Source organism: Ornithodoros turicata, chromosome 4 (genome assembly GCF_037126465.1).
Source record: "Ornithodoros turicata isolate Travis chromosome 4, ASM3712646v1, whole genome shotgun sequence".
NCBI classification, from domain to species: Eukaryota; Metazoa; Arthropoda; class Arachnida; order Ixodida; family Argasidae; genus Ornithodoros; species Ornithodoros turicata.
This window is the reverse complement of record NC_088204.1, coordinates 68,207,027-68,495,384: the sequence shown is the minus strand read 5'-3', so window position 1 is coordinate 68,495,384 and position 288,358 is coordinate 68,207,027. Positions and strand designations below refer to the sequence as shown.

The 288,358-nt window shown below is 45.8% G+C and overlaps 5 protein-coding genes and 1 non-coding gene across 21 annotated transcripts in view; 4 read left to right on the top strand and 2 right to left on the bottom strand.

Moving 5' to 3' along the window:
• LOC135391779 (neuron navigator 3-like) overlaps positions 1–122,063 on the top strand; it is a 340,328-nt gene extending 218,265 nt beyond the window's left edge. For 3 of the 13 annotated variants that reach the window (XM_064622212.1, XM_064622222.1, XM_064622224.1), the window contains 28 exons: positions 39,842–39,974; positions 41,073–41,293; positions 43,238–43,519; positions 44,229–45,330; positions 49,860–49,907; positions 63,222–64,482; positions 65,112–65,381; positions 67,920–68,043; positions 68,683–68,735; positions 70,860–70,958; positions 104,566–104,649; positions 104,740–104,941; positions 106,754–106,893; positions 107,480–107,679; positions 110,386–110,539; positions 110,623–110,782; positions 110,877–110,983; positions 112,055–112,144; positions 113,390–113,483; positions 113,615–113,689; positions 113,812–113,983; positions 114,070–114,201; positions 114,876–114,980; positions 115,097–115,168; positions 115,463–115,659; positions 115,748–115,866; positions 116,978–117,157; positions 120,743–122,063. In XM_064622212.1, the coding sequence (XP_064478282.1) occupies positions 39,842–39,974; positions 41,073–41,293; positions 43,238–43,519; positions 44,229–45,330; positions 49,860–49,907; positions 63,222–64,482; positions 65,112–65,381; positions 67,920–68,043; positions 68,683–68,735; positions 70,860–70,958; positions 104,566–104,649; positions 104,740–104,941; positions 106,754–106,893; positions 107,480–107,679; positions 110,386–110,539; positions 110,623–110,782; positions 110,877–110,983; positions 112,055–112,144; positions 113,390–113,483; positions 113,615–113,689; positions 113,812–113,983; positions 114,070–114,201; positions 114,876–114,980; positions 115,097–115,168; positions 115,463–115,659; positions 115,748–115,866; positions 116,978–117,157; positions 120,743–120,859 (5,993 nt within the window). In that variant the 3' untranslated portion in view covers positions 120,860–122,063. Of the gene's footprint in view, positions 1–18,694; positions 20,022–39,841; positions 39,975–41,072; positions 41,294–43,237; positions 43,520–44,228; positions 45,331–49,859; positions 49,908–63,221; positions 64,483–65,111; positions 65,382–67,919; positions 68,044–68,682; positions 68,736–70,859; positions 70,959–104,565; positions 104,650–104,739; positions 104,942–106,753; positions 106,894–107,479; positions 107,680–110,385; positions 110,540–110,622; positions 110,783–110,876; positions 110,984–112,054; positions 112,145–113,389; positions 113,484–113,614; positions 113,690–113,811; positions 113,984–114,069; positions 114,202–114,875; positions 114,981–115,096; positions 115,169–115,462; positions 115,660–115,747; positions 115,867–116,977; positions 117,158–120,742 lie in introns of those variants that run through there. The other 10 variants (XM_064622223.1, XM_064622216.1, XM_064622219.1 and 7 more) reach the window with 10 other exon arrangements.
• On the top strand, positions 104,014–104,119 carry LOC135393615 (U6 spliceosomal RNA). Its single transcript, XR_010422711.1, has one exon. It is a non-coding gene; the product is annotated as a U6 spliceosomal RNA (small nuclear RNA).
• Positions 122,064–143,040: 20,977 nt separating the features above from the next.
• LOC135391777 (protein singed wings 2-like) lies at positions 143,041–155,870 on the top strand. Its single transcript, XM_064622211.1, has 7 exons — positions 143,041–143,189; positions 144,169–144,593; positions 145,767–146,054; positions 146,807–146,942; positions 147,804–148,128; positions 148,804–149,062; positions 149,896–155,870. The coding sequence occupies exons 2-7, from the start codon at positions 144,207–144,209 to the stop codon at positions 150,133–150,135; spliced, it is 1,635 nt and encodes a 544-aa protein (XP_064478281.1). The 5' UTR covers positions 143,041–143,189; positions 144,169–144,206; the 3' UTR covers positions 150,136–155,870.
• A 272-nt stretch (positions 155,871–156,142) lies between these two features.
• LOC135391776 (rho GTPase-activating protein 44-like) lies at positions 156,143–220,278 on the bottom strand. Of its 2 annotated transcripts, none has more exons than XM_064622209.1 (18): positions 220,061–220,278; positions 181,682–181,832; positions 181,118–181,194; positions 180,915–181,026; positions 180,749–180,825; positions 179,976–180,099; positions 179,625–179,775; positions 178,585–178,712; positions 178,420–178,467; positions 178,278–178,341; positions 177,714–177,795; positions 175,355–175,435; positions 175,126–175,257; positions 174,954–175,033; positions 170,648–170,765; positions 162,924–163,173; positions 159,946–160,187; positions 156,143–159,344 (listed from the first exon to the last, which is right to left on the bottom strand). In XM_064622209.1, exons 1-18 carry the CDS (start codon positions 220,111–220,113, stop codon positions 158,762–158,764), a joined length of 2,553 nt encoding a protein of 850 aa, XP_064478279.1. In that variant the 5' UTR covers positions 220,114–220,278; the 3' UTR covers positions 156,143–158,761. The 2 variants fall into 2 exon arrangements, with proteins under 2 accessions (XP_064478279.1, XP_064478280.1); XM_064622210.1 differs by having other exon boundaries at positions 162,936–163,173.
• Positions 220,279–220,493: 215 nt separating this feature from the next.
• LOC135391775 (ribosome biogenesis regulatory protein homolog) lies at positions 220,494–225,086 on the top strand. The gene is made up of 11 exons (XM_064622208.1): positions 220,494–220,668; positions 220,771–220,846; positions 220,906–220,944; positions 221,044–221,082; positions 221,195–221,296; positions 221,656–221,737; positions 221,795–221,902; positions 222,593–222,747; positions 222,873–222,971; positions 223,046–223,080; positions 224,967–225,086. Exons 1-11 carry the CDS (start codon positions 220,517–220,519, stop codon positions 225,052–225,054), a joined length of 975 nt encoding a protein of 324 aa, XP_064478278.1. The 5' UTR covers positions 220,494–220,516; the 3' UTR covers positions 225,055–225,086.
• On the bottom strand, positions 224,831–257,338 carry LOC135391774 (uncharacterized). Of its 3 annotated transcripts, none has more exons than XM_064622204.1 (25): positions 257,146–257,338; positions 256,447–256,611; positions 254,229–254,291; positions 253,419–253,540; positions 252,903–252,932; positions 249,302–249,316; positions 247,153–247,188; positions 246,878–247,009; positions 243,029–243,106; positions 239,842–239,990; positions 238,179–238,325; positions 237,218–237,319; positions 236,431–236,549; positions 234,860–235,073; positions 229,596–229,655; positions 229,467–229,511; positions 229,317–229,393; positions 229,174–229,238; positions 229,065–229,110; positions 228,921–228,982; positions 227,803–227,888; positions 225,706–225,771; positions 225,542–225,622; positions 225,254–225,312; positions 224,831–225,191 (listed from the first exon to the last, which is right to left on the bottom strand). In XM_064622204.1, exons 1-25 carry the CDS (start codon positions 257,244–257,246, stop codon positions 225,095–225,097), a joined length of 2,217 nt encoding a protein of 738 aa, XP_064478274.1. In that variant the 5' UTR covers positions 257,247–257,338; the 3' UTR covers positions 224,831–225,094. The 3 variants fall into 3 exon arrangements, with proteins under 3 accessions (XP_064478274.1, XP_064478275.1, XP_064478276.1); XM_064622205.1 differs by having other exon boundaries at positions 225,542–225,607; XM_064622206.1 differs by lacking the exon at positions 247,153–247,188.
• Between the last annotated feature and the right edge of the window lie 31,020 nt (positions 257,339–288,358).

Genomic DNA, 288,358 nt, shown 5'->3' with positions numbered 1-288,358 from the left:
CTGAACGGCGCTTTTCTCCGCTGAGCACCGCCTTCTCACTCCTCCGCTTAGGGAGTGACGTCACGCCGCATGAGCCTACACTCTAAATTGTTTTACACCTTAAAGGGTGTAAATCAAAATGTTCATGGCGCACACCTTTTAAGGTGTATTTTAACACCCTCATGGCAATTGGGGTGTAAAGGGTGTAATGCTGAATAAAACTGTTGGGTTTCTGGCAATATGCTGGTAACTGTGTTTTCACAATTACCAGCATATTGCGTATAATCACATTGAGGTCCATATATGTATGCACATCAAGGTGATTAAATATGTGTGTAAACATGCACAGCCGACATACAGACAATCATGTATGGCGTGGCAGCTGTGCATGGCAGTGAAGCATGGCAGCTGTATATAGCTTTTCGTGAAACCGTAGACCTTCTCATGAGCAGGCACCTCCCCCATATGCGTGTTCATTACTTAGAAGGCTGCATTTATTCGCTTCTTCAAGGCTTTACAGTGTTGTACCCACAAATATCTAACCCTTGTAAAATGCATTACGTTGTTCATTATTCGCGACTCATCGGGATGTTTGGTCCTTTCCTATCTGTATGGTTGTACGCGTTTCGAAGGGAAACACCAGCATTTTAAAGATGTTGATAGAAAAAATTGACATTTTAAGAACATAACACTTTCATTAGCAAGAAGGCATCAATTTTATCAAATGCATGTGTGGTCGCAGCCCTTCATGAGAAATGCCACATCTACTGATGGTTCCAAGGAGATACTACTTCAACATGCCCCAGAAGCAATTCAGAGTTACATTCATGACCGTGATATTCACGCAGAATCTATAGTCTATGTGAAAAGTGCAGTTGATAATGATAACACATTTGCTGTTGGCTTGCCAAAGAATCTTCCGAGGAGGACTTACCCGTGTTCATTGAGATTGCAGGCATACATGTTATTAACTCTGATACCATTTTTCTCATACAAACATTAACTACAGTTGAGTATGATGAGCACTATCATGTATTTGTTCTGTCTTGCAATGAGGAGCAACGTGTTTTAATAAATTTAAGCACTCTCTCAACAGATCTTCTAAATCTGCATGCATTACCAGATTGTAGACGTGTTGTAAATCCAGGGCATGCACTTTTGTAATGTAACTTCCTGTTCCCTGTATATATTTACTTTTGTTCATGTGAACGAAAACAAACATACTCCCTTTCTACACCCTGGCGACACACTATCACCATATTTCACCTGAGGGTGTAGTACACCATTGTTACACCCTCAGGAACTTCCAAAACAAAGTTATAGGGTGTGAAAGGGGTGTGATCTTTGTTAATACACCTATTTTACACCTTTAAAGGTGTGAAACGATTTAGAGTGTATGCGTCCCCGGAAGCAGCGCTGATCGTTCAAATTCTTTTTTTTAATATAATATATATCTAAGCACGTCCCGGACGAAATAATTAACCAAGTGGATTGTGGGCCGATGCCGAATATAGCGGTATAGGTTTCATAGACGTGTTTGCGAATGCGACCGTTCCTTTATGATACAATATTAAATTCTCTTACAACTAACTCGTTACTTTCAAGATAATTTGTCTTCACAGTTTAAATTCACTATCAAAGGAATACGAAGGGTGTAAAGTTCAAAATGGCAGTACCAAAATGCTTTATTAGCTCGCAGGGACAACTATTATTAGAGAGTTATCTCGAGTGAGAAGGTTACCCATTAAAACACGAGAAAAGAAACTTGGTTTATTTTGGCACTGTAGTGGTAAGGCACCTGAACGACTCAGCTCGTATTTCCAGCGCATTGTCCTATATTGGGTCCAATACCATCAACTTAATGATACATTGTTAGGTCGATGTTTTTTGACTATCCATTTTAGGCGATCTGCTTTTACATGTACAATCCATATATCTATACGTTCTTTTCTTTTTTTGCCGACATCACAACCATTGAAGCAATGCGGCTTTGAAACGGGTTTGTTATCACTTACCGTCCCAGATATGGCCATTCGAGTAATCAGGCATCCTATAGGCAAAAATGCCGTCCAGTGTTGTAATGCGCCAAGTTCGATATTCTTTTCTTTATGGTGAAACTGTCTGCCTTTCAGGTTGAATATCTCGCAAAAACGTGTTGCCGCCCTTAACAGGTGTTCCAGATATGCACTGGTGGTGTCGTTCATAGAAGGACGCAAACACCGCCCACCTCTTACAAGGGCATCAACGGGTTGGGGTGGCCGCCTCGCGAAGCCATCTCACCTGCACGATAAAGCCCAAGAATGTCGAAAACGGGGGGAAGAATTCTGTGGGTGGTCCCGAATCACGTGGACGGTTTAAGTGTAAGAAAAATGTTTGAATGAAGTGGGTAGGTGGCAAGTGGGAGGGCAGAGTAAGCGAAAGGTTCTCTAAAGTTACTAGAGGTGTAGAGATTCCGGTGAAAGTGTGAATTCCTTGCCTCAGAAAGAAACTCGCGGTTTCACCCATAAGCGGAATGTTTTGTTTCCTAGACCACAAGCTTATGATCGGCAGATAGAAGGGCACTAACTGTAGGTAAAGACAAAACATGAAAGCAGTGATGCAGATGCCCCCACTCCTTCCTGCTGTCCTCTCTCCATCTGTCCACGTCTGTACGCCGCTCATAGCCACAGGTGCTCGCGGCGCTAACACTGAGAGGACGCAAATGCGTCAAATTTTAACTTTCGTAGATGTACTTTATCTATCACGTGAACGGAAAGGTGTATTCTGTAACGGCAAAAATTGGAGAACGGCTACGTGCATGTAAATCTACTAACCAATGCGAACGCGTAGTTCTTAAGAGGCGATACCAGTCGGGGAGCAACTCCGATTCACGATTTTCCCGATTCTAAGATAGCGCCACGCTCGTCGTCCTTATCACGCCGTTGGCCTCCGACTCCGAAATAATCCCCATTGTGCACGGTTGAGGTCGCGAGTTTAATACAGAACGCACCCCTTTGTCGAGAAGTAAAGTAACGGACTTTGATACAAAAGGTCCGCAGTTCGATTCGAGACATTCACGTCTTTTTGCTTGTCTCCTATTGCTATATGAGTACTTTGTTATTTTTGACAATTATGTATATTGACAATTATGTATCAGCCGAAAAAGCATGTACCTGTTTCGCGCACGACCTACAAGTTTTGTCCATGCCGCCGGCATCAGCCCCATCTCATCATCATCTCTTTATGTGTGCGTGTGTGTGTGCCCATGCCGCGTTGTCATCTCTCTCTCTCTCCAGCTCTTCAAATGACCTCTCTCTCTCCACGTTACACGCTTACATGTGTAATGTCACCCCTGCATAAGTCGTAGCCCTTCCCCAGCTAAAATAAACTACACAAAGGGTAATTTGCCCGCCTACAGATGTGCATCCGTTTGCTGATGATTCCGTCATACCGAGCCGAGTCACCCTTCTGCGACGGAAGCATCCGCCCATCAAAGGGTTGACTCTGTCATCCCGCTGAAAAGAAGAACTGAAGCCGACAAGACACGCAAATAAAGAAGAAAGAGACGACCATGAACTCGTAGGTGGCGCTCCCTGCAGTCCGCGGCTTGCAGTCAAGTGGGTTCTGCACAAGGGTCGTTAAACATGGTGCGGCGCGTGCTGAAATGTGAAGGCGTTATTTCCGCATATCGTCATCATCAGCGCAAGACACCGCCTGTTGCTCTTCTTCTTCTTCATGTCCTGTGTCAAACATTCGTGAATTCGTCACCACGACATCACAATTTCACATCATGCACATTACCGTGTACTCTAAACGAGGGACATTTTTCGCAATACTCCAGCGGAAGATTCGAGAAGCGTCACAGCTTTCTGCTGCGACCTATGCGCGAGCGCTCAACGTCACGTATTTTCGTACACTCCTCTCTGTTGCGGCTCAACCACAAGATATTCCGTAGCAGACGACAGGAAATGACGTGGACGGTGTGTCATCTGCGAAGTATCTCGGTGACGTTGGGAGTACGACACTTCCGATATTCCGGCAGCGTGCGACTGCGACAGCGTGCGACGAGTTTAACATGCGGCGAAACTTGTGCATACTTGAGTGGAACTGCAGCAAGGGACACGGACACGGAATTTTAACAGGTAGGTTAAAACATAAACGACAGGAGACCTGCAGACTCGCAACTAGCAGAAATTTAGTGGAAGGAAACAATTATATCAGTGCATAGAGCAACCAATCAATTGCAGCACAGTAATAATACATGGAGCAATAACAAAAGGCATTCCCACTGTAATCTGAACACACACATCCCTCGTGTAATCAGGAAGGCAATCTCTTTCAAGCTGAGTTAAGGAAACTAATGTTTCCTGCTTCCTTCCATTAAACTTCTGCTAGTTGCGAGTCTGCAGGTCTCCTGTCTTTTATGTCTTAACCCAGCTGTCCGCTTCCCTTGATGCGGTTCCATTCAGGTATGTACTTCAACCAACTACCCCGCTTCAATCCACTTGGAAATCTGTGCCCCGCGAGCAGTTTTTACTTTTTCTTTCACTAGAATATTCCGCGGGTGGGTAGGGGTGGGAGTGTCGCTCGTGTGAACACACGATTAGTGTTATGTCCGAAGTCTGACACCCTCTACACCAGCTGTGCTCTCTTGTTCTCCTTTCCGCTGTCTGCGGGGTCTCGCCGCCGTAACCTACAGCTCAACCTCAAGATTTTCTCGCTTACTTTTTTGTGTGCGTGTGTGGTAAGAAGAGAGAAAACACCGAAACCTCTTCACTGTTACAGGGCATATTACTTCCTAACTTAATGCTATGTAGAGCGCAATCGTTCTGCAATGAACATGGTAAGGGATCGACTCTCTTTTCTTTCGGGATCCTGATCAGTATGACGCTTTGACTAGTCGGATCTCATGACTCGCCTGTCACGTGACCTGTTGAATGTCCTGACTCGATGGATCTCTTGATCGGGTTGGAACTCTTGACTGTTTGGGTCTTTTGACTCGCCTGTCACGTGACCGGATGGATCTCCTGACTCGATGGATCTCTTGACTCGTTGGATCTCCTGACCGGAAGCGCTACTTTCTGCTGCTGTATTGTCTGGGTGTTCTTCCTGGGTTTTCCCCAACCGCTCCAAGGCAAGTGCCGCAGCAATCCCCTATATGAAGTCTGCCCCGGACGCATGTTCCCCTCTTCGAGGAAGATGACGTCATACCGCCTGACAGATCACTCTGCAAGAAAACGCCACAAACCAGCTGAGGTTTCTTTAACGTGCAGCGAAGTATTAGCATTCGTACCTAAACCATTCGTTCCATGCCATCAAGTTCCTCTTGTCCTCGGCCTGGTTCGAATCGGTAGCCATAGGATCAGCAAGCATCCGAAAAAGTAAGCAGAAGTACGAATGACATTGTACTCATTACGACATTACCACGTAAACAGGGTATAAGCAAAGCCGAAGAAGCCGCGCTTGCGAAAGTTCGCGGCTTGGCTACCGTAGCTAACTTATAAATTGCGTACGCCGTCCGTTAGCGCGTCCTTGGCATGACTGAAAAGCCGTTTGGCCTTGATTTCGCTTTACTTGGGGGCGGTGAAGGGTTGAAGATGATTCGTCGGAATCGGCATCTGCATTGGTGGCAGGGGGAGTTGCGCAAAGGAAATGTGTGTTTGAAAATATATAGTTTCTCAAAACGGATGCCGTCTGCTCAAAGGATTCCGTTGGCAGAACTTGTACTTGTTGTCGCGTACGGAAGCGGTTGAATTATGACAAACGGATGTTGTTTCACCTTACTGAGAAGCGTTCCCTATTGAAGAATTCGAATGTTTTCATTGAGTACCGCTGCTGAAAGAGCAGCATGACGATGAAAGCTTTGGAGCTTGGGCACGACAGCACTCAACAACCGAGATGTAACACACTTGAGCTCAAACCTGCAAAGACGATGTATGCACACAGACATTGTAATATATACACAGTGGCGTAGCTACGGGGGGGGGGGGGGGGGCTGGGGGGGGCTCGAGCCCCCCCTACCTGCCACGGACCGACCCACACAAATCGTGCAAATCCGAGAACATAATATATGTGCGTGCGTGGGGGGGACCAGTGTGACGATCCCGAAAGTTCTTGCAGTTCATGGCGTCTATCTAAGAAGCACTCTTGAATGGTTTTCGAAGTATGAGCTTTTCCAATACTTCCAATCTCGTGACACCACCTCATTGATTATGACAGCCTATACATGTAATCGTACTGTGAACGTCTAAATAAACTATTTTCGTTCCTTTTCTTAATCCTCAGCTTGCAGTGTGCACAAGTTTGTGTGTGTTGTGGACACAGGATCAGCAGTGGGGGGGGGGGGGGGAGTTTTCGTAGCGAGCCCCCCCCCCCCCCCACCTTGGAGGTCTGGCTACGCCACTGTATATACATAACTGCCCCCAGAGACGAGTAACTAGGTAACGGTACATAGAAAAGGAGTTCAGGCTTTCATCGTCATGGAACTAGTCCACCAGCTTGCCCGCGCATATGCTACTTTATCTGGAAGAAAAGGCTTGTCTGGAAAATCTTGAATTAATTAACGAAGATTAGTTTAGAATAGGTTGCAATGAAAAAGCGATGACTAATGCTCAGCTTGCGTGTTCGAAACCGGTCAAGGACCCGAGCAAACGGTGAAGCGACGATAGAAGAACGAGTTTATCCCGAGGAGTGATATCGTCAGGTAATAATTCTTCTTCAGTATCCCACGCCATTCTGTTTTATCACGCCGCCCCAGCTTTCTGTGACATTCGCTGCTTCTCACCTTAACCGAAAAACTTGCAGTTCACGGAAGCATTAATTATTAATGGCTGTCGTTCCCACATAGAGTCAGCTAGCACCTCCACATCTTGGCTTTTGATGGCTAAAGCGAACCAGTGTTATGAATTAAAAGACGCCTATTCTATGCATTGCATATTGTACACCGGGATGAATAAAATTTCACTATTTCTTGGTTGTTTCCACCATGCTAATTGTTGTATACGTCGAGATCACTGGATAAACCAGAATGCATACGTAAGTTTTCAAATACGTCCAGAAAAAGTCGACTCTCTTCTTTAGTAACTCTCTTAATTGCAGAGAAAACCAGTGAGCATCGCAATCACAGTAATGACCTACTGAGACCACCACCTTTCCTTTCATTTTCTTCCTCTTCTTTTCTTTTTCATATACACATATACAGGGTGTCTCAGTTAAATCCCTTGGCTAAATAATTCGCGAACGGGTGCACCAACCCAAGAACTTTCTTTTTTACAAGTATCTGTCTGATATCATCTACGAGCTGCGCACCGTGTGAATGAGTGGGAGGCTCTCATTCAGATTATAAAAAAGAAAGTTCCTCGATTGGTGCAACCGTTCGCGAAATATTTAGCTCGATTTAAATGAGACGCCCGGCATATTTCTTGCACTTGTCGCTGATGTTTTTTTTTTTTTTTTTGTTCTTCTTTTTTTGCTTTGCTGTTTCTTTCGCTAGATTCTTGATCGAATTTATTATCGAAGCAAAGTTTCCCCTCTTTCGATAGGAGCACCTTTTCGCTTTCTGTTACGATTCCTAAGTTGAAGATCGACGTCTATAGCATTGTTCAATCTATATTGTTGTTTATACAGTGATTCCAAGAGGCTCCAGTGTAGAACTCCAGTGTAGAACAACAAAACTAGGATATTACAAAGTAAAACGCAATCGCGCTGACGCATATACCTATATAGCCTTCCTGTTCCTTCGCGCTCGGTTGCTCAAACATGACCGTTCTTTACTTTTTTTTTTTAAATCCATTCTCTTCCGTTGAGGCTTCTCACCCTTCAGACTCACCGATGTTTAACCTAAGGGCGTGTCCGCGCGTACATTTTGCGCACATTGTTCAAGAACCGCTGCTCTTGAGCGTCAAAGACAACCAAGGTTGAATGCAACGTTGGCAGGGCGGTGTTAAAGATACGGGAGTCCGTGCCATTCCATCCGACGCCCTTTGTGTTCGGCGTCAGTCTCCATTATATGTTTTCTTCTATGTCTATGCTATTTTATATGAGAGAAGTCAGGCATCCGGTAATGGAGATGATGTGGTGGACGAATGGAGGACAGGTGTATAGCAAATCAGGAAGTGATGGGGATTTTGTTCGTTTCTTCTGGTTCCGGAGACTCCCCTCGATTGTTTGAAGATGTCTTGACCTGCTGGAACGGTTCTGTAAAGGGTTGCTCTGGAATAGGTTATATTCGTGTCAAGTGTTGTTTGCTTTCTCGAGTTCCGTTTTACAAGGTTGAAGAATTTAGTATTAGTAGGTAAGCTATAACGGATGTAAACTTCAACAGGGTAGCTTATCCTTGAACCTGAGGAACCGGAACCCTGGTTGTTTTGTGGGGCGTCGCTCATCATGGTACATCCTCTTTTGTTGTTTAAAGATAATATGTTACTTAGGTTTCTTTTCTTTCTTTCTTTCTTTTTAGTCCACTTCGTCCCCCTAATATTCTGGTGGTGGGTGTTAATGGCTTGCAAATACCAAGTTGTGGAATCTTATAAATCTGATTCGTATCCCATTGGTCATTTGAAGCTGGAGCCCATCCGTTTAAGCGAGCCTCGTTTTTGAGCGAACCTCGTATTAGAGGATTCTTCTTTGAGAGCCACGTTTTCGAGCGTAACGTTTTAGGGAAATAACGACGCGTTGCGTTTGAGCGAAAGTATGTTCAGATAATGACGTTTTTAGGGAGTGACCTAAACATGGCGTTAGCTTTGGTTTCGTTTTTCTTTCTTTCTCTTTTTAGACACGCGAGAACGTATACATGTTTATGGGGTTCTTAAAAGTCGTATGCTGATCATACGAGGAAGCAGATGCTGTATAGTAGCTGGTACCGTCTTCTTAAAGAGAGGGGTGTTAAAGTGAAAAAGTCGGTTTCGCTGTGACGTTAATATCCCCAACAACACCGATATATATATATATATATATATATATCCTATGGATGTACGAATAACGTCCTAACGGATTTGCACGTCCGATGGATATCTTAGTAATATCCATCGGACGTACAAACCCGCTAGGACATTGTTCGCACATCCAGAGGATGTTCGGTGTTGTTGGGGTAGCTTGCACAAGGTACTTGCGTTTCCGAAGTAGAGGGATGTGCCATACGATTTTCCCCAACTTTTCCCAGTTTTCCACGTTCGCTGTACGATTCGGCTTGACACGTGATACGTGCCACCAGCCCATTTTTCTTCGTTTATTTTCGCGGAGAAAGGGGGTGGTGGCTGTTTCAAAACCATGTATGCTGGGTATTGTCTGGAAGGCGCTGCAGTATTTGTTCAGCGAGGGAAATGGTATACACAAACAGTATATACATAGAGGGTGAGTCCTTTTCAATATAGACGCGCTAATTTATTTCCCGCGCGTCTAGCGTATTTGTATTCCCATCTGAGGGGCCTTCAAATATGAAATCAAAATTAAGCTTCCGGACGGAAGCCTTACTAAGAAAAACGCGCCGCACAAGAGGAACTTCGTAAATTCGTTATTTTTTATTATTTTTTTTCTGGCTCTGCCTGAGAGGTTTGATATCACCGCCAAGTTTGTTATCGCAATACGTGTACGTCTTCATTAATTAATGAAGCTGATTAGTGAAAACTAATGAAAGCTTCCCTTCGGAAGCTTAATTTTGGACTCATATTTTAGGACCCTCAGCTGTGAATACAAATACAAAAGTCGCGTCCAGTATAAGTAACGCGTCTATTTTTTAAAAACTATGTATCGACTAAAAGTGCTGAATTACAACACAAAGTAAACAAAGGCATCATATGGATATCCATACTGAGATTGAGGGAACAGAAAAAAAAAATCATATGGGCTTGGGTGGCTGGCCAGCCGCGAGGGACAGGTCACGTGGAGGCATGGCAACACAGTTTTAATAGTATGATCGGAGTGGCGCAGCCTGGCTCATGTGAAATAAATGCTTTTGAACGAAGCTTGTCGGAAAATATTCGCGTACTAACGTAAAGAAAGCACACATTCTCTACGAAATATCGGTACCCTTCTGCGAGCTGATAATGCGATTAAATCTATGACAAATACAAAAACAAACCCGCAATCACACAATCTTTATGCTATAGCCGAACGCTGACTGCTTTTTCTATCACTATATGTTGAAATGGAAACCTAAACTTCATTCGCGAAGACGGTGTTGTCTAAAATATATAGTTCGATAAAACCAGCCTTTCTTTCGCTGAAACGTAATTCGCTAAAGTGTAACCTTTTCTCTGAGACCTTATTCTCTAAAACCGGGCTCGTTAAACAGTAGGGGAACCATTCGCAGCGTGTGGCAAGCATGCTCCCTGATATAGGGTAGTAAATTCCTCGAACCTGATAGTGTAGGAGCAGAATTTATGGTCTTTTCCTGAGTAAGAGTCGCAGCGGAACCTCATAGCGGAGGGGTTAGTCAGGGTTCATTGAGGAGACACAGGCAAAGGGTCAATTTAAGAAAACTGATCCATGTAAACTATAACACGGTGTATAATTCATACACCAGTCTTTGTGTCCGCAACAACTGTGTCTGTACATTTGTGAGTCCGCGTGGGCATATCACACCCCCTCCCACCCTCCACCATTTCAGTTACGACAAAGGAAAATTTGTAACATGGCCGTCCCTTGGCTTGAGAGAACTCAGCGAAACATAATATCGTTACACACGACGGCTCACTTGTTGCGCTCTATAGCGTATTTCTCTTGTGAAACATAGTCTCAAAGCACCTGAGCAAACCGCAGCACCCACAACAACCGCAACTGCCACTCAAGCTAATCGCGGTCGTAACCGGAGGAACAGACCTGCCGCGCCACCTGGAACAACTTCGTTCCCTTCTGCCTCCCCTCTTAGAAACGCCCTCTCCGCCCCCCCCCCCCCCACCTGCTGGGTGCATACATGCTTACACGTCATCTCTCTTACTTACACCACAAACCACCTGTGTTTACGTTCCTCTCAACTCCATGTATACTCTGGCTCACCCCAAAGTCAAACAGCGGAAATCGAGACAGAAAAATGCGCAGAGTCTCCACTTTGAACCCGTCTCATGAGAACGGCACGTCCGCTTTCCGTCCGTGTAGGATTTGCAGCAGTATACGAAGCAGGTGCTTCGAAAACAAGAGCAGCGGTTATTTGCGCGGGGAAGCGTGTAAAATATTGGAAGCTCCCACGTTAGGCTTAGTTGCGAAGTTTTTGACGCAGACGTAGAAAAGCCGCATTCATTCGTGCGACAATGCGAACTGCTTGTGTATGTGTGGAAGCGGCCACGTTAGGCTTAGTTTTGGAGATTGTTTTTCTTGCGCTATACGGATGTGGCGAACCATTTGCCGTCCCCGGGCGCATGGGAAACGTCGAGCTTCCAAAAGAGGGTTGGCTCTTTCTGTCTTCAACAATAGACACGTCTGCAAATGTGATGAATCACGCAAAACCTCTGATAGACGTGGAAAAAACGGCGGATTGTCTTCGTCTTGCCGTGCAACAAGCTTTTTGAGGACAATAATGAGGATGCTAATTCAGGACGGCTTTAGATGTTTGCACAGACGAATACCTGTTTCTGTCCTCCTTGTCGACAATGTATCGCAATACGGTGTTTGCCTGCTCGCGTGGCTCAGTGGTTAGCCTGCTGGCCATGTCACGTCGAGACTGGGAGGTATCCGTGTTCGAATCCCGGTGTCAGCTGTGCTGTCTGGGGTTTTTCCTGGGGTTTCCTTATAGACGCCTTCAGGCATATGTCGGCGCAGTTCCTTTCGAAGTCGGCCCAGGACGCACATTCTCCAGGGCGTCAGTCGTGACGTTGGCCACGTCTGTGAGGCCGACAACGGCGACCCCTTTTACCACCACCCTCATTTTTCTTCTTCATCTGCAGCTTCTTCTTCTTCTTCATTATGTGTTTATAGAGATGTTAGCCAAGCTAGGGCTGGCTTGCTTCTACGTTAGGCTTACTGGGTAGGGTAGAGAGAAACCATGCAGAAACAGGAATGTTTTGGTTTCTCCAGTGCGGAAAATACATAATACACTTATGTTGACGTGTGCGTGAACCCTGCACGGCATTTTGTAAATGAATGCGGCTGTGGTCTGTGTGTACGTGTATGGAAACGCCGGCTTGCCACTTCGTGTCCGCACATTGTTTATGGCGCGGAAGCGCATGTTGTGCTGCGGTAGGCGTGAAACGGGCTGGAATATGTTGACGAATTTCCGTGACTTTCGGGTTGTTTGCGTAAGCGGGTTGAACGTACTCCTTCTATACTAAGAGCGGGTCTTAGCTGCACAGTGCTGTTTTAAGTGTCAAAGTGGGTGGAAGGGTAAATGGATAACGGAAGAAAAATATAAGTATGTACACGTTCGTTTCTGCGGCGTGGGGCATGCTGGTCCTTTGTAAACATATGGAAACACGCGCACATATTTATTTGCAAGTTTGCTCAAGTAATTGTTGTTTCTTTAGGGAGAACTTATTACGCGGCTACTACAGAGAACCTGCCCACTCTAGATGCTTGACGTACGCTGGACGCACAAGTGCAAGTAATTATTAGTAACTAATTCTGCGACAGCCTAAATTTTCCTAATTTGCAATTATAATCACGTATCCAATTCTATTTCACTCGCAGCAGTTTCATTTCAATTACATACAGTTACACAAATGACCTGCGTGGGTGATATTTCGTAAAGTTGCGGAGCAACCATGCATAAGTACATAAAACTGGATATGGTTTCGCATATATGTCTTCATCCGAATATTTGTTCAGATTCATATTCAAGTTCGTCTTGAACGTTCATCTGTGTCACCGAGTTCATTTTCACGTACTATGTGTTTTTGTGTTCAAACCATTTGGTTCCCTTACGTCAGGACTGTGCTCTTCCATTTCCATCGGCGACCCAACCTTTTGCACTATACATGGTTACACGTTGTTTTCAATTGATAAAAAGATATCGGCGCAATTGCCGTTCATGCCGCAAGTCTGAACACACAAGCCGGTGACCAGGCGCATTTCACCTGTTTCATTGCGTGCAATCAGTATTTACCACTGACATTTGCCGCACATGCATCCGACCTTGACTTCTCTTTGCTCCCTCTACAGGTGCATATCCACGACCCTAACACTGTTTTCCTCTTCTCCCTTTGATGAGGCTCGATAATCGTGACTCTCCCTCACGACTTTCACCAGACTCGTTGCGCCTCTAATTTTCGTTAATTTCTCTCTCAGCTCCGCGCGGGCATCGCTTAGCATATTTTATCCATACTTCCTTCATATTTGTTTTCTTTCCTGCGAAGGAAAAGTATAATCCGACCTTCACTTCCTGTATTACGCTCCTTTGTGATTTTTTTATGTTTATTTTTGTGTTTCTTGTATATGGGTTGTTACGTGGCGTGTTCGAAACTTATACCGCGATGATTAGCATGCAAGAACGACCTCGCGAGGATTAACGCAAAGAACCTGCGAAGCACATGCTAACGATTCCTGGCTTGTACATCGAGGTGCCGGAAATTGGCTGATAGTATATAACTGCCACTAGGAAACCTGTAGTGAATACGTATTGCGTAAACTAGGCTGTGCCGGTTCTCGTCCCTGTACCAGTTTGAAACGTGCCGCTCAGAGTGAAATCGATCAGTCGATATAGGAAGTGATAGCGCGCGGCTGCATATTTTTTGTGAGGTCGAAAACTTATGAACTTGTGTGAACGTTTCGAATGTGTGGCTTAACGGTTCGAAACAACGCGTGGTACTCCACGTTGAGTATGACGCGAACTGCAATCCTACCACCGACTGTGATGTCTTCTGATTTCTGTGGGTCTTTGTTGAACTTTCTAAGACACCTTGAGACTCACCCTGTAACTCTCCTATTTCGCCAAGCCACCTACTGTATGTTTTCTGTCAGTGCACCATCCGCAACAATTTCACCTGACACAACGACTTGTACATTCCACTCTCTAAGAAAAAGGAAACAGGAGTGGTTACAGCTTCTGGTCCCTTAGCTTGCCATTATACCCCGTTTTATCCCCACGTGACCCTCTAATTTAATTCCTAGCTTCGCAAATGGTCCCCTCAGTGCAATAGTCTACGTAAATATGCGCTCGGCAGGAATTTAATGGAAGTGGTCGGTATAGCTAAGCGATTTTCTACCAAAAGTGTAATAAATTGTCGTTCTTTCTTGACAAATTATGTCGTATACGTGTTGAAAGATTTTATAATTTTAATATATCGGCTTAATTCGAAGTCAAAGTATTCTCAGTTGTGCACATTGATGATTCAATTCAATTTTTATTTTATTTTCATTGAGTAAATATATCGGAGGGGACACAACTCGAAACGCACACTCTTCACCACGTAGCACTCTAAAGGCCAACCATTGCACGGAATATACTGTTAAAACAGAAATTCACGACATAGTATACGTTCCTAGCCAACCATCGTACCGAACGATATCATTCTGTGTCCTGATTGGTTGAAAATGGGAGGACGCGCCAATCTGGCAGGAGGAGGCGCCAATCTGGAGACAGGCGCCGCCTGATATTTGGGACACTGAATGATATCATTCGGAATGCTTTCATCAACTGAACTGCATAATCCACCATCATCTTTATTTCTCTAGAATTGGCACTGGGGCAGCGCAAAGCCTGCTGGCCGGCATCAGCCCCATTTCATCATCATTTCTTTATGTGCGCGTGTGTGTGTGTCGGAACGGTGTTGGGATAGGAGCGTGCTATGTGATGAAGATCTGTTTTAGCACTGTTGTGAGTGTTATACCCTACACTCTTAAAAATGAACTTCATCGCATAGCACGCGGAGGAGTGTGATATGCGGCGAAGTTCATTTTTAATAGTGTAGTCAGATGGCAAACCTAAGGTCGTTAGCAGAACGGCCGTTACTTCACCTATAGTCCAACCATAATTTCGAACGACATAATTCTCTGCCCTGATTTGTTGAAAATGGGAGGCGTACACCTTGTCTGTTACAATTATGCAGTTCATAATTGCCACAAAAGAGGCGACCGTTCCGCTAACGGACTTAGGTTTGGTTAACGTCTGACTAGGGTATTAGCAGGCTATTGACAACGTGGTTTCTGAAGTACGGTGTCTACCGAACCCAGTCAACTGATAAGATTCTAAGTCACGCAGGCTGTCATTGGTTCCGGCAGATATACTGTAGCGTCACGGTGGCGTTCGCGACGGTCTATTAACACGTTCTATTTATTACCATTGTCACTCCCGATTTGTGAAAAGCGCGGGGCGTACGCCACTTTTGTGACAATTATCATAACTACACAAGTGTCACAAAATGGCGTACGCCTCAAGTTTCTAACCAATGAGACGCGCAGACTCGACACCCCTCGAGGCACGCTCGGACAACGCTTAAACTCTTAGAAATGAACTTCACCGCATAGCACGCTCCTAGCCAACCATCATCTCGAATGATATCGTTATCTGCCCTGATTTGTTGAAAACTGGAGGCGTACACCTTTTTTGTGACAATTATGAACAGCATAAGTGTCACAAAACAGGCGTACGCCTCCCGTTTTCAACAAATCAGGGCAGATAACGATATCATTCGAGATGATGGTTGGCTAGGAGCGTGCTATGCGGTGAAGTTCATTTTTAAGAGTGTACTCGAGCTGCGGTGCACAGACTAGCTCCAGTATGACATCCCACTCAGCGGTCTGTTACCAAAGCAATTTTGACGTTCCTTAGTTGCACAGGTCTCATGAACAGCCTGTGAACATAAGTCTTGTCATCTCATTCGTCAGTTCAGTGCCCCCCCCCCCCATCACCTCTCACAGATTTCTCTACTCTTTTTTTTATATCTTATTTGTCTTTAATCTATCTCATCCTTCTTTCATCTTTTGTTAGTTTATCCTTTAGTTCCTAATTCTTTTCTTTTCTCTTTATTGATTTATTTTCTTCGGAATAGCAAGCCGACGTCCCGTTTGGCTGACCTTTCTTCCTCTTTTTGTTCTCTGTTCTAATAAATATATCCCTCCACCCCAGTCAGGGGGCATAACGATATCTTTCGGGATGGTGGTTGCCTAAGAACGTGCTATGCGGTGAAGTTCTATTGTTAACGTGCAGTCTCCACCGGGTGACATCCACGTATAGTCCTATATGGATTTAGTCCTGAGAGAGCTAACGGTTTTGGCAATGCATCTATAGTCTTCAAAAGTATTAAAATCACCTTACCTGTAAGTCTGCTTACGATTATTACTAGTATTAAAATCACTTTTTTCTTTTCGTCTTCTTACACTCACACATAAAAAAAAAGAGAGAGTAATCTTAGCCATTTGGGGGACCATTACCACAACCATCTTTTTAGTTCCATTGGTTCTTTTCGGAAGTTCACGCGAAGTTTAGGGATTATTTGCAGTGATATGGAGAGCAAATTTTATGGTCTGGGGACTACAATGGGGAGTAATTGCAATATAGGGTAGTAGAAGCTGTAATTGCGCCCCAAGTCTGTTTATGTTTGCATATTGCATTCGTACTGAAACACTGCACGCTGCTAGAGTGCTTCGAAAATTGCAGTTCAGCGTAGTTGCCCACCAGAATCCTATACGTTCATTTATTGTTTCTCGAACGTGAACGACCATGCACTCATTCCGCGGACTCGCAAGGACTTCAAACGTGTTTGGATGGGCCACGTATTCTATTTCCTTCAACCTGCTCAAGGTAAAGACCCCATCAGTATAGGCAACCAATTCGCTGAGAGCTTCACGCATGCAATTAACCGAGGAAACAAACGCGATGGTTGAATGATTATGGAGATTCACTTCAAACTGAACCCGAAGACGCATTGTCTTCGTATCGGCGAAAAGCCGAAAGCCTCCTCATTTTCCTTTGTCTCAGAGCGACTTTGACGCGTTCGCAGATTGTATGGTGACAATATTTGCTAACAGCTTCAAAGCCTTTTTACTTCCGTTCAGCACAGCGAAGCGATTACGTCTGTGAGTGATGCAGAAAGGACGGTAGAAGAGAGAGTTTTGGTATGCGGCGTGGGCAGACTTCAGGGGCAACCGTGGCAACATCCACCTGAAACGTCTGCCTGAGAATCTGAGGAGGCAAAATCTGAGGCTGCATACTAGGCGGTGCCATTTGATCACACCTCCTCGACTATGCCGCTGGTTTTCGTTTTGTGCGCCCAATGACTCTGATCTGGACGGAGAGTTCACAAGAGAATTTGTACAGCGATTCGTGCAAAAGACGTGCTTAAAAGTCATGTCCGTTAAACAAGCGCAATTTGTGTTGCCTTTTCCTGAGTGTTTTTTTATCTGTTTGCTGTTGACGTTATGACGATCTTCGTATAAAAGCAAGCACCATCGGCGGACTATACCAGTCTTACAGGACACGAGCGCGGTGCCTTCTGTATATAAAACAAAAAACTATTGCCAAGTAAATTGTGGGCTACAAGCTTAAATGTCTCTCCGCACCAATCCGATCTTTCAGCCTACACTCTTAAAAATGAGGGAGGGAGGGTGGGGGTTCGAAGTAGCTTGACGTTGTTGGCCGCACTCAAGTGAGCATCGTCACGACTAGAAAAAAATAAAATAAAAAAAAGGATGAACGATACTGAAGGAACGGAGGTGCACTGTAGGTGAGAGGTGCACTATAGAGTAGTCTTTGCGTTGGCACGTTTCTTGAAGAAAACACACGAGGTTGCGAGTATTTGTAAGTCGTTCTGCCTAAGAACCTTCGGGGGAAGAGGACGTAAAATGAACTTCACCGCATAGCACGCACCTAGCCAACCGCCATTTTGAATGACATCGTTCTTTCCCCTGATTTGTTGGAAACGGGGGGCGTACGTCTTTTTTGTGACACTTATGCGGTTCATAATTGTCACAAAAAAGGCGTACGCCTCCCGTTTTCAGCAAATCAGGGAAGATAACGATATCATTCGAGATTATAGTTGGCTAGGAGCGTGCTATGCGGTGAAGTTCATTTCTAAGAGTGTAGGAGCGTGATATGCGGTGAAGCCCTTTCACCATCGCCATCACCATTTTTAAGAGTGTATTCATGTGATTTTGCGATCATTCAGCCCATTCATGTCTTTTGCTCATTGGATTTTGATACACCTTCATCGCTTCCAACGCCTCAAAAATGCAACTCACGGGGAAAATGGACCTTTCAAGTGCGGCTATGCGACTGGAGACGGTTGTGCCTTGAGCTGCAGACGGTTGTTTCGACGTCAGTGTCTGTTTCGTCTAACGTATCGTCTGCTGTTGCTTGTGGCCCATGCAACAACGGCCTCTCTGCCTCCGGTCACGTTAGACGGGGCTAAGACATACACAAGAAAAAAGCAGAGTGAGAGAACGTTTTTCGTGCTTGCCGTGGCGAAACGTGAAATTTCATCCACCATCTGCATCACATTTTACTCAATTTCTTTTTCCAGCCTTTGTAACGCTATCAATGCGTGTAAAACGCACGCCCTTGCACAACGTCCATATAAGAAAAATAACCAGCAACCTTGGCCTTGTAGAGTCCACCCGTAACATCTTCTCCACATTACAAAGTCGGAGAAGCGGTGATGTAGACACACAGCACAGAAGCCTGCTGGTAGTATATTCTTTCCTCCAATCCGAGGAGCAAGGCCAAGTTGCCGCTATATGAGAGAGCGCGAGGGAGGGGACAGTACCCTTTCCTTTACTCGTTTTTATTCTCTCCACTTACTCCTCTACTGGTAGTACGTTCAACAACGGTCGGATGCTGCGAGTTTCCTGGACATATTCCAGACGCATGGGAGTATTAGAACACGTGCATCGGTGCTGCGCGCGCGTCTTTTTTTCCAGCAGGTTGTTGAATGCAGTGTCCGCCTCGTTGACCGATGAGTGACACCGTTGGATGTGCGACGAGTCGCCACTGCCCCAGGTCTAGTGTTCGTGATGGGCACAGCGTGAAATTCGGTCTGCCGATCCTATCTTGTGAGATCAGGATTATCGTTCCGGATAATCTCGTTCCGGATAGGTCTCCTTTGGGCTACCTTGTCTTCACCATATTCTACAAGCGTCTGCGAGCTTGCCCGTGAGACCTTTTCTCAAATATCGTTTCTTGTCTTTTCATTGCCACGCTGCGTTCAGCAAGAACTCCTTCTTGGAGTCGTACTTAACTCAGGAACGTATTCTGAAATAATGATTTCAATTTAAAGACGATTCCGCCTTTTGAAAAACCCCACGGCGTTCTCGATCGCAGGTCTATCCCGATGGAAGGTAGACACTAGAGCCGAAAGTAGCTTCATTCTTAGGCACTTTGCATTTTTTGCCCGTGTCTTTTCCTTGACTCATCGTGACAGTTAAGTACACGGTGTAAAACATACGTGTTTCTCCTTGAACTGCTTATAGTTCTTTCAAGACGGCTGCCTTATTCTGCACGGCATAGTCGTCGCAGACGTCTCAAGGACACCTACAACCGTTTCATCCGAAGCGCGCGTTCAAAACCATGAATTAAGCCCGTATTTTCGCCTCCCCTGTAGCTATTACGCTGACAGATCGCAAGGCGGCTGGTGGTGATTGGTTTACGAACGTGACGTCATCCTATATGGTCCACCGCCGTTCTCCGGATGAGGACATTCAACAAGTGGTTGTCCGGCGACATGTTCGAGCTCTGCGCAGCGAAGTTGGAGTGCTTTCGGTTAACGGTTCGTGAAGTTTGGTGAAGTGTTGTGAGGGGCAGCACATGTGGGATTACGTGGGATAACGAAAAAGGTCATTCAACGGTCTTCTGTTTGTAGCTGATTTCAATCTTTCTTTCCTTCGGAAACGAGTCGAAATTGTGCTTTCTCTTCGACGAATTCTCGACATCGAAAAAGGAAGCGTTTGTGAAAACGTATTTCCCATCGGATTTCCGTTTTAAAAGAGACATCGGTCATAGGAAACTGGTTTGAACGTCACCTGTCAACGGAGGTCTGTCTTCTGTTTGTGCAACTGCAGTGCGAGCTCCGTGCAGACTGTCGCGTTGCATGTGATGTGAGCAGATGCTTTGGAGTTTTCTTCTTCGGTTGTGATTATCATCGGCGTCATGATTTCGACAGTGAGCGCCGTCCATGCACGACCGCTTCGCCTCCGAAGACCAGGTGAGATATGCAGTGTGGAAACCCGCATATATGATAATTTCTTCTATCTTTTTTCATGTTTATACACCACGTACATATTGGTATTGAAAAAAAAAAGACATTCGGCTTTGTTGTACGGAAAAAGTTTTGGATTAACTTGGCTTGTGGTTTCACACACTTTGGCTGTTTTTAAGAGTATTTGTTTAGACACGCTCTAAAAACTGAACTTCACCGCATAGCACGCTCTGCTCCAACCATTGCCATGAATGACAGGGTTATCGCTTCTGATTCGAGGAGAGCGTCCGCCTTTCTGTGTCAATTATCGTGTATCCAAATTGACAAAAAAGGCGTACGCCCCCCCTGTTTCTTCGAATCAGAAGCGATAACCCTATCATTCGTGGCAATGGTTGGTGCAAAGCGGGCTACGCAGTAAAGTTCAGTATTTAGAGTGCAGTATGCATAATCCTGGAACATCGTTTTTTACACAGTCGAAAACGTTATTCCAGATAAAAGTGACAATGCTGCATATAGTTAGAGCGAGTACTGCGTTCAAAGCAATGACAAGCTGATGTTACCAACTGTAGCTAACTGACTGTATAGTATAATCAGTATTGTTCTAGACGGTTCCAAATATGCGCCCTTATATAGTCTTGGACATCGTAGAACGGACTTTGTGACGATTTTTTAGTTTCGTTGGCCATACCGAGGGCTTCTTTTCTGTCACTATTTATATCGGTTATAGTATTCCCCCCCCTCCCTTCGTTACTACACTGAGACACTTAACCAGCGCCATGGCCGAGTGGTTAGTGGTACATACCTCAGGCCACCGGTGGTGCTGTAGAGGTTTTCTCTGTTCTTTGGAAGACTTTCCATTCTTATAATCGACAGAGTTGCCCTCGAAGTCGGCCCAGGACGCATACTAACCCTCCTGTCCCCCACACCTCCCTGCTGTCCTATCTCCATATGTCCACATCTGGATGGCGCACATAGCTACAGTTGCTTCGTGGCGGTAACACGGAATAGAAGATAATAATAAATTGAGAGCGGCACACCGTCTATGCAATTAACCACTACCTTGCACTATACGAGCCGTGCAGTGACAGCTAGCTACGCGCAAAATACCACTGCTATAGTCTCTATAGTCTGAAATTAATATAGCCACCGTTTTAAGGTATCGTCTTTAAACGTCTACCATCTCCCGCAGTTTTTTCCTCTTCCGCGTCATATCACGTGGACGGGCACAAGGTTGTCGACATCTCAATACTTCGTATTATTGCTCTGCTCCATATGCAGCTAGCGGGCCGGTCACAATGGGGGAGAAGGCCTTACGTAATGGCCATGTCGTGCTCCTGTGATGGTGCCTTTTCTCGTTCAAGGACCGTCCGAAATGACAGAGCATCAACACTGCACGAACATCAAAAGAAGGGAGAGCTCACAAATGGGATCAAGGTATATAGCGACGTGTATAGCCACGGACGAACGGTGGAAAGAACGATGGGGTTTGTTACAATGGAAACTCGAAAGGACGATGCTCGAGTTTTAGGTTCAGGAAGTGAATATCGCCTCGGAGACAATGCGGACAAGACGTGACTTTGCTTCGTTTCTCTACATCTTCCTATTCCCGCTCATCACGTCCCGAGACTGTGGTGATTTTCGGGCAAAATGAGGAAGGAGGTGCCCTGGAATATTAACAGGAAGCACTTTATGCGTGACAGAAACGCTTAGAGAAGAGCCATTATTTGAGGTAATATCGCCGTTTACGAGATATTCCGTCAACCTTATTGAACTCGTGTCGCGTCTTGTCTCAAGGGACAACTCGATAAAGGATTACGCATGGCAGATGTCGCGCGAGTCAAGTATACAAGACAGGCAGTATCTCGAGCTGCGTAGAATACAGTTAATCTACTCTGATCAGTTTAATTTAGTATTGTTAGGCGATATTAATGTAAATATTCGAAGAATTGCCGCATTGATTATGTTACAGCTTAGTAAAAATAGATCTTAAGCATGCTACATGAAATGTTATTATGAATCACATGCACATCACAGAGGCGATCTAGTTGTTGTACTGCGTCCCTCCTGCACAGACTTTGTCTCAGTGTATAGCCTTCACTCCACAATTCAAGTACCGAACCAGATACTGTGACAACAGTCCTGTGCTCCAAATGTGGCGTCGTGGTGAACATTGAACATGTCCTGATAGAATCTGAGCTCTATATACGAAACTTAGAGGCGGCTTATACTCTGTGCTCAGTTGACTATACTGCTAGCAGGCAGACGTACAACCTGGCCCATCAATAGGCCCATATCAGAACCTTGTGCAACACTGTCGAGGTCTTGTAATCTCCATGCAGTTCCTGGTGTCTACCGGTTTGCTCCACACGCTCTTGTATCATGCTCTGTATCCCAATGACCATCGGTGCATCTTTCTTCCCCTTCCTTTCCATCTTTATCAGCGAGGAGAAAACAGCTCAATTGTTTCATGAACGACTTGTACATAGCTCCTTTAACTTCATTCTCATATCTCACATCCGATGTAGCGCATGGGGTAAGGTACCGCTCTCCAGGTGTGAATCACGTTATTAGTCACGATTTATGTATTTATCTGTTATTGTTGTTGTTATTAGAGGAGCCCTAGCCAGGCATATTTCCTAGCAGCGTATACTAGTCCATATACTAGCGTTCTAGCCTGGTCACAGAGGTATATCTACTACGCCAACGGAGAATGCAGTCCGCATGTTGAGAGTGAGGCGAGAAGATGGCGGACGCCAGACATACAGAAAAGCCGCAATTAATTCACATGTTTGATTAACGCAAATATTTTACGCGCTCTTCTTTAAAAAGCATACAAATGTGCTTCTAAGTATACGTCATCTCCGACGAATGTTTTCGCAACATGTTTAGCGTGCAAGCAACACCTTGAAGCACGCGGGCGCACTGCGTTAATTGTTACTGGTTGTGGTGACGGGACTGCTTGCCGCAGTGGGCCACGCTCAGGCCATTACTAACGCAGGATGGTTCGTGCGTACTAGGCAGACTTCACAAGGAACTGTGCCGACATTTATCTTAAGGCGTGAGGAAAACCCAGGGAAAACACACAGCCAGCGCTCGGATTCGAACCCGGGTCAGAAGCGTTGTCACTCAGAAGCGTCATGCGGCCGCCTGAACCAATCACGGACGTCTTTAGATTGGTGGACGTATAGTTGGCGTGTAGGAATTAACTTGTCCAGAAGTATAGTCTACAGGGTGTCCCAGAAAACGTGTCATTGAATTATAATAAAAACTACGCCACCTAGAATCATGCGGTCAACAGCATTTGTTCTTATTAGGTTTTTGCCACCTCCTAATGCGAATGTTATGTACTCCAAGCTTAATTATGTAAATATTTGCGAACTGAACTCAGAAAGTTGCCAAGGGAAGGTCACTTTTTTACCCCACCAATATGAAGAGCGTGCCGAATTCACTCAAATTCATGATAATTGGCAGTGATATTCACGAGCTATCCCATCGGAAAAAATAGCCGAATATCATGCTTTTTGGGGCACCGGACCATAACGCGCGATGACTTTTTGAGCGCAATCGCTCTCACTGCGACGAAAGGAGGTTCCGAAGCCAGCCGAAGACAGATTGATAGTAGAAAAAGTAACAGTTCCTAAAATTGGGAGAGGGAAAGCGTTATCCCAGCGAAAGTCGGACGTGATAAGCCGTGCCTGTTTTATCTCCTTCTGCGATGTCGGGAGGGCTGGGTTGCCAACCTCCTTTCGTTGGACTGACAAAGATTGCGCTGAAAAATTCATCGTGCGCTATTCTGTGCGACCTCCGTAGAGCATGATGTTCGGCTATTTTTTCCGATGGGATAGCTCCTGAATATCCCTGTCAATTATCACTAATTTGACTAAATTAGACACCCTCTTCACATTGGTGAGGTAAAAAAGTGACCTTTACTAGGCAAGCTCGCAAAAATTTACATAATTAAACTTACGTTACACGACATTCACATGAGGAGTTGGCAAAAACCCAGTAAAAACAAATGCCATTGACCGCATGACTCTAGGTGGTGTAGTTTTTTTACTACAATTCAATGACACGTTTAGGACACCCTGTATACTAGCCTGCTAATCCGGTAGAGTCCGTCCTCCAATCCACGTGATCAAGTAAATCGCACCACGAATGAGATTTCTTCAGTCATCGGACACCACAGAGAACATTATATAGCGAATATTAACATATCGGAAGGTGCATGTTCACGATTACAGTTCCGAAAAACATGATAAGCCAATCGCCCTGTTTCTTTCAAGCGGATGACATCACAGTGATAATCTTGCTTTGATAGCTTCCTTTATCGTACGTTTTCTTTTCTTTTTTTTTTTCGTGTTCTTAGGATGTACAAACACTCCCTATACGAACTGCGCTGAAACAAACGCATGCACACATGATCAACGTATACATATACCTCGTCTACACACAGCACGTGGTGCTTACGATGCCTGTTACCGTGATGGCCTAAAGTGGAATGCCATTCAAACGGTGGGAGGTCATCGAGCGAGCCGACCCAGGAAGACAGCGATCATCTTCTTACCTAGCTGCATGCATTGCCTCAGGGGAGGGTCTTCATATTTGCACCCGGAGAAGTTGCTGCTTTATTATGCCAACGTGCAGCGGGAACCACTCGCGTACTTGGTACCGGTTGGAGACGGTAATAGCATCCTACAAACGCAATTTGTTTGTACACAGAAGACGGGGCTGCAGGAGATGTTATCGACGATATATCGATGGCTGTCGGGATGGCTTTGGTGTGGCGATTCTTCAGTGTCCAGATGCGGAACGTCAGAAAGGCTGGGGTGGTAATGGTCGTTTAGGCGGTACGTGCTATATACTGTTGTCGAAGGCGTTTCTTCAGACTTAACAATGTAGTAGAGTAAATGTTATGTAGTTGGGTTAATGTTGTTATTATTGCGAGTATGAATTGAAAAAGCAAGGCCCGCACGCAACTGAACTCTTAAAAATGATGGTGGTGGTGGTGGTGTTGAAAGGGCTTGCCGTTGTCGGCCTCTTAAAAATGAACTTCGCCACATAGCACGCTCCTAGCCAACCACCATCCCGAATGACAACGTTATCGCCCCTGATTTGTTGAAAACGGGAGGAGGAGCCTATTTTGTGCCGTGCATAATGCGCACAAAATAGGCTCCTCCTCCCGTTTTCAACAAATCTAGGGCGAGAACGTTGTCATTCGGGGTGATGGTTGGCTAGGTACGTGCTATGTGGTGAAGTTCATTTTTAAGAGTGTGAACGTAAATATCACGTTATAATAGTCGTAATTAAGTTACCTTGAAGAGCAACTACGCTACGGTTACATGCTTGGGAAGACTTAACTGTGTTATATAGTTACATTTTTCAGAAAATGTAACTATACCGCTAGCTATAATTATAACCATGTAACCATAACCATTCACCTTTCAAGAAAGGAAATTCGAGTAAATGTGGAACTCTGAAAAACCGTTATTTCAACATAAACCATCGAATCGCAATTACATCATGTGCTTGTTGCACCTATGCATTAGTTCTTTTCGAAGTTATAGTCAGTAGGCTCTCAGCGGTGCAATCCAGATGCATATCCTCCCACACTAAAAAGTAGTTCGAGTATTGGAGCTTTCGCACTGTAACTTTTTAAAGAAGGTACGAAACGACGTTCAGAAAAGTTTGCACTGATGCGTCGGAAAATATGGAACCACTTTTAAACCTAATTAGTTACGTCGTAAGGCTAACTAAAGCAGCAAAGTTGGTAGTTGCAGTTACAAGTTACATTCTCAGGAATGTACCTAGTTGCTGTAAATATAGTCACTGAAAAAAGAAACTTATTTGCTACGGAAGCGTTTGACCACCGAAGCGCATGGACATTTCCTTGTGGACACAGGCCTGGCCTCTCCTTTAACCGCAAAGTACTCCGAAGTTGTATTTACAAAAAAATACCATGTAGCAGGCCTCATTAGTACTTTAAACACAGCACACAGTATTAGGCAAGGTACTTTAAAGTACGCATCAAGTGCATTGTCAATTTAGTTTGTATAAAAATGCACGAAAACCTTCATTTTTGTGCGGCTTTGTTACATGCAGAAATGTAACCCATGTGACCAGTTAAAAATGGTAAAATGCATAGTAATCAAAAGTATGTCTGTCTTCCAGTTTCTTACTTCACTTAATCGTGTAATGCTTAAAACCCAATTACGCATCGTGAGATAGAAATATTGCTAGCTGCCAACGGAGGAAACAATGTAAAAATGCACTAGAATTATGTATCATACAAACCCCTCTTATAGTCTCCCGTACTGCTGTGCTCTCCTCAATTGCCCTCGTCCACTGTCCGCTCATGTCTATAATTGCATCGCAGTGCTAACACGGCATAATGAAACAAGGGGAAAAATGAATCCTTGTAGTCCACTCCGAACGGAGAACATTTCATTCGACTATAAATCTGTAAACATCCTCTTCTTACTGACATACGTGGCCATTGTACGTAAGTGTAGGGGATTGCAGTTCCTGTCGCCTTTGATGACTCCCGCCGTTTCCAGAACAGCATTGAAAAGGAAGTGGAATAGACAGGCGTTGTCCTTCTGTCATACTTCGAGAATATCGTCTTCTTTCTCTGTCAAATCATCCACAAAAACGCAACGCCGTCACTTTTCAACATTTTTGTTTATTTCTTCCAATCATGGTCCTTCGAAACTGACTTCCTGACAAGCCATTGTAGCTGTACAGAAATATTCAACACTCGACCGCATTTTTTCACATCCCTTTTCTTTTTTTTTTTTTTTTCTTCCTTGAAACGTGGAACTTTCAATTCGCAAGACTGTCCGAATACAAAGACTCCGCAGCGTGATTTTCCCAGATGCCAGAATAGTGTGAAACGTACTTACGCGGGGCAATGACAGTATGAACTAGGACAGTATTTGAAATGGCGAAAAGGCTTTCTCTTTTTAAGTGAGGCACGTATATTTCAAATGGTGTTGTACACACCCTTAATGCGAGTAGCAGAAAGAGAAAGAATAAAGACCAGACGTTCTGCGACATTGTTGTATGTGCCCAAGGTATTACTACTTGCATTAGGGTTACACAACCTTGCTTTCGTGTGTCGATAACAGGTAATGTTTCGCATGGGTCTCTGATCCGAACAATGCAGTACCTGATTCGTTCTTTGTGTTGAGAAAGGGAGATATCGTTTAAACAGAGCGTGAAATCGATATTAAAGGACCGCGTAATGCTAGACATAATAGCAACACCCCGATACACGGCATAATACCGATAGGAGTGTTTAAACATCAAATAGGTCTTGCACCAGAAGTCACACTTCACTAATACTGGTAGACTGTCACGTGATACAAGACGCACTTTCATTCTATTATAACGAGGTGATCAGCTTAGTTCAGTATAGCCTGCGGGTATCGCCCAGCCGGTAAACTGGATCAAAACGCACGCGAGCCGAGACCGTGACACGGATCTTTGTCATGCAGCTCGGTAAAACAATCAACTAGGCTCATTAGCCAACCGCAGAACAATCGGCATTGTAAATACTTTATCGAACGATATACCTTCCAGGCACTTAGCAATTAAACCGAGGCGATCGTAAACCGTAGGCTTACGTCGTCCCGAACTTCCGCACATTGTGTGTACAACAGCTCGTGGAAATGTCTTGCATTGCGTTTACTCCTCCAACTGTACGAACAAAATGACGTTTCGGGGTCGTACATTTCCAGCTGGAATTTGACGGAGAAGTTTGACCCCGTGTGTCGTGCAGCGGCGTGCTCCATAATTTTCTCCGGTCCTTCTGCCGTTCATGTGGCGACCTCTATAATTGTCGTGTAACATGTAGCGACCTCTGTCTGCTTGTGTCGACGTTTTCTTCTGTTACGAAGGTTGTCAGCCGAGTAGATTGTGTTGGACACTGCATTAGGCCAGCGTACAGCTTCTTTGGTTCTCTTTATCTTTGTTGCTCGACGGTAATGAAGTAGAAGAGGTTAGGATAAAGAATGGGACAGCGGCCGTACCGCCGTGTTTTCGTAGATAGTGCAGATGATGAAGTAAATGTTTTGTATTAATACATCGTAAATCATAAGAATGGGGATGTGGGAACCGTTAAGGCTTCCTGTGACAAAGCTAAATGTAGGACCTGCGCACGGTCTTCGCGAAGACAAAAACATAATTATGTTCTGGTCACATCGTATTTTCTTGGTGTCCGCCATGGCGCGCTCAGACTTTCTAGTTCATTGGATGGTTGGTTGGTGGCGTTTTGTTGCCTAGAGTCACCGGCCGACAGAAGACTGCGAGTAGATGAGACGTGCGCAGTTACAAATGCTTGCGCTGAGCGATAATTGAATCCGTATATCAATTACAAAAAAGCACCGAACTGTTCCTTAACCGTGTTCAACCTAAGAACGGCAGGTTCAAGTCGCGCCCTGCGATAGTTCTTATTGGCTGCAATAACTAGACGCATCACTGTATACGACTCAACAAGTAGTGTGCTGACGTCGAAACTATGGGGCCCTATAGGCAGCACCTGCACTCCTAAAAATGGAGGAGCCTATTTTGTGCCATGCATAATGGCACAAAATAGGCTCCTCCTCCCGTTTCCAACAAATCAGGGGCGAGAACGTTGTCACTCGGGATGATGGTTGGCTAGGAGCGTGCTATGTGGTGAAGTTCATTTCTAAGAGTGTGGTGGCGCTGCACCCTAATTTCTCTCACGGAGTTACTCTTGGTGACAGATTTCATTTCATGCAGTTCTTAGGTTCAACACCGGCACAGATTGGCACTTTTGAAACCTTTGCCGTGTCTCGCGGATTCTGCCACCATGAGGCGCTACTTGACATTTAAAAAAAATGTAAGGCAGCGTACGTGCACGACTACAAGGGCAAAGTACATTTAATTGCGCTTCGCGTACGCACATCACATATGATATCACGTCACACATAGGGTATCTTCATATCCGAAGCGGCACTCAGCTCGGCGAACCCATTCTGTCCATCACCGTTCTTGGTATTTTTTCTCGCATTCCTCATCCTAATCCATCATCATTATTCTCGGCGTCAAAGGAGTTGTCTGCCATCAAAAGATGGCGCCGCCGCTCCGTGTTGACGAACCCGTTGACAGGACTCTGTGTGACTTTCTCATCTGGAGACGATATGACTCGTTCCGGAAACCGGCCTCATAAGCCGCTCCCTACTGACTGACGTGAGTCGTCTTCGGGTCACGTGGATAACGTCATGCAGCATTACGTCATCACTTGTCAGTCAGAACGGAGTGGTTGCCAGAACCCTGGAGTGACACATTGAGCGAGAAATGTGGTTGTCGCGCAACGGCGCCTTTTTTTTTTCTTTTTTTGGCGCACATATTATATTGGTGTCTGTCTGAGGCTAAGTGATCTGTGACGCTTATATGATAAGCTTCTCACCTGTTATAGGAAGTTTTCTCCTACGTCACATTGTGACGTGGCAGTGACGTTGCATGCTCGTAAGCTCCTCCCACTGGTGGTCACCTTTTAGTGCTACTGGCATTGAACGATGACAAACTGCGCTATTTTTCGATGCAACAACGATAGTTTTCATAAAAGAAAATGTGAGAACGACAATGACGAAGTGTCTTCGGGATAAGAGATCGCACGCGACCGAATTTCAAAACATCATTCAAGGCTTCGTTTTCGAGCAAATGCTATAGATATAATCTCGACACCCGCGCCGAAAAAGTGGCCACCACCATGGCGGCCAAACGCGTTCGTTTGACGTCATGTGAAAACACCCTATAGCAGTGCAGTCATAATCGAAGCATTTATCATAAAGTGATTAGGACAGAAGAATTAGCGTAAATACATAGCGTAGGACATTCTCAGAAGACTAGCATTTCCATACCTGCATATATATCGGAAGTTACCTACAGCATTTTACCGAGTTATTTTCCTGCCTGATGGGACAGCATGTTGCTCGAAGGGGACCGTACGTCCAGGACCGACTTCATAGGGAACTGTGCCGAGAACGTCTGACAGGAAAGTACCAATAGAGCACAGCAGACTCCGGAATTCGAGCTCGGCTTCCCAGTTTCGGATCGCGAGACCGTTACCGTAACCGCATGAGACCTTACATAAAACCCCAACACACTGCCTATGAGCGTCTTTGCATAAACAGCTACGCCGGGTTTTAGTTGAAACGCAGGAGATCCACGCCGAAATTGTAATGCAACCATTGTACGCTTTGAATGGCACAAAATATAAGTTTTGTTAATATAAATATAATATATTACCACGTCGTTTACACGTGTATACTCTAAAAAAAAGAGTTTTTGTACTCCTTTTGGGGACTAAATGCATTGCTACAAAAAATAGTCCCTTTCGGGAGTAAATGCACTGGAATAAACGAATGTCACAGAGTGGAGACTACATTTCACGTCCAGTTCTAACAATCCCATGTACATAATTCATGTGCATGCATGGAAATACTTAAAGTGGAATAAAGCCGTCAACCGTGATATATCAAGTGATATAAAATCTAGCGACATACATAGGGCACAATTTGCGAAGAAAGACGCGCTAACTGTTTTTTACTCTGTGTGGGTGGAAAACTAAGTTGACTGAGATAGCCTTATGCCATCAAATTGACCAAGAGCACATATTTACGTAGACTGTTGCATTCGGAAGACCATTCGCGAAGTTCAGTGAGTCAGTTTACAGTCGGGCGGAGTAAATGTCGGAGTTAGGGGACTAAAACAGGGAGTAATTGCAGTCTAAGGGACTAGAAGTTACTTGTGTACTTAGATAATTATGTTAATAAAATATTCTGAACAGAAGCTGCGATTACTCCCTATTTTACTCCTTTTTTTTTCTTAGAGTGTAGACATCGCTCTATTAGACCACGTCCACGACTATATGAGAATGCCTCCAGCTGGGCTTTCACCTTGCGTGGAATTTCAACCGCTATGAAAACGTCAAAACATTATCCTCATTGCGGCTGAATCAGAACCCACCAGCATTCTTTGGCGCACAAACCCGTTTAGCCTTTCTAGCTCCATCTCAACACGTCGCGTATAAATGACACGACTTTCACCTTCACATGTCAGCCACCCGCCGTCATCCATGCATGAAATTTCAGGCGCACAAATCACTTTGACTGGATGATACACCTGAAGAGAATGAGTCATGTTAGGAGGAGGGAAAGCCATCTGGACAAGGCATGCAGTGCGTGAAAACATACACCGTGTACCTGAGAGGTGAATGTCCAAATATTTAAGATTGCACGGTTGGCCGTATATAGATGGGCTCTGACGCTTCCAAACCGAGCGAGGAATTTCGCTGTTTGTTGGGCTGTTTATTCCATAATTTTACGCGTAATGTGTGCGCACGTGCCTTCGGCTACTCGTACCAGGGGCGAACCCATATTGGGACACGGTGGCGATTTGGGCTTGTCGGGGATGTGTCTTGTGTGTGTCTTGTCCAGTTTCTTCGTTCTTTTTATGTAATCTAAGCACTGGATTTTTATAGATATTAGAACGAACACGTGATCATGTGATTTTTTGTGTTAGCTCCGCGAAGCAACTGTGGCTATGAACGGCGTAGAGATGTGGACAGATGGAGAGAGGACAGTAGGAAGGAGTGGGGGACAGGGAGGTTAGTGTGCGTCCTGGGCCGACTTCAGGGGTACTGTGCCGACGTTCGTCCGGAAAGTCTTCGGAAAACCCAGAGAAAACCTTAGACAGCTCAGCCGGTGGTAGGATTCGAACCCACGACCTCCCCGTCTACAGCTCGACCTTCCACCTACGAGCGGGACGCCTGGCGATGAAACTCTCCATTCTTCACCTCACAATAACGCTGTTGTTGCTGTTGTTGTTGTTGTCATGATCTTCAGTCCAGTTCGCAAGAACGCCGGCGATTGAGCAACCGAAGCGGACATTTGTACGTTTGAAAATCGTTTACGAGACTTGCAGTACATGAAAACTCTGTACAATTTATTCGTTGTTTACCGTTTTACGACCAGAAGAGAGGATTAATAAGCAGGTATTTAAGGACTAATGTGGCAGTGCTGTGTAATCGGTTAGCACAGTAAGGACAAAGTGTTAATTTATGTAAACGGCGATTTTACTTTCATTAGCTTATTGCAGTTATTGTTCTTACAAGTCATTTAAGTGAAACTTTGTTCCGATAGATATTCGTTACAATATAAATTAAGTTTGTTCATTGGGCTGCTTTTTAGGCGTCGGCTGTGAGGAGTTTGAAAGCAGAAAGCAAACTTTCATGTGACTTTCATTCTTCTTTTGTGCATGTCCTTTGGAATACATACAAATGAACTAGGATAAAAAAATAAAAAAAACTCAATTTCGCGCACGTTTGCGAGTTTGCTTTCGTTACCACGTCATGTAAGGAGTATGTATTCTCTAGAAACTCTTCATCATCATCTAGAAACTTACACCTATTATACCTAACTATGGCGACAAATTTTCAGTTGTGGAAAACTTAATTTTACTTAGCAAAAAACAATCAAACAACTCCCATGAACACTCGGACATGAATTAATTTTCGCGCTATTCCCAGTGGAGACTGGAGAAATGGCTCCCCTATCTTTTGTCCAGCAGAGCCGTGTACTAAAAGATGCATAGCTGTCAATCAGACTTCAGCGTTTTGTGTCCCGGAAATGGTGGCGTAGCTTCGAACGGCGAACCGGGGATTTGGTGGGGAAAAATCGATATGCTACTTTAATTTTAATCCGTGGATACCTATACTCTTGTAACTCTCCGCAGAAATTTATTGTGTAGGCCGCTAGGCGTATCTGTTCCAACCCAATCCAATCCGCTTTCCCCCAACGTGGTAAGACCCAGTATATAAGGACGAAACACAACTTTGAATAGGCCTGGAATAATGCCAAACTGTATTTCGGATACCTCAAAAAATGGGTGGAGCTTCATATAGGTAAGTCCCATTAACGGCTGGAAGTTCCTTTTAATACACGGCTCTGTTGTCCGCCTTATGGAGTTCTTTTAATTTTTCTTCTTTTTTTGGTTATATTCTACCATCACAACTACACTAACAAGAATCATAATTAAGCTGGCCAGATTACAGAGGAAGAAAGAATTCTTCTACGCGTCGTACTTAGCGAGATGCAATCCCTCGAACGCACTCCCCAGCAAAGCACAGACGTCACAGAGCTCAGAGTTGCGTCCATTCCCATCGGCAGCCGTACGCACGTGACTTCTTGTGCGCCGGCCCACTTGTGGCGGTGAGGTCTGTGACGTCAGAGCCGCATGAGTTTCAGTACCCGCGGTGCCCATTTTCTCCGTTTCTATTGCCCTCCTCTCTGTGAAACATTCAATGGAGGTTCACATCGATGCAAAGCACCGTCTTTTACATTTATCTAGGATAACTTGGGATGACCTGTCGCAACCCTATTAATCTATTAACAATGTAATGTAAACAGTATGCATGTACGAAATCGGTTGATGTAAGACGTGGTCTGTAGATGTTTTGTCAGTGCATTCGTGAGGCGTGTGACTCTCAATTGCTTTCAATTAGGTTGTTCTTCGTCTTCGTTTCACGCAATTCACACAATCAACGCTCTGTAATTCATCCGTACGACGGCGTACGCATTAAGGGCGCTCTTAATTGCTGTCTTGGACGACGATGACATGGCAGCCGTTGAGCCAGCGTTGACAACACGGAATTAAGAGGCCGTGAAGAGGGTCGCTTCCGTCCTCAGGAACGGGTCCCTATTAAAGGCTCAGTGGAGGCTTGAGACGAGTAAGTTTTGCTGTCGAGACAGCTAAGGCACATCCCACTGTTTGCAAAGAGATGACGTAAACTGGTGCAACAGCGACACCGATTCGGTATAGACTGTAACTCCTCAACTATTAGACTGAAATTCTAAGTGCTGGATGGTCATTTCCTACACTACGTATATGACGGTATAAGTGACTGGGGCTTCCGGACGGGGACATCGTCGCGCGCGTTGTTTTGGTTTCGTCATGGTGGCGTTTTTCGGGAACAAGTCTACTATCTATAACTGTATCTGCATGACTTTGCTGCCTTATTTTTATTTTTATTATTTTATTGTATTGGCATTGGTTGATTACATGGCAATGGTGTGGCCAGTCCAATGTATGCGAGCTCGAGTCCGATCTCAGGACGACAGTAGGTTGTGGTGGTGTGGTACAGCATGGGCGCGGTACAGCATGGTGTGGTACCGCTTGGGCGCGCTGCACACCACGAGTGACGCAGCATATGGGGTGCCGTGTGCTAAAGGATCCTCAGGTGGGCAAAATCAATCTACCGAATAACGACTGTAGGGTTGCTCGCGGTCATAGTTTTTTCGCGACGTCTAACGTAAAGTTATTCATTAACGTAATTGATGTGTCGTTTCAATTCTTGTATCAGCTTGCTGTGTCGTGCCTATATATAGTGTTTTTTGTTTGTTTGTTTTTTGTTTTGTTTTTTTGCTTGTTCTTTTTTTGTGTGATCTGTGGGCGCCTTATTCGCACCTTTCAGCGTGTGAAAGAGCTGAGGCTGAAACATCAAGCGCCTTTAAAGAGCTGGCATACAGGCCTTCTTTTCTTCAAGCTTTCTTTCTTCCACTTTGCTCTTTTCGTCTTGGTTTTATTTTCACGGCCGACTGTTGCGTTTCTCCTTTGATGCCCGAAACGGAAGAGGGCAGGACAGCTCGAAGGGACACTTCAAAGACTTGTTGCTGCTTTATAATATGTCCCGTAACATGTCATTAATGTGTCCGGGATACTATATCTCCGCCATTTTCTTTATACTTCACAAAACCTGATACGACGCTTCCACTATCGTTACACAGCCCTTCTCCTTCACTAGACATTATACATGTCGTACTAAAAAACGCCGACCTCGTACATGCACTTTTGTCGTAATGTGTCTGTTGCGTGTTTAGCATGGTGATCGTTACTTTATCTTATTTTTTAAAACTATTCCTTCTTTTTCCGACGGTTGCAATATGACTGAAGAGGGTCTTTCTGCTTGAGGGCCCCTAATAGAAAGAGTCACCCTGCCCTTGAAGTCATTTGAATTCGATTGCATGGGACGTGTTTGCTTTCTCGTTAGATAATAACGGTTGAGGGTTATGGGATGATTGCTGGGAAATATTTCGGTTGGCGCAAAAGGCGGCGGAACTCGGCTGAGCAAACAAAGGACACTAATACCCCTGACTCACGGGCCGTCTTCAATGATCTCGTTGAACCCAACGGTCATTGAACGGGTGCCTAGCGCCACCTAGCGTGTAACGCGTCAACCTGTCCGGTAGCATTGGAACCAATGCTCTTTGTGAAGTTGACACGTCATACGCTTGATGGCGCTACGCGAATGTTGAATGGCCGTTCGGTTTAATCATCGTTGAAGACTCCGTGTGGCAGGGATATACGAACACTCAAGACAAACACAACTGTGGTGTGGGTGTGTGTCCCGCCACCGCCGTCTTTCGGACGGGTCTCGAATCGAGTCTTCCTGGTCAGTGGTCCAATTGGTTAATCGAGGTACGCAGCTTTGGAGCTGCGCAACGAATAGCGGTGTTCAGATTTGACATTAGTGCCAAGAAGGGCGTGTTCGAGACCCACCATATTGACAAAATTGGAATTTGATTGAGAGAGACAACAATCGAAAACAAAGATAGGGAAAGCTATTTACTATTTTTATTTCTTTTTTTCTTCTTTTTTAAGGCTGCCGTATTTTTTCGGACTTGTTCTTGTTGTTGCGGTTGTCCATTCTTTTACGTCCTACCCATGGCAGGCTCAGCTTCCGACAGGGTTGTAGACTTCGACGGTGGCACATAAAGCTCCGAGGAGTGAATGGAGTAAGGGTATAAAACAGGCGAGTTTAAGTAAAGCGGAACAATAAAACAGTGAAAACAGAGGGCCAACAAGTGTCCACAGGGGCGATACACTTGGAGGTGACAAGAAGCTATCTGTGCCGTCATCTAATCATTATTGTCCTCTGTGCGCGCGGTATGCAATTTTTCATTTACACAATATCTAATATCGTACGACCATTGTTTAAACTACAGTTTGGTAGTTGTTTTCTGAACGCGCAGGGTTAGGTACTTTTTTGCCCTGTTGTTCCTGATATTCTAACCCATCTTTATTTGTTCACTCGAGCCACTGGTGCTTTCAATAGGATTGTACGAATACTACAAGAATAAGAACGTCAGGCAAGAGTAGTACTTGTCGATGTGGCCTTTTCGCGTGTCCAGAATTCGCTTTCTCCTGCGAAAGGGACCTTCCTGTAGCACATCGAGGACAGGTCAAGTATAAACAGAATGGGATATTCCTCCCACGACTCCCACTTCGAAAATGATTCCCTGCACTTTTTTTTTTCATTCTCATTTCTTTTAGATTTTGCTTTGTTTTACTGCGTATATTATTTTTCTTCGGGACGTTGACTTGGCTTGACTACTCTCCGCCTGGCAACACCAAAAAAATCCTCACCATGCCGCTAGGTGGAAGCAACGTTACAAGTTGCTTCGCAATGCGACACGCTTTCTCGAGAGGTCATCCCATTAATCCTTACTTTCACTCACGACACATTCGCTTTCATAATGCGATGCACATGAATAATGCGCTAAGACAGCTGCAATGGCAGGTACAGCCATCTAGTGTCAGGCTTACTAACTATGACACTCGGTAACTGGGCGGCAATTTTTCTCTGGCCCATACGCTAACGCCGGTGCCATAAATCACCCTTGCATATCACTCTTCGCTGGAGCGCATTAGAGACAGCAAGCAAAGAAACATGCGATTGAATGTCGCGGTTGCCAGACTCTTGAAAGAAATACACAAAATGCGCTAAAGCGCGCGCGCGGCTGAGGTGGATAAACCCATCACTGTCCACTAGATGGCGCTGGCTTACTTTAGTATTATTTTGCAGATTTTTCTGAGCGTGCTTTCTTTTTGCCGGTGCTTTTCTTCATGCATAATGGAAAGACTGGAACGCAATTTCTCGGAAAATTGGCCCGCTTTCATGCGATACATTAGTGGAGGGAGGTAGACGCGGGGCTAGGATTTCAAAACGCGTGCTTCTCCGCCCGCCCCTTTGAAATGGCTGGAAGCTTAATTTGCTTAAGGAAATAAAAATATAATGCAAATAAGCACGACGAAAAAAAAAGGAGGAAGCAAGAAATATGGAGGTTGGAAGCGTTCTTTGCTCTGCAGCCTAGATGAAGCTGTGCTAGACGATTTATTATGTTCGCTCTGTCTCAACGTGCGATGGAGACCGTTGGCCCGGTGTTGAATTGACGTTTGGGATGGAATTCCATATTTTACGTGCGCGTGGGTGGGCAGGGTATGCTGAACGCCCTTCGCAGATTCTATGCCGTGGCGCGCGCGGTTTGCGTGATAATTCCAAATGGCATTTTGAAATTCGTTTTTCTTCTTTCTGTACATTTCAAACGTGGCGGATGTAACGTGGGTATAGAAATTTGTACGAGCGTCGCATCACCAATGAGCCGCGTCTTTTTTACTGCGCCGATTCCATATCGTATGGCCTGTATAGGTCATTTTCGTACACTACTCGCTAAGAAGATTTAAACAAAAACCTAGAATATCTTGAATATGAGAGGCGTTTGACCAGTTCCCAGGCGTTTCCGTAGTTCAGTGGATTCTCCAGTTCAGGATCGCGAGCACGGGGTGGAGGGTGGAAAAAGTGGGGGATACGTCGTTACTAAAGGTACATTAAAGTTCTAAAAGGTTTTGTACTTATTTACTTATTTATTTCGTTACTCCTCAAGGGCCCTTATGAAATGGTGTCACTCATGATATCACGATATGTGTCTAAAGCTGAAATAACAAGGCCATTCCCGTAGGTGGTACGCAGAAAAGAAAGAAAGGGGGTGTCGCTCAACGTTGGGTGGGGGGGGGGGGTGCCGCCAAATAACGTAATCCATGGCACTAGCTCTGCTTCCGTATTGGCTGTTAAGACTGGCCGCATGACACTACGCGAGCCTGGGAGGTACCCGCGTTCGAACCCCGGTGCCGGCTGTGCTGGCTGGGGTTTTTCCTGGGTTTTCCTCAGACGCTTTCAGGCATATGTCGGCGCAGTTCTCTTAGAAGTCGGCCCAGGACGCACATTCCCCCAGGGCGTAAGTTGTGACGTTGCCCACTTCTGTGAGGCTTACAACGGCGAGCCATTTCATCATCAATACCATCACCACCACGCGAGCCTTTTCCCACAGTGGAGCTGGAGTATGAGTATCTCTCCTGGCGTGCTAGTTTGTCTCACTATCTCCAATGGCGTATGTAGATGGCGGACTAGATTTCTTTTCTTTCTTAAGTTGAACACGACTATGCGGTTTTCATCTCCTGTGTTTGTGGTGGGGGGAGGGGCAGTGTCCACTAGGGGTTTGACGGCCATATCTGCTGTTTTTCAGTTTTCCTCCCTTTTTGACCTTTCTTACAGGTATTTTGGGGAGGCGTTGCAATATTTTTAGGGGCATTAGGCTCATGAGGGTGGTGCTCGGAAAATGAGTGTCCCTGTTACAGGGGCTATTGATTGAACATCTATGGTCATTGGACATTCGCATTCGCGAATAACGTATATATGGAGGATGCTCTCCCACCTACCACATTTCTTGAAATGTTTACAGCCAAATACGACATATATAAAAAATAATTATTTTTTCCTCTGCGCTCGATTGTTTTTACTCAATGTAATTTTCTTCCTTTGTAACGGTCATACGCGTTGTTCGTTCACTTCTTTGCGTTTTATATATATATATATATATGTACATTGGTAACTTTTATATCAAAGGAATTGCAGGCTTGCCTACCGTAGACATCACTGGAGCTGTGTCGCAGAACGCCCATAGTTTTAGTCATAGTTATGCACAAATCTTCTACTAATTATTCTTGTTCCTCATTTTGACAGCATCACCGCCATCGGCATTTTCACATCACTTCCCTTGTCGTTATCATCATCTCTCGTTGTCATTCCACACGCCAACGCGTTGCGTTGTGTTCGTCCCTTAAAGATTATCCGCGAAAGAATTCTGCAATAGGTAAATACGAGGATAATCGAGAACTTGAGCAGATTATTTCTTCCTCCAGTACCATTGAGCACTACACACACACACACATGGCACAACATACTGAGTCTGGATAGATGGTATACATCATCAATGCAGAGCGTCGTTCCTCTGCTCCGGGTGGATACAGACATAGCCTTGAAGTAATCATTCAACCCCGTGCCTTCATACTTCACTGTGCTGCAATGAAGCATTCGTTATTATTGTGAATCCTCGATGGAATGTTCCCGTAAGCTGTTTACATTGCTCTCCGAGCGGCAGATATCTTTCTTGGTAATGTGTCGGACATCTCTTCTAAGTCCCGCAGCGCCCTTCTTCATCTCGTGTACGCGACCTCATATCGGGTAAGCTGCCCTCATGACGATTTATTGACTAAGGCTTAGCGGATATAGTATTGTGTCCAAAAGGACTCGGGTATGTTGCTTGTTCGGGTTAGATTTGCTCCGGGGAAAACGGCGTTATTGGACGTTGCGTCGTGCCGGGAGAGCTGCAGAAACACGTTGTGTTACGGGTTGTGTATCCGCGAATTTTTCTAACTTGTAACAGAGCACCTATTAATTAATTTATCGACTTATTGGCGGACTGATCATCGCGATAATCTTGCTCATATGTGTGTGCCACCAGCGGTTACCTGTATTTACACAATGAATTGTTGAGCTCTAACAATAACGTGATTTTTGTACTTCACGTACCAATTAAAAATGCAACAAGCTGCACAGTAAACGGTGGGTCTCACTAGGTCATCACTAGTCTTCCTCACAGTTGTCATTTTTTTTTCCTTCGCAGGTGTCTCTGGCATCGCACCGCCGAAGACAGCAACCAACACATCCAGGGCTGGATCTCCCCACACAGGATCCTTCATCCCACAGCCCAAGTCGTCGGTTGTCACGCGGGACAGGAATACGTCAGATCGATCTAGGTGAGGTACCCCGTACCCCGTACCCCGCAGATACAGCTCTCGTTCAATGATGTGAATAGAGTAGCGAATGCAACCCAAACGAGGTGATATCGTTCATGAAGGGTGTTGTAAAACTGTGTTCGGCCAAAAAACGGGTCTGCAGCTGGACGGCTGCGACACGGAGTGACAAGTGGCTGTCATGACGCACCCAGGAGAAGGGGGGCACGGAACTCCAGTTTCCCTGGAAGTAAAGGGGAAACTGTCTCCCTTTTTTTCCTGTGTCTTAACTGCGTTTCTTGTTTTTTACTTGTTCGAACTTGGAGGTCTCTGGACCCCAGGAAAAGGCATTAGTTTTTAGTAGCAAAATAAACCTCGCTGAGCAAAGACGTCTTTGTGCTACGTGTCTTCTTATCGGTCCCCTTTTACCGGGCCAACGACAGCTTCACGGTGTCATCCATATATTGTGTAACGAGTGGGATATCGCAAGATATTATTCCACTACAAAGGGTAAACGTGACCCACAAGAGGAGTGAAGTGTTGAAACTTGCGTACAGTCCAGCCCGCGTCCAGTACCGGGATACCATGTGTACTATTGTTACCAGAAGGGGGGGGGAGCGGGTACGGGTCTGGTTGCTTGAAGATCATGCTAAAGGCTGTCAGGTGTTGGGAGTCTCAAGTCTTGCATGAGGTTTCCCCCATACCACGGAGAGAGCCGTTGGTGCAGTTTCTTTGCAAGCCAGCCGCCAGGACGTATGATGACGTCAATGTCTCCAGATCCCTCTCCACGTGTCTGCGCGTCATTAATGGCCGTAGTCACTCCGCGTCAGTAGCACGGACGTTTAAAGTAAAATACGTGCTGTTATGACAATAATGAATGTCCCAGTGAAAGACCTGAAGCCGGAAGACAGACCATTGTGGAGAAAGAATGTCCACGTGACCACAGGCAGCTCGCACGTAATCAGTCACACAGTCAATCATGGCATTTCATTAGGTGGGAGCACTTCTCTTTTGCGAAAACGTCCTGTTCCGTAGTCGGTAGGGAACAAACACATCGGGATTCACGCACTCGCTTGCAATGTAGGGCTGGATTTCTGCTGACAGTGGCAATGTTTTCTGTAGGCCTTCGTCAACAGCATCGTCGTCATCCGTGTCTCACCTTCCGGCGAAAGGATCCATCGTTGGTACAACGCAGTCGAGCTCGCGACAGAACGGACACGCAGGGAAAGCACCACTGACAAACGGAGGAGGAAGCGCGTGCATCAACAACAATAACTCTATGCTTGACAAGTTCAAGCTCTTCAACTCCAAGGACAAAAACGCAACAAACGACAAAAACCGAGGTAAGGACAATGTTGTTACGCTGTCCCTCTCGGGAAATAGGAGTCTTAGCAGAACATGTAGCGTAATGTTAAACAAGTACCTGAGGCGGCATACAGAGAGTATGTTCGTGAAAAAAAAAGGACGATTAATGTAATTTATGCGCTGGAAATGCGTTAGCATTCAGAAGACCCATCCACTACGTGCCCTATTCACCCCTATCCACCTCCATCCACCCCTAACTATCACTAACTGTTACTAACTACACAGCCACAACAGCGGCTTAAGCCTACTTCAACGCCGGCGGCGTATTTTGAAACGCTGCTTTCGCTCTTCCTCCGTCTCGTTCGCCCGCTTTCGGCGACGACCAGCAGCATCCGCTGCCTGACGTTGCTTGCGTTGTTCCAGGGTTTCGTCAGCTCATCGCCTTCGCTTAGAATCCGTCTTCTTTTGGCGCCCACTTGGCAAGGCACTCTTACTCGGTTGACTCCATTGTGTACTTCAATTCAGCCCATACGCGCCTTGCACACCCGCAAGTTCAGACTCGCCCGTGTATCTGCGCGCCGCCAAGACCGCTTCCGCAGACTTGCTCCTCTCCGTGACGTCACCTGCCGCGGCGCGCGTACGTTGGCTTGATGAGGTAAACACGACGCAAAAGGCAAAGTACATCGACTTCCGCTCCGTGACCTACTTTTCCTTACTCTCAACTCTACACTGTCCTCCTCCTCTTTCACGCGGCGTACTTCCCTCTCCACGTTTCGACAACGGATCGACACCGACACTTTTCCTTGAAGCGCCGCTTCTAATGCTAACGCATTAATAAAGGAATTTGCTCCTTTACAGACGCATTAGACACAGAAGCCTCCTTTACAGAAGGAATTGTGCGTATTACAGACGACATGCACAGCCGGCGTCAGTCTTAACAGCGACGTGCACCTGCGTAGCCTGCTGAAATGCCAGCGTCGCGAAGTGTTGGCCGCTGGGTTTGTGACAACGTCCCAACGAGCGTGCAGCACAGACTGCGGTGTGCGTGAGTGCGAAGCAGAGACTGACCGAACCCTAACGCCCAACCGAGCGTACCAATCCGGCGTCGTGCGGCGTTGCACGCATCAACCCCGTTACTAAACATTGTCTCGGACGCAGTCTGAAACTCAAAGGCTAACGCACTGCGGCGCTTCCGTCCACGCAGGCCACGAGATCCCGCGTTGTGACAGTTAGTTCTTACGGCGGTTGTACGTATCGGTTTGTTCGTGCGAAGTTTATACGTCTTACCGTGTATATAACTTCGTGATACATACACGTTTTATCAGACAAAAATGCTAAATGGTGTTTCAAAGCGACATTCTTTCGCTTGTGCTGCTAGAGTTGACCAGAATTCGAACCTGGAGCATCCGGTGTCTCACTGATTAGAAGCGTTCGAGTAATCTGCGCAGTGTCAGAGGTTGTGAAACAGGCACAGTCTGTTTGTATAAGCGTAGCAGGTGGATATTTTGTACACAAATATTAGATGCCGTGTTTCCTACCGAAACGTCCCACATCAGTCGTTTTCAAACTCGGGATACAAGCCAACCCTCAAAAATACGAATCCCTGCCCAAGACATTCCTCATTCCGATACTCGATTTATGAGTCCCTCGGTTTATGAACGATTTTTCTGGGGAACGTTCACCGTTCATAAATCGACGGTTGACTATATTCCGAAAAGTGCCATGATTTTACTTCTCGTGTCGATTTGTACTGCACAAATCCTTGAGTTCGCCTCTCGAATTTCTCCTTAGGCAGAAAGATAGTCAGCTTCAATGCCCTTGCTTTAGAACAGTCGCTTGCAGTCAGTGAAACGACGCATACATATTTACACTACGACCTTGCATCGGAGAGCGTCACACAAGGCTTCCATTCAGTGTCTAGTTAACCTCGCGTAGCGCATCTGGCATGATCCGATATAACTTGCTCATTTCATCTCTTCCAGCGTCTACTGTCTCGAAGCGACCCAGCAGCAGCAGCGGGTTCAGTTCTGCACGAAGCGAAAGGAGCGACTCTTCGGTCAGCCTATGCGGCGACACCATCTCGACAAGCACGCCGACAGAGGCGGGACATGGCACCTCCAAGGCCTCAGCAGGACACTGCAACGGAACGGCCAATGGGTCCGCCACTTCTTCATCGTCCAGCCCTAAGGTGGCCGTGAAGAACTTCGCCAAGAAGACCTTCGGCAGAGCGACCGGCAAACATCCCACTTCGAAGGCGTCCTCCGGTATGTAATATATGTCATATTGTACAGTATCAGCTCCAAAGACAAAAGGAAGATTGCTCAATGCTGCTACTCTATTCTTGTAACAGTGCCGTAGTTGAGTCAATGGAAGTAGATGGAACAAGCGCAATCCTTAAGACCTAACAACGCGCAGCTGCATGCTTCGTTTAAAGAATGCCAGTTGATGAAATGATAGAACCCTGTCATGATGGCAACTGCTAGCATCCCTGCGTGGAAATCGGAAGTGGGTTTAAAACTCACTTCAGGCGCGTTTCTATCAATACGTTCGGGATCGATTGCCTGTCGGACCGTTTCCTGAGGCGTACTATATTGACTGCCTATCCGGCAGCTCTGGTCATGTCAAACTTGAGAACCGAATGTTCTGGCAATGCATTTAAGTGCATTCGGCACATTCCCTGCAGATTGAGTTATTATTTTTACATAATTTACTGTCGCCAAGTGCATGTGTCTTCCGTCGCAGCTTATCAGAGCTTGAGCCTTCCATAATCTAACTATTCCTCCTCCAACGTTTTGTGCTTTTGCACTGTACGAAACGCGCATAGAGTTATGTACGCAAAGGCAAACGCTCTTTGCCGCTCATAGGCTTCCCGCATACGTTGTCATTGCTTTACTTTCCACATGGACTTCGTGCAGTAAGATAAGTGGAACAGGAAGGTGCACACATAAATGCATCCTCTTGTTATTGTTTCAGCCTCAAGGGAACACCTAGATGCTCCAGACCACAACAAGTCCGGACTACCACGGTCATCCCCGTCCGCAGACACATTGAGTGGCCTTGCAAAGCGATCGCCACCGCAATCCGGAATCCAGAGGCCATCTAGCACAGGACACGAACTAAACGGACATATTCCTAGCGGTCAAGTCGTACAGAAAGCACAGTCACCCGCAAATATCTCTCCGCCTAGCAAAGACGACGACAACGTGGACATGAACAGTTCAATGCAAGGCCCCGGTAGTGGGATACCAAAACCAACGGCAGCTGTGAAAGGAACGTCTAAACCGTCCAAGGAAGAACGGAACTCGGCTTCGAGCCCTCCGCCGCATCTAGAAAAGGAAAACCTAGACATAAATCAGTCGACAGATGCTGTCCTAGCAAAATCGTCGTCTGCTAAAGAATTGGGCTTAGAAGGAGGCACAAAGACTTCGACGTTGCCCAAGAACGAACGCACCAAAAAGGTGCAACAAAACAATCCCAGCATCGCCATGGTATCGCCAATCATGAGTAGCCAGCATGGCAAAGAGCTCACCAATGAAGAACTGGTGGAAGCGTCTGTATCCACCAATCAAAGTAAGGAGGCAGCAACCTTAGTTGGTGCCGTCGATACTACCGTGAAGTCCGTGCCAGCAGAAGCCAAGACAATCACCAAGTCGAACATTCCGGAAGGCGACGAAGCTGAAGATTCAGTGTCTAGTGTGCCTCCGATGCAGCCTCTAAACCGAGTGTCTCCTTATTACTCCCGTGTTGCGAGCCGGATCCACGCGGGCCAGTTACCAGTGGGCCGGATGCCGGCGTGTCTGCGGCTCCAGACGGATGTGCAGCGCGTGGCCAAGCACTTGATGGCGGCTTCGCAGGACATGGCCCGCCTGTACGGCGTCCAGAGAGTAGGCAGGCCGGACTATGTCGAAGCAGGATACGTGAGTGACGGTGACATCCTGCGGGCCGGATTTCCGTCCCGCGAGGATCCGAGCAGTGGATACGTGAGTGAAGGTGGCGCGTCGCTCTACGCGCGGAGGGCAGCCGCTGCAGCTAGGTGCAGGGATCCCAAGCTGATCAACGTGCTCCAGGATGACAGGTGAGAATCCACTTCACACTTGGCTCGTCTTACAGTCCTGTCTATCGAATCCAGTTATTGCGGTAGGTTTCCTAGATAAGAAACATGAAGGACAAGATCTTCTTTGGTGTGGTGGAATAATCTTGAAAAGGCTAGTGAAAAAGAAAAGGTCCGAGAACATGGAAGGTGTACAGCTCTCATCAACCTTAATAATAACACTGGAAAAAATATGATCTCGTTCCCGAGCGCGATTACAGCAACCCTGGGAGCCATGAGGAAATCTTAATCAAACAAAATTATTCTGTTAGCTTTTGTTTTTGGATTTTGGATTTGTTTTTGGAATTTGGAACAAACAAGGATTTTGTTCACTTAACATTCCCCCGGTGCCCCCAAGGTTGCTGTTATCACGCTCGGAAATGAGACCGAATTTTTTTCAGTGTTGTTATTATTAAGGTTGACGAGAGCTGTACCATGACCTAAATTCCTGTCTTGTCCTCTGTTGTAAGTTTGGGTGTCTGTCGCTTTGTCCTGAAACCCAAACTCGGGAACATGCAGCCTGCCACATTTATGCCCCGCTTTAACATCGGAATTTCAGAATAAAGAGCACTGGGCTTTATCGTTTATGGGCTAATTTCATGCCTGGCTCTGAAACACAAGGCAGGCACTCGAGCAAACCGATCAGCTCTTTAACCCTCCAAACTGTCCAATTATCCCCAACTCCCGAACTGTTTACACTTCAGGCTAAGGCCAACCATCTTTCACATGAGCCCCACTTTCTTATCTCGACGACCACACAGATAAACAGATGGCGCAGTAATTACAATCGGCGGACGCTTCCTCGTTACCGTTCTTTGACTTCCGCTTATATTACACGCAGCGACACCGAAAGATTGATGACATTGCCAATCGGCCTCTCTTTTTCTCGCCCTCGCCCTCTACTGCGCCCCATCCGAGGAGATGCCCTTATAGCCGAGTCAGGGGACGCTGAGCATCATCAATCAGTAGCTACATCGTTGATCAGTTGTGGTCGCTTCGCTGCACCGCCCATAGAGGGAGCAATCTTCTGGACCCGTGCCAAAGTGGCGCGACAGTGGCGACACTTCACGGAGGGGTAGAGAACGAGTTAAAGCTGCCAATGCCCCGTCGCGCCTCACTTGACACTGCATGTGCATCGTCTGCTTCTTTGCTTCCTCCTCATTTGTGCTTTCGTGGTGGTGTTAGAACTGCTATGTACAGGATGATTTCTCGCGTTATTTATGGAGCACTTATGGCTGCACATCGTGGGAGCTTGGTTCCATTTTATTCATTCATACGTCTTTAAAAAGCACATTTAGAGTTTCAACGGCCACCCCTTTTTATGCTACCATCGAGAGCTCTTCAGGATGCACCGGTATGCGGTACCCGCACTATATCCTATGTTGTGCACGTGCAACGAACAGGATGATAATGTACAATGTTGAGGACGAAGAGCGACAACATCGTGACTGAAAAAGGAATCAGTTAATCAGTTGAAACTGGACTTTGCACATTTTTTAACACCCGGGAAATCTGTCTTCTTTGTCTTCATTGTGTCAATTCAACAACTTTCATTTCTGGCAACTCACGAGCCGTGAAGAACGATCGTGAGCACCATTTTTTATGCCATGAGTGAGATAGTGGGCGTTGTCTACATTGTCTTTTCTGTATCCCTTGATTGAACTGTGTAGGAGGCTGCACAAAATCCCAACGTGCGCGAAGTAAACCGTTTACGTGTCCCTTCACATTAGTCAACCGTAATTCGAAATTTCTCCCTTATGTGATTCTCAAGGAGCGCGATAATGCGGAGCGGCCTCCCATTAGTTTCCTCAGACAGCGTTCCGCGTTGATTGGGCGAATCACCAACGTCGTCATCACCAGTGCCACATAAAGTGTGCAAGTTTCTCAACAAATATTAGCAAGATTATTGTCGCGCAAAATTCAATCATCCTTGAAATAGTTGCGCACAAAAAAAGGCCGAAATGACGAACCAGGAATGAAGAGTGAAAGTAATACAATGATGAAAACGTTTGATGCATCATTGCATTTTTATGGATTTTGCCAAATTGTCGACATTGTCCAGATTGAATGCCAGTGGGGCTTTTCATTTAAAAAAAAAACAGAAAGAAACGAGTACCTCCCAATAAATGCATTGTACTGGCAAGAATTCATTTAAGGGAAGGAGCTTCGACACATACTTTCTTCTCATACCAGAGAATGAAATCGAAGAATGGCTGGAATATTTTTAAATTGTATCGTAAAAAAAGGTTCATTCGCCCCATGAAAGTTACACGTGCCATCAACTTTATCTTTGCGTTACAAAGCAAGCTCCAAAGGGAGTAGAAAATTCGGTTTACTTCGCTCCTTATCGCAATGAAGTTAGCCAGAAGGCATTCTTCGAGGGAAAAAGGCCACCCGTTCTCCGGCATCGTAAATATTGGCTCCTATCCAGATTCTTGCGCCGGCAGACTTTGTTTCTGACGCGTCACAAAGAGCGTGAAAGTTCAACATTAAAGCGGGTTAAATCTAATGGAGTGTCTTGCTCATGGCACTTGCGTTGTCTCCTGCAGCCAGCTGTGGTACTCTTGTTAATTCCTCGTTTGGAAGATACTACGACTACAGTGTCTCGTCGAGTAAAATTTCCTTTGCTGTGTGGTCTAAGCTAGTGTATGTAGTTGCAGAAAGAGCTTCGTATCGTTCTTGGTGCTGGTGGAGGGACGGGGGAAAAAAAGTTGGTCTTTGAAAGACACGCATATTGATACCATCGAAGTCCTGCATGCACCCGTGGGTAAACCAGGTGAGATTTTTCAAAGGGAGAGCATCGTGTAGGTCCGTCCGTAGCTTTGATCACGTGACACAGCGACAGCGTGCCAAGAATTTACTGCAAACGATTGACCCCATTTTCACTCGTTTGGCACAACGAACAAAGGTGCAGCCAATTTTTTATTGTTAGTTTATTTATTTCTTTTCTTTTCTTTAGTCCCGTCTCTGCACCGCGAAGCAACAGCGGCAATATTAGCAGTGCACTTACGTGGACAGATAGAGAAATGACAGCAAGAAATAAGTGAGCAAGAGTGGAGTCTGTGTACGTCCTCCGCGGACTTTATGAGGAACTGTGCACTCATATGTCCAGCAGGGGTGCGTAGTGAAGGGCAAAGTATCCAAAATTGTACTTAGAGTACCTGCATACTGTACTGTTACCTGCATTACTTACTAATTACTACAGTACCTACATACTGCATGCTGCTGTACTGTAGAGTAGTGCAAGTACAACATTGTAAATATACTTAAAGTAAAGTACAAAGTACTGGGAATTGTAGTTTAAAGTACTCGCCAAGTACATTGCAATTGAGTTAAGGCAGTAATCTATGCAAGCTGGCATATCTTGAAGTGAAAAAAAATGCAATGTATGTGCATGCAAAAAAAAACGGGACTAAGGTTGGTGATAGTGCTGAAAGAGCACGCCGTTGTCGGCCTCACAGAGATGGGCAACGTCACGACTAACGCTCTGGGGGAATGTCCGTCCTGGGCCGACTTCTAAGGGAAGTGTGCCGACATATGTCTGACAGCGTCTGAGGAAAACCCAAGAAAAATTACAGGCAGCACAGCCAACAGCGGGATTCAAACATAGGTACCTCCCAGTCTCGACGTGGCGTGGCCAGCTAGCTAACCACTGAGCCACGCGAGCTGGTGGGACTAAGGAAGAGTGTCTGTTTCGATTGCGTTGCTTTCATTGAGTAAATGCCAATGTAAGCAGTTTTTTGTTCCCTTTATTTCTTTTTTTTTTTTTTTTTTTTGTTGCAAATGTTAGTTCTGAGGCCCAGCTAGTTGTGCTTGCCCATAAGTAAGAGCTGCAACAGATGACACAATTGCCGTTTTAGCTGCTCAGCCAACCAGCTGTGCTAGTGGAAAATATATTTTTTTCCTGATTTATTCCTCCTTGCATGTCTGGGTATGCTATGAAAAAGGAGGACAGCGCTCCGGTTTCGTGTTTAAAAATGCCGCATATTGCCAATTTACTTCTTTTTTTTTCTTTGTCTTTGCTTTTCCATTTGGGTACTTGAGTGAAAGTACTAGACAAAAATACTTAAAGCAAGAAACAACGTACACAATTGGAAATGTACTTAAAGTAAGGTACAAGTACACAGAAATGTGCTTAAGGTAGTTTTAGAGTGCTTGGTACTTAAAGTACTACCCATCACTGGGTACCAGGAACCCTAAGGAAAACTCCTGACAGCACAGCCGGTGCGTGAACTCAGTCCCGTGGTCACCCAGTTGAATGACGTAGCTCGCTAATCTAACGCCAACGGTTGACTGTCGTATATGCACTGGTTCCTTCACTTATACGTTCACCTGTGTTCTGATGTCACGCGTATGCAAACGTTTTTGTCGTCATATGCCGTTGTATGCATGCGTTCTGAGTTTGTGTTGGTTTCTTTTCGCTTCTTATTTATGGTTCTGTTTTGTTTCTTCCTTGCCACGTCTCTCCTCCCTCCCTCTTTGTGTGCCCATCGTTTGCCATTGATGAATCACAGTGATCCTTCATCTGGAACGTCCACATTAGTTCCCAGCCACCGCATCGGGTGAGTGCATGGCCTTTTACTTGAGTTTGTATTGCCCTTCCAGTTTTGTTCGCCATCTGAGTTGCCATGTTTTGTTCTCTGCGGCGAATACTATAACGTTGAGCATAGGGGATCAACGCTTACTTCGACTTAAATAACCTATGGTGTAGCCTTCTTAGAACGCGCCCCTCGACAAACTCAAGGCAAGACATAGCCATCAATTATGTCTGATAAAATTGACGATGATGAACGTTACTCGACCGAAGGGGAACGCCCCCTTTGTAGGGGCGGTAGGTCTGCAAGGATTGTACGATCTACCATTTCTTACTTGTAGTGGCTTTCTGTCGACGAGTGATGGTCAGTGACGTACGGTACGGGAAACGTCCGCGAAAGGTCACAACGAATCAGAATCGGGAGTTCACCGGCCTGAGACACACAATGAGTGTAGAGCTCGGAGCCCGGCCGAGTATGCTTAGATATGTTGTAAACAGCGTGTAGCTAGCCATCACTAAAGAGGCCTCGGGTTGCTAAGTCCTTTAATGACCCTTGTACGTATGTGTCTGTATGATAGTACACCTGTGTATTTCGCACAATCCGGTGGGAATCCACCAATTTCCACTCTGTTCCGTTTCCCACTGTAACACTGGCCCTCATCGTCCCGAATGGAAGCCTAAAACAAAACCCAATTCTCTTCCCTATTCCGACTGAGGAAGCAGAAAAAAAAGAAAAATCCCATTGGGACCACGCGGAAACCACAGCACGTAGCAATCACACGACATCTTACCAACAACAACGTTCCCACAGGACATCCAACGAATTCCCCCCACTCTGCCAGCATACACATATACAAAGGCGACGCACCCATATAAACAGGGTGTGTGATTTCCGACTTGCATACAAAGAACCTACACGGTCCCTCTATAAATTTCCCCCCTCATCTCCCCCTTCCCTTGAACGAATAGGATCAGTCCGGCCCACTTCCGTCGCTCGCGAAAAATCGATGCGCGGCGCCAGTCGCTATGGCGCTCTCAGGCGCGGTGTGTGCTCTAGTCATCCCATACCGAGTCCGACTCGGATGATACTTCTCAACTTGCGAGACCCACAAAAGTTTCCCTTGTTCTGTGGACAGCATCGTAGAATTTTGTGCAATCGCTGCCTTTCACACTAGATGCCTAGCATGTCTGTGAGTGGTGGAAGCGTACGCTGGTGCACGTTGCGCACGGGAAGCTTCGGCGTGGTTCTCATTGTTTTCGAACGGGTCGCGTGGTTTGGATAGATGTGGGTATGCTCGTCACATGAAAGCTTCAGCGCGTGAGTTTGGTGAGTGATTCGGAACTTGAGTTGGATAGGTGTATTCATCACGCAATGTTCCTGTCGGTAATGTGAGTTGCTTAGCCCTGCGGAGGTGCACGCCACACAGCTCACGCGCGTTCCGACAGCTTGTTGCTATAACATTGTAAGTGGTTGTACTGAAAAGTCGGTTTTGAGTCAGCTCTGTTGTCAGCAAGGCGAACATGCAAGGGTTTGTAGGTCTTGTTTCCGACTTTCTCTCCAGTTGAAGCGCGTGTTTCCGCTTCCAGGCCCAGCTGCATGACTCACCTTCAAACTCAAGTATATCTACTATCTTAGAACTCCGTTCTACTTTATTGGCCTCTCTACAAACTGTCGCTCCCTGTGTCGATTCCGACACCCAAACGTTATGTATGCTTTCAGCAGGCTCAGAAGAGAACCGCACCCTCTCGTTTCGAAAATTACGCGAAAGGATGCAACTCATGCCGTCCAAAAAAATGCAATTTCGCTCATGAGTAAGGAGTGCTCTTGCTTGTTCGTTGCAGTCAGCAAGCAAGGCCTTAGAAATACGGCCGTCTGAGATTCCGTATTAGAAGCAGCCCCTGTATGGTTTCGCTCGAAGCATTGTGTGCGTACCTTGCTTCGTTGTACTCATGTTACGGAGCTGTTGTCGGACGAGAGGGTTGTCTTCTGTGACCAGGGTAGGTGGTATTGTGTTTCTTCACGAAGTCGATCTTTGCAAGGCCTGTGGTTTTCAGTCCACTCGGGATATCTGTCAGGTTAGTTGCTTACGTTTGAACTGTGCATTCGACGAAATTTGAAAAGATGCGATCTTCTGTCTCGAAATATGTCCGAAGGGTAAAGCAGCTGCTACAGTGTATTTTTTCCCACACGTTGACGTGGCTAACATAACATTAGTTATCTGGTCATTGTGAAGAGAGGTACCAGATGTTACTTTGGACCTCCAGTGCTGCTGCTCAAGGACTTCAGTAACTCGCTTAGGATATTGAACGGGAAATTGGTGAGAGGTTCCCATTGCTCGGGCTGCGGTCGTACGTGGACAATGGTATCGTTTCTTTTGTCCACTCAGCTTCTGCTGCTGTGGTGAGCGTGCTCGTTTTGTACTGTGTGTGAGAGACTTGTACTGTTTGCGGTGGAATCGGCGATGCCTTGACTGAAGAGAGGCGAGGAGGAAAATGCACCGTGCAACCCGTCGTTATGACTGGTACAACAGCAGGTGAGGCGATGTTTCCAAAGTAAAGTTACTTCGTGGACGTACGTGCGCAACGGCGCAAAAAGCTTTCTTCTGCCATTTGAATTGCTCTCCGCATTTGTGCAAGATAACATCGAATTTGAGCAGTGCCCAAATAATAATGCGGTAATAATAACAATAATAAATATTTAGTAAACCACAAGAAGTAATTAGGACCAGAGACAAAAGTCACGTTGCGTAACTTGACGTGGGCATGTAAGCGACGATGTCCCCATAAAGAGTAACTCGTAAAACAAGTGACCTACCGATAAGCAGACAATAACTAGTTAATTAATTAGTGTACGATGGAATGCCTTCTCCTTGACAAGGATAGTGATCGACATAGTTCCTATTTTCAAAACTGGCTCTGGTAGCATGGCATATATGTAGGCCAGCTGGTGGTGAAAGGCTTTTCACATTAGTGAGCTCTGGTGTACGTTTCATTTGCATTATTCCTTCTCCTCTTTCATAAAAAGAATTGTTTCTAGCGGATTACATAAATGTACCTCTGTCTCCGAAATTTCACACACCTCAAATATGATACAATCTGAAAACATGCGTAAAGCAGGAAAGGGGGATCCCGTAATTCTCGTCACTTCTTGCTTTTTAAGTGCCTTGCAGTGCAGCACTTGATACAATCCAGCACGAAGTACTTAGAACGTTGGGAACAAAATTCTACGTAGTACTATTGCATACTGACCGAAAATCTCTGTGACCCCCATTCACTGCCGTCTCCAACGAACGAGGCGGTTGGATGGATGCCTTCACCAAGAGTACCAAGTAGGGTCGTAGCTTAGCTACGACCTCTTCCTATCGTCCTCTGAACGCAACATAAAGTTATCGAAGATACTTCCCTTGTGAGGCCCTGTTTAAGGACCGTATCACAGTTATCCCAAGAGCAGTGTATGACAACGATACGTTCTAGAACCTACTAACATCAAAAGGGTACAAACTTTCCGAGGGCACAGAACTGAGCCGATCGTATCCACATGAACACAGGGAGATCCTTTTCCGGGATAAGGGTTTTATCGCTGCCCCATATATGGGCGCGCAAAACAGTAAAAAGGGACAGAGCGTGCCTGTACCAGACGATTCCAGCTGTACAAAGAGGTTATGAGGACGAAGATATAAAAGGAAGTTACGACTGGAGATTGGAACGGTGTTCCTAATGCTCGGGGTCTAAGTGACGCGGGGAAATCCGCCTTTCACGACAGGCAATCCTCCTCTGGGTGTGTCTTTAGCCTCTGAACACATCGATTACTGTGTATCTCCCTTTGCGCAGGGACGAGGCGGTAATGGTGCGGAGCTTTACCTGTCCTCGTGTACAACTTCTTGGGGACTTAGGGGGTTGTGGAGACGCGGGAACGATGTTACAAATGCGGGAGGATTGTTCGAAGTGCAGGACTCGGTATATTGGAAGTGGGACCTAAGTTGTTCGTCGCTTGCAAAGAGAAACTGTGTTCAGTAGTGGAAGCATGCAAGCATGCTTCAGAATAGGAGGAGTAAAGGGATGACGTGCGAAGCGTTTTTCTGGTCAATGTTTACGGTGTTCCACACTCCCAACGATTTTAACAGAACATGTGAACTATAGTCGAGTTCAACTTAAGAAGAGAAAGAAATGTAGTCCTTCATCTACATACGCCGTTGGAGATAAGGAGGCACGATAGCGCGCTAGGAAAAATACTGCAGCGCCACCATGGGGGAGGGATCGCATAATGTCATGCGGCCAGTCTTCACAGCCAATCAACAGCGGAAGCAGAGCAAGTGCGATGGATTACACTATCTGGCGGAGGATGGAAAGTGACTTCTCTGTGCCCAGCCATCTGTAGCTATCCGATATCTACGGCGCAGTAATATTTTAAATGCTGACGGACTAGATTTCTTGTCCTTTTTAAGTTGAACACGACTCTATAGTTTCAGTACACTGCTGGGACATCATCATCAGTCGTATGGATTTCGATGTAATCTGAAGGACGAACAACGTGAAAACGCTCATATCAAGCCCATACGCCCATCGTAAAGTAGAAAATTCGGACACACAGTGAATGCAAATTGAAGTAAACGGTTCTTTTATGGGGTCCAGTAAGGTGTTTGCAAATGTGCTGTTGTGCCTGTAGGTATGCAGACCTGCAGTGTGCTGGGTCTGTACTGCTACTGTCCAGTAGAATGGAAATCCAGTAGGGTTTGAAAGAAGATGATGCAGTGATATGAGTCCCGTAAATTTTGCGAACCACACAAGCACGAACGACAAGGCAACCGATTGGGCCGCGCCTCCAAAGTAGCGCCGCTCGCCAGATCGACGATTTTTCGACATGTTTTTGAAAGTTAATTATTCAGCGACAAAAATAAAAATAGAAAAGGTCAACTAAAATATTTAGCACGATCACTCAAATGACGCTCACACGCTCCTCCAAAACCTCATATGAAGTATACAGCGTAATGGGAATCAGAAATGAGAAACTGTTACACATCCTGTCCTGTTCGGAGCGCGATTCATTCCCGCAAATTTGTAAATGCTTTATGGTTGATGGCTTTATGTACAGTGGAAAGAGTAAATGCATATACCTCCTCTCTCTTTTTATCTCGCACAGCCACAACCTGACACCCGCGCACCAAGAAAGAGAAAAATTAGAACCACCACGAAATGAAACGGGACTCCCTCAAAACTTCCCAATTAGCGGGGGAAAGCAGGCACCAAGCTCCCAGGAAACGCCATCCTCCACTATTTAAATCTCATAACCCCGAGGACAGATTAAACTCGGAAACTCGATCCGGGGACTTTTACACAAAAGACCGCGCGAGCACACGGCCTGGCGTCCGGAGATATACGGACAGAAATACACATACGGCATTTCGGGAGCAAAAAGGAAGCAAGGGAAAGAAAGAGGTCCTGATTAAAACGCCCTCTCGTGGCCGTCCCTCGAGAGGAACGTGCCGTCCGCTAATAGAGGGCGCTCGCTAACCCGCGATGGTTCATTGTAATGGAAAACGGGTCCCTGGCGACGCTGTTCTTTGTCGCTTCCTGCGCCCTGTTGTCTTGTTTTTCCTAAATTTTGGCCCTGGGTCAAATTTCAGAGGTTCAATAGCGAGTAGGTTGCGAGCTTTCCCGCAATTAAAATGCGTTGCGGTTGGAAAGCTCTTTCTCTTTTTTGCTCTGTCGGCTTGCGGGTCGTTATGCAAACGGACACGTGGTCTAGATGGGACATCCCAAGCATTGGTATTATTATTATTATTATTCTGTGGATGCTTTATTTCATTTTGGTCTGTCTTCGCGTACTTCTTTCAAGGGGAAATAAACTTCTAACATGGGTGAAGTGAAGGAAAATTTGGAAGGAAAAAAAAAAAACATTTTTGCAGGATAGGAATGTTCTTAATGTTCAAGCGTCTAAAAGTCTACATATCATTTCACACACCTCACGTGCTTGAGTTCCTTCCTACTACTGCTTCGGCTTCATTCGTACAATTTCAAACGAGATTGTGACACTCGCCGCCTCTTATGCCAGTTTGACGTAAAATACTTTGTTTCCTATTTTCTATATTTCGTTCATTTTCTTTCTTTTTTTCTTTTTTTTTCATCGGTTTGAACCTGCATCGCATGTTTTGCAACAAACGAGGCTATAGCCGCTCAGGCGATCGGCACCGCTAATACCGAAACTGAACCAACTCTGACGTCACTGCAGGTGTCTCCACCAATGAGACAGCGCGGGAAGTCACGTGCGACTACTAGTGGGAACGACAGCAGCTCTCGCTCATATAACGTCTGAGTGTCACCGATACGCGTCTTCAGGGGTTTATGTCTACCCAAGTACGACACGCAGAAACATAATAATTTCCTACTCCTCCAGTACAGTGTATAGATGTTGTAACAAAGCACACATATCAGATTTTCCCGTATGCTTATTATGATGTGATTGATATCTATCTATCTCTCACCAGTAATCGGGGGGTATGCAGCTTCGTGACCCACTGCTGGCTCCCCTGGCTCCTTCCTCAAGTGCCATAGTGTCAATCAGCACCTGTTGGGGGTGATCTTTTGTAACCGAAACAGAATGTCATTTAAACAGGGGCGTGTCATTGCTTCATGAATCATGCGAATACTGCGTCTCCTCTGCGGCTTCCTCGTTATATATTTCTTCAGCTCGGCGGATATTGTCAGGACGGGTAGTTGCCCAGGTCTTTAGTTACTTATCTAAAATTCGTTAATTAACTTCTTATTCAAAGTTTTTCGGGGTAATACGAGATAGCAGCATTGGTGCCAGTCAGAATTAAGAGCCACCCTTTTTTTCTAAAAAGTGTCACCAAACGAACACGTACTTTGATGTATCCAGCGCCAAATCTTGCTTTGCGAATAACGTATATTCACGACCTGCAGGTGCACACACCTCTGAGACTATGAGAACATAACCTGCACACAACAAAAAACAACACAGAAGCTGCGATGTCATAACAAAAAAGTAGTTTTTCCGCAGTAATAAGGATGAGCCAGTGACATGTCCGACACCAAGTGAGCTGGCGTGGAAACGCCCGAGTCTGACATGTTGTCACTCTGTCCGCCATGTGGGTTGGCTTTTGCAGCGCTTCGGTCGATTTTTCTCAGTTTACTCTCTCTCTCTCTCTCTCTCTCTCTCTCTCTCTCTCTCTCTCTCTCTCTTTCTCTTGCTTTTTATTACAACGCTTACTTTATTTATACTACAATTTCCCGGACGTTAATATAAGCTTCCTTTTGCTTCTTTTTGAGTTGAAAGCGATTACCTGTGCAACCTATCAGAAAGTTGACACGCGCTTGCTAAACTAATATGTGGGATACCATGGGCAAGCTCGTGTAATAAGTTTCAGCGTTAATTAAGTTGAACCTTAATTGGCTTAAGGTGCGACGGTTTTTCTTGTTTTTTAACGTCTTCTTTAGTGCATAATATGGTGCAGCTTTTTCATGATACCAGGTTTTAATAAATGCCACGTCACTTCGTTGTGTGTGTGTGTGTGTGTTGCTATCGCGATTTTGCTTTAAAATGTTCATTTACTTTGCGGCTGCTAACACCCACAAAGGAGCTAAAATTGCGTTCAGCTCACGGACCTCCAAATCCTAGGCTCAAACAGAAAACGCAGTAAAAATATTTGCGGCTGTGTTTCTATAATACCGTGCCTTGTGGTATTTGAGATATTCCAATAACGAAGGTCCTGTTCTCACGAACCTGTACAGAGTGGTCTCGCCCACACGCTTGTGGACTCGGTCTCTGAATAAAATCTAAGTTGTACTACTTTTTAAAAAAAAATATCTGAACGTATCCCCGAGGAAGCTCATGTCGGCACTCAGTGCATAGCGTGGATTCAGCATTGTCGACTGAGCATTGTTGAGGTGTTCCTACAACTAAGCATGTTGTGACGGCTCATTGCGTCAGCGTGCCTCGTACTGTCGTTAGAAAGAAGAGCGCTTGACGTCTGAACATGAAACAGTCACAAAGAGTCACAACCTTGTTTGTGATTGGCTGATCGTTTTTTTTTTTTCTAAGATTGAATCAATACCTATTTTGTTTCGTGTCCCTAATCAGGATTCATGTCTTTTGGAGAGACTCACTACAGGTATACAGTGAAACGATAAGCACGCCGCTACATGTTTGGTGCCATTTTTTTGATAAAAATTGTGAGCGGATAAAAACTGGTCAGAGCGGCGCCTGGGGTGAAACAACCCTCGTTTTAGCGGGCAACGTTGGCGCTCATGTATCCAGCATTTTTATGCTTTTCTTTTTTCTTTTTGCTTGTACGCGGCGCGCCGTGTACGTCGCTGCGTTAGACCCAATGTTATGGGCATGTAATGTAGTTTTGCCGCCGTACTTATCGGGCAATGCGTGATCCGTGCCTACTTTCGATACAGTGGTGCCCTCAGCTACAAGTATGCCAACTACAACTACAACTATAAGCCTAATTAAGCGTATGACGAAAATTGTTACGTTATAGTCCTAACTCATTTTATGAAATTGTGCTTCGGGTGCTTAACGATACCTTAAAACATGTCGATGACGCCCACCTGGCAGCCATGTGCGGCAATCAGCTGCCGCCCTTCGTTGTGTTCTCTCTCTTTTTCTACCTTTGAAGACGCTGAGTATGGCGGAGTTCCGCTGTATGTTTCAACGCAGCGCCGTGTAGTGTGCCGCTGTGTGTTCAGTGTATAGAAACGAACGGAGCGACCAATGAAACGCGACGCACATTGCACTGAAGCGGCCGCTGCAACACCCACACTCAAGCCAATGTAAGCTTTTCTGCACCACAACGACCAGTGGAATTAGCCAATAATAGTCACTCACGAACGTCACTGTTCTATTCCTGCGTTCTGCAGAAAATTCGCCGCCGCGTCCGTAGTCGAACGAACCACTCCTACATCGGAAGAGCTTTACGATAACGATAGGAAGTCATCAAATGTAAGCTTAGCAATAGAGAGTTTTAGTACATCGTACGCTATCGCCTTTGCGTACGTAAGAGGAGATAGTGTTGGTGGTTCTGCGCACGCCCATAAGAGAAAGAGAGCTTCGCGCAGTGCGCAGAACCACCAACGCTAGCCCTTACGTACGCAAAAGCGATAGCGCACGGTACACTAAAACTCTCTAATGTGATATCACCTGCTTTAGCCGGCGTTCACACGTGGCAACTTTTCCCAGCAACTCGAAGCAACTCAAACCAAAGTCTTCCGAGCAATTTCGAGTCCGCGTTCACACGCAGCAACTCGGTAGCTCCACCCACAAGCAACCTTATGGCGACCGGACAATGTGGGTTCGAATCGAACTGGTGGAATCTTTTCTTTAGCTGCTGTTTATCAAATTTCAGTCAGTTTTATTGCCCCAATAGATCACTATTGCCTTCCAGAAGTGGCAACTGATATGTTTCCGTGAAGTTCGTAAAAAAAGAAAAAGTTATCTCTCAGCTGCACCTGCAGGATTTGAACCCATGAACCCACAACGAAATACACAACGCCATCGGGAGTCACGTGGCAATGCTCCCCTTTCTGATTGGCCAGTGCACGAGCAACTTCTCAAGTTTTCGGTCTGGGAGCGATTCGCAGCAACTCTGAGCAACTCGAGTTGCTGGAGGTTGCCGGCTGACAGCAACTCCAAAGTTCCTCATAGTTGCTGGAAAAAGTTGCCCCGTGTGAACGCTGCCTTAAAGAAACAGGATCGCTGGCTTATCATGTTTTCGGAATCGTTATCGCGAATTAACACATTCCGATTTACTATTAGTGGGCTTTAATGCACCGTACGCTATCGCCTGTGCGTACGTAAGGGATAGCGTGCTGGCTCTGTGCACTGCGCGCAGTTCTCTTTGTTTTGCGCATGCCCAGATCAACCAACGCTGACCCTTCCGCACTCAAATGCGTACGATGCACTAAAGCCCTCTAATAGCAAGTTTTAGTATACAATTGGTAACGTCGCCGTCAAGTTACCGTACCTACCGGAACCAGAAGCGCATGTTAGTATAGACCACTACCGGTAGCACCGTAGGCCACCGCGTCTCCCACACCCTGTCAGCAGCTAAGATTCTTTGTCACGCTCTCTGTCATTGGTTCCAGTAGGCACGGTAAGTTAACGGCGACGTTAACTGGGTACGGTAGACGCGGTAGTGTTACACTAAATTACGGAGTTTTAGTATATCGCTCATGGGAGGCCGGTTAGATCTCCGCGTCTATCGCACCCAATCAACAGATAAGATCCTGAGTCACGCACGCTCTCATTGGTCTTGTTAGGTACGGTAACTGGACGGTATACTAAAACTGGCTACCCTCTCTCGGCAGTACGGGGTACGATATTGTTCTCGCGTGCCATTCGCGTGCCTCTAGTACCTTCGCGTGTAGTACCTCCAGAAGACTGTAATACGGTAAAGATGTTGCCAAGGGAAATCCTGTGCAGGTTTGAATCATGCTGTTTTATTACCACATAAAACGAACCCATAACCCCGGAAGAAAGCCGTATTTCAGTCGGAAGTGACGAGCCCCTTGCTGCTCCATGAAGAGAGATTGCGGTAGTTGAGGGGCCTTCCGCTATTCCGTTCTTTATAGGTCGTACTACTAAGAACATTAATAAAAACTTCAATTTTTGGAACAGTGGCAAATAACGGGTAGGGATACAAGGATCAACTGGTATGTACACAGGGTGTCCCAGAAAACATGTCATTGAATTATAATAATAAGAACTACACCACCTAGAATTATACGGTCAACGGCATTTGTTCTTACTAGGTTTTTTGCCACCTCCTAATGTGAATATCATGTAACGTAAGTTCAATTATGTAAATTTTGGCGAACTGAACTCGGAAATTTGCCAATTAACGGTCACTTTCTTACCCCACCAATGTGAAGAGCGTGCCGAATTTACTCAAATTAATGATAATTCACTGGGATATTGAAGAGCTATCCAACTTCAGCAAAAAAAATAGCCGAACATCATGCTCTACGGAGCCCGCGACGAATTTTTCAGCGCAATCGTTGTCAGTCCGACGAAAGGAGGTTGGGAACCCAGCCCACACCAGCATCGTAGAAACAGATAACACAGGCATGGCTTATCGCGTCCGACTTCCGCTGGGATCATGCATTCCCTATCGGATTGATTGATTGATTGATTTTAAAAGAAAAAAATGGAGATGGTAGTCTCGAGCCACTCGGGACTGGCTACTCCAGCATTCCCTATCGGAATTTTAGGAACTGTCACTTTTTCTACTATCACTCTGTGGGCTGGGTTTGGAGCCTCCTTTCATCGGACTGACGGCTATTGCGCTCAAAAAGTCTTCGCGCGTTATTCTCGGGTGCTCCGAAAAGCATGTCGGCTATTTTTTCCAATGGGATAGCTCCTGAATATCGCTGTCGATTATCATGAATTTGAGTAAATTCAACACGCTCTTCATTTTGGTGCGGTAAAAAAGTGACCTTTACTAGGCAAATACCCGAGTTCAGTGCGCAAATATTAAATAATTAAACTCACGTTGCATGACATTCACATCAGGATGTGGCCAAAACATAGTAAGAACAAATGCCTTTGACCGCATGATCCTAGGTGGCGTATATTTTTTAATTATTATTATTATTATTATAGTTATAATTCAATGACACGTTTTCTGGGACACCCTGTACGCGTGATGTTATTTCCTATGCAGTACAGGTTCTTAATAAAAAGGCTGTGAGAACTGCACAGATGGCGGTTTTGGAGGTCGATTATTCGGTAGGCTTGGTTTCGGTCTATTTTGCATCGCAAACCTCGACGTCGGATACTTCAGCGTATTCGCTCGTCCCCATTATTACCGCTTTTTTATGTTTTGATGGACGACTTCGAATAATGACTGCTCCAAGCTCCGGATCTACTGTCTCGCATTTTCTCGAAACGCTCTAATTAAAAGAAGCTGATTAACGAATTTTAGGTAATCAGTCTTTTTATAGTGTAGTTACATACTCGCTCGAACAGACTGTCCGTACGTATGGTCGTATAATCGACCTTCAAAACCGGCACCTGTCCTCCTCTCATAGTTTTTTTTTTTTGCTACAAATCTTCAACGAGTTAACAAAACAAAAAGAAAAAGACACAGAGACGTCCTGTTCATTGTTGCGAGCACGGTAGCACCTCTGCGTTTGACGAGCCTGGAGACAAGGACACAAGGACGGAGATGAGGAGGAGCAGGACATATTTCCCTTGTTCCGGAATTCCTGAAACTCAAGGAGATGGTGCACTAGCTACCCTGCGTGCTGCTACTGCGTTCCACGATATATCGTTGCTTATTGAACATGTAGCTTGTTAACGCCGTGTGCATTCTTCTGTCATGCACCCCTTTCTTCCCCTTTCGCATGTCTTCATGATGTCTAAGACGGGTGTCTTCCACCTAAAATACCCTGTAGAATGATCACATTACCTTGCGTGCACTTGGCACTTCCCATTTTCGGCCTCCTGAATGTCCTTGTCCCAGGAACAGCCAAGCATACAGTAATTATCCGCAGCGTTGCAGTGCGTGCTATACCTTCGTGCATGCGAGCGGGCCATAGCCGGCCCAGGATAGCCTGTTGCTCTCTCAGCCCCCCTTTTGCAGTCGATGTTCGTGACAGGGTTGAAAAATCGATTGCGTCGCAGCACGGGAACGCTAGCTTGACTCTCTCTCTTTTTATTTTCGTCGTTCAGAAAAGCTGGCCCCGCCCGGTAGTTTGACGACAGAGCAGGTCGAACGCTATCTTCTGAGCTGTTGCACGGTTCCGAAACTGTTGCTGCGCTACCGCTGGTATGGTTATTGTAGTTGGGTTCCCGTAGGCTTAATTAAAGGGAAGCTTTTCTCGATGGCTTAGCTCCTGGTGCAGCTTCATTGCGTCGCTTTGGAAGACGGGATGAGTCCTAAAGGTGGTTACGGTACTTTGATAGATGTGATTTATTTGTGCCGTTACGATGAACACAGTAGAAGCCCCATGAGACGCGGATGATGGAACACATGGCTTAAGGCACGACTCAGAAATTCTATTTGAGTATTGCCATTCGTGAACAGAAGTTGATCAGAAAAAAAAAAAAAACACGTTTTCATCCAAATCTGCATCGATCAGTTTCTGAGTACCTGCTAGGGTACTCCTCTGCAGATACTGGCGAGGGCGTGTCATGGAGTAATATTGCCTGCTACGTGTGCCAACTGTTATTTTCCCCAAATGACGGTGCACAAACAGGACAGGGGAGGTCTTTGCCAAACCGTTACTGGGGCTAGTCCTTCTGTACCTTACTCTCTATGCCGCTCAACAAGCCTTGAAGAGTAGAGCTTTAAAACGATCCTCATTTCTATTTTTGCAGCTTCGACGACAGCAGCTCAATCAGTAGTGGTATCAGCGACACCTTCGCCGAACTGAGCACCAACGACAACCTCACCGATTCTTCCCTTAGTTCTGATCCCTACGGCTGCCTAAAGCGCCATCACCCGGGAGCCCCTCTGTCCCACACGTCCAACAAGCCCGCCACCGCACGTAAGCCGGACCAAGCATCTACTTCAGGTCTTACTTCTTCCCCGCTACCCACCTCGAGCCGGTCCCGGAACGCAAACGTGAAGAAAACTGATTCTTCCATGCAAACGGAGTCCAGTGCTCTCCAGCAGGGCGTCTCTGCAAGTTGGAAAAAATACTTTCAAGAACAGCAGCAACTAAAGACTAACTCCTCCGAATCCTTGAAATCTAAGGACTCGAAACGTCCTTTTTCCAAAAAGAGCGCCCCTCCTCAAGACAGCAACAAGCACGACGGCCACAAGAAGTCGTCCTCAAAATCGGGATCGTCCTTGAAATCAAGCGACGACTCTAAGTTGAGGGGCTACGTCGAGTGCGACGGTGGAAGTGGAAGGTCTAGTCCTGGCAAAGACGGCTCAGGCATGTCCCGCAAGTCCAGTAGTCGCCCGGCTAACCCTGCATGCGTCGTTGCGAAGCGACCCTCCAGTTCAGCGTCCAATTCCAGTGGGAAGACCTCAAAATCAAAGCGGGACGCAAGCGAGTATGAACACCACGGCACGCCGACTTCTAGTCTGACGCGATCTGGCGAATTGCCACGTACGTCCAAGTCGTCGTTGGAACGGAAGTCAAAGGTGTCTGGAAGTACGCAAACGGGGACCCACGAGGCTTTCCTGTCAGTTCATTCCGACTCCGAATACAGTTCCTTAGGCAGGGCGGCAGGCAAGCATGCAAAACAGTACCTCACAGCAGGTGCGATGGGCGCGGCGGGACTCGGAAGTGTCCGGGAGCGTATTTATGGCACACGGTCACTTCTGAACGGGTCACCGCCGTCGTATGTTAGCAACGCGGACTACGTTATGTTGTCCGGGTTTCACCACGGTTCTGCAAGGGACAGGCCGAGATTGTCGGTGCCTTCATCGAAAGGTGGATCTGAGAGCGACAATTACGTTATGATAGATCATGGTGAAGTGTCCAGTCCGTACGCATGGCTGAGGCATAGTCCAACGCCGGGATCCATGACTTCGGCGCCTCTTGGGAGGGCGTTCGGTGGAATGGGAATTGCAGAAGCCGATAGTATGGAGTCCCTGTCTTCGACGGCTTCCAGCGCGCATGGACAGGTAAGCAAAAAAGGTTTCTGATTTCCATAATATCGGGCGAAGTCTTGACGAAGTAGGGAAAACAAGGAGCAGTATGTGCCTGGTACACACGAAAACTTCATACCGGTCTTCTTTCCCTTGTTTTTTTTTTTATGCTTGTTTTTTTTTTTTTTTTTTTGCTTCGAGAAAAATCGCGCCATGTAACGCTAGACGAGCGATAGCTGCATGTCCAGTACAGAACGCCGTGAAAGTGATAGTTCCATTGAAACTGCGCTCTAGGAAATGGGCAAAATAAAGGTTAAAAAAAATATAAAGGCAGCGCAATTGCGAAGGTATTCCCGAAAAATCGTGTTAGGTTTTCCACAGGCTCACCGACTGCGGCCTTCTCAATGAGTGTGTCAAGTTTAGTTTTAGCTTTGCTAAACGTTAAGTAAAAGGGCATCAATCGCCGACAGTATTAATAACACAAAGAATAAATTAGTACAGCCCTGGCGCATGCCTTCTTAGTCATAGAAGGGGCTACCACGCAGAAGTTCCATCACTGTTGTATTCAGCTTTGGCATGGTACAGTCATTATGTTACGCCACCTACGCTACCTTCCCTGCCCCACCACACCACGACATCACTGTACCCCGCACTGACCTTACCAGCACCACCCCCACATGGTGCCATCCTTCCTCCCAAAGACCCTGGCGTCCACTCTGACACCGTCGAGGCTGTTCCTCTACCAACGAGAGATTTCCGGTACGGCCACCTGTCCTGGCCGTATATCCCGCTCCAGCTCCATGAGGTCCACCCAGTCAGAGGGCCTCGAAGCCCGCTCCCTGATGCAGCGATCACACCACGAGACGTCCTCCTCGACTCCTGCGGATCACCACCATCCTTCTTGCCCTCCGTCACCCACACGGTCCATGGGACAGGTACAACAACACTACGCCCATCGCCTTCCTCCTCTTTTCCTTTTCTCTCTCCCTTTCACTCCTTCCTTTTCCTTTCGGTGAAGTGAGGCGGACAAGTTAAACAAAAGAACCAGGCCGCTGCAAATGTGTAGTAAGCGCCGCAATCAATAGAGAGCGCTGAGCGTCCGTTGTCTGCGTCTCCGTGCTCTCCAAGCGAATGGCCTGTCTCATCTGCTTGAAAGGGTCTTCCTGAGTTCTTGTTTCTTTGCCTGACGTTTCATTTTTCAACGCTAACTCTCACTGTACTATCTTTCATGCTGTCAAGCTCAGTGCTAGTGAATGAAATGTTCGACAGCATCAAGCGCTCTTTATACGACTGTAGAGGACCACGGGCATGGGCGCCGTCACGGGAGGCAAGGCTTCAGAAACGTAGGATTTCTGAGCCCAGACCATGTATAGTTGCGGGTGCAAAAATTCTGCCAGAATGCAAAACATTCTGCCTTGCCCCTCCCCACCCCCACCCCCACGGAAAAACTCCTGGCGGCGCCCATGATCACGGGATCCTGATTTTTTCCTGATTTTTTATGATTGCAGTGTTTTATGACTTAAATTACCGATAGTATATATCTTACAATGTTGAGGAGTAGAGAAACGGCATTTTTAACATGCGATATGCAAAGTGACGTTGTTGAGGGACTTTGGCATAATTAGACACGTCTACTCTACATAACGTTCATTATCGTTAAAACTAATTACGTTCTTCAACAGTTGAGCAAGTGCGTATTATCATGAATTACGAGAGGTAGCTTGCCAAGCAGCATCATGTTCTAATTGCTGTGGGTAGCGAACGCTGTGTGCTGGGGATCCTTGCGCACGTATACGATATAGCGAACTCCTGCCGTGTTAAACTACCTGAAGTGGCGCCTCCTATGTCAATATTTTTACACATCGCACTTTCGGGCGCACAGATACGAATGTATGCATATATACGGTCTCACTTAGCAAGTGCACAGAATTTGCAATTCTTACCTAAATATAGGACTTCTGCGCTGTTTCACACCGGATTATACGAAAGACGACTGGCCTCTGGCACCAAGCATTCGTAAACTTTTATGGGCATAGATGGCGGCTCACACAGGAGATGGGGTTGAATTACCACGTGTGATGGAAAGGAACCGGAAAAATAGTCAAACCTTCCATAAGCGCTTATCTAGTGGCATTTGTGTACTGGGACCAAAGTGGAGGTGCCGACATTTGGGCTGGCTCCCGCAGACGCGGCAGTGGTGTGGGCACACCAGGTTATAGGGCATCCCGGATCCTGGGTATTGTCACCAGACAGATAAGGAACATCCCACATACAAGAGAACCGCGTTTTGTACTGTCTTATTACGCGAACAATACTGGAACTCCTGAAGAGTCGCCGCCGCCAATGCAGATTAGTTCCGGCGCCGGACACTGATGTTCTGGGTACCTTGTCGCCACGCAAGTGGAAAGTCGGCGTCAGTCCCTAGCTACCCCTCGCTCCTTCTCCATGTGAGATTCGTCTGTCTACTGTCATCAAGTTAGGGTGTAACTTTCATGGAAATCGAGCGTATTACTAGGTGCATGCACAGAATGATACGTCGTTTAGCCCACTCAACACCTTAATACATGACACGTGACAATCGATTATGATAGCCTATCACATATCTTCACTGTCCCATTTTTTATTGATCTTCTTCAAGAGCTCTCGCTCACCAAGTTCGAGCAGTGACGTTTCTAGGTAGCTTATAACGCTTTTCCTTAAAGAAAAATATTGGGAGTTTATTGGCGCATTGACAACAATTAAAGGAAAATATAACAACATAACTTTATTTGAAGTTGATGAATGGCGAATTTAATCGCCAGGGGCGACACTCTATCCCAGTGCTGGTGGCGACGTGAGTGATGAAATAATGAGCCCCTTCACAACAAGGATCGAAGTCCTACGGTATCCCAAAAAGTCAAAAGAGTTTTGAGGGCAGAGCGTTGGCTCTGCCATGGGCCAAGTAACATACCGCCTTCAGGAACGGTCACACAAAATATTTCCTGTGGGAAGCACCCATTTCATGAGAGAATTTGTTTGCAAAGAGTGTGGCGGCGATCTCTCCCGGCTCCTTCTGGCATGTTGTGACGTCAGATCAGCCGAGCACTTTTATTGGCTGGCGAGAATCGTCTGCTACGGCGCGAGAACAAAGACGACCGGTCGTCTGCTCTGCTTCGGAACCGGACCGGCATACATGCAGCGCAAGTACGGATATGAACATGTGTACAGCACGTATACGTGATACAGGTCATATGGATCAGAATATGCAGTGGCGCTCACTTCGATTCATGCGCCCTCTTGTGCCGTTTCCGATCTTACGTGTATGTGATATATTCGCTCCGTGCTGTGCCACTAATCTTTCCAGTAGTCTATACAATAAATCTCTGCGATGCATCAATCGCCGTGTACTATGCGTTGAGAGCTTGCGCTTCGTTACTCTTAATTGCTGCTTTTATCTCACAGCATATTTTGCTCGTTTTCTTTCCTTCTTTCAGGGTACATCACGGTACCTTTACACGTCGTCCCCGTTACACAGTTCTCACGGACCGAGAAATTCCATGCCCATGTCCCACTACATGGGAGGACTGCTTTCCAAGATGAACACCAAAGACGACGAAGGTATCATGATTTCTCATTTTTATCTCTTCTTTATTTCCCTCAATGGTAATAATGACCGACTAATTCATGTGGATTTGTGTTGCACTTCCCCGCGCTCTTGTCGATTCGAAAGTAATTTTATACGGAGGTCGTGGTCCCGGAAATACCCAACGATGCGTCCAAGAAGGAAATTCTTGCTTTACAGCGAAATGCAAATTGCTGTAGTATTAGAACAATCGCTTTATGTCAACGTTGACGGCATGTTTAATATTGCGAAACAACTGCCATGGGTGAGGCGAAAATGGGAGCCTGGTTCAGTATTTCTTTGCGCATGGGGACGCACGTACGAGAGAAATGAATATTATTCTTACGCGTATTTATAAGGTACTATTTCATTTTCACGTAAGCCATAATTAAAACCATCATTCACCTGGATCCTCGATGTTCGGGGTTAGTAAGATTTACATAGAACTCGTCGGAACTGTTGCATTGACTAAATTACTTCGCTGAAAGTAATTACCCAGACTCCGCACATATTGGCTGTTTATTGTATAGATGGCGCAGAACTGGACAGGATGGGCTGCATGACATGAGTGACATTGTAATTTATTTATACCTATTACTTATCTTATCATGCATTTATCTGTGTTTCTGTTCCAGCACACGGGTCATCAGCATCTTTAGTCTCGACCACGTCATCGCTATACTCAACGGTAGGTTGCTGACATATGCTTGTTCTTGAGACATATACTCGTGCGTTAATAAGTTACAAATTTGATGCGAACAACAGAAGCAGAGGGTGTTCGTTAGGCGTTAAGTGTTGAAAATTGTTTACAACGACGTCAATAGTGCAGCGGAAGCTCCGCCTTCTTCAGGAGGAAAAAAAGTTTGGCTTGAAACCGCTACGTCCCGGATATAGCGATAATTGTATAATCCGGTAAACATATATCCCGGATATAGCGATCTTTATCCCACACAGACATTAGTGAGTTTTAGTCAATCGTACGCTATAGACGACCTGCGCCCCTATGTCATTGAGTACGTAACGCCGCCGCACAGACCATGTTGGTGGACACTGCCAGGATTATCAGCATAGCAGGCGACGCGTGTTTCCCTTTTCTTGCCCACCACAGCAAAATATAACCTCGAACCAGTCTTCGCGTGACGTCACACGTTTGTAAACAGAGGGTCGTCTATAGCCTTTGCGTACGTCAGGGATAGCGTTGGTTGTTCTGTACACGCGCAAAGCATAAAGAGAGCTTCGCGCATTGCACAGCAACACCAACGCTATCCCTTACGTACGCAAAGGCGATAGCGCACGATGCACTAAAACTATTTTTTCACAATCGCTCACCGTGCGTCCCAGTGCCTTTTTTGGCAACAGCGTAAGAAAGCATATCCAGCATGGCAGCAGCTCCATATCTAATCGCTTTTGTAGATGACGCGGGTGAACGTTTGACGCACGGCAGACGGCATCCTGATATTTAAAAATCACGCAATTGTTAGCCGTCCTCCGTGTCACAGCTTTTTATGGTTACTGATGGCTTTTGATGGAAACAATGGTAGTCCTTTTAATGCCCAGCGGGTTAGGGGTAAGTGACACGGCTGCGTCATTCACCTTTTTATCTAGACAGGTTGCGGAGTTGGACGGGCACCATTGTTTCTCGGGTCATATTTTTCAATGCGAGTTCGTTGTACGTTTCCGTAAGTGACGTACATGGCACGTTATCACATTATACTTACAATCGACAATAATTCACTCCCGTGTTCATTCGGTTTGAGGTGATTGATCGTGCAGAAAAAAAAAACTGGGTATAACAGAATACCCTTTCAGAGTTGTTCTTATCTGGAGTACCGAACTCTGCGTACGGTGTCCGAAATACTTTTTGTTTGTATCTTTGTTGATTACTCGATACTAGTACCTTTTACTTCAAAATTAAGTGATACAATGCTCGGTACCGAAGATACTACGCGATACTACGCTACTGCCTCTTCTTTTACGACTTCTAATTGGAAGGATATTTTTTTTGCTTCTCAATCAATCAATAAATCAACCAATGGCGCATTTGCCTGATATCGTTCTGAAACCTTCAGTCGTGTTGTGGCGTGCCCCACAAAAATGCGGTCAAACTTTCCGCAAAAATTGGTTTCCCGTAACCCGTAATAATCGATCTAGCACTTGGAGCGATCAGATAGAAATGCCCTAGCTACGTCCTGAAAACGTCCTAGCTACCATAGCCATCGTACACCACGATATCGGTAGATCGACGAGTGAATAGTCGTGCACCACGCACAAGATGCCGTGCAGGTGCCAGAAAGGAAGCTGTTCCTTATCCTTTGCGGTGCTGCCCCCCCCCCCCTTTTTTTTCCTAAAAGCCCCGAAGCAGTTACGAAGAGTCCCCGTCCTTCAGTAGAAAAAAAAAACAGTGTGATGCTTATCAATAATGTGAAAATCGACGATGATGTAAATACGTCTGAAAATAAATAATAAAAAAAGGCGGATGGTCGACGCTTGTCTTTTTTACTTTCGGTTTGACATACGAAGCAGGGGACATGTTGCGCCGAGTTCAACGCTCGCGCTGCTTATTAGTATGTCCACAACCGCGCTTAGATCGGAGACGCGCTCTTGAAATGATGAGTAATGCAGATAAGAATTAGGTCATTTCAAACGCTTCCGCTCCGGAGTCTGTGCTTGATGGCACTATACTTGAGTATTCAGGTACTAACGCTCCAGATAATGATACTGCATACTAAACTTTGGACTACTTGATGAAGAATGCTATTGGTCAGCGTCTCCTCACACGGTGTTTCTTCCCTTTACTCTTTTACTACCATAGACGGAAGAGAAGCAAGCCCACGAGATCCGAAAGCTCCGTAAAGAACTGGAACAAGCCCACGAAAAAGTTGCTACCTTGACGTCACAGCTCACCACCAATGTGAGTCTTCCTTTTCCTTCCGATGTCACCTAGAGTAGAGAAGGCCTGCTGGCTAATGGACGTAGCCCCGCCAGTCACAACCACGCTTCTGGCGACCGCAACCATGGAAACCATCCGCGCGCAGAAGCGCTCGTAGACGCAGGCTTTTTTGTATGCGAGATCGTGTGCGGCGATTCCCTCATGAAGACGACATGAGACTTTGTTTCACTTTGTGAACCGTGCATATCTTGTTTACTCAAGATAGTGCTGCATCCCTTTTGCCATCCAAGCGCCCTTTGTAACAAGCTATTGTTAAGAAAAAATCCACGGCGTCCTTCGAAGGGAGCTTATTCAAATCGAGAACGTTGCGTTTGTGCGACTAGCGATGGAGATGAAACCAAATGACTGCCAGAAATGCAGGCGTTTCCCTCAAAACAGCTCAGGCTTTCTGGTATGAAAGCATGAAAAATGCAAAAGGCTGCTTATGAAATTGAAGCAGTAACGCGTTGCCATACAGAAGTATACTAAACAGGAATCAAATAATAGAGAACGGGGAAAAAAAATATGAAGCAGCATGTACGTGTTTTGGCCCCTACGGTCTCCTCCTAACGTCGTTGAAAGAAATCGATTTGTTATTCGCAGAGCCCCTTATCTTGCTGTTTCGATGCCAAGCCGGTCTCATTCCGTACACATGGCGGCACCTCTGTACGATGGCAGCGTTCGGTAGTGGGAGCAGACGACAGAGGAAACGGTGATGATGATGGCGATCGCGATGGGGCTATTCGTGGGAGGGAATGTTTCAATTTGCTCGCGGAGTGAGATGTGGGATTGGCCTCCGGTGATATAAGCTTCCGATGGTGATGGGAAAGACCGGGGGGGATTTGAAATTGAGGTGTGGTCGTGCGCACTTTTCGGAAAAGCTTTCAGGGTACAATGAACGGCAGTGAATGCGTTGGTGCCCTTCCGTGTTCCTCATCCATTACGCGAGGGAGTGCCGTTGTGGTTACGGTGATTGGTTCCTTCACCATAACTCGTTTGTGGTAGTTCACACCAAACGTGTTTGATTATTATCCGCGTACGCACACGAATAACATCCCGACAGAATATCCTAGCGGGAGGAAAAGTAAAGAACTGCTCACATGGGGGGAAGCTCCACCGCTTCTTATGTTGAGCATTCGCGCGGAGTCGGAATGTCGGCAGTGGCGTACTGTATACATGCAGCAGACGACACCATCGGCCCTGTCGTCTGCTACGAAATATCTGTGGCTAAGCAGCAGGATATTCTACCATAGAAAACAACAAAGGAGTTCACGAAAGGCTATGACGTTTTGTTCATCTTCAGCTAGAGTTTTTTGGAAATGTCACTCCAGTGAATACGCGATATCGCTGTATTCCGAAGAAGAAAACAAAAACTACTAATTAAATTGAACCTTCCAAGGGCTGCGTATTACTACGCTAGGCGGCGTTAGTGTTTTCACGAGCTGTCATGGTCATCAATTTTTTTTTTGTTCTACCAACGAGACGAGATGGGAGTGAATCTATAGACCAATAGCACATATGTGGCCTTAGACATGAAAGCATCGTGATCTAGGCACTCGAAGTACATAACTACATGACAGTGGAACGCCGCATGAGCGAGACATAACAGAGGCGTCTTGTTCATGTCTCCTCCTGTGCTGAACTCATCACTGTTATGAAGGAAAAAGTCGACATCGTCTTCAGGGGGAAGTAGAAGATGTGTGGCACCCACTGGGGCGCTTGCATTCTATTATTGTTGGGGTGCCTGAATACTAGCTCCCTCTTTGTATGCAGAGGGAGCTAGTATGTACCCTAATTATTGTCTATTACCTCCGTATCAACGTAGAGAACTCACTCGGAACGGCCTTACCATCCACACTTTTCACACTTTGATTCGCACGAGCTTCACGCTTGAAACCCGATACCGACTAACATAAGGAAATGCACTCCATTGTGAAAGAACGCCCATGAAAATTCATGAGTGCTCGATCCACTGCAGCCGGCACTCGTTTCATTCGACTGAGCGGAAGCTAATTTCTCGCTTATGGCAATATAACAATTACGAAATCTTCAAGTGATTACGCACGGTAATAGGGAAGAAGTCTTAAGCGAGCAAGCGAACGACCTTGGGCGTTGTGCCGTGTAACCATCTTCCCATCTGACCTAAAGTCGTAGCGGACGCATGCCTGGAATGTTATTATGACAGCCGAGACCTCCGTCGGGTCCATCTGACGATGTCGAAAGTTTGCGTGGGCCAACAAATTGCTCCCGGAACGGCGTGCTTAGACAACACGTCTAACGGGTCACATGCTGGTGGTTTAATGGGCAATGTGGTCCTTTTTTCTTTCTTTTTCTCATCTTCGAGGAAGGTAATCTGATGCTGAGGGTGTTGGCTGTATGAGTCGCGAATTCGGGCTGATTCTGAGCGGGCTGTCGGTGAAGGTTTAGCATTCGGGTGTGTAAGGGTGAGCAAACCGTTGCTAAAATTTACGTAGGGTGAGATGGAAGGCGTAGCGTAACAAGCTAAATTTGGATATCGGTACTTAGTTGTCCGATATTAGTGAGCTTTCGTATACAGTTGGTAAACTTATCGTGCCTGTTGGAACCATTCGCAGTCGTATGTGACTCAGAATCTTACACACTGATTGGTTCCGGTTGATACGGTACTAAAACTCTCTAATGAACTTCACTTGACAAACCGTAATATAAGACTTGCCTCCAATCAAAAGTGGCTGATTGTGAGTTGACGTTTTATAGGGCTGTGTTGCAGTGAAGTTTGCACAGCGCCATTTCGGGCCCAAACGGCCGCGAATCCCAGCAGTATGGAGTTCCATCAGCGGGTTTTGCATGGTGTGTCAAACGGTATGGTGCCAAGGAAGCTACAGAACCTGTAGGAAATCAACAGAAAAAGCGGTACTTCTTGAAAAGCGCGAACAACTCGAAACCGTGTACTTGAAAGTGCCGCGTCGTCTGCTAAACTGGGGAGTGTTGCATGATTTGGGGCGCTGATGTTGCTGCTCACTCGCGCCACCTGGACCAGAGCAACAGGCCTATAGCGCATGAGTGCACATAAAAAAAAAGGAAAGATACCATAAGTTATCCCGAAAACCGGATAATAGCATCCGTTATTCCTTGCATTCCAACGCTACCAACCACTCAATCCATTAAATTAGTTCCAGAAGTTCCTGGGTGAGGCATAACATAGAAGGAGCAGAGTTACATCCGTTACTTGGGCTGAATAACTATAGGTGAGACACGTTGCCAGCATTGACTAAGAGAAAGTTCAATTGGACAACGTTTTACCGCTACTTCACATTAACTGAAGGCCAATAAGTCATCATTTCTAAAACTATGCTCGTCACCTTTTTCTTTTTTTTTCTATTTTGTCCCAACAGTACACATATAGCAGTGATGGCGCATTTTCTCCAAGCACTGATAAACAGATAAGGAACGTACCGCGCATCGGCATTCCACATCTCCGTGCATTTTGACGCTATGTGATAACCTTCTCCGAGAAGACTGTTAGCACATGGCCTTGTCATTTTGGTAGAAGTACATGCCCTTGTTACAAGCATTCCTTGTCTCGTTTTTCCTGTAGGACATACCCTCATATACTCCGCTATCCCCAACACCAGCTGTATGCTATGCATGTCTTCCCCACATAGCTCCCCAACATAGGGTGTGTGCACCAACTATGTGCTTTGTCGTCGTGCTCATTCATAACTAATGTGCTTCCCTACCGCTTTCCATACTCGTGGTATGAACGGAGTCACATGCAAACACCGCACGCGATGCTGGCTCCACGAGGCGGCTGAATAATGCACCTTTTTTCGGGCTAGTGCCCATCAACGCAGGAAATGGGAGGGGACGTTTCGGATCTCATCGGGGGCTTCTCCGTGCACCGAAATGTCGGCTTCCATGAACCGTGTGACTCACCTGAAGGAAGGTGTGGTGATGTTTTTCTTCTTTCTTTCTCTCTTTTTTCTGTCTTTTTTTTTTTTTTTTTCGGAAGGAGCCCTCGTATTGATTGACTGGCTTGGCAGGATTCGCCAGTGGCAATGTTCGGCGTAGGCTGCCCTCCTTTATAGAACAAGTTTGGTAATGGTTACGACAGTTTGAACAGGCTGCCGACTAAACGTTCTCGATCATCATTCTGTCAGTTGCTAGTAATGGTCAGCGGCGTACTCATTTCCGTGTTCTGTTTAGTCTGTTATCACTGGATGTTTTATTATCGTCCTTCCTTGGTCATAAAGAGGAAGCGATTATGAAGTTCTAATGAACTTTTGATGTAACATGTGTACGGCGATATTCCGTCTAACGAAAGATGATCGATTTCGGTTCCAAGGAGGGTTCCTGGTTGACGTGGATGCCTCCGGAGGCTTGCAGTACTGGCGTACCCACACACTTCGCTACAGACAAAAGAAATATAACACTTAATATTCCATTTATTACGTGAGACCGGAGGGCTCAACCCAGGACTAGCTCCGTAACCTCACGCTCTTACCAGAATAAACTTACCTTGTGTGTTTCGAGTCCATAACAGAAAGTAACGGGACACGCACTACTGCTCCTGCTCCCCAAAGTAATTGCAATTACGCACACTTTCTGTTAATATGTTGATTGGCTGAATTGGATTGACTTTGATTGATTGATTTATTTGACTCTAATGACTCCGTTCACTTCCCCGAAAAGGGTGCTGACTTGCATAGATTTTCACCCCTAAATCTCGAATTCTTTTCTGCAGATTAAATACATAAGCGTCCAGTTAAAGGATTTAAAAAATAGCGTTGTTCTATCAGTGCATGCAAGCAGCGCGCGGTCTACGAGGACCAACATTTTCGCAAACACCTCAGCGTGGCTGCTAAGCACGCCCAGCTGCATGCACTTTACCCTTCCCAAGTACTGGGCTCCCCATCCCATTCATAATATATAGCATCCAGTTGAAATGAAAAAAAAAAAAAAAACAAAGTTACCGTAAACCTGATATAAAAGCTTAGTAAACTACAGCATGGTAATACTTTGATTTTAATGTCAATGCGATATTTTAAAGAAAGAACTAAATAGGAGGCCCACACTGAAGAGGACCAATGTCGAACTAGTGTTGTTGAAAGATATTTTCCATAGCGATCCAAAGTTCAGTTGCGTCAGGGTCGGGTGACTTTGTGTGGCTGGGAGAACAATAGTGCCAGGGTTAATTTCAGGGTCAATGAAATGCATCTTATGTTATGGCACCGCGTTGTATGTCTCGGTAACGTGTCGCCTAACTGGACTGAAGGTCGCACGTCCCAACCCAACGAGAAGGCGCGAGATTTCAGACGTAGGTTAAAAAAAAAATGACCTGTTGGGGAACGTTCATCCACGGAGAGATCACTGGGTCCGTCACTCATGGTTATAATTGTCTTGCGACGCAATACTACGTCTCTAACGTCATACTACGTCGTACTACGAATAGCACACTACGAAGCTTCAGGACAACCACGTCGCTTCACGCGCTACGACTTCGTATAAAATGACGGAGGCGCAATCTAATAGTAGAAAACAAATGGTATTTCGGATTTGCAGATTCCGTTATTGAGGACCATTCGGCACGTTTCCGAAACTATTTTGGCACAGCACTTCGCGCAGACGGTTTAACATGTCGCCGAACGTGTATCTCTTGCGGTTTATGACTCTCATTCTCGGAACCTGTGGTCTTGCACCATTAAGCTCCGAATCATCATCATCATCATCATCGTCGTCGTCGTCGTTGTTCACAACCAACGTTACACTCCAAGGAGGAGTCGGGGGAAAAGGAACCCGTTTCAGCTACCGCGCATCGTATGTCCGCAGAACTTATCTCTTCACGACTCAAAACGCCGCGCTCTCATTGGCTGGTCGTGATATGGAGTCGGAGGCGGAGATATGGTTCCTTAAGCGTGGTTCTCATTAGCAAGTTAAGGAGACGCACACTGTTAACAGAACACCGCCACATAGCACGCTCCTGGCCAACCACCATCACGAACGATATCATTCTGTGTCATGATTCGTTCAAAGGAGGGGAGGAGACTATCTGGGACATTCACAATGTTTTTTTTTGTTGTTGTTGTTGTTTTTATTGTGTGTTAGTACAATAAAGAAACTGTGGCTATGAGCGACACGTTCATAATGTGTCCCAGGTTGGCGCCTCCTCCCATTTTCGGCCAATAAGGACACAGAATGATATCATTCAGAATGGTGGTTGGCTAGGAGCGTGCTATGTGGGGAAGTTCTGTTTTACCAGGCAACGAAAGGGCGGACCAGCTAGCATCCTCAGCACACCACAGCTGCAGCCCATCCTTACCAGTTCCGGCCGACACTGACAGGCACATGGTCGTCAAACAGCTAGTTGAGGTGCGTCATCCTGGCATACAGGACATCATGCAGAATCACCGACCCTCTCTTCCCACGAAAGCTCTTCCCCGTATTATGCAGACAATGCTCAATCGATTACGCGCACGGGATCTGCGTTCACGAACTCGCAACTGTTCAAGATCGGCTCCAGGGAGGACTCCAGTTGCGGTCACTGTAATCATCCGAAGGCTATCGCGCATATCCTCACAGAGTGCCGTGCATACCATACTATGCGGGAAACTCATCTTCCCCACGCCATGCCTGGCATACTGACGGACGTCGTCTTCCCCGAAGGTTCTTATGCGGAACGACTTTCAAAAACTCGCGGCCTCGTGGCGCTGTCTTCAAGAAACGGGCCTCGCGGAGAGACTACTATAGTGCACCTTTCATCTACAGTGTGCCTCCGTCCCATCAGTATCAGTCATCCTGCCTATGCATCACTTTGACATCCTCAACTCCCCTCTCCCCATTTCCTTTTTTTTTTTTTTTTTTTGGGGGGGGGGGGGCTATAGTTGTGACGATGCCCGCTTGAGTGCGGCCAACAACGGCAAGCTACCTCGACCCCCCCCCCCTCTGTTTTAACAGTGCAATAACGCGCCTGGAGAAATACTGCAGCGCCACCATTCGCCAACAGTAGGGGAGCGCACATTTCTGCAGCCGTGTATTCATGCGGCCAGTCCTACCAGCCAATACGGAAGCAGAGTGAGCACGATGGATTATATTGTCGCGCGCAGGAGGGAGCGTAACCTCTCTGTGTCCAGCCATCCTATCTGCGGCGCAGTAATATTTTGAGAGCTGGCGGACTAGATCTCTCTTCCTTCTTAAGTTGAACGCGACTATAGATGACCAACGACGTTCTTGCCCAAAGCGCCTAGTAGTTTTCGTTTACTTCTCCACTATAGACAGCACTAACCTCTGATTTTCAGTACCCTACAGTTTCCTTCTCTCTCTCTCTCTTTTTTTTTTTTCAACCATTTCGTTTTTGCTCTCTTCGAAGCAATCTCTCCTTGACACCCAATAGCGCTGTGAAAGATTTCACCACGACCCCGAAATCCGTGCGTAGGCACTCATTATATTCCTCCTCTTGCTACTTCAATGGTTTCGTTGCTCTTCTTTTTCTCGCGTTCTTCCTTTCCAGTTCGTATAGCCCACAAAGGAACGGCTTTTCCTGTACACTTCGAGAAATCGAAAAGCGACCGCGACGGAAACGCCCCCTGTACTTTTGGGCCCACCACACGACTACATGCTCTTACTCCGCGGCCCATCTATTAAGCCGACTTTCTGCTGGAGGGATTCGTTGCGGCAGTGGTGTGGTGTAGGTTTTCTCCATCGCTGTCGGCTTCCAGCAGCCATTGTGATCGGGCAGTAGGCCGTATCTCCCGCCAGATTCATCGCGTATACGGCTCACTATGTACGCTCCCATACGCGCACAATGGCGGCGCAGGTTCTATATCTCGCGTACTTTTCTGCGTTCATTTGTTGTGATATCGTACAAGGCGAGCCACTGTACTCGCTTGCGGTGATGGTATCGGTTTCTAAAAATAAAAATCCACAAAGAAAAACGAAACAACGATTAGGCGAAAAAAAAAAAGAAAAACGAAAGGCACATCCCACGAATCCCTGATGATGTGCAGTTCACCTTGACCTCCAAAGTTGCCGTTTCTTTTCTTTGTTTCAGTTATTTCTGCCTTGTTTCATTTTACTGTGACTTTATGTGTCATCAAGAAATCACGCTACATCGAAAGAAATGTTCGTGCTATTTAGGAGTGGGTCGTTTTGTAACGACACTCAGAAAATAATACTTATTAATAAACAGAAACACTTATATATTTAAAATAAGACTTCGTCCTAATGTCACTAATCATAATGTCACTTTGTCCTAATGTTCGTGTTTTATTTCCGCTTTTGTGCGTTTGTGTATCAGGAACGAGCAGACGTCAAATTTTGGAATTCTTTGTGGCCAACCTTGATGTATCTATCTTTAAACGTGTCGGGTTAGTTTCCTTCGCGTTGTCATCGTTTGACTTCCCAGCTTTCGAAACACCACCGATTCTGGGCAAGTAGAGGCCAGGAAAAAACGCTTCGTGTTATAATACAGCTTGAAATACCCTTAGGGTTGCCACTGAGAATAACGTCGTAAAAGAGAACGACAGCGTTCCTGCATCGCAGCTGTCATCTCCTTTCTTCGAAGTGCGAACTTTTTTTTTTATTTTTTCCCTTCTTCTAACCGCAACATTTTTAGCGCACAATCGCCGTTATGTATAGTCTGGTGGATAATGGTTGTAAAAGGACTTATAACGTTTCTGTATTTGTGCTTCATGATGTTATATACGGATTGTGCTGCACGCTTCAGTGTTGCGTATCGAATAATTTACATATTTATTCTCCCTGGCATCGTTTTTCTATGACATGCCATGATGTCACAACTGCATCGAGTTCGGCATAACAGTGACTCTGCTCGAATAATTTTCATACCTGTGGAAACCTAGTCTCTTCTGGTCTTCACCATCATTAATAAAACGACACGACCTACAAGTATACCTCTAGCAATGAAAAACAAAACATGCCGCGAATTTTCTCCTCACTCACAGGTAGAAGTTGTCAAATTCGCGAAGGCAGATTCTTTGCAAATTGTTGACCGCGACCGAACATCTATTGCAATGATTGTGGGTTAGCAGTGCGACCCGAATATCACTCGGCAGACCGCCGTGCATAAGCGGTAACCATAAAAAAACAAGCCATGAAACGCCTGCATGCAACATTGAAACGTAGCCCATTTTTCGAAACGTGCCATTCGCCATGCCCATCTTTGGCAAATCAGCGACAGACCAACCCCTCGTGGCCTGTCCCTCCTTCATATCTAAAGGGCCGCTTCCGTCAAGCTGTCTATCATGAAAGCTAGCCCTAAATAGAATCTCCAAGACCAAACGTCCCGCGGCTGAAGTACTTCATAAAGAAAAGGAGAGGCGCACAACCTAAAAACGAAAACGAAACCAAGAACATAAAAGAAAGTAGACGATGCAGAGGAGCATGAAGCATGGAGCAGAGCATGGAGATGCTTAGTGCCTCTCCCACCCGAAGGAGGGCCTCACTGTTGGAACGCCACGCACGCGCACATCGCTCCGCCGATTTTCAGAGCGGCCAATGCTTTAGCAGACGACGCTGTTCTGCTGGTGGAGCGGCAGCACGCGGCATGGTGGTGTATTATTGTTGTGGACGTCTCCACGCTGTCGATATTTTGACAGAGTGTTTGTGAATACTTTTTCGTGTTCTCCGATAGTGAGGTCAGTGTGTTGCCAAGGTAATCCGACAGTGTTGACGCCAGTGTCATCCGTAATTGTTGTGAGAAAAGTGTCGTCTGCGACGGTTGTTTCGAAGGTGTCGTCTGCAATCGTTGCATCAGTGTTTGCTATCGAATCTTCAATGTCGCTGGGCTTAGCTGTGTCGCATGCGTGACTTTGAAACTTTTTGCTTCTCAAGTTCATCGAGGAAGCAAAGGGTGAATCGTTTGCGTTTCAAATCCAGTGCCTCACGTCTGCTCCGAGTTGATAACAATAACACCCGTCGCAGGTGGACCAGGGAACGAGAGAGGGGACTAGAATCCTCCCTCTTTGTGTTGACCCCACCATTCGTGGACCGCCTGGCTCGTCTGCTTTAGCTCCGAAGAAGGGGGGTGCTCGTACAAAGAGGTGACCTTGAAGACGAAACATGGGCCTTCTCTCTGAGTGGCGCTATTTCGGGAAGAACACCCAAAGCGAGCTTGGTTCCTTCTAAAAAAAAAAGAAAATAAAAGAAAACGTGTGCCCAGAAGGAAAATCGTGATGTCTTTGCACGTGCAGCACAGTTTTACTCTGCCGCACCGTAAGAAACCGAAACCAAACACGTTCTACAGCGATGACAGTCCGCCTCAGGGTTTCTTATCGAAATCTGAACTTTCGCTGTACCCCGCTAACAATGCCGGCGGCGAATATTACGGCGCCGACCGCATCGAAGATGTCAAAGTCTCGCGCGGCGGATTTCCCGATTTCTACGGCGGATATCCGCTGGACGAAGTCGAAGACTCTGCGGCACCGGCCACCTCGGATTACGGAAGCGAACAAGAGATTATTCCATCCACCAACAGCACGGCCTCTATCTACGCGACTTTACGTAAGACGAAAAAGTCGTTGGGAAGAGCATTGAGTCGATCTCTCGATAAGGGCTTCGGATCGGAAAGGATGACGCGGAGCGAGCCTTCAACACCGACGTCGCCGTCCTTTCCTCAAGCACCATCGATGCCGCCGTCCGAAGAAGGTGGATTCCATTGTTGTTGCAGGAACAGCTGTCACAGCGGTGGAGGATATAGGATGCGAGTGCATTGCTGTAGCACCATGGAACCTCTCTGGGAGGCTGAACCAGTGCCTCTCAGGAGCAAAGGAATGAACTGGTACGATAGGAAAGCCAAGCACAAGTCTTGCCCCACTTTACAGGTGAGATGTGATAGATAAGGGGGATTACATGTAAATTGCGATGTCGCAGTTGTGCGCGCGGATGTCCTTGTATGGCGGCAGGTATGTGTAGTGCTCTTCGTAATTTTAGGGTGTTGGTTGGAGTACTGAGTGCTAAAATGTATCGCGTTTCGTTTTCTGAACATAAACAGTAAACATATGCATTTCACGCTTTCAACCACTTCCGGCCTTCCAATACCTAATCTACCGAGCTCGTCGATAAAACAGAATTTGAAGAACCATGCCTGTTCTGAACATGGGTTTCGATGTCCAGGGGGATACGACAGGTGCAGGAACACCCCTTTAACGTTTTTCGTTCCTAATCGTAAACTGTACCGAAATATCTTACTTGGTGGCGACTGAAGTGTTTCGTATTCAAATGCAGAAGAGGAAGAAAAAAACTATATCTTAGGTAAAATAAAAGTAGCTTATTAATGTAAATTACTTATATTTACCTACATTAATATTGCTTACATTAATATTACTTCTTTACCTACGAATTAACACCTCCTTCGTGCAAGCTGTGTAGTACTGTAGCAGAAGCAGGTTTGGCAAACAGATTATGTTTCCGGGGACTACCAAAGTCAACAATCGTAGCCCGGTATATACTTGTCCCAAACACACACAGACACACATTTCAAGAAACGCAAAGCGCAACTGTAACGCTTTTTCTAGAACCACGATATATTTAGCACGAAAACTGGCACGCATAATGCGTACTCCTCCACACATCATAAAATTACTTTATTATAGCCTTTGAAAGTTGGGGCGAATACCTAAAAAGAAGCCAATTAATTCAGGGATGAAAGATGAAATTTGAAAAAGAAATTTGAGGCTTTGTTTGTATCTGTCCCTTCTATGTTGTTCCAGCCTCAGAACATCAGTTTATCTCTAATTCAGGGAATTCGCCGTAAATATCGGCGTTAATGTAACGTTAAGCGGAGGTGCTAAAGGCAGCGGCGTGCCTCGTAAATTCGTTTCCTGCACATATATGGCATTCCCGCTTTGAGCCCTGCCGGCACGCCGGAAACGATGGTATGCCTTTTTTTAGGGTGTACCTTTTCACCACCACGCCGCAGCTGTCTCCGCATGTCCACAAAGCTCGCATATGGCAGCTCCTCCCCCGCATTTTTAATATGGCTCGGATTTCATTTCTTTTCATAAAAAGTCTGTCTCTCGCAGAGATCACTAACCTTTGTACCGTTGCATGCTGAAACATTTCTTTCTTTCTTTCTAATTTGCATTTCCGCGTTCATTTTCACAGTAACAAGGGTGTACATGTGCATATATATCAGTGTGGAATGAATGCCACCGTGCTATCCGTGGATAGAGGCGGCTAGCGATGGGATAATTTTGCACAGAAGTATATCTACGTATTTTTTCTTTCCTTACAAGTTACAGCTGTGGCAGTATAAGGTTGGTACTGATAATGCGAGAATTGTAATTGTATTGTAAGTGAAACTGTAAAATTGTGATAATTTTCTCTGCGGAGTTTGCCAAGTCATGCTTTAGTGACTTTTCTGTCAAGCACCACCTTTTCACTGTGCTCAGTGTCTCGCGAATTAGTCTAACTTAATTAGTTAGTTTTAGCCAATTGCGAGAACACCACGTTTACATTTTTCTTATGATATAATGAAATTAAAGAGATAAAAAATCGCGTAGCATTTTGTTAGAGACTTTTCGATATCCTAATTGAGATTGATCTTGAACGAACGACAACCGGTTTTTCTCGGGAAAAAAAAGCAACAGATTTAGAAAAAGCCTAACGAACCTTAAAATTCAATTACGACCAATTCCGGTCCTGCCGCGCGCGGCGCAAAAATTAAGGAATCCCCGCCGTGCATATTGATTGAAGCCAGTTTACACTGGCCGTACAAGGAACTCATTCCCCCCCCCCCCCCCATTTCCATGTTGATCTTATAAGCATGGCCTTGCCGTGCGGCACCAGGGGCTTCACTTCGAATCTATGCTACCGTTGTTAATGATCGCCGCCCTAATTCATTCCGAGCAGCCTTGAGCCGGTCCTGTACGACGTTTTTTTTCTCGTCCACTTTCCTGCCATATTGCACTCGTCAAACTAGTCAAGGTCCCTTTCCTTAAGTGGCTCGTATGAAGCCCTGTATGGCTACAAGGCCTTACTCTGTATTTTCGATTACGAGGTACTCTTTCGTACCCTTTGTACGCGGCTACATTTCGGAGGAATGGAGAAGTGCCGGTGTCGGTGAGTCGGTCGGTGACGCGTCCGCTTTCTGATGAAATGTTTGCGAGTTCGAACCCGACTGATTTCGCCGGCAACTTACACTCACGTTCAGCATAAGAATGGCAAGGAATGTAGTCCGTAATCCCTAATTAAGTTACTCCGCCGGTGAAATTATATTGCAAAACCACCAGGGCACGTTTGCACTAGCGTCGAGGAGATTCTTCAGTGGCGTCCTCAGTAGCATTTTCAGTAACCCAGGCACCACTCCCAAGCTACCGAGAACACCACGTAGGAATCTTCGTTCCTGCAAGCTGCATGGTGCTGCGTTTTGGGCTCCTTCGGCGCACTACTTGTCGCTACGTGGTGTGACGCGGCCAGCTATTGCATCCGATAGGACCAACCGTAGGGCGAGGCTTAAACGTGTCGCTCCACCCTACGCTGTTTCCTATTGGATGCAATAGTTGGACGTATCACTCTACTTTGCGACAAGTAGCGCGCCGCAACCGCAACAAAATGAGTCCACGGTGGAAAGTAAGCCGTTCCGAGGGTGGAACATACAAACATACAAACACAACACAAGCCTCAGTGCGTGAGAACATGAACAGTAGACGTATGTCGGTCGTCGAAAAAGCTATACAGCGTCGGGATTTGAATCACGCACCTCTTGATTACCGGTCAAGTCACTGCAACATCTTGTGGCCCAGCAGTATACCTTCTCTGATGGAGTAATACAGTTAGGGTTAACGGGGACTACATTTCCTGTCATTCTTATGTCGAACACGGGTTTAGTACGTGCACATGTTGTGCAAACAGGTCGTCCTTTTGGAGGAATATGAAGTACGTACAAGGTGCTGTTTGCTGAACTCAAACCGCTCGTTAAATAACCATCAGAAGCACAAACTAATTTACAAATAGTGACGTGTTTGAACTATAGCAATGCGTGCAACAGAAAGCATGCGCAAACAGGACAAGACGACCACTTCCTCGGAGAACAAAACTGCACTCTAAGAAGAAAAGATTGCCCCTAGATTGTTATTGCGTTCCATTTTACTCCTTTGAACCTTCTTCCCAGCACCGCATATGCATAGTTACTAAACTTCGCTTAAACTTCCGTTCTCTTAGGGCCAATAGTTGTGCACCTATAGTCTCAAAAATTACTGATAGTACTTCTCTTGACTGTGTTCCGATACAGAAGCGTTCAATCCAAGATCTGGTAAACACGAGGCAACGACGAATAACCCGATAAATATTTAAAAAAAAAAACAGTCCAAAAACAGGGATCTTCGGTTTTCTGATTTCTGTTGCACTCATTGCCAGTTCAAATATGCTTCGCCAATTCACCAAAATTTCTACTGTTAGCCACAGCGGCATTCTTCGTGATCACAGTCGTCTCGCGTAAAGTCACGAATTAATATTACGTTCACAATAACTTGCCAGTATGTATACCCAGTACATAAATATCACTAAGAACTTAACGAAAAAAAAATGGTCCCCCTCACATCGGAGTTCAGTTTCCTTCTCTAAATGTCCCATACATTGCTCCTTGCCCATAAGCCTTTTGACGTCCAGCTTTACAAGGCCCAGCCTTGTGACGCTGCTTGCAACAGCGCAGTGACCTTGCTGGGATAATCGGACACTGCTAGAGCAGCACCCCGGTGATTACGGACGCTCACATCTCCTCGGGGGCACCGCCACCGCGGGGAGTGGTGGCAGAGGGGGGGGGGGCAAAAAAGGGGAAGGCAAAGGGGGCATCTGTTATTACGTGAGCGAGTGGAGAGGGAGAATACTTTATTGCCGCTCAGCCGAGAGTTTGCTCTGTGTAAACACAGCGGGCTTTCTAGTCCCAGGTGAAGAGATACGAGCCTCGGTTGATGCACTCGAAATATGAGAGCGACCCTTGTTTCTTGAGCCTGCCCGCGAAAGGGAAAACAGAAGTTATGTGCTATTGCACATTCCTGATTGCTTTGTTCGATAACCTTTCTAATGTATATGTTCTTCGAGGGGTTGTGATGAAGGCATGGCCACGATGTCTTTTAAAGTGAGGGTCGTTCGCTCTCAAGCGCTACCTCGAAATGGAACTTTTGAGTTCCGGCACAGCTTGCGACTGCGCACCGTAATGGTAGCAGTGGCTGTCGAAGGATTCTTGCTAACAGTGCAAAAATATCGGAATTTCGCATATCGATAGGTATCGAGACCTCAGATGCTCTGTGACGCTCTTTGTTTTTTGTGCATTGAGATATCACACGTGGACTCTCCTACACTGTTGCCTGTGGTGCCAAGTTTTGTGGTAATGTTTCCATCTATTCCGTTTCAAAGTGTATAGATTTGTGTAGTTTCCCTTTCTCCGTTTCTGAGTAACGCGTCCTGGAGTAGTCAGTCCCGAGTGGCTCGGGACTAACATCTCCTTTTCTTTTCTTTTTTTTTGCGAATCAAATCCACCAATACACCGACGAAAAGTGTCGATATTTAATAGAATATTGACATTTTACCAATATTGGATCAATTAACGTTATTCTGAAAGCGTTGACAACATGGCTGAGGAAATATATCGATGGTATCGACACAGATATCGAGGTTTGATTAGTGACGGTACGTTAAGGGCCCGAATGGATTACATAGTCGACAACGTTCCGTCCCTTGCGTCCCTCTTGCATCGTCATTCGTCCCTTGCATCCCCAACCTTGTTTGGAATGCAAAGGAAAAATAGGACGCTGGAAATTCGCATTGAACGTTGGAAGCAAAGCTAACGATATTTCACGACGTTTTTATTTATTTATTTAATGAGTACATAAAATTACAATTAGGATGCAAGGTGAGATTACCAAGGTTTACACTATGAAAACAGTAGGGAAAATAAACACTTGCAATGCCAAGGTGGAGGTCCCATGGTAGAAATGCTAGTGTGGGGACCTCACAAAGTTATAACCAGGGTTGTCTGAGACGACTCAGTTATTAACACATATTAACTACAACAGTCACAACATACAACAACTACGTATATTGGCAATGAAAACGAGGAAGTGGCAGAGGGAGAAATTGCAAAATATTGCATGAATCAAGTGGAAAGGCTTCGTACAATGAATATCCAATAAGGGCTGATTTAATTCAAGCCAAGACAGAAATTGTTCTTATATTCAGGGGGAGTGAATTGATGAAGATTCGTTGAAAAGGAAGTAAATTGGAAGGAACCATAGTTTGTTCTACATCTTGGAGTTGAAAGAAAATGTAAATGAGAAGACGCAGTACCAGTCGGGTTGGCTCTGCATGTAAGGTTGACGTGTGGTATGTGTGGTAAGCTAGAGAACTACATATGGGACAATGTGAAATGTTTGTTTACACAAGGAAGGCGCTATCGATCGCAAAATGATGATATCAACAAACGACCTCGGGACAGCCTACAACGATCACGAGAAAACGTAACCTCGCGTAACACAATGTGTCGTACTACATTCACGTTCTGTGCTGGCTGTAGCTGGAGTCACGTCTTGGCGCCCTGTGACATCTATTCTGCCATTAATGGCCTCCCATAGAAGGGGCGCAGCAACCTTCAGTTGACAGTACTCTTCCTCATGCTGTGACTCTAGGACATCCGTACGACCGACTATTCCCTTGCCGATCACGCGCTGGAAGAACTCAGTTTTTGTCGCCAAAACACTGCTTGCCAACTTTATCAGATCTTCACAGGTCTAGAAATGACGTTGCTTGCATGAAGCGACGATTGAGTAAGAGAAGGGTATCTCTGGTGTATCCGTATTGCTTTTCTTCTTCTTGGAGGCCGTGTCATCTTTCCGAGGAAGGGCAGTGAAGACGACCTTGGCGTGCGCGCGAAGGGCATTTTGCCACGACGGAAAAGACAGAATTGGCCTCGATTGTACGAAATGGCAGACCTTTTTCCTGCTGTCTGTCTGTCGCGTGACACGACGATGACATCCAGCGGAGCAGCAGCAATTACACTGACATGCTCTGTAACGCTGTACGAAGCGACGTTATGCGGTTGGTTCTCCAGGAGTCACTTGACCGTTCACTTAAACCACACTTTCTCGGTACCAGAAGTGCACATATGGCTAATTGGTTCATATAGGACAATGGACAGACACGACACAAGAGACATAGCGCGCTTTCTAACACTTGCCAACTCGTTAGAACGTGGAAGTCTCGCGACCGTCCGTCGTTTGTGCTTTTCCTCGCGCCAATTACATCTGCACACAATTTTTTTTGTGCCGGGCTTTTTGTTGTTGTTGTTCCTGAGAGTTCGTGACTTCACGTCGCGAGACATAGTCTCCGTACGCACGGCCTGCAAGAGAAATTACGGGCCCAGGGGATGGGTCATGCCTGGGGCCCCTCCTCAGGTCTCGATAACGCAGTCCAAGTATTTCTTCTTTCTATTGTTACGACAGGCCTTAGGTTCCCGTGCCCCTGAAGACGCCCGGGGCCTGGGGGTGCAATCCTCGGCTGCCTCACCCTCTCGCCGGCCCTGTCCGTACGTAAGCACAGTATCAGCGGTATAGCCGAGAGGGATAAAGCAGTTTAAAGAAGCGGGTTGAACCCATCCGCTCGGTGGCAAGGTCGTGTTGAAGGTCGTGTTGCAGACTGGGAGGTGGTGGGTTCGAATCCTACCACCGCCTGTGCTGTCTGAGATTTGCTTTGTGTTTCCGGCAGACTTTCCACACCAATGTCGGCACCGTTCCCCATGAAGTCGGCCCAGGACGCACGCTAACTCCCCCGTCCCCCATTCCTTCCTACTGTCATCTCTCCGTCTGTCCACGTCTGTACTCCGCTCATAGCCACAGTTGCTTCGCGGCGTAACACGGAATTTAAAAAAAAAAGAAGTAAGCCCGGTACTTTCAAACGACACTGATGTGATTCAACCGGCTTTTCATGGAAGCTCCCCACACCCCGTTGCACCTCAGTCTACCAAATAAAGGCAAAAGTGTGTTCAAAGTGTGACTAACCCGCAGTGTAAGCGCCGCAAGCATCTCCCCGATTCCTGTGGCCCGTTCACGGTCTTCCGCTCTCTTCGTGACTAAGCCGACCCTATACCTTTTACCTACTCTTTCCCACACGGCCCGCAGGCAGCTGTTTCCAAGATATCCACCCCTTCTTCTTTTTTTGCTTCAATCGAAAGGGCGTCCTTCGGGCACGAGATATTTTAGGGCATGCGGGTGTGTTATATTAGAGCTCGCTTGTATCGCACGCTCTTTCTGGCATCTCCGTTATGATACACATGCGTAATATCTGTCGTGCTTTGTCGAAACTTGCGTTTTTCGTGAGGAAGGAGGGTGGGAAATAATTGAGACCTCTGCTGTGCTTCACACCTGGTTCCGTGTAATTACTGGCGTGAGAATACCCTCTCTGTCTCTGTTTTTCTTTTCTTTTTTATCCCCATACCAAAGATTCCTTGGAGGAGGAGCAAATGTCCGTTTTGCGGTCTTTTATGACGTCAACGCTGTGTAGTCAGCAAGAGGTACGACGGTTGTGTTTAGGGGATGGAGGTGTGTGGCCCTGCACCATCCGGAGATGGAAGCGGATATCTGCGGATATCCGCAAGATACTTGCGGATTCGGATGAAAATTTAGCACTTTCTGCGGTGTGCGGATCGGATGCGGATGCGACGGCGGCGGCGGATCGGTAGCGGATCGGATATACCGCGTGCTCTAATTTCTTCACCAGCAATTTATTTGCATTGCGCGGCGACAGCGAGCTCATGCTCGGGTTCACCTTTGACCATGCACGGCCAAGAACCAAGACGGGAGATGAGAGGCATTCTGGCGTGTCGGACCACGCGAACACCGGCAAGGTAGCGTTCCACGCGTACCAGAAGACCATTCATATCGAGTTTGTTGAAAGGTTTACCTTTGCTTGTCGTCGTGAGTCCTTCCGTGACAGCATGGAGGCATCCGAAATTATACCAACATGCTTCCGGCGGTCTTTACGCGTCCTTCGAAACGTGCGGATCGGATGCGGATGGTGCGTTTTGCTCAGCGGATCGGATGCGGATGTAAACTGTTGTGTATGCTGCGGATGCGGGTCGGATGGGGATAACGTGTGCGCGGATGCTGGTCGGATGCGGATGCTAAAAATGTCATCTGCGCAGGACTCTAGACGGAGGTGCTCTCCGTTTCCTGTTAGTCGTTCTATGAACTGCACACGTTGGTCTCTCGAGTGATACCGCGCTGACCCTTACTAGTAGTTGTAACATGCGGCTGACCCATTGGGGTTACAACAAAGCCTTCTAATGCTGAATTCAAATTTAAAACAGCAAACCCGGGTACTTCCTATAGGAAGAGTAATTTTTCTCCTTTATTCGCTTAGCACTAGCGGCGCTGAGTAACACATTGACCGGAGTTATATTGATAAGAAGTAGCGACACTTTAACTCCCCGAGCCTGAGAGCAGCACGCGAGCCGATACAAATCGGGTACACTGAACCGCCCAGCGCTTATAACTACGATATATCGTGTTACGCTTCACAGCATCGCTGCATCGACCCATTCTAACAAGCATTCATTCGTTGGAGCCTTGCGTTTTGTTCCTTTTCTTCTAGTTTACCTTTCGCTCAATCGAGCAGCTGTTCTGCATGTCCTCCGCACCGCGCCCTTTAACACGAGTCCATCTCCATTTTTCTTCAGACTTCATTTCTCTACCTTTTCTTCTTGTTTTTTTGCTTCTATGACGTATATCTCAATGCTGTACGAGCGCCGTACGGACTGTACTGAACATGGCCAATAGATCGATGGTTCGCTCCTAATTTTAGCTTGTCCTAACTGTACACCGCTCACATAGGGATCCGTCGTTTTTGCAGGGCATCGAACGGCTCGGCAGGGTATAGGTAGTATATAGATCTCTACTCCTCCTGTGTCGAGTACGTGCGGAAGGGGCTTAGTCGAGGATAGGCACACGCGATTGGTTCGATGGAGCTAAATCAGGAAAGTGTTGATCGGTTTCGATCGATTCTGCTGGGGTGTCACTCAAAGTTTCATGGTGTGGCCCAGGTCTGTCGTCTCCAGATTATGTTGGAGCTTTATGGAAGCATTTTATTCAGGAAACAAATGTCTAAAGTGTACGAAGGTCCAGCGACAAAGAAGGACCATTGGTGGATTTGCGTTCGCGTGGAATGCTTTTCCCGCGTGGACCTTTTCCTTCTCCTTCCCAGTTTCTTACTCATTTGGACCTTGTTTGTGATTTGGACCTTTCGCTTTTGGATTTTTTCCCCTGCTTCGTTGGATCTTCCTTCCCTTTGGTGAACTGTCCTCGGGAGATATCTTCCTTTTTTTTTTTTTCACATTAGATCCTTCTTCGACACAAGCACTCGGTTCATCCTTGATGTATCGGGACATATTGCAGAGGGTGGCTAAGATACAGCTAAAATGTATGGGAACATCAGGAGATAGATAAGTCTTGCGGACTGTGGCAGCTTGTATTAGCCCTAATTACTACAGTTAAGAATTATTATGGTTGTCTATTCTATTCTTACGTAAATACCTAACTTCCGGAGGGCGTAATATATTCAAAGACATCGCCACGCCAGCGTTGTAATATATGCAGCACACCTGCTGCCATATTATGTGAGCACATAACAGACGCTGCGCTGTACGCTTGCCGTTATCATCAACTGTTTCGTATTGTCTCCAATTCTTCGGTAGCTGAATCGCAAAAACAAAAACTAATCGGCCCTTCTGACCCTAAAATGGCCCCTCACACCCGCAAGGTTGTTATAACACTGGCCAGTCATCGATTATACATAGGGTAACACTTCGAACCACGTCGGGCCTCGAACATTGACAGAGCGCACAGGTTGCGTCATTTTCACAATTTCACCTCGAGATTAATTTATCGAGAAAAGACCATGACGTGCAGCCCGTGAGCGTCCGCTTGACAAGTGGGTAGGCGTGCATTGATAGCGACATATCACTCTCTGTGTGTGCTCGTTCGCAAATGAGAATGGGTTTCCTTTGAAAAGGTCGGCTGTAGTTTCCGGAAGAGGGGACTCTACGGGTGGTCCTCTTCTAGCAGGTCCTTTCGTATTTAATGGCCCGTTGAGGGGGCGATGTTTTCTCGTTTATTCAGAACAGGGTTCAGGCGAGCGATTATTAAGCTGAAGGTAATGAATTTTATTGCGCAATCTAAGAGGGTAAACACAACAAGGGAAGGTTAATAGGATGATGAGATGTGTGTGTCGTCACCGTGTGGGCGTTGCTTCACCCTATGGACTGTAACTATACGCAGGTCAATAGGGTATGCATAGGCTCTACTCTTGTCCCAGTCGTAGGCGAGATACATCTAAGGCATCTTTTTTTTTTACGTAGAATTTACATTTTGCCCATCGTTGATGTAGGTGACACCTAAGAAATTTCACGTAACGTTTTAGCGTTACGGTTGTTTGGGCTGCTGAGCACGCGGTGTTCTTTCGTGGTGTTTGCCCATGGCTTGTCTACAATTTGTATAGCGTTACGACTCACCTTGGGGTTAAACCAATGTAATTAATTTCCGTTAATTTCATTAATCCGCTAGTTTCAGATAATTATGAATAATATTGAATAATTCGATTAAATATTGCTTATTGGGTTTACAGTTATCAAGCCAGTTAGTCAATTTAACAAATAAAGTGAAGCTCATTAATTCAAGCAAAGTCTGTAGAAGTCACTAGAGTAAATTCTACACCCAAAATCTCGCTTACCCCTCCAACGGGGAGAGCCCTGTGTAAATTTTGGTGGACTACTAAACAAATTTTGTGCAGCGTGAAAATACGTGCGAATAAAATTATGTGTTCGCGCGACACGTAGTTTAGGCAATCGAGCATTTATTTTCGCTTACAGTTCAGCTGCTCAACCGTTGCTCCAAAGTCAGGACGTTTTCATTGAATGGGTTATGACATTTTGATAGATTTCCTGTCACCGGCTGTGCTGTCTGAGGTTTTCCCTGGGTTTTCCGAAGACTTTCCAGGCGAATGTCGGCACAGTTCCCCCTGAAGTCGGCCCAGGACGCATACTAACCCCTCTGCCGCCCACTCCTTCCTGCTGTCCTCTCTCCATCTGTCCACGTCTGTACGCCGCTCATAGCCACAGTTGCGTCGCGGCGCTAACACGGAATTAAAAAAAAAGAAATAAAAATTTGATAGATTAGCTGATCGCATCATACACGCGTATCGTACTGCACATCGGAGCACTGACGACTACACCACGAACCCATATCCGCGTCGCGCTCTGACCTCAGAGGTGTGAGGGCTACGGCCATTCCGATTGGTTCTCCGAAGCACGTGACCTCTACCGCGCTACCTCACTGGCGCGGACACATCAGCAGTGATGGCAGAGACGGGTGAGTTTCGGTATCAGCAGCGCCGGTTTTTCTCCGAAAAGTATTTCACTCTTCGTTGTAAGATTTCGAATGCAGGTTCTCCTCGATGTAAATGACCATGGTTTGCATCTATCCGGCATGCCATAGGGCAAGGTGTCACAACCTCATTAATATACAACGTGGTTTCTTGTTATACCTAGAGGGCGCGAACGACATGTTTCGCCACATTTCACATTCAGCTGCTTCTTTAATCGTATGTCTTTTTGGAGCCATGACGTCATCGTAGATACTGACGACCGTAAACGACACTGAAACGGGGGCCCCTTAAAGTCTCTACCTCGTCTCTATCTAAGAACCTTGCGTTCGTCGAATGAATACGTTACCGCAATCGTGCGATTCGAACTTCCCTTCCCGGCGATTCTACTGACGTGCAAGAATCGCAAATCCTCTTCCGTCTTTCTAAGGCCTTGACTTATGGGACAGAAACTTCGTCGGGCGTTGCCATTTGATCTTTCAGCCAGCCAGGAAAGTCCATGATATACCGCCGCAGTGCATAGCTACACGCCCGCAACTATCTCGACGTGTAGTCGTAAAGATGACCGTTTCAGATAGCCTTTTGCCACGGCGGAGTCTGGCTACGCTGCGCTGTGTCAGGGTTGCCCAGCGTAAAATGAGTCGGAAGTGGTGCGACGACGCGTTTTTTGCCAGTTTGGTCACGTACTTTTGATTCGTTAGCGCGCTACAGTGACGACGTCGTGGCAGAAATGACGACCTCGTTTTCCGCCAGTCTCACGGAGTTGTTGCCTCGGCTAATCTGATAACGGCCCGAAATGACATTGAAAAGATGGCGATGCAACCGAAATGTCACGTATACGGGAAGGTTTCGTATCATTTTGGTTTCCGACTTTTGTGTGCGTGTGGTGGTAAAAGAAGGGAAAAGGCCACGCTGAACCTAAAAAGCACACAATCAAACATGAAAGAGTAACTGGGTGCAACGCCACTTGTCGAACCCGTCCAGAGAGGACTCTTCCCCGCGTTTTTGCCGAGCTCCGTGTCAGTGAGGGCTGCCTCAGGCGTATCGCGAAGCAGCCGCCAATTTGTGCAGCAAGACTTGTACGTAACGCGTTACAAGTAATTGCGTTACCTGTAATCAATTGTTTTTTTAGTAAGTTTTTGAGTAATCAGTTACATTTTTGGACCAGTAATTTTTAAAGTAATTCGATTACAATTTTTAGTAATCAATTACTTTTGAAGTAGAATCTGACTCAAAATAACAATGTTCTGTGACAAATTCCCTGTGTCGTTGCTGGGCTATTCTACTGTAGTAAGCGGGAAAAATATTATTGCTACTTCTCACGCGCGAGTCTTTTGCGCTATTTCAGCTGTCCCAATCACTTCGGAGTTGGGTTTTTTTTTTTCGAAGTACACAGGTGCGGAAATTTTTGCATGAATTGAAAGTCACGGCCCGAGTAACGCGTTACTTTTATACTCGTTACTCAATTACATTTTGAGTCGACTAATCTGTAACGGTAATCAATTACTTTCCCTAGAAGAGTAATGGTAGCGGTAATCAATTACTTTCTTGGAGTAACGGGCACAAGTCTGTTTGTTTCTCAGAGCTGGCCGGCGGATGTTTTCAGTGCGCGTAACAAATATAAGTTTGTAAGATGAGTGAATAAAATGATTTGAGACGACGTTGATTCGTGTGGCGTACTTTTCACTGTTCTTATTGAATATTTCAATGTCTATAAATGGCGTGAAACGTTATGGCCCTTCTGGCTACTGTGGCTGCCATTCAGATTGGTCTTGTATTGGATTTGTAGCAGACTACAAACCGATTCGAGCCGTCTTCAGAGCACAATGTATCCGGACAAGTTGTATTTCAATCCAGCTTTTAGTGCCGGTAGTTATTTATTTATTTATTTTATTTTATTATTATTTTTTTGCTGACATTGGGGTCGCCGGCGTTCGACGCGCCGAATAGGAAGAAGGATATGGCAAAATGTGGCTACCTTGTGGCCTTTGTGGCTCTTGATTGGCTACTTTCCTACTTTATGGTTTCTACTTGGAAAGTTTGGCCAGAAAGTGAATCATGAAATCAAGCACGTAAAACATTCGACAAAACACGTGAATCAGCTTACCCCGTCTACGTGGCGTCCCCCCCCCCCCCCTCCCGCCGCCCCGCCTCATCTTTTCGTATGCCCCACTTTCAATGGGCGGTCTGCATTCTCAGCTGGCGGAATAACACTCTGCGACTGTAGCTCTTATGTTTTCTCGGAGTACAGTCACTATGGTAGACTGGTATGTACTGTACGATAGTGATGGTATTCCAGAGGTTCACTTGCCTCTTGATGATGATGGCACGCGTACCATTCTGGGAGCTACGCCTCTCTCAAGGGCCTTTCCCCTAGAGAGGGCCGCGTTCCTCAAAGGGCAACGGGAATTAAACATGGCCATACCATGCAGCGCTTGTATTAAAGTGGGTGGAGTCGTGTCAACGAAGATAAATTAGTCGAATACAAAACGGGGCAGACCACTTAAAAAGTGATTATGGATCTCGTGAAGTCACTACTTACCCCATGCGCGCACGCTTTTTGAAAATAAAACTGTTTATGAGTCTAAACACGTAAAATCAGCATCAATACAAAAAATATAGAGGAAAATTCCGCATAATTAGGCTGAAGCTTAGAGCCACAATGGAAACTAGCGAGAACTCCGTATGGCATATGGGTGGTGGATGCATCATAACTGGAACTCTTCGCCGGATCTGGTGTCACAGAAGAATTTGCCTTATATATGGAGATACCTCGAAAGAGAGTATTGTTACCAACTGTGTAGCACCAGGTTTATTTGGCTTTTCAGACATCTCGGAAAACTCAAACAACTCTGGAAGCTCCACTGCTTAGGAGACAGCTCGAAAGGCACGTGTTTGTGAAGTCCCATCACCAGCAGCAATGGGGTACACTCCTGAAACAGAACTTCACCGCATAGCACGCTCCTAGCCAATCATAATCTCAAACGACATCGTTGCGTCCCCTGATTTCTGCAAACGGGAGACGTGCGCCATTCTTGTGACAATTATGAACTGCATAAGTGTCACAAAAAAAAAAAAAAAAAAGAAGAAGATGTACGCCAAAGTATTTCTACAGCAGAAGACTTCTACGGCTGCTCTTCCGTAAACTTGGCCGACTGAACATGGCACCACCAGTTTCTAGAAACGACTTGGTATCAATTAACCTTGCTTCTCATTCGTTTCTCCTGTTTGAGCACACACAATAGTACATGGCGTGCCTAAGTATATGTGTGCCACATCCACCTCGATTCTTGTCCTATTCTTTCCTGACGGCGTGTCCCCGTGGTGGCCTCGTTGACCACTTGCCCGTGCGCTAATTCTTTAGAAAAGAAACTTTTGATTCCCGATTAGCGTGCTATAGAAGTGAAAAGAAATACCTCAAGTTGAAAGTGACCAACAAAAGGACACGGAAATGTTGTCTGTTGTGAGCTCGTCTCCAAGCCCATACTTTGCATGTTCAACCATCCGACGCATGGCACGAGCAGGGACCCCGAGCGTCCGAGGGACCTCAGTCATTCAACCCGAGCGTGATACCTTTATAAGATATAGTTATTGCGTGGCGATGACTAAACTAGACAGCGTTACCTCTATATAATTACCTCTATATCGCCTAATGGGAATAGGAAAGAGGAAAAGCAACTCCAGCTCCGCTAAATTTATGTAATCCACGTCTTCGTCAAGCTGTGTAGCTCATCCGGGTTCTTCTCCGTTTTGCTTCAGTACAAAGCACGGTCTAGATTAAGGATCCCGTGAGCATGATCCGTTAAGGACGCCACGAACCATCGGCCCGCGGTATCTCCTCTACGGATCCTCTTGGAACTCCTTCAACCCCAAAACGAACTCTCCGCACAGCAAGCGTCTGCCAACCGGAAAGCAAAATCCACTTTTTTCCCTATACCTTCAACCACATCACAGGCGCAACAGCGAATGTGTAACGTATGACGTCACACTCTGCATGCCGCGAGCGTATCGCCGCGAGTGATAAACGAACCGCCACGCATCGACGGCAAATTGGCAGAGCGTGAGGCGCTCCTTTTTCCTCGTCCCTTGACTGCGGACGCGAACCGCTGCGAATATAATATATACACGCACACGAGAGAATACTGTATACCCGAGACGTCTTTTCCTCATTCAAAGCTCTGACAGAATCCATGCAACTCCCCCGTGGCGAAGACCGTACGCGCGGCAGCAGCTGCCCGTGACGGCAGATACACTATCCGAGTGTGGGCCGCGAGCGTTAATAAGAAAATGGCACGCAGAGAAGAAAAAATAAAGAAGGTCTGTGTGTGTATGAATCCGAAATCAGGAACCGTGTGTCTTGTGACCTGTGAAAAAGAGCAGGAAATGAGTCTTTTCGTTTTTATTTCCTTTTGTGCATAGAGGTTACAGGTTTGTTGTGGCTCATGGTTTGTAAACAGTACGTTTGTTTGCCGTGCGAAGAATAAGCAAAGACCTGCTGGGCACAGCAGCAAAAAAAAAAAGTATTCTCATTAGCTGGGGTACAATGGATGTCGGAAGGCGAGCGATGAGACACTGCAGTTCTATCTCGCCTTCGGACTTCTTGCTGTCTCATCAGCTAAAGTAACGGCTTTCAATGTGTTGTATATTTGTTATGCGAGCCTGTACAAGCCAATTACATTTTAGAAGCCTGTGGTAAAGCGCCGCTGAAATTTTTGTTGATGGAACGAAAGCGTGAGACCAAACTGGCCTTCGAGGGTACCTTAGTTGCTTTGATTCATAAGCACACTTCAATGCAGAAGTGTCTTACTTGTTTTGCCCCTAGCACTTTTGTCTCGGCACTGAAATGTGATAATGCCTAGGTACCCGGTTGTAATGCAATGCGGGAGAAAGCGGTTCACACTCATAACTTGCTTACGTACTATTTTGTGCTCGAAGGCACAGAATGCTATTTCGGAGTGTCATGTGGCCATAAGAGCAAATTAAGGGTCATTATACGGCCATAAGGATGCTCTGTATATACGAGTTGTTCTGAGAATCGAGGGCAACATCATCAGCTGTATTCCTTTGGGACTGCATAATGCAGTACGAGAGATAATTGTTGATGAAAACTGAGGACAATATCTTTACCTGATACCAAGAGGTCGTGTCACACCGTTTCTTCGACCGAATGAGTTCGAAAAAAAGCCAATGTCATCTACAATATCTCTGCTGCAATGATCCGCCCACGAAGCTTAGTCGCATGAGGAAATAACCATCGAGAACGAAACAGAAAGGCAACAGCCCTCTACCGAAGAAACGTCACCGTGACGTAATCATGACGTTTGTAGACGTAGTGAAACCGAAACAGCGCTGGCGGAGATCACTGCTGTTTCACAAAGCCAATATTCCTTCAAGAAGGTCACGGGTGGCTTTTTTGTATTAGTGGTGCACACAATTGACGTCACGATTCTTAGTCGTTTTCGTGTCTTCATTCGCGTTCCCAGTCCACCGCGGAAAGAAAAGGCTTTATGCCAAGAGCTGCATCGTCTGAAAGACAATCGTAATACTGTACGGAATGTGGTTTGTTACTATGACTTAGTTCGCACTTGCTTTGTATAGAGACACCACGTGCACTCCGAGAGCAACTCGTGCCCTTCAGGCTACTGAAGATGGAAGAGCCCGGTAGCCATCTTTAGAAAGGGCTACGGGTAGAATGGAGCAGAACAAGGCCATACAACGAATAATATGTAAAGAATTACAAAAAAAATTTACAATACGAGAAGCCACATTTAAACGTGACTTTCTTGTGACTCGTTGATTTTTTGCTATAGTAGTTCCAGTCTACCAAGTTGGCGGCGCTGTTGTACCATCTGACGTCATTGGTTTGTAAACAGCGATAGGTCTATTGTATCCGTCGTTTTTACGAAAATTTGACTAAGTCTTCCAGTGGAAGCGTTCTTCGAAAAATAATTCGCAATGCGCTAGAGTGCACAGATCTGTATCGCAGTTTCTTGTGGCACGTGTAGTGGAACGCTGAACAGAATATTCAGATATACAGATACCACGGAACGAGAGTGTCAACTAATTTAAATAACACGCCTTCCAGAAAGCCACTGTACTTAAGTCCAGAAGTTCGCGAAATATCCACCAGTTCTCATGGAAACACCCTCGAAGCATGCGGGTTCTACGAACCCTCTACGCTTTTCCAGTATACTTCACATTGCATAAGGGCAACGTCCTACCAGCGTCAACAACATTATCGGCTTATATTTCCATAAAAGTCGCATCTTTCGCAAGATCCTGTGAACATGCCGTTTTAAGCTTCCGAGTTTCTGTTCCCCAGAAGTGGTGCGATGACAACGCCCTCTAGTGGCCATGCCAACGTTCCGCATGGCCGACCGAATGAGACAGTGGAGATGAAGAGGGCAAATGCGTGCACAACTTACGAATCCATTGGCAGGTCCAGGTCATTAGGTGTACGTACTTGTCAAAGGTCGGGGCGACTTGGATGGAAGGCTTCCAGGCCACATTGTTTATACGCCGGGTTGATGAGGAAGATCGAGTCGGGAATGCCGAACAATAGGGAAACGCTTCGTTAGTTTCGGTTTTGGTTTTGCTGTCTCGTTGTTGGACGCGATTGTTTGTCTGGTTTATGATCTGTGTGGTTCTGTAAGGCCATGAAGGTGGAACGTTTGTATGACAAATGAAGCCTTTTATGAGGGCGTCGTCGCTGATACATCGCAGTAGCTTGGGTGTGTATCAACCAAAGGTGTGGGGTACGTGATAAATACAGTTGAATGAAATATGCTGCAGGTGTCATCGATAGGTTTGAAGCAGTTAGGAGCCCTGCGTCAACATATGGGGATTGATTTCTCATGAGCGCTGCTGGTTTTATAAATTGCTTGTACGCTGTAAATGGTTGCTAAGCAACGCGTACCATAGCAACTGAGCCCTTTCGTGCGCGCTGATTTTTGTGCTTTCCTGCGTTACAAATCACACTGATTTTGCGTTTGGAATGCTTATTCTATGATGATCATAAACTGTTTGCACGTCCAACGCCGATAAACACAGCCGTGAACACAAGCAGCTTGTTTTTCCTTCTGCGTTTTCCGTTCCCACCTTGGACGTTCGCGCTTCTTTCATTTTGAGCTTAATCTTATCTTTTCACTTTACAAGTATTTTCCCGTCTTTTGCAGGAAAATGATCCACACTCACACGAAAGCGAAACCGCAGCTTCGGGTGTTAAATGCACACAAAGTCCACTTTACATAACGCCTATACAAACACGTAAGCTGTTACGAAAGTTGTTTACTGGCTTTTAACGCCCACCTGACGTCTCGCCCTCACTCCAACTATCGGACCAAGGTCTCCCACATATCAGCCCAATATGGCGAACGAAGTCCGTAGGGGTTATACACGCTGAGGCAGCAGCTACTAATATTGCCGTCGTTTCTCTTCGTTTTAAACTACTTTTATGTTCCCGCGCCACTAAGTTGATGCTCCCTGTATCAACAGCGCGAAGATTTGAACTTCACACCTTGCTCGTCTTGTGCGCCCGGAAAGGCTGAACAAACAAGGACGTTATTTTCGGTTGGACCGAAGTTTGTACAGCGTGCTTGTTCTCTTCCTGCCCCAAAGCGCGCCTGTTTTCTTTGACTCTGAAGGTTGGAGGTTGAGAGTCTGGATCTGCAAGCTTGGGGCGTTGCACTTAGATGCGTTTGGAGGCGGTGGAAACAATGTATTACTGAAGAGGGCTCGATGTCGCAGCATCCCTGCAAGAGACGGAAAACGCAACCGAGAATTATGACTCTCTCTCTCTCTCTCGAGAAAGCTGCCTCTGAATTCATGTCCCTAAGCATCTAGATGCACACTGTCAGCGGTTGAATGGAGAATACTGGATTATAGGGCATAGCTCTATATATGGTCATCGCTTGCGGTATAGTGTCACGGACTGACCTACTTGGTGACTGACTCGAAAAGCTCGTTTTTAAGAAGACCAACCCTCAAATTTGAAAGACTCGGTTATCACGAAGTACCGTTCCACGCAATATTGACTTTTGCCAAAGTTTCGATATCAAAGTTAGTGTCTCAAGTTTCTAACCAACCAGTATCAGTCCCAAGGTGCAGTTAAAGATCTTTGAAACACTCATCGACGAAGTACCATGACTGCGGGCTCTGTGACACATTTAAGTAATTTTCTCACGAACAATTTAAGTGAGAACCCTCGTGTCAGAACTGTGTCCCAGCTCTATACTCGGTACCGAGTCTTGATACGGACCATCCTCTGTCCTCAGCGTAGCCTCAGTCGACAGACGCCAGTGTTGTCTGTCGAACCGGAAGACGCGTGCAACTTGTCCCCTGTGAGTCATGCCCAGATTGAAGTACTCCAGACCCCGGTCACGCCTGACGTAAACATAAAACCCCGTAGAGTCTCCTTTGCATCTTCCACCCAGCGAGGTCTCTCATCGGATGACCTTTTTCCCTTTCGAACTTTCGTCGGTGGATAAACTCGTCCCGTGTGGGAATGTTTATGTCCATCCTTCCACATATCATTATTCGGGCTGTTCCGTAAATGGCATCTTTCACATCTTGATCTTCTTTTATACGTTCCCTTCTCTCTTTCCAACCGACAGTTTCCGTTCGCGATACGTCTAATCTTCCGACCGAAGTATGTTAGAAAGGGCCAGTTGGACAAAACAGACTTTACGCTTAAAATTCTGGAATTTCTAGTATAAAATCCTCGGGTTGGACGGAGTGCCTTTCCAATGCTGGTTCGGGTTCTATGTGAACCTCCAAAGGGCGACGGTGGCGCGGAGTTTATTGTTTAGTAATATCTAAGATGTCCGCAATAAGGTGTCCCTATGGACACAGTTGTGCCCAATAGAGAAATGCCTACTTTTGTATCACAACAAATGATGATGCATTGCGGGTCAAGTGCACCACCTTGTGGCAGTGTTAGCAACCTCCTGGGGCGTTCTCATTGATTTTGATTACGGTTTCGTTTTGGTGAGCTGATGTCGTTGCGATTTACAGAAAAAGTATGGAACCAGTAGACGTGAGGATACTGCTTCCGGAAAAGAAAAAAAGAAGGAGAGAGAGAGAGAGAGAGAAAATTGTCGATTTGAAGGTTATCGTTGTGGCTGCGCCGAAGCACACACACTGTCCTTTGCACCTGAATGAGGGAGAGAGAGAAAACAGCCGGTTGTTCTATTTATTTTATTTTTATTTTTTTGAGCATTTAAGGGTAAGGAGAAAGCGCGCTGTGACGGAGCGACAAAAATTTTTCGTGCATTTCCTGCATATAAAATACCGCGAAGGGGCCGAAGAACAGAAAAGTACAGGTCTTGTATCACACACAAGCGAAACGCCGTGAAACGCATCCCGAACTACGTGCCGGCCCGAGTACCAGGCAGATCGAAAATTGTCTGCTGTGCCATTTGCCGCATCCCCCTATACGTAACAGTTTTATGTCACCCACGAAGTGGATATCGTTTAGTCGGCTATAAAAGTCGGTAGTGCACAGCTATGAATTCAACTTGCAGCTTTATCGATCGCGGGCCCGACCCAGAGGGGCATCCCGTAGAACGACCGCAGAGCGCGAACCCACAGGCAAGGTGCCCGCTTACTAAATGTGAAAAAACAAAATAAAAAGAATACTAATAACAATATTGATGATGATGATGATTAGGATTATCAAGGTTTGATAAATAGACATGTGTGCAGCATGAAGCTGGGACTGAAGAGAGCAAACTGTATGTTCTACCTCATGTCCTTTTGTGAAAAATATGCAAAGCCTTTTTAGGATACCCTCCAGACACCCCCCTTAGGACGCCATCCGCAGCTGCGCCTCGTAGAAATAACGGCTTCACGGGGTAACTTCGCCAATAATCCTGGCGGTTACCGCGGTACAGGGAGCATCCCAATGAACACTACTGAGGGATGCTCGCATGTTTTCTGCGGTGAATAGTCCTCTTGGACTACCCAAATCCCAGAGCAAGTGGGGCTAACCCCCCCCCCCCTCTCCTGTGCCACCATCATCTCTCGCCTCCATCTTTCTCTTCTTCTCCCTCTCCTGGGCGCACCGAACCGCCACTCCAGAGCAGGCTGACCGTCCCTTCCCCATACATCACCTCACCACCAGAATAGCGACTGGTGGTTAGTGCTGCGAAGTGCACACTCATCCCTCTCCTACGTCACCTCTCCCCTAACTCTTCTCCCTCCCTGGGCGCACTGGGCCAATGCCAGCTAGATACAGAAGGCCCGTTCATTGCCTCCTCTCCCTCCTTCCCTACGTGGACACAAAGTCAAGCAAATGACTGCAGCTAACTTGGAACCTGTAAACCTGAATCTGTGGACAAAAAGTTCAACACGCTTTTCAGAAATTCCGTCTTGAGAAGGTTATGGGACCTTTTCGCACTTTATTCTAAAGATTCCCCATTTAGTACACGGGGACGTTCAATCACTGCTCGCAGACGACGGTGATTCGTCTCCATGGCCATGGCCGCTGAAAGCACGTTCGTGATTGGCTACCACCGTGGAAAACACGATGCCGATTGGCTGACTCTTAATTGTCACGTCACGTCAACGAGTAAGCAGGCTTGCTCTATCTAAGCGGTGTTGACCGAGCCACCACCTTCGAGCGGGCTGACCGCTTCCCCTACGTCGTTCCCTCCCCCTCCCCTACTCGCGTCCTTTTGTACTTCCAAAGTACATAATATTTTAAAACTGTAACGATGCCGAGAAGATTAGCATGTCGCCTGCGACGGAATGACACGCAAAGTTGTGAAGCGTTCCACATCTTCCTTTCTTTCTTTTTCTTTCTTTGCTCCGGTGAATGCTCCGGTGGAATTGTAAGTTATGAGCCATGATAGGCAAACAGAGCATGAAGGGCGCGTATGGTTTCAACGACATCCGCTCTCGTACAATCTCGTACACTCGAGGTACTCGAAGCCAGGAAAGGCCCTGCAACTATGGATGTTTGAAAGTTAATGACGTTATTTTCCTCTATTTTCATTTTGCAATCCAATTACAGTGTTTTTCGCACACAGAACGACAAAATCGACAAATAGGAAATTCATCACTACTGCATCTACAATGGAGGCTTCAGTTGTATTCCGTGCCAATTTAATTTATATAATTGCAATCCAATTTATTATGAGTGCAAAGCTACAGTGTTCCACGGGGAATGTTTCACCTATTTTTTGCGAGCATTTAACGAGACACTAATAACCCTGTCCTGTTGTTTCAGGCACACATGGTCGCAGCATTTGAGCAGTCCCTATCAAACATGACATCAAGGCTCCAGCATTTGACTGCAACTGCTGAACAGAAGGTATACTAATTGTATCTTCATTCCCTTTATTGCCTATACTTTGTTTTTCATTCTCATTCAAGAGCGTCTAACGCATGTGTATTCCTTCAGGACTCCGAGCTGTCTGAGCTGCGTGGAACCGTAGAAGCCCTGAAGAAACAGAGCGCCGAGGCGGGTCTCACCAAGATGGCGCTGCAATCGATGGCTGCCGTCCAGCGAAGTATGGGAAACAACAGCACTTGTCCCACCACCACCCCCACTGCTGCTAACCTTGTGCGGCGCCATACCTTTAACACTCCCAAAGATGCCGCTGGTGAGCACTCACCCACCCCTCCCTCCACTAAGACCTAACCTCCGTTCACAAAGCATTGGATGCTCCTTTCCTAAGCTCCTTTCAGTGAGCCATGAGAAATTGGCTGTATGATATCCAAAATATTACAGTTAGATTTACAGTTACAGTAAATCTACAGTTAGATTTACAGTTACAGTAAATCTACAGTTAGAATTACAGTTAGAAGTTAAATGATGGCTAGTTGCCAATAAGTCGAGGACAATTAAGGCCTTTGAGGCATCTAAATCTAATACCCTAGTCAGACAGCAAACCTAAGGCCGTTAGCGGAACGGTGGTTACTTCACCTGTTGTCCAACCACCATTCGAAATGATGGTTGGGTATAAGTCTGACTAGGGTATAAGTCTATCACGTTGGCAGTCCTATTCTCTATATGACATCTATGGAATCATAATGCTAATGATGCGGTCTCACCATATGCTGCAGTGGCGTATATCTGCATGGATATCCAGTGCTTTGAATAGTAACGCATCTTGGACTTTCCCTGTGCATGCAGTGTAACAGGGCATCTTTCCGGGTATGCTTCGGTGGTGACCTTACACCCTCTACCTTGACATGAATGTAACGCTTTGTGGTTATGGTTGTTGTCTTGGGTTTTCCTCGCTTGGTTTGCGGCAACCCTTTCGATGTGGACATGGATATGGTGATTGATGTGACACGTTGAGACGCATGTGTGCTTAGACATATCTGCTAATATGGAACTTTGTACAAACCATACGAAATGCGTTAATTTGTGCTTTGACAAAAAAAAAAGAAAAAAAGAGAGCTGCAGTGGTCCACTTGTGCTTCTTGCATAGAAGACACTGTTACATACTTTGACGCCGTGTTATCCCCAGTGACATTCTTCATTTTCCCCGTACTCGCAGTACAATCTCCCACGGACAAGATATCATGCTTTTTTTATCGGTCGTATTAACAAAAATTAGTGGCTTAGTGAGTCCTGATTAAGGCCTGAAGAGACGAAGAAATCTGGGCCTGATGTTGTACAGCTCCAGTCAACCTTGATAGTAACACGGAAAAAAAATATCGTCTCGTGTCCGAGCACGATTACAGCAACACTTGTGGCCATACAAGGAAACCTTAATTGAACAAAATTATTCTGTTACTTTAATGCGAGGATTTTGTTCACTTAACATTCGCCCAGTACCACCAGGTGGACTGTTATCGCGCTCGGAAATGAGACAGAGTTTTTTCCAGTGTTATTACTAAGGTTGACGTGTGCTGTACGAATGGTTTGTAGCGCTTGTGATCATTGCTTACTGAATCATCGTACAATTAAACTAATTCTGATTCGCCAAGCATAGAGACACGCTCGAAAACCTCCGACAGTGGGCTAGAAGTCTGGTTCAGTAAAGTGCAAAAATTTCTCTTCGTGAAGATTACCGTTATCTTGATATTAATACAAAAGGAACGAGATTTATCCGTTGTGTCGTTTGTGATTCGCGTGCGAAAGAAGCCACAAGGTGCACTTTCCCTTTCCTTCTTACGTATCCCGACAAGAGGATACCTCGGATTGGTCTCATCAAACGGTCGATTTGCGGAGGCCAATGAGCGTGCGCTCCCTATTGTCTCCCTTTAATGAGCAGGAGAGCGAGAGATGGGGGGAATCGTGTTCACGGCAAGGGAACACGAATCTTTCATTCTGCGAGGAGAATTTTTTTTACACTTCGGTGCCCCTTTAAGCCATTTGTAGAAATTATGACAATGCGAAATGCTGCTCGTTGAGCTTTCATAATTGTTCGTTTATTCAGAGTAATGTTGTTCTCTCGTTCAAGCAGCGTTGCAGGATCACAGGATGTCGCGACAGTTGTCGGCGGATTCTATGTCCAGCGTTAATTCGGCATCTAGTGCTTGCAGCAACAGCTCGCTCAAGAATGGCAGCTGCACTAAAAAGGAGAAGAAGAAGAAAGGATGGGTAAGGCCAGTATTTGGGCTAGTGTACAGCATGAGATCTCAATCGCGGCCCGGCTATTATTATTGTATCTAGATTGTCATTTCGAAGGTTGTTCAATTAGAGTGCTTGTAAGAAGAATTATTGTACCTTAAAACCGTAGTCTGTATTTCGTGTACTGCACGCCAGCAGCGAATCTAACCTCTTTGTTAAAGCAATTGTACAGCAGGAGGCTTGTCTCACTGTCTAAATTTAACCGACGCAAAACAGTCTTCAGCATACTTCGAAATTCGACCAACCCAAGTTTTTAGGCCGAAGGCAGTACTATTTCTGAAGCGTGACGTGGTCAAGCATTGCGCTTGTCCCATCCTACAGTTTGCAATCCAACGACCACATTCTGTAAAGTGCACATTTGGAATTTGTAATAAAAATTTATAGTAGAGCGTTATCCGCGTAACGCTCGATGACAAATGTTTTTTTTAACAAGATAAAGCTCCGGATCAGTTCTTTCACAACGTATCCACGAGGTCTACTACTTTCGCTTGAAAGATTAACGCAAAAAGAAGACAACCACCGGCGGCTGAATGTCTCATTTTATTCCGTTTTGAAGCTACGGAGCTCCTTCAGCAAAGCCTTCTCGCGAAGCAAGAAGAACCGCAACGGCTCAGTTTCGGACGTCGAAGACCTTCGGGCGTTCCAGTCAGACTCATCGGTGCCCAACTCGCCCTTACTGGGCATTGGAGGAAATCACGTTCATTTGAATGGGATCACGTGTAACGGTGGGATGAAGACGTCGCATTCCTCTTCAGCGTAAGTTGAAAGTGATCAACGTTAATAAATTCCATGTTTATGCCTAGCCGAGGAATAACAGAACTGACAGTCGCCGTCCAGGGAAAGTTAATTTTACGTAAATTTTACGCAGACGAGCACTTAGAAGTCAACTAAGGTTTGAAAGCAGGGTAGTTAATATATTATTCATAAGGCGGAGAAGGTCAAAAGGCAGGAACAGACAACACAACCGTGTGCTCTTAACGAACTGCTAACTAGTTTATTTTATGCATGCACTTATAAACACACGAAAAAAAAAGAGAGTGCTGACGTCATTCAACCAAATTTTTGGTGACACTTAACCCATTGTCTTGAGTGCCCATTCTGCAGGAATTGTATCTCTTCTTATTATGACTTAGAAGTCAGTTGTGGTGAACCCTGCTTGTCTGACTACCCGAGAAAGTATGTACAGCCAACCCTCGATTTATGAACACCCTCGGTTCCCCGAAAAACCGGTCATAAATCGAGGGATTCATAAATCGAAAATTCAGTTAACGGAGTACTATCGAGCAAATGCAACAGTATTTCCGAGTTGGGATTGTGTTTATAATGCCATATATTGTGTAATTTTGCTTTTGACCATGCCTTCTGCTGTATCAGTCTCACAAAGAACAGACGTTAGCGCATTCACACTCTGTTTATTATGCAATACTAAATTGTTTAATTTTGCTTTGGACCATGCCTTCCGCTGTGTCAATCTTGGAAATAAGAGATGTCACCACATTCGCACTGGACTGGTCTCGGATTTCCTCCGGGATTTTTATTCATTTATTCGTTTATTAATCTCCGGGTGACAGCGACCACCTTATTCATCAACTGAGGTCAGGAACACTTAGTCGCACCTTGTGCGACCCCGGAAAACCCGTTTGTTGTTCGGGTTTCGAGGGGTTAAGAACCGAGGGTGCAATACCTGGAAAACGTTTTGTAATGTTCAGGCGTCATTCATAAGACCACGGAATTATCCCTTTGAAGGTTTCTGTTGACCTCGGAACGATCCGTTCATAAATTGAGGGCAAAAACGCTGGGCAACTCCTAGTTGGTTCCCGGAAATTCCGTTCATTATTCGAATATCGAGGTTCATAAAACGAGGGAAAAATGAAGGGAAAAGTTTGGTTCCCCGTGCTCGTGTTCATAAAACGAGGGAATTCATAAATCGAAGGTTCATAAATCGAGGGTTGACTGTATAGGCTATATGTGATGCAGTTTGAGTCACAGAGTAAAGAACAATGTCGCAATTCGCAAGGGTTCACCATTGACCGGGCAGTCCCTGCAAAGCACGGACAAAATTATCGCTTCCTTATCGTATTCAGCATATGTGTTGTAATGACAGTTCGTGCTCTTTTCACATAACCGGTGCCCCTGCATTGGAGGCAGCATAAGCAGTAAACTCTCGTTTCATTCCTGTTTTTCTAGATTTCTTCTTCTTCTTTTTTTCCGGTAAACGAGACCAGGAAAAAGTTTGATATATGCGGCAATTCAATAAAACAGAAGTTCCAAAAACACAGTGCGAGTAGCCTCGAAAACAGTGCGGGTGCATTAAAACAGCACTGAAGCAAGCAAACAAACTTGGTGTGAGCACCTTGACAGCCTATTAGTTTACATACACGGACGAAACTGGAGAAACAGGAAGAAAATCACGTCAGTTTGCCATGCGGACTTTCCGCCGGCTCGCCCTCCGCACAAAGCAAAGTCAAATGCGGATAACTGTCTTCGAAAGCATGCGTTTTGGTTGGGACAGCGCGAGGCTCCGAATAAAGCGTTAATTTGAAAAAAAAAAAAAGAAGAAAGTAGATTTCATTGTAACGAGAGTTTACTGTATTGGTACCTTTCTCACATTCGCGTCGTATCCTAGCGGCTGTCGAGCGAACCACTCTCGGCGCGCGCCCAAACAAGCCCGCATGAGTAGCTTATAGGACCAAAACCGGTCTCGGATTGAGGCCGAGGAGTTCGCGTGGTGTCCCCACACCTGTCGTCCCCATGGAGTGCCATCTATTGAACACGGAGATAACCTTCTCTGGTGCGCCCAATGTCATCGGCACCGCAGCGCATGCGCACAAGCAGTTGTGAAAAAATGTCAATTGTTTTGTTTTTTCGCTATGTGGGTTTGTTAACGTTAGGTAGGTAGACTAGGTGACATGGGTGCGTACGGTGAGACAGATGCAGCCATCTTGACGCTACTACGTAACTAAAGTGCAAAAAACTTTTTCCTCGAGTAATTTAATGATATCGTTACCTTAATACTAACACAAAACGAACGGGATTCATCGATTCCGTCGTTCCTAATTTGTGAGCGAAAGGACAGGCAATTAAGCTTTCCGTCTCCCTCTTAAGAAGCGATGATTGGACGAATCGCTTGAGGTGACCAATAAGAGCCCGCTCCTCATTGTCGGTCATCTTGAGAAGGAGAGGAAGAAGGAAAGCGTAAATTGTGGTTACCTTCGCTCATAAATCACAAAGGACGCAATGGAACCCCCATTCCTTTGGTGACGTTATCAAGGTAACGGGAATCTTCCATTCCACGAGGAGAAGACTTTAATGCCCCCTTAACAGCATGTTACAGAATCTGAAAAATCGTATCATGTGTCTCGTTCTTTTTTTGTTATTGATTTTTTAGCCTAAGTGAAACTGAAGAGGATAATCCGGGAAATTCGAATCATGTGTCTCGTTCTTTTTTATTTTATTATTTAGTCTAAATGAAACTGAAGAGGATAATCCGGAAGCAGTACGTGATCTCAGGAAGCAACTACGAGAAAAGGACATGGTGTTGACAGACATCCGTCTCGAAGCCCTTTCTTCTGCTCACCAGCTGGACAGCCTCAAAGAAACGCTCGGTAAAATGAGGGTAAGCTCTCTTTATGCATTGACCTTATTTATTTATCATAATGGCCACAGTCTCAATTTATATTCTATTTGTGTTCCCTCAAGAACGAAATGATGAACCTGAAGCAAGATAACGACCGCTTGCAAAGGTTAGTGCACAGCAAGTCGCTGGGATCTTCTCAGAGTTCGCTCCCGAGGAAAAGCAGCGTGGAAAGCATCAACAGGAGACTCAGTGCATCTGAAAGCACGACGTCTACAAACCTCGGTACGAACGCTTTTGCGCTCTCGCATTGATGCAATGAAAATTAACCGCGTGAAAACCACGTTCGAAAACAATGCCCGGTTCCCTTTGTACGCAGACATCATAGCAATGGACGGCAACACCGATGCAGACGGGAAACGAGTGTCGGTGATGGCGTACCTAGGAGGCCATGGAGATATTACCAAGTTCATCTCCAAAGCTGAGGTTAGTCTCAAGATTTAGTGAAACTTCGATATAACGAAATTCGCGGGGACCGCGATTTCTTTCGTTGTATCGAATATTTCGTTGTTCCGTGATTGACGGGACTTGAAAAAGGTTTATACCGCGAATTTTGAAGAGGCAACCAACATAAAAGCGTATATGTAGTAGAAGATATACAGGGTGTCCCAGCTGGCTGTGAACATATTTTTAAAAAATATATATAACACCTTTTCCAAGATGAAATCAATTGCAATATAGCATATACTGAAGGGCACTCCTTAGGAGGGCATTAGCAAAGTCCAAAGGCAATGTCTTAATTAACTTTCATTAATAAACTTTTTAATTATAAAAACTACAAAGTTGTCCCAGTGAGAACATCTGTTCCTTTCGGTCACCTGATATCGTAGCCGTTTTCAGAACAAAAATCCGTTCGATAGATCGCCCGCGAAAAATTTGTGAAGGAACGCCATTTTTTTCTTTATTTCGTTCATTGCGCATCTTTACACACGCGTATTTCCTTCATCCCCAACGTGAGAGGGGAAAGGAGTACAGTGCCTCCCTCCCCCTCTCTCTCTCTCTCTCTTTTCAAGAGTTTCATTGTTGTTGAAAACTACGATGCCGTGTTTGGGCGAGTTACTTTCGTTTTGCGTCCCTGTTCTGCAAGTACGCTTCACCTACAGCACATGTGTGCTAGGAGGAGCATGCTTTACAGCAGACACCAAGCGTCGGTCGCCGTTGGGTTGGCATAGTATTCGATTAGTTTTTAAGCGTACGTTACTAGACTTCAAACTATCTGCAGTCAATGTTTCTCTTTACTATGACTGACTATGACTATAAAGTATAGCCTGACTATGACTATAACCGCATCGGATGCGGAGTGGAAGCACGTCGAATCTTTTCATGAAAATTTACCCTGTGTCTCGAGGTTTACGTATCCTGCAGTGTATTTGACTATATCTGCGCGGTGACTTCTTTGCTGGACTACCCTGTTAAGGTGTATTCGCAGTGGATTTTTTGTGCTGATGTCGAACTGAATGAATACGGTTCGAAAACTTAGTACAATTTGTTTCGCAGGCACCGGGCGAAGTATACCTTGGTTCTATATTGGTCAGTGGGAAAACAAAATGGGACAACTTGGACCATCTTGTTCGAAAGTGTTTTAAGGTGAGTAAATGATGTTCGCTTGCTCCACACTATCCGACTGTGTCCAGAGCTGCAGAACATACGCGCCTCAACAATCATACAGTGGTCCCTCATTCCATAAAAGGGAGACTCCGCACCAAAAACGTGTTGAGGAAACAGTGCGACATCAATCCATACCGTACGATGTTTAAGTGGACACAATTTCTCATCGCCAGATGGCGCAGATAATCGGAAAACGAATATTTTCCTTTGAGTCATTCGGCGCTCCTCCACGGAAGAGCGGTCCAGCAACACTGGGCTTTACGTCACCGGTATTCTTCGCGTGCGGCTCTCTGTAGGCTATGTTCTACCAGTGGCGAGTACTTTACATCGAAATCGAGGAAGCAGATGACTGGTCACTCATGTTGGACGAAGAAGTTTCCACCCGCGTGCACGAAACTAAATAAACAGACACGGCCCGCATGAGACTACCTGTGATGTCCCGCAGGGTACAGGAGGTCGGAGAGGATGCCTTAAAGAATTTCGGTTACGATATAAGCTTCACAGTGTTTTTTGGCAACTAACGAGCTCCCAACCGCCAAACCGACTTTGTTTCCCGTTTTTGAGGAATGCATCGAATGTATTTACGCAGTCACTATAAGACTTTCAAATTGTCCAGCAGTCGGCGTTTCAGGCAATAGCATGGACCAAACATAAAATTAAGACAAATGCTTTCTTATGATGCTCAGAGTTCCTTTACAAAATATTTCAATTAAATTCACAGCCAGTTACTTACAGTTGAGTTTTCAAACGAGATTCTCAGCCACTGTGACATCACTGCCGGTAGCTTGCAGTATTAGCTCTGCTATGCAGTTAAGCCACCAATACGCTGTACAATTAAGTAGGTGAGCTGTCTGCACAGCTCCCCAATTTTCCTCTTTCTCCTATTGCTTGTTGAGCGACCTTATTGGTCCCTCTACCAAATAAAGTGGGCAACATTCTAAGATGTACAGGATATGTACATGCCATTCATTTTTCTTATTCATCTTGTAAACTACCGCCATCTGATTTATAAACTTCGAGCTCGATTTGCGTCGTTTCAGTGGACACAATTTATGGAGATTTCTCCAGCCGTCGTTTCAAACGAAACGAGCTCGAACAAATATAGTCATAATCAAGTTTTGCATGAATTTCTGAAATGATCAATTTGTAGGTGACATACAACAGTTGTATGATTGAACTATATTACTGAAGAAGTAGAATGATAAGTCACCGCTTATCTTGCAGGAGTATGTGTCACGGGTGGACCCTTCCTCGAACTTGGGTCTCAACTCTGAGAGTGTGCTCTGCTACCACATTGGCGAGGTTGTACGTTCCAAAGGTGCGTTTTCAATGTAAATGTTGTTACACATACCCAGCCTGTGCTGTACCCATATCGACGAACAGTTTTGTTTCGCTTGTGTCTCATTAAAAAAAATAAGAGGTTACAATAGTTTCTGGCTTCCATTGCAGAAATTGAACTTCCTGAGCTCCTACCTTGTGGCTATCTTGTTGGTGAGACACTGAAGATACAAGTTGTACTTAAAGGTATACTTTTCTCCTCTCGTAATCTAGCCTAGTTTACTGTCTGTCTCTCGGCAGCCTGTATTTAAATTTTTATCCGTTCGATTTTTAATCATCATCATCACCACCAATGTTTTCTTCATTAGGGACCAAACAAAATGCAGTAGATGGAATGGCACTGGAGACGCTCATCCCAAAATCCATTGTACAGAGGTATATTTCTCTGCTCTCGGAACATCGTAGGATAATCCTGTGTGGACCTAGCGGTACGGGGAAAACATTCCTTGGTCAGAAGCTCGCAGAATACCTTGTGCTCAAGTAAGCATTAAATAATCATCTTGGTTATGTGGCTCTTGTAAACGAAGATGTGCCAGGTGAGCAAACATATCTCAATAATATAGAAGCTCTCCCATGGTTTTATCCAGGTCTGGGAAAGATGTTGCAGCAGGATCTATTGCGACATTCAGTGTTGACCACAAGTCTGCCAAAGAATTGCGTCAGTACCTGTCCAACATTGCGGAGCAGTGTGAAAGCAGGTAGGCAGTGAATGCACTTAACGCCAGGGAGTTATAACGGTAGTGGTAGCCGAAGAAGGGGGTTTATCGTTGTGAAACCGGTAACGGTTGAAGGTCTGACTTGTCTTTGTCTACGTCCTTCGTTTTGTTCGTTGCCTCATGTTCGGCAATTATAACGGAAACGGACAGAGTACGTTATACAGAAATTGAAGCTGATAGCAGCAGCAGAAATGCATACCACATTCCTCCATCACCAGAAACAGAAACGGAAAAGAAAATTACTGATGGGTATTGAATCCGGGTAATGAATGCTATCATTAAGTGCTGTCATGTGTTATTTTTTTCTCTTTTTGAGGACTATTCTCAGTAATACATGCCCTGAATGCCACATGACAGCATGAGACTTTGAGGATGCACCTGAACACATGCAAAGAGAGTTCTACACAACTGACTACACGACATACCACGACGATTCGCACTTGAGTTTTTTGTTTTTTTTTTTGTTTTTTTCGTTTCACGATGGGCATTTTCTTAAAGAGATGTTCGAAGGCACGAACCTGTTTAAGAAAAATAGTGTTTTTGTATGTTTTTTTGATAGATTAAATAAAACACCCTGTGCGTAACATGTAACAATGTATCATTGTTGTGTTATATTCACAACATAGAATTCTTCAAAGACTTCTTGTTTTCTGCAGCAATGCTGGCGACCTTCCAACTGTGATAATTCTTGACAACCTGCACCACGTTGGATCATTGGGGGAGGTGTTCAATGGATTCCTTAGTGCCAAGTATCAAAAGTGGTGAGTCGATGTTATTAAGAACCATATTAAACCACATTAGATATATGAAATGCTCTGTTGCATTACAGTTATTGTTATGCTATGCTTTATCATACATTCAAAACTTGTTTTTTCAGCCCATATATTATTGGCACTATGAACCAAGCAACTTGCTCCACAACAAACTTGCAGCTTCATCACAACTTCAGGTGTGTACATATTTTAAGGGGGGGGAAGCAAAAGACATGATTGAGTCTAAAAAAATAAAATGATTCAGATGGCTATTTTTATAGGCATTATGAAACTAAGTAAGTATGGAGTAATGGCAATATGCAATAATAACAAAAGACGTAAATTAAATCACCGCATCCTTAATTATATTTGTGTTCAGACATGATTGCGAGGGGACTAAAGTTGCTTGCAAAAATTATTTTTGTCAATGATGCTGCATGGTAGTAATGACAATTTAATGGAATCTTGTTCTAACAACCATTGCATTTCAGGTGGGTCTTGTGTGCCAACCACATGGAACCAGTGAAAGGGTTCTTGGGACGCTACCTTCAAAGGCGGCTTATCGAGGAAGAAGTCAGATTATCAGCGCAGCAGCCCAGCTTGGCGAAGGTTATTAACTGGATGCCTAAAGTCTGGCTTCATCTCAACAAGTTCCTCGAGACACACAGCTCTTCAGATGTCACAATAGGTGAGACATGCAGAACAATATATTAAAGCAATTTTATTGACATCGTCCTGCCTAAACCTTTCGTCTCACAAGCCATAACTCGTTTTAGGCCCAAGACTTTTCCTATCATGCCCTATGGACGTTCCAGGATCGCAGGTCTGGTTCACTGATCTCTGGAACTACAGCATAGTTCCTTACCTACTTGAAGCTGTACGTGAGGGCCTCCAGGTATGAAGGACTTCTCCTGAATATACCACAATGCCACGTACATTGGTCACTATTATAGAATTAATGGGTAGCAGAATGGGTAGAGAATGGGCAGAATAAACCTCTACCCGAGAAACGTCATCATGATGTTGGTAGACAGATTGAAACCGAAACAAATCGGAAGGGGAAGGCTGGGTTGAACGAATGGACACTTGTTCTCTGCCTCCTATTGAAAGAAGAGTAGGACTGAAGGTCGCGTCCCTTTCAGGGACTATCATAATCCCCTCAAGACCGTGGTTTTCGAGCGTGACCTTGTTCGCCTCTACCAAATAGACGATTTCAGAAATTGCATGGATGGCCCACCAGAGAGCGCCGCGTTGCGAAAGCCCCGCTGCACCTTAGGATTTAGTTTTTATGAGTCAGAGAGAAGAAGAAGAGCGCAAACGGTTTCGGTTTTCTTTCTCCTTCACCTCCCGCACTTTCAAGCAACAGGCAGACGAGCACGAATGCAAACCATTTCCCACAACGCATTGCGCGATGCGCGTGACTTGCGCGAGGGAGGGCCCCCATGCGGAGCACAAGGGCAATATCTGAAATCGCCTATTGGTAGCGCTGTCGAATACTATGACGTCATTTCATTTGTTTACAGACAGGAAGAGGTCCATTAATGGGTAGAGGTAATTGTAGAATTAATGGGGTGAGCTGGCCGAATCAAGCCCACCAACGCCCTGCACTCAAAGCTCTTTTGAACTTTCGGGACACAATCGGACTTCGAGCCTTATTTTGAAGGGGCTCATTATTTCATTCCCCACATCACCACCAGCAATGGCTGATAGACTCCCCATTCATCATCTTAAAATAAAGTTGTTGTTGTTGTTGAAAAGGAACACAACAAGCCTAAGGTAAATTAATTGTTGACAAAAGAGTAACGGACAGCTAGAGAGCAGTACCAAGAGACACACCCTGAACGCTTATGTAACGTGGGAGTATCCAAAGATGCAGCATAGTGCATTGCAGTAATGTTTGAAGAAATTACAAATAATTGTCTAGTCTCCTTAGTCACGCAATTCAGCTGTGTTGTGAACAAGAAATGTGTGGCACTTTCTGATACGTCCTGTCTATCCTCTTCTAGTTATACGGCCGTAGGGCACCCTGGGAAGACCCTGCCGAGTGGGTGCTGCAAACATACCCGTGGTCTTCGTCGGGCGATGGACCTCAACTGTTGCGACTGCGACCAGAGGACGTTGGCTATGATGCCAGTGCAGGTGCCAAGGCCCCTGCAGAGCAGTCAGAGGCTGAGGCTGACCCATTGGTAGGTAGACATTTTACAGCATTTAGTAAGCGCCTGGGCTTTACCCCAAAGCAACAAGTGCACTGTATGGGTGCTCACACTAGAGCACTGCACGGGCTTGAATTTATCTGCCCGACCCCGCCCGTACCCGAACCATTGAGTCGTACCCAACCCTAGCCATACCAAGCTGCTGAAGACTCAGGCCGGCTAAGGCCTGGCGCGCAGCTTCATAGGCAGATTTCTAATGTGATCCGTCGAACACGTGTGGCGGCCCGTGTGTGATGACGAAGACGTGCCTCTGCTGCCACGCGCTACGGCTATGGCACGGCAGTTCTACCGGCACCGTCCTAGCGTGAGGCCACGACCATCTGCCCGCTGGGACATTCCACCATCGCCGGTCAGGACTCATGTAGAGGAACACCACCTCCTCTACATTTGGTGACCCGAACTATGAACACCATGTTCGGCGTAATTCGGCCCAATACCATCCGCATTTCCTGCAAGCCCACCTCTGAAGTCATCTCCGAAGGTGCGGTGCATCGTTCAACCGAGGAACCGCTAGGCGACGACGCCAATCCACCGCGGCTCTACTCATCGCAACGCCCGGCCGCGAAACACCGTGGTTGTACCCATCTACCCAGCTCACGTCGCAATGGTCCCACACTCCACGTCACGTCGCCACACGCTTCGTGATGGCACTACTCGGGCTTCCACCAGCGGCACCTTCCCGAGCATCACGCTCCTGTACCGGTCGCGGTACGCCGCTGTCGACCGCCCCACACGCATCTGCTACGCTTGCGGTCCAAGAACCCTGCCCGCCTCGCCTTCAAACCAGGCTTCCATACAAGTCACTGGCAGCTCGTCCAGATGCGGTCAAGAGGCTCCGGGACCAACGTTCCACCGGGGACACGCACGGAGGCCACAGTGAGTTTTACTCCCGGTCTCCCCGTGCTTCACGATGGTCCTCCCCGCAGTCTCCTTGGCGACAACACTACGAGCCCAGCGCTCACGAACCGGTCGCGGTTCTGTCGCCCCTCTCTGAATTACTTCGGCATACCTGCCCTCACACCGCCCCTGGAACCCGCCCGGTCAGCGCTTGCCCGCACCAACCATTCTGCTGCTACTGCGATTTCTGAACAAGTCGTCCCTGTTCCACGTGTCGCCCGTCTTCCTCCTCTTCATGTATCGACGCGGACCCCAACCGCCAGCTCTACACCGCTCCGCGTCTGAGGGGGGGAGTGATGTGGCGGCCGTGTGTGATGACGAAGACGTGCCTCTGCTGCCACGCGCTACGGCTCTGGCACGGCAGTTCTACCGGCACCGTCCTAGCGTGAGGCCACGTCCATCTGCCCATGAGTCCTGACCGGCGATGATGGAATGTCCCAGCGGGCAGATGGTCGTGGCCTCACGCTAGGACGGTGCCGGTAGAACTGCCGTGCCAGAGCCGTAGCGCGTGGCAGCAGAGGCACGTCTTCGTCATCACACACGGGCCGCCACATCACTCCCCCCCTCAGACGCGGAGCGGTGTAGAGCTAGCGGTTGGGGTCCGCGTCGATACATGAAGAGGAGGAAGACTGGCGACACGTGGAACAGGGACGGCTGGTCTTGCGTCTTGTGCTGAGTGGGCAGAAGTGGCGGGATGAACGGTGCGGACAAGAGCTGGCCGGGAGGGTTCCAGGGGCGGGCTGAAGCGTAGAGCAGAGTAGGCAGGTAGGCAGAACGTAATGCAGGATGGGGCGCCAGAACCGCGACCGGTTCGTGAGCGGTGAGCTCGAAGTGTCGCCAAGAAGAGTGCCGGGGAGGACCATCGCGAAGCACGGGGAGACCGGGAGTAGCACTCGGTGGCCTCCGTGCGGGTCCCCGGTGGAACGTTGGTCCCGGTGCCTCTTGAGCGCCACTGGATGGGCTGCCAGCAGTCTGTATCGAAGCCTGGTGGGAAGGCAAGGCGGGCAGGGTTCTTGGGACTGGCATGACGATGAGGATGGGGCCATGCAGCCGCAGCGGCGTACCGCGACCGGTATGGGAGCGTGATGCTCGTGAAGGTGCCGCTGGTGAAAGCCCGAGGAGTGCCATCGCGAAGCATGTGGCGACGTGACGCAGAGTGAGAAACCATGGCGATGCGAGCTGAGTAGATGAGCGAGCTGGGTAGAACCATGGTGTTGCGCGGCCGTGCGTTGCGATGAGTGGAGCCGCGGTGAATTGACGTCGTCGCCTAGCGGGTCCTCGGTAGAACGTTGCACCGTACCTTCGGAGGTGGGCTTGCAGTAATTTGGGATGGTGCTTGGCCGAATTATGCCGAACATGGTGTTCTTCAACCGGCATGGAACATGGCACCAAACAGGCATTTGGTGACCCGGACGTCACCAGGCCGTCTTCCTCCTCTTCATGTATCGACGCGGACCCCAACCGCTAGCTCTACACCGCTCCGCGTCTGAGGGGGGGGAGTGATGTGGCGGCCCGTGTGTGATGACGAAGACGTGCCTCTGCTGCCACGCGCTACGGCTATGGCACGGCAGTTCTACCGGCACCGTCCTAGCGTGAGGCCACGACCATCTGCCCGCTGGGACATTCCACCATCGCCGGTCAGGACTCATGTAGAGGAACACCACCTCCTCTACACACGTTCAAACCATAGGGCACAGACTCATAATACAGTGGGATCGACTCAGGCCCAACAACTCTAGGACTGGACCCGAGCCCGCTATCAAAACGACCTTGGGGCCCGATTTCGGCCCCGCCATTTGCAGTGCTCACGTTTTATCGAAATATCCAGACACATGCTTAATAGCATCAAGCAGACTTCTGTTAAAGGGACACTAAAGCGCAAAAGTGTCTCTGCGGAATGAAAGATGCCATTACCTTGAAAGCCAAGGAGCAGGATTCATCCGTTGCATCGTTTGTGATTTATGCGCGAAGGAAGCCGCAATTTGCGCTTTCCTTCTTCTCACCTTCTCGAGAGGGGCGACTCGGCAGAGCGGAAATGGTGCCCAATCATCCCAGGACATCACTTGTGGAGACCAATGGGAGACCGCCCGCCAGCAGCCCCAACAACATCGAATATCCTCTGGATGTACGAATAATGTCCTAACGAATTCGTACGTCCGACGGATATCTGAGGGATATCCATTGGACGTACGAATTCGTTAGGAGATTATTCGTACATCCAGAGGATATTCAGTGTTGTTGGGGAAGGGAAGAGGGAGAGTGCAAACTGGGATCTCCTTTGCTCTTAAATTACAAACAATGCAATGGATGAATTCTGTTCCTTTTTGTATTTCCGGAGAGTTAAGGACATCTTTCAACCCACAAGGTAGAATTTTTGCATTTTAGTGCCCCTTTAATGTCCTCTTGTTTGTGACATGGGAACACGTTCGTTTATGCTGCAAGGTGGCCTTCTCATATTGTGTTTCTGAAAAAAAAAATTGTAAAGGAATTTGTGTACATGGTGTCTTGGAATTCCTTTCAACCCTGGCAGTGCTGTACAAAGGCGTCGGTATTGGGTTCTATACGGCACAAAGAAACAAACACCGTCTTTCGTGAAACCCGCGTGTGCCCCTGGCGCTACCTTTTTTAATAGCGCATTGTTGTTGTCTTTCTTTTATTTAGCTCAACATGTTAATGCGACTACAAGAGGCTGCCAGCTACTCTAGTCCCCAGGGAAACGATGGAGAATCTGCTGGCTCGGACGACCACATCAGTGCGAGTTTCGAGGGAGCAATGTAGAGGATCTGTAACGTGGCTAGTTTTCTCTGCATGACCAAATCCCAGTCCAAAAACCATGAAGGTATAGATTAGGGAGTGTTTCAATGACGAAATGATCAACTGTCGGTATCGTCATCCTGGAATACCGTACATCAGGAGCCTTGAATTTGACGCTAGGACATAGATATCTCATCACTCATGCTTGCCACATCAAATGCAGTGCATATTTTTGAGAAAAGCCTGTTGTTGCTGGGTATCAGACGTGTCGTCATCGACAGCAGCAGCATCCGAAAGAGAAAGACTTTTCACAGTTGTATATTTGTACATGCTTTATACCAGTCAGTACGTCCTGCGAGTACTAACCTGTAAAGTCATGTGACAGTTGCTTTGCAACAATGCTAGTCTAGTGATTGCTTGTAAATAGCACTTTTCCTGTTGTACAGTTTGCACAGATAATGCATCGGGTACTTCTTTCTGTACAGAGAACAGAGACTGTCATATTTGCTGTCATGTCCATAATCAGCAGGTATTTTTGTCACATAACATTCTTATAGCAACCATGTGTGATTGTGCATTGTGTGTGGTACTTGATTGTAAACGTAAGGTTCGAGATGGCAGATTCATTCAGATTCATTTATTCATGTTTTATTGGAGTATCTCGCTGCTTTCTGCGAGCATGTTAATAAGGACTAGAAATTAAGGTAATTCATTGTTTTGAGGTACAGCAGCTAATGATGCCATGCTCTACACAATTGTTACAGTACATATTGAGCTGTAATGGAACGAAAGATTTAGGTACATTTCGTAGGTATATTACAGTTTTTTACTACCATCTTCAGATCTGTGCATCTACCATTGCAGCATTTAATGCTACTAGGGTTGCATCTAGTAGCAGAAAGTTCTGTTTGACAAAGTTATAGTATTATGTTGCTATCATGTTACGTTAAGTAGATTACAATCGCTCATGGTTTGCTTTGGCCGGATACTTCGGTCAAGTATCCTAACGGCAACAAAGCCTAGAAACCAAATTAGCTACTTGCCGCAAGGTATTATGAACACATGTGTGGTTGATCGCAGAGAAGTGCTGTATTTGCTGCCAAAGTGTTAAGATAATTATGTGAAGCTATGTTGTATATTTATTTCTAATCATGCTTGTATTACATCACGATAAAGAAAATCGTTAAGAAAAGTGGTGTAACAATAAAACCCCTGTTTGTACAACTGGCCATTGTTTCATTATTTATTGACTTCATAGAGATGTCAAGGTAGACATTGAGGTGAATCAGCTGATGCCTTTTCTCGAGGCCTTTCGGCCCTAATCCAAGACGAATGCAGACCGCGCGTTAATAAATGTGCTTTCGCCTTTCACCATATAAGACGCAGGCTCCCTTTTTAGCCCCACCACCGCGTACGCGGATTTCAACAGATACCAGAACCAGCATGCACTGAAATACAAAATGTTGGTGTACGTTCATCAAGTGTAGCATGGCGTATGATGTTTGCAACGGTGACAACGCCTTTGCAATTAGCTTGTGGGTCTGCAAACGACGTCAGCGTATACCTGTGAACTTTCCTGACACGCTATCCTGACAAATATCGTGTTTTTAACTCAAGCTACCGTGTATAATGTGATTACTTGGCAAATAAGGTAGTAAGCCCAAAATATTTCTCTCTTGCTTACGTCATGCCACTAGGGGTCACGTGGTAGATGTCTCCGAGAAATAACGCGCGCTTGCTTCTTTCTTTTTACATCTATGAGATGTCCCAGGGATATCGAAAGTAAGATATTTTTTAAAGTCACATTCTGGACGTACGTAACGTACGTAGCATAGACGTGGCGGACATATGCGACGTGTGCGACCTTTGAGGGACGTACCTGGGATATCTCTGGTTTACTGGGGCAAGTTTCCGGCGACTGCTGAGAAGAGCTGCCCGTTCTGTATCGAAAAGAGTCACCAGCACACTATGGTCCTGCAGAGCGGATGCTATATGACGATGCCTTATACCCCTGTCACACTGGCATTTTCGATCCTGCTCGACCGAACCTGCTTGAACCCAATGCAGATCGGATGGTGCTACACGGCCGCTTCCAAGCAGGATCGAACTTTGATCCTGCTTGACTCAAGACAGTTCCCATAACAGGATTGAGAATTTCAAGACGGCTCAACGGCCGCCATTTGCATCCTCGACCATTCAACCAGTCAACCATTCAATGCGCATTGAAAGTGGCAGTGTAGCAGCGTCAAAACTCGAGCGTGCTCGGGAAGTTCGATGCAGATCGGATTCGAGAAGGATCGAAATGCACGTGTGACAGGGGTATTAGTCGACGGGCTACTTTTTTCTTTAAAAGTTAGATCGAGATGAAATGTCAGAAGTATGCGGTACGCAATGTCTGAACTTGAAATGGGAACTTACTCCACGATTTTGCGACGATGTTTTGATGGAGGAACAAGACTAGCAAAACGTTACAAAGTTCAAATATCCACCGAGACGTTTCTCCAGCGTTTTACCAAGCGGCTTGCCGCGGCGTTTCTGGAGCAGCAGGCAGAGCGACGGAGAACAATAGAATCGCGGCGGCAGCCCCCGAAGGTGTTAGGCGAGCCAGCAGATATTAGCGAATCTGGGCGACGGAAGCAGCGCGCGCAAGCCAATCAGGGATCAGCCTCAGGCCAGGTCTAGCCGATTGCGCCAGTAACAGTAGTAGCAGTTACGTCCTACCCCTTTTGTGCCAGTTTTCGGGAACCCCCATAGATGGCGGCACGCGGATTTGTTCAGATTGCTCGCGTGGATAGCGTTCGGCAGAGGATCAGAAGATCGTAGCGGATGAAAAAACGTAATTCTTGTGTGAGCGTCCAACATACAAAACACAAATGTTGAATTCCAATGGCAGATTCGGAGCGCCTCCGGAGCAAGTTTTGTTGCTCCGCCGAGAGCAAGTCTGTTCGATTGGCGGAATGGGAACAGTTCTGGAGTCTTCCAATGGGAGCTCCGGAGCGGCATTCGAGCCAAGGTCGCTCCAGGGAGCAGCCCAGACTGCTCTGCCAAAATAGGCAGATTCAACCGGAACTCTATGTGACATGTCACTTGTCGCTTGTGCTTCCTATTTCCTGTCTCTGCTTCGCCAACATGGCCGCCTCGCAACGCGTCTTCGCCGTGACTAGTCTTTCGCATCGTACGTTGGCGATTTTGTTTCATGAAGGAAGCGGTAAGTCAGGCATTACAATGGCAATGTTAGGAGATTAGAAGGGCCTTGATGTTGCAAAACATGGCGTTATAACGGAACATGAACACCTTCTTCTTCTTCCTCCGTCTCTGGCCGCCATCCAGGGCTAAACTCCAAGTTGGGCGCAAGTGTTCCATTCGCAGATTCGGATCACTTGCTCTAGGCCAGATCAAGCCGCTCCATTGCAGAGTCCGCCACTTGCTCCAGCTCTGCCACTGGAATTCAACATAAGAGAAATGCGTAGCAGATTGATGAAGATGTCAACTGGAATGCTGCGTTCACTTCGTGTATTTGGGTGCCTGGTGAATGCGCTACGACAGTAAAGTCATTCCGCATACAAGAAAGAAAGGTTGGAGAAAGCACTTGAGAAAGCGTCTGTCCGCTCAGAAGGCAACAATAAGGGGCATTCTCAGATGGGCCACAACACTATATGGCAAAAACGATGAAGCAACGTCGTGGGGGTGGTGCTTCTGAAAGAACTCGCCATTGTCGGCCTCACAGAGGCGGTCAACGTCCGGGGTAATGTGCGTTCCGGGCCGACTTCCGAGAGAACAGTGCCGACATATGTCTTACAGCGTCTGAGAAAAACCCAGGAAAAACCACAGGCAGCACAGCTGGCACTGGGTTTCAAACCCGGGTACCTCCTAGTCGTGACATGACATGGCCAGCACGCTAATAATGTGTAGTTGTTGGGGTACCTTATTTAAGAGCGATCCAGTGAGACCGTGCTACGTGTACGAGGGGGAAGGGAAAAGCTGAGGGTCTGCGCAGAACGCTGACCTCACGCAGCATAGCGTATAGCGGGACTGGTATTCACAACAAATGGCTCTGTGAGTGCACATTCTGCAGTATCTTATTCGTTAGTTATCACTCAACAGCAACTGTTTTTGAGACCTTTTCACTTGCACTAAAAATGTTTATCGCTGTTATGTGGAGCTTCTTTCCTTGAGGGAGCACGGAAACGTTCGCATGGGATGCCATGCGCCGTTTTAGAAACGCTACATGCGGTTAGCTTTGGGCGTTTTTCGACAGCGTTGCTTGCTTGCTGCCGAGAAAAGCTCAGCGTTCTGCCGTTCGAAAAACGCCTCGTGCGGTTCGATCACTACCGTATGGCTGGGGTGGGGAAGAACTGGAACGAGGGAATTTACTGCAGCAAGAAAGCACAATCCACGATCCACCAAGAGGGTACGGAACTGCTCCAGGAGCATGGTTTAGTTGACCTTTAGTTGTCCTTACAGAAAAGTCAGCATCTTCGACACTGCAACATCAGGAAGAATGTAAAACGTCTAGCAGAAGTCTACAAAGACTTGGATTAACGTTTTCATGATGGGGTTGTATCAGTCACTTTGCAAAGGCATTTTTCAGGATTGGAATGTTTTGGTCTCCGTGCTGTGAGCAGTCACAGTGCCTACTCTAGTTCCTGCGGCGGTCGCCATCATCCGTTGGCACCTTCTAACGTCCTCCTTCCGAAAAAGCCCACCACTGTCCGGCTTTTTCAGTGACCGTCACTTTTTAACACAACCATGCACAGTATTGCTCTCCTCTAGATTGGGTTGGGTTGGGTTTTGGTTTGGTCTGGATTGGGCTTGGTTTAGGTTTGTGTTTGGTTCGGTTCGTGTTTGCGTTTGGGTTGGGTTGGCTTTGGTTTGGCTTTGATATGATTTGGTTTGGCTTGGTTTGGGAGATACATCGAGTACATAAAGGCCGTCTTATCCTCAGAGAATCTTTGGAATTGCGGGAAAGCGAATTGCTGCCGCGGCGTTTGGAGAGCGGCAGGCAGAGCGACGGAGAACAATAGAATCGCGGCGCAGCCCCCGAAGGTCTTAGGCGAGCCAGCAGATATTACCGAATCTGGGTGACGGAAGCAGCGCGTGCAGTGGTCAGTCAGGGATTAGCCTCAGGCCAGGTGCAGCTAGAGTCACTGTACCCGGGGAAGAGTATCGCATTCGCTTTCCCCGTGCCGCCGCCTTGCTCATTCGCCGAGGCGCGTCACGTGGTGCGTTTTCCTCCTCTTTGCTTCCAACCTCTCGCCGGGTCTACGGGGAACGCTATAGCTGGGACGCATGTGCGCGTACGTTCATGTGCCGCTCTTGGTTTTTTGTACGTGAAATGGATCTCAGAGAGCTGAGGAACTACGAACAACCATGTCTGGATGTTGTGCTGCAACGGGACAGAGTCAGGGAAAGCATTTTTCTGCATACCGACGGGCAAAAGTGACGAGACGCGTAGATCGGCACAGAACCTGCCGGAAGAACTTCGCGCCTACGAATAACACACGCTTGAGCGAGGTAAATTTCGTGGCGTGTTTATTTTTCATTGCAGATCTTTGCACACAGTATTGAATAACAGTTCAACTGTGCGAAGAACAGCGGGGCGTATCAAAGTAGTGCTTGTTGGATTTTCCCATTGCGTTCCCTGTCCTGCGGTGCTAGCAAAACGCCACTATCAGGACCACTTCACACGCGACGACTTCGAGGACAAGGAGATTCGAAAGAAGTTGAAGTGGACGGCAGTCCCAAGCAGTTTTGCATACCGGACACCTACGAGGCTGAGGAAGGCTCCTATCCCCCGTTCTTCGCACGCAGAGTTCTCCGGGGAGTCACCAAATGACTTGCACACTGAAGTTGATGACAACCTAGTGTAAGATCAAGGGCAGTGGAGGATGGTAATGCGTCGAAATATATGTAGATATGCACTATGAGAACTATTGAAACTTGTGAAAACTATTCCGAAATATTGAAAGTTACGAAAACTATTCCTAAATATTGAGCTGTAATTGTGAGTGAATCAACTTTGCAGGGGAAGACAACACCGTCACAAATTTCTGTGACCAGAGCATCGAGGAATATGCACAGGAAAAACCTGCAGACAAGTCATGTGATGGTCCCCTCGACGAGGTCGCAGCCTTGAAAGAAACGAGCAAAGGCTGAGACGGAATGTAGTGACTTGAAGCTCACGGTCTACTCCTCATGGAAGATCAACTGCTTGCGTTGGAGCGGGGGATTGGAAGAACAATCCACAGCACCTTACATGCGCGTGAAAAAACGTTGGCATGCACATAGCCATTGAACGTCTGAAATAGAAATTTAATTGCGAAGAGATGAGAATAAAACTGGTGGAGGTTATTTATGCCAACCTGAAGCTGCACACACGAGCACTATACTTTTATGTCCACAAAACAAGTGAACTAAAAGAAGGAAAAAAAACTGATCTATAGATGCCTTTTAGAGGCGAACACGCGCCAACATAATTCGTCTGTTAGCTACAGAATACAACAAATTATACTGTAGTGACGCTTGTGCACTGTTTCGTTAAGTATTAGCCGAGTCCCACCACAGGAAGTCACTAAATGTTTCGTGAACAGCCGCGAAATCAACGCGATGTAACACTGACTACAGCTATCCTAACACGCGATCCGCGGCGGCTTGGAAGAAATATGGCTGCCGGAGCAGACGACGCGGAGTGGTTGCGGTACTCTTCCCCCGGTACAGTGACTCTAGGTGCAGCCAGTGGAAGTATTAAAGATAACAACATATCGGCATCTTATCCTGGAAGAACCAGAATTTCCTTTACCATTCCCCGTAGTGAGGACCCGCCATTGGATGCCGGAAATCTACGTACGTTGCTGAGTAAACAATCACTCGAGACTGGGAGGTACCCGGGTTCGAATCCCAGTGCCGGCTGTGCTGTCTCCGGTTTTTCCTGGGTTTTCCTCAGACGCTTTCGGACATATGTCAGCACAGTTCCCTTAGAAGTCTGGGCAGAACGCACATTCCCCCTGGGCGTCAGTCGTGACGTCGCCCACCTCTGTCAGGCTGACAACAACGAGCCATTTCTACCATTACCACCGAGTATCACGAATCACGAGTGGAAAGGCAAGCTCAAGTGAAGCAACACTGGCAGGTGGTAGTACGACGATATCTCTTTGATGGCTAAAACGAAATTGGCATTAGAGCAGCAGAAACTGAAATACTTGTTGATGGTTTCACTTAGTGTGGTAAGACAAATTTATAAAAGTATAAGCGAGCGGTGGCGTGTTTCTTTATTTTTTATTTTTGTTCTCGTCAAAAGTACAACTGTTTCATTGCAACTGGTCGTTATTGCTGCACTATACAGGTTCTGTCGACTGTTCTAGCCACGGCTCAGGCAAAAGCAGCAAGATATGCCTAATGAGACATCAAACGTACCAACGAACTCCTCTACACGATTAGAGCTTCCAAATGCTCCCCTGAGTAGATCAAAAACAAGGCTTTTCTTGTACAGCTAAGCAAGGCTACTGAATGGCATGTCACTGCTCTTCGCGTAGGAGTTATGCATATACAGTATCACGTAGGATAATTGTGGATAGTACCTATTTGGGGGCGAATTTCAACTTCTTTTTACTTGTCTTCTACTTTTTTAACCAGTGTTCATTTTCACTCTGCGGTGATAAAGCTGAAAGGGAATCTGTCAGATGAGACCTACGGATGAAAGATTGGGTGGCGGGACCCTCAGAGCGAAAGCTGAGGGGCGGCAGAGCCCCCTGTGAAAACAAAGGGGGGCTGCTGCCATTCCTGCCCCCACCTTCCGACGCCTCAGCCATTGACCATTCATGAAGCTGGAGTCGAATTTTTATTTTTTGCTGGGGGGCTGTGCGGGCCGTACTGCAACCCCAGTCGGGCCACCACCTTGGCACCCCTGCTGTAGATTAATCCACCTGAGCTCCAAGGGCTCTACGTAGGACTTTATTTCTTGTCTTTTCGTTGCTTCTTCCAAATGGTATCCCCCTACGATCACACAAGGAAATCCAACCGCGCTCTTGTACCCTTGTGCATGCCATAAAATACACAGGGGAGATATCGCGGAATGGTGGTGGACTTCTGGAAACTCGAAGACGTCAATCCCTTTCCTTGGAGTTAACTAGAAGGGACACCATATGAAAGGCGTACACTGGCAAAATACTCGTAAATCGAAGCATTGCCATTGCTGACACATGCAGGGCGAGATGGCGTGGGAGATGTAGCTCCATGGACATCGTACAATGTCCTACTAGAAGGGGCTTGCGCTTGCACTTTGTCGACACTGGGAATACTGAACTTCCGCATGTCCGTAAAAGCGTCAGAATACATGAACATGCTTTACAATTGGAGAAGAGCGTTGTGTGGCAGATGCAAATGATGTTAGACAGTGCCCACGGTAAAATAAGTGTCCACAGCGAAATTGTGACAAAGAGTACGCAGTTTTGTTTTGGCATTCGGAGCACTATCATTGTATCGTTAAACGCTTTCTGTGGGTGCCACCATTAGCAGCGGAATGATGAGAGCGTCCCCATCGATGTAGTCATCATTGGGAGAACCCGGTTCGTAATGGCCGTCACGTGCCCACTCGGGAGTGCCGCAACTGTAAGGACTAAGTGGGAGGTACCGAGAGTCGATCCACATGTCCCAGGACTGGAGCGGAATCTCGATGCTCAGGGGCTCCCAATACGGTCGAGTATGTTCCTGGATGGGAAGAACCACACGTGGTGGAGGCACGTCGATGTACTGGAATGGAGCCAAGGGTGGGGTATAGTAGATGTCAAATACTGAGCGGGAAACACCTCCCACTCCCCCCGTGGATGAAGTGGAGCCCTGTAGCTTCAGCTCTTTTGGCAACGTTGCAGATGCCGAAGGAGCGTCGGTGTTTGCATCAGCTGAGTAAGCCCACGCGCTGTCTTGACGGAGTGTGTTCCTTGGTGAATCAGGCAAGACCACGACTTCTGGTATATCTTCCTGGAGCTGAGTGTCACTAGGAACATCTTGTGAAGGTATGTGTGCTGAACGACGACTGCGTGGTCCACTTTTCGCTCCTGGTACGAATATGAAAGCGGAGAAGGTGCCTACCAAGGGGCCTAGTACGCCAACGATTATGAACCTGATGTCCTTGCTGTAAGCCAAGATGCAGGATGCAATAATCAGTGGTAGCTTAAAAAATATCCAGATAGCTGACAGCCACATCATCTGCTTCTTAGAAAACAGTTTGGGCATTTTCATTCACCCTTATGGATGGTACACCTCTCGCGTGCTTTAATACCTGAAGAACAGGTCCCACAGCTCCTGTCCGCGTAACCCCATTGCTGGTGGTTACTCCGCTCACACGTCGTCTTCTTTGGTTGTGTGGTATATTGTGCGCGGTCGCACAACAGTTGTGCAGATACAAGAATATCCAGGAAGTGGTAGGGAGGGTTTGAAGAGAAAACCATGTCCATCTTGGCGTGTCCTGCTTGGGGGTGATACAATGACTTGTATGCCAGGATGTTACCGGAGGTTTCACAGCCCGTGGCCTAACTCAACAGTACGCGTAGATGGCGCGTGCAGAGTGGCGCGTCCTCGTCGTCGTCCGCGCTGTTGTCCACGCACGACCACAGGCATATTCTTCAGCGTAACACTCCCCTTGCACTTTCAGAACTTCTCCCTTAGTGACACAACGAAGAACGGTAACACAGTGTTGGGTGATTTCTATACTACGATGGAATTACGTTCGTCACAGACTGGTGTGAGTAGAATAACATTGGGATCACCTATGGAGATAAGGATCACAAAGATGCGAAGTCATGCTGCTTCTATGCAATAACTTACTCAGACCCCCTAGTAAACCTTCGTCCTTGGTACTTCTTCCTCCTTTTTCGTTGCTCACCGATCACTAGTTGATACTTGCTGATGACGTCCGTAGACAACTGCTTCCATTCTCGATAACAGGTTTATTTACAAACAACATTTTATGGACCTCTCCCTGTTTGTAAACATATGACGTCATAGTGGTCGACAGCGCCACAAGTTTGGTGAGTCCAACTATGCTCTTAGCTAAGGGCGAACAAGGTCGCGCCCGAAAATCACGGTCTTGAGGCGAGTACGATAATCCCTGAAAGGGACACGACCTTCGTTCCTACTTTTCTTTCAATAGGAGGCAGCGAACAAGTGTCCATTCAAGGAAACCAGCCCTCCCCTTACGATCTGTTTCGGTTTCAGTGTGTCTACCAACGTAATGATGACGTTTCTCGGGTAGAGGTTTATTGAAACAGACATAGATGACAGGGTCGAGTCGACCGACCTCAGAGTAGAGCGTCCGCAACGGAGACCGGTAGTCAGGAAGAAGCCCCCTCATTGTTCTCGCGTTCCCTTTTATTGGCATCATCACCCACCCGTTCTCCCCGTTTAGACAGAGGATACTATGCACACTGTCTGGCCTTGTCTGGGTCTTCCCTAAATCCGCCAAGGCCAGTCTGCCGTTGTCCAGCGCCAGTCCTCAATAAGCACGCGGCCATACACGCTTACCTTGAGAATTAGTCTGTCCCACTGACGCAGACACTTAGCACGAAGAGCTTACACGATGGGGATAAAATGGCAATGGGCTGACTATTTGCTAGCCTTGGTACGAGGGTGTTTCTTTTAGATACATAATGAAACCAAGGAATGTGCGTACAACCAGGAAATAAAAGCTCGAAATGGAAGTTTGAAAGGAGAAACGTCCATCGCGTGGCAAGTTTCACGTTTACGCCCCTACACCACGAAAGCCCAAGAATATTTGGCGACATCCCCTCCCTTTTTCCCCGTGCATCAACCAGCGCGGGGAGGAGGGGGGTTCTTATTTCAGCACTACACACATGTCGGTAAGTGACCATGTTCCCCCTTCCCGTAGGAGGGACATCCACAGGGGGCATCCGTCCACCAAATCAAACTCTGCTTCGCCCGTACCTGTTCTGTTAGTTTACTTCTTCATTTTTACATTCATATTTATATTTGTACTTTTTATTTCCTTTTTTCGTTTTTCTTTTTACATACAACCAAGCGCGCGCATCACATGCTTTGACTCGGATGTATTCCCTTCAGTGTGTTCTCATACTTGCAGACACGAGGGAAGAAGTCTCACCCCCAATCTGCTGAATAAATTCAAATTCAGATATTGTGAGCTAGTTGGTATATGCCTTTGAGGACAAACTGTACTTCCGCTTGGCCAAGCCCGACCACAGTTTATGGCAGCCAGAAAGAAGGCAGCGAAGCATCCGGAAAGGGAGGGAGAGATGGGTGTCCTCCGTGCGTGTGTCCGCCAGAGCTACTGGTCGTGGTTTTTTTCATCGACTTGGCGGAGCCAATGATTGGCAAAGTATCCAAAATAGTACTTAAAGTAAAGTACCTGGCATCAATGGTACTTGAAGGACAGCACCAGCTTTTAAATGTACTTAAAGTAAAATACGAAATGCTGGGAAATGTACTTTAAAGTACTTGTGAAGTTTATTGCAACTGACTTATAGGGCAGTAATCTAGGCAAGTTGGTACATTTGAAGAGGGAAAACGAGCAACGTATGTGCAGGTGCAAAAAACGGTACTAAGGAAGACTGTTGCGTCCTTCCTTAGTCCACCTTTATTCCTTTGTGTGTGTGTGTTTTCTTCTTCTACGTTGCAATGTTAGTTTGCATAGCGCCCCGTGTCACCGTGTTTGGTGATGACAGAATTGGTAAACCGCCCACCCAGGGTAAGCGTTTTTTTTTCTTCTTTTTTTGCAAATACTAGTTGTGAAGTCGAGCTAGTTAGTGCTTTCGCATGAATGTGAACTGTGTCAGATGCCAATTTCCATTCACTGCGCAGGTAACCAGCCGTGCTAGTCTATTTTGTGCTAGTGTATTCCTTGCTAGTGTAGCCGTATTCTTTCCTATTCATCATTGATAGTATGAAAAAGGAGGACAGCATATGCTATACGTGCAGCCAAAGAGCTTCGGCTAATTTTTTCCCTTACATACTTCAGCCACGTGACGACCGCAGCGTGACGATCGCAAAAGTTCTTGCAGCTACGAGAGTCTATCTGAGGAACATACTTGGATACTTTTAGTACTATGATATTTTTGGTTTTCAGTTGACAAATATAATGGGTGGGTTTCGAGTTGAGAAGTAGCACTACGCATGCTGGGTCTTCGAACTTCCGGTCCGAAATTCCGCTTAATTGGAGCAAAGCAAAACTTTATGAACTCTAGCTTAAACGACAACCAAGATGAGTTTGCAAGGGAACAGCTGCCCTCCCAAAGAAGAATGGCAATTTAACAAATACTTCGCACGTGCTTTCCCTATGACAAAGTTCAGATTTCGTGACACATCATTCATATTTCGGTTTCGCTTGGCGTGCGCTTTGAAATCGCGGTCTTTTGCTGTGCGAAATATTCTGTTACAACGCGGTCAACCAAATGTACAGGCAATGTTTTACGCAGCAATCTTCCGCACTCTGAGGATAGTAAGCATGTTAGTTGTTTCCTTTTAGTTTGGGACGAAGCTGGTGACCTTATGAGTTGATAATGTTATCACAGCCACGCACAGTAGACGATTTTACAAAGATGCGCACGCCACCAAGCGCGCGGCGCAAAGAAGCATGGCAACTTTGAGCGACACTGCTCCGTCGTCTGCTTCGGTTATGGTTTACCCCGGCTGACGCTGCTGCAGAGCACGCCGGGAATGTTGTTGTTCTTCTTCTACCTCCGCCTCTGTTCGTCTCGTAATGCTCAGAGGCGCGATAAGTTCCATGAGCCTTTGCGTGCTGCAGGGGGCATGCTTTTGTAAAAAGCTCTATTCAACATGATGAGTACACATTTGGTGACAAGTGCCTACACCCCTTAGTTTAATTTTCGTTTAGGCTGATGACATTTTTCCAAAAGCGCAGGATCGTTCGAAACTTGATGTTGGACGGGTGTCTTGAAGTCGTCATGGTATAACCGAAGTCAGTCCAAACTTGACGCTGTCACGCACGTTCAAATTTTAAAGCGTCTGGAGTAGCCTGAAGACAGAAGTTGATTCCTGAAGGCCAACTTGAATTAGTTGACGGGTGCCTTGAAGTCGTCATGGTATAACAGAAGTCAGTCCAAGCTTCATGATGTTACGCACCACGTTCAAATTTTAAAGCGCCTGGAGTAGCCTGAAGCCAGATGTTGAAACTTGAAGCCCAGTTGAGTAAAAACTTGGAACCGCCTTTACTTCAAACCAAGTGGAGTTAGCTGACGGGTGTACAAACATGAAGCAACCTTTACTTAGCCTGAAGCCAGATGTTGAAACTTGAAACAAACTTGAGTACAAACTTGGTGACACTGCATCCAGCTCAAGGCTTACTTGAATCGGTGATCGTGATAAACTCCATCTACCATAGGCATCTTCCGCGGGTTGTGGGCCCTCCAAACCACCCGCCTGGCTGTGATGGTCTAAAGCAGGCCCCACCCAGTTTTAAAGGGCCACTACAGACTAAATCTCATGTCTTCAGAATCCTACCAAACTTATGTTAATGAAATCTTCTTGTCTCATTTTACATTGCTGCGAAATATTTTGGCTCTACGTGGCGCGAAAGCGAGAGAAAATTAATTTTTTATTTTTGAGAACTCTGACGTCATGTTAGGATCCGACGGAGCGCCCGGCTCTCATCTGGAAACGTTGTTGCCCTTCGCGTCTTCTGGGGGGCTCACTTTTTGCACTCCGTTAGCGGCGCCCCACGTGACATATCATCCGACCGCTCCGACCTTGGAGAAAACACAAAGGAGGGAGAAGACATCACTCCCATTTCCATCAGTCTCACATGATTTCTCCACCACATGACCCTCCCCGGACGCCGGCGTCGCTGCTAGGAGACGAGTGCCCTCTCCAGAACATGACATCATTGCAATTTGTGTGCTTGTGATTACGTCATTCGCTCGTCCCGTCATCGAAACTTGTGAAGGCTCAGCAGAACTTCAAAAATTGACAAAGTGCGCTGCGTTCGTAAGCAGGATTGAAATTTCGCGTATAGAATCCTTCAGGCACCTTCTTTTCATGGAATAAATGCTGTTTTCTGAGTCAGGAGTGGCACTTTAACCCTCGGTTAGCTGGAACCTATGGACTCGGAATATTCCAGTTCCAAGATATGCGGAACATCTGCTTCCTAACGATGAAAGGTGGAAGTCAGATGGAAGATGGAAGATCTGCTTCCTGCTTGCGCCCCTCACCATAGATGAATGGCGTACAAGATGAGGGCCAGGAAGCAGAGGGATATTCCCCATATGTTCCCAGCCATTATCAACTGGAATACCATTCCAGTTACTAGTGCGATTACTAGAGCGCCGATTACTAGTTACTAGAGCGCCGCTAGGAGGAGCAAAACGACCAACTTAAGGACGTCCATGACGAGATGTGTCATGTTCAAGTGGTCAAAAAGGCACGTCCATGTCATTGTTTTTTGTGAATCGTTAGTTCAGCATCTGACAACTAGTTGGCAAACTACTGCCTTTAATAATAATAATAATATTTATTTTATTATTGTAATCCCCATCTTTTAGATTTCCCTTGTGTCTTACATCCGTGCGTAGTGTCAAAGCAAGATTATGTCACCTTACATGGTTATGGTTAGTTGGTTTAATAAAAAACAAAACAAAAAAACAGCGATTTTAGGAAAATATCTTCCGCGGAACAGCACCGCAATCGATACTGCCCCGACGACCGTTTAAAGGGCAACCTCCATGGAGCGAATTTTTGCAACGAAGTTCGCGCGGCAGACTGCCACGCGCGTTCCGCCGCCAGTTGTTCGCCGGCACCAGCTCCATGGAGCGAAAAACCAGCGGACGGCGTCGAGAAGTCATGCTGTGATGTCACTGTTGCCAGGGTATAAGGTGAAAGCTTAGTGAAATCAATTGCTCGAAAAAGTGCATTTAATGTCACAAATTTTGCAACTAAATCCAACATCTGTCTGAAAAGATGCGCCCAGTAACGTACCGAAAAGCATATTCACTACTGCGAAAAGAAAACATGTTTCTTGGCAGAGAATGCTTCACGTTCTAACGATACAGTTGGCGAAACAGCGAGCAGACGACAGCATCCAGTTGGAAGAAGAGGACGACGACGATGATTCACGAGAGCAGACGACCACGTGCAGGCGATCTGCCGTAGATTCGTAGCGGAAGAGCACTTTGATTGGTTCATCTGCAGTTGACGCTTCCGGAATCGCGGACGCTGGGCGAAAATACCTGGCATGTGCAGATCGGCGGCGGACGCTCACATTTTTGACGCCTCGCGCAGGGCGTCCGACGCTGAGCGAAGTTCGCAACTTTTTCGCCGTACATTCGCTCCATGGAGGTTGCCCTTAATAGGATATTGGAGATTTTAGGAAGAAATCTACCAGGAAACAGCAGCTGCCCCGACGACCGTTTGGTAGGCCGCCCACTCCAGCAGGCTCATTGCAGCTCAGACGCCCGAGTTCGGTGGCTCGACCATCAGGGATTTCGACTATGGTTCTTCTTTTTTCTTCTTCTTCTTCTTTTTTTTTTGTGTGTGTGTTTCACTTCACGTGCACGAAACAAATGCAAAATATTTCGGACCCAAAGCAAACCACTTCTCCGCTAGGTGGTGCTTCTTCTGCGCCATTGCGCGCCATGTTACGAACGAGAACTCGTGTCGTAAAATATACAGAGGTCTCAGATAAAACATGCGGTATATGTGGACAAGAAGAGGAGACGGCGGAGCATGTCGTATTGTCATGCAAACGTATTCAGCCGACGCAGGGTGATGTGACCTTGCGAGGAGCACTAGGTTTCCGAAACGAGAGTGGGCGATGTTAACTTCGAAACAGTACCAAATACAGAGGGCCGAGTAAATGATTGGTGGTGTGATGCGGCAGGCTGTGAGTCAATCTACGTGACAGTGGTTCAGTTCACGGTGCCTACACTGGACGTGGACGCCAGAGCCCTCAAGGTAGCCCGGATAGAAGCTAGCATGAGACAGAGTCAAACAAAGGTTGTAAGCAGGAACTTTACTGTGAGCATAGGTCGTGACCCTGGGCCTGTCGCTTGTACTGGGAGAATCACGCCGCACGCAGACCCAGCAGAAGTAACTCTCGGGGCGGGCAGCGCAACACCCGCAAACCATGCAATACTCCGAGCCAGAGGCAAGAACCTGTGGGGCAGACCAGCAGCCGGAACCAGGAACCCAGGACCAGATAGAAGTTGGAACCAAGAGCCAGGCGGTAGAATTCCAAGACGATGCTGACAGTCAGACAGAAGTCCTTGTTCTCTTCCAGAACCCAATCGCCTGTGCCCTTCTGTCCGCGCACCTTACGTCGCACACTCTGCACGTTTTTCCCACCGAGCTTCTTCTTTGCCCAGGTGTGACCACGATCATGACAGGTCGCATAGGAATAACGTAGTTGTCTCCAATGCACACACCGGCAGTGTGAATAGTTGTGATCATCTGAAGTAATTTCACTCTCAGTAATGTGCCAATTCTATACTAGGTGGCACAAGCTACCGCAACTCCAAAGGGAAAAGCCGCATTGTCCATCCATCCGAGCGCGAAACCTCGCTCCCTTTGCGCGTCTCTTGCGTGCTGTTTGTGAGCGGCTTTCTGGCGCTTTTGAGCCTAAATGTGCAGAATAGAACGACTGCCGAAGTTGCGCGAAACCTGCAATATCGATGATTTTTTTATGCTGCGTTACGTATCACATATCGAAATGATTTTCTTTGTGCAATCCCCATAATGGCGACACTACCTCCAAAAATATGCAAGCCCCTAGATACAGCCATTTTTTTTTTTTTGAAAAATATCCCAAGGTTCAGTTCTTTTCCTTTCCTTTTTTTTTTTTTCGCAAAAATGCCTAAGCATGTAGAGACGACGAAACAGCAAACTGTCTAGCGGCCTAGAACCTCGATCGCGTATCAAAGTGTAGACCAATGCCTCTATTATGCAGGAATAAAATATCTCGGGGGCGTTTTTCCTTGTTAGAAGTACAAGTCTTTGAAGTAGAGCGGTGTATAGTAATCACGCCGCACGTGAGGCTTCCGGGCGCTCCTTGACCCCCCCCCCCCCCCAAACCTTGGCTGCGACACCCTTTTGATGATGACGACAGCGAAGGGACAGATGTCACCCTTGAACGTGCCGAACCAGCCGGCTTTATGTCATCGTGCAGCTGCCATGACGTCAAGATCGGTCCTACGGACACCCAAATCTGAGGTGCTGGATGCTGCTCGCTGAATCGGTCAGTAGCCGCCGCGAAGGTCAGCGAGAAGAGAACGCTGATAATGCGCAGACATGCTCATTTGGACCACAGATGTGTAGGCCCTTCTACAACCGCAGCAGTATTCAGCTCTTATTGGGGAAGGGTCGTAATATCGCCTCGATCTCGGCACTGCGCGGCAACCATCAACGACATATGTGGGTACCACTACTTCCTCTGCTCTAGTAAGTAGAGTGAACCATCGTTAATATAACACCCGATAATCTGACATGCTCGCTTTATGACTGTGTTTTTCGTATACAAGGAACCGTTCTGCCGCCATGTAAATCCACCTCGTTAGTATGACAATCCGCTTATCCGACTATGACCAGCATTTTTGTCACAAAAGGTAGGGTCAAACACAGGTATTATCTTCTCGTTGTAATGACCGCGTCATCCTAGAGTCACTAAATAAGCTACGCTTCAGAGTATCGACACAGAGGTCCAAGGGAGAGCAGGAGCGCCATCTTGTTTCCACACCACACCGGTACCATGGTCAGTTGAGGATTAACGACAGCTCACATAATGCTCTCTGTGGGATAGAGAAGCGCGTATGATTGTTGTGCGATAATCCATGTACTGTTCACCGGAGCGTCCCGAGGATCGTGAGAGAACTGATGTTCTGAGGCTGGAACAACAAGTGTCGTCACGTCCTTGTCCGTGATGGGATGAACGGAGGAGGTCCACAGACTGTCATCATAGGAGCTTCCAGTGATTGCCATTTGCGTACATCCTGCGGTCGTCAACCGAAGGACAAGCATAGGAGAAGAAAATTATTTTAATACCGCGTTGTGAATTTTAATACCTGCTAACAATAATCAAGTTCCGTGATATTTCTCATTCCCAAATGCAACCAAAGAAGGAGTGCTCATGCATAAATTGCAAAACAATTACGTACAAGCAAAAAATATAAAACGAAAACAGATAAGGGGTGCAAATACAGATTGTCGCATTTTAAACGAGTTCGTCCATGTACTGGGTTTGACCAGTGCCGGATTTACGGGGGGGGGGGGGCACACGGGGCACTTGCCCCGGGGCCCCCACCAGAAAAGGTATTGTCCAAGGGAAATGTGTTTTGCATGCCTGAAACGCATCCCTGAAACGGAAACTTGGTAGAAATCTCTCCTCCGTCAACGCATATCGACCCCGAATAACACATTGGATAGACATGGAATACACGAGGGAGCCCCCACAGCACAGTGCCCCGGGGCCCCCCCACTGTAAATCTGGCACTGGGTTTGACGTGCAGTAAACTATCGTTTGCTAGACTGTTCACTACGTTTTAGTTGCATGAGCGTCCGCGAAGGATACCTCGCGGAACGTTGCACGGGGCATGTTACGTATTTCCGAAGAGACAAAAAATGATAGTGTTTCACTGTCCAAGCTTCAGTTACGATGCATGCCCCAAACCAAAGCAGTAAGAAACGCGGACATTGCCTTGATAGCGATTTAATACTCCAAGGAATTTCTCACTTCGTTGTTGGTTATGTGAGAAATCAAGTTAAACTTAGTTACCTCACCCTTCATTTTGACTGTGATGCGAAGAGCACTCCCGAGTTTGTGGAAGTTTGGAAGACGAGGAATAAGTTGTACCTGTTTTGTCTTGGAAAGGAAATGTCGCTGCAGCATGTGTCACTCATTGTTCGTGATGAGACATACGCTGAACGAATAGAGATAAGAAACCACGAATGAGAAGCTGGTGATCGAGGTTACATATAAAAAACACACACGCTGACTGGGTGCTGCAAATGTGCCCTCACTTCTCAAAGTAAATAATTCACCAAGGTATTCGGTTGTGCTCCTGAAACCATACTAGCAGTGTCCTTGGGGGATTTGCTGGGGAAGTTCTGAGGATGATACGTGGAGTCTCATTCTAACACTTTTCTGACAAATTGAGGACCATTGGGGGACGTCCTAGCGATACCATTCCTATCCCTGAATGACATCCCTGGGATAGCCTGAGGAGGTCAGTGTGTTCTTGGGGGAAGGAAAAATACATACAAAGCCTCAAATCGTCCCGAGGATGTCAGGGTGAGCTCAAGGCCGTCAACCTTGATGAGCTGCTTGCAAAAGAAAGGAACAATTCACCCGCGCACGATACATACTTAGATGGCATCGTCCACCAAAGTGTGCGTGCGCGTGGCTGTCGTGGAAACAAGATGGCGCATGCTCGCTCTTGGATCTCAGTGTCGATACTCTGAAGCGAAGCTTATTTAGTGACTCTGAGTAGAGTCACCTCTGGAGAGAGACTCTAAGTGATGTATGTGGTAGTCCCTCCCCCCCCCCCCCCCCCCCCTGGGGAGGAGGGTACCACATATATCAGGCAGAGGGTGACACGTGTTAAATTGGGGCGCGAATCTTTTGGGATGACTCCTGGGGTTGCTGATCTCTGAATTACTCATGGCACTTTTCGGACCGCCAAAGCACTAGCCGTAGTGCATGAAAAGGCAGTGCATGAAAAGGCAGTGCCCAGCCCAGTAAACCAGATATGTATCGGAAATGTCCGCACGATATCCCACTTTGAGTTTTGGGATATCTCAAGGACTAGGCTGAATAGGTCGTTGGCGTCTACCCGTTGACCCGTATTTCTTCCGCATTTGTTGAGCAAGGGAAGGTTCCAGGAGTGTCTCTCAGGGATATTTTGGCATATATCCCTCAACCTACGTCACCGATCATTATAATTCCCGTGGAAAAGGTAAAATGTGTTTCTTTTCTCTATTTGTTTATTGATTATCGTGCGATACGCGATGAGTCGTTACAAATATGATTAAAAAAGGTATGGCTATGAGGGCATAAAATAAATATTATTATTAACGGAGGAATGCGTGAGAGAAATACCGAATTGAACAGGCCTCATTCCACATGTGAACGGCATATTACAATGTAGAAATAAAATACAGTGCGAACAAATTGGGTGCGCAGTATGTTGACTAAAGACGCAACGACTTTTCCATTCATGATTAAGGTTGACAATATGTTCAAGGTGCAATGTAGAATCCACGCAAATATTTGCTGCCTAAATCTTCAGTTGAGTGGTTCGTGGAAAATCAACGTTGTTCTTTATGTTCACAATCCACCATTGACCAGGTACAGTTGAAGCAGCGTTGATTCAGCGCTACCTTTCTACATGCAAGATTGTTCAACATTAGACAACGTTGATTCTACGTTACACCAACAGTCAGTTTTGACTGCCAGCTTATTCTGTGAGAGCTTTTTTGATTTGTTCTGTTGGACATGTCTGAAGTGAGAAATTATTTACTTAAAGATAGTTTCTAACATTTTGATACAAAAAAATGAAATTGACACGCATTCTGAGAATGTTGGAAATGGCTGCTATTACCACAAGATATCTTTATCGTAATGAATATTCACTTACCCGTAATATTCACTGGGGGATATTTGTGACATCTCATGGTGGATATACAGCGGACGTTGTGAGGATACACGTGACATCTGGGGAGATCTGTGGTATATTGATGGTTTGCTGGGAGCTTACATTGTGCTGCCGCTGTCGTGCACGTAAGGATAGCCGCAACGAAACTATCTCTGCGGTCAGCGGAGGGTGCGTTTCTCGTTAGTATATGATAATTCGCTTTATGACCAAAATCGGTGGGAACGGTAGGTTCGCAGAACGGTGGGGTCAACAATTTGCAATAGCGTTCAGAATAAGCTACGCGCATCCCTTTGCAAATCACAAAAAGAAAGTTCGGGGCACAAAGAGCATTTCCGTCAGCTTGGCCCAAACGTGGACGTCGACTGGTCTTGCACCTGGGGACAAGCTCTGCCCGACTTGTTACAAGTCATGCATGAATGCCGAAGCAGCTCTCCAATACAAGAGCCGCAAAAACTTCGCGAACCACCGCAGCATGAAGAAGACTTCGGTGTCGCTGTCGCTTGGAACTTCTTCACCACCTCCCACGGGAGAGGACCATGCGATGGGATAGGTGGAACGGTAAAGAGACCCGATGTGGCCAGCTTGCAAAGACCGCGTGAAAGTCAGATCATATGTGTTTACGGACATCTCCATGACATACATGCATTCAATATGGGAGCCAAACGAAAAGGTTTGCGGAGAAGAAGAGGTACTCGAAGAAAGGTTTCGGGAAGCTCCTTCGGTTCGCGGTACATACAACTACCATGTTTTCACCCGTTGTCGCGGACACATCTGCAGGCATCGTTAACATCAACGTCAAAAAAGGGCGATGTTCTCCGCGTTTTACGGTACGTAGTGTGTTAGCTACGTTGTTGTTCACTGTGAAGTGCAAGCCTGTAGTGAAACTTTCCACGGAAACGCAAGATACAAGCAGCTATTTACCAACAAGCAACCCAGGGGCAGATTCAGGATTTTTCTGAGGAGAGGTTACAGCCATGAACAGCATGCTAGACACGCGATATGGGGTCAATTAATCACTATTTGAAGATGGAAATTGAGGAGGGGGTCAGGACATCCGGACCCCCCCCCCCCCCCACTCTAGATCCGCCCCTGGACAGATTCATTGTCTTTCACCTCTCGTCATCATCATCCTCACCGTCAATGTTAGCAAAAGCCAGCTCCCGTGGCATAGTGGTTAAGGATGACCGCCTTCCATGCCGAGACTCGGAGGTGCCACGGGTTCGAATCCTGTCACCGGCTGTGCTGTCTGAGGTTTTCCACTTTCCAGCACAGTTCGGCACAATTCCCCCTGAAGTCGGCCCAGGACGCAGGCCCCCCTTCCTGCTCTCCATCTGTCCACGTCTGTACACCGCTCATAGCCTCAGCTGCTTCGCGGCGCTAACACAGAATTTTTTTAAAAAATAGTAAAAGCTTCGTTCACCATAGTCATAGCAACTTTTGAAAAGTAACTTTAACAACCCTGGTCATAGCTTCGTTCTCACCGTCTCTCGTTCACGGCCTCTCGCAACCCTCACACCACGCATGCCCAATTTTTGGTTTCGCTTTCTTTGCTAGAGAGCAAAGAACGCTATCGTCACCGCCAACACTAAAAACATGGCGCCCTGCCATGGCTCTTTCTGGGTTCGCGGTTTTGGCCTTTACGCAAGCTGCAAACTGCTCCTGGCTCTCTTCTGAAAAGTCAAAGGATTCTCATTTAAATATGTATGAAGTGGTTCGCATGCTTCGCCGTGGTGAGCACGTATGCATAGTTTCACATTAAACAACACAAGGCGATAACAGAAACGCGATATGTGCGCGCAAATCGAGGTCGTGGGATCATTGGAGAGAAATTAATGAACATGCAGAGACAGAAAGCTTTTACCCTGTAGTAGAATAATATTGAGCGTTACTCTGTGGCACTCTGAGAAATGCGCTGACGAAGAATGATTTGTGTCCTCGCGATATGACCTATACACCTGCAGCTGTCAATAGCGCCACTTGAGATAACCAGCTGAGATCGGGATATTTCGATACAAGTAAGCAGCATTCAGCTGTGGTAAATATTTCGGCTAAAAAGTAGCTCGACAGCTTCTGCTGTGAGAACAACATACAACTTATTCTGCGTGTGCGATTTTAATTTCATTTCGCCAGAACTCCATGAGCAATAATTTGGAGCATACTATGCGCGAGCGTAGGGTGTATGTTTTTGTGAAATGCTATCGAATTTTTCTTTGTTTTTCTCCGTGACGAGGAGGTCACGATATTTTTAGCACCAGCAGAGCGTACAGAGGACGCGAAAAGTAGCGATAATATGTTGGAGGCATTGATGTTATTTTAAAAACTTTGCCGGTGGCATGCTGTCAATACATCATGTCCATATCTGCTTCTGGTGTGACTATAACCCGGCGCGAACAACATTCCTTCCCGCATTTATGCCAACCCGTCTCCTGCGAAAATGTTCGATGTCTCTGAAACCCACTTGCCAAATTACAGTAAATTGTGGTTTCAGTGATGTGTGGCATATTAAGATGCTGTGTGACATGTACTAAAAAGTTGTGCAATGGAGGAGAGGATTGTAGATTATCCCAGTCCAGTCAGCAGCAAGGCTCATGAACTTCTGGCAGTTCGACAAATTTTTATGAATGATATTAACAAAATCACAATCTCAAGCGGCATCTTTGAAAAGATCGTACATACTTGAATGCTGAGACTGCACACCTGTTATTCCAGTTTCTACGTCAATCACCCGCTAGCAAGCTCACGAAATCATGACGACGAGAAAGTACTTCTTGGCCATTCTCCTGGTCGGGTTAGGCGTCTCGACAAACTTTTCCGCTTGCAACACCGTGAGACAAGACAACCAATGTGACTGTAACCTCCTCTCCCAACAAACTGTGGAAGTGGACTGCTCCGGACAGGAGGGGCATCTGTTGAATTGTTTCCGCTCCATCAGGGACCAATCCGTGGACAACTGGGACCGGCTCGTGATTAGGAGAGCGCAATTTAGAACGCTCGAGCTTAGTGGCTTTGACTTTCTGGCCAAGATCAAGACCCTGGAGGTGACAGTGTGCCGTTTTGAGGAACTTTTGTTGCGGGGACTACCCGCACTGACGTCCGTCCATCTTTCATCGAATGGATTGCAGTATGTGAAAAAGGTATTCACATTTGTCTGTACTTTTTTGTGTGTATGCATTGAGCAGAAATTTAATTGGAAGAATCGTTTAAGGAATCCAAAGAATGAAGTGCATTTAGGGGAATTACAGCCTTAATGGGCTTGAAGTTATGGGACTTAAACGATCCTCGACTTGTCCCTGGTTCGTTTTGCACTCCATGGATCACCCTCGACTCAAAGTGTTGCAATTAATGTCATAATAAGGAGGTGTTGCCAGGCACCGTGGCAGAACAGAAGGGTGCAGCGCACAATGTAAAATTTAGGGGAGGGGGTGGGTGACCACCCCTCCAGAGCATCCGGTTTAACATTATGTAGCCCCCTTTCCCTCCCGTTGCTATGTGTTTCGAGAAGGAACACTCCTGAGATCTTGCGTGTGTATGAGAAATGCAAAGCTGAGCTTCATTTCTAACACTGGCAGAATTTCCTTTCCAAACCAGTTACAAAAATTGGCCTAGTTCAAGTCATGCAAGGTACTCAGTGAAGCCATTGACCAATTTCGAAATTAGGATTGTATTCCACTTCGAGCTAGGTGGAAATAGTACATTGTGCAAAATCTCATCCAACAGAGTGTCACAGTTTTGAAGAACAACAAGAAAATTGTACTGGATGTTCAGGTCCAGGTTCGGTGTAACCGTGACAGGAGCATGTTCTAGTGTGTCTTGTCGGATGTTGTAAGCACATGCAACCTAGAAAAGGATGACAGAGGACAGAGGCTAACTATTTTTTGATATTATGAAACATAATCAGCAAGTTTTGTTTAGAAAGTGAGGCTTGATTGCTTCGCAGAACAAAAACTAGAAGTACTGACAGTGACATTACTGCAGCGAAAGCACTGCCTATAGAATTGAATGATTCACATTAGGCTACAGATTTTATGTACACATTTTGCACGTTGTGTGAGCATCATGAAAATTCACATGACAACATTAAGGTGCGCTTTAATATGAGAGAGAGCATAATAACACAAATCCTCTTCAAATCTCTGTGATGTTTACACAGACATCACACGACGGAAACTGAGAGATGTGTGGCTTTTTTGACGACGGCCATGTTTCAGTTGATCGCACGATGGGTGTCAAGTACACCCGGAGTTACAGCAACGACCGTGGACGGCCCTATCCTGTATTCACGCGTATTCTTTTTCTCCGATCCTTAGGAGTGGTTTGCCCCCTTGCCATCACTCCAGCAGCTCCACCTAGTCGACAACAACCTAACGTCAATGCCCAACAACTTCACCCAAGATCTGGCTTCCCTGCAACACCTGAATCTCTCCGGCAACCAGTTCGCGACGCTGGAACCTGCCTGGTTCGGATTCTCGCCAAACCTAACCACCTTGGACGTGTCCCACAATCAGCTCACGCAACTCGAGGATTCTAACAGGGGCCTTACGTTGTGGGAACGCAATGTGCCCGGTCTCAGGGTCCTCGCGTTTTCTTGGAACCAGGTACGCGGAGCTTCTTTCCTTTTTCCCTTCTTTTGTGGAAATTTCGAGTATAAATGAGGGTCATTATTCGCATTGATAAAGCAAAATAGCTTCCCAAGCGGCACAAGATTTTGGCCCGATATTAGACTGATATTGGCAACACTGGCCCAATATCGCTCCAATATAAAGGCCGGCATTGCCAATATTGGTCCAGTATTGGACCAAGGGGTTGTGCTGCTTGTGTTGGGAACTTTGGGAACTGTTCTTGAAGGAGTAAGGAAGTGACGTTTATGATTGCTCGGAACCCTGTGTCATTCATTAAGTAGTCTGTCAGGAGCCATCATGCGTAGGGACTCGTGTGTTAGCGTAAAACCCGAAAAATCCGGAAAACTTGGCAGAGTGCCAATTCAGCCACAGATACGGAGCGGAGCACCAGCACTGCACATTCATCACGGCTGTTCTGCATCTTGTGTTCGTCTGAAATGCGACAAGCGCTCTCTTTTTATTTTTCATCTGATATTGGCCGATTTTTTAATATTTTTTTTGCAACCCCCCCCCCCCCCCCAATTTTTACGAAACATAAAACCCAAAAACATACGGCCCTAATCATGCACAGTATTCTCGCTGTATGGCGTATCGCAATGTAAAATGTAATGCAATGTAATTTTCTTGCTCCTTTTAACTCTGAATTTGCGTATTTAACCACTCGCATCACTTTGAAAAAGAAGTTACGTTTGTGATGAGAGCTGAGCTGACGTGTTACGTCTGTCCAGGTGGCCAATCTATTTGACAGAGCATTTGAGTCGCAACCCAACTTGACCGAACTTCACATGGACCACAACGAACTTCAGGGCCTGCCAAGCGGGATGCATGAGACCAATCCACACCTGGATAAACTGCATTTGGGAAGTACGTTACCTCGCGAGCCATTTTATCCGTCACAATTTCTTTTACAACCCTTCATAGTCTTCAGAGACTTAAAAAATGGCATGCGTTGTTTGTATTAGTGTTTCAGTACGAGAGCCAAGACAGTGCTAGAATATATGAGGGGAATGTTTGAGTTAAAAACAAAAACGAATTTGTACTAACTGCACATTACATGTGGGTGAAATTACATGCACGTAATTTTCAGCATAATAATCTCCACTCTTACTGCACATGTACCAAGGTGCATTAAAGTGAGGATACCATATGAAAAAAGAAGTTTTTCAGACATGTGTGCAACCAGTGGTATATTTCAGTATTTATTTTGAGCGCCCATGAACAGCAGAGACTTTGTAATGGTGCAACACATTCTTGACTTCACTGTCATCTTGAAACTTTGTGCCACCGAAGTGCTCTTTGAGAGCTCTAAAAATACGAACATCCGAACGTGCTGGGTCGGAGGAATATGCACTATGTGGAAGACCTTCAATTCGTAGACTGTGGATGGCTCCTACCATGCAGAGTGAGGAAAGCCTCAGGAGGAATTTCAAAGACCTAGATTACCTTGCATGTCAGTTGACTGATATGAAGAAATTTGGATGTGTGTAAGCCAGCCTTCAGTGATGTTACATGATAACGAGTTGGTATTCCTGGATAAGTGTGGCATGCGGAGATGATTGTACAGGTGGCTTCGGCAATGTTTTTTTTTTTTTTCACAACAGGGATAACACTGGTACATGTTGCACACTCGTTCAATACTATTACAAAATCAACTCTTAATCATAATTGTGACTTGATTACATCGGATAGCGATTGATACTGATGAGGACAACCATGTTGTTGTAGACAACCCATGGCAGTGCACCCAACAGCAGCTGGAACCGCTAGCCCACTGGGTTTCCCCACAAAAGCAAAGCGCAACAGTAGCTGTGCCGGACGTGGAAAGCGCCACATGCTCTAGCCCTCCTGAGACAGTGGGACAGATTATCTTCCTCTACAACATGGAACTGTGCCACAAATGTTTGTGCATCGTCAACACTGGCAATCTCAAGTTAGATGTCAACTGCTCCTCCATGAACATGCACCAGCTGCCGCCGAAGCTGCCGCCGGGCACCAGGATGATGATCCTGTCGCACAACCACATCGATTCACTGTCACTCCCATCGGACAAGTAAGAGAAACTCTTAGGGTGTTATTTTCATCACGAGTACTTCCAGAGATGATAGATAACAGATATAGAACAAGAATAACAAAAGCGAATAAAGTAAGGCTTTTTATGTCCGTTTAGAAGATGTGAGGTGGATACATGCACTTGAGAATCGTGATGTTAGTACTAAATGTAGCTGTAAGTAATGATTAGCATTCCTAATTTTGAATTAGTGTTGGCAGAAAGCATGCTTTGAGAGCAATTTTAAATTCTTGGAAAATTTTGAGTTTTGTTTCTTTAAAACCTCCAAAAACACAAAATTTTCCACAAATTGAAAACTCCAGTGAGCACCCTTCAAGTTTTGCCAAATGAAAACGCAGAAGAGTTGGAACCCTAGAGATGATGTAGTGATCTGCTAGAAACACTCAAGGCCGAGAAATGGCAGACAATGGGAGGTATCACAAAAATGTTTTTACCTCATTAAGCAACTAACTAAACGAGAAACTAAAAAAAAATTCACGTGAGCAAATTCTGGTATGCTATATTAACACACATAGTTACATTATGGTTTTCTACCATTCCCACCGGTAAGCAAGGTAGGTTTGAGCTTCCATTATTATTATTATGCCGATCCAGTGCAGTTTGACGTTACCAATCCTCTTATCAATCCTCGTTATCCTCCCTTTCTTAAACCTCTAGCGAAGGCTGGAAGGACATTCTGGGCTTGGACCTCGACTACAATGACATTTCAGATCCAGACCAGGTGGAGCTGGTCAAGGTATCCCCAAACTTCCAGGGCCTGCTGAAACTGAAACTGAGATTCAATCAGCTGACTCAGTTGCCCAGCCACCTGCTTGAACAGATTTCTGAGAAGCCCTGTGACATCTACCTGGAAGGTAACCCGTGGCACTGCGATTGCAAGACCAGCTTCTTCGCCGATTCGCTCACCAAGAGCAAGGTTAGGCCCTGTACTCTTTTGCTTATTTAATTGTAACTAGAGCCTGAAGTTTTCGGAAAATTTTTTTTTTTAATTCGGGGGGTAAAAATCGGGTAAACAAACATGTGCACTAAATTCACGCAAATTTCGGGTGAAAAATCTCCAGGTATGCTAAATTCGGGGAGAAATCGGGCTCAGTTGCTCAAACTAACTGTAATGGTTTGGTACAAACGGTGATGTAACTGCATTTGCTGCCAAACAAGTAAGTAATGCATTCCTACAGACATCCCACGTTTTGTGTTTGATGCGCAAGGTACATAAAAAAAGTTGTTTTCCCATTTTCGTTTCCTTGCTATAGAGCAGGCATACGTTGGCAACTTTTGGAGCTGCTTTAGCTACGTTGAAGAATAATTTTGGAAAAAAATGTCAGCTTTTGCCTTTGTCTAAATACTATTCAGACAGACTGTATGGCTTCTAGAAGTCCGAAAAATTGGTTGACAACAGTATCGGCAGGGGCAAAGGTGTCAGTATTGCACACCGTGACACTAATCAAAACCTAGAATAGCTGGTAATGTGTCATTGGATGCGAATCTAATTCCGAGATTTACGATTCATTTATCTCTTTATGAAACCTTCGAGCGTCTACACTAAATGACATTTATGATACGCATCGTGCAATCCTCCACCACAAAGATATCGACTTACTTGGCTAGCCTGCAATTTGCTTCAGCATTCTGTTTGTATGTCTAGTCATAGCATGTGCCTCCTTTGTAGGGCTTACGAAAATGGCAATGCATGTGCTTGCGGTAGACGATGGCTAACCTGATCATTTTCACCTGGCAATTATGTTCCAGCTGAAGGACGTGGACGAGATCCGTTGTGCCAGCTCAAGCGCCCGCCAGCTTGTGGGAAAGACTGTCCACCTGTTGAGGAACGAAGATTTCTGCCCCCAGGACAATATAGTCAATCACCTGCTCGACGTCCTCATTGGCTTGATGGCCGTCGCCATCCTTGCCATCCTTACAAAGCTGTTCGTTGACTACAGGCGGCAGAAACGAACAGGCAAGCTGCCGACCTTCTTTGGGTGGACTTGAATCTTGTATCCCTTTGTGGTAGAGACCTCCAGAAGATGGACTGTGGCCCAAGTATCCAGCACCGGCGGTGAAGACAGAGGCAGCTTGGCGGACTGCTGCTGTAGCACGAAGTACCTCGGGTTACTTTCAGAAAGGTACCACCGCACTAGGTAGTAGGAGAGAATGGTAGTGGTGTAGGCACTTAATGTGAGCTCCAGTGAGATTTCATTGCTGCACATTTATTCCAAAAGTAGGTGTTTGTATGGTTATACAAAGGATATCTGATGTACAAAGTATCAGCGCGCTGCCAATTAACAAAAAGTCACCTCTGTCAGCACTTAAGAGCTTCCTGCGTAACGATGAGTTTCAAGAAGATTGTCATTTCGTTTATGATCAGCCTTTGCTGCACCCACTGTTCTCGAAGTTGGTTAAGCTCTGTGGCTCTACGGAGGTTTGTGGAAATGCTAGGAACATTGACATTGAGACGTATGGTTCCCTTCAGTGGTTGTTCGTGTGCGATTGCATCAGTTCTTAGTCATAGAAGACTTGCAAACTTTGTTGTCTTTGATACCATCATATAAGTCCATATTTGGGATACAGTAATTAAGTTCTTGAGCAGTTTCATGATTGACCTTGTGATAGTGCAGCAGACTTTATCATGTGGAATAACACTGGAGCTGATGTTGAAGCTACACCTACCACTGCTTGTCTTCCTACAAGAAAAAAAGAAAAAAAAAAGAAGAGAAGGGTACCTGTGGCAGTATCAAGTCCCACGTGTGCATGATCTTTGCTACAAACAAATCAAGAGCTGCTGGAGGAAAGTTTGAGTGAGTGCAGTGACTGGTTAAAGGGGTTGCAACACTTCACATCAAATTATGTCAGAAAAATATATTTAAAAAATTGTAACTACATAGTAGTTAGTGGTTGGGGTTTCAATATATTGGAACCGTATGTTTACTTCACTATATTCATATCTCCACTATAAAAAGGTTCTACCATAATTCTTTTTTTTTTTTCCTTAATACTCCTGCATGTAGTGAAAAGCGTGCACTATGATGTGTCACAACCCCTTTAAGCGCAGTGCGTAACCAAGCACGACGTACCTTCTGCAGAGCGTCTTTGTAGCTCTCTATCTGTTTGAGATACAAGCACATCGAATTCCTCCATATATGACCAAGGCACCAGTTGTGGATGTGACCGCACCAGTCCAGATTGCTTGTAACTTTCGCACTTGTGCTTAATGCTTTTTGTGGGCTTACAGCAACCAGTTGATTTGTTCATAAATACTGTGGGGTGTTTTGCCAGAGGCCGCAGTTCTTACTACATGCTGGGGCCACAAGGCATACAAGAGATGTTCGCCTGTAAATAGCCATAGGACGCAGTTTTCAATCGATGGGGACTAAAATCAGCTAGACTTGCTCAACGTAGGAGATCAGTCTGGTCCGAGAGCTGAACCACCAAGAAAGGATCACGTAGAGTTCTCTCTCTCTATTAGTTACATCATTTTGAGCCGTAACAAATGCGGTTATACAACACACCATGCACAGACATGCTTAATACTTAGAGCCTGAAGTTTTAGGGTTTTACCCAATTCTTCCCCGAATTTTCACCCCGAATTGAAGGTTGCGTATTTAGGGTGAAACCCGATTTTTACCCGGCAAACTGCCCTCACTGGGACATCTGTAGGAAGGCAATAACTTAATTGTTTGGCAGTAATTGCAGTTACATCACCGTTTGTATCAAACCACTACAGTTAGTTTGAGTAGCTGAGCCCGATTTCTCCCCGAATTCAGCGCAATGGAAGTTTTTCCACCCGAATTCGGATTAATTTAGTGCACACGTTTATTTACCCGATTTTTAGCACCCGAATTTCGAAAAAAATATTTCCCGAAAACTTCAGGCTCTATTAATACTGGATCTAAAGAAGAAAACATTACTCTGCCGAGTACCAATTCTCGCAATGCAACACAGCCTGTTGTTCACTGCAACAGTCCAAACTCGTGTGAGCCAGGTATCTGACTAATGGCATAGACTCACTCTAGAAACTTGAATGATCTTCCAAGAAGTATTTTTAGGGATTAGTCTGGATATAGAGGGAGGAGGTTGTATGTCTTGTACATGATCTTGAGGGACTTCCATTTTGCGGGACAGAGCACTTTCACCCGAAAAAAGACTTTGCACAGTCTGTCCACAGCTTCCAGCAGAGAACCGCTGCTAACGTCTTGTGGGATTTTCGCTATCTCTTTGTACCATATATTTAGCATGTACTCCGTCCCTCATTGTGATGCCAGCCATTGTGACCGCAGCCACCATTGTATACTATATTACCACGTAGGGCAGTTTGCGGTGAATTGTAACATGCACCTTGTATAATCTTTAGAGCCTGAAGTTTCAGGGTCTTACCCGATTCTTCCCCGAATTTGCACCCCGAATTGAAGGTTGCCTCTTTAGGGTGAAACCCGATTTTTACCAGGCAAATTGCCCTCTCTGGGATGTCTGTAGGAATGCACCAACTTACTTGTTCGGCAGAAAAATGCAGTTACATCACCGTTTGTACCAAACCGCTACAGTAAGTTTGAATAACTGAGCCCGATTTCTCCCCGAATTTAGCGTACTGGAAGTTTTTTCACCCGAATTTGCACGAATTTAGTGCACACGTTTATTTACCCGATTTTTACCCCCCGAATGTAGGAAAAGATATTACCCAAAAACTTCAGGCTCTAATAATCTTGTCTCACGATGGTGTCGTTAATGTGATCACGAGGAAGGTCAGCGTCATTTCGCATATTGCTCAATTTTGTCTTTAGGCATGAGGCAGGATCACGTCACTGCTCAGGCTGCGACGATTAAATACCGAGTAAGTGAGTTGACGTACGGTTAGTAATTAAAGAAATGAGCAACAATGTCATGTTGCTGAAATTCATAATGCAAGTGCAAATAAAAAAGAAGACGACGGAAAAACTGCATTTTGTGAATCACGTGATGACTCGAAACTGCCTCGTATGTTTTTGGTCTGGCCTTATTATCACGCGGTTGTATTTTTAATTGCTCCAGCTTCTACCATAGTGGTATGATATACCTCTGTCAGACGGGCACACAAACGGCCTTTAAGGCAACGGCATTAAGAAAAGGCCGTAGCTGAAATATGGCCTTAAACCATGGGAGGCTGCCAGACGGTATCCGTGAAGGCGTTTTGCCGGTGGTGTCCACGCCTATAAACACATCTGTGAACGTTGAATGAAATGTAGTTAAATCACATTTATTTGCACTGTGAGCATTCGGAAACAGCGTTTTGTGTGCACTTAGTCAATTTGAAAAACAGCAAACGATATCGATGCTTTGCTGTGCGCGCACAGTTTTTGGATGCAGACGACACAGAGTGCAGTGGTTCGAGGGTATCACTACGAACTGACGGGATATAATGAGAAGCAAAGTGCAAATATTCACCAGGGAAACTCTAGGCGTTGAGCACGAAAAAAGAGTTCGCTGAACATTACGTCTGATAAAAACATTTTACTTTGAACTGAAGGAAATCGGCGCCATCTTGTCTGTGCCGTTTGGTAACGAGATTTCGACAGTTTCGAGGGAACGCTGTAAACTGTCTTGCGGGAGCTCCGTTGTCTTTACACCTCAGTTTTGTCGCAGAGGCCGTATGACTGACCGCCTGGCAAGAATTTAATGACCGTGTGCACTTAAGACCTTAACCGTTACGCCCGTCTGACAGGGGTAATAACCTATGAAGTTGGAAAGGCAGTTGATGATGAAAATGCCAGTCAGTATCAGAGGTGGGACCCCAAAACACACCACCCTGTTTGCCCGTCTGTAGGTGTGCCACCATTGCACCACACTGACATGGTCCCCAGGAGACCTGCAGATTTACTTTCCCATGATTGGACAAGTGCACTGCTTGCTTCTATTGCACGTTATCGAGACTATTAACCATGGAAATCCTGATTGTGCGATGCACCCATTATTTTTCAGTGGTGTAGTTTAGCACCGTGCATTCACCTGACATTAATGATGATCATGTTGGCTGTTGAGAAACCTGTTCCAAACTTAACCGTTGGTTATACTTTTGGAACTTTGGACCTCTTATAAAAAAAAGGGTCAATCTATTGATCTCACTTTAAAAAAAAAAATTGGACAAAGACATGAAATGTTGCAATGTGTGACAGGGTTGATTTCACCGCTTCCTTTTGTGCTTTTGAATCATGAGTATGTACATTACCAGATATGTGTGATGTGAAGGTACTTTAGTCAACACGGATTCTCGCCAGTTTGACATGCTTTCATGTGAAAGTTGTGTCTAATAGTTAAACTATGAATGTTTGTTCTGTTTCAGCACCGATACTTTTGTTAGTTTCTAGTGCGATGATTAGGTGCTCACTGTGCCAAATGTTTCCTTTTTTTTTTTGCATCCGGCACTTAGGATATGATGAATTTGTTTGTTAAAGTAATTCTAATTTAATTACACTGATGACTTCCACTTTTGTGTGAGGCATGCAGGACATGTGCCAGTTACGCTATGTTGTATGATTTTGCTCAGCTCAGAATGCTGCACTGTTATGTAGACTGTGTTATGCACATTCAAACGTGTATGATTATGTAGCACAGTGTTAGGCTCACTGACGTGCAGTTAATATAACATTCTATTGCTACTGATGAGCCAAATGTTATGCAGTTTAGGTGCATACTGTAATCGATGAAATTTTTGTGCACTGTTACTTCGAGCTTTCTTGGCACTCATTGCACATGTAAATTTTGACGATGCTTTATTTTTCAGTTTTCCTGACAAAGAAAGCACCGACTTGTTGCTACTTTGCTCAAAGCTTTTTGTTTTGTTTGTTTTTCTCGAGAGCATTTTAGCTGTTGGATGAGCTCATCTAACTGTAAATAGGATTTGACTCTGCCAAGTTTTATGAGAAGCATGTTTACCCCTGGTGTGCAGAGTACATGTATTTTGTGGTAGCTTTGAGGGTGTACAAGGCATTTTTTTTGTAGCCATGTCACGAGTGTGGTGGATTGCCAATAAACTGCAGGAACACGCTTGTTCCAAATTCCAATGGGTTGGGTGGTTGCTTCTCACAGGAGACAATTTTGCAAAAACTACAAATTTGAAAGTGCTGGCATTTGTGATGCTCTGTGGGTGTTTTGAAACAGAGGTACTGATTTCAATAAGGAAACTGGTATGCAAACTTTTATGAAATAGACATTTGCACAAACTAGTTGCTTGATTCAGCAAAATCCATGTGAAAGAAGACAGTAACATGTCCCTGAGCTTTGGAACGGAACATGAAACGAACAGCACCACTGTCCATTTGCCTTGTTCCCAAGCTCAGGGGTATGTTACCAATGTTGAGGTACTACACCAGCTCGCTTGCATATTACGTTGTCTGTGTATTCACATGAGCGACATTCCCTAGAATACTACAGCGGAAGATGCTTTCTGCTGCCTGTATGTTGTGTCTTCACATGCACTTCTAACCGCGGGGAATATCCTGCGACACAGCCTCAAGGTATTCCGTAGCGGACAACGGGAGAATACTCTGACGGTGTCGTCTGCTAAGTGCACCACTTCCAATTTCCGGCACCGTGTGAATGCTCAACATAACACTGGATGGAACTTTGGCTCACTGAGCAGTTTTCTGCTTTTTTCTTCCACTAGAACATTCCGTGAGTATGTTGCTTGTGTGAATACACGGTGTGTTCATTGTACAAGGTTGTATTCAGGTAAGCGGCATAAAATAGCTGCAATATTTTTGTTGTCTGTATTTTAACTGTTCTCAATGCCGATGAATCTTCCGCATACAGCATACTGTAGGAACTGCACAACCTTTCTTTTTTTTTTTAGTATAACTACAAGAAATGCAGCTACTGCTAGGAATCCAAAGACAATTCAAATGTTCAGCACTTCAACCATTAAACTGGGTGACACCCCTCACATGTTAGTACACCAGTTAGGAACGCACGCTCTGTCTGAAAGCGTTCATTTGCGCTGCCCCAGCAGCAGTTGCAAAATATCAGCGAGAACATTGAAATTTACTTTTATTAACACTGTAATTTACAGTATTTACCATGGTGGTTATTCGCACATTCCTATTAAAGCCGGCACCCAGCTCTATCGAGGGTGACGTCATTCCTTAAGAAGGAACTAAAAGCGCTATTCTGGAGGACACCAAAAAAAAGTTGCAATCTCAATCACAATTCGGCAGCATTCTTCAAAAATCACATAACGTCATCCTTGTTATGACTAGCACGGAAAGAAAGAAAACAAAACAAAAACACCATTTCAATACCGGAGCAATATTACAAAAGGTCTTTGAAGGGGACAACTGTACTTTGACTTGAAGACAAAGAAAAATGTTCCTTAAAAAATATATATATATATAAAGGGCAAAAGCTCAACACAGTACAGTCACTCTGAGTAGTCTGTTCCTAAATGAACAAACAAAAGCTTGCTAAGAAAATATGCACCTTTTGCAAAAAAAAAGAAGTTTCCAGATGTACCACAGCTTTACGGCAGCACCCGCAGCACATGCCGATGGCAGGGCCAATACACAACTGAGGCCGTGGGCACCTTTGTGAGAATCAAGCTTCGAACGCCAATGCCAGGTATTCAGCAATGCTCTCTACAAGGATATAGGTGCTCGGTAGCAGAACAGTACATCTCAACATCTCCAGAGCAGGAAACATTTAACCAGGCAAATATTATAATGGAATTGCAACCTCAAAATTTAATTCCAACCTTTTGGGGGAACCACACACACAAAAGAAACACTACTCTGGCCACCTTGCCGCATCTCTCAAACCAAGGGAGGCCTATCGGTGCATGGATGTCATTATGAAACAGGGAAAACAAATTGATGACAGAAACAGTAAATAACCTCTCCTCGTCTCATCTTTCCAATCTATCAAAACTGCAACGTTGAAAAAAAAAAAAAAGCAGACTAAAAAAATTGACTGCATATGTGCACATATCATCACTCGAAATGTTTACAGAGTTGACCGTTTGATGGGCAGAAGTAATACTTGTGGCCTCAGACGTCCATCTTTGTCCTTCTAGGATTCTCGTAAGGCCAACAAAAGTCAGCCAAAATATAGGTATACAACATACTATGTATATGCCATCATTTTCAGCAGAAATGAGAAGGGAGTTGCATATGTGCATACAGTATTTTTGAATTTGGAAACTTTGGAATTTTTCCTCGCATAATGAACAATGCGGTTACTTTCACACCACAAAACGAGCACAATTTAAGCTCTTCCTCCTTCACCCCCTCCTCAAAAAGGTTCAACAATGTGAAGGGGCCTCGGATTGGCTTCCTCAAACAACCTCCGCGATCATTGGACAAATCGTTTAACGATGGAGAAGACGAGAAACTGCATCAGCTTGACTCAGAAAAAAAAAATTTAGTGCAAGGGGTCGGCATAGTACACTAATATGGGCATGCTTAGGTTAGGTTGGGTCAGGTCGGGTTAAGGAAGGACACCAACTCCGCTCGGCAATTTCTGCCTCCTCTGACCCTTGCTTCTGCCTCTAACCCTTTGTTCTGTCCTTGTGCACAATCATAAGCAGCCCCTACTGAACCATATATTCAACAAGAGTGCTAAGCTGTTCACAATCTCAAACTCCTGATGTACCTACACCGAACAAGACTGCAAGGGAACACACACACACACACAGGACACGTTTGGTACACTCACAGACGTCATCTCTGCACTCTACTATTATGCCTTGTAGGGGCAACGCAACTACAATATTTTACACGTGGAACCCCGCTCAATACCTCCCACGAAACAGTTTACAAAATTCTGCTCCCTACCAATAACGATCCAACATTCTAACAATACTGACAACAAACGGGGGAGGTGGATATGTACAACGTTCCCATAACTTTGGATTCTTTTATGTTAACTCCATTAACAGTGGCAACGATACAAAAGTGATTGGTGCAAGTTATTGCGAAGGTTATAGCTGGAGAGTTCAAACAGATGTGCTCACCTTTGCAAAAAAGGTTGTAACATGCACATGCCAGAGAAACAGACGTAGCAACAAAACGGACATGCCATTTCAGCAGATGGGTTCCCCCTTCTCGATAACTAATTTACTGCCAATATGGCATGCAAGCCAACTCTGGTAAGTGGACAAGAAATCTCCTATCAATTGATCCCGTTTGAGAGAGCAGCAGCAGACATTCCAACTGAAGCACCGCGGAAACTCAACACGATAATAGAAAACAGCGAGTTGAGCTCGGTAGCTTGGTCCGTGCATTGAAAGGTGGTGGCGAAATCTCACGACACAACTTGTCACGTCTGCTTTCCTTTTTTTGGTGGAAGAGGATGTTTGTACTCTCTGAGTGTGGTCGTCACAATTCAAGCAGAAGCACCGAGCATTCCAATCGGTTCGGAGGATACTTTCAAAATTAACAGAATGAAAAAAAAAAATACATATATATAAAAGTGAAAAGAAATATCTCAGACGGGACTTCATGGAAGACAAGAGGGCACCTCGTACAGACACCTCGTCCTCCTTCCTCGAACTTCACTTAATTTACATACAACAGTTTCATCGCCAAAAAAGAAACAAACATTTTTTACTAAAGGAACCTGTTCGTCGTAACAAAAAAATAAAATAAAAACGTTATTGCTACAACCTCGTCTCTTCCGCCGCAACCGAAGAACGCGCCTCTCCTAACGCGACGCCGGACACAACCACCACTTTTTTCTGTTCCTCAGACTCGATCACCTCATCAACGTGAGCGACGGCCTTCGCCTCCGACGAAGCTATCAAGTCTGGCGGCGGACCGCTCGTGTTGATGTTCGGCGACGGCGTCTCCCTCCTCGCCTCCTCCGCTTCCTCGTCCCCGCCGTGCTGTTCCAGGCCCTCTGACGGACTCGTGCGCGGAGGCCTCTCTGGAGGGTGCTCGCTGTCCGACGCTGTCAGGAAGTCCCACCGCGCCTTCTCGCGCAAGCTGCGTCGTAGCACCACGTCGTCCTGCTCCGCGAGGTGCGCTCCCACGATGTCCACCAGATTGTCCGCCGCGCACTCGTTCCTCTCTTCATCCGGGTCCCCGTTCGTCAGGGACGTCCGGCTCCTGGGCAGTTCCTCTTCCGTGTCGGAGTCGTCCGCGAACGAGAGAAGTTCCGTGGAGGACAGGGGGCTGCTACCTTCGTCCTTTTTGAGAGATGCCTGGAGTTTCCCAACAGGGCTTGTTTCAACTACGCTGGACCTGGGAAGAAAGCGGACAGACCATGTAAGTAGAGCCTGAAGTTTTGGGGTTCAACGCGATCCTTCCCCAAATTTGCACCCCGAATTGAAGGTTGCCTCTTTAGGGTGAAACCCCGATTCTTAGCCGGCAAATTGCCCTCACTGAGACGTCTGTAGGAATCCACACTAAGCAAATGCAGTTACATCACCATTTGTACCGAACCAGTTCAGTTAGTGTGAGTAACTATGAGCCCGATTTCTCCCCGAATTTAGTGTACTGGAAGTTTTTCCACCCGAACTTGCATGAATTTAGAGCACGTGCTTACTTACCCTATTTTTACTTCCCGAATTTAGAAAAAAATAATTCCCAAAAACTTCAGGCTCTACGTGTAGGGTGTTGCCGGAGTAACAGACTCGTACTGTGGTTTTGTTTGTAGGCAATGGATAGATCACAGATCAATTGCGTGGCAATGATACGATGAGGTGCTATCTTTCAATTGGAAGAGATTAGGAATGCATGTGTGGTCATGGGGTATTATGTAATGCAAAGATGTAAATACTAAGCAGTAGCACGAATTATGTCTGCACAGGTACTCCAGCTTAACAATTCCTGCCATACGTACGTTAGCGTCTCTGACCGCGGCCTAGGCTCCGGTGTTGGTTTGTGGGGGTCCGATTTGGGTCTCTCTGGAGGCGGAACGCTGGGACGCTCCACAACGTGACCCGTTGGCTTGGCAGTCTTTGGTGGAGGCGGCCGTAGCGGCCGTCGTTCTAGGGAGTGCGTGTTGCAAGTCTCAGTGATGTTCTCCTGAGATCTCCGGTGCAGAAGCTGCGTGGGTTTCTCAGCCACCTCGGGTTTTGACACCTGTTGGTAGAGGAAAACATTGCAACAGCAGCACAAGCGAAACAACAGCAATCAAGAAGCCCTCCTCTGACTACAAGATTATAGTAGCTGCATGGGGAAACTAGGAAATAAGGTGATGTCTCAAAGAGTGTCCCCTCTATGGCTATAAGTTCAAAAGTATGTGTGTTGTACTGATGTGTCCGACAGTGTGTTGATCCTGCTTTCATGCTCACAATGTAGCATTTTTGGAAAATAGTTAATTAAGCGATAACTAAGGCATGACTACTACGCAGAATGCTATTAAGTCAGCTACGGCGCACAACGACATGACAGGTAAGGTATCCTCACAAGCTTGGTAAAATAAGCCTCATTGGTGTACCATCACTGCCATCAACCCTCTCTCTGCCGCTGTATGCAGCACTAAACCCAGTGGTTGTTATTCCACGAGGCACCGAGTCAAAATTACAGCAGACTTCCGTTAATACGACTTCCGATAATTTGTTTGTTTTTTTGTTTTTTTGCTTAATTCGGAGGTCCCTTCAAATGCCCATACGTTTCTGTTGATAAAGAAGTTTGTTATTTTGAACGTGAGAAGCAGTCCACATCGTATAGTTCGGCCGATGCGTCCACAAACCAGACACCCGTGTTGCGCTGCGCATAGCAACAGCAAAGTTTGCCCTAAAGCTCAGGTGGCAGAGTTCTCCTTTTTTGCCGGTGGCTCGTCAAGCATCCCCTCGTCCTCCACATGAATCACACTGCGGCAGTGCAAGACTGCCAGACTTCCGTATCAAACGCACGCACCCAACATCATGCCCACCAAGATGATGATGATGGCGATCGGGCTGAAGCACGTCAACGGAGTGGTGCCGCCGTATTTGAAAATATTGAATAGACCAAATTTGTTGCGAATACCGTTTGAACCGAGTAAACTTTTCGATTAATATTTGAAATTCCGAATATTCGCCCAGCTCTACTAGTAATTGTAACACAATGCAAAAGGGGAAAAAAACTGACAAGAGCTTTTACTCAGCTACGAAATATTGCAACATTTGCAAAGAAAATACGTGAGATGATATAAGCATCAGGTTCTGCAAGAAAGAAAGACAAAATGTCAGATGCAATGAGGGTCCACTGAGCGGCGCTGGGTGGGCACAGCGTTAGAGTGAGCACTGCAAGCTACGGAGTGCAGCTTCAGCACACACAAATGATACTGTCACAACACGACACTGACTTATTACTCATAGCAGATGTGTCCCCAACACTGCCCTGTTTCTTTGTTGGTTTTTTGTCACATAATTTTGTATCACTTAAATTTGAATTTTCAATTTAAACAGGAGATGTAGTCTCCCACTGAGAAACCAGCAAGAGATATGAAGGACATTGAAGGCAGTGACTGAATTTGATGGCTACGAGTATACTTTGGAACAAAAATCCAAGGGTCTTTTGAGGACCTCTAAGGCTGTGCAGTCATTTTGCCTGCGATATAAAAACACAGTGAAGCTAGGGCTATTTGAATAATAATTTAATTTATAATCAGTGGCTTTACATCGCGAGCAACGCCACAGTGGTCTGCCTGTAGAATAATTTTGCCTACCTGGGGGTTCTTTAATGTGCACTGGAATCTCAAAACACAGTACACTGTGTTTTCTAATGTCCCTCGCAGAAGACTGCGTGTCAAAGCAACCTGTGTCCTGCCGAGTTGCTGGCAACCTCGACCGGGTTCTAACTCGCAACCTTGAGGCCTGTAGGCGAACACGCTACCAACTGAGCCACTGGGGCCGGTTTTAAATGTTTCACAAAAATACTATGTGCTCGAGGCATCACCCAACGGAATGCATGGGGCTGCACAACGGTGATCCATCCATTCACAGTCTCTCGATGTCATAGAATAGGTAGAAAGGCTGATGAGCACAATGAAGGCCTCCTCGTTACTTTATCCCATTTTTGGCTTCCGCTACTGATCACTATTGCAATGAATGAGAACTTCTGTGGTTTTGAAACTACTAAAAGTTCAGACTCGATATACCGTAATTTCATGCGTATTAGCCGTGGTTTATGCGCAATTTTTTTTTCTCACGGGCGCTCTGCGACTTATCTACCAGTGCGGCTTATCTTATGACTATTTTTCCCTGGTATTTTCCCCATGCTGGTTTTAACGAAAAAGCCGACAGTGTCTCTGGAACAGCACCGCCATGCTAATGCACCTAAAATGCGTAACAGGGACGCGTCTACATTCGAGTAGGCTGACCCTCCTGGTGCCTTCCCCCAACCAGCGTTAACGAAAGTGGTGACAGTGATTCGTGTCTTCTGGAAGGCCACTGACCTGTCGATCCATGAAAAACACGCAACAAGGGCACAATCCGATCTTGGTAGAACACTGGAATTGACCTCCTTTGTTGTACACCATGCTGACCTCGGAGTATGGACCACAGGGTTTAATGCCTTCTCTACGGTCTCAATTGTCGCACAAATCAGTTGCGTCGTATTGCCCACGGCTTATCTGCGAGTGCGGCTTATCTGCGGTGCAGCGTATGCGCGTGAAATTACGGTAAACGGAATTTGCACTGTGGTCCTCATAGGAAAAAAAACAAAACAGAAAAGTCAAAGGTTTTCGAGGACAGCAGAAAATTGCAGAGCTTTCATTGAAGACTGCAATTGCAGGGTATTCAGTACAAGTGGGAACTATGGAATGTGTTTCAGTGCTATCCCTTCCTTGTTAAGAGCCTCACCAAACATTATAAAACGACTGGAACCTACTTCACTGTTTACCTGCCGTGCGAGTGGGACGGGCCTGCGTCGTTCCAGCGTCCCGCCGGTGTTCTGCCGTGGAGCTGGTGAGACGGGAGGCAGCTTCGCTTCCATGTGGGACGTCAGTACAAAAGAGGAACGATCTCTCGGTTGCATGAGCGGTTGTCCTCCTCCTCCTCCTCCAGCGGGAGCAGGGGGAGCGGGCTTCTTGCCAGATCTGTGAAATGCACGTGGGCTTTGTCCTGGAGGGCTTGAGGAGCTGAAGAAGTAAAATTTCAGTTCCCTGAATCAATATCCTGCTAGAGACCGAGCCAGCACCGAAGTAATGATTTCATGTGAACTTGCATCTCAAGAAATACTGGTAAGCTAAATGTGGGGCTGTAAGGCTGTACTGTGGAATGTTTAGAATGTGAATGTTTCTTCTGTATGCTCAAAGGCAAGAATATAGATGCAAGAAATACATGCACTTACACAAATTGCACCAACCGTAGTATACTATGCACCGAATCTGTCGTATCGGGCTTGGAAGTCTCGGATAAATACTGCATACGGGATGGATCTCATAAAATAATTGATCTGGATCTCAATCTGGATGATTGATCTCAATAAAAATTACTTACACACGATGCACAGGCTTTGATTACCGTGGCCACCAACGGTGGTGGACAGTTTAACAGTGTGCACTATTAATGCCGGTCTTTCCACCCCCTGCTGCACGTTATGCATTAGTGTGTGTTATCGGGGTGCCTACCAAATTGCAGGCTTTAAAATTTCCTGACGCTTCCAGGTTTTCACCGACTCTTCTAGACCCCCAATTCCCAGACCAAAACAAAAGGGAACTTGGTGTCTGCGAGCTTGTCATGTTGGCGAACTGCTACCAGCGGCAACGTTGCTGCGGCGTTGCAGGTCAGTCACCGATCGGCACTTGTCTGCTACTTTCCCCGACTTCAGCTGCTTTTTGGCAAATTCCCTGACAATCCCCTCACTTTTTTCAATTGCATCAAGATTCCTTGACGACTCCCGGTTTCCCAGGTTTTCCAGATTGGTAGACACCCTGGTTATACATAGAGCCTGAAGTTTTCGGGAAATATTTTTTTTCTAAATTCGGGGGGTAAAAATCGGGTAAATAAACGTGTGCACCAAATTCGTGCGAATTTGGGTGAAAAAAACTTCCGTTGCGCTAAAATCGGGGAGAAATCGGGCTCAGTTATTCAAACTAACTGTAACGATTTGGTACAAACGGTGATGTAACTACATTTTTCTGCCAAACAAGTAAGTTGGTGCATTCCTACAGACATCCCAGTGAGGGCAATTTGCCATGTAAAAATCGGGTTTCACCCTAAAGAGCCAACCTTCAATTTGGGGTGCAAATTCGGGGAAGAATCGGGAAAAACCCTAAAACATCAGGCTCTAGTTATACACTGGAAAATATGGTACATTGGTCCTAGGGGGCGTTTGACAGTGCCAACAGTTTTGTCCGAATTGTCGGTCAGCAGCTGCATTTCTGCCTAGAAGACATTATGTACAGCACATTAAGGAAGAGTGCAGCAGCGGACGATGTCTGTGTACGGGCAGCCAGAGTGGCTGAAGTTTCGTTTTTTGTGCACACTTTTTGCGCTCATGCGTTTGGCACGATTCACGTGGCACATGATTCACGTGCCCCATGAAATGGCGTAACCAATCAAAAACAGGAGCCTCTTCGCACTTCGCAGGCTTCGTTTCATCGCTTCCCGCGGGCAGAAACACTTCACGAGCGAACGGAAAGCTAGAGTTAAGCGAAGTTGACATTCAAGTTAAGGAGCTTAACACCACATTAAAAATATAGTAGGCAAAACAAAAATTATATAAAAAATATGTCCGAAGTAATCAAAAGTACGAAATATCCGGGTTTGAAGTAACGCGTGTCTACTGCATATTTTACATGTCAGGACAACACCAAAAAGAGCATTGAAAAAAGTAAGTCTCTCCTGATTTGTACTTCAAGTGCTAATGGCAGAGAGCGATCAGATACTAATTAGCAAATGCAATATCTAATTTGTTGTTGATTTTAGCATAATGAAATACAGCTAGTACATGATTCAGACCAAAGCATAGTACTAACACCGTCTTAAAGGGACGGTCTCGTACACCCTGGCCTATCCACAAAGCGTACCATTCGATTCCTCATATCTGAAAACGTAATACTGTGAATTTGCTCGTCCAGAATCGCCACGGTTATTAAATAAACGAATTAAGTTGATAAGAACAGCGCCAGCACATTGCGATTTCTGTTGGCAACATCGATATCCGCTACGATGGCAGACCGCTTATTGGATGAACAAATCGTCTGCTCTCGCGCCTTCTTGCAGCGGTGAGAGCAGACGACTTCCAAAAGGTGCTCGAGGATCACGGCGACGGCAATAAACTTGCTGCATGTAGTCTGGTCAAACGAAAGATGCGTATTGTAAAATGTGGCCGAACAACAATGTCAATACGTCTCGCATCTTCATTTCGAGCGGCAGTTTACGTGGATGACTCCACCTAATAAAGGCAGTTGACGCTTATTTACTAACTTGTCTCGTATCGTTCGGTATTTTTAGCACTTCTAGTTCGTCTTACCTGCGAAAAGAATATTCCGTATGGAAGTGGTGAAAACGTAACCCGGGTGTATAACAACTCTTTTGTCGACGACAATGTGACGAAAGTGGATATAGAAAAGCACCTGTTGGGAGTAACACACTCGAAACATCTTCAACAAAAGGTCTGATTGTCACACGCGCGTGCGTGTACTCCGCACGTTTCGTTCACGATGCATATGAGGTAAAGAGACGTTCTGCGGGCACGATATGTATGGGACGGCGCCGGACGCAGCTCGAACTAAAAGATGTCGGCCGTCACGCAGTCAACTGTTAGCGGCAACGGCGTTCAAAGAACTGGAAACGCGCAGTATTGAAATGTAGGTATTACATTGTTGATAACAGCCAAAAGTGATGTGTACAGAAATTGTCGGCACCGCACGCAACGGCAGTCCCGCGTACCTCGGAAGGAAGTGCTTGATCCAGCAGGCTACATCAGTTTGTTTTGCATATAGCCTCTCTAAGGTATTATCCCTACCGGAGCAGTATATCGCCAAACTATGCTCAATAATGTTGTCTTGTGCCCCTTCAGTAGCTGACACTAACTGATGAGAGTGGCACTCCTTCCTGTGCCAGAATCAACACCTATTAATGGGTCACAAATATAACAACTCAAATTCGCAGGTTTCACAGCTCTATTTAATTTTTCCCTGCACATTGCTGATGTGAGAAAAGTATTGCATAATATAAATATGTAAGTTATATCCACAAATCAGTGTTGTGATTATATGATGTTCAAGCAACAAAAGACAAGACAACCTTGTTGACAGGACAGGACGACAGGTTGCTCAGAGCTTGCTGCTTGAACATCATTATGACTACCCGATACCAACAACCCAATTTTAACACAATTGGTCAGTCCTGTGGACGTACATTACAATAAGGGACAATAAAAGATGACTACATAAACACTCAACTTCCGCAAACTTTATATTCAACGTGCTGGACATGTTAGTCTGCAACCCCTGATATCGAATCAAAATGTGAGCCAGTATGGGCAACAATAAGCCAGACGACATGTAAACATGTTGCAAACCGCTGTTCCATCTTCCAAATTTGTCATGGATATCTAGGTATTTTTGATATTTTTGAAAGTTTTTAAACATTTCCAAATCTTTTATATTCAACGTGCTGGACATCTTAGTGTGCAACCCATGACACAATCAAAATATGAGCCAGTATGGGCTCATGAACACACCGGTGTAACATGAGCAACAATAAGCCAGACGACATGTAAACATGTTGCAAACCGCTGTTCCATCGTACAAATTTGTCATGTATGTCCAGGTATTTTTGATATTTTTGAAAGTTTTTAAACATTTCCAAATCTTTTATATTCAACGTGCTGGACATCTTAGTGTGCAACCCCTGACACAATCAAAATCTGAGCCAGTATGGGCTCACGAACACACCAGTGTAACATGAGCAACAATAAGCCAGACGACATGTAAACATGTTGCAAACCGCTGTTCCATCTTACCAATTTGTGATGGACATCTAGGTATTTTTGATATTTTTGAAAGTTTTGAAACATTTCCAAATCTTTTATATTCAACGTGCTGGACATCTTAGTGTGCAACCCCTGATATCGAATCAAAATGTGAGCCAGTATGGGCTCATGAACACACCGGTGTAACATTAGCAAAAATAAGACTGACGACATGCGACAAGTTGCAAACAGCTGTTCCATGTTACAAATTTGTCATGCACGTCTAGGTATTTTTCATATTTTTTAAACATTTACACATCTTTCATATTCAACGTGCTGGGCATCTTAGTGTGCAACCCCTGACACAATCAAAATCTGAGCCAGTATGGGCTCACGAACACACCGGTGTAACATGAGCAACAATAAGTGAAACGACATGTAAACATGTTGCAAACCGCTGTTCCATCTTACAAATTTGTCCTGTACGTCCAGGTATTTTTGATATTTTTGAAAGTTTTTAAATATTTCCAAATCTTTTATATTCAACGTGCTGGACATCTTAGTGTGCAACCCCTGACACAATCAAAATCTGAGCCAGTATGGGCTCACGAACACACCGGTGTAACATGAGCAACAATAAGCCAGACGACATGTAAACATCTTGCAAACCGCTATTCCATCTTACAAATTTGTCATGTACGTCCAGGTATTTTTGATATTTTTGAAAGTTTTTAAACATTTCCAAATCATTTATATTCAACGTGCTGGACATCTTAGTGTGCAACCCCTGACACAATCAAAATCTGAGCCAGTATGGGCTCACGAACACACCAGTGTAACATGAGCAACAATAAGCCAGACGACATGTAAACATGTTGCAAACCGCTGTTCCATCTTACAAATTTGTGATGGACATCTAGGTATTTTTGATATTTTTGAAAGTTTTGAAACATTTCCAAATCTTTTATATTCAACGTGCTGGACATCTTAGTGTGCAACCCCTGATATCGAATCAAAATGTGAGCCAGTATGGGCTCATGAACACACCGGTGTAACATTAGCAAAAATAAGACTGACGACATGTCGACAAGTTGCAAACCGCTGTTCCATGTTACAAATTTGTCATGCACGTCTAGGTATTTTTCATATTTTTTAAACATTTACACATCTTTCATATTCAACGTGCTGGGCATCTTAGTGTGCAACCCCTGACACAATCAAAATCTGAGCCAGTATGGGCTCACGAACACACCGGTGTAACATGAGCAACAATAAGCCAGACGACATGTAAACATGTTGCAAACCGCTGTTCCATCTTACAAATTTGTCATGTATGTCCAAATATTTTTGATATTTTTGAAAGTTTTTAAACATTTCCAAATCTTTTATATTCAACGTGCTGGACATCTTAGTGTGCAACCCTGACACAATCAAAATCTGAACCAGTATGGGCTCACGAACACACCGGTGTAACATGAGCAACAATAAGCCAGACGACATTGTTGCAAACCGCTGTTCCATCTTACAAATTTGTGATGGACATCCAGGTATTTTTGATATTTTTGAAAGTTTTTAAACATTTTCAAATCTTTTATATTCAACGTGCTAGACATCTTAGTGTGCAACCCCTGACACAATCAAAATCTGAGCCGTGGGCTCATGAACACACCGCCATAACATTAGCAAAAATACGGCTGATCCATCTTGCACATTCGTAATGCACGTCTAGGTATTTTTGATATAAAATACTATAATCATCCATGATGATAAGAGCTTATTCGATGCAGAAGCATGGTCTTTGATGCAGATATGTTGGATGGTCCTGAAAAGGGCTTTTTTTTTCATAGGCCAGGGGTAATTGAAGACGTTGAAGTAGATCAGCTTATCCTTGATTTTGTCATTTGCTCCAGGTGTAATGACATGAATGGAAAGCCTTCACTTATCACGTTGACAACCTCCTGCCGCTTGCGGGAATGGATAGAGAGAGCAGCTTTCTTCAGCAGTCTATCCAAGTTCTGATACATACATGACCAAACCTGAAATTTTGCAGAACGTACCATGAAACACACATTTTTATATGCAAATAAAAAGCTGCGCAACAAAAACAAACCTTACAACACCTTTCAGGAGAATACAACACCATGTGTACGTGACTGATCGAAACAGGTTCCGGCACATGCTGGTATTGGCGAGCAGTGTCTACACACACACCTGCAATGTTTGTACAATTTAGAATGGTGTCACGATCAAGCGGAACATATATACGCAAAAAAGTGCGCTTTTGTGGATGAGTCTTACCTGCGTCAATCGATTCCCGATCATCCACTACTTTCACTGGCTAACCACTTTGATGTTGCAAAGGGTCAGTAGCTAAAGGTTCATCGACGTCCCCGGTTCTTCAATCGATCGGCGCCGATGAGCTCATCTTCACCGCTTAGTGACAGGGAGCCGTCACTATCGCTAAATTTGCTATCAGACATTACGACGTCGCGCGTGACAACTTTCAAGCGCAAAGCACATACACCTCCGACTGTATTGTGCATTGCGCTTCGGTCGCCCAATGGGCGAGCTGCCACCATAAATACCATAACCACGTCACATTTGACGTTGCATGAGAGGGAGTTGAATCCAGCTGCGACTTCCGTCGTCTGCTGTCACGGCATATTCCTTCAAATTTCTCGAAAACCACTTCGTTGTTCTGGTTGAAACTTCGCGACTGTATTTCTGTAGCACTCTTGAATATAATTTCAGCTAAGTTTCGGAATCGCCCGATCTGTACGAGACCGTCCCTTTAAGTATCCAGGACAGTCAAACAGTACCTTACAACTGATTTTTTATCTCATCTACTTTTGCTTTGCACATACTGTTTGTGCATTGCATATTACAAAGACAACATGCAGAGTTCTTCAATTATAAATCATGAGATCCACATGTTCTTGACATAGTAATAAGTTGTTGAAGAAAGCAGAAAAGATGACCATGTAAATCTTCTACAACCTATTTTCACTGGTCTTTCATATTACATCACAGCTATATCTCATGATTCAAACGTCATTGGGTTTCACCGTTTGCGCCAGTAATGCAATAGAGCAACAACAAACATGTGAAAGGCGTTTAGCCCATTTACCAGTACTCCACATGGCCTCATCCTACTTAGGTGTGTCAATAGAGCCTGAAGTTTTCGGGAAATATTTTTTTCTAAATTCGGAGAGTAAAAATCAGGTAAAAAAAACATGTTCTCGCAATTAACGCGAATTCGGATGGAAAAACTTCCACTATGCTAAATTCGGGGAGAAATCGGGCTCAGTTACTCAAACTAACTGTAGTGGGTTGGTGATGTCAATGCATTTTCTGCCGAACAAATTAGTATGTATTCCTACAGGCATCTCAGCGAGGGCGATTCGAAGGGTAAAAATCGGGTTTCACCCTAAAGAGGCAACCTTCAATTCGGGGTGCAAATTCGGGGAAGAAGCTGGTTAAACCCTAAAACTTCGGGCTCTACATATGTATGCACCAGCAGTGCAATAGAGCAGCAACAACCATGTGAAAGGCATTATTCAGTACTCCACATGGCCTCATCATCCTGGTGTGTCAATGATGCTGGCGTTCATTAGTTGTCGGCCAGTTCCCTTGGGCACGTATGCCTCTCAGTGCAGACATTTTTTTCTAAACTGCAATGTATTACTCACCCTGTGAAGGAGTCGTCCATGTCACCGTTTGTGGTCTCGAAGCTGTGATCCGAGCTCGACGCCCCAGGGTCTCCGAACCCTCTAGCACTTGATGGTGGACTGCTGACAAACTCCTCATCTGTAAGTATCGGATGAAACCACATTGTGTCGTATTATGGTATGTCGCTTTCATGCTTTACCCCTTTTCCGGTGCAACCTTTAAGGGCGCACTAAAATGCAAAAACAAGTTCACTTCAAATTACGTTACATGCAATGTTAAGTTTGCACTTGTTATCATAATTCAAAACCTAGATTCCGTTACGAAGCTACAATCAATATTATACCGGACTCTTTCTTGCTTCGACGCTAAGCAGTGAACGTCGTTTCAGCTCGTGCATCGGTGTTTTTAGTCCACGCTGCACGTGCACACATGCGTCACCATGGAGCAGTCCCGGTGAAAAACATAATGCACGTTGCAAAGCGGACTGGCGTCTCTGTCTGAAGGACGTGAAGATAAATGTTGTCAGTTAAACATTCGCGAGAACTGTTCTGGACTACAATTCAGTGAGTCGGTATTGAAAAATGTAGCAGTGCGCATCATACCTAGGGTTGCCACCAGGCCGGTATTATACCGGCACGGCCGGTTATGTGTTCGCTCTGCCGGTTGCCGGTAATAGGGTGATACCGGCAGCCTTTTGCCGGTATTTGCAGCTCAAAACCTTTCATAGGGCGGGCTTTTCCGGGCTTTTCCCTTCAACATTCCACTACAGCTTGAATAAATCTGGACCACAGACCCAACTCCGCGCAGTCACCAGTTGTTTCCTTAGTTACTCATTATTATTATTATTATTATTATTACTGTTATTATTGTTATTATTACACTCAGGAACACGTTTCCTCCTATTGTCTTCAGCTCTCTCTCTGGTTTTCTGTGTGTGCTCTTCCACCCCTCACCCACTTCCCTTTCCCGCGAGCATTTCCTCCTTTCCCTCTATTCCACCTCCTCTCCCTCAGCCGGTATTTTTCACTACGAAAGGTGGCAACCCTAATCGTACCGCCTGTATACGGAACACTACCTTCGGACCCGTTCCAAATCCACACGCCCACGATAGGTATGCGCGCGCTTCTCCTGCTGTCTCATTGGATGCCGCCAATCTTTGCCTCCTGGGGATCCCATTCCTTGCCCCCAAAGAAGACTCCGTTTTCACTGCGTTTCTCTTCTTAAACGGTAGCATTGTGTGAACTAATTTTGTTCGAACTGGACTAATTGAAGCACGGACTCTCATTTGAGAGCAAGTTGTTTTCACATTTTAGTGCCCCTCTAAAGGAGCAACGAAGTGACATTTAACGTGGCTCAAAACCCTGCCCCATCTGGTGAGCTGTCCACCAGGAATCACAACGCAAATTATTTCTGCTCTGCGTCGTATTTTAGCTGCACAATCGAGTTTACAAAAACCGTCGGAGAAAGCAGTCGCTGACAGCCGACATGGTCCTCGTGTGACGCAGAAAAGGCCCCAAGCTCTGTAGGTCACCTGCGATCATCATTCTTTTGCAGGAGCTCATTTTATTCGTTGCAGAACACTCCTCAGCACAAAAAAAAGGAAAAAAATCGGGGTGGAGGAGGGTGGGGGGGTCACCATAGCGCCCCTTGTAAACTTGAGGAGCTTTAAAACCGTTAAGTCTTGGAAGTCTTCAAAATAACACATTCCGGTACTGTAAAAGTAGAAATATTTGAGAATTTTGCGATCAATCATTTTCTCGCGAAATTTAGGTTCCGCGAAATATAGGTAGCGGGGGCGAAAAAGTATGGGCACTGGGATTCGCCACGATAATGAGCTCCACAAAGACAAATCCACTTACTTGACGCTCTTTATTCTCACAAATTTGTTCACACTGCTATAATTCAAACGCAACTTCAACGTCGGTAGTTTTTTTCGCATACTGTATCACTTTGCATTCCAGATACCTGCGTTCATAAGACCAGCACGCATGCCATTGTCAAGGGATTGGAGTTCACTGTCAGCCACTATAACCGACATGTAGAGGCTTTACGACACTACCAGCGTTGTCATGAATCCCAGATCTCCCTTGTCCCGTGATCTCCGCTTCAGTCCGCTTCCACACAAATTTGCGAAATTAAGGTCCCGCGAAATATTCTCGAAACACGCTTCCACACAAATTTGCGAATTATTAAGACCGCAAAATTAACCGCTTCTACAATGAGTACAGTCGCAGACAGGTTTTTTTTTACGTTTAGGAGCCACGAAATCCATTCAAATTATCGAGTAGTCCCAAATTTTAGTCAAGGGTAAGAACTCACGTTATGAAGAGCAGTTATTCGAGATAGCCAAGGGGCTTGAACTGTCAAAGTATATCAGTGCCACAACGAACAACAGAGATAAAATGCCAATGGCAAACTTCTGCTGTTCAAGATGTGCTCAAGATATCGGGACCTCAAATGTGCCGGTTGTAGGGCTCACACAGTTGTCTGAAGAAGCATGGTAAAAAATTTCAGACAAGTTCTAGCTGAAAAGTGTTAAAAGAGAAAATAACTGTTCCTCATAGACGTGGTCTGAAGTATTGGATGTGGAAATGAAACTATCTTTGATCTCATGAGAACATTATGGAAAATTGGATGGTGACAATGAGTGGCGAGGTCTGAAAAATCAAAAAGTCCCCTTTTTTTTTTATAATTTCCATAAAATCTGTCCAGACAGTATTCCCTGATGATTCAGAGTGTAAGAATTCAGACAGAGGCACCAAACACATCAAAGTATTCAACACAACACGCTTATTCACGTGATTGCTGCTCTAAGCACACACACACATGCTATAATCGGCAAAGGGTTAAATCAACAAACAAACAAATTAACTGACAACTCTATTTCAGAACCACATTCAAGCTCATTTCTTAGGTCATTCCTTGTTCCAAAATGAAGACTGCTTATTTGCTTGGAAGTAGTAAACAACCTAAAAACAGCTAATATAGGTCTTAAGTAATAGTATTGCTTCAATGGAATCTGCACAGTATTGAACAAGCAGTTCCCAACATATTACAGTATTTACTCGCATGTAGAACATAGCGTCGTCATGGCCCAGGCCCCTGGTTTCCCGCTGCGGCAAATTCAAAATTCCGTTCACCGGCACCGACCAATTCCACCAGTTCCGGCACCGACCCCTAAATTCCGAGATTTTCCACGGCAAGCAGTGAATGGCTGCTTGAAGTGGGAATCACTTTATTTTCTTGGACAATGTGGAAACAGAACTATTTTATAAAATTACGGATTGAAAGCACTGTTGCAGCTCAGCATGACAAACATGATACCTTGCGTTCTCTTCTGACAAAGACAAAGGTCTGTCACCTGCAATCATTTTATACCTGCTGAAAGGTCTTCCAACATCTATGGGGTTTACGGGAACCTTATAGGAAGATTACAGGAAGGAGCTTACAATACATGCCCTGTGGAAGTTACAGGGCACCCCTTTTTGTTTCTCGGCTGTAGGCATTATTTAAGGGTCTTTGAAGGCAAACTCCCAGACATCGAACCAAAGTTCCCCACTGCCACCGCTAAGCTGCACACGGGAGGGACGCCGCCCCTTCCTCAGGCGAAGTATGAGCCATAAAGTTGGGCTAACGTTATCTTAAGCTGAACTACAATCTGTCTGTTCTATTCCTGCAGCATGGGCAGTTTTGTAAAGCAGGCTTCACCCCATGCAGGGAAGTTTCTGGTGAAGCCCGCTTTGGGTAAGGTGTTGTTCGTATTCAGCGAATAGTTGGATATTCGGAAATTTGCATATTGGGTATTTGATACGCGATACTTTGCGAATATATTCGATCTGTGATACTTCGCGGAATCGCGGAAAAACCCGAGGCCTCAGTCATGACCTAACACTTCAAAGCCAAACCTACCTGTGCCAGCCTCTAAACTTTCGCCGATTTATGATAAACTGGCGCACAAAAAAAAAAAGAGGAAAAGATGTAATTCTTTCGTAAATCTGGAACGGCGATCAGACGCCTCTCAGCTATGATATGCCAGCGAATCGAACTGTGCAACCCGCAGGTGCCAAGAGCATTATGGTGCAAAACTACTGAAAAAAAACTGAACTGAACTGAACTGCACAAAGGTCGGGTTTGTACCCCTCAAGTGTGGTGTCTCAATTTTTTCCTGGGTATTGCATGCACCCCTAAGTGGCGCTATGTTTTGTGGAAAAAATGTATGGTCTATACGCGAGTAAATATGGTAACGTATCTAGAACCACGTGAAATTCTCTACGTAAGCTAATGACAATCACTGTCAGTGTTTGGGACAACATTGGACGTACCTACCCCCTGGAAAGAACCAGTCGGCGTAGTTCACCAAGGTATCGACTATGGAGCTGTGGATGTTGGCTATTCCCATGTTCACCCTGCACATACGTAAAACGGGGGAAACATGTTCCGTCAGGCAAATCGACGAGACAACCGCAAATAGAGGTTGGTAACTAGAGTGACCACTGACCCCATGAGGAGTGACTGGTTTTCCTCACGGGCCCACACAAGGTTGGGGGCGATGACGATGGCAATGTTCTGCGACGTCATCTTGTTGCGCTCGCTGTTGGTTGCCAGCTTGGCCAGGAACTTCACGACGTACCTGAAGGGTACAAAACGGCAGACTCTGAAACATCGTCACTTGGTAATGAACTCGAGCACGTGGACTCGAGCATCAGCTCAGAAGCGTTTTTGCTGACCTCAGGTTGTCGTGGTTGGGTTCTGGCAGGCTTTTCACCACTTGCCACAGGGCCTGCAGCCTCGCATTTGGGTCCGCCACGCTGTAATGCCAATGTACGTCATCATTCATGCCAACCTTCCTATCAGAATTCAGGGGAACTTGTAATACTGATGCAGGGGAAGGACTGTTGAAGTTGATGAGGAGGAGAATCTACGTGGGCATGTAATACAGTGTACAGTCGCCGACCGATTTTTCGGACCCCGATTTTTCGGACATGCTCGATTATTCGGACTCGTTCGCGGAACGGCAGCTGGTCCCATAGAGATGATGTATAAGAACGTCCAAAATTTCGCACGTCATGCAGCTCCGTCGCTCGATATTTCGGACTCTGTTTGCCCAACCCACGAATTTCTCTCATGGGGTGACGGAAAACATTGGTATCATCTGAAATTCGTATCAAAAGAAATCAACCAACTAGAATATTGAAGAAAAAAAAAAAAAGGCAGTGATGATTGTTGATTTTCCATTCCTCTGAGTAGAAGAGGTCTGTCGTAGCGCTTTTGCGTCTTCGTTTTTGGCCAACGGCCCAGCACGTGCTGTCCGCCCGCGAGTCGCGCGACAGCGCTGTAAAGCGAGCTTCACCTAAGGGTACATTTATGCTGCAGCATCGCTGCTGGCACATGGCACATCGCTGTTTGGCGATGACGAAACAAACACATGTATCTCTGTGGGCGCGTTCATGCTGCAGCATCGCTGCTTGCCAAAGATGCACGCCATGATCATCGCCACAACAATGCTGCCAAACATGTTTGAACATGCCAGGGGACTACCTGACTTCTGGCGATGACAGGTCAAACACAGAGCTTTCTGTTGGTGCATTTACCCTGCAGCCTGGCTGCTCGCTTATCCTCGCCGCTGCTTGCCGCTCTGCTCGCTGCACCTAGGGATGTAAACATGTTTGTCTTCCTGGTATCATTGATGACTGGCGTCTTGAAATCCGACCTGCGATTGGTTGTGATGAAGTCGGTTTCCTCCTTCCCACTTTTCCTCGTTTCCATCCTTCCACAGTGAACGCTGCTAGGCGACTGATATCGCGAAAGCGAGCAGCATCTTGAGCAATCTGCAGGGTAAACGCACCCTAGCGGTTATGCGAGCAGCGATGTGCTTGAAGCTGCAGCGAGCAGCGAGCAGCGATGCTGCAGCATAAATGTACCCTAAAGCACGCATGCGTTAGGTGAAGCCGACTTGCAGACTTGATGACGGCGGTGCCTCTGTCAGTGTACTTACAGTGACGAAATGTCGCTTGCGGGAAATAGAAGCTGATGTTATCAGGCAGAGCTGGAAGCGCGTTAGGAAAGCATCGACAAATTTTTCCAGCCTACTAGGGCTTAGTAAAGTTTATTTTGAAGCAAAATTCGTTTTTTCGGACTGCTCCATTATTCGGACCCTTGCGGAGACTTGCGCGATCCCCGCCGAGTCCGAAAAATCGGACGGCGACTGTAATCCCATTACTAATTGGAAATCTCTTAATTCGAACTGATGTTTGGGTCCCAGCACAGGCCCGTGTATTTCAATGGGGGAAAACGCCTGGTAACTCAAACGTACGAACGTGCACAATGGTTTATTGCCCGTGATTGCCCGGCTGCACCAAACTCTCCACTATGCGCCGGCCAAATGTCGGCTGGTGCGCTGCTGGCGTGTCAGGAACACCTTTACTAATTTCGAGTTTACTTATGTAATTATTCATAAGTAGGGCTGTGCGAATAGTAAAAACATACAGTTCGAATCAAATATGAATATTGCAAATTGAATTGACTTTGAATATTGAATCGAATAAGCAGTACAACGTAACTACTTCAAGTAGCCCTGTTTACTGCAATGTGCGTATACAGAAGCAGATTGATTTTTCGGACACTATTTATTCAGACTCGTTCAATAGTTTGGATTCCCCGGGAAACTGGGCCCTTCACCATACAATCAATAAATTTTTAGTACCGTTACCAGATCTAAGTCTGAAGGCATGATTTTCAGGACTAAAACGCTTGCGGACAAGTATCAATATGACCATTTTCGGCACTACGGCGGAGCTTCGAAACCACCATTTTGGATTATGCGCCTGGATTGGATGCGCCTGGCCTAGTAAGCCACGACGCGCCTCTGATGCAGCTAGCATGCTGCGCATCAAGCCCTCATTCAGAGCAGCTCCCACTAGTTCTAACTCCGCTTAATTCGAACAAATCTTCGGACCCCTTCAAGTTCGAAGTAATGGGATTGCACTGAACTGTATTCCGGCAACTATAGCGGCAACTGTAGAGTCAGGATTGTTGCCGACACTAGAATACGGCTGAAGCTGTGCACCGGAGGAAGCACTGACGTACCTTGTCGCTTTCATCCATTCTTCATACAGCGAGAATGTCATCAGGGGTTCTGGCAGCTCCCGCAGGTACAATTTTAGTGTGCCTGTCATGCAAAACATGTAATATGTTTATGCACAGGGTATTTCCACAGCATGTCCAGACTCTCTGGCCCTAAAGAAAGCCATGCCATGCTGGCCATGGCTTGTGGGGCGAGACTATGTACAGTAAAACATTCCTTTAACCTCGATGTTTTCGGTTATCTGCACACTTCATCCGTACATGTGAAACGGGTACGCTGTCCCGTACTCCCGTATGTTTCCCGCATATACGGATAAAGCAGGGGACACAAACAGGCTGCAAAATCTTGTGCTCTGCGGCACACTTCCTGTACAAGTCAGGCAAAGATCTAAGTTCCATACACAAAAGCTTGCTAACATGCACACACAAACGACGCACACCATCTGAACCGTTCAACATTATTTCCATAAAAATGTAACGGAAGTGATCTAGAAGTTTTTCTTTGTTGATTGAGCACAATTCTTGCACAGCTTACATCGCAAAATCTCTGGTAACAACACTACGTACTTGCAACGGTATGTGGGTCGCGCTCAGATTCTGTCATGTCCACGACCCCAGCATTGAAGGCACTCTACAGCAAAGAACAGTGTCAAGTTCAGAGGCTCACGAGAAAGGATAACAATGGGGAATGAAAGAAATCAAACCTCACCTTAAGCTTCTTGATTTTTGATGCACTACCAGTGATCCTGAATAGACCCTGTGACAAAAAAAGAAAAAAACATACGTGGAATGTCATCAGAAGACCGCGCGCACCCAGGCCTGTCTTCGCACAAAGTCAGACTTGCATGCTGTCTGTCCAAGCATGCATAATTACCTCCTCGTCCATGCCGTATGTAAGAAGGCAGCAGGCGCACTTTTCGATGACCAGAGCGATCTTTCGATCTGTCACTCGCAAATGCTCCTCCAGCGGGTACCCAAACACTGGCTTCTGAGGGGAATCGCCTGCAATAAGACAACTTTGCTTCAGAGCTCAGTCACCAGTCAAGAGAGTGGCACGTGAACAAGTGCATGCTGTACAGTTGCAGACATTTTGAAGAACACTTTGGCAAAGGAATCTCTTTTTTCCACAGCTAACATTTAGGATTAGTTTTGAAATGAACAGCATGGCTTCTCGTACGCATTCATGCTGGAGCCCAAGTAAGTTGTCAGAGCTCATGCCTCCCAGCAAGCAGAGGCACATAGCAGAGGAACATTGGAATTTACAGAAGTCACCGACCAACATTTTCTGGCCTCTGGATGAATGGGTGGTGTCAGTTGCATTGTTACAAAGGTCAAGAAGTCAGGATTTTTTTAGAGTTCGAAATCAGTCTGTGATTACATTTTGACTAAACACACTGAAGAGAGTCACTTGTAATCTTTTACTAAAAATTCAGACTCCTCAATAATACTAACCAGAGGATGACCCTTAGAAGTCTCAAGAACTGGTCTGTGCCCAAACTTTTTATGGCTCTACCACTAAATCATGCACATGTAGCCAGTAACCCCTGCAATACTCTTGGATGACTGTACTAAACATACCCACCAAACAAGGGCACACATTATAGCAAATAAATTTGAAATAAACAGAAGGAATGGTGAGAAAGCTGGCAGGCTGGTGGTATAGACATCCATTCTATGTTTGAAGTTTGTACCATGTGTCTCTCCTTCCACTGGTTCTGAGCTTTCTAAATGTGGAAGTTGGAGATACTCTTTGAAAATGACTTTTGTGAGAATACGGTTCTACTTATACCTGCTCCATCAACTTCTCAAATCACGACCAAGTGTTTTGTGACCTGACATCTGCCGAGCCTACCAGCGTAACAAAACATTTGCCAAATGGCGAAGGCCAACAGAAACACTGTCCTCCCAACCCACCAATAAGCTTCCAGATGGCAGGCAAGGTGGCATCCAACTCCGCGAGTGCCCTGCGGTGGTAGTCTGCCTGCAGCTGGTACCACTGGCACAGAAGGTGGGCAAACTCAGGCTCCCGGCTAATAAGCGTCAACATCTCTGATGCCAGGGCGTCCTACAAAGCGAGAACACAATGTGAAAAAAACTAGCAGTGTGCTGTCCTCTCTGTCTAGCCCAGTCAGTAAACATTGACGCTCTCACCGCAAAGATTTCAAGGTGGGTTTTCCCATTTGTTTTACTATACTTGTCGATAAGATTGTAGCGCTAAAATTTTACTGATTATGTCCCAAACTGACAATGTTCTCTCCTCCTTACCCGACACTGCTCCACCTTAGCTGTGGTGTCCTCTGCCTCTTCTTTCAGGTTGTCAGTCTTTGCCCCTCCGCTGCTTCCTGATGCGTTGCCCGCTTGTTGCATGTGCTTCAGGGCTTGCTGGTACCTGAAAAAAAATTTGCGCACGTCAAACTAGAACCTACGCATGCTATGCACTTCTAAACGACAAACAGAGCGAATGGGAAGCAAACTGCTCTCACGGGAGAAAAAAATGCATTATAGGAGTGCAAAATCATCACTAGGTTTGGTGTACCTCTGCACACCATGACTTTGTGGACCTCTGTGTACTGTGACATAGTGTTCATAGACCATAAACTATACAGAATGCATACCATTCTATTCCCTGTTGTTGATAATGCTAGGGTGCAAAATGCGTTGCCCCAAAAGGCCATGGTTATCACATAAATTAATAAGAGCTCCATAGCGCCCCACTACGCTGGCACTTTTCATTCACGAAATACGTTGCATGCCGGTGTTGAGGCTACGATAGCACATTCTGGTTGGGAAATACAGTGTATGCAGGTCTTGAAGCTACACTGGCAAGTTTCCTTTGGGAAATATGCTGCATGCGGATAGAGAGGTTTTCAATACACTATCTTACAATGCAGCATATCTAGCTGATTTCTATACTGCGATTATATGTTACTTATCATGCGAGCTAATCAGCTGCACAGCTGTGCTGGAGCATGTGATATTTCACTGTTGTACCCCTGTCACAACTACAAACAATTGAACCACTTAAATGCAATATTCACCTGTTCTTAGCAGAGTCCATGTCCAGTGTCAGCTTTGACAACTGCCGCCGCAGTTTGGAAATGTTGGGGAGTTCATTCTGCAAGAAAAGAAAGAAACTTAAGTGTTAGCATTCTGAACCTGTGCTGTCCTCCTGGGACGGCTGCCTGCAATGTGAAGGAACCGTACTTCTAAAAGCTGGGTGATGGGCTGCAAGATCTGCCGATCTGTCTCCTTCTCGTAGTTCAACAGTTCCTGGCCCAACTTGCCCTGCAGGTTGGCACATTCACTTAGTGTACACCTGCGAGGGACCATTAAAACATTTTTATTTAGATCATGTGCGTTGCCGGCCCGATATTATGGCACTGTGCTGGATGGCAGTGCTTACTTACCCAAGAAGATTGCTGTTCCCGAGGATTTTATGGCATTCTTGTAAGCTGTGGAACATGGCCAACTCTGGCACCTTTTTCTGATAAGAGATATTAAACAGGACCGTTGTAATTAAAGTGTGCGTTCTTATGTTCTTCATTTAGCATCCTGCATAGCTTTACAGTCATCACCATATTTAGGAAGCATTTCATACGTTGCCACAAAAGGCATCCATCACTAAGTTCATGACTACATGTCATGCTGTAGCACAAATGACCACTGTCAGCAAAAAGACGCTTGAGTTAACACCATTCAACAGGGGGTAGCCATTGCACTTCCGTCACTTAATTTATCATTTACTATTTCCCTCATTCATGTTATTTAGAGGATTACAGCTTCGAATCCTGCTTTGTCGCATTCCCAGATGCTGAGTAAATGGCTCACTGGGAATAAATTGAGAAAAGTTTGCACAAATAGACAAAAATGCATCAGCAGTAACCACTTCTGCCAACAAGGGTTTCTCATTGTTTGAGAGCTGCTGGTAGCTATAGTATGTTGCTGGTAAAAGAATGGTATTCGACACATACCTGAAGTTTCTCATTGCTGGCGTCTTCGAGTGAGACGTTATGCAAGCAGGAGGATATCCTCTTCTGCGCGCACGTGCACGTCTGCTTGATGGCGTCCACTCGCTTCTCGGCCACGACCAAGTCCTCTGTCAGAACCTCACTCTTGTCTGCCCTGAAAGAGCAAAGCGGGAGACATTCTAATTAATCATCCATGCTCGGGGACAGTTTGTGGAGAGTACCTATTCTAATTTGAAATGTACAGCAATATTTTTGTGACATGGGAGTGCAACCCTTGCAAGACCAACAGAGACCCTCCCCTTTCCCCCTTTCCCAAAGACCACCTCCCCTTCTTTCCTGTGCACCCCCTACAGGGGGTCTTTGTTATTTCTGCTTTAGACACTGTCAGCAACGACAAATAAAGCTGTTACAATGTTACTGTAATAAAATCCCCACCCCCCACTCCCATTTTTTTGGAACATACCCCACCCCCGTGTTTGTGATTTTGAATGAATCACTTAAGCGGCACCTATTTTGCATCCATGGAGATGCAAGTGGGACCAGCTTGAGCCCAACTTGAATGACGTGGTTCATGCAGTTAAATGTGAAATATTTAAGGAACTTATTCATCTCCCTTTTTTTCTTTAATATCCAATCCAATCCAACTTATTTGTCTTCATTTTCCTCAAATTTACATATTATTCACACCCAAACATTCCTCGAAGCGCGAATACTCGTCCTCGTAATACAAGAACACATTTTAGGTCACCATCACATGCTTGACCTTCACTGCAAACGTGTTTCCGTGGCTGAGCAACCGCACCGAAGTAATTTTTTTTCTTTATTTTTCAGGAGGGCTCAAGTAGAGGGCTAGTTGTCTTATCAGACAACAACCTGATCGAAGTTTCTCACAGCTTTGTTAAATGCCTCAAAGGCTTTACCGGGCGCGAAATGGAACCAATATCGAACCCTCGCTAACAGCGCGCCTCCTAATGAGAAGATTTCTATCTGGCATCCCAACCGTGCCACAACACAGCCACAGGACGTGTAAAAGAATCTGCACACGACGCGCTTTCAGAAGGAAACGGAGAATATAAACACTGGAGATACGTGACTGTCTGATTCATCCTGTTATCTTGCTGATGAGATAACGCCATACAGCTGCAAGGGAAGTAGTAATCCGTTTGAATCGTATCTATAAAGATGGTCATCTCAGCAACGCATTTAACACGGTGAAGACTTTTTTTTTTGTCTTTTCTGTGCTAGCGCCGCGAAGCAACTGTGGCTATGAGAGGCGTACAGACGTAGACAGATGGAGAGAGGACAGCAGGAATGAGTGGGGGACAGGGGGGGTTAGTATGCGTCCTGGGCCGACTTCAGGGGGAACTGTGCCGACATTCGCCTAGAAAGCCTTCGGAAAACCCAGGGAAAACCTCAGACAGCACAGCCGGTGGTAGGATTCGAACCCAGCACCTCCTAGTCTTCAGCACGACCTTGGCTGCTGGTGTGAAGACTTTGTGACCTCACCAAATTTTTCGAACGTGCCAGGGAGGCGGACATGACTGCACCAGAGGTTCCCAAACACACAGCACAAATACAATAGTAATAATATATGTTTCTTTTTTTTAGAAAACTAAATGCTCTATTTAATGGAGTACTCGTCTTGTGGAACAACTTTGCGCGAATTAGTGACTTTTTACAAGATCTTCTCGGGGGAGGAGGGGGAGAAATGCTGCTGTTTTTTTTTTTAAGCTTTTTGGCCTCTTTCGCAAGTATTTTGGGGGAGGCGTTTGCAAGGTGTTTGGGGGTGGTGCTGGGAAGATCCCTGGGTGATCTCTCTTCGTCTCCAGTGCGCGCCCGCATGCTGACTCACACACGTAATAAAAAAAAAAAAAACGATAAGGGTGCAATAACTCGAAAGAATCCCATAGTTGGTTATGTCTCCAGACACGCAACGATGTCGGATTTGCAAACACAGAAAGGTGCTCGAACCACAAATGTCACTTCGCCTCGACGCTTAATTATCATCTGAAACGCCACAGAGACAGACAGAGGTCAGATTGAAACACATGACATCTATTCATGCTTATGCTTTGTAGGTAGGGTTTACGACTTTTCGGAGTTTTCATTTGACAAAGTTCGGGGAGCATTTTTCCAGAAACAAAGTTCCAATATACGCCCCCGATTTTTGCCGAATGCTCAAGAAAAGCGGAACCCGCCTAGGAAACACTATGAAGAAATATGGTCACGCTAAAGCATATGAGAGGCTGTTTGTATAAATCCTTCCACCAGCTGTACTGTCTAACGGGTTTCTCCGTGTTTTCCGGAGGCCTTTCCAGAAGAACAGTTCCTCGTGAAGTTGGCCCAAGACGCGCATGAAACCCCATGCCCCTCTAGCTACGTGATAGCCTCCACAGGATTATATATTTATATCTCGCCTTGCGCAAATGCGGATAACGATTGAACGAACGCCCAGCGTTACGATAAACCTCCGCCGTTCCCTGGTAAAGATAATGCCCGGCAACGATAACGTCCACAATTCGCGTGTCCGCACAAATCGAAATATCGCGTGGATGTCTTCACCAAAGGCGTGCCCCATATCGCAAGGATAGGCTAAAACAACTGCCGTATCAGTAGTTTATCAAGATAAACCGGTATTGTTCGGCCGCAAGAGTTTACGCAGCATAATACTCCCCAGCCCACGGAACGCCCGAACGAATGAAAAGTAATCAGGGAGATACATGAATTGATTAGTGTCCCTCAATAAAATATGGAGCAGGCGGGGAAGCATCTGTTCCACTTTCTTCATCATCAGTAGCAATTACGACATGCAGGGCTAAGCGAACTGCAGCTATAGATTGGACGGCCAATTGAAACCGATAACGCTATACATCATGCGTGACTCCTGTATGTTGTCGCGGTATCTGGCGCAAACGAGAAAATTGCGCAAAGTAAAAGTTTTCTCATAAATAAGCGCAAGTACGGACCCAGAGGCAATTTTTAACTGTAGAATAATTGAGCAAGCTTGCGACGAGCGATAGAAGACAACAGAATCGTCCGCAAAATTAATCCGTTCTGCACGTCTTTGTCCTGTCTCGTTCTGTTATCTGCAATACTTTACTATTAGTAGCATTGACTGAATGATTGGATGTTTAATGGCACAACAATTATTATTATTATTATCGTGCTTATCTATACGGGGTCTTTCAGTAACCATATAAAAAAATATATATATAAAAGTATGCACCGTATGAATATGGGCTCAACGCTATTTATTCCTGCTAGGTTTCTGCCACACGTTGTGGTAATTAGCGTACAATGCACGCTAACTACGCTAAAGTTTAATTAGCCAAGTGAAACGTAGCGTTTTTCTTCATGAATTCGATAGCCTATGGCCCATAGCCTATCGAATTGTCAATAGTGTATTGTGGCCATGACACATGGAAATTATTTTGAAAAGTGGATTTTTACATGCTTTATTTTTCAATGTTTTATTCTTTAATGATTTATTTCGGCGTCATCCCAAGCGAATTGTTCCGCAGCGGCAAATATCGGCGAGCGACGAATTTTCGGCTGCCAAATTTTTGTAGAAACCGGATGAAACACTTCCCGGTTTTTGTTGGGATTGGGTATTGTGGCCATAGGCCATCGAATCCACGAAGGAAACCGCTTGCTTCACTTGGCTAATTTTCTAGTTCAATTAGTCAAAATAGCTAAATTAATGCGCGACATGTGCTATCACAAACAACGTGCTGCATAAACCTATAGGAAATGCCGTTGACACCATATGAATACGCTGCATATATTTTTACTTTTTCAATTAAATATTCTTGACATGATTATTGAGACCCCCTGTATAATAAAAGAGAAAGTTATCGCGCCTTATAGATGAAAGAGGTTGCCGACCCGACTTGAGGAGTAAAAATAATTCCCTAATGTCGGCGCGAGGCAAAAGAAAGGACACGACAAAGCTCTGGAGGAGGGAAGCTCATATCTGCAAGATGCTCCAAGGGCCACGTGCACGATGCAGATCAAAAGGAAATCGGCCAATCAGCTAGCGAACAAGGGCCGACACGAACCGATAAGAGGACATCCTTTGTTGAGACACGATTGGGACACGGCCCGCTATAATAAGACAATGGTGGCGGCATTATAGCCCTCCGAAGGGCTGTCAGGTTGCGGTGCAAGCGTGCTCTCTGAACCATATCTGCCGTCTGACGCGAGTGCCAGCACCGTTACAGGCATCCGTAAAATATAGCGCCTTTCAGACCTCACAGACCGCAGTGCCGTGTATTAAAAGGGAGTATGACCATTAATGGGACCTGCACATACCTGAGGCTCCACCCACTTTTTCAGGTGTCTAGCCAATCACAGGTCGAAATACAGTTACCTAATATTACAGGCCATCCAGTACTTGTACCTCACCCTTAAAACTGGGCGCCACCAGTTTGGAGAAACCATAGATTGATTTGGATTGGAACGGATACCACTATAGCGACAGACCAAGACGACGGATTGTGCGCCTACTGTTATCAACGCCGTCTGCATGGAGAAAGGCATGTTGGGAAGACTCAGAACTGCAGAAATGGTTTCCGGCAGAAATGATTGGCCAGGAGAGCGACAGAACCGCCTTTTCGTAGCAGACTGCTCCCAGTATGAACTTTTAATCACGTAACGTATAAGTAGAAGGAATCAAAAATGCCCAAAGATGTATGTAAAGTTCCATTATACAATGCAAAATCTTACGCATCAGTTGCGCCTTTCGTGCTACTTTCTTGAGATCGCGGTCTTCACTAAGCCTAACGGTAGCGACGAAACATGTCATTTTCGCGTAAATAATGACGGAAAAAATAATGAGCGAAAGTTGAAGCCGATTTTGCAGCTGGTTACAAAGGATGTATAATCACAGAATAAAATTAGAGTAGTTTATGAAAAAAAAATTGTCACAAAATTTCCGCTTCGCCGCTCCAAGCAACATCCTCCATATTGAAGAAATTTTGGTGTCGTGGCGGCGCCCGTGGAAAACGGCAACGACGGCAACCAATGAAATGTGCCCAAGTTTGATTGACAGGTCGCGCCTCTCTTTTGGGCTCCTCCTAATAGCAAGACTCCCTTTAAATACACGGCCCTGACAGACCGGAACTTACAGCGTCACCAAAGACGTTACTTGGCATTAAAGGGGGTTGTGACTCTCTGCTATATGTGGCTCATTACGTCATCCACGCATTGCACCGCGCGCCATAATATTGAAGAAAAAAATAATTATTTTTCTTCGTGGTGTACTTGGCGAGACGAAAACCCTCGGTGGCGGTGCTAATGAAAGAGCTCGCTGTTGCCGTCCTCACAGAGGTCGGCAACGCCACGACTAACGCTCTGGGTGAACGTGCGGCCTGGGTCGACTTCTAAGGGAACTGTGCCGACATATGTCTGACAGCCCCATCTGAGCAAAACCTGGGAAAAACCCCAGACAGCACAGCCGGTACCGGGATTCCAACCCGGGTACCTCCCAGTATCGACGTGACATGGCCGGTATGCCAACCACTCAGCCACGCGAACTGGTCTCGAACAGACAGACGCGTCAAGCCAACGCCGTCTAGTGGCAATTAAGGGTCCGCCAATCACGACAGTTCTTTTGACGGCCGTTGCTAGGAGACAAGCCGCAGTCAGTCGCATGGGCAGGCACTGAGAGGCACTGATTTTATACGTCTACGTGCGAAGGCGTGAGCGAAGGCATAAAGCAGGCTCTCTGTATCTAGGTAGCGTTGGCTGGTCAAGCTCCGGCTGCCGAGGAGCGAGCGTTACGGCCGTTCCCATTGGTTGTCAGAGGCACGTGACCTGTCCGGCGCTGCCGCATTGGCGGAGACTCCTGCAGTGACGTCAGAGTCCGACGAGTTTCGGAATTCACGGCGCTCATTTTCTACGCGTCTAGTATTACCCGCTTGTTTGCTGTAAAACTTGGACTGCAGGTTCACGCAGTGTCGCATTTCCTTTAAAGGAGTTGCGACAAGTCATCCCAGGTTACACCAGATAAACGTTAACGAAACTCATGCGGCTCTGATATCACAGACCTCACCGCCGCCAGTGAGGCAGCGCAGAGTCACGTGCCTACGGCTGCCAATGGGAATGCACGCAACTCTGAGGTCTGTGACGTCTGCGCTTTGCACGGGAGTGCGTTCGAGGGCTTGTATCTCGCTAAGTACCATTCGTAGAAGGATAATTCTGCTTTCCTCGGTATTGTGGCGTGCAATACAATGCGTTCATGATGTAATGAAGCACACCTACGAACATGTCTAAACCCTTTCAAGGTACTGTAAAGCAGCAGGCATGTTGGCAACGACATTTGAAAGCTTATTCCGAAAGAAACCCACACTGCAAATTTTATGTGCGACAGGTGGGAAACAAGCGCCCATTCGTCGAGCAACTGTGTTACATGTCCCGCAACCCTCTATCTGCCTTGTCATGGGCTGAGTAGCCGGTTTCAAGAACTTTCTTTGTTCAAACGAGATAGTTCCTGACATATATTCTCTCAACATGCATGAACAGTGGTACATCGTGGAAGTAAGTGACATAAGTGTCAGTAGAATCACCATGAGAGTCACCTATGCAAAAATGCACCACGTCCGGCAAGCCGACGTGGTGATGGTAGCGGTCCACAGATGTCGCCGTACGCTCCCATTGTTATTGGCACGTTTATGTTCGCCGCCATACATGGCGGGAACTGCGGTGTTCGCGTGGGGTCTAAGCACAGGGTTTCCCGTAATATTAAATCTGCATTCTCTAAAAAAAAAAAAAAAAACTACGAGGTGGATTTGAACAAAATTTGTGGCGTTTGTATACTGAGCACCCAGGCTGTCAAATAATATAAGTATAAAATTGTATGCCTGCTGCTTTACAGTGCCTTTAGCATACCGCGCTTATAGCACGCATATAAAATGGAGCAACAACACAACTACTTTCCAGAAACGGGGCAAAATCCCTTTTTTAAAGTGACTGCGTTCGATGATGTTCTCGTCACCCAATCAATTCTCAAAGTGAACCGCCTTGCATGCATTTTCAGTTTCTTTTTCTCCCTTTTGCACGGGGCATATCGTTCGAAAAGTTCAACACACTCAGCGCCGTACTTGTCATTAATCACGGTTCTTTATTGCAGTTAATATTTCGATCATACTGAAGGAGAAGATTGAGACACATCCGGACGAGGCAACAGATATCGCGAGCGGATGTCGCATCAGTTCCTGGCCCCCAAAACGGAAGCTAATATCGGCGATGACAGCCCAGAAGGAAAAAAAAAAAAAGAAAAATATACGAACTAAAATTCAAAGAACTCTATTTTGCACCGTTATACCCGCGTTACGTACAGTGCTTTTCTCCCTTTGTTTCATACCTTGGAGCGCTTCCAGAAAAGAGCTGCTCGCCTGCGCTTGACATATTTTCTATTTTTGTAGAGCGCCATTTCGCCTTTTCTTTTCAACCCTCGATTTCTCCTGTTTTCTCGTATTTTCAACGTCTTCCACTGGCGCGAAACAAAATCTGGGAGTATATGTAACACTTCCGTTTTTTTTTTCTTTTTTGCAGTAAGTTCTTGTTTTTTTTCTACGTACGTATTCGATTATAGAAAACGCGAAAGGAAAAGGCCACCTTAAGGGTATATACCGAAATTATAGTTGAGGGATTTTACGTTCACCGGCGGAGAAGGAATTTAAGAGGCAGCCGTCGCATACCCCCGGGCAAAATACATTACGACTGGAGGAGTCGGAAAAACGATTGTGGACTGTGTACGCGAGCAGCGGTGAGTATATATGTGCGGCCAATGATATGGAAGCGACGCTCTTTCAGAAAGGAAAACCTCTACCATGTGTTGCATCACATCAACTAGTCAAATGTGTTCGAGGGAGAAAGGAAACGCGGTAGAATGTTGACGTATGCGAAGGCGGAAGAAGTCATAACGTTGCAGCGTGTCCGGATGGAATATAGGCGCACTGGCTGATGCAGAGGCGGCGGCGGTACTAAATGGCGCAAGTGTATATAGGACGGTTTCTGGTCAAACAAACACCAAATCGTGTGCAACTACAAAAAGAGAAAGAAAGGAAAATATGTTAGAAAGATCTGAGGTTTTCTGTCCGGGGGTCCCTGAAATCCACCATTAAGAATAAACGTTTAAGAATAAAACATTCAAGAATAATCCGCTTAAAAAATACACGGTTAAAAATATATCTCCAAAAATAAACCGCTTCCTATCCCCGCTTGAAGATCACCGTTTAATAATCCCCAATTAAAAATAAACTGTTTCAAAATCCCCTCACCATCTAGCACGGAGGCGGACTGATTGCAATTTGCGCCGGGTTAGATCATGTTATGTTAGGTTGGTTTAGTTTGGTTTCGGTTAGTTTGGGATAACTTAAAGAAAACCTATAAAGTTTATAACTGTGAGGTTAGTTAAGCCCCTTGCTTGCAGTTAACGTTGATTTGGGCAATACCCCATGACTCTAGCAACTGTAGGGTGGATTTGGGGGGATTCTGAAACGATTTATTTTTAACGATATATTCTTAACCGGTGGATTCCTTAGCGTTTTTATTTAAACGGGGATATTTCGGCGATTATTTTTGTGCGTTGATTTTTAAGCGTATATTCTGGGAGATATATTTTTTACAGTGGGTGCTTACGCGTTTATTTTTGAAAGATTATTTTTAATGGTTTCAACTGTCCCTAGGCTCCAGGACCCGTGACGTCACAAGTAGGCACAGATGAACACCGATCATTCGGGAGCAACCACGCGAGCACATATTACTACTCCTCGCCAAGAATTGTTTTAACTTTCCTACACTTTCGTTCCGTTGTTGTTGTTCTATGTACTTTTGTTTTTGTTCTGAAGACACCAGCTGTGGTTTCGATAATAATAAAAATAAGCCAGCGGCATGGCCGAGTGGGCGAAGGCGTCCGCTCGTTGGTGGTAACCAAGGTCGTGATGAACACTGGGAGGTGGTGGGTTCGAATCCTACCGCCGGCTGTGCTGTCTGAGGTTTTCCCTGGGTTTTCCGAACTCTCCAGACAAATGTCGGCACTAGTTCCCCCTAATTCGGCCTAGAACGCATACTAACACCCATGCCCCCCCCTCCTTCATGCTGTCCTCTGCCCATCTGTCCACATCTGTACGCCGCTCATAGCTACAGTTGCTTCGCGGCGCTAGCACGCAATAAAAAAAATCAATAACAATAAACGTAAGGCATCCGAAACTCCGAACAGTTAGCCGTACGGCATTGTTTCGGGTGATCGCCTGTAACGGCGTTTGCCGCCGCCGCCGAATTCTTGAACGTGAGAAACGGGCCTCGCGCGGCCGAGAATACTGCGTTTAAAACAAACGAACAATGTACCGTGCACCATTTTTTGCATAACTGTCTCGCCGCGGCTGCGTGAGGATGCCTTATTCGGAGTAAATGGGTGCCCGCGTCGCTCCACGGGCAGCTTTGTTTCGTTTCAAAGGCAACGACAAGACGGGCGAGAGATAAGCATGCATTGTCTAAGCTTTCTTTTTCTATTTACTGGAGAGCACTGTTTGCCAGCGTGCGGGGAAATATATCTGTTTTGTGAGTCACGCAAGGCGACTGTCCCGCGTCGGACTCGAAACGATTTCTCCACTGACCTTCAACGATACGATGTACGAAGGACTGCTAAAGGGAAAATACAGATGGCGTTGCGAAGGGAGGGCAGAAATTTCCTGCTTGAACCCCGAAAAGAATAAATCCTCCACTGCCCCGAAACACGCCCACTGTCGACCAAAATAACCTGTCTGTATCCTTCAGCCGGACATTACTATATACCTCCTTGCATCTTTTCATTTTTTTTTTCAAAATTTTATCGATGAAGAAAGATCGACTAAAGGCAGGTCGATACAACCGAACCCATTTCATGATCTCATTCGCCGAAACGCATGCAGAAACGTAACAGCGGACGTATGTCTTCGAAGCAGCAGCAGAATTCAGATATTTGCAGACGGAGGCGTTCGATTGCGAGCGACAGACGATACATCTCCGAAATAAGTCCCGGATGTCATTTCAATGATTGCGTGTTTATAAGGGTCCTAAGATGTACACAGCGTCGAAACATCTTGCCGCTTCAGTAATTACGCGTAGGCTGGTGATGCGCTTGACAAGACGAGGCATTCAATACCTAGTGAACCATATCAGCCGTTGTGTAACTACAGTTTGTCGTTCCCCTTGCCCTTAAATGTGAGCTTGGAAAAGCAGCAGCTTTCGTTTTGCCTCGCATTTAAGGGAAAGGGAGAAAGCGTGTCTCTGGCGGAGAGACGACAAAAGTGACCACTAGAACTGCCTTTATTTCCGGGGCCATTTCCCCGCATTATATAGCTGAGCCGACACTTTTTCTGAAATTAGCAACGACGTCGGCACCCCCAAAAAGGAACAGACGTTGTCACTGCGAGAAACTTCTTTCATAATTGAAAAGTGCATTATAGTTAAAAGTAACGAGGACAACGTCCCAGCGGGTTGCTAGTGCGGCACCATAAGGTGGTTCACTTGACCTAAAATATATCCGAATTAATTGTAGTTGAAAGTAAAGTAAAAGTTACATAAAACAACAGTCATTTCCCTATTCGATAAAACCATATCCATATTTGACACAGCCACCCTGATACCGCGACGACAGTACTTCGAACACGACGGCGACACAAGCACCCTTGCCGATTCGAAGACATAGCACCTGGAATGTAAATCGTGAACGCGAACCGGTAACCATTATATTCGCTTCGGTTCACTTCAAACAACGGTTCAAACGGTTCGATAAAGTCTGGCGCTATAAACGACTGTTTTCGGTTCGGCAGAACATACCGGCCTCTAGTTCGTTTCGGTCCGTGTTCGCCTTGGAGCTGGCTCTCACCACAATCTCAGTGCACAAGACGGGGGGGGGGGGGGGGGGGGGGGATGCAAAGTGGTCCGACGTTCAGCACGTTATATGCACGACAAAACACGGCGTAATTCACGAAAGAATCTCACAAATATAACAAAGTTAATCGATATATTCGAATCTAAGGGGGTCACATATCGGGTTACGATAGACTGCATCATTACGTACAAAATGATACGGGATGTTACACAATCCCAAGCGTGTTTCGGGCATCTAAACCGCAGGAGTCTGCAGTCAAGGTCAATCTGCGGCAACATCGCAACGCGAGAGACATCATTGATCAAACAGCGTGTCGTCGTCGTGCGTGTAGAGGAACGAGAGGAACTATGTTAACATCTTCAGCGATGATGTCCATCGTTCGGAAAGAAAGTTGTTTGCTGAGAGCAAGAATAACGCTTGCGAGGCCATAACAAATGACCGCACGGTATAACGGGGCGTAAGTAGGGATGTTTTTTTTTTTTTCTTCTTCCTCGTTTTTGACGTTTCCATAAAGGCGATTATGTTCATGTGCCAGTGAGCCCGAGTGTCTCAGAAAGAAAATATATGAAAGAAAAGCTGGTGATGGAACGAATAAAAACTGCTTTCAACTTTTATCCTACATAGCTTTGTGCTCGAAATTCGCCCGTTTCTCAATGGGACAAGCACCCTTTAATTCCCGGCTAGTCTCTCCTAGATACAACCCTTAAGAAAATGAACAGCAAACACGAGACTGGCCCCTACAGGATAGACTTCTTCGTACTGAAAGCTCGTATACTGCGACGCAACTGCGACTCGGAGCAGTAGGACAGATGGAGAGAGAACTGCAGGAAGGAGTGGGAGATGGAGGGGCTAGTACGCGTCGTGGGCCGACTTCAGGAGGTCTGCCGATACGAGGCGAACCTAACTAGCACAGATTGTGGTGCACTTCACTCCCACAACTCCAAGTCTTAATTCAGCACGTCCCAACTAGCGGATGCTGGTCCAACAGGACTTGCGGACAAACTAGCTGGACTAGTGGCCTAGGTTGCACTTGGACATATTTCTACAAAAATTACTCTCGCTTCCGAGAGTGCGTATAGTCCGCGCTTATTCCCAGCGTCATTCGTCCAAGGTCCACAGTGGCCCCGTTGGCACTGGCTGCCCCTGTATACGAAGACAGGTTCGAGAGTGAGCGAGAGTCCGAGTGAAGGAAAAGACGCATATCGTAATCCGCGTATCGCTCTGTGCGCAAACACGAGCAATAAAAAGAGTATATGCCCACCTGATGGCAGTCACCGATAAGAAGGCCTACTCGAAGCACGCACACAAATACTGAACGAAGAAAGACAAATTGCTGCGGCGCTGCTGGAAAAAATTGTACGCGGTAATGTCCTCGCGAAAATATGCAATGGCTAAAAAGAAGAAGAAAAAAAAAACAGCGAGTGGAAGGACAAGAGGTCTCTGTGCCTCCTCAATCTTGCGCCTTTTGCCTGGAGCAAAAAGGGAAGACAGTAGTAAATACTCTCAATAGGCGATATGAATTACCAATTACGATGTTCAGAAGGTTATTGCGTCTACCGAGTCACTATTCAGTAACTGTAATTGCGTCAAATGAGTTTTCCTGTATGCACATCTCGTTGGCGCCACTCCCATATACTAACCAAGATGACCGTGCTAACCTGCGTCGCAATTGGAGCGCACGGTTTCTTTTACTTCAAGGGGTGTCTTGGGGGCCTATGACATCCCCTCCCCCCGCCTCGGAAATATGTAGACGACCATGTATGTGTGGCGCCGTTCCTTCACGGCGTTCAGAGGATGTCGCTGAAGCGCTCAACAGGGCTATATAGCAACGCCACCTATACAGAAGGCCTGCTTATTGCCTCCTCCTTCGCTACGTGGACATATAAAGTCAGAGTTCGTCTGCTACTGCGATTCGCCGTCCTGCGAATTCAAGAACTCTCAAACGACTGCAGCTAACTTGGAACCTGCAGACCTGAATATATGTAGACAAAAGTGCAAGACGCTTTCCAGAAAATCGGAAGAAAATCCAGAAAATCAGGAGAAAGATACGGGACCGTTTTGCGCTCTATTTTCAAATTTTCCCATTTAGTACGCGGGGACGTTCAATCACTACTCGCAGACGACGGTTGCTCGTCTCCATGGCTACGACACCTGAAAGCTGGTTCGTGATTGGCTACGGCCGTTGAAAATGCAGTTATGATTGGCTGACTCTTAGTTATTACGTCACATCGACGAGTAAGCAGGCTTTCTCTATCTCGGTGGTGTTGGCTATAGTCTCCACTGGGTAGATATAATCTAATGATCGATATGTCAGTGCACTCGTCGGCAAGATTTACCATATTCGTGCACGCACATGCAAGGACAGATCTAGGATTTCTCTGGGGGGAGGGGGCTCCGGTCTATATAGGACAGCATCCTACATACACCGCACAAGATCAACTGAAGCTCATGGTGACGACAGAAATTGCGCGGGGGATCAGGACATCCAGATCTCCCCCCCCCCCCCCCCCCAGGGCCGCCCCTGCATATATTGTGAACGTCGCACGCACCTCCACGTCGCTGGAGGTCCCAGTTGCCATAATACTAGTTCATGGCTACGCCACTGGTGGCGGCGGACGACGTGCTGTATAGGCTACTCGTATCACGTCAAAAAGTGTCCGGGTTTGGTATAGCAAGCTTAGGACAAAGCTTTGCCAACTGACCCGTTGAGTTCGGTCCCTGCTCGAAATCCGAATTTGAGAATGTATATATATATATATATGAAAAATATTTTATTTCCATACCGCAGGCTGTGGAGGGAACCGCCGAACAATTCATCGCATGACGCCGCGAACCTATACAGATGTTGGGTAATTACTCGAGAGCCTTAGCGAAATGACGGTAAACATAATGGCCGACGTTCCAGTCACTTTCGAATTACTGTCACTCGGCAGACGGCGACTATAGTTCCACCGACTTTGCTGTTCTGTTGCCCACATAGTGACAATGCAGCACGGTCATCAAAACTTGCCGGAAGTTAGGAAGGAAAAGAAAAAGAAACATCAACTGTCTCAAACAAGAACAAAGAAGGGCCCACAAACGTCAACATAATAATCGATTTCGTATGTCGCTGCGCCATTTAAAACCCAGCCCTCATACGGCAGTTTTATTTGCCATTTTTAATGGTAATTTTATTACCGTCCTCCTTTCCGCTTTCGGCAACGAAGACCCGAAACGGAAGCGAGTCTCACCAGGACCGACAACTCGGCCGTGACCGGATATCCGGTTCCTCAACGCGCACCAGCGAACACCACGCCCCCCTGCGACGACTCCATCGTCCACCCAGCGGCCATTACGAATCATTCAGAACAATGTCGTTACCGCGTAATGTCCACACACGCCACTTGTTATACGGGACAAGACGCCAGACGGACGTCCGCCAGATATAAAGAATAACAAAGTAGAAAAAAAGCAACGACAGACCCTATAGCGTCACGCGACTTCAAAGTCTGCTCTGTCAACGACACAAAGGGACGTACGTAGAGCGGGGAAGAGTTTGAATTGAAACCCTTCTGCTGGCTGTCACCTGCAGAGAACTCCGGGTATGTTACCAAACCTGGCAGTGTCTGAAACCGAAGGTGATACCTGTGCTCAGATAGACAATAGGCCAAAGTGATATACATGTGGATTTCGGCTTCAGTGACGTCAGAAGTGACAGTAATGCCTCAGCGTCGCGCTGACACTGACGAGGGCTGCTATGAAATGGACTCTGACACTTCGACAGACGTGGTTCATTGCATTGCATTGCAATCTGAGGAAGAAAGAATCATTTTGCTACGTGTCTATCGCGAGATATATGCTAAAATCCTTGAACACACGCTCGCGTCAAGTTTGACATCGGAGGAGCAAGGGTAGGAGGCCATTCCCGCTAGTAGTTTGCGAGCACGTGACAACTCCCGACCTGCCTCACTGGCGGAGATACTTGCCGTGACGTCAGAGCCGGATTAGTTGCGGTTTCGGTTTGCACGCGTCCAGCTTTACCTCGCTTTGCTGTAAAACTTGGAATATGCAGATTCACGTCCATGGAAATAATTGTATTTCACATTTATTTTGCGTAACTCGGGACGAAGTGTCGTATCCCCTTTAAAGGGACCGCACAGAAGTCGAGGCGCAATCTTATAAAATAGAGTTCATCAAATAGCGTGAGCCTTCAGGACTCCAACGTCATAAGTTTCCTCCCAATCACGCTCAAAGTTTCGTAGAAGATCAAAATTGAACATTGTGGGCAACACTGCGCCGAAGTAGGCACCAACCTTGCGTTGTCCGTCGAGTACGACGGCGACGAAACCACATCGCATGTGCATAACACTGAATAACGAGGGAACAACAACGACAACCACAAAAAGCTGCTGGATACATGAGCGTCAGTGTTGTCCACTAAAATGCAGGTTGTTTCACACAAGGCGTTGTCAAACGGGTGCGCTATACGTTGCGAGCTATTTATAAGCAACAAGAGCTTAAACGACACTTGACACCAAACACGCAAGCTGCTTCACTGTTGCTTTAACATTGACGTCGACTATAGACAAAGAAGACCGTCGCAGCCAAACGCCTCTATGTCAGGCTTGTCAGAAAGAAACGGTTAAATGGGCAGCGAAAGTACGAGGACGCGGCACAGACACGCGATTCGGCAATTCGCTCGCTCAACGACCGATGACGCACCGAGGGTTCCCCATATCGCGTGTGTTTCTTGGGTGGATCACTCCCAGCCAGCCCAGCCACCCACGCCATTGAAGAAAGTCACCAGCGAGGGTGGAAACGAAGGAAGACACCCAGCAAGACAAGCGGAAATGGAGGCTAACTTTTTCCCCGTCTCGGAGGTGTCAGTGAACTGATGCTCTCTTTTATATAATTACGCACTGTTTTTCTTTCTCACGTCCTGTCGCTTGTAGCCAATTGGTGACGGCCACTTAAGAAATGAAGAAGAAGAAGAGAGATCCTTAATTGGACATTTGGCCTCTTCCGAGGACCAAGGCGCGGGAAGACAATGCTGACAAGTTAAGACTACAGACACGGAACGAACCAGACAGCAAGATATCGTGTCTATGGCAAGATTCATTTATCATAGGGCTGCCCATGTTATTCCCATGAGGATGAGTCATGGGTGGCAGCACAACCGAGGCAAAGGGATATGGAGGCTGAGGAGAGGAGGTTCTGTTTACAAACTCATATGAGATCACAAAACATGACAGTCTCTCTTTGGAAAGAAAGGAGGTTGGCAGGACAGGCTGTTTGGAAACGGACTTGAAGAGGAAGTTCAATATGAGGAGATCATTATGCTTCTTGTCGTGTCTTGTCTTCGTGGAGCTGACGGGAGGTTGTCACGAGTGTTCTCCATCAGCTCTCGTGGCCTAGTGGTTACGGTGATGGCGTTCCACGTCGAGACTGAGAGGTGACCCGTGTTGGAATCCGCGCACCGGCCGTGCTGTCTGGGTTTTCCTCAGACGTTTTAAAATGTCGGCACAGTTCCCTGTGAAGTCGACCCAGGACGCGCGGCCCGCCCCCGCGATAGTCGCGACATTGGCCGCCTAAGCGTGGCTGACTACGGCAACCATTTCCGTCACCACCACCACCACCGGTGCTGCATGGGGACGTCTTCCGGAATTAGCAGGACATGCTTTGAGAACATCGACACTCTGTATTTCCACAATGCCGTAAAGTGTTATACAGTGAAATAAACTGCGGTAAAAGCTACATATAAGTGTTTCTTTATTGCGAGCAGTGTACAGACGGGTAGAAAAATGCGTCAAGAAATGAGGAAAGTATGAACACAGAACATCTGATATGGGGTGTAAAATAACTGTTCTGCTCCCTCCGGTGCGGTGGCAGGGATCCAGCACGGAAACTACAACATGACGCACCGTTATCTCGCTAGCTGTAACAGTGGACCGTGTCAAGAAGATGCCTCGTCCCTATTCTACCAGGAGACTCCTCGTGTATTCGAAGTGTGCTACGGTGCCACATCTCGCTGTAGACCCTACCGAATTACACGCGCGCCTGCACGCATAACCAGGAACTACGGCTCCAATTATCCCATCAACGGGCGTTCAACGCTCATCTCGTACCCTCGCAGACAACAGGGCCAACAGTCGGCGGCCGCATAGTTCCTCCTTGGTCTATAAGCAGCAGCTCGCCACACTTCAGAGGAGACAAAACGCGCGAGAAGCCTCGGGAAAACTTAGGGGTGATCTCATCGACTGCGGCTTCCTTTAGTGACATCGCGTAGAGTTACTCAATTAAGCGGGTGAATCATGATCAGCTTATTAAGTACCGACGCCTGACGACAGTGACGTCGACCACCGTTAAAGTTCGATTCGCTCCGTGATCGAACGGTGTCGGCGCGCTGCGGAGAAACGATGAACTATCGCAGTGTGGACGCGTTGTCTCCTTTTAAACATTTATTTCGCGTTCAGTGATTAGGTGGAGCATTAGAGGACCGAACAGTATCGTACCATCGCGGTACAAGTGATGAATTACGGAAAAGAACCATCAACTCCGAACATCGGCCGGCGTGTTATCCACAATAGAAAGGTGACCGTGTCGCCCCCTATATAGGTAGATCTCGCAGAGAATAGGCGCACCTACAGTTTCTCTACTCCGTCTTTATCCCTGCTACAAAAGGGACATAAATCTGCTGGCAACTACCAAACCAGCAAGGCAGACACTCGTTGCCATTGACCCGTTGCACGACCTCTCACTTCTCTAGTTATGTTATCTAGTTTATCTTTTCACTTCCAGGTATTATTGCGAAAGGCCCGACGGCCGCGTAAAAAAAGAAACAAAAAGAACACACGTGGGACATTGTGAGTACAAACAATCAGAAATTTAGCTAGCCTTGGCCTGACACACGCTATCTCTCGTGCCCAGAAGCTTTTCCAAGCAGCACAACGCACTGAAGATACACGGGGGTGCTTGGTAAGTGTCTTATCAGTGCGAGCGAGTTCCAGTGCATCGGAAGGGTTCTACGAAAACGATACGATAACAGAAGATATCAAACCCAAGCTTAGCAATGTCATGTCACCCGCTAAGAAACGCTGCGATTAAGTGGCTTATCATACTTTCGGAGCCGTTTTCGTGAGCACCTTCCGATCTACCAAAAGTCGCTAATAAAATAAATAAATAAAATGATCTACCCGTCTACCCAACACCTCCTAGGCCTGTGCCCCATGTGACACAGCGTCACACACGAAGGCCTGCTATGGATGCTGCAATGACGTCAATGAAAGAGCGAACTCGAGAAAAGCTCGGAGCAGCTCGCAGAGCTCACGCACAAATTAATAAAGATAGCAATTTCTCGTCATTTAAAAGAAAAGTCAATTTTTTTTAATTGCCAATGTGTTTTAATTGCCACTGTCCTGTGATTGGACTATTCAGTTACTGTTTTGTATTGTTAGTGCAGTTACTGTACGGCTAGTGTAAATTTTACCTTCAGAGTGTATTGCGCTTAATTGGCGGTACAGTGCTATTGATACTTTGTAGACTGTTATTAATATTAATGCTCATAATTGTTCTAACCCTCATATGCGCATTAGGGAGGACATTTTAACAGGGAGTACTTCCCTCTGTCTCTTCCACGCTATGTATTTGTGTATAAAATGTGTGTTTAAAATAAAATAAAATCAATCAATCAAAGCTCACGCAAGCTCCGTGAGTTGGGCAGTGCGCAGGCCTGAGCTGTTGGTCTGCCTCGACGCACTCGCACTTGCAGTATGCACATTGCGCGCTGCTTGGGTCAGCAAAACATCGCGCCTCGCAGACAGTGCGACCTTCGTAGTTCGGACAGGGAGAAGGGATCAAGGTCGACCGCGGAACAGGCAGACACGAAAACTCAGTATCGCGTGTAGACGAGGTGAGAGTAAAAGATGCAACAAAACGGAAAGGGGTGACGGACTTCGAAATGTGCCAACCTGTTCAAAAACCAACATACAACATATTTTTGCTGTTTTTTTTTTTTTCGCCGTCTCAAGAGCTCGAGTATAAATCACCGACGAACTCTGCCAAAGAGGCTCTCTACGACTTGGCGACCGAACCACTTTTCTCCGTTGGCGCTGTATTGCGAGTTTTCTCGCAAGAATGCAGTTTAACGGCTTAAAGTGTTTCTAGCTTCAACAGGATGCGCTTTACAATTGGCAGAGACCGTTCGAGAAGTACGGTAAAAAAAAGTGCCAAGGAGAAGAAAAAAAATACTGTAGCGGCTCAGTTTTCGACAAGCGTGCACATTTTTCAGGAAACGGTGTCGGGCGCATTCTTCTGCTTTCATCGATGCGCAAATGCAGAGTTTTATCGGATTGGAAGGTGTAAACGATGACTCCTTTGAAGTGGATGACGTCACCCTGCTGAGCTTTGATTGGACAGTTTCCTGCGTCCTATCTTAAAGGATAGACCACCAATAGTGCTCCTCACTAATGTTATAATTTCGCCCAATATGTCTCGTCTATCTATACGTGTTTGTCGCCTTATTTGAATTAGTTATATATTTATATATTATTTATTTCAGTTATATATTTCATTAATGGAAATTAATTATAGATAGGACGAATCCAGAATTTTCCGCACCCGAATCCGAATCCAGCGAAGGTTCTGCGAATCCACGAATCTTACAAATCTCGAATCTTTCGAATCCATTCTTTAAAAAAAAAGGAAAAAAAAGTGAGAGTTTGAAAAGCCACGGGAAGAAACACTTCTACTGACAAGCGTTTTGAAGCAGAATTTGATATCCTCGTTTAATAACAAACAAATTAAATAATAGTTTCACTATCAGGAGAAAACACATACCCATACACTTCTTAAAAATGTAATTTAAATTGAGCACGTTGTTTATCGGCTACAACAAATACAGTAAACTCTCGTGTCTGAATTTTTTAATAAACCTAAGAAACAATCAAAAGCAAAACCATGTTACTTTGAAACTTATAATGTAAGAATTCCTGCCGGTCCAGAGCAATACGTATAAACAAACAAACAAGAAAACACCCGCCGGCCCATCAGGCTATCGGCGGATTCTGGAGGCGCCAATAATAAAAAGGAAAAAGAAACCCGTGGTTGGTGGATTTGAGATTCGATTCGTCGTTTGAGGCATTGGGATTCGGATTTCCCATCCCTGCCTAGTATTCGAGGATTCACGGATTCGGTTGGCCTATCCCTTACTAATTTACTCCTCTTTTTTTTCTTTTTTTTCGTGAACCTAAGTAATGGCTCTGCGCGGTACCTCGATGTTATAAATACTAGACAGGCCCATCATGGTTCCGCGATGCTCCTGTAGCTCTAATTTTCAGCAACCCAACCAACAAATCGACAAAAACATGCACGCTTGGAGCTCCGAAACCGAGGCTCGCTCCACTCGCATTCCTCCAACATGTATACTTAATCTCCAGTTCGTAACGGAAAACCGTTCCCGATACCGAACGTGCTCGACCGCAACGAACGCGATCCATACATAATCCAGACAGTGCCATAATCCAGACAAAGTGGAGCACAGTCCACCCGGTAACCCCCGTCGCATTCCCAAACGTGTAGTTTCATATTACCCGCGTTTACCCGCGTAAAAACAAGAACGAAAGAAAAGACAGAAGCTACCGCCTTGATGTATCCCACGTCAAGTGGAACGTAGTACTTTTGTGTTTACCCAGGTATGTAAAAAAATGAAAGAAAAAGGAGGACTAAATAACCACAAAGAATAAACCTGCCGTTAAGCCGGATAACACGGTACGCCCTTGGCGACCCCATCAAGAGCACGGATCGCAGAACACGAGACGAGATGAAACAAAAAAAGAAGAAAAGAAGAATGAAGAAGACAAAAACGGAGAAAGTGCGCGGCACAATGTATATGCGAAAGACAAAAGACACACAGGTTGCCACGAAAGGCGTTGGGCGCGGTCGAGAATTTTTTTTTCTCTCTCTCTCTCCTATCGTTCATTTTCGTTCTCTGTTTTACTTATAGTCAGGTGATGTAAGGGAGTCATTATGTATATACGAGGAAAGCTGTCTGAATAGTAGGTCGGAAACTGCGGTCCCAATTGCAGTACACGTCGGAAGGAAAGAGGTACGTTATTATTATTGTATCGGGTGATAGACGTTGCCAACAGCAGACTGTGCTGCCATCACGTCATATTCTCATCATGCACAGCACTCTTCGATGGCTGTTTTTTATTTATTTATTTATTTATTTTTAGTTCCGCGCCAGCGCCGCGAAACAACACTCTGAGCGGTGAGAAACTGACTCTGAGCGGTGACCGGAGAAAGGACAGTAAGAAGAGAGCGGGAGACAAGGGTGTCATGTGTGCGTCCGGGGTCGACTTCAATAGGAAAATTCTGCAGACAAACGTTTGGAATGTCTGCCGGGGAAATCTCACAGCACAGCCGGTGGATAGGGGACCCGAACCCAATACCCTCAAGACTTCTTCGAGCTACGGTGGACATGCGGATGTTGTGTCCACACGGTCACGTCGAGGGTGGAACTCCGGCTGAACACAGATTGATATTAGGTTGAACTCAGGTTGCAATCCGTTTGATCACTCGTTAAACTCAGGCTGAACTCCGTTTGAACACTGGTTGAAAACAGGTTGAACCCCGTTTAAATTCCAAGGCCCGGTTTCACCAACGCCGATTAACATTTGAACCGAGTTCAACGGTCTCTTAACTTGAATTTAACGCTTAACTCTGCTTCACTGAAGGGAGTTACTGTAACATGAACAATGTCTGATGGGGCCCCCGTCATCTAATGGGTATTCTTTCCTTCGTTTTTCCGTGCAGAAAAAGAAAAATCAGATGGAAAAACTCGAAACACTGTGTCGACAGCGTTAACGCGCGACTGCACCTCTACCCGGCGACATTCCATTCCACGAAGAGAGATCGGAACCGTACTTTGTTACGCGCAACTCGATCCTGTAACCTTACGACGCCGTGCGCTCGGATGGATACGGCTTTCCCCACCACATTCGCTGCGAGAGATACAGCCTTGAACTTGTGGTCGAAGTACATAACTTCAATTTGCGGAGATTTGACTACTTATCCACAAATAATCAAATATCAGCCACATCTCATTTTCAGATACAGGCGTTACTTTTTTGTCGTTGTTGTACGGTCGTGAAAACCAGTTGTCTCCGATCGGCACCGAAAAATCTACAAAAAACGCAATTTCTCAGAGTACATTCATATCTCTGCCATTCCTCGAATGCAATTGTACATGATCGCATTGAAGCATAATTGGATTACAGACGTATTTCAGGACGCATTTCAAGTCAGCGTCACCTCTTGCAATCGGAAGCGATTTCAACAGTCCACCCACACTGACACAGTCGGGTAAGCCGTGTGACTATACCCGAACGTTCACTATGCCCGAACCGCCAGACAGAGCCGTTCGTCAACAGAGCGCAGTCCATATCATCCACGACAACCTCCATTGTTCTGAAACGCGAGGGAAGTTGAGCATGCCGACCATTTGTCTCGATTTAAACAAAAGGCGACCAAAGGAGACCTCCCTTCTCCACTGCATGACGCTGGGACAACGTCAATGATATAGGAAGCAGATTGCAGACGACAGCGGGAGGCGGCGGCGGCGGCCAGTGTTGCCAGACGGGCGAAGCGAAAATCCGCTAAAATCGACGTATACGTACTACACTGCGACTGAATTAATGAAGCGACACGAAAGGGCGACCGGTCGTTGTGATGGAACTGCGGAAAAGTGCCCCATTCTTTTTTCTTAACACAGACATATGCTGTAAAGATGCTCCTGTCGTATACGTGAGCAATGGCGGTTCCTCCTTGCAGAGAGAAAGAAAGAGACAAAACGGGGCACCGTTTTTCCTTCCAATATGCCGTCCGGACAATGTGCCGTCAGACCAATAGTGATGGCTCCTTTGGAATCGGAGCCAGCGTTTATTGTAGATCGATGACCGATGCTCACCAAAAGGATGCTTTCAGCGATAACTACTTCCTCATTCCTGGTGGGGTAACTGACGCAAGCCGTCACTGTCGCCGTGCCTTCTCTGTTCATCTTGCATTATTGGACCACGCAGATGCTCTTACACAAAAATTAGCGTTGATTATATGGCCGCGAGGGATGTTCGTTAGAACACGTTTGTTAAAGCACGACAATACTCTATACCCGACCGATGTTTGCTTACGTAATTAAGGATAACCAATGGCATGACAATAATGATGCGCTCTGACATACGAAATATAGCATGGAGGGACATGCTTTCACCTACCAGGAACTAGAACCGGTCCTATACACGTACAATTCCTCCACCGTTCTGGATGAAATGACTCAGGCTCAAACAAGGAAGGACATAGTATTATGTATCTTGTTTGCAGAAGCAAACTTGTGTTGCAAGTACATCGCCCGGTACATAAATGAATGTACTGTGTAATGGCGCTCAGACTGTAAAGAGAAACTCCTGACATTTTTGAGTGTAACGCAAATTTCTCAATACGTTTCAAAAGTGAAAAAATGTTCGACATAACAGGCTCTGTGAGAACTTGTGCGAATGACGTCACGAGTGTGGCGCACGTGCCGGTCTCAAAAATTGATAGCTGGCGTAGTTAGTGACTTTGAAACATGCCGAACATCAGCTCAACTTCAGACAAGGGACATAATCAGGACATGAGATACACATGCTGGTCTTTCACGCGCGCCCTGTTGGGGGGGGGGGGGGGGACGTCATCGTCACCACGTTGCTGACGTCACAAGCGTGGCTGCCTTCAGTTTCAGCGCTGTGTACTGGTTCCTAATAGGGTGTCTCAATACTAGCATAGTGGGAGCTAGCAGTCAGGCACCCTAGTTCCTAACACCATCTGAGAAAAAGACAGTTCTGTTCAGCTGTGATGCTTATTCTACATCGATGTCTGGTACTGTGGTATGCCTACTTATATCATGTTCTTACGAAGATGATGATCATGACAGGTTTTCCCTCGCATTAGCAACAGCTCCAGTGACGTCACTCCTCTTTTAGTCACCGTTGTGTTTACTATCAATATTGTGCGCTATAAGTTACTCTGTTGCCTACAAACTTTGGTGGAAATCGTACGCCCTGGAAGGGCCGGTCCACAGGTGCCTTATATTTACATAACCAGTGAATACAAAAAAAAAAAAGACAACATGACAAAGATAAGTAGTACACAACCAGGGACCAATTTAACGAAATCCGTGAGTACCACCGCTTTACCGAAATTGGGTCCATTCGCCTCAACGACTTTTCCCAACGACCTGCCCGCATAGGCGAACGACAACTGGACTCCGTGAGTGAGGAAATGTACGGCAAATAATGCCGGCAGAGACGAGGAAGTCCTCGCTGCTTAACGTCCAATGTCGCCGAAGCGGAGACAATGGACACACAACAAGGATGTATGGTAAAGCGCAGCGTTCACCAACCATACATATATACCAACGGTACACTGCCATCTATGCAATGATATTGCCCGAAGGGTGCACTACATAGATACGTAGCGAAGCTAGTAAAAAAAAAAAAAATCAAGCCTTGTCTAGCGTAAGTTCTGCATAAAAGCTAAAACAGAAGAACAGTACAACCAAAAGAACTGCAGTGCTTCGTCGCATTCACTGTCATACATGGTGTTCTTTTTATTCTTTACAATTTTTTTATAACATAAATCTGTGAGAGTAGCACAGATGCCGTTTTTGCAGTTGAGTTATATACGGCAGGGCGGACACTATCGCAAGGAGATTATGTATTGCATACTGGGCCGACACAAAGACATGAAACAACACACTTGCAATGCACTGCAATGTCACCAACCAGTTCACTAGATGTTCTTCAGATCATGTATTTACAAGATTGCCGAAAACACATTATCCCTTTAGATAGGGGATCTCGGGCAAAAGCGAGGTAGCAGAACGAGAGAACGGAATTCAGCTTGCTACATTTTTCTTGCCATCTTTGAGAAGTGTTATACCACGACTACATAAATACCTATAGTGACCATAAGTAGTATTGGCATTAAGTACTTGACTTGATCAGTCAGTCAGTCTTCCTATTATATATGTATACTGTTTATATTTATGTTTGTACCCATTCCTGTTTGCCGGTCCAGGTACCTCGTCAGGCTCCGCCTTTTGTACCTGGACCTCATTTCTGTATTTCTGGAAATGAAATAAAATAGAAAGAAAGAAAGAAAAATATGTAAATTGCAAAATACATGATATAATCAAGCCCGTCAGGGTCAAGGGGCAGGCTAGCCCAGGCCCTGGGCGAGAGCCTGTAACCTACGTAATAAACAGATGTTTCATCTCTTCTTGTTCTTTATCTTTTTTTTTTTTTAGTGAGTCGAGGAAAGCATGAATGGGCCGAGCGCACCTGTCCTGCATGCCTCATAGGCTTACTTGAATCCACGCCTATAGTAACTTCGACCAGCTTTGCTGGCATCTTGAGCGTTCTACGTGCCATCTCCACTTCCCTTTCACCACCAAGAACAACGTCCTCCCAAACCCCCAACGTATTCACCCCTTTCCTCGCTCAAAATCGGCCACCCAGAGTCAATAGAACTGCATTCCACCGCGAGACGTCGCCAAATAAACTGGACACGCCGCTGTTAGTCCAAGACGGCCGCAATCGCCACCGGTATATCGGTGCATTTCATTTAAAGGTCGCTCCTGCACGTGAAAGGGAGGTTAGTTCGGCCCCGAGGCAGTGTATATACTGCTTGCAGTGCGCAGTCGGTGGTCAAACGGGTCCACGAACCGGTGGCATCTTGCTCGAGCGTGAATCGTGGCTGCGGGAAGTGCATAAGCGGCGCTCCTCAATCAAAAACGCCCTCGCCCGTAGCAATCGCACCCGATTGGAGTCGATCAATTCATTGCGCTCTTATTGTACGTGAAGAGGACGAGATTGTGAACGCTTCGCCGACGTACCGGTGATTCCTGTGCTACATTCGGGAAGGAAGTACGTTTCCGTCGTATTGAGCGATGGAGTTCCGGTTGTACCTGCGGACCCGCGTGGGTAGAGAGTCCAGAGTTGTACGTAACGCGTTACTAGTAATTCCGTTACTAGTAATCAACTACTTTTTTCAGTAATTTTTAACATAATCAATTAATTTTTTGAGCAAGTAATTTTCCAAGTAATCTGATTACAATTTTCGGTAATCAATTACTGAGTAATCGATTACTTTTTTAACCTTCTTTCAACAATGGCAACCCTTTTCAGCAAACAAATCTGTAATAAACGCGTATGTATGTGTTTTGTATGTTGCTTTCAAATGTATTTGTGAATTTCACTTACCATATACGTTGGTGTCTCATTTTAGAATTTGCAACAAGAGCTGCATAGTTGCATTCACTGCAGGCTTGTTGGCTTTTGCTATATGGCCCACAATTTAAAAGTAACAGAAAAAAGTAACGCGTTACATTTCTAATCGGTAACGTATTACATTTTCGATGAAGTAATTTGTAACGGTAAAGAATTACTTTTCGCGCACTAGTAACAGTAATTGTAATCAATTACTTTTTCCGAGTAACGTGTACAACTCTGGTAGAGACATCGTGATTTGCGGATTGAAATCTGCGCAAGATGAACTGCGGATGAAACTGCACGTCTCCGCGTGGCGTGTGGATATTGATGTCATTATCCGCAAGTAAACAGTAGTGTCTCTGCCTTATAGAGCTGTCCTGCCATATATCAGTCGGTCGGCAGGCGATAGTGTGCCAGGCGAACGCAATGCATTGTGGGCTTGGTTGAACATCGCTGCAAATGTCAACATATACGTGACCATAAAAATGGCCGCGCCCATGATCAGAGGCCAAAAAGTTTGTAAACGACGCGACTCCTGTTTCTGTGCGCCGTTTCTGTTGACCTCGGCAATTAGTCTTTATCAGATATCCTCGCAGTAAAAGACGCAGATCTGCATATGAGGCCACATACTGCTGACTGCTCCCAACGATGTGATAACGACGTCGGCGCTAAGGCTCACCCGGCCGATGTGATGCGCTCTGACTCCGGAGGAAAAAGAAACTGCCAAATCCAAGATCCAAAAATTCCGTCGTTCCTTGCTGTCAAGCTATTCTCGATATACTTTTTATGCTGAGAAGTGATAAAGTTCGCCACGTAACATTTTTGTCACGCATTTCTTCCCCCCGTAAGGATGCAATGCTCGTGGATGCAGATGCACCTATTTCTGACCAGCGGAGTACCGAGCGCTGAGTGGGGGGTACTATACCAGTGTTGTCCGCGCGAGTACCTCTAATGATCGACAATGGTCGGCGCTTAACGAAACAAGGTTAAACATATGACCGACATCGCCACAAGACAACGTCTACCCTTAACGGCTTGCAACGGAAGAGAATTTTAAGTAGTGCCAGAGTGCCACTCGTCTCTGTGCTTGATGTACTTGATGGATAGACTGTTAAACAATCGTTGTAAAACAGGCTGTATCTGAGTATTTTCTAACCATGCAACCAGTTGTTGGCAATCATGTTGAAAACCACGCACTTGTCACGAAAGAGACATTAGAGATGAGACAGCGACGATGTTACAAGCAGTAATTTTTTTTTTAGCAACACTGTAGGTCCACCTCGGACCCAAGTACGTGCATTGGTAAGATACGAGCATACTGTTACAAAAATTGACCAACAGTTTCACCTAACTCCACTCACATGATAACAAAAAGAAAAAATCAAGAAAAGAGAAAAAGCATTATGCAAACAAGGTTCTTATCCCGTAGAAAAAGCTTTTAAGAGATGCGAGGGACACAAGAGCTGATGGAATTGCATTCCATTCCAGGATAGTTTTTCATAAGTGCACTGCAAGCAATGTTAGAAATATATCCGTTGAGGACAACTTATTTCGTGCAAAGACTTTCCACGTTCGTAGCGCAACAGGGAACGCACTAAAAATTTGTGCAGAGAGTAACCTTCCGCTGATGACTTACACGTCATCTAAATGCACGATACGAAGAACTCTGGGACCGTGCAAATTTCAACAGGCTCGATGACACCTTAGGACGAGTTGTAGTGATTCATGAATGGCGGACACGTCATGATTATGTTCGCGGATTTCTCTGAAACTCTGATTCCTTGTCTCTCCCGTCGGATAAACTTTTCATTGGTACGGGTTGGTTGGACAGCACCATGTGGTGCACAGTTGGTAGTTTCGCTGTCATTTCGGCTCGTCACAGCCCATCGCATCAACGTCATAACCCGTACAATTCAACATCACAACTCTTCGATATCTATAGCATTCGACTTGAATTTCAACATCACGTCATATACAAGCCCGATACCCATGATGCCATGACGACGTCTGTGATGGTCATCACGAGTGAATTTGTGCCGACATATGTTCTGCCTACACTTCCAGTAAATCTTTAATGGGTATACACACCGACAAACAACAATACAACAACGAAAAAGTTTGACGCTTCCAAACTCATTGAGTTTCATCATCAGAATAATGTACCACCAGCTGCAGATCCCTTTTTGTGTATCAAGGGTGCGCAGCATTCCGGTAGGGGGCCCGATTACCTATTGATAGCCTTTTTGGTTATCTTTATGCGCTATACGTTTCCAATTGTTTCCTCAACCCCCAACAGCCCTCACGAGCTAAAATTTCTGGATTATCGAGGCTTAATCTATGACCAGTTTTTACCGGGTGTTCACATACGTAGTTCAGTCTGCTTCTGTGCGGCATTGTCAGCATCTCTCTTGTGTTCCTGATGATGATGAAACTCGAAGAAATTTCGAAACGTTGTCGAGTTGTATTGTTGTTTGCCGGTGTGCATACCAATTAAAGACGTCAATCCCCGGCATTTGGACTATTTTCACTTCCAGTACAAACCAAGGCTGTAAGCCGGCAGAGGAACACTTCCGGAAAGAGGACAATGTGAACACAGCATAAAATATATTTAAGGAGTGACTTTTTCGGGTTAAATGCCTTTCTCAGATTCGGGGGATAAAAATCGGGCGCTATTTTAAAATCTGTAATTCGGGGAGAAATCGGGCGATAATTGTGCCTTCGGGTGTTATCGGGTGTTTTTGTTTCTCCTCTTGTCTATTAAGTCCTTTCCTAACCTCTCTTTTTTGTTCTTTTGTTGTTGTTTTTGCGAGATCGTGACCTTCCAGCGGTAATCCTCGAAGGCATAGACAGTGTTGATACACATGGGTGTATTGCTGGGAACGTAAGTGACCTATTCTTACATGTGTTACACGTGGCGACCGTTGTTCGTCTTCAGTGGAAACGTCACTTGAGGATTTCATAGTGAGTGGAATTCGGGGAGAAATCGGGTTTAACCCGAATTGGTCGGAGGTCAGTTCGGAGGGGAATAACCGGGCGGAATCGGGTTTAACCCGAAAAAGTCACTCCCTAAATATATTGCGCGGTTGCACAATTCTCCCACCAAATCAGTTCCCACTCTCGCTTCTGTAGTCCACGGACGAGTGTCATCTCTAGGCGGAGGTCCGTCAAACAGAAACCAGTTGAGAGAGGACCACCACGTGATGGACGGATGTCTAAGAAAAACAAGGCCATCATACGAATTTGCCTCGCACTTCCTCCTGTTTGCCGTCGCCATTAGTATAGCCACTGTCGAACGAGCGTTACCAAATGCCCCGAGGACTGTTACATTTGCATTCTGGTGTCCTCCGGTCAAAGCCGTTATAATTTAGATGAACGACAACGCAGTCACGCAAGCCGCTCGCAGCTATACGACTGCTTTATTGCGCAAGCAAAATAAGCGGAAGCGAGTATTCGAAGGCATATTTGCAACAGTGATTTATTGACCCCCCCTCCCCCGTAAGCCTCCAGAACACTCCCGGACTCTTTAGCAATACCTCCTCCATTTCTTTTTTCTTTATTATTTTTAATTCCGTGCTAGCGCCGCGAAGCAACTGTGGCTATATGCGGCGCACAGACATGGACAGATGGAGATAGGACAGCAGGAAGGAGTGGGGGACACGGGGCTTAGTATGCGTCCTGGGCCGACCTCAGGGGGAACAAGTGCCGACATTCGTCTCGAAAGTATTCGGAAAACCTAGGGAAAACCTGAGACAGCACAGCCGGTGACAGGATTCGAACCCGTGTCTCACCTCCCAGTCTCTGCGTGGAAAGCGATCATCCTAATCACTATGCCACGGGAGCTGGTCCTCTCCCTTTCTTTGTTGTGCATCCCCGATGGGGGGAGGGGGAGCAGCATTGTTACTTCAGCCTTAGACTCATGTCGACTATGATACGTGCAGCTGCTAAAACTTGAATGGAACAGCAATAATAATCCCCTCCGCACGCACGCATTCTGGATTCGCGGTTTTTGGTTCGCGAGCCCCTCATTGTCGCGAATTCAAAAATTTCACTACATATTTGCCACTTCCAAAACGACGCTTGAATTTTACACCAGTTGGTTATATAGACCACTTTCTGTTTACAAACATGTGGCGTCCCGAGAAGACCGGTTCGAGGCTATATTTTGCTCTGGTTGGCAAGAAGCGGGAAAAACGCGTCTGCTGATAGGCCGAAAAGGCTGATAAGGTTGATAGGTGCCCACCAGCATGCTTTGCGCGGCAGCGAAACGTAATCGATGACGTAGGAGTGCAAGTGGTCTATAGGGTTCTGGGACCCCATCTTCAACTTGTCGTTATCCCATAACGCGCGTTTAAACGTACTGTAAAGCAGCAGGCATACAATTTCATACTGCTCGCTCATTTGACAGCCTGGGTGCTCAGTATACAAACGCCACAAATTTCGTTAAAATCCACCTCGTAGTTTCTTAGAAAATTCAGATTTAATGTTACGGGCAACCCTGTGTCTAAGACCCGACACGGATTCGGCAGTTCCCCTTTGTAGGGCGGCGAACATAAACATGCCAATAACAATGGGAGTGTACAGCGGCATCTGTGGACAGCTACCATCACCACGTCGGCTTGCCTGACGTGGTGCATTTTTGCGTGTTTCTGCTGACAGTTTGTTACTCATTTGCACGATGTACCAATGTTCTTGCATTTTGAGATAATATATGTCAGGAACTGTCTCGTTTGAACAAACTTTTCAAAGAAAGTTCATGAAACCGGCTACTTAGCCCATGACTTAGCCGATACAAGGTTGGGGACATGGAACACTGTTGCTCGACGAATAGGCGATTGTTTCCCACCAGGCGTCGCCCCTCGTCTTTTCACCGCAAGTTCAGCCGCTATTAAAAAAATAATTTAGAGTTTTCTGTCGCACATAAAATTTGGAGCGTGGATTTCTTTCGGAATAATCTTTCAAATGCCGCTGCCCAAATTAACAGCTTGCCTGCTGCTTTACAGTAGCTTTAAATGCATCACTTTGGCCCGTGATTCGGCCACGAGCTCTTGCGCGAACATTGGAACTCTGAACGCTTTCCTCAAAAGCAGTCCGTGCGATGTGCGACTATCCCCGGTTTCACGAACGCTGGTAAACTTTGAACCATGATCAAGGGTTGCTAAAACTTGACGTTAACATTCAATTCTTCTTCACAAACGTTAGTTGGTGATCTGCAAATGTTAATCGACGTTGGTGAAACCGGGCCTATATGATACTGCCCGATATCGCTCGTACCGCGTTCGCGATGTAGCCTACACCACGAATGAAACCGATCAAGCTACAAATTTCTGGATCCAAAATTCAGCGATCAGCGAACTTGTGCCCAGCGCCCGATGCGCGAAAAGTTGGTGGTGACAAAATTAAACGGTGTTTTTAACTGACGTAACAATAAGTCCAAGAGATCATCGTCCTATAGCTCCAGTGCCCGGTACACCGTCCGCACACAATTATCGAGGCGCGCTGTCAAACGCACGCAAAACAGACGACGGACCGGCCTTTCCTGCTGCGTCCCACCTTGACACGATAATGGCGGCCCCCACAGCGATGAAGACCCGGAAGTGGTCTGACGTCACTTTCACTCGCAGACGATGCCGCCGCAGTGGAGAAAAAGCGTGCGCCCGGCGGCCTTGCGCTTTCTCAAAAAACATTGATGCAACTTCGAACTCGCATCCCACCACGTAGGGACGCCTTGAAAAGGGCAAACAAGGCGTTTGTCTGCTTCGGGTACTCCTACGCGTCACGAAATGTGTCACGCGGTTAAATATTTACAACAGAAAAGAAAAACAAGAGTGTTTCGAGACTGCTTGGTACGGGCGGGCGCATCGCCTGATACAAACGGGGGCTTATGTAGCACGCAGCAGCAAAGTGAAGGGATCAGAAAGTAACGCCCCCTGTCTTCTTTATAAGACGTTAACATCAACCTATACGTGTCAATCTTGACAGGGTCTCTCGACCTTTGTTGCGGAAACGCTTCATATACTTTGCGTTCGATGGTCTTAGTGGATTTATAACAGAGGGTTGGCCTGCCACGTACTGCAAACCCTTATTTCTCGCCAGCCCCAAATTTTCGTTAATTTTAGCGCACGCGAAAGTGTCTAGCAAGATTTGTACCTTGCCACGTTCAAGAGAGTTCAAATCTGATAAGGGATAAAGGCGATAAAGGAACCCAGAGCAGGGTACGCAAATGACGGACTGCACCGTCTGTCGCGTTCGCCTTTGTGGCACTGGGGGTTACCAATTCACAGTACAAGCATGCCGCACATGCTCCCAACGTGCTTCGGACTTGGCTTTAGGTATCGGTCTATGGGGGGACAGCGTGCCAGATGAATGTAATGTATTCTTGATGTCACATTACTGCAGACGTCAACACACAAGCGACCGGCAAAATGTCTGCTCCCGGCGGTCAAACCGTTTGTTTATTTATTGATTCATTTGTTCAACATACCCAAGATGTCATTGGACATTAAACGCCACAGCGTGAGCGCGTGAATTGTTGGTATACACACACCACACACATACAGAATGAAAGAAAACCAAGTACATGATTTAGAACTACGAACTAAATAACTGGGGCAGGACAAAAGCATTTTGAAAACACGCCAGTATTAATAAACCTCAACATCAAAACACACAATCAAAAACACGGTTACGGAATGATGGATGATCCTGCCAGCTAACTCTCAAGGGAAGACCGTTGTAGTTCATACGTTGATAGTTCCAGAAGAATGATTTGGAAAACACGTTCCTCCGTCATTTGACACGTATTGTACGTATATAAACAACGCCACTGCTGTGTGCGTTTTGTGCGTCGTTTTGGTAACGTATTTACATATCACGAACTAGTTTAATGCAGTGGTATTGCAGTAAAACAAATATGCTTGCGATTGTGGGCTTGCTAGAATGTGGGCGTGGGGTCACTCCCAATGATAAGACCTAAGACCATTCCGCCGATACTATGGACGGAAAAGGCACCATGTCGCTGCCCACATCTGTGAGGCCGACAACGGCGAGCCCTTTCACCATCATCATCGTCATCATCATCATCACAACCACCACCACCACCACCACCACCGTCGCTGTAAGAAGTACCGCACCACTTACACTGGAAACACACGTTCGTCTCTCGGTCTCATGCTGACGGGGATATGTTGGCAAGCCCCGAAATGGAATACCGACACCTATGACGTCACCTATACGGAAGTTATATAGATATAGGATAACCTATTTGGATCTTATAGGATCCTGTATAATCCTATATAATTTTATACAGGACCTATATGAATGACTTAGTTTTTTTTTTTTTTTTTCAATAGGGATATGACGCGTGTTACCAGGATAAGATGGTGATTTTGCGGCAAACGCCTGCTTGGGTGTAGTTATAAAATATGGTGGGTGCGGGATATCCCTGGTCGCGTTTTCGAACCCGACAGAGGAGGAACTGTCAGAAGTCATCCGCCAGAGGAGTGGCGAGCTGGGGCTCCAAGTATTGGTACATCGAACGTTCCGTATGTACTAAACGCAGTGCAGAGCCCCTCGAAATATCCTGCTATGAAAGACAGCTGCACTCAGTTGGTAAGGCAAACAGTCGGTCTTCCTCAGTGTGAATCAGATGTAATCATATTTAGGTGTGGGAAAATGGTTAAAAATTGGGATGTTCGGTGTAGCATGCTTTAAAAGCAATAAAACCCCCGTGCCGGGAAACAAGTCAAAGGACGACACAACAGACAAGCACAGATACAAGCACTGTGCTTGTGTGTTGTGTCGTCCTTTGACTTGTTTCCCGGCAGGGGGGTTTTATCGCTTTTAAAGTAGGTGTGGGATCTGTCTCGTGTCGAGAGGGGGGGGGGGGATACTACAAACAAATATGTCATGCAAAGTGCATTATCCTCACTTAAAAAAACGTTACCTGCAGTAATCAAATTTGTGCAGATCCCGGAAAAAATATATATATTACAAAGCAGAATGTAAGGCAATCTGTCCGGTCTCCATACATGAAAAAAAAAAAAAAAAAAGAGGGGGCGACACCGCCACAGTCCCGGGACAACGGGGCGGCCGCCCCTTGCTGCCCCTCCCGACGTCTTTGCTTGGTTGATTTGGTGTTCAATGGAGCAACACCAACGGGGGTCATACAGAACCAAGTCAGCATGCCAGCATTGTATGCTACAATTCTATAACGTATCGTCCCTTCTACTAAACCGAAACGCTACAACGAATTATTCGTATTAATTTTTGGACAAAAGAAAGAAGAAGAAAAAAAGTGAAATCGAAACCACCCCTGGATGCACAGGCGTAGCTGAACTCGCGTGTGGTCGTTTTTTTGGGGTACATGTGCTCTTCCAAAGCATGCGAGCTGTACGCGTTACACTTGGTCGTCCCTGCTTTCCAGTCTATGAAAGGGTTTATTCGCGGACGAATTCGGAGGTGGTTTTTTGGAGTTTATCTTCCCTAGCATCTTCGAATAAGTCAGCTGTCATTATCTTTTTGTGGTGCATTGTCTGTATTGTGATAAAACTCTTGAAAGCAGTTACGTATTACTCGCAGACCGCCATATATATCGGGATTATGTTGAATACAGCTAACCCGTACAGTGCTTGTCGGGAAGCTCGTCTATGAACATTAGTTTTTGTGCGTGTAATGTTGTGTACGGGTGCAGGAAAGAAATCTTGCTGTCTCAAGAAAGATCTGCCAGCGGAAATCAAAGATAAATTACTAAAATTTATAGATTTACAAAGCAATAAAAGACTATACCAGGTATTTTTTCCGAATTTATTACGCATCTCTCGACAACGTCCTCCGTCCTGCAACGTTTGTGTAAACATAAATTCCTCCTGCAAACATATTCATCCCGTTTACACGAGCCACAACACTTTTGGCCATCATCATGCGATTACATTAATCATACACTTCAGTGATTAACCTGTCGGAGCATGTCCAGCACGCTGTCACCAACTGGTCAAAGGACAGCGCTGATAAGCAACCCTTCCTGCAGAACTTGGACTTGACCGAGCCCCGAAGATAGCGAAACAGTCATCACTTTAGAGGCCGTTGCACCGATTTCCTGACTTCGACAGAATGTGAATCATGGCAGAAGGCACACTTTGGCACAACATCATAAGGGACAACACGGAATAACAAAAACACGGACAAAAAGAGAGTGGCGCAGGTTTGTTCGTGTTTGTGCGGTTTCAGCTCCTTGTGATGATGTTCTCGGGGTAACTAACAAACCCGAATCCCCTTCATCATTCACTTTTCGCGACAATTGACGTCACTGTATAATTGTTACAAAAAGACGTATGCCTCCCATTTCGAACAAATCATGGGAGAGAATGTCGCCATTCGGGAAGATGTTTCTCTGGCAGACGATGCGGCAACGATATTTCCACTCCTAAAAGACCGACCGTAACATATACGTGCAGGTGCCAAATGCAATATATTTCGCCCAGTAGAACGTTGGCATTTTTTAGATAAACGAGACAAACGGATGACATGTTTCGGTTTCGGTTTCACCGTGACGTAAGCATGGGCTACTGGGCTTCGACGGACACTACAAGAGTACGTGTGCAACCGAGATAGAGGTGATTGACTGACGACTGTTTTGATGTAAATGTAAAGTGTAATCAGAAATTTCAAATTGGTGGTTTGACTACTTGGCATGAAAGACATCGCAAATTATTATCTTTTGTTTGGCCTCGTACAAAACTCCGAACTAGTATGTTAGTGAGGAAAAACGGTCTACACTTTCAATAACAGCGGTCAAGTACATGAACCCAGTGAAAATAATTACTACGGAAAGCTATACGCAAGGAGAAGCCATGTTACAAAAGTCGGCTAACCGAATAACAGAAGCCCTACTTTCGTGATAAAGTGGTGAATACAAAGATCGTAATGAGCTTGGCGGACATCGAAAGGAGTTAATTGGTGCACGCGGCAAGGAAACAAAAAAACGAACTCTCCCAATAAACGGCAGTCAATGCTGTGGCCATGAATTTGATTCACGGAACAGAACCGTGCAACGCGTGCTGGCGGCGGACGCAACAAAAGACCGCGGCGGGCCTTTGTTCTGTTGCTGTCGTGCCAATGGGCAACACACGCACCGGCCAAAGAAACGCAAAGGTTTCAAGACGGATAATTGGCTCCTAAAATTAAAGAAAGACTCCGAGGGAGAAAGAAATCAAGTTGCCGCGAAACGCAACAAAGACGAAGCACAAATAAAGCGTCCTTCCCAAGGTTGTGCCAATTCCGGCTCGAATATGGAGTGCTGTATTTGAATTTCAGATCGATGTTTCTTCCAAAGGGAATACATATTCGAAGATCCGAATACATGTACATGTATGTTGCATATCCGTACATGTGCTGTGCATGTTTTTCGCTTCCTATCGTTTCGTTTCCAAGTAATATTAGTAATCGCTTCGACTTTAAAGTTACTATTCGCGGAGCTTTACGTTGTTCATACTCCCAAAAAATAAACTCAATGTTCCGGTGGAATTCGGGGGTTGTGTAGCGAGCAGTGTATACAGACACTTGAGAAGTCGGTGCGGGAGACAAACTTTTGGGGAGGGGGGGTCCGGATAAATCACTAATTCGGGCGCAGTGCACGTCCCAGTCTTAGGACATAACGCGGTCGTTATAAAGGGTATTACAGCTTTTTTGAATGTGAAAGCGTACCATGCATGAAGGTGCCAGAGTTAAGCCCTGGGTGGGGTGGACGGTGCCACGCCCTACCCAATGACTTTTATCGTATATACACCCTGTGAAGAGGATCGTAAACGCGAAGGGGTTGTCAGATTGGCAGGTGGAGAACAGAATCTCAAACCGCTAAAATTCGGAAGTGTTTTACATTCTCATTTTACGGCATGCCGAAAGCTCTTCAAGTGAATACATAAGGATCCAAGGCAGACCCTTCGTGGGCTACTGTGCACGGCACTACAAACAATGTACATACATATAGTCTCGTTTCTATGGAAACTTCAAATGAAATATATCGGGAAATGGTACGCGTTTGTTTCTTACGTACAGGAGGGAGAAAAAGTCCGGATAATCCGGACGACATTCCTCCATCACAGAAGTATAGGAAGACATTTACCTGAGGGGCTCGATACATTGTTGATGTGGAAAGAAAAAGTACGGAAGGCGTATTTGTAGTCCCTTCATTATAAGCGGACCACTTCCCATCCAGGTCAATATCTTCCGCCCTTTCCCGCCGCCCATTCAGGCAACGAAGACACATGCGGTTTCGGCTCAGCGATTTTCGTTCACGTAGGGAGCGACGTCGCACCACGGGTCCACGCTTTTTCTTTTTTTCTGTCACTTGTCACGCCGCGAACCAAAATAACCTTTTTGAAGAACCGAGGAAAGCACGCGAACTTCCAACTTTACGCTTGATTGTGCGCGCAGACACAACGTCAGAGCAAAGCAGACGGCTTCTGCTACAAGGAGACGACTTCTGCTTTCGCTGCGTTATTCGAAGCAGCGATCCAAACACCTCGCCACTGTACTCATATTTAACGTCTACTTTACAAGTCGAGTGATTCACAACCGAAAATGCTCAACGGAACTGCAAAGTACAAGTTTACAAACTCTTCCCGTGTTGCAGACATGTTTCCTCTGCACGTCTGACGATGCCTCACGCTTCAGGGTGTTATCATTAGCAGCAACATAAACGACCTGTGGAAGTGCGCCAACTATTACCACACGACAACGTAATATGCAATTCACGTCAGAAGCGTGATGAAAGTTGGCGCATCGTAGACATCTTCGTCACTGCAGTTTATTGTCAAGCAAAAAGAAGATGCCAAGCGTGCGACGTGCTATGATGCCATCGAGAAATCTTGATGTCACACAGCTTGCTGCACACTGGATACGAAGCAAACCACTGTCAATTTCCCGAGACTTAGACCATGCACATTTTAGAGGAGTCGCTAGTGGTACGAAACGAGCGGAAGATACAATGAACAAGGGTTCGGAAACTTCCGAAGGAGCACGCTTGGAAAGGATGCAAACGTGGGGTTTGCAAGCGTAAAAACATAAGTGGTTTCCTCCGTACACACATTGTACTCGGCAGAGGAAATGCATTTGGCAGCGCAGTCAGCTATCAGTGGCGGCAAATAGGCCTCGCCATAATGTAAACAGGATGAAATGGGCAAAATCATGCGTGCGATTAGCGAGCAGCGAAAACGAGACACTCACCGGAGTAATGTCTGATCCGCCAATTGCTTCACTCGTAAAATTTGTTTCTTCATGTTGAAAATAACAGCCTCACAGAGGTTGAACACAAACTCAAAATAAAACACACAAAGTCACTGAGCCGTTCGTTACATGGTATTTACAAATGCAAGCACCAGACGACACATACTACACCAAAACCGATCCCCCACACAACTCATGTCAGGGACGCGCAAGGAATGTTGGGGGAGAAAGCTGGAGAAAGAAAAATCGGAAAGGCCAAGCAGACTGCAACGCCATTGCTCACAACTAACTGTGTAAGATTAAAATCGCGCCTCTTCCAACACAATTTCAATTTTAAAATACATAGCGTTAAGATGTAATTCATTAAATATTTATTTCGGCTTATTTGTTCTTATTTACACAGGAGAACAATGCTGAAAGGTACTATCGACAATAGCATCACTCTTTTGCAGCAACATGGCGGACCTCGCAGAGAAAATATTGCAAGAAGCAGCGGAAAGAGAAGCTTTGTACAAACCTATACATGTACAGAAGCCTTTAGACTTAGAATATGATGTCGGACATCTCTTGGCTATTGATCCCAACCCGGTGAATGCCATCAAGCTCAGGTAAGCCATTGGCACACAACTTCCACGTGTGCCGAAATTTGCCCAGCACAACAAGGTGATGTTGTGAAACTCCCGCGTGTTGATTTTCTTTCACCGTTTCAGAGAAAGTGGGAAAGACGAGTATTTGAAAAGTCTTGCAAGAGATAACACTCAATTGCTGATCAACAAGTTGTTTCAGGTAAACATCTTGCTAGCACATTGGCATGTGGTATTACAGCAGATAGTGTCTCATTGCAGTTGCCACTCGAACGGAAAGAGGATGTTCTTGTGGTTAAGGTACGTTGCGGAGCAAGGCAGTGATGCAAATTTAATCGTAGGTAGGTCAGATAGAACTTATAATACAATGGTGCACCCGTTTTTCTTTTTCTTTCGTAGTTACCTCCCGGAACAACGAGGCTGCCTCGTGAAAAACCGGTATGTGGGGTTCCTCACCAAGGGTTTTCGCATGATATAGAACAAAAAGTGACACTGCTCCACCCACTCAAAAGGTTGTCTTTCTCAAACGCTTGCATTCCTTGTATTTCAGCCACCCAAGCCAAAGCCTGCGACAAAGTGGTCAGAATTTGCCAAACAGAAGGGTATCAAACCCCGAAAGAAAGAAAAGTTGGTCTGGGATGAAGAGGTTAAGGTACGAAATTCTAGTTGTCTGAAAATGACAATTACAAATGTGCCACACCCAATACATGCTGTTCCACGCCGCTCCAACCACTATGCTGATTGATACAGTTATTGCTTCTGATCTGAGAGAGAGGGCTGTATACGCCTTTTTATGGCAGTTCAATTTGCCACAAAAAGGCGTACGCCTCCAATTTTCAACAAATCAAGAAAGTGAAAGATTTCATTCTGCGTGGTGGCTGGTTCCGAGCGTCCTTAGTCACGGAAGGATCGGAAATCTTCGTGGCACCAGATGTTGTGACGGGGTCTTGTTTATGTTTACCTGAGAATGTCATGTATTATCCGCCACAACTCGGAAATGTACTTTTACAGGAATGGGTGCCTACTTACGGATACAAACGTGCCGCCGTCGAGAAGCAGAAGAACTGGGTTGTGGAAGTTCCTGACAACAAAGGTTGTGGATGTATGACCTGATCATCAACGCGTTAACAGATTTTTTTTGCTCACTCAGATCCCAACGTCGATTACATTGCAAAGATGAAAACAGACAAGAAAGAACGCATAGCCAAAAACGAGTTCCAGCGGTTGCGGAATATTGCGAGGAACAGCAAGGTCAAAGGTAGTACATATTTTCAGAACACTGCAGCATGGTGGATCTCTTTGAATTCACGAGTGCATGTAAGGGTGGTGGTGCTAAATGTAAATATGTTCATATATATAAAGTAAAATAATAAGACGTGGACGACACATTACAGGAAAGTTAACGAGAACTAGTTTATTTAGCGGGTAATCTAGCACAAAGAGTAGCACTCATAGTATATTATATGTTAGATTACCCGCTATTATTTTACTTTTATTCAACTTTGCAGTCGTCTGATATATCAACCTCTTTAACCTATATATAATATAATAATATATAATATATCAATGTTATATGGGTATATGTGCATGCTGTTAGGCAGCTTAGCCAATTGCATTAGGTTAAACCTATCAGTGTTTCATTTAACTGCATGACATGATTCAGATTATACAAAACATGAAGATCATTCTGGATCCTTCTGAACACATCTTTGTAGTCTTACTTCTGTGTTTATCCGGGATGCTTAGAGTCTGATGTGCTTCCGCTGTGGCAATGCATTGAGCATGCAACAAGCACTGCTAGGACTATTTAGAAGCTCACTGTCTCGCTGCCATACCTGATGGTGCAGTCAGAACATGGTGGTTAACCGCCTTAATGGCCGACGACATATCCTGAATTTGTATGCATAGTTTGAGTGCTAGATAATGCTAAATGCCATTTCATTTGCAGCAACGAAAGCTGCCTTGCCACCAGTGCCGAACCCAGACAAGCTACACCTGTCGAACGCGATAAAGCTGGCGAAAAAGTCCACAGCTTCTGTCGGTAAATTTGCCCAAACTCTAAAGGACGAGAAACACGTCAAAGTCCGTGGCCCCAAACGAAAGGTGAGTAAGACTCTGCTCTGCACGTGCACGTTGCTTCCACCAAGACCCTTTATGGATGACACAGCAGAGTTGTGTGTGTGCGTACTTTAGTAGACCTTTCTGCGCTCTCATTTTCGCCATTGTAGTTCCAACCCAACTTGGCTGACTTGAAGAACGAGAGAGACTCACAGATGAAAGTGCTCAAGGAACTGGCAAAGAAGCGACCGAAATTGGATGCTACGAGGGTAAGTATAATGTTAGCAGGTTTGACATGTCCACTTGGGAATGTTTGCTGATGATATATTTTTTTAAATTGCAGGCGGCAAACAAGGTTATTTACGCAGAGGAGCAAGTGTGAGTTTTTCTGCTCTTTAATTCCTCTAGACACCACACACTGTGCATCGCTTAGCATCCATAGCACGATTAGAATGCAAGAAGTGTAGCGAAACACAGCATATTTTTTAGCTTGTACGATGCAGGCCATGAGGCTACCGAAAAACCGCACAATAAGCAGTACTGCACTGTAACCAAATATCACATTTTTAGGCCAATACATGCCGGAGATTGAGCACCTACCTTTCTGTTATACCATGTTGCGCACCGGACTGAACAGCGCGGAGATTCCTCGTAGAGAAAACAATCTACTCAACGTTTTCGTGGAGCCTGGAAAAACAGTGATTTTTGTCTGGCGTTACTTGCACGTGTGTCCCCAACAACGGCGCGGAAACTGAATGCCTTGGTACTCAGTCCATTCTGGGTACAGAAGCCCCTTAGTTAGTGCGCACACACTACGAAGTCTCACGGGAACCACGAAGTTGTTCATTGTATCCGAAATTCGTACCAAAAGAATGCCTCCAGAAAATGCAGGAGGTTGCTGCTAAGCAGCGAACAAGTGCATGCACCACGCTGTGATATGATTAGAGCCTGAAGTTTTAGGGTTTTACCCGATTCTTCCCCGAGTTTGCACCCCAAATTGAAGGTTGACACTTTAGGGTGAAACCCGATTTTTACGTGGAAAATTGCCTTCACTGGGACGTCTGTAGGAATGCAACAACTTACTCATTTGGCAGCAAACGCAGCTACATCACCGTTTGTACCAAAACCAGTACAGTTCGTTTGTAATAGAGCCCGATTTCTGCCTAAATTTAGTGTACTGGAAGTTTTTTTCACCCGAATTCGCACGAATTTAGTGCACATGTTTATTTACACCCCGAATTTAGAAATATTTCCCAAAAACTTCAGGATCTAGATATGATACAGTCAGGCTGCAACACAAATTGAGCACTCAAAAACGCATATTTATTTGAAAAAAAATCTATCACTCGTTGCCTCGTCGCGATAGCATTGCACACAACGATGTCGCTCACCTTATCGCGACAACGAAGTCCTTTGCAAACATCTGCTTCTGACGCCGTCAGGTGCTCCAAGAGGAGGTCCTTTAATGTCAGCACCATGCTAAGCGCTGGTTGCGCGAGAGTTCTCCATGCCTTCGTTTTCGCTGTCACCGCAGTCGTCATCACTGATGGCGTCAACTCCAACCATCGCGTTGTGCGCGGTGATGGCAGCGATTATGTCACTGTCTGATAGCTCAGCTGCCACGACGACCTCGTCGTCAGCTGACGCAAAATCGTGAAAACGTCACCTCCTCCACCATTTGCATGTTTGTTGTACCGACAACACATTGAAAATTGGTGAACAGTGACAGCACGCAGCTCGCCAAGCACCCAGCCTCCCAAAAGTGCCAGTGGTGCCGAAAACCACTTGCTGTCGCTGTGGTGTGCCACCTGGCGGTATGGTTTGAAAGTTTTAGAACAGTCTCACCTAGGATTCCAATTACCAATCCAATCCAAGCACACAAAATAGTCGTATTGGTGCTAGGTCCACGGGTGTTTTAGTCCAGAAAAAAAAGCTTTCGGACTCCGATATCCGTAAAAACAGTAGTGGAAAAGTATTAATCCTTTGGCAAAGGTCATGGATCCCTGTGGAAACGACGTTCGAAAAATCAGTCGGTTACTGTAGGTATATACCCAAAGCAAAGTGAGTAACCAAAGGGAATAGTTATACATTAGTGGCTGCTTAATGTTTACGCAGATGCCAAATATAGATTTGAAAATGATTATTTGTTTATTTAATCAATCTCGCATTAATCACCATTGTTTTCAGGATTATATTGTTTGCATTAAATAGCATTAAAGTAGCCGTAGTAATAATGATAGTAATGATTGCTATGTCCGTTTCAGGTCAGCGAGGATGAACAGATCAGAAAAGAAGAGGAAAGGGGAAAAGAGCAGCATGAAGAAACCTCGAGGCAAGAAACGCCCCTGGTAGTTGTTGTGTCAATAAAGGTTTGGAAAAGCAGATCTTGCGGCTATGAGCATTCCGTGCCTTCAAATAATAACTCGTCCCCTTCTTTACACTCAAATGTGTCGGTGAATACTTTGCTGCTCTTCAAGAATGTATGAATTCTGGAAAGAGGAGAAAATAGCTTTCCTCCATGAACAAAAATGGGGGAAGGTCGTGGGCATACCTTGTCTTGTAGTCTCCGAATCGTGGGTCAGGCAAATTTGGCACGTCAGAGCAGTAGTACTGCACCGGAAAGAGAAAGGACATTGTTACAGAAGTATGCAAGATGTAGCACGTGCAAACAAATGCGCACATTATAGAACGAGGCATCTGAAAGACAGACCGTCTCCAATGCCTCAGTATGTTGAGATAGAAAATTTGTATGTCAGCTTCAGCTTGGCTTGGCTTCCATCATATTCACCAGATGTTTCTTGCCTTGCTCTCTGTATGATGTGCTGCGAAAATTAGTCACCTGTGTAACTAGTATAAAGAAGATCCTCAGGTCATACACCAGTAGCCTCCCGTAGTTCTGGTAGTCCTGGAAGTGAAATGGCTTTCGCTTTTGAATATCATGACCGATTGCAGTCCTTTGTTTTTGGTGGATCTCCCACGATGCAAGCACTGAAAATGACTCACCACAAATGCCAAGTGGATTCCGTGGACGGCAATGAACCATTCTGCCTTTTCCCACGTAGCAATTTCCTGCATAACACAGTTTCACGTCACAGAGTGTAGTCCCATTCTCCCAAGTTCTTATTATTTCCACACCCCAACCCAGGATAAAGGATATGGTGACGATCACGTATTCCCTTCGGATTTCTTTGCTGTTACGCATGATGCGGTCACACTGCAGTGCTGAGGAATAGGCACAGGAGGTCTTAGGGCAATGTTTGTGTTTAACGCTGCAGCACAGAGTTTGACTGTTATTCCATATAATACATGACAAAAGCAGACCCCTATTGTTGGGATTATCGCGAAATTCCCTCTCTGGAAAAGGCGGAAACTCCTCTTATGGAATAACGTCGTTGCCGCCGAACATCTAAAGGAACAGATTAAGGTCTCAGCAATCTTTGGATTAAAGAATCAACCAAGGAGATTGTCGGCCGATACCAAACACAGTGATATCTGTTTAACCGATTGGTTGCCAGCTGAGTCTGCTCCTTTCGCTGTGTGGCATATTGTCACTGCGCAAAAGAACGCCCAAAGAAAGCAGCTAACGCCCCGCCCCATTCTCATTTCGTGACGTCGGCAGTGGGGGGGGGGGGGGGGGGGAGCCGCTTTCGTTCGCCACCGTTAATTCGTCTGCTACTGCTACGGCGCTTTGGCTGTGACGCCGACTTCCTGGCTACAAGGGTGCACCAAGCCAGTCCACAAGCGGGGAAGGTCGCCTGCTTCTGACGTCACATGTAGTTTTTCCGCCGCGCATGGAAGAGTGAGGTCGCAGCAGTCGTCTTTTTCGGCCGTGCTGTTTAGCTAGTGTCTCCGTTATTTTAACCGCTGTTCTGTTGATATTCCACATGTATTCCGAATGCATTAGCGGGAAAGAATGCGTTACTCGAGCTTAGAGAGGATTTGAGGATCTCGTCCTGGTCCCTTTAATACTGATATCGGCCGACGCCGATAGTGACATCGGTGTCCTAGATGGGTTTCCGAGTACGATCATCCCTTTTAAAGGAACAGCAACGCAAGGGATGGCGCACTGCGACTGCTCGGCTATCCGCGCCGCATTTCTATCCGCAAAGCGGGCGTGCGGTTTCCCGCGCGGAACAGCGCTGGTAAAATGTACCCGCGCACACCTCTAACCATAGACACATATATGTTATCCGTAAGCATGCCCAACATTGCCACTTCGGGGGAAGGGGTCCGTGCCTCCTTCCCCCCTGGAGCCCCAAGGTCGTTTGTGAAAATAGTGCGCACTCTAGTTTTAGGTCGTAATGATCATTTTCAGATGTCATAATAGGGACCGCTAACGTCCGCCTCCAGAAAAAGAGGTGGTAGGTGGGCGGGGGGGGGGGGGTTGCACGCTTGCCCCCCTCCCCCGTGGAAGCACCTTGCCCCCATTGGAAAGGATCCTGTGAACGCCCATGTCAGCGATCAGACGTACTGTACCTCTGGCCGTAACAGATACGCATGATGATATAGCAGTGTGGAAGCAGATTGTGATACTCCACCCGTTATCAATATCGTTGTGTATACAAGTCACTGACTTGCTGTTCGCTGCGAGATCGACCTATAGGGGGCGAAACTCTCACCTTTCTAGTGTGGATAACACGTGGGCCAATGTTCGGAGTTGATGGATCTTTTCCGTAATTCTAGTATATATTCACCGGAAGATGACTGGTGCGATACTGTTCGGTTCCCCATTGCTCCACCTACAGCGGTAAGCGCTGAATAAACGTGTAAAAGCAGACGACGCGTCCACACAATGGTAGTTCATCGTTTCTCCGCAGCGCGCCGACTCTGTTCGATCTCGGAGCGAATACTTGTCGAAGTTTGTGGCATAATTTTGCAACGATAAAAGAAAAAGAGAATAGACCCCTACCGACCTGCACAGTGCAGGTGACGCGACACTCGTTACTTCGAAGCCATCGTAGGTATTAGAGTCGTAACTGAGTCACAATAAAGTCATGCGGCCAGCTCACAAATGATTACGAATAGTGAATATTTTGTATACCACTTATGGGATCTTCGTCCAAACAATAAAGAAAATTAGAGAAAAAAAAAGACCCTTACAGGTAAGTCCTTGCCAGCCAGCTTATTGTAAGCATCTTTGATGTTGTCGAACATGCACTTCATGGGATCCTCTATATCTGCGTCTCCTGAAACAAGATATGCGGCAGACTGGCAGGGCTTCCACTTAACGCATTGTTTTAAGTTCCGTGTTAGTGCCGCGAAGCAACTGTGTACTATGAGCGGCGTACCAGATGTGGAAGATGTGGATAGATGGAGAGAGGACAGCAGGAAAGAGTGGGGGGGACTGCGGCGTGAATGCATTGCATTGCATCATATATGCTGCTAGGATTATTATATACCGGCTGTTACCTGTCAAAGCCTATCCGCACCGGCACGCAGGGTGAAGTTACTTGTAACGCGAAACGTGCGATTCCCGTATACTAGTCGAAACAACCAAGATGGCGGTGTGGCAAAGGGCAGTTAAGACGCCGCTCCCTGGACGGCGACGAATAACGTAATAAAACTGCTCTCCGAAAAATACATGGCGTTGCAAATGAGTAGATTCTAAAAAAAATAGAGCTTCCCCGCATAGCACGCTCCCATAGGGCGTTTATGTTTATTCGCTCGGAGGCGCTCGGACTCATAGCGAATACACGGCTCGGAGCGCCTCGGAGCGAATAAACATAAACGCTCATAGTCAACCATCCTCCCGAATGACAACGTTCTCTCCTCCGTTTTCATCAAACCAGGGGGATGAACGATATGTCACTCGGGATCGTGGTTGGCTATAGGAGGGTGCTATGTGGTGAAGTTCGTTTTTAAGAGTGAAATGGATATAACGATCGCAATATCCGGTTTATTGTTCGAACTGTATGAGCGCACTAAACGGTTTTCCGTCTCATTTTGTTTGTGAAAAAGTAAAAAAAAGACGACATTTGTATAGTATCAATTTTCATTCAATTCTTGTGTAGTTATTGAGTGTCGACTTTGTAGGGAATTGCGTGTATGCAAGTTGTAAATCCATGGAGGGAAGAACAAATTACGTATACGGAGACAATCGTTCAGCCCCTGCATCCTCCGGTATAGTCCAATGTCGCGCGCGCCAATCATCCTCAGACACAACGATGGCCGGTTAGAGCAATCAAATCGAGCACGCACCCCAGTATTCACATACTTACTAGCTCTCGACATGGCGTCATACAGATGCGGAAGAATTAATGGATAGGTATATTTGGTGTTGCTAAAAAGAAGCGACGGAACAATGAGAAGTGTGGTTACGTAATTTCACACGAGGATATATCAATGAATGCGGTGCGGCTTACTGGAGGCTTTCAGTCACTGCTGGTATCGTCAGAAGAAATGGTATATCTGGAAAGGAAGCAGTGCTCTCTCAATAGCCAAAGTACTATTCCAACATTAGGCTACACTTACGTAGAGACTTCTTGTTAAATGCGAAGTCATACTTGCTCGAAAACTCGACGTTTGAAGCCACGAACCTGGGAAGGGAAACAAGACGTCGCGTTTCCGGAACTCTCTTCGGAGTTCAGACCATATTCGAATATATACGATTATACCTCATCAGTTGTGTTCTATCAATCTTGTGTTTTGCGACTGCGATATACATTTCCAGAGGGTCTTTCTTGTACAGCACCTGGTATAAGCAGCGATCGTTATAAAAGGGAACTCACAATACAACGCTAAACGCTAGTCTATTGAAGACGTACCGTTACGTCCCGGCCTGCATTTGGGACGAATCGCAGTTCGTCGAACTGAAGGAATTAAAGAGTTTTTACCTTGGTTCTACGTCACATATATTTGAAAGTGCTGAGCTTCTACAGTCGTGAGTGGGTTACCTGAGTAGCGAAATGGGTGCCGTGCTTCAATACACCCAGGTGAGCTGCGTACTTCATTGCCTATAGGGAATACAACCACACGGTACACTGACGACACAGTTAGCGGGCTTATCGGATTAGTGGACCAGGGATTTATCCAGAACCCCCCCACCCCTACAGTATCCAAACTCCCGCCAAAACCCGGCAGAAGACCCGCTAAAATTTTGTGAGATTGCGCAATATTTCGTCAAAAGCATGTGAAGACTAAAGACACCCTTTTGCGGAGCCCAACACTCCCCAAGGACGAAATTCTGGGCAAACCACTGTAATGGACGTCCTCACACAGCACAATCCCACGCTACAATGGAACTGGCAATCCCCCGGGCCCAGCGCACGACCAGAGGAGATGGTGGGAGTCGACTTACTGGTGCACGCCTAAGGCCACGCGTTCTTGACGTAGGTGTGCTCCTATAGTGCCCAAGGGGGTCCTTCTAATATTTTATGAATATGTCATCATTAAACAATAACCGAGAAATCGTATCACATCACGCCAATTTGTGAAGTATTTGTGGTGCCGCTATGGACACCTGGAGATTATTATACTTGCTCGGGTACCACAACAATACTTCCCATTAGAACCAAAAGGGAAACGAGTTAAAAATGAGGTGTCTAATAAAGTTCTCTGAAAGTGAACATGACGGAGATTGACCAAGCTGATGCCATCGACACAACGCCTCTAACGCCAAGATTGATTGCTCAGATTGATTGCACTGTTCCTCGATGACTGCTCTATTTCAATCTCTAACTTGAAGCGATTATACTTAGAGGTCTCTACGTTGCTGGTGTACCCGCGTATCCGCGCGGGTACCCGCACTAATCTCGGATTTCCGGGTAGAAAAGTTGACTTGATGCGAGCCGCGGGTGCGGGTGCACCCGCGTTGCCCCTGCAGTTGTACGGTACCCGCGTTATTACCAGCGTTCAGGCTTTTTCGAGAAATAAACGCGCAAACAGACCGGACTTCCAGTGCGTTTGATGATAATTTGATGGCCGCTCTTTCAACAATTGTGTATCATGCATTTGATGTAAAGTGCTATTAAACGTCCACAAACGCTTATTATTCTTCTTTGCATTGCAGTACTCTAACTTGTGCTACTTGGCTGCACGTCCCCGGTCTGCGGATATGTGCGCTCGACCCGCGGGTGCGAGGGGCTCCATCAAAATTCGTGCGGGTGCGGACTGGGAGACCGTGTCCGCGTGTACAGTGCGGCTTGAGAACCCTCGCATACCTCTAATTATGCTGGGGAAAGAATTTAATTTAAAGGGGTATACTTCGGAACGATCGGTGAAAAAATTGCTGCATATCGTAGTTGGTGCATAACATCCACAGTATACCTGCCATCAACTTTGTTTCTTTCCCCTGTGAAGAATTATGCCTCAAATAAGCGAGCAATCAAACTGAAACAGGAATGTGGAGACGAGTATCAAAATCTTTCCCCTCTGAAGGCCAACGCGTTACGTCACCCTGCATGGAGCGGACAAGTAAGATATACCACCCGGTCGTAGCCGCTGCGTGACATTTACGGGACGAAACAATGGACGAAGATTGGAGATCAGATCACTCGGACACAGATGAAAAAAAAAAAGAAAGAACGAAAAGAAAACAACAACAACAACGGCCGTCTGCTTCCCTGAGAGTCAGAAATCAGAGCAGGAATAGTATGACTAACCGTGTATTCACACGAGCCAGTTTTCTGCCGGCAGCAAGTCGGGAAGGAGTGAGAGGATATCCCAGATAAACAAGGTCACTACGCGTCTGAAGACGAGGAGGAGGGGAGGAGGAGGAGTGTCGTTGGGAGGAAACCAGAGAGGTCTGCCTGCCTGATTAGGCGGCATGTTTCTCGGGAAGGGAAAGGTGGTGGAGAGGAGGAGAGGAAAGGGTGAAGTGGAAGACCAAGCGGAATCCGCTCGGGGGGAGGATAGCTGCGTCCATGGGCCGACTTCAGGGGAACTGTGCCAGCATACGCCTATTACACATCTGAGGGAAACCCAGGAAAAACCCCAGACGGCACAGCCGGCCCGCGGATTCGAACCACGGACCTCCCAGTCTCCAAGCGCACGCGTTACCGCTGCGCCACCGGAGCTGGTGCGTCTGAAGACGCCCGCTCATTGACTAGCATTCACACGAGTCAGTTTCCCGGCGGCTGTCAGTTTTCCGATCCCTTCTGTATTCGCGCTTGCATTTCGTCTGTGTCTAGCGTAGGACTGACCAATGAAAGAAAAAACTCATTGCACTTGCGCTCCTTGTGGATGATGCAGAGTGCATTCACAGAAACGGCACAGAGATATGTGCCAAAGAATAGATTCCGAAAAAGCACTATGAAATGTACAGTATTAACCCAAATCTCCGTGTGGACGACACAAACGCCTGTCGGAGTATTTTGAGAAGAGACGTTGTCACGTTCGATTTTATTTTCCACAAATGAAGCGTATCTCGATGCTGAGCACCAATATACGCGCCATAGCGTCCCTAACAAGTGATCGACTGGCGATGACGCTGTGATGTCGAGCTGCAGGTAGTCAATAATTAATTAAATGAAATAAAATAAATTAATTTTTATTTTCCTTTCGAACGCGTAGCTTCCAATTATTATGTTTTTGTACATGTATTGGAAATGTGCAAACGAAATATTATGTGTAGTCAACATTTGTCCAGCGAAAGAAATATCCGCGTTTATAAAATTCATGCTTTGTATTCCGTGTCTGTTTCGCCTCATGTAGAGAAAAAGCTTCCTTTGTGCACACTACATTGTAGGCATCCATCTATGCATTGCATAATTGTTCCGACGCTGCTGCACCGGTGTGTCGTTGCACCACTTTCGCGGTAAAGCCAACTATTGTTTGCGTTCCAATTCAGAATTGGCCATAGTACAGTGAACGCCGTTGTATGGGACACATGCCAAGCATTCCTGATGAAATATAAAGCAAGCGCGATAACTATCCGTTGAGTCACCTTTTCCTTCTGCCGGAGCAGACGCCGTCGGTCGTCAGAATCTGTGCCGGGAGGACAAGATATCCGGCTGCCTCCGACTGCCGCTCCGGAGGTCAGAAAGTGGTGACGTGGCGAAGAGCGCCGGTCACGTGCACCAGAGAGCAATGACGTTTCCCGCCTCCTGAGCGTCAGCCGGCAGAAAACTGACTCGTGTGAATACAGGGTAATGCACGGTGACATGGAGGAAGGAAACACAGGAACGGCCCTTCCAAGTTTTTGCCATGGGGACGGGCGTGCCAGCCTCGCATTGCACTCTGGGATGCTCCTGTCTACCATGTGACCGCTCACCTGACCCCAAGAGCATGCGCAGGCCAGCTCCCTAAGCAGACGACAGGAGTCGTGATTGCAGCTCAGACGCTCAGGTATCTGCCTTGTACGTGATGAGCGCCGCGCGTCCAGTGTTATTTGTGTGTGTTCAGAGGTTTACTCTTGGTTTACCCTTCTACTACAAGACCGGTCACGGTCTGCAGGACAAGCAGGCCGTACCAGAAACATCATTCGTGGCAGTGACGTTTGTGTGGCGACGTGGCCACGTTTTGTGTTTGTTGCTGAAGTGGTAAAGCATGCCAGTAATCAAACTTATACAACATAGAAGGAAATCAGATGAATCTGCAGCTGTAGCACAGCGCTAGCTTGCAAACGAACGGTTCAAGATGACTCTCTCACAGACAGGGATACGAAACAAACCGATCAAGTACGTACTTAAGAATGAAACGTTATTCCCATGACAGAGCTGCTTTCTGTTGAATGACAGCCGCAACAGCGGTAAGAACACGTTAACAAAATGTTGTTTCCGCAATGACTTTGGAAAAGCACGGAAAGCAGCGCGAGCTACAAAGCGTTGCTAAACCGAAACTTTAGAGAGGATCACGTGGTGGACAGGAAGTAATGGCGGTTTTGACAGGGGCGACCGCCAGAGGGGTCCCACGGAAATCTGTTCGAAACCGCCGCTCCTGTGTTTCCTTCCTCCATGGCACGGTGACGCTGGCCGACCAGAGAAAGGAAGGAGTACTGCATAAGTGGTTAAATTCGCGGGCTCAATAATTCGCGAATTTGTGAGAAGCCAGGATCAGACAATTATTTGCGCAACCTTAAATTCGCGGTACCGCGGTGCGTCGACAATGGCCCTCTACCTTGAACTTCCTGAAAGAAGCTAATAAAAGGTATCACAACTGGGCAACTCGTTCAGTTTGTCTTCCTTTTGAGCAGTTCTGACTGAAAGGGCTGTGATTAGGTGTCCTACTCGACTTGTATCTCTGCCATTGCCCGAACTGCCCTGTCTCCTGTCTTTTCATCGCATCGAGCAGGCGCGATTGGCGCTCGATAGTGATGCGACAACTTTTACAAATACAATTACTCTGCGCGTGGCAGAGTGTATATCCAAGCAGCAAAATGCACTGAAAGTCGAGTGCAATAGGGGTGGACGGGTAGGTGAAAAGGCTTGAACAGATTCGTGAAACTACAGAACACCGATAGGACACATACCGTCCACCCCTATTGCACTCGACTTTCAGTACATTGTGCTGCTTGGGTACACGCTTGCTGGATGATCCAGGCTTACAAGCAATTGGAATCACGGGACGCCTACATCTCCGCGAGATTCGTACGGGAAGGCGGGACTACTGTCTCCATTTGCAGCGGCGAACAGAGCACTTTGCAGTACAATGCAGAGTAATAGTGTAAGAAACCCCGTGTGCATAAGTTGCCTCCGCGTCCTGGGTCAAATTTCTTATATATTTCGTACACGTATATTTTTTTCATTGGTTCGAATATTTCGCGGGACTTTAAATTCGCGAAAAAAGGGCGTTCGCGGGGCCCTCGCGAAAATTACTACTTATACAGTACTTCCATCGACGTTCGGTGGGAGCCAGACTTCTTCAAATTTCGAAAGTGCGATTTTTAATGATTCCACCTCCGTTTTCAAATGAGATATTTCACAACTGTGTTCAGTTCGTGTAAATGATTGTGAGAATACCGCAAGCTTGAAATCCATTTGGTTCCGAAGTCTCCCTTTGAACACATACGGACAACACGTACAGTTATAATAAAACAGTGTTGACCCTGAGACATTGCGGACAGTATGGTGTAAGCCATTCATGAGTGATATTAACACGTTTGCCTTCGGTCAATCATAAATCTCGATGACATATGTCGTCCAGAAAACGGTCAGATTACCGCGACACCTGTTACTCGTTTCCAATTTTCGAACGAGCGGATGAAGGGCATACATCTCACCTGTTCATTGTACGCGTGGTCCGTTAAGTGATAGACTGCCATGGCGAGGAGCTTGATCGTTCCTTTTACCGAGATGTTTTCTGCCAGCCGCAGACACGCTATCAGGCGCCTCCTTGGCTCTTTTCCGTGACTGGGCTCGGAACAGATGGGAAAGTGCCCGGTAACGACAGCGATCTTTGCAAACGCCACTAGCCGCAGGTAGTTGACCACCGCCCTGCGTGTGTTGCAGATCAAGGAGAAATTATATACGGTGCCTGCACAGAACCTCTTCAGCGAAGATAGCAGAGAATAGAACACTCCAGATGAACAAGAACAACACTGCGAGGAACAATTCCTGTATAGTGGTCTAGTGGCATGCTCCTTCTGCAGGAACCAACGCCAGAAACATTTGAAGAAATTTTATCGGTATTGTTTACCTCTTAAACACTTTTGCTGGGTGACGAGCCTTTTTGTACTTTTGAGAAGGTTTTTAACTTTTTCAGCGAAGTCAATGTTTCGAACAGGATTGAAAATTCTGTATGGTCGGTACACCCCCATGCACTAAATTGTTATGTTTTTTTTTAACATTTGTCTGGGGCTCTATGGCCTAAGTTGCCTTTGCGCCACTAAAAACCGAATCATCATCATCAACTAGTACTATGGACAGCCTCCATTTCATTCGTCGCCAGTTAAGGGTACGAGGACATCGTGACGTGTAGGTGATTTACACTGTACATGCAACGACTCCTATGCTTAAAGGAGGGCCTATACTCGCAGTGGCGTCAAAAGGAGGGTGCGGGGGGGGGGGGGAGGTGCCGAACCAGGCACCTCCTAATTGTCCGCCCACTACTCGGTATTTATGGGTAACGGACCAAGCTGTCATCCCGTGCACCATGCAACTTTGGCCAGTGCATCTTCCTTGACCCACTCTACTGATTTATTGCCAGCGAGCATCTGGTGGCGAAGAGCCCCTGAGGTGTCAAGTGTCCCCCGTCCAACGTGCCTTCCCCGAGTCTCTGTCGGGTGGCTATTCCACTGAGGTGGAAATGCACAATATTCGCGAGGTTTCTAAAAAGTACAACTCTTACAAAAATAGTTTTCACATTGTGCCGTATGACGTTTGGAGCGCGCCGAATCCCTTTCAAATGGGAAAGGACGGACACGATAGTGTCATAACACAAGTGCTAAATAGGGTGTTATATGTGATAGGATGGTATGTTATGGGGTGTTAAATGTTATCAGATAAATGTTTACGTCGTACGGCGCGTGTGGCCTCCTTCCTGGCTCATAAACGCGAGGTCAAAAATCCAAATAATTGAAACCACGTAATTATTTCAATGTGCCATCAGGGATTTTCTCGGTATACCCCATTCACTCTTCTAGATACCTTACAAAGACCTTACAACACCCCGCCCACACCCACAAGATGGCGTCACCCTTATGGAAATCCACCCGCCCTCCGATGTCCCTGGGTAAAATTCCGTTTAATTCAACGCTGAAGATGCGTTAATATCGAATGGACAACTGGGTTAACTGTGCAACACGACAATACACAACCAAGCCCTAATTAAAAAAAAAAGAAATGTACGTACAGGTCATTCTGAGCAATGAATTCACCGATCTTATTGATGTAAACCTTGTGTTCCTTGACCACCTTCACTTTTGGAGCCGCCATGGCATACGTCTCGGAAAAGAATTTTTTCCATGACCACTGAAAAAGCAACCACTGACGTATGTATGCAAACCAATGGCGATGTCCCGCGAATGTCATTAAAATCCGTCCTAATCCTCATATCTGCAATAGTGCGTATTTGCATTCCATTGACTGTATACAGCACTCCCTTCCAATTAACCGTGTGCTTTTCCAGGAGCTATATGGCTATACGAAGAAACTGGAGCTATAAAGAGAACGGTGAACATCAACAACCACTTTATTGTGAGATGATGAATGAGGGGGGGGGGGAGGGGGGATGTGGCCAGGGACCAAGCAATTTTGTGACAGAGAGGGGGCGAGAGTCGTTAAGGGACCCGGTAAGTACGATTCGGGAAGGTGTGGGCTATATAGAAGACCTAGATCTTCTACAGCACCGCAGTGACAGCATTGGGGAGAGTTAACGTGTCTCAAGCTGTAACGCCACTGCGCTGTAAAAGCCACACCTGTTGTCTTTATAGCTCCAGCTACGTGCCAACAGGCCCACTCAGTCATTCTAATCAGCTATATTTGGCGCTTTTCTTCTTCCTTATCGTCTTGTATGTGAATTACGCTGACGTCCGCGGGAGAACAACTGATAATGCTACTGTAATAAATGCTACGAGTACACGAAATAAGAACAAAATATACAGACGCAAAAATATGTTCGCCCAGCTTTGTTACGGTACCTTGGGGCCGACCACAGTGGGTATGACAGCGTCCTGTTCGTCATGCCAAGTTTCAGCAAGGGTCAGCTGAATTTGTTGTTCATCAGTTAGGCTGGTGATCAACTGAAAAAAAAAAAAGACCATCCAGGTGTGATAAACAACAACTACTTTATTTTGAGATGGAGAGTGGGGAGGTTTATCGCCAGAGGCCATACTCTACCCCACTGCTGGTGGGGATGTGGGGAATAAAAAAATGAGCCCCTTCACAATAACGATCGAAGTCCGATGGTGTCCAGAAATGTCAAAAGAGCTTTGAGCGTAGATCGTTGCTGGGCTGGATTGGGCCAGGGACCAAGCAATAGGGAGAAAGGGCGAGAGTCCAGCTGACGAAGAGACTCGGAGAGTGCGGTTCGGGAAGGTTGGTAGTGGGGGGCAAAGAAGAAGAATGTGCTCCAGATCCTCAAGAGCACCACAGTGGCCAGGTGAGATAACACTGAATGCTATACAGCGAAAGGCATATGAATGCGCCATGACTGTCGTTATGACGGTAGGTTAGGGTAGGGTAGGTTAGGTTAGGTTGGGTTGGGTTGGGTTAGGGTATAGGTTATGTTAGGGATTTTGATTTATTTCACCGTATATATAGGACGGGGAGGGATGATGTCTGGTCAAGCAGCAGTCTTTTGGTGCTTTTAGCATGAATCACTTCGTCACCAAACAGTGGTAATAGTTTACGAACTGAACATCAGGTTATTATTGATTCCTCTGTCACAGAAAAGCTGCACAAATCACAGAAACAACAGGATACAAGAGCTCGCAGGACTCCGTCGTTCTAAAGCAGGTGCCGCCTCGCGCGACCACTTTTAATGCCAGAGAGTGGATCAAGATCAAAGCTGATAGCAATGCGAAGACAACTCTCTGAAAAGAAACTACGAATTGGCCTATTATGGACTGAAAATCGCGAATGAGTCGTAGGGAAACCAACCGTCTCGAGACTGGTGAGAATGGCGTTGCTCTGAGTGGTAACCGTGGGTATCAATTTAGCATCCACGTGGCCGAGGCAGTTGGTCAGAATATGCGTAGCGTAATCCTTCCGGAGCTCGTACTCGGCCAAGGGATTTAGGCCAGCCAGCTGCACGGAAAGATAATGGGTATGAAGGAACACGAGTGAGAAATGAAGTGAGAAGGAACGTGGAACTTCTTCCCCTGGCTCTCTGCAGCGCAGGAGTGCCGTATACTGTATATCAGTGCATAGAAAATGTCGTACTAGATGAACGCAATGGATTCTGAACAGGTCTCGGCCAATACCACCTACACTGTTAAAACAGAACTTCACCACATAGCACGCTCCTAGCCAACCATCATTCCGAATGATATCATTCTGTGCACTGATTTGTTGAAAATGGGAGGAGGCGCCTATCTGGGACAGATTATCTTGTCCCAGATAGGCGCCTCCCCCCCTGTTTTGAACAAATCAGGACACAGAATTATATTATTCGGAATGATGCTAGGAGCGAGCTATGTGGTGAAGTTCTGCTTTAACAGTGTAGATAGAGAAAGCGTGCGCACTGCCTCCTCTCCTTCTTTGAAATAAGAGTCAGAATTCGTCTGCTACTGCACTCTTAAAAATGAACTTCACCGCATAGCACGCTCTTAGCCAACCATCATCTCGAATGACATCGTTATCGGCCCTGATTTGATGGAAACGGGAGGGGTACGCCTTTTTTGTGACACTTATGCTGGTCACAATTTTCACAGAAATGGCGTACGCCTCCCGTTTTCAACAAATCATGTAAGATAACGATATCATTCGAGATGGTGGTCGGCTACGACTGTGCTATGAGGTGAAGTTCATTTTTAAGAGTGTGCGATTGGTCGTTCTGCGAATCCATGAACCCGCAAATTATTGCAGCTCACCTGGAACCTGCAGCCCTAATATTTTTGTCTAAAGTGCAAGATGCGCTTTTCAGAAAATCAGTTTTCAGAATGACCGTTGAAAACACGATCCTCGTTGGCTGACTCCTACACTCTTAAAAATGAACTTCACCGCATAGCACACGCTCCTAGCCAACCATCATCTCGAATGATATCGTTATCTTCACTGATTTGTTGACAACGGGAGGCGTACGCCTTTTTTTTTGTGACAATTATGAACAGCATAAGTGTCACAAAAATGGCGTACGCCTCCCGTTTTCAACGAATCGGGGCAGATAACGATATCATTGGAGATTATGGTTGGCTAGGAGCTTGCTATGCGGTGAAGTTAATTTTTAAGAGTGTGGGTTGTTTACTAAACTTTGTGCGAGGAGCAATTTTAGCACTGGAGTGTCCCTTTAAAGTTTTGTAAAGATGGTGTCACCTTGGCACCAACACAAAAGAAACGGGATTCATCAGTCAGGTCGTTCGTGATTCATGATCGGTAAGAAAAACGCCAATTTACGCTTCCCTCCTTCATCTCTTTCAAGGAGGCCGCCAATGCGGAGCAGGCCCGCATTGGACTCTTCAAACGATTCGTCCAATCATTGCGGGGGATCGTTCGGGGAGAGCACTCAGAGGGCACACGGAAAAACAGCTATTCATTTCTATCGAAAATGTCACAGTAATTGATCATTATACTGCCTCAGACGAACGGCTGTCACGCCACTCACAAAAACGTCAGTAGCGGACGTCTTGACGACGGTGAAGAACGGAAGGACGGAGTATTGAACGAACAGGTGGGACATGATTTCTGTTACCGTCTGGCTGCCTATGGCGCTGAGAATCTCAAGATCCGGTGGCGATGACGGAGAAGTGCTTCCTTCCAAAAAAAGAAAAGAAAAAGAAACATGTACATTCTCTGATCAGGCTCTGAAAAGATGTCAACGTAAATGCCCGCATATCACGCTTCTTGTTTGTAAAATGTGAGCTAGTTCCCTGAGCTCCTATAGTTGTTCACAACCACAGACGTGGATAATTCCTCGATGGAGCCAAAAATGTCGTTGGCCCCAAGATTTCAACTGTAAATCTCAGTGTACTCCAACTGTATCACTCCTTCCAAGAGCATCAACGCAGTCGCGAAACAAATAGGCTCCTACCCGAGACACGTCATCACGACGTTAATAGACAGACTGAAACCGAAACAAATCCGAAGGGGAGGGTTGGGTTCCACGAATAGGCACTTGTTCGCTTCCTCCTATTCAAAGAAAAGTAGGATTGAAGGTCCTTCCGTTTCAGGGACCATCGTAATGCCCTCAAGACCGTGGCTTGCGGGCGCGACCCAGTTCGGCCCTAGCTTCCAGCGTGTTCTGCTCTACCAAATTGGTGGCGCTGTCGAACGTTATGACGTCATTCGTTTACAAACAGGGAGAGGTCTGTTCAGCGAAGCGATGGCGTCGCAGCGACGGTTCAGGTGTATAGCAGCCGCGTTCCGCAACGTGTACGGTAGTTTACCTGGAGCTCACAGATTTGCTCTGAGCAACACAGTGACAACATCCTTATTCGACAAGTTATTTTCGTGGCCACAGATTGAGGCTACCGGTTCGATAAATAGCCTCAGATAAACAGTCACTGTATGCGACAGACCCGCGGGATTGCTTGTGGTACAAATAGCACGACGGAGGTTTCGCACTATAAGGCCCGGTTTCACCGACGTCGATTAACATTTGAACCGAGATCAACGGTCCCTTAACATGAATTTGACGCTTAAATATACTTCAGTAACGTGAGTTATTGTCGCTGCAACATTCATCACGTCGCCAACTAACGTTTGTAGAAGAGAATTGAGTGTAACTCCATTTCTTAGCGACAATCAATAGGGACACTCGGTTAGAACAGAATAGGAAAGACGAGGGCGCAACTTTCAACCACTTTACTAGAATGAGACCAAAAAATACAAGCCTATCTTTCAAACCCTCCCCCTCTTCTTCCAAACCTGAGCGCCGCATACCGCTTCCACCGCCAAACAAGACGATACCGCCAATCATGAAAGATAACACCCTTCAGAACACCCGTCCGGAGTTGATAAGGTGTTGCTGTTTCTCTGTCAGGGTCGCCGTCGCAGCACTGACGCACTTATCTTTAAGTTGCATTATCGTTTTTGTCTCTAACACATGCCGCACATGAACGTCTTTAGATCTGTATAAGACTTTTGTCTGGCTGTACTGGGGTTGGCACCGGCAATAAATGACGTGGCCTGCAAGCCGAGATCCCTCTTCATCTTTCTGTCAATTGAGTGTAAGTTTTAGCAACCCTCGATCTCGGTTCAACGTTAACCAGCGTTGTTGAAACTGGGCCTAAGTCAGTCAAAGGGTATGTAATCAGAAAATCAAGATAGAGAGAGACCTTTTGATGTTTCAACTACGTTATGTTTACTTATTTTAGTAAACCCTATTTTAGTAAACCTTGTAGACATTCACTTTAGTTCTGTTTCTTCAGTCTCCACGTTACCGGGGTCACCCGCAGTTGTCATTTGTCGCCCGCCACCGTTGCGACCCCGCCTCACTGTCTTATATCCCTGTCAGACGGCATGCTCGAAGGACTTCGGGGAATTGTCATTTGCAAAAAATGACCTCTGGCAGCCGTGTCAGACGGCAGCTCAAAGGACCTTTCTAAGAAATGACCATCAACGCGAAAGGAGGCCCCCAACGACATTTGAGGAGCAGAAAGGAGCAATCTCGACAACAGTGTTATGCCATTGTACCCTCGTTACCTTCGCAGCTGAATGTAGGAAAACGTATAAAATGTGGATAATGGAGTGAAACTGTGTTAACGTGTTTAGATCCTATTTAGAGAAGTGCATATGGCTTCTGCGTCTTGATTTGTGGCGCACAGACCAACTTCAAATTTCCACAGCAGACAGGGAAAAGCAAACCGAAAAAGGGAGCCGGTGAGGGCAGTCAGTTGAGGAGCACTCCTTTCCCGCCTGTCTGGCAGGCGCCTCCGAACAAAGGTCATTTGAGAGGCCGAAGGCCATTTCTCGTAATTGACATTTGAAATGCTGTCTGACCAGGGTATTAATCTCTGTGGAAGTGAACAGGGGGGAACAGCCTCACGTGCTACAGTGGAGGCGGACTAGGTGGCCGGAGGACCTGCCCCTTCAAGGGTCCTTGCCGCACCGCCAATATCTTGATAACATTTAACGTGGCTCAAAATCTTGTTTCATTCGTCAAATTGGGAGCCATCATCTAAAATAATTTTGCTGTGCGTTGTACTGTCACTGGTAACCGAATTTACAAAAGCAATCAGCAAGAAAGCAGCCCCGAATGACCGAGACAATGCTCGCGTGACATCAGCAAATTCCTGTGCCGCCTATGTTTATGTTTTCTCAGGTCACCTGCAGTTGTCGTTTACCGGGAAAGTCTAATTGCGTCGAGTCTCATAGCAGGTCACCCAGGAGTGGGTGGCACTTCGACTTTGCATCGATTCGATATTTAACTCTCAATAGATTTCAGCCTCGACAGTTAATCACGTATAGGGGTCGATCTGCCACTATAGTCGTGACGATAAAGACGCGCGTTGTGGAATTTTTTTTCGCGTATCAGTGCCAGCAGAGGGACAATTACATGACAACGATATTACGGATGGACGACTAATATGTACCAAAAAACTAATATGGCCGCAATTAAATCGGGTAAATGACGAAGAAGCCGATGTGTTGCAGGGGGGTCAATACTCCGAACACCTTTCGGATCAGGTGTCCCCTACATAACAGCTGCGGATTTTTGACAATACGCTAGACAGGAAAGCGCAGCAATAAGATAATACACCTCACTGGCCTTGGGTTCTATTACTCTTCGCATATTTTTTTTTACTCCAAATAAGTGGTTGAACACACTAGCGATGAAATCAGGTGCTTACCTCGAGCGATGCAACTTTTGACAAATCCAGTGATCGCTTGCTGGGATCCGAGAGAGCCTTCTTCAGGTTGAGGGGCAGCTTCAGTCACATGGTGGAAGATAGAGATTAATGGAAAAATTAAAGACCCTCCTGGGAATATTTCGTTCTTGAAAATGTTGAACTGTATGACTCATACTGTAAAAATCGTTCACTTCGCGTGGAACTAGTTTTCGCGTTTTGGCGAAGGCGAAATAGTTGACGCTGGAGCTTAAATTCGCGGGAAGCGCGGGCTCATGTTTCTCGGTGACGTCAGTATATCTACTTAGCGGGTACTTAAATTTGCGAATTTTTGGCGCTCATGAAAAACGCAAAAAATCATTCCGCAAAACAAACAAACAAAACACTTTTACAGTACCATGCGTCCTTGCTCAAGAACAATTACCACACCTGAACTGTACACTGTTAAAACAGAACTTCACCACATAGTACGCTCCTAGCCAACCATCATTCCGAATAATATCATTCTGTGTCCTGATTTGTTCAAAACAGGGGGGAGGAGCCTATCTGGGACAAGACAATCTGTCCCAGATAGGCGCCTCCTCCCATTTTCAACAAATCAATAGACAGAATGATATCATTCGGAGTGATGGTTGGCTATGAGCGTGGTATGTGGTGAAGTTCTGATTTAACAGTGTAGCGTGCGGAGAGTCTCTGACCCGCACACCCTACACTGTAAAAACAGAACTTCACCACATAGCAGGCTGTGCGCCAACCATTGCCACGAATGATAGGGTTATCGCTTCTGATTCGAAGAGAGAAAATTGCCAAAAAAAGGCGTACGCCCCCCTCTCTCTTCAAATCAGAAGCGATAACCCTATCATCCTTGGCAACGATTGGCACATATCGTGCTATGCGGTGAAGTACTGTTTGTAGAGTGTAGTGAATACCTCACCCTCTTCCTCGGATCCCGTAAGAGAATGACTGAGGCTGACGTCACGCTCTGACACACCGTGTCAGACACACCGTGGGGTGTCGGTCGGGAGACTGACTGACGGCCGCACGGTACGCTGGTCCTATTTGAGGCTCAGATCGCCACGTCACTACACTCTAAAAACTGAACTTGACCACATAGCACGCTCTGCGCCAACGATTGCCACAAATGATAGGGTTATCGTTTCTGATTCGAAGAGAGAGCGGGTGTACGCCTTTTTGTGTCAATTTGGATACATTTGGATCATTGACACAAAAAGGTGTGCGCTCTCCTCTCTCCTCGAATCAGAAGCGATAACTCGATCAATCGCGGCAATGGTTGCCGCACAGCGTGCTATGCGGTGAAGTTCTGTTTAGTGTAAAGCAAGTAACGAGGTACATAAAAAAAAAAAGAAAATAAAAATGTCGTGCTTGTCCCGTAGAACACTCTCTTCGGGTATAATTTTATTGCCTCCAAATGGAGTTCCATTTTAATCCATTCTCAAGGAGTAACTATATGACACCATTAACCGAAACGTGTTCGTGCCAGAGCTTCTGCATGTGCTCTGGGATCTTCCATGGTATTTCTTGTGTCTTTCTTTTTGCTTTTTTTCTGTGTGCGCGCATATGCACAAATGAGCAGCTCTATCCACAGGATAGATCGTACTTCGCTTAATACGACGTGAAAGGAAGGCGTTATGGTCGTACAGAAGAGGGAGAGGAGTGAAGTCATGCACTGCCACATGGAGGATGGGAATCTGAGAACACAGTACACTAGCAGTACGTAGACGGGTAGAAATCCAGCGAACCAGTAGAGAAGTATGAAGGGAGTTGCCTTAGGACGAGAGCCGCCTATATTTCGAACACAAACTGTTCTTCTTCTGGGCACCGTCCTCCTCATCACCTTCCTCATGGTATTTAAAGGGTTAGGTATGACGTGTTAAAGGTTCATGCGAATTGTGGGTCAACAGCCCGGGGGGAAGAAACGGTCCGTACAGACTTTTACGGCCGGAGTGAATGGCCGCTTTGCTAGAATGTGGAGGGGATTATATGTGAATGAAGTCATCTTGGCTCCAGAATGTAGCAGTATGAAGTAGATGATAAAGGGGATAGAATAGGAGGAAAAAGGATTGGGCGTATTTTATTTGTGAAGGTACAAAGTACACAAATAAAACACGGCCAGACCTTTTCCCTCCTATTCTAGCCCCTTTATCACCTACTTGATGCGTTCTGCATGGCCACTACTTTTTACTTCCTTTATTGCATGCCACAACTGTGTATTACAAATATATATGTTATAAAACAAAACACCTTTGCTTGCTCTGAAAATTTCCCCACGTAGCCCCTAACTTTCTTATCTTTTGGAATGGTCGCCTATTCCTGCCTGTTATCCCGTTTCGTCCCGTTGTTCAGGAGCCTCGCATTTCTTTAGCCGGTCTGGAGCCAAGACGACTTCATTCACATAATCCCCTCCACACTCTACCAAAGCGGCAATTCAATCAGGCCGTAAAAGCCCTGTACGGACCCTTTCATCCCCCCGCGCTGTTGACCCACAATTCGCATGCACCTTTTACACGTCACACCTAACCCTTTAATTACCATGCCAATGATGAGGGCGGTGCCCAGAAAAGGAACAGTTTCTGTTCGAAATATCGGCGGCTCTCGTCCTGACACTCTAGTAGTAGTGTGTTGCCACACGACACAGACAAAACCACACGACGAACTGCCTATAAAAGAAAAACACAATAAAAACAAGCGAGATGTCCTTCATTGGGCAGCTCCCTTGAACGTGGTAAACGCCTGAATAAAATAAAATAAAGAAATTTCCTTGTCAAAAGTTCATATGCCACGCGATGTCGTCCCGTAAGGGTGAAATCCTCTCCGACTGAGAACTTATGTACAAAACTAGTGATTACATAAGTAACCAAGACGATACAACAACTGAGTAGCTGGGCTGTGGTACACGTGTTTACAAGTCGAAAATCTCCACATGAGAAGCAGGGCTTTATCACTCGCTACTCGTTGACTAAAATTTGGTCATGAATGGGGAGTAATCTATTAGCAGTGAGGGAGTTACTTGGCAAATGCACAGAGAAATAGGGAGTAAGTCATTGAGAGGGGAATAAAAGGGAGTAAAAGAGGGAGTAACTCATTGAGAGGGGAATAAAAGGGAGTAAAAGAGGGAGTACCTCATTGAGAGGGGAATAAAAGATAGTAAAAGTGGGAAGTTACTCCCTCGTTACTCCCTTTATACTGAGAGTGTACACAAAGGCTTCATACATCTAAAAACAGAACTTCACCGCATAGCATACTGTGTGCCAACCCTTGCCACGAATGATGGGGTTATCGCTTCTGATTCGGAGGTAGAGGGGGGCGTACGCCTTTTTGTGGCAGTTTGGATATATGAAAATTGCCACAAAAGGTGTACGCCCCCTCTGTCTTCCAATCACCAGTGATAACACTATCATTCGTGACAATGGTTGGCGCGCAGCGCGCTATGTGGTGAAGTTCTGTTTTTAGAGTGCAGAAGGCGAAATTCATGCTGTCACCAGCGGACGAACTGTGACGGGACTGTGTGTGGCGGACAAAGGGTGAAAGACAGTCCAGGCTGGGACATTCAGCAGGTCGGAGGGACCAAAGCAGAATCTTTGTGTAAGGTACTGTTCATTTACTGTTCATATTTCACTTGCCCTATGATTTTGTCTTCCCTCAAGTACACATTTGGATGGCTCTTCGTTTCCTTTTCACCGCGCTTGCCCTGGAATAGTCCATCACCCAAGGACGCTGCATAGTGTCTTTGGATATGCGTCAACCCTATAGTCAGCAAGTTATTGCATTCGCGCCTATTAACTGCGTATTTCCCCGTATCAAAACAGTGTAACTAAGTCTTGTAGTCTGTACCTTGAACAAAGTCCGACACGCGAGTCTCGAATGTTTCCACGATGTAATTCTGCAGAGGCTTCAGTTCGGAATTGCAGACGGCTTCGTAGATGTCGTTACACATATGAGGTACCAACTTCTCAATGAAACCCACTGAAAGCAATGCATCACTTTAGAAAGCTCCAACAAACCTAACGGACCGTAAACGTTATAATTCCTCAGTATGTTCTTCGCCGCAGTATTTTTTGCGGGCTCTGGGCTGCACGAGCTATACACTGGGCTGGTAATGAGCTCACCACTTTCACTGCAGACGACTAATGGGCATGAATTTGCTGTAAAGAAGGCAAACAAATCCTTAGTCATCATCTAACCCCTATTTAGCAAATCAGGTGAAAAAATGAAGTGGCCATGCATAGCCGTTTTCCTAGACGGGTTTACATGCACCAATATTCGTGCCTCGCGCACTATTTTTGCCCAAAATATTAAATTTGTAGCACCATCGTCACCACGATCATATTCACCTGGCACGAGCTGTAGAGCCTTCCACCAGATCATATGTTATTAAATCACTTGGACATCGTCGGCCCCCTACCACCCTCTCAAGGTCAACGTTATCTCTTAACAGCCATCGACCGCTTCACCCGGTGGCCGGAGGCAACACCCATCCCGGACATCACCGCAGCCACAGTGGCGGCGGCATTCGTGACCACCTGGATTTCACGTTTCGGGGTACCCTCCACCATAACGACAGACCACGGAAGGCAATTCGAGTCATCTCTTTTTGCTGCCCTCGCCACTCTCCTCGGCGCCCAACGTATCCGCACGACCGCCTACCATCCGTCATCCAACGGCCTCGTGGAGCGATTCCACCGTCACCTCAAGGCCGCATTGAAGGCCCACGTAAACCCCACTGCCTGGACGGAAGCCTTGCCGGTGATACTCCTGGGACTCCGGTCCGTTTTCAAACCCGACTTGGGTTGCACCTCGGCCCAACTGGTCTATGGAACGACCTTGCGGCTTCCAGGCGAATTCTTCGCACCACATCCCACCGGGACCATTCCCGATCCCACAGACTATGTCTCCCGCCTTCGCGATGTCTTCGCCGGTGTCCGTCCCGCACACACGCGCCTGGGCTCCGCCACCAAGGTGTACGACCATCCGGACCTCTCCACGTGCACGCACGTCTTTGTGCGAGTCGACACTGTTCGGAAACCCTTGCAGCCCCCATACAACGGTCCCTACCTCGTCATTGCTCGCTCTTCGAAGCATTTCACGATCCGCATCAACTCGAAAGCAGAGGAGATCTGCATCGACAGGCTCAAGCCGGCCTACACCGAGTCGCCGCCATCAACCGACCTCAACCTTCTGAAGACTGATGATTTTTCCCCTGCCAGCTCCCCCTTGCAGCCCGCCAAGCGCAGTCTGCGGGTCTCATGGGCGCCTAAACTGTGTTATTTTCACTCATGGTCTTCGCCCATTCGCTAGGGGGGGGGGGGCAATTGTAGCACCATCGTCACCACGATCATATTCACCTGGCGCGAGCTGCAGAGCCTTCCACCAGATCATATGTCATTAAATCACTCTCGTTAGCTCTCGCACCATGAAGGTTGTCTTGTCTCCTTCAAATTAATTTCATCAATTAATTAGGTTTGAGGTCGCCCTTTCGGTCTGTTCCCCACTGGTTCTGGCTGTCACTCAGCTCGTGGCGAGGACGCGGACCGGGAAAGTGCCCGGGCTGCCACTAGGAGACAGACGCCAGAGCACACGATAACGACATCGATTGTTCTAGAATCCGAAACTATGATGTGTTGAAGCTTCTGGAAACGTGTAATATACACTGGCGGCATTTATACGCACTGGTGGCATCTTATTTTGCACACTGAATCTTTGAGTGCTGTTGAGTCGAAAAAAAAATCGAAACCATTTTTTTGTAATTTTAAGTCCGGAGTGACACTTAACAGCACATCCACGAAGCGACCAGATAGAGCGTAATATTGACCTCCTGGTTTTCGTATGCTCTGTATCTGCCCTTTGTTTAATATTAATTAACCTCGACCATTTTGCTTTCAATACTCCAGCCTCACAGCTCCTCGCATTGCCGACTGCAAGTGGCCAAGCTGCGGCAACCGACAAGCGGAGCTACATTTGCTCCGTCATTCGTTAATCGTATTGAGTTGCGAGCTCGCAGTGAAAGAATGACAAAACCCATAGTTGACCTTGATGGGGACCCGGTCGTTGGTGACCCGGTCGTTGGTGATCCGGACGTTTCATTTACCGAGACACCAACGACCCTCGCAAGAATATGTCTTCATGCGACTCCTCCTCTACTTCTTAGTCAAGTTCTGTCTATCGTGAACGGTAGGCATTATTTCACTGCATTCTCTGAACAACACAATCATGACATTGAAAGGATGAGATCGTGGAGCTACAGCTACGTTTACTTACGGCCGCCCGTGTAATCTAGAAGAGGCGATAATAAAACAATTGTATGAAGTTTGTGTAATACTACACGGCAAACTGACTGGCATTCCCAGCGAATGACGTCCACACTGAATGACATGTCACACGGTGCAAGTAAATGGCAATAGTACATCCGAATGCCATTCACCAAGCGAATGTGTTCGAGGAACTCATTCGCTCTTCCCCTTCGCACCGACACTGCGTACCCTCGTCAGTAGACAGGTAGCTAACGAACAACGATAAACCGTTCAGGGGAATTAAACACAGATTAAAATGTTTACTACTTTATTTTGTCACGAATTTATAACCACTTTTGACACGAAGGAAGGAAGGCTTGGCACTTTTTCAGAGAGCTACTCCCCGGTTCCCAGTCCACTGACACGCCCGTACGATTGTCACTTGTCTTGGCTTTTGATACGTAGCCAACTGAGCGCCGTCCGAAACGCAACGATTTTGTCGCATAATATAATGTTTCGCTACTTTCGAGAAAAATAAATAGGAATCTAACAATGTACATGTCCGTATAACAGCTCCATATGTTCGGCCCTGCACTCTTAAAAATGAACTTCACCGCAGCGCCTTGCCAACCATCATCTCGAATGATATCATTATCTGCTCTGATTCGGTTGAAAATGGGGGCGTACCCCTTTTTTGTGACAATTAGGAACAGCATAAGTGTCACAAAGAGGCGTACGCCTCCCGTTATGGACGAATAAGGGCAGATAACGATATCATTCGAGATGATGGTTGGCTAGGAAAGTGCTATGCAGTGAAGTTCATTTCTAAGAGTGTGGCGTTTAATTCATCGACAGCGTTCTATATAAGATGCTAAATGTATTATAAATAGATTATAAATTATATTATATGATTTATATGATAATAAAATTAAAAATAAATAAATGATACAATAAAATATAAATCATAATATAATTTATTTATAAATTATTTATAAATTATAATACATTTACCATGAACGACATTCTGTTTCTTCGTTTGGCTCGAAGCAATACAAACGAATGACATTCGGCGCGAACAGCATTCGCTGGAAATGACATTCAATTTGTCGTGTGACAGGGGTATTATAGGCACACTCTTCTTTCACTGGGACAGCAAGGAGCAGACTTATCGTGCTATGTGAAATTATTGGGAAGCCATACGTGTTTTCTGTGCCTTGGGTTCCATTAACTGATGTTAAATAAATCAGCACAGAAGGGTATGACATAGCACCAGTCACACAACAATGAGAAGTACTATAGTGGCACAACTTGAGAATAAGCACGCTATGGTATGCCCTCTTGGTACGTTGAGGCTTGAGCCATCAAATTGATCACAGGGATCAGCCATATCTGGAAACCGCAGTCCACAAAGAGCGCCAATGGGATGTTTCTGTGTCAACTTAAAGGAAAGCTGAGGTCGTCTGCAGCAGCTGCTACAAAGGTGACCCCCAGAATTGCTTTTGTTTATTGCTGCGGGGTGTTCTGCAACGAACAAAACGAGCTCCTGCGAAAGAACGATGAGCGCAGGTGACCTACAGAGCAAACGCGAGGTCTCTGTTCCTCACACCTTTCAAAAATCCTCTCCTCGTGAAAAGAGCGCATTGCAGACCGTGAGGACGCCGTGGCGTAACGTGATCTCCTGGCACGTCATCCGTGACGTAGAGCGGCACAGCTCAAATATCTATAGGTGGCGCGTGAGCTGAGGAAAAAATACAAATAAAAAGAGGCCGTCATGCGAGGATCGTGTCAGCCGTCCGCAACTGCTTTCTTCGACTGTTTTTGTAAATTCGATTGCGCAGCTATAACGCACCGCAGAGCGAAAATATTTTGCGTGGTGACTCCTGGTGGACAGCTTGACAGATGAGGCAGGGTTTCGACAAATGTTAAATGCCATTTCATTGCCCTTTTAAAGGTTGGTTCACATTAATGTGTTTACTCTTGCGCTTAGGGGGGACCGCTGCCAAGGAAGCGGAGAGACGCCCTCCGCAAGGCCACTTCGCCGACGCACCGCGAGCACTTGAGCCGACTTCAACTTTATCGATACAAGCAACGCAAGTGCAAGCCATCTACCCAATCGAATCGCGCAAATACGCGCATGGGCGCTGCTACGCGAGCGGCGCTGCTTCGAGCAGAGAAGCAGAGAGAGCTGTGTCATTTTAGAAACGCAACGGCCGGAACGCAGGAATGTGAATGAGGCCACGTGTGCGAAAGCGTCAGCCCGTTTGGGGAAACCGCTGCACGCAAGCGCAAACGCAAACGCAGCAATGTGAACCACGCTTAAATCCCGCCTACGTCCACCGCAACTTATATTGTGACCAGTGGTCCAAAATGCTGACTACTTTAGTCGTCACAAAAGAATAAATAAAATGAATAAAAAGTTGGCCGTTCGTAACCATTAGTTCAAACAATGGTCATTGCACTATGCAAGTAGGTCAGTCTTCTGCGCAGCTCTCTGGTGATGGAACGGGTGCAAATACAGGTAAAAATGAAAAGAACATAAATACAAACGCAAATCAGAAGCGCAACATAACGCGTGTCCAAGGGATTACACAGGAAACGAGAACACATGTAGATAACGTTCCATGGATTAAGGATAAAAAAGGGGGTTATGGCGACGGAATGAGGACACAGGTGCGGAGTACAAATGTGACCAGTGGGCCGTGAAAACGTGAAGACAGAGGTGGGTCTCAGGAGAGAGTCAAACGAAGAGAATATGGAAAGAAAAATGGAGAGTTGTTTTACAGTTTGTGTGTGTGTGCCTGTGTTTATCATTATTTTATTTTATTTTATACGAGAAATGATATTTACGGGTTAAATAATTGTAGTGGGCCTGCGTGGATGTTCAAACCGTGAGGCTTCAGAGACTGGAATTTTGCGATTAAAAAGGATTCGCGAGTTTTGCGCTTCATGTCACTGTTATAACCCGATTCAAGGATAACGACTTTGAGGTCTGCACCCAAAGCGTGTCCAGTAAGGTTAAAATGTGTAGAAACGGGTGTAGGATGGTTATTCACAATATCGGATTTATGACCGTAACACCTTTCCCTCATGGTGTTCCGAGGTTTCTCCGATATATATTGAATACAGCATTTAGTGCACTTGAGGTGCTCGAGATAAATGTACATGGGCTAATGAAATGACCCCCCTTTTAAACCCCCTTTTTATCCTTAATTCCTGGAACGTCACCTACATGCGTTCTCGTTTCCTGTGTAATCCCTTGGACTCGCGTTATGTTGCGCTTCTGATACCCCTGCGTTTGTATTTCTGTTCTTTTCATTTTTACCTGTATTTGCATCCTTTCCATCACCCTGTTACCCTCTCATGCCAAAACTCCCCCGTCAACTGTATATATGTTCCTGTACCATGTTCATATTTTTGTAACCTGAAGAAGTGCAGTCTGGTGCACGAAAGTCTCGTTACCCTATGTAAATAGATAAGTTGCTCCTACCGTTTAATATCACTCTTTGATTAACAAAACGGAAAGGGGAGTTCTTTCACGTCAGAATAGCTCTCACGGGTTACGGCATAGTAGATATGCCACTGGATTGCGGCTTAGTCATATTTTCGATAGCCCCAAAAAGTCAACTTACCTGGTTCGGTGGTTGCTTTGGCTTTACCCCCTGTGAGAAAACGCATTAATGCGGTCATTTTTGAATTGCGAACGGCAGACAACAGGTCTCGAAGATTACGTGTTTTGGGGATTTATAAAAAGTTGGAAGTGTTACATTTCGAAGCACGTTCATATTATCACAACCTCACGAATTACACAAGGTGGACAATTAGGCTAAACGTCTTCACATCGCACCCTAATTTACAGAACGTTACGTGATTACCATCTGATTACCGTTGTGCAATAACTCGGGTGGACGCAAATTACGTTATGATGGTTGCTACATTCGTTGTTTAGAAACCTCATTAACAGTAGTTATACTAGTGCAGTGCAGAAGGAATTTGGGAAACTATAATCGTTCACAAGACGCACCAGTGCACTAGGAATACAAGTCCTTGTAACGAAAGGAAAGTTAGGTAGCAAGCGAGCTGGTGGCAAGCTTGCTCCTTTCCGCAAATCCTGTTCCAATATGAACGAAGAAACGGCAAGAGCTTACAGAATTCCAACTGCAGGAGCTGAGCAACGCCCACAAGCGTTCCAACACTCAGGACGAGCAGCACAGAGAGCAGACATACTAGCACAATACTGGAAGAACGTTCCCGCACTTCGGGGGCAGTCCTGGAATATGCAAGCGTTGATGCATTATGGCGGTCGTTGCTGCAGCTCAACAGCACCAATAGGGCAAAAAGTATTTGTGCTTTGCGTGCAGCCACTGAAATAATGAGCCTAATGAAACCCATAGCGTTACGTCACAAAGAGCACGACGCCATGCCTTGTAGATTGCCGCACACGATGTTTTTACCTTTTTTATTTGTGTGGTTGAGAGAACCAAAATGCGAACATATGCACATAATACTGCCATATGAGTATGATAGATTGTACCGTCTGATATGTATTGGTATCGGACCATTGCCTTTTTCTTGCGGTATTTTGAAATTCAATCGCAATGTCTCCGCGGGAAGACGCTCCGTGGCGTGTGTTTCCAGATCATCGCCGCGTAAACCATAAGGCCTTTTCACGTTTGCGTGGCGTCATGAAATGTTTTCAGACGACTTTCACCGGCTTCACCACTGACACCGGTTCGCATTTATCGGCTGGAAGAAAACATGCCCCGTCCATCGTTGTGATGTACAGCGTCTAAAATCAGAACCTCGCCACATAGCACGGTGAAGGCCAACCACTCCCACTGCACAGAATCACTACAGATTTGTGGAAAGTGCTAAGTGGAAAGTGGCTAAGAACGTGCTATGTGGTGAAGGTCTGTTTTTAGAATGTACTTCCCAGTACCATGTTCCACCGCACTTACTCGTCCTCATCTTCCTCTTCCTCTTCGTCTTCATCGTCTTCTTCTTCCTCGTCCTCTTCTTCCCTATAATATTATTAGTTGATCATTTCAAGGTTGACTAAAGCACAAATGTGCGCGTTAAGTCTCTGTTCTCTTACTCCTCCTCGGGCGCTCAGAGTTTCGTGCTCAGGGAGCAGCTACTAAACGGCACTTGGACTCTTGAATGCGCTCGCTGAATCTGTTACTCCCTTTCTCTTTTTTCTGCTCTCTCTGCTTCGCTGTCGCCCCACGTCCTGGGTTCCCTTTCTTCGCTTTCGTGGAGAGGAGGAACGAAGAGCACGGAGCACGATACCCCTTTTTCGTGCACCCTCCAGAAGCTGGTGTGTGAAGAGCGCGCTCACGTCCGAAACTCAGAGTACAAGCGTAACCAATTAAAGGGACGGTCTCGTATCCCCTGCCCCTTTCATAAAATGTACCATTCGATTGCCCTTTGTTGAAAATGGAATACTGCTAATTTACTCGACAAAACACGCCACAGTTATTAAATAACCGAATTAAATTGATAAAGATTGCAGAGTATGCCGCGATCTGTGTTGGCAACAATAAGAGCGGCCACGTCGCCCTGCGGGTAGGTCCGTGATAGGATACAGAAATCGTCTGCTTTTGCGCGCGCTAGTGCCTCGGCGTGAGCAGACGACTTTCAGAAGTTACTGGGCTCCGCGGCAACTCTCGTACATTTTCTTTCAGTTCTCAGGTGAAAAACGCACATTCTAAGAAGTGGCAAGCATGGTGCTTTAGAACAACTATGTTAATCCTCAGAGACAAGATAAAAGTCGCACGACAACCACACTCACAATCACAAATCTGAAGTCACTGGCCATCGGCGCGCGCGGTCGCATTACAGCTCCGACCAAAAATTATGGCGCAAAAATATATTACGCGCGCTTCCATTACACTCCCCGTTGTACACTGATCATGCTTCGAAATGAACTGTCGCTGACGACGTACATGGAGAAGGAGTGAGTGTTTATTTAAAAACCGCATTAAATGCTCGCGGAAAGAAAACACGTGACCTAGCTTCCACGTATCTCATTATGCGCCACATTATCGGAGACCCCACAGTCAATGCACGGACTACATTCTCCGCTCGCGGAGGTATATGCCTGAGTGTCCCCATTTCGAGAGCAAAGGGGATGACTCAACCCAAGGTGCGTCTACAAGTTACAATTACCATGACAACGACGACGTACCCGCAGGCCGACGTCATACGTGACGTATGCAAGAGAGAAGCGCGGCTTTTGTCGTCTGCTATTACGGCACGTTTCGACAAATTCCTCGAAAACAACTTTGTTATTCCGGATGAAACTCTGACAGTTGTATGTGTACAGTACTCGTGAAGATAGTTTTGGCTAAGTTTCGGAATCGCCCCGGCTGTACGAGACCGTCCCTTTAACGGTGAGAGAGCCAAACCCTCGCGCTCCGGAGCAATCACTTCCCAATTGAAATTGGCCGACTGTCGGCAGAAAGTCGGGGACCAAGGTAAGTGGCCAATGATGCCTCTTTATGACGATTTCAATCAGTTCTCGGTGGTGCACATATAACCTAAGATTGAGACAGTCACGTAGACTCTGTTGTACGTTGAAACTGTCATGGAAGAGCCGTATATGCCATATGAAAAAAGAGAAAGGGTCCTTTAACGAGAGGATAGAGAGGTAGACTGTGTTTGTCGCTCAACTTGGCACAATGCAGGCTGGCCAATTCTTGGCAAGTCATTGGCCAGGGTACAGATCCGTATCAAGTTAAAAACGTATCTGTTAAAAACGTAATTCTCGTGTGAGCGTCCAACACGCCAATCACAAAGCGAGGTGTGCATCAGATTGATGAAGACGCGAACCGAAACGCTGCGTTCGCTCCGTGTATTTGGGTACCTTGTGAATGGCGGGACCGGCTCCACAATAAATGGCTTCGTGAGTGAGCATTGCTGCAGTATAGTGTTCGTTATAACATGTTATCACTCAAAAGCACCTCTGAGAGTTTTTCACTTGTAAAAAAAAGTGTTTATTAAGTTATGTGGAGTTTCTTTTCTTGAAGTACGGAAACGTTCGCATGGGACGCGCCGTTGTAAAAACGCTGCATGCGGTTAGCTTTGGGTGTTATTGGACACCGGCGCTTGTCGCTAAGAAAAGCTCGGCGTTCCAAAAACACCTCATGCGGTTGGGCCTTTAATTGCGTGACTTACGTTTCACCAGTGCTGCCTCCGGTACCTGGAGAAGGCGTCAAGCCGGGTGACGCTGACGATGAGGGTTCTGGCGTCGATTTCGACACTTGCTCTTTGGAGGGCTCCGGTGTCGCAGCGGGCGAAGCAACGGGAGAGGAAGAATTTTCGCTCGACTTTGACGACTCGCTGCAATGGATGAATTTGTGACACGAAATATAATTCGCCGCAGGTCCGACGGCTTCAAGCCGGAGAAATTTATAGGCTACCCGGCTCGATCCAACCCTGTCCAGTGTAGCGGACTGTAAAATTTGACTGCTGACTGTGACTATCTAACAGTGGGGTAACACAGGCTCGAGCTCGACCTAAGCCCGGCTGTTCAAACCCGAGCCCAGCCCAGGACCGTAAAAAAGAAGGCTCTACCCGGCCCAGCCCGGTCCACGGGAGGGGGAAGGCTAGGGCTTTCGAGACAGACGACAGAAAAGGAGAGGACTGCTCTGTGTCCTTTCTACTGGCCCTGTTCAAGATGTATACGTGCCAACTACCCAAATTCACAACGGTGGTGACTAGACAACCTCGTGGAACCTGCTCGCTGCTCAAGGATAATAAGGTGTCAAAAGACTATGATGAACGGCTATGTACCAGCACATAGATGTACCGCTATGGTGAACTAGAAGGAAACCCATCGTTAACATTTCTTGAAAGCAGCCAAGTGAGACTGACCTGCTGTCACTGTCCCGATGAAACTTTTCTCCGCCGTGTGTTTCGGGGTATCCAACATGCCTCGCCCTTAAGGGGATATCTATGCTTACGTAGCCAAACATAGCTGCTCTGATGAAGTAAAGTGGACACGAGGGACTACTATCGAATGTTGTTCGATGTCGTCGAACACAGTGAGGACACGTATATAAGCAGCAGCAAAACTTCTTCTCTCGCCTTCAACCACCACGAGAGAACTTCTTCTTCTTCGTGAAAGTAAATAGAAAAGAAAAAGTACAAGAGTATAACATAATATCTAATTAGATGAGAAGACTCTGCAATAATCTAAGTGAGCCTTCTTTTTTGTCGAGCAGATTTTTAGACAATTATACAGCAACTATCGACCATACATCCTGTTATGTCCATAGTGTTATGATGACGTTTCTGTTAATGTTCCTAACAGACCTTTGAGAAAAGGGTGTATTGGCCAGTGATTTCCCCAGAAAAGCACTGCTGGGGGGGGGGGGGAGGGTGTCGAGCTTTCAATGGGGGGGGGGGGGTAATGCTTTTTGAAGGTTCCACTTACGGAATTTTTATTAGACACGGAAAGAATCGTTGCACAATGGTAACACATCTGCACAGCTTTCCCATTCCATTTGTACATGTTATTACGTTAGAACACAGAACATTAGATTGCAGATTCATTATGAACGACATTTCAACATTAAGATGCATAGTCACACGACCGACAAAGAAAAAGGACTAGCACCTTATCTCATGAATCTCAATGAATACCTAGCAACCAACGGTGCAAACCTTAGAGGAAAAAAGCAGAATACCTCGCTTGATTAATATGTGTGCTGGACGTCACCATGCAACGATCAAAGACTCGCGGAAAGCTGCATACGTGACAACGGCACAATCTACATGGCCACCTACAAGAGAAGCACATACGTACCTCTATCATCTTCAAAGATGATCGAAGATGTCTGACATCGCCTTTGCGAAGTGCACAGCTCGCACCACAGCTCACAATCGACGAAGGGCTCGGCGAATCCCTGCTCGAACAAGATTTAGCACTTCTGCTACAGTACGGACGCGGCCACCCTGTGCTGCAGTGCAGCGAGAAATCCACACGTGGTAATTGGTCTCGACTGCCAGAGAAGGAACTGTTTGCTCTCCCGACGCGGGACGGGTGAAGCCTGAAGACGGGAAGAGCCTTTGGACGACACTCCACCGAATCCGGAGCACGCCGAACAGGACCTCAACTCTGTGCCACAGCGTATCGGGCACAAGGCACTGATGAAACGCGTGTTCTGCAGTTTCGTGACAAGCACAGAATGGACAGAAAGGAGTGGCGACTCCAAACCGAGCCAGACAGTCCCGAAGCGGTAAAACGCCGTGTGCCAGGTGTCATTGTAGGCTAGCTCGACGGGCGTCCAACCAGCCCGCGGTGACTAGGCGCCAAGCAACCTGCCGGGGCACACCAAGGCCCGCAGCCGCCGGAGGCATCGGGAGTATCTCCAAGAGGGACTTCTACTGGCGCTTGACACACCACGTAGAAATGCGTTCACCAGGTACGTAGGACTCACGCAGGCTCCGCATGGCGGAGACATACTCTATGAGGTGGGGTGCGACAAACTCGGATCGAGGCCTACTCAGTCAAAGAGCAGCAAAAAACCTGATATCAGGACCCAGGAGGTACTGCAACAGATCATGCGCAGGGTGGTACGGCTCCATGAGTGCATCAAATAATACCTTTAAGACCAAGGGCAAGACATGCACTTGGTCTTATTATGTGGAACCCATAGGCCACCTACATCCTGCCGCAGGCACATGCGGGCACGCGACACCCATTCCACACTGCCACCCCAGAAGAAACGAAAAGCGGTGCGGGTCGCAGCCACGAAGATCTAACGAGGGGAATAGCGACACTGCCGTGGAACCAGTACTTGCTGAAAAACCATGAAGCGGCGAGACGGGCTCGACACGTACGTGATAGGGAGCACCAAACCTCTGAGATCAGCGAGAACGGGGACACTGCGCTGGTGCACCCGCAGCCACGAGGACGGTGAGAGCAGGGTTGGTTACTGAACATATTATTGTTTCCGGTTCCGCTTCCGGTAACTGAAAAACTCGACTTTTCGTTCCCTTTCTGTTTCCGTTTCTGGACGATTTTCGGTAGCGGTTTCTGTTTCCGTTTCCTTTTAAGAATGTGGTTTCCGTTTCCGTGGTAATTTCGGTACTGGTTTCTGTTTCTCTTCCGGAACTCGTACTGTCTGGCTTTTGCTTTTTCATGTCAGACATTCTAATTACATAATGGATGCAAAAGGACAGCCATACCAAACACAAACACTAAAGACTTTAATGCAAAGTTCGTCACGAATCTTATACACCGCAAGTAGATGCCTCTCCTCGTGCGCAAAAATAACACGTCATCCAAAACTTTCGCGTCCATTTTGCTGCGCTGTGGGATGAACACGAAAGAAAGTCCCGAAAATAAACGAATGAATGATGACTGGAAGAATTGTGCGGATATATATAATTTGCAATATTAACGCGAAAACATTGAGGGAAACGTCCTGCGAATTCGGTTTCCGTTAACGTTACCATGCACTTTTGAATTTCGTTTCCGTTTCGGTTTCTGGTAGTGGAAACTAAAACAATTTTGTTTCCGTTTCCATTTTCGTTTCCTGTTTAATTTCGATAATTACCGTTTCTCGTTTCCGTTTCCGGTAGCCAACCCTGGGCGAGAGTCCGCAACAGTTACGTGTATCTCCCAATATACGCACATCGTCTTTAACAGGAATGCCAAAGGGCGCCGGGCACGACGGGGTAGCATTTAGAAAGAGCAAAACACTCTTCGCCAGATCAATGCGCGCGTTTGATACCTTGCCATAGGCATCTAGAACACCTAAGACGGCGGCTACAGAAGCTTCATCCTAAGTATTAGAGACAGGTCAGGTCTGGTTACCTGCGTACGCAAAAACCGGAAGAGCTGTGGAGCCAGGTAGCTTGAGCATTCGCGTAGGAAGACAAGTTGCGAGAGACTCCCAAAAGCGGATAGCAGGCCATGGCATGGAGAGCAGGGGACAAAGGGCAACCCTGCCGCACACCAGACTTTATCGCAAAACTGGCAGATGGACCCCCAGGAAAGCAAAGCAGAAAAGCAAGCTCGCATCCGTGGCACGCAAGAACAACAACAACAAAAATAAAAACAACGAGAATTAGCCGAGGTAGGCTACAGACATAGACGACACAAACACGTAAGCCTCCAACGCTCAGAACATCGGGATAACTCAGGAAAAAGGTGTAACGGTATAGAATCCCTTACCGGAAATCAGGAGGGCCCAGGTTCGAACCCTGGCGTCAGCATCCTTCTTCTTCATTGCTTGATAACAACAACAACAACAAAGAACAAACGTTCTTTTTAGGGAATATACGTTTATTCCAGGGAAATTATGGAAGGTCAGTTAAACGTAAGGTCGACTTGCTATTCCATTGAAAAGGATGCGATGAAAGGAAAAGAGAAGAAGAGAAACTCGCTGATTCACACTAGAGTCACTAAATAGCGACACTGAGCCACGCGGGTGAGCGAGCACGCCATCTTGGGTAGGGCGCGGCTGCTTGACATACAAACAGACAAAAACAACCATACACGGAATCGGTCACAGTTCACACTTCACGCGGAAGGCTACAGACCAGCCGGAACTGACGACTATATACTGAGGTGACTGCTTCGGTCACCTCAGTATATACTGTGTGGGGGCCTAGCAGCGGGAATGTCCGAGATGCTGAGGCGACCGATGCGCGACCGCAGGAGAAGGCGGTGTTTTCGGTAACGGGTGCAGTGGAGCAGCACGTGCGGAATGTCTCCTTCAGCATGACAGGTGGAGCAAATATGGGTGATGAAAGGTGGTCCAAAGGAGCAGTGGAGTTCGCGCCAGGTTCAGTCAAAGCCTGTGGAGCAAGGACTCTTGCTCCCTGCGGTAGCGGCCTACCAGAGTGTGGCTCATCGTCGGGTCAATCGAGCGCAGAAAAGTCCTGACGGTGTCTTGGAAAAAGGCCCGAGAGCTATTCGTGCAGTATCGGCGAATGGCTAGCAGGTAGACAGACGGGGAAAGCGGAACGGAAGTGACAGACCCTGCTGCACGGGCACCGGGCCGCAGAATCGGCGAGTGCATTCCCCGACATACCAACGTGGCCCGGAATCCACTGGAACCGGATCACAAGCATAGCCTGCGAGAGGCAGGTCACATCTTCGCATTATCGATGTCAATTGAACTTTCATCGCTACTACTTTCGTAAAGATCCATGCCGTCAATGGCGAACGCAACAAAGAAACAGATGACAGGCGCACCACCGCAGAACGCAGACGGCACTCGGTAGCAGACAGCACACGTGAGGCGCATATGTGCGCATGCTCGTCGTCGAGAGCGGAAGAGAAACGGTTGAGGGCAGTTCTGGCTCGGCCTCTCGCGGCAAGAGCCAAAAAACTGCTTTTGGGGCGAGCGAACTGCTCCGTAGTGCGTCACCTGAACACGCGGCTCTTGCTCTGACCGCACCACCCGAATTTACAGCTCGAGTTTGGGGCAGAAAAAAGTGTCCCAAATGCACCACCCGAAATTGCCATCAGTCTCTGCTCCTAATCTGCCAATACAACATAATTGTACCAGGCAGAGCGTCCAGAGCCTTGTTCCTTGGCTTGCTAAGGATTAGATTAGATTAGAAGTAGAGAGAGAAAAAAAGAATAGAAACGTGCGTCGCACTGGTGCGACCAGCTCTTTCATGACGCTTGATGTGTGAAAGCATTGAGTGATTTAAAATATTACTTCAGCAGGTATGTCCTTGACGTCTTTCGCCAGAGCACACAGCGCAGGTTGTTGGTGCTATTTGGCCGGCTCCCCAGTACCTTCTCCACATTAAAAGGTCGGTTGTCAAGTTTAGCAAGAGCGTTCTTCAACTTGTTCCGGAAGTGCTCCCAATTGACATTGGAATTCAACATAAGACTCTTTTATTCGGAATTATTCTCCAATCCCGTGGTCGAGTCTTCTTGACCTCATGTCACGCGCTTGTCGCACGGAGCCTCTGCAATGGAAAGCAAGTCGAGTACTGTAAATCTTTACCTTTCCTGTCATTAGCATAAAGAGGCAAGAAAGCACTATTTGTTGTTCCAAAACTGAACGGTTGAGATAAAGTGTGATCAACAATAACAATAAATGATGAAAAAGTGATGACGACATGGAACGTTTCCCCGTGGTAGCCAGCTTAATCTGCTTGTATGGTCTCCACTTTAAAACGTTGCGTAACATGTAAAATGGCGAAACGTCACCTTGCTTTACTTTGATTCTGTTAGATAAGATAATGCGCATTAACGATATACGTAATTGTGGCTGATGCCCTTTCTTTATCACAAGCATTTGTGCACTCACACGCGTCGAAAGAGAGCGAAACATGTGTTTGTTTTACGGTGTTCAAAAATATTTTATCCACCTGCACGAACTGGACATACCTCGACATAGCTGGACAAATCTTGACATCCCTAAGCGATCTTTGAGCATTATGAGCGAATCAGAGCCGCAAAGGCGTACCCAGCTGTTGGGTTGAGTTTGAGTTGGATTATATATATATAAAAAAGGGAAGATATTTAATCCGTCACGTGACGAATTCTTCTACTCCCACAAAGATCCCCTAAATGAAAGGAAAAAGAAAAATGAAAAGATGGAAAGATAACAATAGAAAAACATCACTCCACCACAAACTGTACATAATCTTGTTGGGTAATCCTGTAATTTTTATTCTTCTCAACGGTGTTACACATTAATACAGAAGACATTATTTAGGTACACAAATGAATGAATCCGAACAACGATGAACTGACGCACCCTCAGTCTCAATACACTCGAGAATACCCTTTGGATGCTAACTGAGTATTACTGTTAGTCTCTCTTTCTTTCTCACCTGGCGCTTTTCTCACTTTACCTTCTGACGTTTATATCTTCATTTCTTTTTTATCCTCTACACAGTGTAGCACGACAGTGTGCGGGTTATTAGTTAGGTTTGATTCTGTTTGCATTCGCTTTTACTTTGATGATATGGTAAGCTATAGCACAAGAACCTTGATTCATGTTAGGGGCGCTTTTTCTTGTTTTGCTACCAGTTCTATAGTACTAACTCATATTGGTACATTCTGTCATGGTCAACGAAAACAGAAAGACGAATGACCATAGTCAGAGGCTGCGGCGGCGAGCCATCACTTATGAAGTCATTGTTACGCCACAATTGCGCTGCGCTAGCTGTGTGCACTGACGACATACCTCAGGGACATACGGGCTGATATAATATTTTAATTCATTCAGTGCTTCCACACATCAAGAGGCCTGGAACAGCTGGTCGCACCAGTGCGACCTATGTTTCCATTTTTTTCTATTCTATTCTATTATTCAATTATGAAGTCACGTGCATTTCACCTCTACACTCTTAAAAATGAACTTCACTACATAGCACGCTCCTAGCCAACCATCACAACGAATGACAACGTTCTCGCTCTAGATTTGTTGAAAACGGGAGGAGGAGCCTATTTTGTGCCATTATGCACGGCACAAAATAGGCTCCTCCTCCCGATTTCAACAAATCAGGGGGCTTAATCGCTTCACCGTCGTTACGGTCGTTCCAAGCTAACGAGTGGCGGGAAATTCAAAAAGGTGGGCACGTGACACATTGCGTGTGACGTATACCACGGCCTTCACGTATCGCGCGACGAGTGCCGTGCACCTGTTTTATCACGTGCCCACCTTTTTAAATTTCCCGCCCGCCTTTTTGAATTTCCCGCCACTCGTTAGCTTGTAACGACCGTAACGACGACGAAGCGATTAAGCCCCCAGGGGCGAGAACGTTGTCATTCGGGATGGGGTTGGCTAGGAGCGTGCTATGTGGTGAAGTTCATTTTTAAGAGTGTATGTGTATTGACACGAGGATAATTGACACATGTTTGTTTTTATAGCTCTTCTTTAACAATCTTGCGATATGGAGAAGTTACGTTTCGATACAAATTATGAAGATAAGAGAGCGCCATGTTTTTCTGCTGCGTGTAACTTCCGTGCGCAAGTAAACGGGCACATGAAGACTGAAAGTACATAATCTGACCAGATTAGTGGCAGATCATTAATTTCCCTAAATTGGGAAATCCCTGAGGCAGGCTATTTAAGATGATGAATGGAGAGTTCCATTGCCAGAGGCGATACTCTATACCCCATATAGCTGATGGTGATGTGTATTGCAAGAGATGTCCATGTGACGCTTCAATGTTACCGTTAGCGTGGAAAGTCGTGAGTTATTGTGCCAGTTCGGTACCTGTATTATGTGTAATTTTTGCCGCGGAAAAGCGCGCAATTTCCGACATTTTAGCACAAAATTTGGATACTTTAGGCGCGGTATAAGCTAGCCATCAGATATCTTACCGTGACGATGCGATATTAGCACACGCATGCCTTCCAGCAATCATTCAAACTTGAGAATTTGTTTCCAGTTTCTATCCCGGGGCAGACCATGAGCTTACTGCAGTATCCACGGCGACCACCTGTCCTATTATGGAAAGTCCACATCCAGTCAATGGGTGCCCGACACCAGGACAGAGACGGTTGTCTGCAACGCGCTGCATGGAGAGAAGACACGCACACACAGTTTGTCTGCCGTAGAAATTTCGTCCACCCTCGCTAAAAATGAGAAGACCTGGAAGAGGCGCAACTAGATATTAACAAAAATAAAAAATTAAATAAAGAAAACAACATCACGTTTTTTTGTCGTGCCAAATAATTTTCTTTCTATCAGTTGCTATTCTTAATTTTAACTACGTATTTTTTTATATCATTTTAGCTCTTTTTTTTTAAGTGTTGAGAGAGGTCAGCCAAAATAAGAGAATGCCATCACGGGAAGTGAATGCCATATCACGGGATACAGTCGCCTTCCCTGGGACGCCACAAACAAGTCCTGGGAGTGTCACCCGACTGTCAAAGTGAGACTCCTAATGACATCCCCAACCTCTCCCAGGGCGGTCGGAGGAGACGTGCCTCGGATCGTTATGGGGCAAGTGTGGGATGACATTACTGTCACTTTATGCACCATTAACCTCCCCCCAACTGCATTACAGCTAGTCAGTCTATGATGTGGTCATTATCCCAATCACCAGAGAGCGATGAACGTTACGCTAACATGTCACTTTAGTGTTCAATGAAATATCACGTATAAACCACAAATACAAGCTTAAGTACATGGAAATACACTGAAGTACAGGGTGTTTAAAAGGAATTTTCAGAAGTGTTCACGGTTGAAACGGGCGGTACGCAAACACTGCCGTCACAACTACTCGCTGACACAGTTTCAAGACTCTGGTCTGCGCCCCGTTTCGTCCTTCCAAAAAACGTTGCTCATGACCATTAGAGCAGAGCAAACGTGAAATGTAAGCGAGACTCATGACGACAGATCAATGAAGGACACTAGTCTTTACGTGAAATCTCCATCGTCGCTATAGCAAAAGTCACAAAAAACATTAACAGAGACTGCGACGGCCATGTGCTAGAAAGACGGTACCACGAAAACCGCTGTGCCTTCAAGGCACAGCGACAAGCCGGCACAAAACAGCTTCCCATTTTGTTAACTTATAGAATAATAAGAAAAAAAGCTGTTTCAGCTTATACTGTTCTACACTGTTCTCCTCACTTCAATTCTTACACTGTTTTAGACAAATGCTGCCCAATGCCACCGATGCAGATGACTTTTAATGTTTACGCCACGAGTAACAATCACCTAGACATTTTTAATGCCAATTTTAGGCATCACCCTCAAGCGCATGTTGCATTCCTGTAGCGTTTAATTTGTTCGCATGAATTAGATTGTTTGTTTGCATTTTTTTAAATGTATATTTCTCTCTTCTTTATGTATGGTGCACCGCTATCAATTCTGATCGTGCGACATTTCGATAGTATATCTTTCTCTTAATTTAGTTATATCGGAATCTCTAATTAGCCAGCATTATGCATCTATAGTTCCCTGTTGTATATAGAGTATGTATTGTGTTTCGTGCACCACACTAAAGGCCACGGCTGTTTGTGGGCACTTTAAATAAAATCAATGAAATCAAATCAAATCAAAGGCCTAACAGCTGTTTGTGGGCATTCAGTGTGGAAATAAATAAATAAATACGTTTGTTGTAGACACTTCACTTCATTAACTTAACTTCTGTCTATTGTGTCGGATGCCAGATGTTTTGCTCCGACTCCTATTAGTCTATACACGTAAATGTCACAACCTCTGCGTCACTATCATGAGAGCATGCAGCCCCATTGCAACGTTGTTGCTGGAACGTTTCGAGACCTGCTATAACTTATTAACCAATTACACGGCGACAACGCATTGTTTGAAACTGTAATTCAACACTCCAAGAGACGAATGAAGGCAGAACAAAAACAAAACGTTCCACGAGCAACGCTACGGCGAATTGGAAATGGACATGTGGTCTTCTTCGGCCGTTTCGGACAGATATATTGGAAGTATCAGCGAGTTGAGATTTGGCATATTGGGAAGGCGCGATTCGAAGGCATGCGTGTCTTGGTAACATTTTCTCCGATTTTCTCGAATGAAACTGAATCCATCCCGGCAAGTATGGAAGCTGCATCATTTGGCGTGCGTCACACGGCGGTGATTGGCAACCCGGCGTAGGCGAGGATATGTGGGCAATATGTAAGATACGGCTTGTCTGTTCTTGTTGTCGCAGTACAGATATCGCTATTCGCTAATCGTAAAAGGCGTGATGGAAAGAATTTAAAGCTGGATTATATTTTCGTAATACTCCAGTATACAGGGTGTCTGCTCTAACGTGTCCGGAAATTATATTTAAAGCGAGCGAGAACAGAAAAGCAAGTGGTATACATTTCTGCTACTTGAGTAAGAAACAGCTACTTCTTCTCTAGTAGCACCTGGAGTAGCCAGTCCCGAGTGGCTCGAGACTACCATCTCCATTTTTTTCTTTTAAAATCAATCAATCAGCACCTGTTTCTTTGTCAAGTAGCTGAGCAGTATAGCGCTCGTTTCTCTTTTATCGCTCGTTATAAATAAAATTTCTGGACTCGTTAGAGCAAACACCCTGTATAATTACTGCGTGAGAGAAATAGCGCCATCGATCCGTATAAAAAAAAGCGTAGAAACGTGTAATTTTCAAAACGCACTTGTATGGTTTTTTTTCCCCTTCCATTAACACTTTTTGCATTAAGTATAGGCGCATTGTGCAGCCGATCCCTCAGAGAACGCTCGCTAGCTATAGTCTCAAGGCGCACAGCCTCCAGTTTCATCGACATTTTATGAAGAACTTTGCCGAACTTTTGTTAAAACATCGCGGACACGACAGCTGATGCTAAACCTAAACATTGAATAAACTTGAGTGCGGGTGGATGGCTATGATGGTATGATTCTGAATCGGCGGTGCCACGTTGGTCCGTATTCGTGGTAGCGTCGAGAACAGACGTGAAAATGTACGCACCTTCTGCGTTCAGAACAGATCAAACTATCGCAGTGGAGTATTACGAGTGCCAAAGTGGAAGCTGTTCGCAAAACAATTGCGCATTTGGCACTTCTTATGCTTGGTGTTTCTTTTGTTTTTTGTTTGCGTATGTGTGTGTGTGTGTTTGTTTGTTTGTTTAGTGCATTGTCGTGTTAACTTCCATACCACCGCAGCCACTACCACGAAACAACAGAACAGAGTCAACATGAGCTGCACCCGGGTTTTGCCCCCCAAGTTTGTGAAAGGCATTTAATACGGATCAACTAAACCCCATTTTGTCCCCTTGGTATTGCGTGCCTTTGGAATATTTTTTTCCGCCTATGGCTTCTGGGTCATTTTTTTCTGGGGATGTTTTTCTTTTTCTTTTTTCGGGAACATTGTATCCGGTTGCCCTGGCAACCGGTATGATTATACCGGCACCGAGGGTGTTCCACAATCGCAAGTTTCCCTTCACTTCACTCTGGTCACTTCAGTTCGCGATAGGTATCACCCATTCATTAGACATACACTCTTAAAAATGAACTTCACCGCATAGCACGCTCCTAGCCAGTCATCATCTCGAATGATATCGTCATCGGCCCTGATTTGTTGAAAACGGTAGGCGTGCGCCTTTTTTTGTGACAATTATGAACAGCATAAGTTTCACAAAAAAGGCGTACGCCTCCCGTTTTCAACAAATCAGGGCAGATAACGATATCATTCGAGATTATGGTTGGCTAGGAGCGTGCTATGCGGTTCATTTTTAAGAGTGCAGGATCACACTCTTTAGTTCTATAACTTGAAGTCTTTTAAATCCGCCTCTCCTCGACGTACTTTCTTTTTCCGCGTTGACAGGCACATTTTCTAAAGGACACTCAGCGTTCTGCGCAATCGCCACTAACATTTTCGAATGGGCACGAAAAAGTCTACATTGCCATTCGTTCCGTCACCTTTCTGCGTGTTGTGTTGATCTTGGACATCGCGAACATCTGGGACAAGCTCTGGTCAAATGTACAGTCACCGGTGGAGATGGTGACAAACAAAAACACCAAATTCTCCTCTAGCTATTTATTTCCTTCTTGCGTGTGCCTTCATTCTTTCTTACTGGGCGAGCATTGAAAAGTATCCTGTACATGCCTGACCTTATAAAGTACTGTACAGCAGATATACTCACGGTCCTTAGATCCGTGTACGTGGATCGCGCTCACAAGAAGCAGAAAAGTGAAGAGAAGGATCTTTGACTGCATGTCTGGTAGGAATGGATTCCTTCGATGAAGAACGAAAAAATAAGAAATAAAAATAAGAAACCTGACCGCTTAACCCCAGCGGTAGGATTAGGGCTAAAGGCACGGAAACAAAACGCTCTGCTTACGCGAGTTCTACACAATGGCGTAATTAACAGTTCACGGAACTTTACGCGAGTATTTGTTAGATTACTGTACAGATCTCATGTTTCCTGTTCTTTAAACAATGCTGCTTTTATAGCAGTTTCGTTGAAAACAGTAAGTTTCCCGATGCCTGGTGAATGAGCTATTGCTTTTGGGATGATTAGTGAGAAGGGTACTTTATGTTTACCACCGATCGATCAACATAGTGCGTGATAGCGTCTCACGCTCCTACAATGCCTTACGTAGAATTGTTTAACGATCAAATTGTTAGCGGGAAAAAGCTTTTCCTTTTGAGAGGCGAAGTGTTAGCCGAGCATTGCTGGAATCAGTTGATCTTTTTCACACTCGCGTTGTATCCTATGCTTAGAAAGGCAGCGAGCGGCTTGGTATCATCAATCATACATCCGAAAAAAAAAAAAAAGATCCGATACTGGGAACATCAAAGAAGCACTCGAACAAGACCTCTTGTTTGTAACTTCAACGTGAACACTGTAGATAGTGAACTAGCACGTTTGAACACACACACACACACAAATACATTGGATGGTGATGGGGTGGGCGATTCACTGCCGCTGAGGCGGTACACTGCCCTATTTCGCGTTGGGAGAGGATGAAGGGATGATGATGGGGGCTTTGAAAGAGCCGTCGCCAGACCGGTGGAGCACAAGTACTCCGCCAGAAGGCGAAGGCCCTGCGTCTGGTGGGCAGCGTTCGACCACGGACCGAGGATCTTCGCTAGGTAAAGCTCGGTACACGTAGACGATGTTCTGTGAGAAAGACGGTGACCACAGGAGACTGACTGAGATGGAATGACAAATGCCGAGGACGATCCACCCCGAGTAGATGACCCGTCAGTGAAAACTGACGTTGACGCCGTGTAGTTGTCGTTCATCATGCCCAGGGTAAGCTGCTTGGCGACACACGGGGCTGTATCCCTTTTCCTTCCATGCAGGCCAGGAACAGTTAGGCGGGTGACTGGACTTGACAGAGACCATGGAGGGGCACTGGGAGCCACTGTCTTCACTACGAAACGCGGGACGCTAGGCTTCAGCTGAGTCATCACCGAGTGGACCTTGCAGTGCTTGCGGCTCAAGATCTTCGATACGAGTGGGTGCCGCCGGTGATGCGATAAAAGGCGGAGGAAAAGTCGACAGGTCTCACCGTAGCGAAGAACATCCAGCGGGGTGTCCCTCGCTTCAGCAATAACTGCTTACGTTTGAACACTTTTTGCTTCAGCTATCCAAATTACGGATTTGCTATACAGGCACGACAGTTGGCCGTAGGTGCTGAACATTTCGCAACAAAAGGGTGTAGCATGAAAGCAATTATACAGGGTGTCCTAGAAATCATGTAAAAATATTCAATAGAAAAACGCTGGAGGGAAATATGCGATCAAAGGTACAATTACACGATCAAGTACTACAATTAGTTTTATTAAACTTTAATTGAAATTAATTTAATCTCGTTAACTGAACACCGAAGTTTGCCATGGCAACGTAACTTCTTTCTTTCTTCAGAAACAGCGCATTCTACCCCATTCTAATAGTGGATACATTCCCCCACCCCCACCCTAGTACAATATCGCTGGAAGAAATGCGAAAACAGACCCCCTGACACTCACAGAACAACTTTATTTTAAAGACAGTGATTGGGGAGTTCGATCGCCAGGGAGAGAGGGAGACTTGTGACAGGAAGACTGGTAAACTACCATTGTATTACCCCAACTATTAAGTTGCGGAATGTGCTTCGTAATGAAATAGAATAAATCCTATATGAAAAACTTCCTCTTTCTTTACAGGGTTACATGTCTTAGCAAACTGTACAGTTTCACTCAAGAAATTAAATTTCTTTGCATTAAAATTGAATAAAGTTAGTTGTAGCACATGGCAAAAATTTACTACACATAAATGCCGTTGATCGCATACTAGAGATAAAACTAAAGAGCCTTTTGGTTGAGGCATGCTAGCCGATCACGAAGATGAACACGGAAAAACGCATGTACTGTACATGTACACAGCGTACTTTTTTTTAGACAGTTACTGGAACACCCTGCATACACTGCTTGAATAAATGCAGGTGTACACGACTGCTCATTCGCTCACATTGCCCCCCCCCCCCCCATACTACCAAAACCAGAACATTTTGTAAAAACTGTCCTAAATAAATGGTGTAATGTTAGCGAACTAGGAACTTGTGCTTATTCGAACAACTGCATTGGCAATGTCTTGATTCAATGAGGTTCTTGCAAAACACATTTACACAACGCATAATGACATCGCGACACGTGACATTACACATTGGTCCAACACACAACAGCCCAAAGCAGACAGCAGCCCGAGTTGCCATCAACTGGCATTAAAACCCATATGAAACCACAATACCCATGAGGCAAGACTAATGCCTTTCGTGAATTTAAGTTTATGCGAATCACCAAGTGATGGCGTTGTTTTATCCCTGTACTAACCTTGTTCTTTAGTTACAGAAAACATGTCGTGAACAAAAATTACGAATTGACGCAGCCGTTACCTTTTGGTCTTGATTCGCAGCACAGGACATACTTTCATTGGGAGCGCTGGCCGCAGAAATACCAATGAATCTTGTAGCACGCAATGACAACGACACTCTCCTCATGGCACTGAACTCGAAGGAAGCCGCACACAGTAACATCCTCTTCTCAAAGAATTCAACAAGTTTGCAAGAATCCGCCAAAATGTAGAACTTTCCCGGCGTATCTGCCTTCCCTCCCCCAAGCACGGCCACATCGTAGGGAGGAGGAAATGAGTCACGGACGGCGGGAGGGTTTTTGGCGCGATTTTCCCAGGACTACCGGGTTTCTCTATTTATTTTTCTTACCGTGTTTATCTATTTATTTGCTATAACAACCCTGCCGCGCCGCATCCGCAACGCGTGAAAATGCAACAGTGTGAACCAAGCATAATTTTTGCGTTGCGACGGTCCCACTTAAGAACATGCAGGTCCATGCGTACCCATTCGAGGGTGTGTGTGTGTGTGTGTTCTACACCCGTAAGTGTATAAAAAAAAGTACTTTCTCGCAGTAAGTGTGAAGTGACATATAACATTTCCTGTTTCCAAGACACGTCCTTCGATCACAAACTGATCAAGGACTGATAGGTATTTAATGACACGTAGCCCAGCGTACATAGTGCTCATTTAGATATCGTTAAAGGTTACCGAGCTACAAGGTTATTACGTTTCACACCATAAGTATCTTTTATTGTTCAATCAAAATACTTTCCGAATATGCTGCCTCATGTATTCGTGATACTCATGAAAATGTTGCCAAGCTGCCTTATTTTATGAATATAACTTTTTGAAGGTACCGCTACTTTATTCATTTCCGAAACCTTCCAAATGTGTTTCCTATTGCATAGCCTCAAAAAATACCAGCTAAATCCAGGTGGTGTTACTTCGTCATTTCGCCGCCAGGAGCGACGCGTACATGGAAATGGTCCGTTGAGTGTTGTGACCAGACATCCTCGTGGAACCGAGAGCCTATAGTAATGCTATATATTCCAGAGCACAACTTCCGAGTATCGCGCAAAGGACGTTTCTTCCTCACAGGATTGTGGTGCTGTTGTATCGTTGTGTATTCACAGAAGAAATGTGGTGCATGATACAACTGCGAAAACTAAATTTGCACACACTGGTTCGCGCGAACATGTTCCAAGTCAAGACGAATGCGAAAATGGCGGCGCAAATGCCTGTGTTTACCATGGCGTTTGGATCGTAGTTTGTTCCTGGAGGAGCCGTGTTTCACGTGTAATGTGATGTTTAGTACATGTGTTTTCTTCAATTAAGACTCTAGGTGACAGGTGAGGAAGGGTGAAAATATATGCTTTCCTTGAGGAGCGTCGATTCACTAAGCTGATCGGAGTGGCTTTCCCGTGCGTACTACATAAAGTCGCTTGTCTTCCTCGGTTTGTATTTCGGATGCAAAAGACGAACCACTACACAAAATAAAAGTGAACATTCTTGAAACCAACAAGAGTGACATGAAAAAGGTTAGAATAATTTTCTCATCCTTCACACATCCTCTCAGGATATACGGAGGAAGTACGTAAATGACAACTTGGGGAAACTACCACACTAACATTCTGTGGAAGTCCTCAGGACGTCACTTTACAGACGAGGACGTGAGGACACTTTGAGGATGTCCTGAGGACGAACAGTGGTCGAACAACTATCGATGTTATGTCCACAGGGTTGACGTGTCTGTGAATATGTTACACCTTTTTATAAGGCTTGTGAAACAATGAAGTGAGCGTACGAAATGATAAAATGCGTTCCTGCACGCTTTGTAGGGTGTCTGAATAATGTAGTATAGTAAAGGCGAGGCCTTTCACCATCACCACCACGGCACCTGGCGACAACTGCGATTTCCCCTGTGCAGCGTTGGTGGCTGTGGTGAGCGCAGTTTATCTTTATATATATATATATATATATATATATTCTTTCTTTTTTTTTCTGTACGTACTTCCAGACAGCTGTTGGTACTGTTCCCTATGAAGGAGGACCATGTCATCTACTTCGTAACCATGACAGCTTTGGTCCTTGGTAGCTGTTAAAACGTCATATTCGGGTCGCTATGTGGTACCAGTACTTATTGATTGATGGTGCCTCAAAAGAGGTGACCTTTGCCTTACTCAATTGTGGTGTCACTGCATAACATTTCAACTTTCAGCGATTTTTTGTCAACAATAATAAATGATGGATAATAACTAGTAATAATACATTAACCAAATAGTTAAATAATAATATTAAGGATTAAAACGTTAATTATTATTATTATTATTTATTGATTTACAACTTTGTGAGGGAGACCAGTGACTTGACATAGGCCTCAGCCCACCCTCACCAGCGAAAGAAACAGATTCTCAATGCTCACAAATTAAGAAATACACAAAAGACATTAAAAAAAAAAAACACACACACACCGGTCACTAATTCGTTAATGAGGTAAGCTTCCTCCTCGCCTATCTTTCCTTCGTACACATTCAACCTACGAGCTGACAGCCAGGTGGCAGAGCGAGAGGCGTGGCGTGTGTCCATAGCAACACCTGTGTTTGTAAACAGTTCCTCGTGCTGGCTCCTCCGCTGTTCTCCGATCGTTTCATACCCTGAAACACGCTTTGTGCAATTGTGTTTGTCGAAGTACGCAAAGTAAAAATGGACGGCCAGGCAGTATTTCTGCTCAACGTTAACGGTGCAGTCGAAACGGCACAGGTAACGATTTCTTCTTTACGTAGCGTAGATGTAATCTTTATTGGACCACATGTTTTTAGGCTCAATAACTGGCGATGTACCTCAATAGCACGCGACTCGTGGTCGGTGTTAAAGTGAAAGCGAAGCGTGTGAGGCGTCGCAAAATAAAATTTACAACAGTAACTGCGTGTTCTGCAGTGAAAACAACGTATAATACGATGACCCGACTTAGAGAAAAGGCGTGTTTTCTCTCTCTCTCCCTCTCTCTATATATATATACCGGGTGTTTCAGTTAAATCCCCGGGCTAAATAATTCGCGAACCGGTGCACCAATCGAATAACTTTCTTTTTTACAAGTATCTGTCCAATAGCGCCTACAAGATGCGCACCGCGTTAATGAGCGGGAGGCGCTCATTATTTAAATAAAAATCCAAATGAGCTTCGTGAAAAAAGCAAACTTCTAAAGCAGGGCGCCGTCGGCATTAAAATGGGTACAACCCCTTCTGGGACCTTCAGTAGATACGTTTTAGAGAAAAATCTGCAACCGAAGCGGGTCATTTGTTGCAGTAATTAATTGGTTTCGGTTTACATATTTTTGTCGCGGCTGGTCGCGGTGAAGCGCAAAAGGACGCTCTTTCACTCCCATGTCCACCAATGAATTACGTCCTTACACCAATGAATTACACCAATGAATTACGTCCTTTTGTGCTTCGCCGCGACCAGCCGCGACAAAAATACGTAAACCGAAACCAATTAATTACTGCAACAAATGACCCGCTTCGGTGGCAGATTTTTCTCTAAAAGGTGTCCACTGAAGGTCCGAAAAGGGGTAGTACCCATTTTAATGCCGACGGCACCCTGCTTTAGAAGGTAGCTTTTTTCACGAAACTCATTTGAATTTTTATATAAATAATGAGCGCCTCCCGCTCATTCACGCGGTGCGCATCTTGTAGGCGTTATTGGACAGATACTTGTAAAAAAGAAAGTTATTCGATTGGTGCACCGGTTCGCGAATTATTTAGCCCGGGGATTTAACTGAAACACCCGGTATATATATATATATATACACAGGGTGTCATATGAGAAAGTGTAATTAGATTTCTAAAAAAATCTAAAATCTACGTGAGATAAAAATGGGAAACCTTCTGCGCGACACTTCTGAACGTTCTTGCCACCCAAACAGGTGTTTTCCGTGAGTGTACCTCATTAATTAGTATAATTAGCTTAATTGAGCTCAAGAATTTGCAAAGTAGAGGTAACAGTTTTTGTGGTCGCGCCCGTTCCACACTCGAGGATCGCCTGCCCTCTTGGTCACGTGGTGCGACTCTGTCACCTGACCAAATACTACTCGAGAGCAGGGACGGAAACCGAAACGAATATCGGTTCTGGTACGGTTACGGTTCAGTGTCAGAGCTCTGAAAGCGGTTTCGGTGACGGTTACGGGATTCGGCGTTTTAATATTTTCGGTTACCGGTAGCCAAACAGTTGACCCGGTATATATATATATATATTTTTTTTTTCGGTTTTCTCTAGGTTTTCTCTGCAGGCTGCGTGGCAAAATAAGCAAAATGAGCTACAAAGTGCAAACGGGTCACCATATTAGTGAGTTTTAGTGCATCGTACGCAATCGCCTTGGCGTACGTAAGGAATAGCGTGGTGGTTCTGCGCACTGCGCGAAGCGCTCTTTATGGTTTGCGCGTGCGCAGAACCACCAACGCTATCTCTTACGTACGCAATGGCGATAGCGTACGGTACACTAAAACTCTCTATTTATCTCTTGCGCTCCGAAAAGGTGGTGCGTGCCATCTGCCAGGTTGAAGAAAGAGTGAACTCTTTCTTCGACGCGCTTTTGCCGTTTGCGACACTTCAGCCTAGTTCTCACATACGACAACGGCGCACGGCAACGGCGAACGGCACGGCAAATTGTGTCGTTCCGACGCCGTTATGGCGCCGCTCTGGCCGCCGTCTCACGGCAAAAGGAAGTTGAGCCATGCTCAACTTCTGCCGTGCCGTGGTCCCGCCCACATCACATCCAACCAATGAACGGCCCGCACCAATGAAGATGGCGGCTTCTCAGCTTGATGCCGAGAAATTAATTGAACTTGTGAGAAGGTTTCCTTATTTGTATGATTTGTCGCATTCTGATTTTAAGGATACACAGAGAACACGTGCAAGGAGAACACGTGGAAATCCATCTTTGCTCGCCGCGGCTCGTGATGTTCGACATCACGTGAACACGGCAGCACGGCGAGGTGGAGCGACGGCGACATGCACGGCGGCGGCAACGGCACGTCACCGTTGCTGTTGCCGTGCGCCGTTGTCGTATGTGAGAACTAGGCTGAACTCCGTAAAATAATTTGTTGCGGTCTCTATTATGTCGTGCACATTCCTTACGCTCGTGCTGTAACAAGCCACAAGGCAATAAACTGCGTGCGTTCAGCGGTCAAGCAGACAGATGTGGAAACAAACAGCGTGCAACGCTTGGTATCTTAATGATCACAACAATCCAGTTCATAACGCATAAGGGAAGTACGCAGTACATGTCGTACGATGTGTATATGTTCATTCGATTATTGGTCAAAGCGCGTAAGACAGTATGTTATCTACACAACTTCTGTATGAAAAACGCATGACGAAGAGACAGACTACTTTAACAGAAGCAGATACTACACCACTAATCAGGCTGTAAAGCGATACAAATATAGCATACAAACTTGTTCGCGTTCACTCTGGAACCGATTCATATGAACCGGTAACCGAAATCACATTTTTCTGTTCAAGTTACGGTTTCGGTTAATTGCCAATGGTAAATTGCGGTTACGTTCCGGTTACGGTCTTTGAAAAAAATTGAGTTCCAAGCGGTTTTCGGTTCCGTTCCGGTTTCACTCCCTGCTCGAGAACACAGCATGAACTCTATAGCAACCCATGCTCCAACCGGAGACGATCGCAGCGGCACCTAGCGAGTCGACTGTCGAGCCTAGCCCAAGCGTGTCGGGTCGAGTCAACCCACCCCTTACTCTCGGGTTGACTCGACTCGACCCGACAGAGTTTGCATGAGCGAGTCAATCCGACAGCCCAACTCGTCCCACCACTTCTGTCTGGTTCATGTATACGAGGGTTGTGATGTGTCCACAAGTTCTGTGTCGCTCGGCTCCGCCCACTGTGAGGCTGCGTATAAAGCAGAGTAGTGTCGCCAAAGACAAGACTGTACGTACATCCAAGATCAACCAGGGCCATGCAATCCCGTCTGAGAATGGCACGAGGAGCGTTGTATCTTTGATAGGTTAATAGGTGATGTGTCGCTGCCTCCATGTTGCAAATGGGGCAGTTAGAAGAGCTTAGTCGATGCATCTTAGACAAACGGGACAGAGTGCGTACAACGTTAAGACGTATACGCGGTAGAGAATCGATTTCGTTCGTGAATTAATTTATAAGGTAGATCTGTTATTTTTCTGGGCAATATTCGTCAGACACTGCCTACAATATCGTCGTCGTAACTGTAACTATGGGCTCGAGCAAGAGATGCATATTAATAATATGCAGCATCAACTAGCCCAGACAAAATAAAGCCTTGTTACAAAAGGTGCAACCAACCAGTCATTCGTTACCTTCCAATAGTTTCCGAAGCAGAGGAGGATCACAGACGTCGTCTGCGAAAAAAGCTTCGAAGTGCACCAACAGGGTTTACTTAGGCTTAGCTCTCTTTACGCGTAGTACACAAGAGGACTGTTGTGGTCGACGCAAACTGTCGACCAGTTGTGCAAGAAGACACACCGGAAACCGTCGGCCAGGGTGACAGCTTATTATTTTATTATTCGAATCGCGAATGCGCGCCGCTTTTATCGATTTCCCCAAGTGGGGGCGAGTGTTACACCGAACATTCTTGGTGTATGCTATCACACGTTGATCATCAAACAGGTCAACAATAAAAATACCAAATATACCATGAAAGCCAAGAAACAAGCCCAGGCAGAATGTACCGAAGTCGAGTGCAATAGGGGTGGACGGTATGTGCCTTATGAATGTTCTTTAGTTTCATGGCTCTGTTCAAGGCCTTGCTACCACCTACCCGTCCACCCCCCATTGCACCAATTTCGATAGTCACTCTGGGGAAAATTGTCCGAGTATATACAGGGCGTAACCACACGCGATTTGACACAGAAGGTTCGGCCCTGCATGAACTCATGTCCGAGTCGGACTTGCGCTTTGTGTCAAGCCAACTAATAAAGAATATGCATGTGTTCACTTGTCCCTTTCTCGAACAGTTCACAGGAATCGACGACATTTACTGCAAGTTCTGTTTCGTTCACGGGCCGGACTGGACCGTTATTGCGGTAAGGAAGGGTCTCATAAATGCGCAGACATGCGAAAGCCTTACCCAAAGGTCTCAGTTTGCAATCTCCTCCAGGGCACCGAAGAAGGCATATCGCAGACGACCAAAAAAAGCTTCGACGAGCGTCGAATCTTCGTCTGGAACTTTCCCTTCAGCGTGTCGTACAAAAGTACAAACGCTTTTGGCTGTAAGTAGCCCTTTTCTGCCATCTTGTGTAAGCACCGCGAATCAACTGTAGCTATGGGGCTCGCGCTGGGCTGGCAAAGCGAACTTCACTTTCCAGCAGAGCACAGCATCCGAGAATGGCTGGCTTGCTGAGCTCAAGATCGCGGGCTAGATCCCGGCCGACGACTGTAGCAATGTGGGGGAGGTAAACATTGCTTCCAGCGCCGTGTGTCGGAGATTTTCGGTGCACGTCAAAAGAACCCCAGGTGGTCAAATTATCCGCAGCCCAACCCTGCGGCACGTGCAGGATATCGCTACACTAGACTGACGCCCCTTACGTGTAAACTTGCTCCAAATTCCTTATTATCCAAATACCTTATCATGGTGACTGAGAGCTTCAAAATGCGGCTTTGCGGCGTTTGCTGCTGCGAAGGGTGACTCAGTGACTTCCAAGGGACGCATCTTGCAGCGGCGCCTGTTAACACCTGGACATTCTATTTTTCCCGAGCATAAGGGTGCAAACACCAGGACGCCCATATAAAGGCACCCAAAAGGGGACATCTGAGCTTCAGAGCGGCCATATTTAATACGGATGAACTGGCGCTTATGGCTGGTACCCACCAGGGATACCATTGCATCCCTTATCAGGGATAGCCTTACAACACCCCACGCCACAGGGTGTGTATACTCCTAGGCCCCGTTTGCTATGCCGTTGAGGAGCTGTGCGATTGTTTTCTGGGGCTCATTTTTCACAGTCTCTTAAAGGGACGCTCGCATCCGGAAACCCACCTATGAAACCCATACCACTGTGTTCTAGAGCACTGCACGGGCCTAATTTTCAGGCTCGTGCCCGGCCCGGCGTCTTGTGTATATTTCTATCCCGGGCCCGGCCCGAGCCCGACTTCACCGGCCCGTGCCCAGCCCGTACCCGACTGTTTCCATGCTCAGGCCCGGTCCAAGCCCGCCTCTGCTCTATTTGTATCTTTGTAAAATATTTGTTCTCGAGGTTCGGAGGCGCATTTAGATTTACTAAAGTAACTTAGCATATAGCACTTAGATATTAAATAAACGAATTTTAAAATTCAGCGCTGCCTCCGCGGCCGACGTGACGTCACTCCGTATGCGGAGTAGTGAGAGGACGGCGAGAGGAGGAAAAGCGCCGTCCAGACACCCTGTAACTCTATGAGACGTCCGCACGACAGTGGCATTCCTTTTCACAAACGCGTGCACTCGTTGGCCGGTTACGGAATGTCGTTTTCCCGTTTTTCCAGAAAGGGAATTACAGCATACTCTCAATATCCGTCGTCTGCTCTTGTCATTTTATCCGTGGAATGACAGCGGAACTACGCTCCAGTATTTGGCGTGGTATTTTCGATACCGTGGTCTGTGGTCTGAGAGGAACTAAATGACACTATAGTTTCGAAATGAACTGGAACAGATGCGACCGTTTAGCTGTACTTAGCTGTTAGCTTACCTGTACTCATCTGTTTAAAAAAATTAGCTGTACTCTTTGGCGCACTGCCAAACCCGTATGAAATGCGATAGCATTATTAGCATTGCTGTACACACTAAGAAAAAAAAAAGGAATAATTTTACTCATTTTGTGGACTAAATGCATTGCCACAAAAAATAGTCCCTTTCGGGAGTAAATGATGTCAAAGAGTGGAGACTGCATTTCACGCCCTGTTTTAAGAGCCCCAGGTACATAATTCGTGTGCGTGTATGAAAATACTTTGAATCAAACCGTCAACCGTGATATATCGAGTGACATAAAATGATGCGACATACATAGGGCATAATTTGCGAAGACAGAAGCGCTAACTGTTTCAGTAGTAAAGAGGGTTGTCCAGGCTACAAGCTGTCCACTTTACAAGGTTCCTGCCCCTGAGCCCTGAGCGTATTTTCCCTGCGCGGCGCGTCCCTGCGCGTATTTTTCCCCGTGCGGCGCCAGTGCGGAGGGTTGTCCGCGCGCTTATCGGCGGAGGAGGGCTGCGCGTGCGCTCATCGTAGCGTATTTTTCAGCCTGGGCAGACTTCTTTGGCCATACATGGGCCGACTTCACATATTTTCAGATACAACAGGTGAGCGGTTTACATGCAGAGACATGCAAAGGAGGGTCATACACAAAAAGTACAAGTGAAAATATATTTATTAATGCCAATCAAGTTGCCAATTGTAAAGCCAGTGCTGGGAATTGTGATGCCAATCAGGTGAAGGAGAAAAACCCGACCGAAAAACCTTCACAACCTGTAATAGAAGAAACACAACACACATAATAAAGAACATACTTACTCATTACCAATTTCACAGATATGGATATGACTCAATGGCATTAAAGAGGTATCTCTTATCAAAGTGGGCCAACTTCTTTCCTCATTTTTCAATCTGCGCCGAATTTTTTCGCGACTTTTTCCCGTGCGCGACAGGCGACGCTCGGGTAGAGGGCTGCTGCGGTGGGCGGAGCGTGGCCGGAGGGCTGCGTGAGCGCTTACTTGCTCACATTTTTTTCAGCCTGGGCCGACTTCTTTCATCATTTTTCAATCTGTGTCGACTTCAATCGCAATTTTTTTCCCGCTACAGCAGGTGTGCAGTAGGCGATTTACATGCAAAGGATAGCTATACACAAAAGTACGAGTGAAAATATATTTATTAAAGTCATTAGTGTCAGGAATTATATTATGACTCAGTGTGAAGGAGAAAAACTCAGTCAAAAAATCTGATGCAATAGCATTGAAGGGGTATTTTATTAGTGATAATCACGCAAGTTTTCAATTAAGCAGAAGGAGTAGCACATTTTTAATAAAAGAAGATATTTTTAATCAATACGATTACTATCAAATTAAAAGTTTTATTATAAAAAGTCTAACATGACAACCATAGCGGAGTTTTAATTACAATGTTCTGATATGTAACTTCATGCGCAACAGCTAGTATTCCATTATGACATATTTAATCAAAGAATATATTTTTAATCAATATGATTACAACCAAAATTAAAAGTTTTATTATAAAAAGTCTAATATTATTATACGTGACCACCATACTGGAGCTTTAATTACAAGTGCCGATATATGTACGTGAACAGCAGAGAACATGGAAGACCACGGGACACGAACACAAGAGGAAATAAAATCTATAACAATACATTGGTTAATCAAAACAACAGAGGAGGAGACTATCATTTTAACTATCATAAAATCACCCTCGTGACTTCCCCATACAATTTTCATTCTAAGAGACACTTTGTTTTATGAATCCAACACAGAAAATATATTTTAAAAAATGAACTTCACTGCATAGCACGCTCCTAGTCAACAATCAGCTCTAATAATATCTGCCCCGATTTGTTGAAGACGGGAGGCGTACACCTGACAGTTATGAACATTTTCGAGCGCAATAGGGAAGATTATTCCAACATTACACAATTAATCGATTTCTTATTAAGTAAACAGCATAGACATACGGAAATAATGAGAAAAACGATCAACAGCTAATAGAGAACCAAAACAGATCACATAAACAACAGACACATGCAGGAAAATAAATGGAAAAGAATCTATCAAAACGATCAACATGCACGGATGAACAGCAGAGAACCTGGAAGACCATGGGACACGAACACAAGAGGAAATAAAATCTATAACACTACATTGGTTAATCAAAACAACAGAGGAGGAGACTATCATTTTAACTATCATAAAATCATCCTCGTGACTTCCCCATACAATTTTCATTCTAAGAGACACTTTGTTTTATGAATTCAACACAGAAAATATATTAAAAAATAAACTTCACCACATAGCACGCTCCTAGCCAACAATCAACTCTAATAATATCTGCCCTGATTTGTTGAAGACGGGAGGCGTACACCTGACAGTTATAAACATTTTCGAGCGCAATAGGGAAGATTATTCAAACATTACACAATTAATCGATTTCTTATTAAGTAAACAGCATAGACATACGGAAATAATGAGAAAAAACGATCAACAGCTAATAGAGAACCAGAACACATCACATAAACAACAGACACATGCAGGAAAATAAATGAAAAAAGAATCTATCAAAACGATCAACATGCACGGATGAATGGCAGAGAAACACTTTGAACAGCACATGATGAATAATTTAATACAGCATAGAGCTAACGCTAAGAAACACTCTAAACGGCGCATCTGCCAACGTGTAAACAACAGACAGGAAAATATTACTGAAACAGCTAATAGAGAGCCAAAATCCAAAACGCAAACAAGAGGTACACAAAGGATAAATACTTGAAGAACAAGCTAACAAAACAAGAAACATGCATGGATGAATAGCAGAGAAACACTCTAAACGATGCATCTACCAACGGTAAACAACAGACACATGCAGGAAAATAATTGAAAAAGAATCAATCAAAACGATAAACATGCACGGATGAATAGCAGAGAAAGGCTTTGAACGATGCATCTGCCAACATGTAAACAACACACAGGAAAATAATAGCGAAACATTACAATTTGAAATAATATATCTTTTGAACTATCATAAAATCAACCTTGCGAGCTAACAATATCCTACTCAGGCACTTACCTTGACAGAGGTATCCAAACAACAGCTTTACAATAATTACAACCAGACTCGAGACACGGTGGGGTCACTCTCTCCCTCTATGCAGACCGGTGGGGTCACTCTCTCCATCTATACAGTCCAAAAAGCGGGGAGCCTGTTGTCAATCTGCGGGTGGGGAAATCCTCTCTCTTTTTCAAATTCTTTCCTCCAAAAAGGAAATATTCTTAGGACCGGTGTACAGAGGCGAAATTTTTCATTGATCGCAAATAGACATTGGAATTATTCGATTCTAAAGAACACAATAAGAATTATATTAAAAAAAATCTAAGAATAGACTTTCTAAGCAAATGAGAAATATTATCGGCGCAAACAATACCAAATGAGAAGCGATGAATTTTATTGTATTTCAGATCAGACAAAACTATTAGGCATACATTATTCTCAACTCACAAATATCATTCGATTGAATATCTGAAGCAAAGAGAGAAAGTCAAATTTATTCAATGATAGAAACAATACTCATTCGAAAACGAGAATCAAATTTAATTACATCATTTTATGTTAACTTTGCAATACATGCAGAAGCCGCAAACAAGTCATCTGAAATGCAAATTATTGTGTTTGCTATAGCGGAAATCAACGCACACAACATTCCCAAATAATATAATATAATATTTTTATTAATATCAATCGAGTGATCATCTGAAACAAAGTCAAAAGCAGTAATTAATTTAGGCAAACACTTTTCGTAATCACACAGCGCAAATATACATCACAGAAACATGTCTTTTTTCATTCAGGACCAACTAGTGGAAACGAAGTGAGAGAGTTCCCGTACACATTCGTTAAGGTTACGCCCGCGGGGAGTAGGGGAATCCAAACAATGGTCTCGGTATACAAAGCCATAAAATCGCTCCTACAAGTCAAGTTAGGGAAGGAGGGTCTCTTGCGCTGTCTTGTACATAGAATCACTGAAAGCAAACGTTTTTCCTTTACACATCACATCTTTTTGTAAATTGACTTTCATAATTCTAACGTCAGGTGGAAGATTATGAACATGATAATAAAATTTTAATAAATAAAATTAGCACCAATATGATTTAATTAAATGTCGAGGTGCACTACAAAACAGAACAGACAATTGCTATACATTGAAGAGATGGACGGATTTTGTACTCGTTACCATACGTCATGGGAGGACCTGATAAAAAGCTGCTTCGAAAAGGAGGAGCCGCGAAACGATTCATTTATCGCTGCATTTCAATACGTCCTAGACATGGTCGTATTCGGAGATATGGCACAAATTATGGAATTCAAGATGCGAGAACTTGTATGCCGAATCTACAATAGTTATAAAAATATTTGCACGTCATCATCGGAAGGACCACTTGGGTTGATGGTGGAGTTTTTGAGGTTTGCTAACGAAGAATTGAAATACACTAGACCAAATGTAATTGTAATCATTGCAATGGGTATTGCATTAATCAAGAAAGCAATCAGATCAAATTATCATATACAAGCAGTCTATATCGCACGATTCATTACGGATTTGTTGAAATTACACCTAACGGTTGAAATGGAAAGTACATAAAAAATCTTATCACGTGGTATATCCTACCATAGAACCTCTACACATTTATTTTATTCTACCAGTCAAGGATGTCGAATGAACAGAAGTTCAATATTGTCGTGCAAGGTCTGATGTATCATCACTTATTGAAACTCAACAAACATATCAATTGTGGTGGGCCACCGGACGATTTTCATCTAATACTCTCTTGTACGCCATTCAAGAATCTTCATACAAAGAAAGGAAGCATCAATAAGAGACTGTGCAAGTTCGTCGCAACAAAGTGCAAGTTGTTGAAGCAATACAAACACGGCGACAACATATCACCTGCGTTAATCAACGCTGGATTCAAGCGCCCAATAATCAGAATAAATTACTTGATGTCTTCGGAATTCATCAATCAAGACAACAAACGAAAACTTCGGAGTTTGGAATAGAACTGTAATTTATCGAAATAAACAAGTGTATAATTGAAATAATAATTGTATTCTTTGTCATCATTCTAATGTATTCTACACAGCGCAACGAAAACAGCTTATGGCTAGATTGCTAAGGAGACACTACATACAAGGATCTTCGCATGGAATCAGCGCCGGCAATCAAAGAGATTTTTTTACACGACCACACTCTATACAACATCGACACCCGAAGGAAAGAATTGTAGAAGAATCGATAATAGAAATTTAGAGGCATGTTACATCAATCTTTGTTTACAAAGAGGATCACTAATATTTTGCGAAAGCTTATTTTACGAATTAAATTGCACAGTGTATATATTTTCTCAGACTATTGGGCAGTTGACAATACTATATTGAAAGGAATCTATTATCAAATGACGCGATGCAAGTGATGGACATGCATGACGCGCTAGCGGAGTCTACAATTCTAATCATCATAACATGCGGCACACAATTCCAATAAGATTTTGGGAGAATCGAATCACGCAACTGTCATCAGAAATACTTAACCAATGAAGATGTGCACTATCCATAAGATATGTAATTATAATAAGTAAATATTCCTTTTGCAAACTTAACCAAAGCAGCACCCATAAACAGAGCTCCAATTCACAGAATGTACCCAAGGTTTTTAATTAGCCATACTGAAAAACTATGAGTCTGTTCATTATGTCACGACATATGAGGCACTACAAATGGGAATGGCATACTTTAATTTTAGGAGATTTTAGCTCATAATGAAACAAAACGCAAACTGCAACACCAAAGGTTCTTGTTTAAATTTTCAAAGTCAAAACTGTATACTCTTTCTTACAATTTTTTAATATATAGATTAAAAAGCTGTCTATATAGTCACACATTGTATACAATATATTTGTTTGTACATTAATTGCTAAAATTTATCAGATCACATTCCGGAGCAGTGGTGACTATCGGTAAGTGTTTAATTTGAACTGCTGCCGCAATTTACGAACTGAGTTGTAGAAAGTGTAATTTCACGGCTTTGGCTGGTTCACTTTGATACGCGAAGGTTTTAAGAACTCTTTCACGACGACAAAGAATTTAATCGAGCGTATTGATATTTTCTATACACTCTATAATGTAAGGTGAATTCTCCATGATGCGGATAGTAAAAGTTACGAATATTGTTTTCGAACAAAATTTACTTAAAACTCGGAGAAAGGGTCATCCGCGTCGTCGAACCCGTTTCTGGAAGAAAGCAACACGCTAGCGTGCGGTACCGCGTTAACGCGTCGGGCGCAGAATCGCGTTCGGTTTCGGGTACGGCATTCGGGAAAAGGCGGCCCGGCGTGTTGCCGAAACGCATTCGACGACGCGGATGACCCTTTCTCCGAGTTTTAAGTAAATTTTGTTCGAAAACAATATTCGTAACTTTTACTATCCGCATCATGGAGAATTCACCTTACATTATAGAGTGTATAGAAAATATCAATACGCTCGATTAAATTCTTTGTCGTCGTGAAAGAGTTCTTAAAACCTTCGCGTATCAAAGTGAACCAGCCAAAGCCGTGAAATTACACTTTCTACAACTCAGTTCGTAAATTGCGGCAGCAGTTCAAATTAAACACTTACCGATAGTCACCACTGCTCCGGAATGTGATCTGATAAATTTTAGCAATTAATGTACAAACAAATATATTGTATACAATGTGTGACTATATAGACAGCTTTTTAATCTATATATTAAAAAATTGTAAGAAAGAGTATACAGTTTTGACTTTGAAAATTTAAACAAGAACCTTTGGTGTTGCAGTTTGCGTTTTGTTTCATTATGAGCTAAAATCTCCTAAAATTAAAGTATGCCATTCCCATTTGTAGTGCCTCATATGTCGTGACATAATGAACAGACTCATAGTTTTTCAGTATGGCTAATTAAAAACCTTGGGTACATTCTGTGAATTGGAGCTCTGTTTATGGGTGCTGCTTTGGTTAAGTTTGCAAAAGGAATATTTACTTATTATAATTACATATCTTATGGATAGTGCACATCTTCATTGGTTAAGTATTTCTGATGACAGTTGCGTGATTCGATTCTCCCAAAATCTTATTGGAATTGTGTGCCGCATGTTATGATGATTAGAATTGTAGACTCCGCTAGCGCGTCATGCATGTCCATCACTTGCATCGCGTCATTTGATAATAGATTCCTTTCAATATAGTATTGTCAACTGCCCAATAGTCTGAGAAAATATATACACTGTGCAATTTAATTCGTAAAATAAGCTTTCGCAAAATATTAGTGATCCTCTTTGTAAACAAAGATTGATGTAACATGCCTCTAAATTTCTATTATCGATTCTTCTACAATTCTTTCCTTCGGGTGTCGATGTTGTATAGAGTGTGGTCGTGTAAAAAAATCTCTTTGATTGCCGGCGCTGATTCCATGCGAAGATCCTTGTATGTAGTGTCTCCTTAGCAATCTAGCCATAAGCTGTTTTCGTTGCGCTGTGTAGAATACATTAGAATGATGACAAAGAATACAATTATTATTTCAATTATACACTTGTTTATTTCGATAAATTACAGTTCTATTCCAAACTCCGAAGTTTTCGTTTGTTGTCTTGATTGATGAATTCCGAAGACATCAAGTAATTTATTCTGATTATTGGGCGCTTGAATCCAGCGTTGATTAACGCAGGTGATATGTTGTCGCCGTGTTTGTATTGCTTCAACAACTTGCACTTTGTTGCGACGAACTTGCACAGTCTCTTATTGATGCTTCCTTTCTTTGTATGAAGATTCTTGAATGGCGTACAAGAGAGTATTAGATGAAAATCGTCCGGTGGCCCACCACAATTGATATGTTTGTTGAGTTTCAATAAGTGATGATACATCAGACCTTGCACGACAATATTGAACTTCTGTTCATTCGACATCCTTGACTGGTAGAATAAAATAAATGTGTAGAGGTTCTATGGTAGGATATACCACGTGATAAGATTTTTTATGTACTTTCCATTTCAACCGTTAGGTGTAATTTCAACAAATCCG

What these genes read in the sequence shown, in the direction of transcription:
- LOC135391775 (XM_064622208.1), top strand. Translation starts at nt 220,517, where the DNA reads ATGGCGGACCTCGCAGAGAAAATATTGCAAGAAGCAGCGGAAAGAGAA. An exon ending in TGATCAACAAGTTGTTTCAG is followed by an intron (nt 220,847 to 220,905) that starts GTAAACATCTTG and finishes GTCTCATTGCAG; the next exon opens with TTGCCACTCGAACGGAAAGA. An exon ending in TCTGGGATGAAGAGGTTAAG is followed by an intron (nt 221,297 to 221,655) that starts GTACGAAATTCT and finishes GTACTTTTACAG; the next exon opens with GAATGGGTGCCTACTTACGG.
- LOC135391774 (XM_064622204.1), bottom strand. Translation starts at nt 257,246, where the DNA reads ATGTTTGGCTACGTAAGCATAGATATCCCCTTAAGGGCGAGGCATGTT. An exon ending in GAAGAGGAAGATGAGGACGA is followed by an intron (nt 253,541 to 254,228) that starts GTAAGTGCGGTG and finishes TGCATATTCCAG; the next exon opens with GACTGCCCCCGAAGTGCGGG. An exon ending in CGTGTCGGACTTTGTTCAAG is followed by an intron (nt 243,107 to 246,877) that starts GTACAGACTACA and finishes ATGTGACTGAAG; the next exon opens with CTGCCCCTCAACCTGAAGAA.
- LOC135391777 (XM_064622211.1), top strand. Translation starts at nt 144,207, where the DNA reads ATGACGACGAGAAAGTACTTCTTGGCCATTCTCCTGGTCGGGTTAGGC. An exon ending in TCGCGTTTTCTTGGAACCAG is followed by an intron (nt 146,055 to 146,806) that starts GTACGCGGAGCT and finishes ACGTCTGTCCAG; the next exon opens with GTGGCCAATCTATTTGACAG. An exon ending in ATTCGCTCACCAAGAGCAAG is followed by an intron (nt 149,063 to 149,895) that starts GTTAGGCCCTGT and finishes ATTATGTTCCAG; the next exon opens with CTGAAGGACGTGGACGAGAT.
- LOC135391776 (XM_064622209.1), bottom strand. Translation starts at nt 220,113, where the DNA reads ATGAAGAAACAAATTTTACGAGTGAAGCAATTGGCGGATCAGACATTA. An exon ending in CTAAGGTGGAGCAGTGTCGG is followed by an intron (nt 179,776 to 179,975) that starts GTAAGGAGGAGA and finishes CTCGCTTTGTAG; the next exon opens with GACGCCCTGGCATCAGAGAT. An exon ending in CGACCCACATACCGTTGCAA is followed by an intron (nt 177,796 to 178,277) that starts GTACGTAGTGTT and finishes TTTGCATGACAG; the next exon opens with GCACACTAAAATTGTACCTG.